General features: G+C 43.7%; 7 protein-coding genes, 1 long non-coding RNA gene and 2 other non-coding genes across 21 annotated transcripts; 5 read left to right on the forward strand and 5 right to left on the reverse strand.

Annotated features, from left to right (window-relative positions):
• The first annotated feature begins 10,173 nt into the window (after nt 1-10,173).
• Nucleotides 10,174-14,179, forward strand: C15H9orf131 (chromosome 15 C9orf131 homolog). Its single transcript, XM_028146385.2, has 2 exons — nt 10,174-10,404; nt 10,738-14,179. The coding sequence occupies exons 1-2, from the start codon at nt 10,174-10,176 to the stop codon at nt 13,903-13,905; spliced, it is 3,399 nt and encodes a 1,132-aa protein (XP_028002186.2). The 3' UTR covers nt 13,906-14,179.
• A 5,244-nt stretch (nt 14,180-19,423) lies between these two features.
• Nucleotides 19,424-35,975, reverse strand: VCP (valosin containing protein). The gene is made up of 17 exons (XM_008141943.3): nt 35,729-35,975; nt 31,054-31,165; nt 30,696-30,868; nt 29,462-29,604; nt 28,527-28,657; nt 27,919-28,050; nt 26,218-26,320; nt 25,436-25,569; nt 25,221-25,356; nt 24,343-24,455; nt 23,768-23,932; nt 23,555-23,677; nt 23,082-23,294; nt 22,580-22,888; nt 22,149-22,304; nt 20,259-20,413; nt 19,424-20,085 (listed from the first exon to the last, which is right to left on the reverse strand). The coding sequence occupies exons 1-17, from the start codon at nt 35,743-35,745 to the stop codon at nt 19,980-19,982; spliced, it is 2,421 nt and encodes an 806-aa protein (XP_008140165.1). The 5' UTR covers nt 35,746-35,975; the 3' UTR covers nt 19,424-19,979.
• Nucleotides 35,976-37,713: 1,738 nt separating this feature from the next.
• Nucleotides 37,714-43,913, reverse strand: FANCG (FA complementation group G). Of its 2 annotated transcripts, XM_028146149.2 has the most exons (15): nt 43,606-43,913; nt 43,394-43,505; nt 43,098-43,188; nt 42,531-42,662; nt 42,085-42,293; nt 41,292-41,427; nt 41,016-41,146; nt 40,769-40,915; nt 40,492-40,643; nt 39,907-39,973; nt 39,367-39,656; nt 39,167-39,213; nt 38,818-38,973; nt 38,257-38,380; nt 37,714-38,100 (listed from the first exon to the last, which is right to left on the reverse strand). In XM_028146149.2, exons 2-15 carry the CDS (start codon nt 43,487-43,489, stop codon nt 37,995-37,997), a joined length of 1,884 nt encoding a protein of 627 aa, XP_028001950.2. In that variant the 5' UTR covers nt 43,490-43,505; nt 43,606-43,913; the 3' UTR covers nt 37,714-37,994. The 2 variants fall into 2 exon arrangements, with proteins under 2 accessions (XP_028001950.2, XP_008140163.2); XM_008141941.3 differs by having other exon boundaries at nt 43,394-43,913.
• On the forward strand, nt 38,005-42,619 carry LOC129151565 (uncharacterized). Its single transcript, XR_008558219.1, has 3 exons — nt 38,005-38,084; nt 39,185-39,275; nt 42,360-42,619. It is a non-coding gene; the product is annotated as an uncharacterized LOC129151565 (long non-coding RNA).
• Nucleotides 43,914-48,898: 4,985 nt separating the features above from the next.
• On the reverse strand, nt 48,899-56,306 carry PIGO (phosphatidylinositol glycan anchor biosynthesis class O). 6 transcript variants are annotated; one of them, XM_054727066.1, is made up of 11 exons: nt 56,252-56,306; nt 54,960-55,953; nt 54,222-54,365; nt 53,914-54,037; nt 53,447-53,606; nt 53,075-53,254; nt 51,295-52,819; nt 50,490-50,696; nt 50,057-50,274; nt 49,365-49,435; nt 48,899-49,210 (listed from the first exon to the last, which is right to left on the reverse strand). In XM_054727066.1, the coding sequence occupies exons 2-11, from the start codon at nt 55,468-55,470 to the stop codon at nt 49,081-49,083; spliced, it is 3,270 nt and encodes a 1,089-aa protein (XP_054583041.1). In that variant the 5' UTR covers nt 55,471-55,953; nt 56,252-56,306; the 3' UTR covers nt 48,899-49,080. The 6 variants fall into 6 exon arrangements, with proteins under 6 accessions (XP_054583041.1, XP_054583045.1, XP_054583043.1 ...); XM_054727070.1 differs by having other exon boundaries at nt 54,960-55,471; nt 55,830-56,293; XM_054727068.1 differs by having other exon boundaries at nt 54,960-55,683; nt 55,830-56,293.
• Nucleotides 56,307-59,028: 2,722 nt separating this feature from the next.
• STOML2 (stomatin like 2) lies at nt 59,029-62,316 on the reverse strand. Its single transcript, XM_008141938.3, has 10 exons — nt 62,196-62,316; nt 61,850-61,987; nt 61,291-61,390; nt 61,095-61,153; nt 60,902-61,003; nt 60,612-60,746; nt 60,338-60,482; nt 60,127-60,206; nt 59,763-59,891; nt 59,029-59,322 (listed from the first exon to the last, which is right to left on the reverse strand). The coding sequence occupies exons 1-10, from the start codon at nt 62,238-62,240 to the stop codon at nt 59,185-59,187; spliced, it is 1,071 nt and encodes a 356-aa protein (XP_008140160.2). The 5' UTR covers nt 62,241-62,316; the 3' UTR covers nt 59,029-59,184.
• A 974-nt stretch (nt 62,317-63,290) lies between these two features.
• On the reverse strand, nt 63,291-75,532 carry ATOSB (atos homolog B). 4 transcript variants are annotated; one of them, XM_054727378.1, is made up of 9 exons: nt 75,478-75,532; nt 67,759-67,902; nt 66,547-67,516; nt 65,825-65,883; nt 65,526-65,631; nt 65,241-65,399; nt 64,956-65,024; nt 64,691-64,866; nt 63,291-64,570 (listed from the first exon to the last, which is right to left on the reverse strand). In XM_054727378.1, exons 3-9 carry the CDS (start codon nt 67,438-67,440, stop codon nt 64,417-64,419), a joined length of 1,617 nt encoding a protein of 538 aa, XP_054583353.1. In that variant the 5' UTR covers nt 67,441-67,516; nt 67,759-67,902; nt 75,478-75,532; the 3' UTR covers nt 63,291-64,416. The 4 variants fall into 4 exon arrangements, with proteins under 4 accessions (XP_054583353.1, XP_008140159.2, XP_028001939.2 ...); XM_008141937.3 differs by lacking the exon at nt 75,478-75,532 and adding an exon at nt 75,023-75,102; XM_028146138.2 differs by lacking the exon at nt 75,478-75,532 and adding an exon at nt 70,426-70,658.
• Nucleotides 75,533-80,645: 5,113 nt separating this feature from the next.
• On the forward strand, nt 80,646-227,971 carry UNC13B (unc-13 homolog B). Of its 3 annotated transcripts, XM_008141936.2 has the most exons (39): nt 80,646-80,928; nt 113,129-113,158; nt 116,661-116,760; nt 118,310-118,427; nt 119,640-119,763; nt 124,808-124,881; nt 129,296-129,353; nt 139,968-140,208; nt 155,627-155,938; nt 158,839-158,929; nt 193,238-193,284; nt 195,528-195,606; nt 197,969-198,043; nt 198,540-198,759; nt 202,846-203,073; nt 203,687-203,828; nt 205,609-205,778; nt 206,240-206,355; nt 206,661-206,824; nt 210,030-210,180; nt 212,628-212,696; nt 214,231-214,320; nt 214,647-214,775; nt 215,993-216,120; nt 216,747-216,832; nt 218,304-218,430; nt 218,679-218,775; nt 218,997-219,140; nt 219,461-219,538; nt 220,057-220,134; nt 220,373-220,461; nt 220,702-220,854; nt 220,965-221,088; nt 221,197-221,253; nt 221,532-221,612; nt 222,522-222,669; nt 225,015-225,107; nt 225,288-225,447; nt 225,606-227,971. In XM_008141936.2, exons 1-39 carry the CDS (start codon nt 80,907-80,909, stop codon nt 225,889-225,891), a joined length of 4,779 nt encoding a protein of 1,592 aa, XP_008140158.1. In that variant the 5' UTR covers nt 80,646-80,906; the 3' UTR covers nt 225,892-227,971. The 3 variants fall into 3 exon arrangements, with proteins under 3 accessions (XP_008140158.1, XP_028001931.2, XP_054582863.1); XM_028146130.2 differs by lacking the exons at nt 80,646-80,928; nt 113,129-113,158; nt 116,661-116,760; ... (5 more) ...; nt 155,627-155,938; nt 158,839-158,929 and adding exons at nt 181,920-184,200; nt 190,887-190,909; nt 224,152-224,208; XM_054726888.1 differs by lacking the exons at nt 80,646-80,928; nt 113,129-113,158; nt 116,661-116,760; ... (5 more) ...; nt 155,627-155,938; nt 158,839-158,929 and adding exons at nt 181,920-184,200; nt 190,887-190,909; nt 224,152-224,208 and having other exon boundaries at nt 215,996-216,120.
• LOC114231739 (U6 spliceosomal RNA) lies at nt 99,489-99,593 on the forward strand. The gene has a single exon (XR_003617739.2). It is a non-coding gene; the product is annotated as a U6 spliceosomal RNA (small nuclear RNA).
• Nucleotides 213,482-213,613, forward strand: LOC114231755 (small nucleolar RNA SNORA51). The gene has a single exon (XR_003617751.1). It is a non-coding gene; the product is annotated as a small nucleolar RNA SNORA51 (small nucleolar RNA).
• Nucleotides 227,972-235,497: the final 7,526 nt, after the last annotated feature.

Raw genomic sequence — 235,497 nt, forward strand, 5'->3', positions numbered from 1 at the left:
ATTTAAAAGTCTATGATTTTACTTAGCTAAGATTTGTCTATTAGTTACCCTGAGGCTGCACCAGTGCCAGAGTATCTTGGATTCTACAGGCCAGGACCCACTAGTGTTAAATGGGACTCTTTCAAAAGTGAAACTCCTCTTGTTCCAAATAGTATTGTTTATAGGACATTCTATGCAAAGAATGGAAACTGACATATAGACATGGACGGCTAGGCTATACTGAAAAAAATTAAAAACCCACAAATTTTCAATCTGCTTCTCTAACGGGTGTTAAATTTCAGTTGAGGTTCCAGAAAAGGACACTCAAGAGGCCTTGGGATGGAGAAGAAGGTAGTAGGAATGGTAGCAAGAATGTGCCTGAGGTAGGGGCTGGGAATGAAGCAGGGCTCGGGGTTAGGAAAGCAAGGGGAAATCTTTAGCCTGCATTTAAACTAAGGGGCAGAGGAGTGGGCATCAGAGTCTCCCTGGCAAAGCAAAGGGAGATTCCAGTGGGGGACAACCTCCTAAAACAGGACAGTAGTTACAAGGAACTCACTGAGCAGAGAGGGAAGACCCTAGAAGAGCTGGCTTCATTATGTTGTAAATGGTCCCCCCAGGTTTAGGGATGTGAGAGTAGCTCTGGTTTGTCTTAGTGCTCTGCAATAGTCGCATTTCAGCAAGTGACTCTAAAATAGCCCTAGAAGAATGAAAACATATAAAATTATACACATCACCCAGCAAAGACTGGAAGACTCATCGGTTCCAATGATTTAATGAAACCTCTGTCCAGTCATTAACTGACCACTAAGCTAACCAAGCAGTGGTCACACACAACAAACAATATAGACTTCACAGAATTACTTCAGAAAAATCACTATGCAAACAACAGTAACAACAAACTCTAGAAAATCTGAATTCTAGAGTTGCCATATTATATTATTAAAAATGTCCAATTTTCAACAAAAAGTACAAGATATGTAAAGAAATAAAATGTTTAAAAAATGAATAAAATTGGCACACACACACATACATGGGGAGAAAAACAGCAATCAATTAAGTGACCCCTCGGAAGCCCAGATATTGAACTTACTAGACAAAAACTTCAAACCAGCTATTTAAAATATGTTCAAAAAAGTAAAGAAAACTACGTCTAAAAAATACTAATGGGCCTTGGCTAGTGTGGCTCAGTTGGTTGGGCATTGTCCTGTGCACTGAAAGGTTGCAGGTTGGATTCCCTGGTGAGGGTATATGCCTAGGTTGTGGGCTCAATCCCTGGTCGGGACATCCAGGAGGTAGCCAATTGCTGATGTTTTGCTCTGGCATTGATATTTCTCCCTTCTCCCTTCTTCTCTCTCTACCAGGGTGACAGTAAGGATGGGGAAGAGAGACAGATTTGAGAAACAGCTGAGAAAATTAGCAAAAGTGGATGACTGACTTCTTATGGGAAAAGATGAAGAGCGAGCAGTGTAGATGGCTACTGTGTTTCTTGCTTGGGTGACTAAATGATACTAATTACTTTGGGGGATACAACAGGAAGAGCAAATTGGGTCAAAAGAAGAAAATGACCTAAGTTATGAAGATGTTAGGCCTGGGGTACCTGTGGAAAATGGAGCTTAGGGATGTTTAGCAAGAACTGGGATTTATGAGACAAGCTCATAGAAGTCAGTGCTGAAATAACTAACCACATAAATAGCTACCTCACTACCTCAGAGATCCTACTTTGGAGAGTAACACAGTCATTAAAAATTATGTTAGGAAGAGTTTATAGTGTGTAGAAAAGGTTTATGCTAAAATGTTAACTGCTTTCCTACCTTACAAAAACCTGTTTATTTAAGCAATGTAGAAATTTGAATAGTAATGTCTGGAAAGAAATACATAAAAATGCTATGGAAATTATTTTGACTGGAAGTTTATATGGGATTCCTCCTTATACTTTTTCATATCTTCTAAATTCAGTATATACTTTCATAATGGGAAAAACTATTTAAAACAGTAACATTTTCTCCTATCTGTAGTGGGACATGGCTAGTGTGTCTATCAAACACAGGACCTGACACATAGTAGCCTGTCAATAAATGCAGTAAAATACCAATGCCTGAGATTTGAAGGCAACTGCTTTGAATTTCCCTCCCTTCTAGAAGGCTGGGGCCTGTCCTGTCCGCTAGAATGCCTCACCACAGTGGCCCTCCACTGGATCACCAGCCTGCTTCTGCCCATCAGGACTCAGCCTCACCTCTGCCCACTGACACTGCCCTGGCCTCCCACCCGCCATTCCCACCGCACCCCCAGCCCCAGCCCCAGCCTCACAGCTCCTTCAACTGCTTTGAAACAACTCTCCCGGGTCTGTGGGCATCGTCCCTTCTGTGGGAGCTGGCTTGGCAGGCAGAGTCTGAGAAACTGACCCCTCCCCGAGGGCGGTTCTGGGAGGTCTCACCGTCCTCTGATCAGTCGTGGCATTCTCAGGGTACTGGCATGGGATCTCTGTCCAAGCGGCAAGTGGAGGTGGGCCGCTGGCCAGGCCCTTAACTCAGCGTCCTTATAGAGAAGGATAGGGAGGCGAGGGAAGAGGGGGCAGGAGGAAGGGAAGAAGGGAGATGGAAAGGTTTCAGGGAGGCGGAGGGAAAGCGAGTTGGGCAGCAAAGGGGGCTGAAGCCAGGCATCGAAGCTCAGAAGCTCTGCCGCGGATCCTGGGCGCAGCCGCCCCACCCACAGCCCCCGCCAACCGGGGTGGGGGAGTCCCACAGCGGGAAGGGCCCTGGGGCATCTGAAAAGTCCCATCAAAATCTCGGCTGAGCTTAACTGCCCACCTCCGGTATCAAGGAAGCCAAGGAGGCTGATTTGGGCGTCCAGAGGTGCGGCCTCCAGAGTTGGCCACCAGGAAGCCGGAGGAAGAGTCCCGCTGCAGGCCCCACCCCGCAACAAAAATCCCGCCCATTTCTCATTCATTCGCCCAGAAGTTACTGAGTTCTAACCGGATACTAAACACCAGATGCTGGAGTTAACGCAGGGAACTGGGTAGACAAGGTCCCAGCCCTCAGATAATTAAGACATAAGCTACAATCTAGTGTGGAAAGTACTGGTGGGGGAGGAGAGGATCAGGGCACCCAGCCCAGCTTGGCGGGGGTGGGGGGGAGGGGGGGAGGGTTAAGGAAGGCCTCCCAGAGAGACAACGTTCATTGTAGCAGGGAATGGTTTCTGATTCCTCTGCAAAGTGGAGGTCTGGCACATCACCTGGCGGGTGGGGGGGTGGGCGGTGCAAGGAAAAGAGAAGTTGAGAAAAGTGAAGAAGGCTTGAATTAATTTTTCAGTAGAAAGGGTTTGTTTGTTTTTTAAGGAATTATGTAAGCGCCACAGGTAGGGAGCTTGTCCTGTTTTGATTAACAATGTATTCCAAATACTTAGACCAGTTCCTAGCACACATCAGGCACTTAATAAATGGAATTCATGAATAAATGCTTTTCAAGTGATGCTTGGAGCTGATTATTAATTGCAGACTGTGAGTTTATGGGGGGCACCAACTCACTCATGTGCGATTTTATCCAATAGTGCCGAGCCACTGCCTACAAGGCAGGTCTGGCAGAGGCAGAGTTGGGATTTTGCCAGGTGAAATTATGAAAGAGAATGAATTGAGAAGAGCTTGGGAGTTTGACCACGAAGTCTATTGTGGAGAGGGAGAAAGTGGAAGGATCAATGGAATGGATGTCCTGACAAGGTTGAAGAATTGTCATCTCTAGGACAAATCTGAAGGTTGAAGTCAGAAGATGGGATGTCAGACTGGAAGGCAAAGCAGTTCCTGATGATGAGGCTTCAGATATGACCACAGCTGGACTGGAGCAGAGGTAAAGGACTCTGAGATGAAAAGATCTAGGAATTGAGTCTAGGTCATTGAATGGTCTATCCACACAGATGTTTGGGTCTCCCATAGATCCCCTCTTCAAGATCCCTGCTCTGGGCCCCATTCAGACTCTTCCCCAACCTTCAGAGGACCTGCATTCATACTTCAAGTTATGCCTTAAATCATAAAAGAATAATGATATAGCTCTGGGTCAGAAACCAAAATGGGGAAGTTAGGGAGGGCTGTAGTGGATATCTGTTTTGTTTTCTTTGTTTTATACCAGCATGCATACACCTTTCTGGAAACAGTATGTCTATGTCCTCAGAAGGAACTACCACACTCCCACTCCTTCAGTCTCAGTCCATGTGCAGGTGGAGTGGTCTTCCCTCCACACCCTTATTCCAAGGGTATATGTGTGGCTCAGACCTGTCAGAAGAATCAGTCTATTCCCCTGAGAGCAGTGAAATGAGTTCAAGGATGGATACATACCAACTAAAACCCGTAAGTAATGATGTTGTCAGAGTGACATCACATTTTTAGCATCAATTGTACTGCTACACAAAACCTGAGAGAAGTCAGCATAGAAGACAGCCAAGAAGTGGACAGTGAGTCCTGCTGACATTGAATTGAGTCCCTGCATCAATCCTACTACCTGAAGCCAGCCCTACCCCTAGAATTTTCAGTTATGTGATACATTCCCATTTTGTTTACACATGTTGGATTTTATTTTCTGTCATTTAAATCCAAATAATTCCTCACAGCCCTAGTCAGTTCGGCTCAGTGGATGGAGTGTCGGCCTGCGGACTGAAGGGTCCTGGGTTCAATTCCGGTCAAGGGCACACGCCTGAGTTGCGGCCTGGATTCCCAGTAGGGGATGCGCAGGAGGTAACTGATCAATGATTCTCTCTCATCATTGATGTTTCAATCTCTTTCTCCCTCTCCCTTCCTCACTGAAATAAATTAAAAATATATATATAGAGAGAGAAAGAGAGATAGATAGATATAGATATAGATATAAAACACACACACACACACAAAAATAAAAATACAAAACACCCAAAAAAAAACCAAATGATTCCTCACAGTACAAGAGTGTTTCTCTATCCTTAGCTCTGCCTTCCAAACTCAATTTCCCCTTATACGAAAGGGGAGAACAATACTCACTTCAAGGAGTTGTAGAGATTAAATAGGATGATACATGTTAGAGTATAAATTTATTCCATAACACTGAGAAGTAAGAAACATCAAATTACTTAATTTTTCTAAATTAAATTAAATCTGGCTCAAAACTCCCATTTATTGGAGTTCAAAGACATCCAATCCTATATAATAAAAGCCTAATAAAAGTGTCCGGTCAGCTGTTCAACCAATCAAAGCATAATATGCTAATGATATGCTAAGGCTGCTCAACTGCTCGCTATGATATGCACTGACCACCAGGGGGCAGACAGTCGACTGGTCAACCAGTCACTATGACATGCACTTATCACCAGGGGCCAGGTGCTCCAACCTGTAGGTTAGCTTGCTGCTGGGCTCGGGCCGATTGGGACTGAGATGGGCCAGACATTCCCTGGAGCCCTCCCGCGGTCCTTCCCCAGCTGGCCAACCTCCTGCGTCCCTCCCCAGCCCCGATTGTGCACTGGTAGGGTCCCTCAGTCTGGCCTGTACCCTCTCACAATTCAGGACCCCTCGGGGGATGTCAGAGAGCTGGTTTCAGTCTGATGGTGGAATAACCAGTCACTATGATGTGCACTGACCACCAGGGGGAAGACGCTCAACGCAGGTGCTGCCCCCTGGTGGTCAGTGTGCTCCCACAGGAGGAGTGCCGCTCAGCCAGAAGCCAGGCTCACAGCTGGCAAGCGCAGCTGTGGTGGCAGGAGCCTTTCCTGCCTCCATGGCAGCGCTAAGGATGTCCGACTGCCAGCTGTCAGTTGGACATCCCTCAAGGGCTCCTGGACTACAAGAGGGTGCAGTCTGGGCTGAGGGACCCCCCCACCGAGTGCACGAATTTTGTGCACCAGGCCTCTAGTATTAACCATAATTGGGTCCTTTCCCCTCTTTAGTGTGGTATAAATGGACAAAAAATAAAGGAAAAGAAAATCACTTAGGAAAGCTCAGTTTGAGCTTGTCATGGGTTCCCCTGGGATGTGCATAGTCTAAACCCTTATGGTCCATTCAAAGGCAGGTGGTTCCACAGTATCTCTGCCAAGTTTGCACACCAGCATCTTTTGTTGCAGTTCCTAAGATTATGTGTTAGATGTTCAGTGCCCTATTAAATCAGCTCTCCCCATTAGAAGTCCTGATGCCTCCTAGTGAACCCATCACTACCCATCACTACATCTTTTTTCCCCAAGTCCCTGGGCCCACTGCTATATTTGGGCAACTCCTCTTCTTTCAACCCAGGATCCTCCATCTTCTCCTTTTCAAGAATGCCCAGCTAAATTAAATTCTCCTCTCACACAAGAGCCTGAATAAGATTGCAGACAAGGTGTCTTGCAACTTTAGTTTGGGACTAAAAAATAAATAATCAATTAACAATTCCATGAGATAAGAAACCTCGAATTCCTGGAATAGAACAGTTACTTTTTAAATATATATAACTTATTGATTTCAGAGAGGAAGGGAGGAGAAAGCGATTGAAACAGCAATGATGAGAGAAAATCATTGATTGGCTGCTTCCTGTACGCCCCCTACTGGGGATCAAACCCAGGCATGTGCCCTTGACCAGAATCGAACCCGGGACCCTTCAGTCCACAGGTTGATGCTCTTTATCCCTGGAGCTAAACCAGCTAGGGCAACAGTTACCTTTTATCCCACTGGCAAGGCATAGGAGAAAGCAATCAATAACTTGGTAAATTATGCTGCCATAAATTAACTAGCACAGAATAAGATCCAGTATTGCCTTCTCTAAAGACTCAGTCTTCTTCATCCAGAGGTAGCAAATGCAAATGCCAGGCAGGTAATACAAATGAGTAAAAAAAAATATAAGAAAACAAAATGATAAACAGCAACTAACCCTTAGCCTGGGCATTAACAATGAAACTATGATGAGAGCCATGCTGAACTGGAGAGCACCTGTCCACTTCAAAGGGAGGGAACAACCACTACTTAACTCTAATGGTCTTCACTTGGTGGGAATGAGAGTCAGTATTGCCAAATTTTAAACTTGAAATATTATTATGTGCAATCTGTTAAGTTATGTGCTGGCTACTTATTCAAGTTCTTTATAAAAACACTACTGGCTGCCAAAACCAGTTTGGCTCAGTGGATAGAGCGTCGGTCTACGGACTGAAAGGTCCCGGGTTCGATTCCGGTCAAGGGCATGTACATTGGTTGCGGGCACATCCCCGGTAGGGGGTGTGCAGGAGGCAGCTTGTCGATGTTTCTAGCTCTCTGTCCCTCTCCTTTCCTCTCTGTAAAAAATCAATAAAATATATTTTAAAAATAAAATAAAAATAAAAACACAACTGGCTACATTGCCTGGGCCAAATGTAATATTTCAGTTGGTCATCTTTAAGCCTTTTTATGGTTTCAGCTGCTACATATATGCTGTCAGCTGACAAATTTACTTCTTCTCCATAGACTGTTCTCCCAAGCTTCAGATCCAAGTATCCAATTGCCTCTTGCCTAGCTTTTCCTTGTCACAGGTTTCTCAAATTCCAACATCTAAAATGGAACCCATCAACCCCAAACACACGCTAAATTGGTTTCCAGGTCTGTGTTCCCTATCTCAGTACAATGGTACAATTATGTACCCAGTTTCCTCCCAGAAACCCTGGAGTTATTCTCAACTCTCCCTCCCTCCACCCCATCCCACTGGTAACAAAGCATAATGTTATATCTGTGGAATTCTACTTGAACCCATTATTCTCCATTCCCACCATCACTGCCTTGGCTCAGGCCTCATCTTTTATTTTGCCTAAATTAAAGCAAGAGCTCCCTAACTAGTCTCTTGCCTTCAATCTCTAATCTTTTTGCCCTCACTATAGCCAAAGCGTTCTTTGCAAGACACAAGCTTGATGTTGTCACTTCCCTGCTCAAAACTTTTCTAATGATTTACCATTACCTTCAGGATAAATTTCAACTTCTTAGACTGGTATTCAGGGCCCTTCGTGATCTTGTCTTTCCATTTCTATCTCCTATTGCTTCCTCAACCCCCACCGAATTGAAATACCTTCATTTTCCCTAATAGGACATTTTCCTCTACCCTAGCACCTTTTCACAAAACCAAACATTTAATCCTCTTCGGGGACATAACCCCTCCCCCCCCTCCACACACACACAAGCAACCCCTTTCCCCAGGCTGGTTAGATAACCTTTTCTGCCTCCAATATGCATATCTCTATTTTATTGTCTACTAGGGGCCCAGTACATGAATTCGTGCACCTTGAAAGGAACCGTGGGCTGTGAGGCTGCGATGGGCACAGGGGTAGGTCTCGGCCCATCCTCTGCACCCCTGCCCGTCCCCCGGTCCCCTGTCTGCCGGCAGCCCCACTCCCTCCGCCACCACTCAACCCACTGACGACTGCCATGTTCCACGTGCACCCCCTGGTGGTCAGCACACGTCATAGTGACCGGTTGTTCGGCCGTTCAGTCTATTTGCATATTAGGGTTTTTTATATATAGATTACTTGACTGACTTTCCCCACAGAAATAGGAGCAGTGGTTCTCAACCTTTCTAATGCCGCAACCCTTTAATACAGTTACTCATGTTGTGGTGACCCCCAACCATAAAATTATTCTTGTTGCTACTTCATAACTATAATTTTGCTACTGTTATGAATCGTAATGTAAATATCTGTGTTTTCTGATGGTCTTAGGCGAACCACTGCTGTAGACACAGATATTTACATTATGATTCATAACAGTAGCAAAATTACAGTTATGAAGTAGCAATGAAAATAATTTTATGGTTGGGGGTCACCACAACATGAGGAACTGTATTAAAGGGTCGTGGCATTAGAAAGGTTGAGAACCACTGCTTTAGAGACTCTGTCTTCTATCTACTCGAGACTGAACACAATAAACTAGGCACTCAATAAATATATGTTGAATTAATTAATCTAATCCAACTTAGGGTAGCAATGAAGAAAACTTTCTTGTCCAAGATCACATGGCCAATCAGGGAAGAACTAGGAAACCCAGGTATCCTCAATCTTAGTTCAGTGCTCTTTCTACCAGACTAAGCTGGCCTTTGAGGCAGGTGACGTGAGAAAAGAGGCTTTAACTTGTACTGTGAAGGCAGAGATTGAGGGCCCTGAAAAGAAGAGATGACATGGAATAGAGTGGTTGCTTTAGGATAAAGAGGGGCAAATGAAGAAAAATGGTCAAGTACATTTTATTTGTCATTCTTAACATAAATGCTTGCCAACAATGTTGCAGGCAACCTAAAGTCAAATAACAGTTCACAGTTGACAAGAGATTAAAAAAAAGAAAAAGAAAAGAGGGAGCAGACTCCATTTATTAAAGATGGAATGAGACTTGTAATGGGAAACCTTAAAAGAAATAAATTTTTAATATAGCATGTACAAACCTAAGCATATAAATGTGTACATTTAATTCTCAAAACAACCCTATGTGGTAATAATATTATTCCCATTTTACAGGTGAAAAAACTGAGGCACTGAAAGATTAAGTTTGACCGAGATTTCATGGGTAGGAAGTGACAGAGCTAGAATTTTCTAAAAAATATTTTTATTACCTAGCCAATTTGGCTCACTGGATAGAGCATCGGCCTGTGGACTGAAGGGTCCCAGGTTCGATTCTGGCCAAGGGCACATGCCTGGGTTGTGGGATCGATCTCCAGTAGGGGGCGTGCAGGAGGCAGCCAATCAATGATTCCCTTTCATTATTGATGTTTCTGTCTCTCTATCCCACACCTTTCCTCTCTAAAATCAATAAAAAATATTAAAAAATATTTTTATTGATTTCAGAGGGAGAGAGATTGATAGAAACATTAATGATGAGAATCATTGATTGGCCACCTCCTGCACACCCCCTACTGGGGATCGAGCCCACAACCCAGGCATGTGCCCTTGGCTTGAATCAAACCCGGGACCCTTCAGTCCGACATTCTAACCACTGAGCAAAACTAGCCAGGGCCAGAGCTAGGATTTGAATGAGGCATTTTTAATGTTGGAATCCATGTCCTGAACCACAATGCTGGAAGCATAATTCTGACCATGGTAATCAAGACAAAAGAGGATTGCCCAGGTTTGTGTGAAGAATGAATTGTTTCGTGGACACATTTTTTTTACCTTAAGTTCAGAGAGAAGGCTGTTAGGCATGTGGGGGTTGGGAGTTCTTTGTTCTGAGACACAGTGATGACATCAAGATAAACTGCCACTAGGCTGAGAAAAATGGACTGGTTGCTAGAGGGCCTGCTTGGGGCTGAGGGGGACAAGGGGCTTCTCTGGGGCCAGCTGACCCATTCCCTCGCCTGCAGATACTGTGGCAGCAGTTGCCTCCAGAGTACAGGGAATATAGTGATACTATTCCTATTCATGGTTTGGCAGATCCAGAGGTGGTGGCAACTTGGGAACTGGCGAAATCTTCAGCCCTGGTACTCTGGAGACATGATGCAAGGCAAGGTGGGTGCCACATCTGAATTTTGGTGAGGAATCATTGACATGGATGTGAGCCCAAATAAGTGACTATAAGCCTTAAATGTGAGGCAGGGTGACTGACCACTGACACTAGATTTGAAGCCAGATCAGTGATGACTTACCCTAGATGTAGGATTGTGTAAGAAATGCTGATCTCCACCGGTGCGCTGGGTAATGGCCATTAACACTGGATGGTTAAGTGACTGTTGATCACAGATGTGGGGCCAGTTGAGTAACTGTTCATTCTGGATGTGGAACACCTTTTGATACACCTTTTGACTCTGAAAAGGCTGACAGTATTTTTTCTCCATTTCCCAGGGCCTATCACTTCTATACCATGTGGCTTTCCTTGGTCATCTGTGGAAGCAGAAGTCAGAGGAGGAAGAAGAGGAAGAAGAAGAGGAGGAAGAGGAGGAGGAAGAGGAGGAAGAGGAGGAGGAAGAGGAGGAAGAGGAGAAAGAAGAGGCGGTATCTCTGGATCCATTGAAGCCATATTTTCTTTCCAAAGAAGTTCCTATTGGACAGCAAGCCACCACAGCTCCATCCCAACCATTCTGTGATCCTGAGAGCCTCCACCAGACCATAGAGACAACAGAGCTAGTATTCAGACAGACCCTAAGCCCTCCTAGATCATTCCCCACCTTTCAGATCCTGACCAACCTACCTGAGAGGCATAAGACAACAGCAGACAGTGGTCTACAGCAGAGAAAAAGCCAGCTCTTCTGGGGGCTCCCTTCTCTGCACAGTGAGTCCTTGGAGGCCATCATCCTGAGTTCAGGTGGCCCCTCTCCCCTGAAGTTATCTGTTGGTCCTTCTGTCTGCTTCAACAAGTTTTCTTTCCTACGTAAGTCCAACCTGCTGTTTCCCCAGTATTGCTCCCCAACTCAACTTCCTACCCCTGAAGTCCATACTACAAAAGATCTGGAAGAGATGGCCCCTAATCCTCGGCAACTTCCCTCTCCACTTTCCCCTTTTGTCCCATCACTACCCCTCCATCTTAAGTGCTTCCCCATAGACCACAAAGGAGTCCATTCAGGTGCTCAGGCACATACGGAGTGGCTTCTGTGGCAGGGAGTGGCCCCTCAGGTCTCTGAGGATCAAGCCCTGCACCCACAGCCTGAACTCCAAAGAACCAGACCCTCCAAGTTTTCCCCCTTATCTGAGGTCTGGCAGGGGAGGCCATGGGATCCTGGCTTCCCACAACACATCCCAGATCCACTCTCTGCCTCTCTGCTGTCTCCCTCTAACTTTCTGGGAGTCATGACTAAGTTTGAGGCTCCATGGAGGACCATGGTGCAAAAGGAGGATCCCAAAGCCTTTGAGACAGCAATGCTAGTTCCCAGCCCAACCCCAGCCTCTCTGCCAGAACTCCAGGGAGTCAGCCCTATAGGAGACCTGTATGGATCTGAGGACCACTGGAAAAACAGAAGGCAAAATGAGAATCCTCAGGTTTCTAAGCCTCCAATCCTGGCCCCTTTCCAATCTGTAGCCCCCATAACAGAGCCTCAAGGAACTAGACCCCTGGAAGTTCCCCCTGGATGTGAGTCTCAGTGGAGAACCACAGGACATAAAAAGAGTCCTCAAGCCTCTAGGCTCCCAATGCCAGCACCTTACCAATCCGATTCTCTGTCAGAACCCCAGAAAGTCAGCTCTGAAGGACCACCTATATCTAAGGACTTCTGGGGAACCACAGAATACACACAGAAGCCTCAGGCCTCTGGGTATCTAATGCCAGCCCCCTGTCCTCCCTCAGACCCCCAGCAAGAATTCCAGAGAGGCAGTCCCCTGGGAGATTTATCTGGATACAAGCCTCACTGGGAATGCAGAGGAAATCCACAAGCTTTTAAGCCCCCAGCCTTGGAACTTAACCCAGGATTCTATGGTACCAGCCCTGCAGGTATCCCATCAGGATCGGAGACTCTATGGAAAGGCATGCAAAAGACAGAACATCTTTGGGTTTCTGAAGACTCAGTTTCATCTCCCAGCCTTCCTTCAGCCTGTCTGCTGGAGTCTCTAGGAATGGGCCCCCAGGGAGTCTTATCTAAGTCCAAGGCTTTGTGGGAGACTATGAGGCAGGTAGAGAACCTCAAGACCTCCGAGTCTACAGACCCTTCATGGGGGGACATGAAGCAGAAAAAAATCTGTTGTGCTCCTGTGTCCCCATTCTGGGACCCCAGCCCATATCCAAATTCTATGTCAAAGTCTCACTTAAGTGAGCCTATAAGAGACCAAGGCAACTATAAGCCTGAGGGGGAAGCATTGGAACAGAAAGAGAACAGCTGGGCCACTGAGCAACCAGCCCTATCTCCCAACACAGGTTCTGCTCCTCTAACAGGTCCACACATTGACCCTGAGTTTGTGTGGGGGAATGTGCAACAAAGAGAGACCCCCCAAGGCCCTAGCCCTCCAACAGTGGATTCCCTGCAGCCAATAAACTGGCCTCCCACCATAGCTGGAGCTCTGAAGACTGAGCCCAACCAGCCTGGTCTACCAAAGGAAGACCTGTTCCCAGGAGCTAAGGCAGAGATTCCACACTCCCAGAGAGAGGCTGACCTAGAGATAGCCACCCATTCTGGGATCCAGGCCTGGCACTGGAGTAAAGAATTAGAACTCAGGCTGAAGAAACTACAGCTGAGCCCTGCTTCCAGATCCCCTGGTCCAAGTCAATCATTTGGCAGCTCCCCTGCCCTGAGCTCCACAACTCCTGGCACTTGGAGACTCTCTTCCTGCTCTTCACAGCAGACGTATCCCCCCAATCTGTGCTCCCAGTCTTCAAACTGTCAACCCCCACAAGCTGAGAGCACAGTGACTCAGCCTGTCCAGGTCTCCCACTGTTATCACTCCCACTCCTCTTCCCATCCTCAGACACAAGGGTCAGGTAGGGCAGAACAAAGGTTTCAGAGAAAGGAAAGAATGAAGGCAAAGATGGTGGCCCAGGTCTCACTTCAGGGACAATCTGTTCACATGGAGGCTGATGAGAACTGCCCAGGCTTGAGAGGGCCCTCAAACCCCGAGGTTCCAGTCTCAGGCAACAGACAGAACAAGGCTTCAGTCCTATCTTCAGCCAAAAAGAGAGAGAACCCCAGGAAACCCAAATCTGGAGACCACAGTGGAGGGGATGCAAGATTGGGGTCATTCACAGTTACAGGGAAGAGCCATCCAGCCCAGGCCAGACTTTCCCAAAGATCTCAGCACAGGGACCAGAGCTCTCTCCACACTGCTCTCCCCCAGCAGCTTCGCTCCAAGGCTGCAGGCCCCCAAGATAAGCGAGGAGCAGAGCTGAGAGCTGGTGATATCCTGATCCCTCGGCACTGTAAGCACTGCTGCCCTTGGGCCCAAATGGAGAAACATCTCTCTCCCCCCACACCTAAGCCTCCCCTTACCAGGGGTCTCCAAAGGATATTCGCCAAGCTTCCGGGTACCCATGGACCCCTGCCCACCAAATCCAGTCAGCATGAGAAAAAAGCTGATAGTATTGGCAGCTGAGGGCTGGGGAAACAAGCAGAGGAAATCCTAATAAACTAGCTAAATTAGACAAATCCCACTCGTTTCTTTGGAGTCTGGGATATTGGGAATGTCAGTTCCCTATTAACTTCTCCATCAACTACATTCCCTCAGAATCAGGTCCCTAAAATAGAGAGCTCAGGATTCTGCAGGCTTAACTTTCTTTTCAAGCCCTTCACAGATAGATGATCAATCTGGGATCCACACACCCCTACTCTATAGGGTGAAGCTGAAAGGCCAGGGAGCACAGTCCAGTGCTGCCCTTGAGAACTTCACAGCAAGTGAACAGAAGAAAAATACCTCTTCATATGAGCACAATTGGTCTTGGTCTAGGCAGACCCAGGGTATGCCTGGGAATAGTCCCACTTCACCCACTCAACCCACAGTTCTCCACATATCTTTCCATCTCTTCTCAGCCCTCTACTTTTATTCTCCCTGGGTCAACTCAATAACCGTTCATTCCCATGGCTACAAAAACAAGTGCCTTTCATGTTTAATGGCCATTTGGATTTCTTCTAGAATTGCCTGTTCATATCCTTCACCCATTTTCCACTGCTGCACTATTTGTTGGATATTGTATTAGTTTTCTGCTGCTGCCATAACAAATTACCACAAAACAACACAAATTTACTTTGTCAGAAAAGTAAAATCAAGGGGCTGACAGGGTTGCATTCTTTTCTGTAGGCACAGAGCAGGATTCATTCCTTATCGTTCCTGGGTTCTAGAGGGAGTCTGGGCTACTAGGCCTCTTTCTCCATCTTCAAAGCTACCAAAGGCCAAGTTCTCATATCATGTCAATCTGCTCTCTATTGCTTCCCTCTTCCACTTGTAAGGACATATATAAATACTTGGTCCCACCTGGATAATCCAAGATACTATTCCCAATTTAGGCAGTTGGTTAGCAACCTTAATTCCATTTACAGCCTTAATTAGCTTTTCCATGTAAAATAGCATAATCACAGGTTGCAGGGATCCTGCTTACCATAACCTAATATGTATATCAGTTATTTTCTCCCAACCTGTGGCTTTTCTAATTTTGTTTAAGGTGATTTTTACTCTACCAAAGTTCAAAATTTTTATATAATCAAATTTACCAACATTTCCCTTCAGTGGCTTCTAAAATATTTTTTTTCCTGGTACTTTTATATATCAACTAGTGGCCCAGTGCACGAAAATTCGTGCACTCAGGGAGGGGTGTGTGTGTGTGTGTGTGTGTGTGTGTGTGTGTGTGTGTATGTCCCAGCCTAGCCTGTGCCCTGTCAGTGAGGGAGCCCCGTGATCCATCGCCCCAAAGAGGTAGGCCCCGCCCACTGATTCGGGGCTCCTCAATAGATTGCCCCAAAGAGGTAGGCTGGGCCGAGGCAGAGGCCTGTGGACTTCCAAGTGCCTCAGGACCCCCAGCGCAGGTGCGGTGCGCGGAGGCCCCAGCCGCGGCCCTGCCCCCGTTGCTGCAAGTCCCTGCCCACCAAGTCCCCGCCCACCCATGCCTGCTGCAAACACAGCCTCCAGCTGATTGGTCATTGCACATGAGGGCATCCCAACCATTTGCATGTTACCCCTTTATTAGTATATAGTATAGACTAGAGGACCAGTACATGAAATTTGTGTACAGGTAGGGTCCCTAGGCCTGGCCGGTGATCAGGGCAGATCAGGGCCTTCCTTCCCCCAGCTGCCGGCTGTGGGCTGCCTTCATTCCTCACCGCCCCCTGGTGGTCATCACACATAACAAGCAGTCTAACTCCCAAGGGGACAATTTGCATATTAGCCTTTTATTATATAGGACTAGAGGCCTGGTGCACAAATTCGTGCACAGGTGGGGTCCCTCGGGGTGGCCAGTGGGGACCAGGCCCCAACTTGCGGCCCCAGGCTCGCAGCCCCAGCTCATGCCCCCTGCTTCACAGCCCTGCCTGGCACCCTGCCATGGCCTGGCGCCACCCCCTCACCTGCTCTACCATCCTGCCACAGTCCTGCTCTGGTCAGGGCCCACTGGGGCCAGCAGCACTTTCACTGCTGCCCACCGCTGGCACCGCGCTGCCAACACCCTCCATGTTGCACGTTGCCCCCTGGTGGTCAGCTCATGTCATAGAGAGAGGTCGAACTCCCAGTCAAACAATTTGCACACTAAGCTTTTATTATATAGGATGTTAGGTTAACCTAAGTTTTGAGTATGGTAGGCAAAAATTTAACTCTCCCCACCTACCTCCCACAAAAATAGATGTCCAATGTTACCAGTACAATTAAAAATATATAGAATTCCTTGCCTGGCCGGTGTGGTTCAGTGGTTGAGTCGACCTATGAATCAAATCAGGAGGTCACGATTTGATTCCAGGTCAGGGCACGTGCTCAGGTTGCGGGCTCGATCCCCAGTGTGGGATGTGCAGGAGGCAGCCAATTCTCTCATCATTGATGTTTCTATCTCTCTCTCTCTAAAATCAATAACATTAAAAAAAAAAAACTTGCCAAAACTGGTTTGGCTCAGTGGATAGAGCGTCGGCCTGTGGACTCAAGGGTCCCAGGTTCGATTCCGGTCAAGGGCATGTACCTTGGTTGCGGGCACATCCCTCGGTGGGGGGTGTGCAGGAGGCAGCTGGTCGATGTCTCTCTCTCATCGATGTTTCTGGCTCTCTATCCCTCTCCCTTCCTCTCCGTGAAAAATCAATAAAATATATTTTAAAAATAATAAAAAAAATAAAAAACTTATAAAAGGAAAAGGTGGCGATTAATGTTAAAAAAAGGTATAAAGCAAGATGATCTCATCTTGATTTTAAAACACCACTTATAGACATACACATTTACACACATTCACAGAAAAAGACTGAAAATAGCAACTAAAGATGGTGGTTTCTGATTATTGGGAATATTCATTTTAAAAAATATGCTTATATTTTTCTAAATTTCTACAATGCACATTACTGCTTCTATAAAAATAGGTTATTCTGAAAGTGAATTGCCTATGCTGTACACTTGGTAATTATATGGTAAATTTTGGCTTTTTGACACACACACACAAATCCTCTTAGCATTGAAATCTGACTCACTTCCCTGTCTAAACCCCCCAGATATCTTTGGACTAAAGTTCATTCCTGGCATATGAAAGTCTTCATGTGATTTCTGACCTTCAAATTCACTCCAGAACTCCCTTGCTAGCCAACCTGATGATTCTTCTGTATTCTCTACCCTCTGTGCCTTTTGCTAATTGCTCTCCTGCACTTCTCCATGTCAAGTCTCCCACCTTCCTTTAATGCCCAGTTCAGACTACCTTTCCTATCTTGGTTTGGTTTACCCTTCTTGCAGCCACATAACAAAGTGTACCTTGTTGACAGCACTTGTTTCCTGATAGCATGGCAATGAAGCCATTCAAAGAGAGATTCTATGGTCAAGTCCACATTCCCAATCCTGTATTCTTTCCATTCTACAATATTCCCTCTACTCGGTATATTTGGTTCAGAAAAACAGCCAGTCAGAAGGTACATATTATTCCTCTGTCTCCTAATTTCATTATTCTATTCCAAAGCTTTATTTATAAGCCAAACCTGAGGGCCCGAGTCCAAAACTCACCACCTGCTGGCTAAGGGTGGAACTGAAAGTCCTTTCTTTCTCCCCACCTATTGCCCCCAACTACCACCACACTCAAGAGTCACAAAGACAATGCAATTCTGAATTTCTACTTAACACAGGAATATTTAATGACTCTATCCATCTCTAGATAGCTTTATGAAAAATTCAAGTCCTATATTCTTGTCCTTTTAAGGACTCGGTAGGTTGGGCAAGAATAACAAAACACTTAATATTTGCCATAGTTCACAAGAATTAATAATTGGCAGACCAAATTAATGACCGGCAGGTGAGTGTTCCTCATGGGTATTGTGTAACCACTAGACTCTCACAGCAACTTGTAGGATCAATATCTTGGATCCAAATATATCTCAAATATGTTAAGACTTATAGTTTCATCTGTGGCATACTGTTGGTCCTCTGTGATCTATTTGATGCCATAATGTTAGTCAAAAACCCATCTTTTAATCATAGCACTTACCCTATGGGAAGAAGCGATTAGTTAAGACTATATTCCAATTTCTTTCTGGGAACACTGTAGGGAAAAAGACTGCTGATACAACTTACCTCTTGGTTTAAGTATGCAGGCTTCTGCAGATGAAAGGTGACGAATAGTCCCTCACTGCTTCCTACTGTTTACAAAGCACTGTCAATCATTGTATCAGAAAGCTACACTGCTATAAGCTCAAGTGCCAGCCTTAGAAACAGGCCTCTCACTACAAGTCTGATCTTGATTTTTCTTGAAGAATCTAGAGCCCAGCTGGTGTAGCTCAGTGGCTGAGCATCAGTTAATGAACTAGATCACGATTCAATTCTGGTCAGGCCCGGGTTGAGGGCTCGATCCCCAGTATGGGGCATGTAGGAGGCAGATAATCAATGATTCACTCTCATCATTGATGCTTCTCTCTCTCCCTTCCTCTCTGAAATCAATAAAAACATTTCAAAATAAGAATTGCTAGAGTTCCAACCATATTCCATATAGACACACTGTGTGACAAGTGAAAACAAAGCAATCGTTTCAAAACAAATTTCTATTACTTATTTCTACATATTTCATGGGAAAATATCACTTGCCTTCTGTTATGCTCCCATAGCTTAATGCAGAGGTACTAAATATCTTTCCCTGTCTTTAGCCCTAAGGATAGGCTGTCACTTAGGAATAAGACAGAATGTTCTTACGTTGGTGAAGATTTTCTATCTGTTTAGACCAGATGAGAGCCTGGTATAAGTACTAGGACAAGCAACACAAATTTGACTGTGAATAATTTTCTCTGCACCATAATCTTTTTTGGGTAAGGCATTATGGTACTGAAATCAGAAGCACTAAATGATTTATGACGGTAGCTGCTGAAGAAGAGTACACTCTATACCTGGATAAAACTATTCAAGCAATCATCTGAAAAACAGAGCAGGGGAGGATGTTTAATTTAGGAAAAAACACATCCAATACTATTGTTTTGTCTTAGAAAAAGCTTTTTTTTTTTTTATAATACAAGTTACATAAAATAAAGGTGGACACAATTGTAAGTGATCCTCAACCGGAGAATAAATGTTTGGGATTTTTTGATGCACCAAAAGAACATCCACCTCGAGACAGAGATTCTATCTTTTTGCAACCTTAAGGTTTTTGGAGGGAACCCCAATCGTCTTTGGTCAGGAAAGGGGACTCTCTGCAGACCTAGCCTTACCATCCACCTCAAATGTAGGTAAAGGATGCCACATTGTCCATATCTGGAACTCCATCAGGCTATCCTCCATCTACCATGGTCCTATCCAGTGATACTGAAGACACTGGGGCTAGGCAGCAGTATCATACCCATGTTAATCAGGAGGGGAAGAGAGCAGAATTTTATAGGATTTTACATTGGAAGAATGCCTTGGCAGTGAGGGGTAGCCCAAGGCCCTTCCCAGAAAAAGAAACAGGCACAGGGGCCAGGACTCAGGCTCCATTTTGATCCAACGTTTATTATCCTTTTACAACATGTCATTTTTGGTTTAGAAACTGCTTGTGATTAGTTTTCCAACATTAACTCAAAAGCATGTAAAATAAAATCAACCTACCTTCTATATAAACACCCAGCAACTGTGGCCCTTCATCCTCCTGCCCAGGTTGGGGAGGGGGAAGAAGGGAGGGCTCAAGAAGCACTGAGTGAAGTGCAGTTGCTTTACTGTGGGGAGTAGTGCCTTGGTTCACACCCACACAGGATCCCTGCACTGCCCCAAACTACAAGAGAAATGATGTAGGCCCAAGGCCCAATTCTCTGTTGGTAATTCACACTCTGCCTCCCAAATGAAAATCGCTTTTATTTTATCGCTTTTGTTTTGTGGTTTGTTTTTTTTTTCAACAGAAACCCCTGCCCAGAGTCTGACTGTAGCTAAACTGTTCAGACTGAGGAATGGAACAGGCCGCAGGCGCACCCCTGGTCCCTCCTGGGCAAGCGCCCCCACCCTCAGGGAACAAGGTCCAGCGGGCCAGCTCGAAGCACACTGGCCACCGTCACTTAGCCATAGAGGTCATCATCATTGTCTTCTGTGTATACACTGCCACCTGTGCCGCCTCCACTGCCCTGGCTGGGGCCAGCTCCACCCTGGTTTCCTGAAGGGAATCTGTGCACAAAAGCAAAACAAACAAAAAAAAAAATTGTTTTTTTTTAAAGATAGGGGTTAGGACAGGGCCTGTATAGGATTTTCACAACTACCCCTCTAGCCTCCTTAGGACTCCCATGAACTTGGTTGTGTAGTTCCACAAGGCAATTTAAGCATTGCCCACTGTCGCCTACCTGAAACTGCCAAAGCCCCGACTCTGCTGAAGGGTCTGAGCAAACATCTCGTATTTTCGAATATCGTTGTCACTGACAGAACGGCGGGCAAAGCGCATGGCCTCCTCAAAGTGATCTCGGCGTATCTCAGGCACTGGATCATCTTCTTCTACCTCCTGTAGGGTTGGTAAACACAGACCACCAGGGATAGTTAAGACTCAGCCTGGATCCCTTCCCTGGCCTTCTTGCCCCTCATTACCATAGTAACCTATTGGTCTTCCTGCCTCTCCAATACAACCTAAGCAAGTCACCAGGACAATCTTAATAAAACCGAATCACTGCCCTGCTCAAAAACCTGTCAGTACATTCTGAAAAAGGCAAAACTGTAGGGACAGAAATCACATCAGTGGCTGCCAGGGACCTAGGGTATTAAAAAAAAAACTGGTTGCCCTGGCTGGTGTGGGTCAGTGGTGAGAGCGTTGGCCCGCAGACCAAAGGGTCACAGGTTTGCTATCCAGTAAAAGACAGGTACCGGTTTTGCAGGCTCAATCCCAATACATGTGTGTGTCTTCCTTCCCTCTCCCTCCCTCCCTCCCTAAAAATAAATGGAAAAAATATCCTCAAGTGAGGATTAATTACACCCCCCCAGAATAAATAATTTTAAAAAGAGTAACTGACTAAAATGGTCCAAGGGAACTTTTTGGGATGACAGAAATTTCTATCTCTACTGTAGTAATAGTTACAGAACTTATACACATTTGTCAAAAAAGTATGTAAACAGTGGATTTTTACTATACGTGGATTATGCCTCAGTAAATCCAAGTTTTAGAAAGAAAATATAGCTAGTTTGGGTCAGTGGTTAAAGTGTCAGCCAGCAGAATAAAGGGTCACAGGTTCGATTCCAGTCAAGGGCTCATACCTCAGTTGCAGACTGGATTCTGGGCCCTAGTCAGGGCGGGTGTGGGAGGCAACCAATCGATGTGTCTCTCTCACATCAATGTTTCTCTTTGTCTCTCCCCCTCCTTTCCACTCTCTCTCTAAAAATCAATGGAAAAAATATTCTTGGGTGAGGATTAACAAAATATAAATAAGAAAAGTATCAACGCCTCTCAGTTTTTACCACATCTGAATTACACCTTACCTAGTGGCCTCACTTTCAGTAACATATACCCTCTTAAATTTACCCAGGTTTCCCTAATTTTTGTAATCCTACTTAGCAGATTATCTGGGCTTATTTTCTTTATTCAAATTGTACTCTCCCTTCAAAAACCCAGCTCAAATCCTATCTTTTCCACTGAGAAGCCACTCCAATTGCTGTGAGTTATAAGACTGCTCCCTGCCCTAACTGGTTTGACTCAGTAAATAAGAGTGTCGGCCTGAGGACGAAAAGGTCCTGGGTTTGATTCTGGTCAAGGGCGTATGCTCAGATTGCAGGCTCAATCCCAGTACGGGGCATGCAGGGAGCAGCCAATCAATGATTCTCTCTCATCATTGATGTTTCTATTTCTGCCTCTCCCTTCCTCTCTGAAATCAATAAAAAAATATATATTTTTTAAAAAGACTGCTCCCTGGCATTAGTTTATCAGTTTTTAAGTTTTTATGGGAGACAAGAGGGATGTCACAGACCCCCTCCAAAAGGTAGAGAAAGCATCCATCTATCCATCCATTTATAATCCTAGATTGAAGTTAACCATCAGCTACTCTTTCTCTTTGATGACCTACTAAATGCCTAAATCGGATGATCTTTTCAAAACCTTACAACCTTTGGAGCAGCGGTCGCCAACTGGTGGTCTGCGGGCCACTTGTGGTCTATGAGGTCCAAGAGGTTGGCAACCGCTGTTCTAGGGCATGGTGAGGATTATCCCCCAGCACCCTATGCCTGGCACATCTGGGGAAAGGATGCAAACTCACCATGGCTGATGGGTTGGTCTGCCTCTCACGGTCTCGCCTAATCTCACTCTCGATGGATTCACGAATGGCCAGCTTGCAGGCACGTTGACATATCTCTGTCAGGTCGGCTCCAGAGAAGCCATTAGTCATCTTAGCCAGGAACTCCAAATCCACATCCTAAAAGTAGAGTATCTTAGCATTTAGTCTCTCCTCCCATGATACACAAACACGATCTCTGAGCCACTCCAGCACTCCCAATTCCAATCTATCCCATCTTTCACCACTGTTTTATTCCCAATTCTAGATTCTCCTAATACCCTCAAATCTTCCATCTTCCCTTATACAACCCTAATCCCAGAAATCCGAATGAAATCTTGTCTGGAAACCAAACAGCACCCCACAGTAGCCTGAGGACTCATAGACATCTCCATGGCCCATGATATTGCACCTGCCTTGGCAACTGGAGACTTGCGCAGGTTGGCCTTCAGGATGGCAACACGGGATTTCTCATCAGGTAGTGGGATATAGATGAGTTGATCAAGGCGGCCAGGTCGCAGGATGGCAGGATCAATGATGTCAGGCCGATTGGTCGCACCAATGATAAAAACATTCTTTTTTGTGGACATGCCATCCATTTCTGTCAGGATCTGGTTAATAACTCGGTCGGCAGCTCCACCACCATCTCCAATGTTACCACCACGGGCCTTGGCAATTGAATCCAGCTCATCAAAGAACAGTACACAGGGGGCAGCTTGGCGGGCCTATGGGAGGGACAGATGGACTCAAGCATTAGTACACTGGTCTCTCAGATCTGAGAAGGAAAATAAAGAGACCTTCACTGTTCCAACTGAGCTGCCAGAATGAGATGTTTTTAACTCTCCCAAAGAAAACAGCCTCTATTTCTATCTTGCCTTCAAGCAAGTGAATCAAATAGCCCAACTGCTTGTAGCTCACCTTGTCAAAGATTTCTCTGACATTGGCCTCAGACTCCCCAAACCACATGGTGAGCAGCTCAGGACCCTTGATGGAGATGAAATTAGCCTGGCATTCATTAGCAATGGCTTTGGCCAGTAAGGTTTTCCCACAGCCAGGAGGTCCATAGAACAGTACTCCCTTGGAGGGTGTCATGCCAAACTTGAGGAATTTGTCTGGGTGCTCCACAGGATACTAAAAGGAAAAAGAAAGAGGGTTCAGGGATACCTCTACAGTTTGAAAGAAACCTAACCAAACAGAAGCCTACCCCTACCATCGCCTGGTTAAAGAACCAGTTTCCCTAGCAGGCTCCTTTAGTGCTTCAGACCCGAGAATAGCAGATTCCTGAATTATTCTCTCACAATTCCTGCAATGAATGTGCCAACACCCCAAGACTAGCCAGTTCAATTACAAAGTATTGAAGCAATGACTCACCCTGAACCAAGATACCCTACCTGGACCAGTTCCTGAAGCTCACGTTTCACATCCTCCAGGCCCCCAATGTCCTCCCAGGTTACCTGTGGCACTTCTACCACAGTTTCCCGCAATGCTGATGGGTTGCTCTGGCTCAGGGCCCACTAAAAAAAGAAGTAAATTGGAAATGAAATTTGCATGGGAAGGCATGAAAGTGCACATGTGTGGACCTAAGATGGCAGTGCAGTCCTTACCCGGAAGTCATCCATAGTAACTGCCAGGGAGTTCATGACCTCAGCGTCAATGGTTTCATCCTCTAGGTCAATAAGGTCCATCTTCTTGCGGATGGCTTGCAGAGCGGCCTCGGAGCACAAGGCTGCTAGGTCAGCACCCACATGCCCATGAGTCTCATTGGCTACCTGCAGAGAGAAATTCTACTTACTATACTGTCTCTAAGACCTGGTTGCTTTAAAGGGTCAAAGATAACAGAATCCTAGTCCCTTCCCCTGATTCCTATTTCTGGGTCCTCCCAATTACTAGAACACATACTAGCAGTCCTTTCACAGGACAGATTTAAGTATTCAAACCTGAACTTGGGGCCTGGAAATAAAGCTGCCCCCAAAATTCTGGTTTGCTCTAATACAACGTCAACCAAGAAATATGCCAACTCTAGTTTCCTGGATTCAATATCAAATCACTTCCTTTTCTCTGCCCCAAAATCAATATCAGTCTCCTCACACATCTTAAGTTTATATTCCTAGACAGTTCCCTTCAACTGCTTGGAAATAGATATCCTAAAACTCCTGGTCAGCTCTCATCACTACTCCACCTGTTCCAGGTCCACATCATCCGCCAGCTTCATGTTCTTGGTATGGATCTGAAGAATTTCCAAGCGTCCTGTAGCATCAGGGATTCCAATATCTACCTCCCTGTCAAAGCGACCTGTGGGACAACGCGTGAATATACACAGGGCTTATTTCTGGTCCAAAGGGAAGAAGGGATAGGCCTAACATGACCAACCAACCTAGTTTACACCCAGGATTGTTCTGATGTTAGCATTCAAAACGCCCATGTGTCCCACGTCCTGGGAAACCCTTCAGTTTCAGGCATACCAGGACGGCGCACCCTAGACAGGGAATGAAGTAAGGGAAAGGACAGCCAGTCCCTTTCACTACAAAAACCTTCAAGAAATGAGCAGGATTAGATGATTTAGACCAGTGATGGGCAACCTTTTGAGCTTGGTGTGTCAAATTTCGCCAAAAAACTGAGCATAACTCGGGTAGTGTGTCACTTTGAGGAAAAAACATTATTTCGCAAATGTTTCATCCTCGGCATGAGGCCGCCTCAGCGGCCGCGTGTCATAGGTTCGCCATCACTGATTTAGATAAATGACAGATGCGGGATTAAAAAGATTAAACAAAGCCCAGCTCAGTGGTTGAGCACTGACCTATGAACTAGGAGGTCATAAGTTCAATTCCTAGTCAGGGCACATGCCTGAGTTTTGAGCTCGATTCACAGTAGGTGGCCTGCAGAAGGGAGTTGATCAATGATTCTCTCTTATCATTGATGCTTCTCTCTCCCTTCCTCTCTGATAGCAATAAAAAATAAAAAATATATATTTTTTAAAAAGGAAAAAAAATTTAGCCAAGTAGAGTTATGATCTCCCTATGAGCAAAGACAGAGTTTAAAGAAATTTGGGGTCCTTACCAAATCGCCGTAGGGCTGGGTCAATGCTGTTAGGTCTGTTAGTTGCTGCCATGACGATCACATGTGCTCTCTGCTTAAGGCCATCCATAAGGGTCAACAATTGTGATACAATGCGCCGTTCCACCTCCCCATGGGTCTGTCAGGACAGGATATCTGGTCAGAAGTGAAATCAAGACCTTTCAACCCCCCACTAATCCCCTGGGTTAAAGCCCTACTTTTTCTCTTTTGGGAGCAATAGCATCCAGCTCATCAATGAAGATAATAGCAGGAGCATTCTTTTCAGCCTCCTCAAAGGCTTTACGAAGGTTGCTCTCAGACTCACCAGCCAACTTGCTCATGATTTCAGGACCTGAAAGGATTCAGAATAAAGTCAATGACAAACTATATCCTTCCTCATTCCCAAATGAAAGCAGATATGTTGTTTGCTAAGACGACCAGATACAGGTCCTGGGTGACAAGATGGTAGATAACCTCTGCCTACTTTTTCACAGACTCTATGAGCCACTATCCCAGGATAACCAACAGGCCAGACTGAGAGAAACCAAGGGAACTAGTACACTTATCTCATAGTTGAGATGAAAGTGTGAAGATGACAGAAGATGCTCTAGGACCTCTGCCCAGAGCAGGAGAAGCAGCACACCAGTTGGACCTCTAACAGCTAAATAGCATTCTTTAGATCCAGCTGACCTTCCCCCAAAACCCTCTAAAATAAATAAGCATAGACTTTTTGATTTCCCATCCTAACTTGCTCCCCCTAAATGTTTTCAGCCTGTCTATAATCTTTCTCAAAGAGGGATAGATTGGGGCACAAGAGGAAAATATCTTCTCTTGTTGCTTATTTGTCTATAATGGATCCCAGCAGAAAAAAACATGCAAAAGTGTACACAAGAGCATGTGTGCAAATGAATGTGTCCATGGTTTATCCAGCTCAGGAGACTGGGTCATGCTAAGCTCAGAATTACATCCAGCCAAACTCAAGGTGAACCAAGTTTCCTACCATTGATCAAAAAGAAGAAGGCCCCCGTCTCATTTGCCACAGCTCGAGCAATCAGAGTCTTCCCGGTCCCAGGAGGTCCATAGAGCAGGATTCCCCGAGGAGGCTGAGGACCAGTACAGAGAATATAATTAGGTTCTGACTCCCACTTTCTCCCAACCCCATCCAGCCTAACATGGCTTAACTAGGGTTTTACTGAGGGTGAGGATCACAGCTCAACCCTGACACCAGTAAAATTGAGTCCTTAGCCATAGCTGCTGGAAAGACAGCTTCCTTCAGGTCACACTCACTCCCCTTATCAGCAGGGAAAATACTGATAGAAGGCTAACATCTATGATTATAACGTGCACTAGAGGCCTGGTGCACAAAATTTGTGCATGGGGGGGGGGGCGGTTTCCCCTTAGCCCAGCCTGCACACTCTCCAAACTGCGACCCCTTGGGGGCAGTGAGACATCCCTCTCACAATCTGGGACCACTGGCTCCTAACCGCCTCTGCCTGCTGACCTGATCGCCCCCTAACTGCTTGCTCCCCTGCTGGCCTGATCACCCCTAACCACCTCTGCCTCGGCCCCCCACCACCGTGGCTTTGTCTGGAAGATGTCTGGTCAATCCAGTCTAATTAGCATATTAACCTTTTATTAGCATAGATAGGAAATAAAGGGCAGAGAAAACCAAGAAACCAGTGCAATTGAGTCTAAAGATCCTGGCATTAGACAAAAGCAAGAGGCCATTAGGCCAAGAACTTGACTTTAGATAGACCAAGATTTTTTAAATTACTGGTAGCTTACTCAAAAAGAGTGTTGCCAGAGCCAGGCCAGCATGGCTCAGTGATTGAGTGTGGACCTATGAACTAGGAGAGTGGTTGGCAAACTCATTAGTCAACAGAGCCGAATATCAACAGTACGATTGAAATTTCTTTTGAGAGCCAAATTTTTTAAACTTAAACTTCTTCTAACGCCACTTCTTCAAAATAGACTCGCCCAGGCCGTGGTATTTTGTGAAAGAGTCACACTCAAGGGGCCAAAGAGCCGCATGTGGCTCGCGAGCCGCAGTTTGCCGACCACGGAACTAGAAGGTCACAGTTCGATTCCTGGTCAGGCATATGCCCGGGTTATGGCTCGATCCCCAGTGTGGGGTGTGCAGGAGGCAGCCAATCAACAATTCTCTCTCATTATTAATGTTTCTCTTTCTCCATTCCTCTCTGAAATCAATAAAAATACATTTTCAAGAAAAAGTGTTGCCAGAGACTCAATCACTTCAGTAATCAACCCTTCAGGATTTATTATGTTAGAATGCTTTTCCTTACCGCCAATCCCAAGTTTTCCTCTTTGAAGCTGTCTTTTCTGTAGCCTCATCCACAGGCAACACATGGTAAGTGCCCACACAAAAGATAAAGTTATTTATATGGTGCATACTAAGGGAAGGGATAATAATTTCATCTTCAGTATATCCCATGACATGGAAATGGTTGAGAAGTTCCATTCTAGACCAGCAGTTCTCAAATGTTTTAGAGTCAGGACCCTTAACACTGCAAATTTCCTTAACTTCTACTTCTATTGGGCAGCACTCTTCTAGACCGGTTAGCAAACTATGGTGAGATTTGTTTTTATAGGGTTCATAAGAATAGCTTTTACATCTTTAAAGTTATTTTATATATATTAATCACCACCCTAGACTATATCCCTCAGAGCCCCAGATGCTCACCTTCACACCAATTGCCTTAAATAGGGCAGGATGTCTTAAGGGCAGCTCCACCATCTCTTTTATCTGAGCTAGCTGTTTCCTGCAGCCACCAATGTCATCATAGCCTACTTCATTCAAGGACTCTTCTTCATCCTGAATATGGAGGAGACAAAGGAGAAGGCAGGGATATTATCATCAGCAAAAGCAGAGTCTCTTCAAATCCTTCCACAATCTGGTGTGGGAAAATCTGCTGTAAGAACAACTCAAAATCCCAAGGCAAAGATTTCTAGCACAGCTTTTCCCTCTCACACTGCCCTCAGTCTACTGGGAAGGGCTCCCCCAAGACGTGAAGCTAGAAATTCTGGAAAACAGAAATTCCAGCTCCATCATCAGCATCACTTCTTCAAAATATAGTCTGACTACTTAGATGCTTTTGGTTCAAACTAGATTTTTTTAAGTTACTGGTACCAGATACTTCTAAGAAACACCTAAGCCCAGAAATGAATAACTGGGAGGTTTCCCACCTCTGCAAGAAGCTTAATTCCAAAGAGCACCATGCTTGATAACCACCACATGACTGTCCCACTGAGTATCATGTAGTCCAGTATTGGGATCAGAAGAGGACTCACCTCTCGTTTGATAGGCTCCCCTTCACAGTGGATCACTGTGTCTGGAGCAACAATGCAGTAAGGGCTGGGATCTGTCTCCACTACTTTGAACTCCACAGCACGCATTCCACCCCGGACAAGGAAAATGTCTCCTATGAGAACAATCAGCATGAGGGCAGTTAGAGGTGTCAACTATAAGACTAAGGAAGAATTATTCATCAGAATCTGAAGTCTAGAATGCCAAATTCACTAGATATTGTCTCCCCACCCCCATGATTCTGTTAAACATGAGGCAAGAGGAGATAAGCTAGCCTGTGAAGTGTCCTTCTGACTCTCAAGAGGGACAGTGAACAATGTGATGTACCAGAGGCCCATAAGGTTTTGACTTCTGGGGTTTAGGCACCCAAGTTTTACAACACCCACCAATGGTAGAGCTGTGCTAAACATTAAATACTCTTGACTGTGACACAACCAAAATGGCCCAGAGATTTAAGGAAAGACTGTTTACTCTCCTGGAGCAGGGAGTGGGAGGGAGGGCAGGGGGAAGGAGAAAGTACACATGTATACACACATTAGTAGCCCTGCGCACAAATCCGTGCACCAGTAGCTCTCTGCGGGGCCTGGCCACTCCGCGCCCGCTGCCCAGAGGCTCTCCTTGGCCCAGAGGCCCATCTGCACCCTGGCCTGGCCAGAGGCCCATCTGCGGCCGGGCAGCAACAAAGCAAGCATTCCGCCAGGCCGCTCACGCTGCCCGCTCTCAGCAGCTACGCCCCTGGGACTGGGGGACTCCGGTGGGGCCGAGAGGACTGGGCACCACCATTGTTGTAATGGAGTGACAGTTAATTTGCATATTACCCTTTTATTAGGAGGACATGAGACTGAGACAGATGTTCTAAGGTTGACTAGTATCCCCACAAACAGCCATCTTAAGCTCAGTCTCTAAAATTGTCTCTCACCTTTCCGGATAGGTCGATAAGCTTCCAGGAAGTATGGCTTAAGGTATACCTCAAAGAGATTGCCAGTGATACCTTCCACCGTGTCATCGATGGGTAGCACATGGATGCGTTTGCCATACTTCACATCAGGGCATGGCTGGATGCTGAGGATGACAAGCAGACTCCACATTACCAACCACACTGCAGCCCCAAGCACTGGGTGTCCGAAAGGGCCTGGCACAGAGAGCTGATGGCAAGCGAAAGAGAAAAGGCAGGGATGGCTTTAGGTGAAGAGAGGCAGGATAGAGTGGGAATGAGGACAAAGGAACAGCCAAGCAGAACTAAGAAAGGTTACACTCAGGGAAGGGTAGAAGCCTATAGTGGGGCTGCCCGCTCCCAATCAGTGAACTAAAAGGAAGACCCACACATCTGGAACCCCTACAAAGACGACGGGAGAGATAGTCTTCAGTGAGAGAGATCCAAGGATGACCCATTCTGGATATTGGTGACCCAATATTGAAAAGGGAGGACTTAGCCTGTTAAGTGTCAGGGTCAGAGAAACAGAAATGAAAAAATAATCTCAAGTCAGGTGGTCAGAGCACCTTGAGAAAAGTGACTAAGACCCTCCAGGAAATCTACACGAAACCTAGAAATCTTAAAAAAGAATCAAAAGTCTGATATTCATGGCCAGTTAACAGGTGGCTGGGTAGCAGTAGCTAAATATGACTCCAAAATGAGAAAAGCCTCTTGCCTAAAGTTAAGTCCAAAATCAGTCAGACGGCAGCTATCCTGGGTTTAGCTCAAACTATGCTTCTCTCCTAGATTAATTTGGATCCTTAAAAAGACCTGCTAGGAGTTCAACTTCCACACCCATTCTCCCACCTTATCTGAGCCCTAACACAAATCATTAATCTAACACAGTAGTAAGGTTATTTGGCAGATACACACCCTCAAATGGCATCCTAAACCAGGGTCTAAGGTGTGATAAGTTATACCTCTTATAGAAAATAATAAAGAAAAAAAGGCATTAAGGAAGTCATAGAAATGCCAATTTGTCCCAACAGTCAAGCAGAAGCAGATTTTAAAGTCCCAGGAAGGCAAAACCAAAGCCTAAAACCAACTCTGACACATAAATCTTTCCATGGTTAGGAGGCTTCTGATACCTGCAGCTGCCAAGGCCTTCATAGGGGTCCTGCCTATAAGGCAGGCTATCTCTGGCCTCCCATCCCTGAGGGGCCAAGAACCCCACACACACCTGATAACATCCCCTAGGCGTACGCGAAGGTTATTCCGAACAACTCTATTCATTCGAATCTTCTCATCAGAACATGTGTCATCAGAAAGCACAATGCACACAGCTTCCCGCCTCTTCTTTCCTTTCAGCAACACTGTATCACCTCGGAACAACTGCAGCTCATCCATCTTGGGCTGAGGAAACAAGGTTAAGGCCTTTGGGTCACTGGGCCAGGGGGTAAGCAGCAGCCCTGGAGGTTGGGATTCCCAGTAAACCCCACTCTATTTGTGGTCACTGCAAGAAAAATGAGAAAAGAATCCTGGGAAAAACCCTCAGGTTAAGTGAAATAAGGAAAGACCGGACTGTGGACCTAACTTACCTGGGACAAGGACACCACACTGTTGTCCTCATTGATGGCTTCATCGACAATTAACCGATTGGGACGATTCTTTTGTTTAAGAATGGCTGTTGATAAGTCATCACCTTTTGAACTAGAAAGAGAAACTGAAGTCAGTCCCAATACATACTCCAGCCCCAGGGACCCCACCAATTTCTAAAACTTACACTTGAAAAGAAATAGTGAGTAGATGAAGTGGAAGTTCAGCCAAGGTCATGAGTAATACCTAGCACATATTACAATTCCCATTCCAGTAGCTCTTGGATGCTAGTATGCCAGCTATAAAGCCCAAGGGTCAAAAAACTATGGCCTGGGGGGTGGGGGGTAAGAGATCAACAAAGGACATGTATGCATGTATATAAGCATAACCAATGGACACAAACACTAGGGCGGTGAGGGCATGTGCTGGGGGGTGGAGGTGGCCGGGGAGAGGTCAATGGGGAGAAAAAAGAGTCATATGTAATACTATATGCAATACTTTAAACAATAAAGAATTAAAAACAAACAAACAAAAAACCAACTATGACCTAAAAAGGTGAAATACAAGTGGAGATTAAATACAATTACAGAAATGAAAACAGTCTTAGGATAGAATAGTGGTTAAGAGGAGAGGCTCTGCAGTCAGACCTGCTGGGCCTGAATTCCAACCCTGCCATTACTTAACTTTGATCTTGGCCAAGTTATTTAACCTCTTTGGAAGTTGATTTCCTAATCTGTGAAATGGGGATATAGTAGTATCTACCTCAGGATTATTGTCCTAAGTGAGATAATGAATGCAAAATGTTCAACACAATGCCTGGCACATAATATTAATGGTCACTACAATTAATTAGCACTGCAAAACAAAGCACAAGCCCTTTCTTTGCTAACCCTTTTTTTTTCGTAAGAGAACACTTACTTATAAAATCACAGAGGCAGAAAAAGTAATTTCTGTAAGAAATGGGTTTAGGAAATAATTTATAAAAGAAGGGCCCTTGGAGCCTTGGGAGTGAGGAAGCTAATGGTATTGCTTCTGAAGGCAAAGGGAGAGAGGAGAAGGGAAAGGGAAAGGCAAAGAATGAAGTGAGCTAGACAACTTCTCTTAGGATTCAGTGAGGCCGCAAGTACCACCAAGCAAAGCTAGGGACAATGAAGTAAAATTAGCACTACCCTCCTTTAAATCTGCTGAGTGCCAGAGCTTTCTATATACCACAGAAATGTCAAACTTAAATACCACCATATTAAAAACAACAACAGGAACAGATCTAGAACCTTCAGAAAGAGGATTAAGCTCAAACGGTAATCTCTGTAAGATACACAACTCCATGGAGTTGGTTCAAAAGTCAAAACCACCCAGCTAGAGTGGCTCAGTTGGTTGAATGTCATCCTTTGCACCAAAAGATTGCCTGTTCCGATTCCCAGACAGGGCACATACCTGGGTTGCTGGTTCTATCCCTGGTTGGGGCATCTATGGGAGGCAACTGATTGATGCTTCTCTCACACTGATGTTTCTCCGTCCTTCTCACTAAGCATGTCCTCAGGTGAGGATTAAAAAAAAAGTAAAAACCAAGAAATGCTGAGACAAGGAGCAAATCCAAATCCCTTTCACCCAAATCAAGGTTGCTTGAGTCTAAACCACTTTAAACTGTCCAGTTTCGTGCTGATTGGTGTTGCTCAGTGGTTAGAGTGTGGTGGACCTGTGCACCAAAAGGTAGATTCCATTGCCAGTCAAGGGCACATACCTGGGTTGCAGGTTCAATTCCCGCCCCAGTTTGGGCACATGCAGGAAGCAAACAATCGATGTGATGTGTTTCACTTTCACATCGATGTTTCAGTTTCTCTCTCTCTCTCTCCACTTCCCTCCTCTTAAAAAAAAAAAAAAAAAAAAAAAATCAATGGAAAAATACCCTTGGGTGAGGACAAACAAAAAATAATAAACTGTCCAGTTTCAATTATTTCCTGGACACCAATTTTTTACCTAGCTTATCTCCAGCCTTCACTAACTCAATTTGGTGGGCTCTCCTCCTTCGAAGAACTACCTCCTCTTAGTAAGGCTCAAGAAAACATCTGCCTTACTAATAGGGAGGCCAGATAATGGAGGAAGTGAAGAAATACGTAAAGAAGAATGTCTTCCATGATTATTTCTCCATTCAACAAATTAACGAGTATATGTATTATATGCCAGGCACTGTTCTGGGATCCAGGGACTTACCAGTCAACAAAACAAAACAAAATAGTATTCCTATTAGAAACGTCTTCACAACTTGCAAGAAAAGAGAGGCCTATGCTCCAGAATACGCCTGTGGAGTTACGGGGTTTTTACATATTTTGGTCCTGATATACCCAAAGAAATACAAATCCCGTTCTCTAATAAAATTAAAAGTTTTCTGCTGATCCTCTTACACAGGTTTCATCTTTAATCATCACCTTTAAACTAGTTTCCAAGAGTGGAGTTTCCTAGGCTTAAACTTGCCTCCCCAAACCCAAAAGTGTGGCACTTTGGGCATAAGCTGCAGAGTAGACAAGTTTTCCCAATGCTTATCAATACCCTGGAGGGCAACCATGGTCAATGTGACATCTGAGGGCAATTTAAACCCATCAATTCTCCCTCTCCCTCAGACTTCAAAATACCCTCCAAGGGCTGCCCATCTTCCTGCCTAACCTATAGAACCGGTACTGAAAAAAAAATAAGTTGCCTCTAATCATCAGTTTGTGTTTTAACCCCAAGGCTACATTCTAAAAATAGCTCCAATCTGCCTACCATTCTGGACCCTGGCATGGAGATGAGTGGTATACTCTTCCCTTAACGGGTGGGGAACATCCGGCCTGAGGGCCGTAAGGCCCAAGAAATCATTTGGGCCGAAATCGGTTTGGCTCAGTGGATAGAGCGTCAGTCTTCAGACTGAAGGGTCCCAGGTTCGATTCCGGTCAGGGGCATGTACATTGGTTGCGGGCACATCCCCGGTGGGGGGTGTGCAGGAGGCAGATGGTCGATGTTTCTCTCTCATGATGTTTCTAGCTCTCTATTCCTCTCCCTTCCCCTCTGTAAAAAATCAATAAATTAAAAAAATAAAAGAAAAAGAAATCATTTGGTCTGGCACAGCCAAGGCATTAGGAGTGTTAATTAAATGTTTGACTAATCTTTCAGTTGGTAATTTTGTATGACCCAGAAATATTATAAACATCCAAATAGCTGTTGACAGAAAAAAGGTTCCCCACCCGTCTTAAGATAAAGATCTTTAATCCCACATCTATCTACTGATAAAAGGTAGGAAGGTCTAAAAGAGAGAATTCAGCCAGAACATCACCCAACAGCAGTCTGGAGGCTCTTTGGAGACACCTCCTATTGTCTTCTGCATGAGTCAGGTCCTTTCCAGAATCCCAAAGGACCACAGGGGACTTGGAGGGAGAGTTCAGGTAAGAGTCATCAAGATGATGACCTAGAGATTAGAAACCATCTATGCTGCCAGGTTCCACTAATTTTGAATTTTTAGTTTTCGTTTTGAAAACGAAAGACTGACTGGATAACGTAAGTTTTAAGTATTAGTAAGTGGACCTTTTAAATAGATGACTGAGTAATACTTCATCTAGATTCAGAAACTTGAAAATAAAGGAACACACCAAAAACAAAAAATCTCTTTGAGTCAGGAAGGTGATTTGCATAGAGGAGTTTCCATAGGATGGCGGTGTCTCCTCCCTTCCCCCCAGTATGTAAAGCTCTTGATTCTAAATTCAGTGGACAGAGGGGCCAGATTTTATCGGATGCTTTCCTCAGGGTGGAGGGCCAGGATTTCTCAACATAGCAGATTTGGGGAGGGGGGGGGGGACGGAAACCGTGTGTTTTGGGAGAGTTAGAGCAACTCTAACCTACACACCACGAAGGCTGAAATCTAGGAAGGCCTAGAAAATACGAACTCATATTCGAACGATATAGCAAGAACCTAAAATAGTAAAGAAAGAAAAAGTCCCTTTCTCCCTACGCCTATTTCATGACATCAAGGAAAACTGACTAAAGCTTTCTCCTGTGAACAAGGCCAGAGCGAAAGGCAGGGCCCACTCTCTCCCTCACACTCAGGTGGCACAGGATGCTCACCGCGGCCCCGGCGGACTCGGCTCCAAAAGCGCCGAGACCTTCCCTGAGCTCGCCGGGCCTCCCCCGCTACGGCCCCCGCCTGTCTCCGGCTCCGAAGGCCTTCACCGGGCCCAAAGTCCACGCCCACCGGGCCCAGTTAGGGCGTTGGGGCCTGCTCTCTCCCGGAACCAAAGGCCTCCAGCGGGTGGTAGGCCGAGGCGCGGGGGGGCGCGGGGGCTCAAGGCCCCAGGGCTCCGCGCCGGCGGTGTGGGCCAGCAGACCTCACTAGGCCCGCATGGCCGTTCCAAGGGAGACAATCAGGTCGGCCGGGCCTGCATGACACAGCACGATCTGGCCCAGGCCCCGACCCGGGCCCAACGCAAACCCCGCCTAGGGGGCGCACGGGTGCGTAGCCTGGCCCAGCCGGCCCCTCCTTCGCTCCCGTCCTCTCGTCTCCTTCCTTCCATGTCTCCCTCTTTCCCGGTCTCCACCTCTTAGACGCGCCCACGGCCAGGTCCACCCGGGCCTACCCAGCGCTGAAGGGCCCCCCTGTGCGCGCACCCGCGGCGAGCGGGCGGGCGGGCGGGCGCGCGCACACACACTCACTCAGCTCCGGAGGCCATGGCGCGTGCCTCTCCCGGCCGGCGGCTGTGGCAGCCCAAGGGTAACGGCTACGAGGGGTGGCAGTAGACCGTCTGGACCCGGGCTCGGCTCTCCCGGGCGGGGTGGCGAACAGCGGCGACAAACCCGCAGGCAGCCTCCCTGTCGCTTCCTCCCAGCGGCACCCGTGCGGTGAGCGGGCAGGAGACGTTGGCTCCTGATCCGCGAGGCAGCAGCAGCGACGACTCAAACGACGGCTACAGACGCTTCACTGAGACTGAGCCGAGAAGAGCCGAATCATCGGAAGAAGAGGTACTCTCACCTCAGCCAATCAGCGCCTGCCCTAGGGACTCCCGCCCGCCTCTCGGCGCCTCTCCCCAGCAACCCACGGACCAGAGCCAATCAGAAAATTCGCTTTGGCCTGGCTCCCGCCTCAAGTGTGCATCTCCACGTCAATTGGCCGCAACACTACGCTTCCTCGACGGATTGGTATTCTCAACCAATCAACGAAAGGAATGGGACCAGATCGACTGGCGGGAGGAGGGTTCAATCTCTTAGAGGCGGTCTCTCCCACTTGGCTCCAGCTCATTGGCTCCTGAGTTTATCCTGCTGGAAAAACCTGGCACAATGGATTGAACCCTTGTATTATTGTATTATTGTAGTATTAACCTACATATCTATCTTTTTCCAAAATGAGGATTCACACTAACCCCTCTCCTTGCTCCTTCAAAATGCTAGCTCAGGCCACCCCTACTCTGGACCCTTTAGAACTAGCACTGCAGCTCTCAGTCCACTCTATTTTAGTCATTGCACCCTCTGGTTAACGCTGGTCCCATGAGGCTTTACAGTTCTTAGGTGCTTGGAGGAGGTACATTCTTCCTCTTACCACTGGGTATGAATATTAATGATTTGAGGATGGAGGGCATCCAAGTCCAGAGAGAGGTCAAAAGGCTACCAAAGAACACACCAGATTCAAGAGAGCCCAAAGCCACAAGAAAATTGCATGCTGAATTGAAGTCTTTGGGCCCAAAATGCCAGCTAGCCCTGACTATATTCAACAAGCAGCTTTGGTAGCTCGTTAACTTGATTCATCCTTCAGACACATTTGACTGAGGCAGTCAACTCTCAAATTCCTAGAATTTGGGATTAAGGAAGGGATGGGAAGTCAATCTGAGAGACTCAGGTTTGCTTGTCTCTCCCCTCTAAGAATCAAATACCTGCCCTTGTCATGGAAGGCCTGCCTAGACCACTGGTCAGCAAACTGCGGCTCTCGAGCCACATGCGGCTTGCAAGGCGCCGTTTGCCGCTCTGTTGACTAATGAGTTTGCTGACCACTGCCTTAGGGAAAAACACTTAAAAAACATTTTAATAATGTACTAATGTCTTTAACCTGATGTCAAAAGTTCTGAGTAAGGGTAATGCTTTACGCAGTGGTCGGCCAACTCATTAGTCAACAGATCGGCAAACCACATGTGGCTCGAGAGCCGCAGTTTGCCGACCACTGGCCTAGACCACCTTGCAGACCCACCTCCACTCATTCTGTCAACTCACACAGGATCTTGGGGCTTGGACCTTTACTTTTAGGCCAGTGATGGGCAACCTTTTGAGCTTGGTGTGTCAAACTTCGCCAAAAAACTGAGCATAACTTGGGTAGTGTGTCACTTTGAGAAAAAACATTATTTCGCAAATGTTTCATCCTCAGGAGCAGCAAATGTTTCATCCTCGGCATGCGGCTGCCTCAGCGGCCGCGTGTCATCAGAAATGGCTACGCGTGTCAGTGCTGACACACGTGTCATAGGTTCGCCATCACTGTTTTAGGCAATAGAAAGGGCTAAAGTCTGCTTTCTGAGTAAGGATTCCTCTAGCCCTTTCTTCTACCCCAGACCTCAAGTCATAAGGTAGATGATGTTGGGAGATGGCACCTTAAACAACCAGCACTCAAATGAATCAGACAGCTGTGTATGTAGTATATGTAATAGGCAGACAAGAAATAGATATGAGGTTTTACTCAACACAAGAAAAGGAGAAACAGGGAAAAAGGTGCTTTGAGCAAAGTCAATGCCTTGTTGGGGGGAGGGGTATCTCTGGAACCAGATGGCAATAACTAGGCCAAAAATTTTTTCAGGAATATCACCAACCTTTCAAAAGCTGGACATATATGGGAATGGTCAGCTCCAAACACATTCCCCAAGGAGGGTAAAGAAGAAAGCCCTCCCCACAGAAAAATGGCCCTCTAGGGCCCCAGCTCAGATTCTTCTAAACTTGGCAGTTACTAGTTACAAGGCTCCAGCAGAGATGTCCGAAAATCTTCAAGAAGGGTTTCATGGCCAGGAGGACGAATCCAGCTCAAACAGGTTTCAAGGTACAGGGGGAGAGACCTGGAGAGCAAGAAGGGTGAGGTCTAAGAGTAAAGGGTAGGCAGAAGGTTGGGCAGCCACTCCCTCCCTTTCATTCACCACCACACACCCCAATAGGCCCAAGGATTCCAGGACACCAACTGCTCCCAGACCCAAGCCAGCGGGCCTCAACCTCACCATGTAGCGTTCTCCTGTGGCAACTTAGTTTGGGCCTCCAGCTTCCGCCAAAGAGCAGTGGCCTCATCCCTCCGATCCAGTCTCCTTAGAGTCTGAAGCAGGTGAAATGAAGCATCTCCATTACCTGTGGTCCCACCCCAGAACACAGAATCTTAGAACTTGACCCAGTCTTAGGCATCATTTTATAAAAGGCAAAACTGAGGCATAAAGCAGGGAACTATCCTGCCTACAGTCACATACCAAACCAGGAGATTATTCCCAATCATTCCTACCCCTAAGCACTGCCTGCCCAGGATAAAGGGCTCAACTAATTCTGCTCCTGCCCAACACACTCCCAACACCATCACTGTCTTTGTGTCAGAGGACATTGGGAAGAGTGGGGAACTCTTAGAGGCCTTCATACACACTTGTATGTCTTGTGTACGTCTGTGTATATCCCTAGTTATATACAGCACAATCCCATTCACCCCTCCTATCTAGGAACATCACTCAGTACCTCCCTCATGAGCCTTTACATCCTTGTGCATCTATGCATAGCTGATGTCATGCAAATATACATACCTGGACACACCTGCACACTGAGGAGGAAGTCCTGTAGTGCTTTGGTATCCTGGCCACTGGCCACCCATTCTAGTCCACGACTAATCAGGGCAGCTGCCCGAAGCTGTTGTAGTGCCACATCTGACATACACCCTTGTTCACAGTTGGTAGCGGGTCCTGGGGATCCCCAAGTCAAGAAGTGTGTTACCAGCCACAAAGTTACTAACTAAACCCCAAGCCCCCTCTATATCTTCTTGTGTCCAGAGTCTCTGTCTCTTAAATCTCCTGTTGGGCTGGGACACGAGTAGAGGGAACTGATATCCACTACCACCACTTCCAGGAGGGAGGAGGAAAATTGAGTCTAGATCACCTTGTTCTTTATCCTTAGGTATGCACCGGAAGAGCAGCTCAAGGCACCTGAAGCGGGACAAAGAACAGGGGTAAAGAGGAGTCAAGCTCAGAAACTCTGGGGTGAACAGGTAAAAATGGAGCTCACCAATTCAGGTCCCAATGAGAAAATTATCCCTCCACACTTCCTCAAGGGCCCCCTGGTTGGCTTCCTGGGCTCACCGGCTAAATTCACTAATTGCTTGTTTTGGGTCTCCTAGTTGCACCCAGGCTTGTCCCTGAAGCAAGTAGGTGGCAGAGACCCAGGGTGGGCAGTGTGGTGACTCCTTGGTTCCTGTTCTGGCATTTTTCCACAGCCAGGGCATTTTTGGAAGCAGAGATGATGTACGGCTCAGCAGCTCCTCACATATGGTTAAAGCATCCTGAGCTTGGCCTGCCTGGATCAGTGCTGCTGCTGCCTCCAAGAATATCTCAGGCATACACAGCCCTCGAGGGCAGGGGAGTGGAGAAAACTGGGGTGGAGAGAAAGATGCAGTGAGCCACCACCACCCCCAACCTCTGGTAGCACATGGAAACCACCCATTGCTTGCTGCCCTGGACCCCCTGTTCTGGGAAGCCTTACTGATCTGCTCCCTCTACTCCCTAGACTGGTCAGACAGAATAGCAGAGGAAAAAACAGAAAACAGCGATCCTGCTCTATTCTAAAGGAGACTCCAACTCTTTCCCCACCCCAACTGTAGAGAACCTTGAAGATATACCCACCTTTGGCTCCCAGCCATCCAACAACAGGGCCAGTAGGTCCAAGTAATGCTCTACAGCATCCTCTGTCCTGAGGAGTCATAGCCCATGAGCCTTACATTAGATCCTTGCAGGGACCTCCAAGGACTCCTAGCTAAGGGAAGGATGCTCAAGGGTCCTGGGGAGTGGGTGGTCTTGTGGCTCCAACCTTGGCTAAGTATGGATATACCCTACTTACAGAATGGATTTGGGAGGAGACTTCAGAGTTTTAAAGATATAGGTTAGTACACAGACAATAGAGGGGTGGGGGCATATACTGGGGGACAGGAATGGGCAGGGAGAGGTCAATGGGGGAAAAAGGAGACATATGTAAAACTTTCAACAATAAAGAATTTTAAAAAGATAAACCTGTACAAATTTTAAAAAATAAAATAATAATATACAGATTAGTGTCTGGGAGAAGAGTTCAGGTCCAGTGGCAAGGCATGATGTTGAGGAGTGGGGACCTAGGTCCTGCCACTGATTCATCCATCCCTCTCACTCACAAGAACAGAAACAGAGGTATCAGAAGTAGAGAGAGGAGCTCGTGTGAGCAAGGCAGGACCTCACCTTCCCGTCTGTAGGCATCGGCGGGCTAGCAGGTGTTTGACCTGGCTCAGTGTGCCACAGTGAAGGGGTGAGGCTGGGTCAGGTTCTGGGAGTAGCAGCTCTACCTCAATAAGAAAATGGGGGACTTCAGAGCTAGGAGTGACACTCAAGGCCTAAGAGAGACAAAATAAGAAAGTATATCTATAATCTTTTAGAGCCATGCTTCCTTCCACTTTACTAAATGCCTCACACAAGCACCTCAGCAAGCCCCATATCCTCAACTGGAATAGTACCTTACCTCAACCAGAAGCTCCAGACTCTCCAGCTCTGCTGCTGTGTTCCCCAGTTGCTGATACAGCCTAGAGGCCTCCAGAAGCGGGGGACCACAGATTAATCCCCCTTTCACGGCTGCAACCAAGTATAGCAGAGCTCTCTGTGGATTGCCCTAGAGGGGTGAGAAGACTCAAGCCTCAGCCACCCTCACAAAGAAAAAAGCTGTCCATAACACCCATGGTTTCCCCAACCCACCCTAGCACTTTCTTTACCATCTTTCGGAGACAAGTCCCCAGCGCTGTGTACACCTGGACCAACACAGGCCGTGGGCATAGACCTGAGGCTGCTTCATGCAGGCTGCTCAGTGCCCTGGGCAGGTTTCCTACGATCAGCTCCTGGAGGCCTGAGAGCAATCAGGGTGTGAGCTTAGAGAGGCCCATAAGACATGAGTTAAACAGATTTATACACAGAACATGATAGGAAAGTCATGAGGCTAGAGACCCCTTAAGATGGGGAATGGGGAGGAAGGAATGAGTCAGACTGCTGACCTTGGCGATAGGCAAATGCTGTCAGAAGGACATCCCTCAAGCCTTGGGCATCCTGCAGGGTCAGTGGGTCATCTGATTCCTTAGCTGGGGGGCTCCAAGTTTTTAGATGGAGCAGCAGGTCCTCAGAGGACCCATTCTGGGAGAGAAGGACAAAGAGGATCCAAGTCTGTAACTATTTCTTTTTCTGTTTCAGTCTACCCTGGCTGGACCTTGAATTCAAGGGTCCTTCTGAGTCCTGTTCCCCTAATTCTAAGAGATAGCTGTGGGGAAAGGATAAAGGGAGGAAGAAAAACCAATGATCATCTATTCTAGTGAACCTCCTCACTCAGGATAAGCCCGTGAGGACATAGGGCAAGGACCATGTTTGAGTTATTGCTGAAAAGACAGACTGGGAAGTGACTTCTGCAAGGACAAGAGAACCCTACCACCACCCAAGATTAAGTGTGTTTTTAATTGACTTTTTTAGAAAGAGAGGAAGGGAAAGAGAGAGAAGCATCGATTTGTTTTCCCGCCCATTTATGCATTTATTGGCTGACTCTTGCATGTGCCCTGACCGAGGAATAAACCCACAACCTTGGTGCATCAGGATGCTGCTCCAACCAACTGAGCTAACTTGCAGGACATAAGCTACTTTTAAAATGCTCCCTAGAGAACCCCTCCAATGAGCGACCAACCAGAGCAAGGTCACCTAAGATTCCTTGAGAGAACCCAGCAGCCTTTCCAGCACAAAATGATCCTACTACAGCTGGGAGGAGGGAAAAGTCCCTTAGATCCAGGTCACTTCCCAAATTACCTGGCTGCCATTCAGGGTCTGCAGCAGCAAGGTCAGGTCCCCAAGATGGTCAGTGCTCAGCCAAAGGGCAGCCTGCAGGCCAGCCAGGTGGTGCAGGGCAGGGAGCAGCTCCGGCAGAAGGGAGGAAGCATGGAGGACGGAGTTCCACAGGCCCCTGAGCCCGAGCCCAGATTCTAGCCTGGGCCCCACCTGTTTCTGGGTCTCCAGCACTATAGAGTACACACACACACACACAGCTGAGATAGGACCTCATCTCTGGCTTTTCTTTTTTACAGTAGCCCAAAGACCACAAAGGTGTATCTGGTCTGAGGAGCACATGGAGGATCAGAGAAGCGCATCTCTCTTCATGGAGGTGGCAGATTATGTTGCTCCTCCCATCCCCCTTGCAAGGACTTAAACCCAGACTGAGGCTGGCAGGGGCATGGGAGACATTCTGAGGCCCTCACCTCTCTCTAGGCCCCTTTGGATATCCTGTGCCTGGTCCTCAGTGAAACCCTGGGCCAGGCTTGCCCTCAGGGTAATGAAGTTGCAGATCACCGTCAATTCCAAGGGGAGAACAAGAACAGCTGCAGGGAGTCCTAGAGCAACAAATGCTGGTCTCACAGGCTGTTCCCCCATAAAAGAGTCCCTAAACACCCCACCTCAACCAAATGGCCTCAATAAAGAACGCACCCTTTAAAAAAGAAAAAACTCTTCGGACAGAGTTTGGAAAGGGCAAAAAGTTCTCCAGATTAGACCATTCTGGGAACCACATCTTCAAATGCTGTTCTGTGTGTGTGTGTGTGTGTGTGTGTGTGTGTGTGTGTAGCCAGTAGATTCACTTGTACAAAGAAGATGCACTCCCTGTGTGTGCCATAAACAGCCCCCCCCCCCCCCATCCTGAATAATCCTCTCAATCTCAGAAATGGTGAAGAGGTTTTGGCTGTGGAGGGGCAGGAGTGTGTGTGTGTGTGTTGGGGGGTGGGGGTGGGGGCGGTGTTTGAACTGACCATCCTGGAGAGGACCCCGCTTACCCTGCAGACTGTGGAGGAGTCCTCTGAGCCCTTCCAGCGCATCTTGAGCCAACCGCTGTCTCCTGGGTGACAGACCCAAGTCCTGAGCCACCTGCCAAACATGGGGTGTAGAGTCACTAAGAATAAGCCATTTCCTCTACCCCTGCAGCAGTGGCAAGGGATGTCATTCTCCAGTCATTTCTGGCTTTAGGAGGAAGTCAAGCTCAGCCCCCTCCCTAGTGCCTGGGTTAAGTCCACAGCAAACCCTCTTTCTGGTATTTTGGGGCTGCAAAGCGAGATCCAAGCAACCACGTTACCTTGGCCTGTCGAACTAGCTGGTCGTTCTTTTCCCTCCACAGGTCCAGGCAGTTGGCTTGTGGCACTGAGGAGCCCAGAGGGGTCTGATGGGACATGGCTGGGCCCGGAGACCTGGAGAGGGCTGCGAAAGGGTAAGCCTGTCCCCACCGCAGCCGCCACCCTAGGGGGAGGGGCCGTGCGCGCTCTCCTCGCGGCCCCGCCGGGCTCTCACCCTCGCCTCTAGTTGGCCGCGCCGGCAAGACTCTCAGCTGCGGTTGGTCGTCTCCGAGGCATACTCCCCCGCGGGAAACTCGAAAAAGAAACGATTCCGGACAGGCCAGTGAGGAAGGCAGAGGCGGGCCGGAGGCCGGAGGCGTGTCTCAGAGAGGAGTTCTACCGCTCGCCGTTCCACCAGCTGGACTCTCGCGCCGAGGCCTTAAGAAATCGATATTGAAAACAGCACGCGGGAGCGCTTCCCTCGCAGCCACACTTCCAGGTCTGCTGGTTTCCCCGCCCTCTGCGGAGGGCAGGCCGTGCGGTGCATTCTGGGAATTGTAGTACCGCCGAGAGAAGCTAGAAAAGTTGGGCCCGGAAGAAAGTGTCTCCAAAAGGAACCGGCGGGAGACCAAGGCCCTGGGTAATCGGGCCATCCTTTTTCTGTTCACCATGGAGCATCAACACTCTCATCACAGTCGGCTCAACCGCCTGCAGTCTGACTGCTGGCAGCGCGCCCTGGCCCTGTGTTTGCACAGCCTGCACTGCTGCTCACAGGTATAGTACTTGCCCAAATCCTTTCAGCAAATGGAGCCAGGAGACTTGGATATCTGTATGCAACAAACAAAAACCAACTGTGACCATTACCACACATAAATGGGAGGTTGGACTTCATTAAAATTAAAAACTCTTATGTTACAAAGACACAATCAAGAAGATTCAACCACAGCCTGGCCAGCGTGGCTCAGTGGTTGAGCTACGATCGGTCATGGTCTGATTCTGGTCAAGGACACATGCCTGGGTTGTGGGCTCCATCCCCAGTGTGGGGCGTGCAGGAGGCAACTGATCAATGATTCTCTCACATCATTGATCTCTTTCTCTCTCTCTCTCCTCCCTCCCTCCCTCTCTGAAATCAATCAAAATATACACTGAGTGGCCAGATTATTATTATTATGCGTCCAGAGATCATAATAATCTGGCCACTCTGTGTATATTTATATATATTAGAGGCCCGGTGCATGAATTGGTGCATGGGTGGGGTCAGGCCAGCCTGGCCAGGGGGAGGGGACATGGGCGGTTGGTCAGCCTGTCTGTTGGTCAAACTCCTGGTTGAGGGGACAATGTGCATATTAGCCTTTTATTATATAGGATATACACTGAGTGGTCAGATTATTATGTGTTCAGAGATCATAATAATCTGGCTACTCAGTGTAAAACAAGGTGAAAAACCACCATTCTCCAGAGCATTATCCCAATCCATTGAGATTCTGCTTCCTGGCAATTGTTGACAGTTTGGCTCAAATAAACTCACAAAAATTCTTTACAGGTTTGAATGTTTTTACATTAACAAAATCCTCCTAAGAGAAATGAAAACAGACTTGTATGCAAATGCTCACAGCAGTTTATTTTGTTGTTCTTAATACTCACTGAGGATATATTTTTTTCCCATTGATTTTTAGAGAGTGGAAGGGAGGAAGAGAGACACAGAGAGAAACATCGATGTGAGAGAGACATGATTGTTGCCTCCCGCACAGGATGGAACCTTCAACCAAGGTACATGCTGCGACCCGACCCTTCAGTCCTCAGCCAGGGCGCTCACAGCAGTTTTTAAAAACATATTCACAATAGCTTTTAAAAACTGGAAATAATCCAAATGTCCATCAGATCATAGCTATGCAATGGAATATATGACTCAGCAATAACTAGGGGCAAAAAGTGATAATGCACCAACAGGGATGAATCTCACAACCTTATTCTAAGTCAAAGAAGCCAAACCAAAAGACCACACATTGATTGCATTCCATTAATATGAAATGTCCAGAAAAGATAAATTATAAAGACAAAAAGGGTGGGATTGGGGATTGATTGTAAACAAAGGCAGGGAATTTGTGGAAGTGATGAAAATTTTCTAAAACTTAATTGTAGCACTTGATAAGTTTCTTACATATGATATGAAGAGAACAACGTGGCAAAAGAAAAAATAGAATGAAATGAACTTCATCAAAAATTTAAAATTTTATTTTATGTGCTATATAAATAGGTTAATTAGCAGTATAACTAAATAGTAAGGCTGCCAGTCTCTTTCAGACAAATGAACAAACAAAACTTAAAAATTTTGTGCTTCAAAGGACACTGTCAAAAAACTGAAAAGAGCCCTGACCAGTTTGGCTCAGTAGATAGAGCATCGGCCTGTGAACTGAAGGGTCCCAGGTTCAATTCCAGTCAAGGGCATGTACCTTGGTTGTAGGCACATCCCCAGTAGGGGGTGTGCAGGAGGCAGCTGATTGATGTTTCTAACTATCCCTCCCTCTCCCTTCCTCTCTGTAAAAAACCAATAAAATATATTTTAAAAAAAAGAAAATGAAAAGATGACCCACAGAATGGATAGAATATTTTCAAATCATATATGTGATAAAGGACTTATATCTAGAATATATAAGCAATGCTTATAACTCAATGATAAAAAGAAAAGCCAATTAAAAAACAAAGGATCTGCTCGGCCTGCGTGGCTCACCTCTGAACCAGGAGGTCAATTCCCCGTCAGGGTACATGCCCAGGTGGTGGGCTCAGTCCCCAGTGTGGGGCATGTGGGAGGCAGTGATCAATAATTCTCTCTCATCATTGATGTTTTTCTCTCTCTCTTCTCTGAAATCAGTAATATATGTATGTATGTATATACACACATAGATAATGTAAATAATAAAAGGTGCAAACAACCCAAATGTCCATCAGTAGATGAATAAACAAAATGTGCTATATCCATACAATAGAATTGACCATAAAAAAACAAAGTACTGATTCATGCTGCAACATAGATGAACCTTGAGTGAAAGAAACCAGATGGTAAAGACCACATATGAATCAATTTATATGAAATATCCAGAATAGGCAAATCCACAGAAACAGAAAACACATTAGTGGTTCTCAGAGGCTGGGGGCAAAGAGGATTACAAGTGATTACTAATGAATAAGTGATTTCTTTTGGGGGTGATGGAAATGTTCTAGAAATAGTAGGGATGGTAAGACATTGTAAATGCACTAAGGGCCAATGAATTGTACACTTTTGTTTTCAAGGGAACATTTATTGGGTAAATTAGAGGTAGAAAAAGTAATTCCTAGAAGAAATGGGCTGAGGAAATGAGTTATGGAGGTAAAGGAAGGGCCCTTGGAGCTGGGGAGAGTGGAAGCAGGTAACCTGCCTGGGGCGGGGGTAGGGGGGAGAGAGTGCACTGGGTCCTCCATCCTCAGGGTTTTAAGGATGATTTTAGGGGAGGTCCTGTTAGGCACCTGGGGCTTTCCATCTAGGTGACTTTCTGTACCTGGCTCATTGTCCTTGTTCTGCTCATTAACTGCATACTACAATAAGACCCCCTGCCTTTCCCTAAGGGAAGATCTGAATTGTACACTTTTATTTTTTTCAATATATTTTTATTGATTTCAGAGAGGAAGGAAGAGGGATAGAAACATAAATGATGAGAATCATTGATTGGCTGCTTCCTGCATGTTCCCTACTGGGGATGGAGCCCCCAAACCGGGCCTATGTCCTTGACTGAATCAAACCCAGGACCCTTCAGTCCGCAGGCTGACGCTCTATCCACTGAGCCAAACCGACTAGGGCCAGCCTGTGTACTTTTAAATGGTTAATTTTGTTATGTGAATTTTACCTGAATTTTAAGAGAGAAAATTGGTACTATATGGATGCATCTTGAAAACATTATGCTGAATGGAAGAAGCTAGTCACAAAAGGCCATACATTTTTATGAAATGTCCATAATAGTGGTCGCCTAGGGCTGGTGGTACAGTGGGGAGGCATGGAGGGTAATAGGAAAAAGTATCTAGTTTCTTTGTGGGTTGGTGAAGTGTTCTAAGACTGACTATAGTGATGGCTATATAACTCTGTGAATATACTAAAAATCATTAAATTGTACACTTTAAATGGGTAAATGTTATGGTAAATTGTACCTCTGTAAAGCTCTTTTTTAAAATAAACAATGAATTAGTGTGGAATGGGCTCTTTGATGTCAAGTAAAAGGCAGGGATACAAATTTTTAATAGTATAAATCGATGTGCTAACAGGTCTTTCTCTAAAAGAATCTTGTAGATATTTCGGGAGAAATGGAAACAGTGGTTGGCAGACCAGATTATCTTTAGGCTCCAGGGAAGGGGGCTCCCTACAAAGAAAAAGCAGGAGGCGGGGATGTACCTAAAATCCTTCCCCTGGGTCTTGAGATGGAGAAAAGGTCTTTGTTTCTTTTCACAAAGGCATTGGTCTGCTCACTAAATGATGCCTGGGAGTTGTGTCCACCAGATTGAGGGGACTTTTTCTAATTCATTTTATAGGCTAGTTGGGGCCTACCTTCTCCCCTGGCGTTATTAAATCTATCCCTGCCAGGATCTAATGTCCTATCCTCTAATTACGTAAAACAGTACACACTTTTCATCATCTTCCTATTTGACCTTTATAGCACCAAGGACTGTTGGCCATTAATCATTAGGACTCTTCCTTTAGCTACCACAGCAGTGAATGCCTTTACTGCACAAACACTGCTACTCAGTTTCTCTTCTTACCTTGTGAGGTAAAGGTAGATGTTATCCCACAATTTTAACATCCAGTCTTCTTTCAGTGGTCTTATCTCATCCTGTCCTGAGTACTCTCAAACCTCAAACCCCAGTCCTGACCCTTCTCCTCAGAGGCTGTTCCTCACTCTTTTGATGGACATTTCCACAAGGATTTCATGTCAGCATTTCCACATGTTACAGGAGTAGTGAGGTGGATGGAGGACACAAGAGATAAGTATGAGGAGCATTAGATTCAAACAGTTTTGGCATCAAGTTAGGAATAATCAACGGGACAAAGTAGAATGCTTTCAGCTGGGCAAGTAGGTCTAATAAAAGGCAACACTGGCTGGGAAAGTAGGAAGGACTCCACAGAAGTGAAGGGCAGTGTGTTCTGGGATGAAGCACACAGGAGAGAGACAGCACTACTCAGGCTTCGCACAGTGAAAGTCTGTGCTCCAAGATGCCTGGGCTTGTCTTTTCAGCCATTTTTTCACAATCAAAGCATGATTTGGGAAGAGCTGGGGGAAGTGAATTCATACAACTGCAACTATTTCCCAAAGGTTCTTAGGTACAGCAGGTCTGCAGAACTGATCCCATCCGTGCCAGGTGGGAAGGGTGACTTACACTCCCGCTAGCCCATATAGGACAGTGGGGGCTTCCCTACATCTCAGACACACTCATGTATATTATTTTTATTCCACTTTGGAGACCACCCCCAGTCCCAAAGATGCATCTAAAACAGGAGTTAAAGATCAAGCCCCACTATGCTTTTTAATTATAAAATAATAAAGTCCCATATGCCAGTAGCTCCTGGCTGCATGGTGGTAAGAGGTGTGGCTGAGTCTCTCTTGCAGATGATCCAGCACCCTTACAGGCCAGACTAGATTGTTCTCCAGTTCTCCCCATAGCCAGGAGTCAACATCCACAGCCTAAGCTACCTCTGCTGGGCCAGAACTAGCTGTTGGAACCAGGAGCTCACAGCACCATCCACTCGCATCACCAAAGCTAGGCCCAGGAAAAGTCCCACGCTGCTCACAATGAAGCCCATGGCCTCAAAAATGAACCTGTAAAGAAAGGTGGAGAATATCAGGGGACACTGAGAGTAGGTCTAGAGCTTTTTCCCTGCTGAGGCAAAACCTTGTCCACTCTGGATGTTCATTCTTTGTTCCCAGTTTCGCCCTCCCCAATACCTCTACTCCCCAAGAAAAATCCACTCACTTGGGGGCGAACACCTTCCAGACCATGAGATGCCTGCGGAGGATGGAGGCTGCCAAAGCACAGGCCAGAATCTGAGGGAGGAGAGGAGTCAAGTTACTTGGGAAGAGGAGGAAGAAGCAGGTCAAAGAGAGAGTTGTTGTAGGCCCCTGTGAAGAATGAGAGGAGTAGGAAAGTAGTGTGTGCCAGTGGGGAAAAAAACTGGGCTTGGGCAAACACTTAGAAGATCTGATTCTTTGCCTGGCCCCACCATGACTCGCTGGGTGATCTTGGGCAAGCACTATCCATTTGTGCTGCTAACACTCAAGCTCTGCCTCCCAGGATGGAGGAAGATGTCACAATCACACCCCTGCCTCTGAAGGAAAGGAGGATCCATGATCACAGCTTGGGAAAGAATCCTGGCCATCACTTCAGTTTTTCCAGTCAGAACACCAATAGAGTAATCCCAAATGCAACAACAGGGTCTAAATCTAGCTTGTAGACAGGAAACAATCTTAAGTCTAGGATTAAAGATATACTGTATAGGTTCAAATTTTAATACTGCCATTTGAGGTCACTAACCTTGGGCAACCACTTCATTTATCTGTACCTCAGTCAAGGCTCTCTCCCAGGGTTTTGGCAAAGTATGAAAGAGAATGTGATGTGCACACAATGAGAAAAGGTCATGAATTCCATGATCTCTCCCCTGAACCCACCTGAATACCAAGGACAAAGAGGTACTTGAGGCCCAGCTGCAGCAGTGCTACATTGAAGTGGTGAGGTGCATCCCGGAGCCGCATCTCCATCAGTGGCTCCACCTCCTCCTCCTCAGGCCCAACTCTGGCCTCAGCTTCATTCCCGTGGGGCTGCCGCCTCTTCTGGGACCCTTGGCTCTCACACAGGAAGGGCCAGAGCAGGAGCAATGGGCAACCTACTGTCTCAGAGGAAGGCAGGGCAGAATCAATGGAGGACCCAGGGTCTAGGCAGCCTGGCCCTCAATCAGCCTCGTTCACTCAGCCTCCAATTAACATAGGCCAAAGGGTGCCAGAGATCCAACAAAATTACATGTCCCCACTCAAACCCAGGGGGTTCATTTCCTTCTACAAAGCCAGAGTAAACAGTGGAAGCAAAGGAGGAGTGAGAAGGTACCTGCAAAGAGGAGGTGGGAGGCAAAGGTGTTGGCTCCCACCAGCAAAGCCGGCAGCCAGGTAGAGGAGCCATGACCCTCTGGGAATCCCACGAAGGCTGCGTGCCAATGGATGGTTGGAAAGACAGGCTGGTGACCCGTGGAATAGAAGGTCTGTGTGGCCATGAAGGCCCAAGCAGAGACTGCCTGCCATGGCACAATAAAAGGACCTGGGGAAAGAAACATGCCTCTTTATAGTCATATCCCATTTCCTAATCCATAGCCTACTGCCCCAGGATCATATACTACTACTACTACTACCACTACTACTACTACTACTACTACTACTACTACTACTTCAATGCTAATTCTCATACACACATATGCCCATTACCCCAACCTCCTATCGTCAATATCCTGTTATTCTAAGACACAAAGCCCCATTACTCTAATCTGAACCCCTCTGTGGTCAATTTCTTCTCTCTCTCATATACACATAGCTCACTATGATATTATATATGGATAATTCACCACTCCCATGACTGGGAAATCAGAAAATGCACTCATGAGGATGCAGCATTTCCTTAAGAATGAGCCTTAGAGTACTCCTTATCTCTGTCCTTCATGAACCCTGCTGGCCCTGAGCCAATGGTAGGAATCAATTAGCTTGGCTACAGCAGGTAAGAGAGAGATCACAAAGACCCTCCCAACTGTGTGAGGTATGAGAGCCTGGGTCAAGGTGAAGAACCTGAGGATTTAACACCAGCCTGAAAACAAACTCATATCCCTACTGTCCTTGGATGAGCCAGGGCTGAGATATGTATTTACCAGGGGTAGTGATGGGTATCCCAGCAGCAAGCAGATGCAGGAGAAGGAAGCTCTGCAGAAACAGAAGCAGGAACACAAGGCTAATGCGCTCTGCATGCAACAGCAGAAGTGGGAAGGCCAAGAGGGTGAGGGCCGTGACCATAGCAGCTGAGTAGACACTCCCCAACTGGTAGGCAGCCACAGTCAGGGGACCCTGGGATTTGGTTCTCTCCAGCCGGCCCCGGATCTCCTCCTGCATATGTCGGTAGAGTTGAGGAACCACATAATTCAGGTCAGCCTGAGAAGTGGGGGGGCCTGAGAAGGGCGTGAGGACAGTCCTGGTCCTTGGAGCACCCATCGTAGCCTTTGCCAGCGCCGTCACAGGCCTCCAGAGCAACAGCAAGAGCCCTGAAGCAGCCAACCCGGCAACAGCCCTAGGCAGCACAACGGATGCACCAGCAACCAGGGCTCGGAGACGTGGGGGTGCTTCATCTGCTCCCGACGCCAATGCCCAGTAGGCAGCAGTGCCCAGTACCATGAGGGGCAGCCCCCAGCGCACAAAGAGCACAGGGGGCTCAGGGCTCTTGAGATTACCGTAGCGGCGAAGCCACAGGCGCACAGCAGCTGACAGGGCCACCAGTGCCCCCACACAAGCTCCGTACCACAAATTCTTGGCTCGACCACCCACCATGGACGCCAGGGGACTCAGCCAGGGAGAGGAGTGGCAAGCAGGTGTCTCTTCAGGGCAGCGATGAAAAAGCCCAGCTAGCCTTATACACAAAAGCAACCCAACTCCAAGCCCCAGGGCATGCGTTCCCTTGTGCCCGGAGGGGCCTGCTGGGGCCGGAAAGCCAATGCGGGGTATTGTGAGTAGCTTAGGTGGCAGCAGCTTGCCCTCCCAGTGAAGCTGGGCAACCAGGAGCAAGATAAGTGAGCCCAAAAGGAAGCGGATGGCCCTGGCCTCGGCTACAACAAAGCTGTCAGAGAAGAAAGCAGCAAAGCGAAGGAGCAGAAGTAATAGAACAGGCCTGGGGATGGGAAGCAAGGCTGCAAGAGGCCTCTTGGACCCCCAGCCAGCCCAGGCTTTCCACAGAATATGCAGAACTGAACCCATTGCAGCCACAGCCCCTAGAACCACTGGATCCAGCTTCAGCTCAGTAGTTGCCAGAAGGCCAGCACACACTACAACCCCAGCCAGGCCCCAGGTCACAGGTATTAGGAGAGGGGGGAGGTGAAAGTCAGGGGATGTTGCCCACTGGGCTATCAGCAGGCACAGAAAGCAGGCAGCAGCCAAAAGAGCAGCACCCCCTGCCATGCGGACCAGAGAAAACCGAGCCCAAGACTCAATGCACAAGGCCCGAACTCCCCGCAGGAACTCCTGCAGCTCAGTAATCACAGTCTGTAGTGCTGCCTCGGCCCCCTGGGGGCTCTGCAGAAGCCGTAGGTAGTCAGCAGAGGCCTTGGAGAAGAGGTTATTCAGCCGATGAAACTCCTTAACTTGGAGGTCCTGTGCAGCAGCTGAGTAGGTGTGAAGAAATCGAAATACCTAGCAGAAAAGATCAGAGGCCAAGGGGCACAGATCAGATATTAGGACAGAGGCAAAGACAGGTATTACCAAAGAGGGTACCTAGAAATCAGGGACCCAAACTCTATCCAGGACAGGGGGGAAGGGAAGGATAATGGAAGAAGGACATGGCTATGGGAGGTGAAATTAAGATTAAACAAAGGACAAGAGTGGGTCATTATGCTTCTCCCATGTCTGTCCTAGTTCTATAACCTGGAAGCCCAACCCATTACCTACCTGCTGGGCATTGAGATAGAGAGCTGTAGCTTGGGTCAGAGCAGAGGAATGAGGCTGGGAGTCTTCAACCACTGAGAACAGCTCAGCCATCACCTCCCCGATGTTCCCAAACGGGATGGGCAGACCCAGCAGCAGGGCCAGCGTAGGCACAAGGCTGATTTGAGGAATTACCTCTGGCTCCTAGAAGAGAAGGACGGGGGTCAATAGGTTCACCACAGAGCTGAAGTCAGCATTTGGGATGGCAGACATAGGGTGTAGGTAGGAAATGAGAACGGGGGATGCCAAGAGGTCATCAATTCGAGGCCTAAAATAGAGGCTGTTATCATGACAAGGGTTGAATACCTGGAAACCAAAGCACAACTCAGGCCTCACCTCTGGTGGGGGTCGCAGGAAGAGAGCTGTGGGACTGTACAGGAAGAGTGCGGCCGAGATCTCCAGCTCACTGTCCCCTCCGTGGTCCCCACTCTTGGTCATCCCATGGTCCCCAATCACCACCAGCAGTGTGTCATTCTCCAGACGTTCGACAATTCCCCTGGGGGCCAGGTATGTGTCAGGGGGTAAGGATGGATAAAGATTTTTCTCTGGGGCCCATTCACCCCCAGCCATAATTTCCATTATTAGGGCCTAGAGAGATACCTCTTCAGTAATAACCCTACTGCCCAAGGCCACACACTGAACTACTCAAGATGGATGAGACCCCCTAGCTTCAGAAAATGGCCTAGAGAAGACAGATCCAACCAGGAAAGAGGCTCCAATGTAAGGACTTTTTCTCCAGGGACCATATATCCTGAGATTCTCAGAAACAAACCCAATCTCCCAACCCAAAATCCCACACTCACTGGATCACCTGGTCCATTTGACTAAGTTTGTTGGCCATTTCAGGGTGGTGAGGTCCATGCTTGTGACCACAGTGATCCACACCCAGGAAGTGAGCAATCAGCACATCCCATTCACCACTGTCCACTGTGAAGGGAAGAAGACTGAGCACAGGGACTAAGGCCCACTCCCCAAACCCAGCCAGATTCTGATGCTCTAAGTCCAGAAGCACCAAGCCCAGGCCATTGCACCCATTGGAGGCTCAGAATTTGAGGACTGAGGCAGCCCTCCCAGCCCCCAAACTCAGGCCTGCCTCTGGCCCTATGCTCACATGTTGGGTAGAGATGTTCCATGATGCCATTGTCCACTGTGTGTAGGTCTCTGACATTGAAGGAGGAGAAGAAGAAAGCTTGGGAGAAAGCTCCAGGAAAAAGATCTTTCCAGGTATCATCTCCCATGAAGACCACACGCCTTCCTGCAGGGGCATGAGAGTGGGTCACAGCCTGAACAGGGCGGGGGAAAAGAGGAGAGGAGGCCCTTTAAAAACCCATCAGAAATCCCAACCACGTACTTTAAGGCAAAGAAATTCCATCCAGCAAGTCTTTATCCTTCAAAGTCTAAAATTTTCTCCCAGAAAGCTTTTCCTGATAGCCATACTCTCCACCCAGACCTCTCACTCCTTGTTCCTACAAAAAGTTCTGCTAGTTCTGTTTCTGGCTATCTCTGCTGCTGTTTTTCCTGGCGTGTCTTGCTTTTTCCAAGTCAATGAATGGACAAGGCCTGCCCCTCTACTCTTTCCTCCACACTTGTACATTGTCCAGATCCACATCTTCTCCTCTTCGTCTCTCTCCTGCTCCTTTACCGAGAGTGCTCCAAAAGTAAAACCATACCCCATGCACATTAGAAACTTCAGAAGGGCAAAGCTCCCTGCATTCAGGAACCTAGTCTCTTTCTCCTCTCCTCCCCCTCTTCTCCCCCCAGCATTGTCCAGCATGCAGCTAGACACCCCAAGTTCTTCTAAAGAAGAAACTTGTCAAAGTACTTCTAGCCTCCAGAGGCCTAGACTGACCTGCACTGGTGAGCTGCTTAATGAGATTGTCTTCCACTATGGCGTAGCTGGCAAAGTTACTGCCAGCATCAATAAAGGTAGGCAGTGAGCCGGTGGTGATGGCCTTAAGGCGCTGCATGGTGGTAGTGGGAGGATCAGCCTTCGATTGGTAGAGCCTGGCATGGTGAGGCTGAATCTCCAGGATCCTCTGCAAGAAGCCCAATTTTCCCAGGAAGGGCAGGGAGACAGAAGGCTCCCCGGGAACGTGTGAGCGCTGTGGCTGGGCGAAGTCAAATCTCAGAGCATCTATCAGCACCAACACAACCCGGGAGAACCGGGAGGCCATCCAGCAGGCCCCCGGCTCCCCTTGGCTCCTCCATGGCAGAGGCCCAGGGCCTGGGGGCTCTTGACAGCTACTCTGGTTGGTGAGCTCCAAACGGGTGAGCAGGAAACCACTGGTGAAGAGGGCAATGCCAGCGTAGAAGAGGAAGCAGACCCAGACCAGGAAGAGCAGCACTGAGATCTTCTGCATCCTAGTGGTGGCGGCAGGGCAGAGAATGCATCACTCTGGGGCAAAGAACCACGGGGTATTCTGGTGCCTCCATACAAAGCCCAGCTAGAATCACTTCCTCTCGGAAGCCTTCCTGAAGATCAAGCAGTTCCACAGCCAACCCAGTGCACTGTTCCTCTCCACCAGTGATACCAGTGTTTCTGAAGGCGAGAGCTGTAGACTGTGGGCATCAACCTGGAACGGCTATTAAAAAATGTTTATTTCCTGGCCCCCACCCCAGATCTACTAAATCGGGATCTTTGGGAGTGGGGCATAGGATTTCCGCACACGTACTCCAGGAGATACTAAGGATGAGAAACAGTCCACGAGGGAAAACTTACTCCAAGTGGTAGCCTGCTCTCTGACAGCCCGGCTCTCCACCTCACCTGGCCAACCTCCACACCCCTGGGGTGGCCAGGGCTCGCAGCCTCAGGGGAACCCTGCGGGACAGGCTGACGGCGCCGCCTGGCGGGACCGAAGGGACGAAAGGGGGGTAGTCACACTCCGCTTCCGGAAACCCAGGATCGCCAGACCGGGGCGCGACCTCCTCGGTGCAGCGGGTGAGAGCCGGTGGGGTCTGCAGCCGGCGGGGCCTCGCCGGGAATCCAGTCGTCCCAACGGCTCTGCCTCCTCTGGTGGTTACTCGGCCCCCGCCTGGGCACCCTAACCCCAGTCCTGGGCACCCAGGCTGCGAGCTGGCGGGAACGTCCCCTTCCTTCGCGGAGAGGGAGTTGATGAGGGGGTCCCGGGGACCCTAGCTCACCTTGAACGGCGCCCGGAAGTGCATCGGAGGCGCCTGGGTCTTGATACCACAGACGTGCGCGCGCCGAACAGAGCGGCCCGCGGGGCCACATCGCCATCTGCCGGCGCCTACGAGCAAGTACGGCAAGGAGCGCAGGGATGGCCAGAGGTGGAGTTTAATGTGAGATTATTTAGGAGAACTGGGTACAAGAAACAAAGTTAGGCAAGTTCAGGGAACCACTGTCCATTCTTGGGTAAGACTAAGAGCTAGGTCTCTGAGTCAAACCGCTTAGACCCTAGATCCTTCACTCCTTGTCATTATTGGGTGTTACCTCATCTGTAAAATAGGGATATATGGTATTTGCTTTCCCCTTAACTGACTCCAGCTGATAGATTTTATTATTCCCCCTCTCCAAGTCTCTCACTGAATCTTACAACTCAATAAAAGGCAAATAATACCATCTAAAAATGAGCTAAGGATCTGAATACATATTTCTCCAAAGATATATAAATGACCAATAAACACATGAAAAGCTGTTCAACATTAGCCATCAGGGAAATACTAGAGGTACCATTTCAAATCCACTAGGATGGTTATAATAAAAAAGACAAATAACAAATATTGGCGTGGATGTGGAGAAATTTGAACCCTCATATACTGCTGTTGGGATGGAAAATAGTCTAGCAATTCTTCAAAAAGTTAAACATACAGTTGTCTATGATCCAGCAATTCCACTCCTAGATATACACCTAAGAGAAATGAAAACATATATCCAAACAAAAACTTGCACATTCATGTTCACAGTAGCATTATCCGTAATAGTCCAAAGGTGAAATCTACCCATATAGCCTTCACTAATGAATGGATAAACAAAATATGGTATATCTATACAATGTAATATTGTTTAGCCATAAAAAGGAATGCTACTACGTGGATGAACCTTAAAAACATTATTCTGAAAGAAGCCAATCACAAAACACATATTACATTACTCCATTTATATGAATACCTAAATCGAGAGAGATAGAAAGTGACTAGTAGTTGCCTAGGGCTGGGGGAGAGGAGAGTGACTGCTAATGGGTACAGGGTTTTTGTGGCAGGGTGGAGATGAGGGAGCAGTGATGAAGATGTTTTAAAATTGTGGTGGCTGTAAAACTCTGAATATACTACAAATTACTGAACTTACACTTTCAGTGGGTGAATTGTATTGCATGTGAATTACATTGCAGTAAAACTACTGTTAAAAGCCAAAAATCTCTCTCTGGTTTTTCATACCAGAGTAGAGCCTAAGTTCTTGTGGTGGCCCTCCATGTCTACACACCAGCTCCCCACTTCCCTGATTCATCTAGGCGTTGCTTCTGCTTCCTTAATTCTGTTCCATCCAGTACAGCTCCTTTGCTCTTCCAGTTATAAGACAGAGATGCTCTGCCTCAGGGCCTTTGCAATCAATCTCGTCAGCTTTATTACCGGAGGCCCAAATTTACTCCCAGGTTCCTCTCATCTCCTTATCTAAATTCAAATAGAACATCAGTGAGGCTTCCTGGAACCCTCTACTTAAAATTACAGAACCCCCCCCCCACCCCCAAACTCCCCATCTTCCTTCCCTTCCTTAGCACAACTCACCAGCATCTGAAATACGATACATCTTATTAATGGTTTGATCCTTCCAAAGAGAATGTAAGCTCATTGAGATCAGAGAATTTTTTCTTCATTACTATATCCTTGGTGTCTGGCATATAGTTGGGGTTCAATAGTTACCAAATGGATAAATGAATAAATTCTAATTCAGAAATACGTCAAATTATCCCTCCACCTCCACTGATGTTCAGGCCTCATCACCCTCTCAGGGATCACGGAAGCAGCCCTCTTAGTCTTTCCAGCTTCCCATTTCTCCTTCAAATCCCCTGTCCAGATGGCAGGAAAACAGCTATTATCTAAAACACTAAGGTAGTTACCTAAATCTTCTTAAAATCCTTCATGGGAAGAGGGAAAAACCCTTCCTGGGCTCTCCTCCCCCCTACCTTAAAGGTCAAGTCCAAACTCTTCAGGACTCTGTGATTTGGACCTTGCCATTTAGTCACATCCCTCTAACAGCCCATCTTTGAGCCACAGCAAATTACTCTGAATGTTCCAATTTCTCTGGAGCTGTGGGCCTTAGCGTATTCTAGCCCCAAACCCTAGCTTGGTGAATGCATTAATCTTTCCAGCCTGAACTCAATTGCAGAGTTGGCAACTTTGCTACCCACATGCTGACATGCTTTTCTTTCCAGTATCTCTCAGCCAGAATTTTCCTCCACGACAGCCCTTACACTTTGTACCTCTGTCTGCTTCCTCGTTTGTCTCCTCTCCCTGACCTGGTATTCTGTGAAACCAGGGGCTGCTGAGTCTCGGTTGTTTTTGTAAACCATGTCTAGCACTGAGCTTGGCACACTGTAGACAGCATTAAATGTTTTGAATACATGAGTGTCAGTCTCCCTGAAGACCCTTTAAGCATTCAGCAGTACTACCCTGCCAGAGCAATGCTCTTTGCCATTAAAAATCCCCCCAAACACCTGCTCAAAATCACAGCCCAATACTTAGCAGGAAGGAACTATACTCCCAGCTGGCAGTTCAGTTAACATGTGGCTTAATCCTTCCACCCTATCCCACAGCCTCTGCTGAAAACAAAAGGGTGATTTTCTATTATATCAGATTCATTCTTGCTCACAGAGGATTGGCTTGCAAGACCTGAAAGGACTAGAGGGTGGGAGTGAACATCCAAGGAAAACAATAATGATTTTCTCAACTTCATTTCCCAATCAGAGAGGACAGTTTCTGGTTTACCACTGGCCAGTTTATTACATGATTAAAGTTCAAATAAAAAAATAATAACCAAATTCTTAGCAAAGAGGCTAGAGCCAGAGTTAGGGAGTGCTGCTTCTCTGTCCAAGCCTCTTTGGCCAAGCCCAGCTCCATTAACTCAGCTTGACTCGATCAAGTTCCTCATCAAGACTTGCATCTGTGTCCTGGACATCTCTGCTGTTCCCACGGGAGCCTGAGTCCTGGGATCCTGGTACTGGGGCTTTGGTGAGAGCCCCATACACACCCATGGCCTGAGAAGAGGAAGAGAGAGCCATTAGGACATATGGCAGAAGGCAGAAGGTGGGGCTGTGGTTAGTCAGCTTGGTTTTCCTTTTTCCCTCTCTCAATAGTCAGTCTTATAAGCTCTGGAGTCAAGTTCTAGGAATTTTACAAACTACCAGAGCAGGGCCACCCTCAGAATACTATACAAATATCTAGGGGGGAAAAAAAAGTCTTAAGAGCTTCCCTATCTCAAGGGATGAGGCCGGTATCTCATCCTTAGAGATTCATCATCTACAGGAAATGAAGGGAAGTCTAGGTCTCAGGGCACTCTGAAAGCCCCGCAAGCATGTCAAACTCGTAGCCAGCAGGCCGAGAGTTTGACATGCTTGCGTACGGTATATAAATGGTGGCGGTAGGGTCTCAATCTCTGGCATGGGTGCTTTGTGCCAGATCCTCAGGGCATGCTAACCTGAGCCACCATGCTGGTGACATCACTGGGGTTGGAGGGCAGCAGGATAGTGTTGGAGTCCTTGGCCAGTTTGGAGAACGCGCTGACATACTGCTCAGCCACAGTCAGTGAGGCTGCTGCATCTCCATTCTGTGGCCACAGGAGGGATAAAATCAGAGATCACAGACTGAGAGAAGGGTGTAGGGTGGGGCGGGAGAGTGGAGAGGAAAAGTCAGGCTCCTGGAAAGAGGACAGGCATATCACAGGAGATCATATAATCTGGCTCAACGAAACCCACAAAGGCAGGAACTTCTCCCAAGGGTAGGTAAGAGAACCTTTTCCACTGTCAATCTCTGTCTCCCACTCCCACCCGGGGGCCTCTCACGTGTTGTGTCAGAGCTGCAGCCAGGATGCGAATAGCTTCAGCTTTGGCTTTGGCCTTGGCCAGAACTGCACTGGCTTCCCCTGGAAGAAAAGAGACAGAACTAGACCCATGAGGTCAGGGTGCCCCTCCCTGCGCCCCCAAGCTCCTGTCCCAGAACCAACCCTCAAAGACCCATGCCCTGCTCTTCCCTCAGGCTCTACCCTCTGCTGACCTGCTGCCTGATTTATTTGTTCAGCCTTTTCTGCCTCAGAGGCCAGGATCTGTGCCTGCTTCTTTCCTTCTGCCACATTGATGGCCGACTCTCGGGTCCCCTCAGACTCTAAAACTGTGGCTCGTTTCCGCCGCTCTGCTTCCACCTGGAATCCCCCAGCAACACCAATCAGAGTAAAACTCTTATACAGATCTGCAACTGTACCCATCGCAACAGGGAAGGGAATCCAGGTTCCCATACAAGTAGAGCATGGGAAGTCCTCCCTGGCCCCTACCTGCATCTGCATGGACTCTTTCACCCGGGGCGGCACATGGATATCCTTGATCTCATAACGGAGGCAGCGGATGCCCCAGCAGTCGGCAGCCTGGTTGATGGCATCCACAATGTTAGCGTTCAGGGACTCCCGCTCCTGGAGGAAGAGAGGTGTAAAAGAGGTATAAGCCTCAACCCACGCATCAGGGGTCTAAGCTGAGAAGGATCTAGGATTGATCTTGACCCCCAGAAAGGACTGAAGAGTGCCAAGCCTATGTCTTCAAACCCTAACTCTGGCTCAGATCCCCTTACCCGGAAGACTTTGTCCAGAGAGAGTTTGCCAAGCTCTGATCTCATGGTTGTCTGAGCGAGCTGGGTGACAGCATATTCAGGATCCTCCACACCGTAGCTTGCCTGAGAGGAATATGGGTAGTGTAAGAAGCTTGGGTGCAGGGTTTTAGTGAGGAGAGCAAATCAGGAGCTGAATAAAGCAGAAGACAGATACCTTGTAAGGATCCATGATGCGCAGGTAAAGGACTCCATCGATTTGCAGAGTTACATTGTCTGCAATGCAGGAGCAGGAGAGAAAAGGAGGAAGGTCAGACTTCCAGGTCCCAATCAGCTCTTTCTCCTAAGCACTGGGTCTCCAGCAACCACATCCTAATGGCCTCACAGCCCCCAAGTCACCCTGCACCCCTCACCGAGAGTCACAGCTGACTGCTCAGGCACGTTGATGACAATTTCCTTGAGACTCTGCACATATCGGATCCGGTCTAACACAGGGATGAGAATGTTCAGGCCCTGGGAAGAAGAGTCATGGGTCTTCAGAAGGATGTAGGGTTGGTATCCAAGCTAGGCCTGGAATGGGTAGGGAATCAACATATGGACATGCCCAGAAAAGCAGAAGGCTGGGGGTGTCAATGGTAGGGAAGCCCAAGAGAACAGGAACGTGAAGTCTGTCCTCTGAAAGGATGGGAGAATCAAGGGAGTGGGAGCCAGCAGTGCATCTTTCTCCTTGCAGACGGGTGGAGCTGAGAGTGGGTAGGAGAGACTCCCGCGAATGGAGGATGCTAGGGCACCAGGAAGAGGTGGGAACAGGGTTATGACGGTCAGCAGCCTGGGCTCTGCCCGGTCTGGCCTAGGGAGTTGCAAGCCAAAGGTGAGGGCAGGCCCCAAGGAGGTACTCTCATCACCACCCCCGCCATGTCGTGAGGGAATTGGGAATCAGGCTGGCCCAGGGTGAGCAGAAGCGGTTCTCACAGGCTCCAGGATGCGGTGAAATCGGCCCATTCGCTCCACCACCCAGGCCTCCTGCTGCGGCACAAAGAGTACCACGGTGTTTCGGGGCAATCCTGAGGAGGCACGGCGCGGAGCGCGGCCAGAAGCCTGCAGGGAACCCTGAAGGGAAGACGAGGGTTAGCGGAGATCCCAGCCGGCTGGGCGCTGGTTCGGGAGGCATCTTCCTACACCACCGGAGAAGGGCTCACGTGGGGACCATGACCTCTGACCCCAGCTCTCTAACTAAACTTTGAATCCCTCCCCTTCCTTGATAAGGACCCGAGTGATCTCTAGCCCAACCCTTGGGAGGAGGCTGCCTTGTTCCTACCCTCAGCAAAAGGGCCCCAGTGCCCCGCGCCGCGCGCGCCAGCATTTCCCACGGCCGTGGAGACCTCCGGAACCAACGAGATGCGGAGCAGAGCGGTCGCTCTAGACTAGAAGGCGGACCTAAGCCTTTTTTCCTCCTGTATCTCCACTCCTCCGGATGTACTTCCGGTCGTCTCTTCGCTCCCTCACGCATTTCATACTCGGCCAATCAGCGTTTACTTCTTGGCAGAAGCGTGCTTCCAGGTGTTTCCTGGGAAACGCAGACCTAGAGAGGGCCCAAGGGTGGAGCTTGTTCTGGTTCTCCCTGATCCAGCTGAAGATCCCGGACGCGGTGACCAAAATGAAGGCTATTTGCCGTGTGCTGATGGCCCAGAAACACCTCCCACCGAGTTCTTACCCACCCAAGAGAGAGACAGTTTACCCTTCTGAGCTTATAACCGCGCCCATCTGTCACCATAACGACCAGGGTATTGGAGCTGACTCGTAGTCACGGTTGCCGGTTGCCATAGTGACATTCTCTGGCAGTCCTGCTGTGATATACCCAGCCCTCCCACTGGGGACTGACCCCATTCCTGTTGCCATGGTGACTGGTCCTAACATTGTCCGGTAATTGGACTGAGGTTTCCCCCTTCCCTCTTTTCCCAAGGCACCATAGCTTTTCCTACCCCTTCCCCAGTCAGGGTCTATCAGGTCTGATACCCTTACATGGAGTCCAGCACAGAGCCCCAAAGTTCAGCCTAGCCTGGAACATGTCACCCTGCACACATCCCTGATGCCCTGGCACATCCTTTAAGAGACTTGCATATTGACCCTCATTTTATATATCAGGGCAATAAAGCTCAGAGGGGCTAAAATCATTAACAGAACTAGTACAAAAATTCATGTACACAGAGAGTTCAACTTTTATGACTAAATCTTCCCCACCTCCTAACCCCATTAACTGAAATAAGCAAGACCAGACCCTGAGGCTCTGCAGGACTTCACCTAACACCTCATGGCCTCAGGCCCTCTTTCTGAAAGAAAGGGCAGAATCCCAACTTCAATTTGGCCCTCCATCCCCATTCCCATGCTCTCAACAGAAAAAGTACAGCTTAGCTCAAGTTTCCAAACAAGAATTTATTTTCTTTCTGTCTTTTTTTTTTTCTCTAAAAAAAAAAAAAAAAAAAAGTACCAGGTACAATTTTTCCGGTGTTTTGTTTTTCAAGTTTCAACAAATGCTTGTTCCCCTCAGCCCAGCCCCAAGAGTCAGGGCTAAGGCTGTCAGAGTCTGGAGTGGGACATGGGGTAGTTGGGAACCACATGATTGAGTTTGAAGGGTGCCCTTCACCCCAGCTGAGGTAGGTGGGTCAGAGTCTGGCCAGGTGAGAGGAAGCATCCTGGTCCTTGGCCCTGACTCTGCCCCCAGAAGACCTTCCTCAGTCAGGACCCCAAAGCAAGGAGACACAAGCAGGAGAGGGACAACTGGAGTCTGGAGCCCTAGATGAGGGGTAGTTAACCCCAGGTGTGTGCACATGCATGCATGTTCTCTTTCTTACACACATACCATACACACAAGCTTGTGTACACGTACACACACACACACACACACACACACACACACAGATAAGTTGCTTTCAGATAGGGGTCAGAGGATAGAGGAAGTGAAAAATATAGGGAAGGACAGGAGAAGTTGAGTGTTTGGCTAGTGACTCAGTCCTTCTGGGATAACCTCTCTGCCCTCAGCTGAGGGAGAGCAGTTCTCCTTCAGCCCCAACATCAGCCTCTTCAATTCCTGAAATTGGAGCAATATCTGAGTGGGAAAGAAGGTGGAGCAATGCCAAATATCAGGTTTGGGAGGTTACCAAGGCAATCCAATCCGAATAAATTATTAGTTAAAAATAAATAAAATAATAAGTGGCCCCTGCCTAGGGCAGGGAGGCAATGTTGGCATGATTTGCCTGGGAACTTGGGACAACCTCAGGGTACCTCCAGCTCCTCCTCTCACTCCCTAGCTGGTCTGGAAATTCCAAGGGAGCGGGCAGGCACATGGAGAACCCAGAGTAGGGCAGATTGTGGTAAGGATCAGAAGCTTTAAATACCCAAATAATCAATTTGGGCATAAGCATGGTGAGGGCTTTAATTCAAGCCTGAAGGGTCTCTTGCCACCTCTCCACATGTTGGCTTTGTCCAGGATGGAGCAGGATGGGCTAGTCCTTGGCCCACATGGTTCAGGGCACTGGTAATCAGGGCAAAGGTGAATAACGTGGATTGTGAGGGGCCTCAGTCACAGCCTGCAGTTCATACGGGAGCCCTGTGTCCAGTTCCAGGCTCCGGCGGGAAAAAAGCAGGCGGATGTCTCCATGCAGGCTTAAGCGGCCTGAGCGGGAGCTCCGAAACCTGGGGGAGGAAAGGGTGATCACAAAGAGAAGCAAGGAGAGATCCTATTCAGGGAAGGGATACATGTGTTGGTGAAAGGATACCTGGGTCTCCCCAGCTGTCCCTGGGCCCTATCCTCACCTGAGGTGCAGCAAGTAGCAGAGGAGACGGTGGGTGGGGCTAGCATTTCCCTCCTCACCCACAGGCACCAAAAAGAGGCGATGGCGCAAGAAGGTCATGTGGGCAGCAGGCATGTCCGAGAAGTCAAAGGTCACAAGGAACATCTTCACCACAGTCTGGTTGGGGTTAAATAAGGTCTGGGGGCAGGACAAGCAAGGTTGGTAGGGTCAAAGGGCTGTTTTCCTCTCCCCACTCCCACACACACTCCCCCTCAGGGAAAACTCACCACTTGGATGGTGCCCACTTTGGGCACGCTGTAACCCTTCCTCCCCAGGGGGTTCAGGTCCACGACGCCCTGGGAAGGCCACAGAGCCATCAGCCAAGTTGGGCATTGGGAGAGCCCTGAATACTCATTCATCTCCACAATCTCACTCTGGGACCTGGCCCTGTCCCCCACTAGAGTTGTCCCTACTGCCCTGACTCTTTCCTAGGTGAGGAACACCTAAAGAATACCTCATGCCCCCAATCCCTCATCCTTAAGAGCTGTTTATGGGTTGAAATCGGGTCATACCAGGAAGGGGGCCGGGGCATTTTGCTCAGAAACATCAAAGAAGGTGACAGTGACAGGCAGCGTGACATGCTGGGGGCAGTAGGATCCACTAGCTCCAATCTCTGCGGTGAAGCCCTCAATGTGGCCAGATGGTGCAAAGCGTCCTCGAATCAATGATTCCTAGGTTGGGAAAACACGCTATGAAAGAGATGCCAGCTGTTTTCCTTATCCATCCAAGACACATTCCACCATCCCGCTTCCCTCAAGCCCCCCCCCCCCCCAATCATGGAATCCAGGGGTAACTACCTCAAAGTTGCCCAACAGGGTACGGCTGATTGCGGGGGTAGGAACAGGGGAGGCACTGGGGGGGCTCAGCAGGTCTGGGCCCTTCTGGAGGCTTCGAGGGGAGCTCCTGGTAGGGCAGGGGATACACAGTGGGTTGGCTTGAGGTATTCTGGGATGTCTGCTCATGTTCTTAGACCCCGCCCTTTACCATTACCCAGGGCTTCTGCCCTGGGGTCCCCTACCCTAGAGTGAGAAAGAGGATTATAGACTTCTGTCCCCATTTTCCAGGGACAGGACAAAGAGGGAAGCTGGTCACTTACAGCTTCAGGCGACGGGCACCTTTCAGCCTCCGTCCCATAGGACTGCAGTCTGTTGGATCCTATGGAGAACAAAGATTGAAGAAAAAGATTGGGTGGAGGCCAGATATGTTTGGAGGAGCAGGGGCTCATGACGAGCTCTCATAGGAACATTCCCCCAGGCCTTCACCTTCTTCCAAAGGGGAGGAGGATAGGGGGGTTAGACAGAAAAGGGGAAGGGGACTTAGAAGTACAAATTTCCAGTTATAAAATAAGTCGCAGGGACATAACGTTCAGCATAGGGAATAGAGTCATAATGTAATAACTATGTACAGTGACAGATTGTTACTAGACTTATTGTGGTGATCACTTTGTTTTTGTTTAAAATATATTTTATTGATTTAAAAAATATATATATTTTATTGATTTTTTTACAGAGAGGAAGGGAGAGGGATAGAGAGTTAGAAATATCAATAGAGAGAAACATCCATCAGCTGCCTCCTGCACACCCCCTACTGGGGATGTGCCCACAACCAAGGTACATGCCCTTGACCGGAATCGAACCTGGGACCCTTCAGTCCGCAGGCTGACGCTCTATCCACTGAGCCAAACCGGCCAGGGCAACTTTGTAAGGTATATAAATGTTGCATCACTATGTTGTATACCTGAAGCTAATATAATACTGTGTCAATTATAATTTAGAATGAATTTTAAAAAATAGTAGACCACCTCCTCTCCTGGCTTACCAGCACAGGCTCCTTGGGCCCAGGCAGCAGGTGGCTCCAGAAGGGTGTGACTTTGGCATCAGAACTGTTGGCAGCAGGAGGGTGACCCAGGGTTCCCCGGCGCTTCTGAGGGGCTGGCCCCTCATCCTCAAAGCTGACATCCAGAGCTTCTCCAGCAGGAAGCAGCCTTCGCTTGGTGGGGCAGGGGCCTGGAGGTCCAGGGCCAGGGGGTGTGTGCTCGGGACTGTGCCCATTGGCAGTGCCAGGGCATTCCCTAGGCCAGGGGCTGCCCCCATTGCCCACCCCAGCCACTGGGCTCTTACACCCTATTTGTGCAAGACTGTGCAAATCAGTGTCAAGTGTGTGCAGCTGGCCTGGAGGGGCTCGCCCTGGAGACTCCCCCAGGGACCCCTGTCCCCCTGGATCTGGGGAAGCCCAGTCTCTGGTGTGCAAAGTATTGCAGGAAGCATTTGATGGGGGCCAGGGGAGACTCTGGGCCCCTGAAGTCCAAGGTGAGGTGGAGCTACCTCCCTGTTCTACAACACACAGGCCATGATGGCAGAAATGCTGGCTGGCCACACCCAGCCCCAGCCCCAGCCCCTCTGGGCCCAATAGCCCCACAGGAGGTGGTTCTTCAGGGGGTTGTCCCTCTCTGACCCCCAGCCCAGGGCCTCTCTTCAGCTCCCGGGGACCCTCAGTAAGCGGGGATGACCGTTTCAGGGCCCTATGAGGCTCAGAGGCACCAGCTGGAGAGGAAAAGATGGATACCTGGTAGACCCTGGGGGATGTCGCCCCTCCTGCTGGGCTGTAGCCCATGAGCAGGCCACCCTGGAGGGCCCCCTGCCTGACTGCAGGCTGCGAAGGGCCAGCCTCTGGCTCTGAGGATGGAGATGGCTCCGCCTGCACGTGGCGCATGAGGTCCCCCCTTGTGTCAGGGGGGCCCCCCCTCACAGCCTTTATGCTGGGCCTGGGCTGGGGGGTCTGGGGACATCTGTACAAAAGAAGAGAAAAAAAAGGTGGTCAGAGGAATCCATGAGTTTTCTCCCTCCCAGCTGAGTTTCAGGTCCTTCCCTGGCCTGAAGAGGTGACCTTGAAGGTTAGCGGGGATAAAGGTGTTCAGATCCCTGATGGATTAATGGAATATAGAGGTCACTCCAGAGCTTCTGAGAGGGTGACATGTTTAGCTCAGGTTTCCTACTGGGCCTGCTCCACCTCCCTCTTTCTGGCACTCACCCCGATGAAGAGGCCTTAAGCCTAGCTGAGTGTTCCCTCTTTCTGACTGATGTCCTGCTCTCCTAGCTTGTAGTCTGGTCCATGCCTGCTGCACTGGCAAGGTGACTGCCACCATTCCGTGCAGCTCCCGGGCTCAGCTGGACCCTGAGGAGAGAAGAACAGATGTAAACCAGGATCCCTGTAGTCAGTGGTAAGACTCCTCTCCAACTGTGGGCTAATGGAGTACACCGCAGGACATCCGCTGCCCTTATGAGGAGCTCTTCAGAGACAGAAGGGGCAGTCCTGGGATCCAGGTCCCAGAGAGCAGAGCTGGGCTACCTAAGGAGTTACAGAGAGGCAGGTTTTGGCTCAATGTAATAAGGATCTGATAAGTTGAGGCAGGATTACCACTTGTTCGGGCCAACACTCTGGGGACTCGTGCTCTGAATGGGAAGGGGGATGAGATACCCCAAGATTCAAAAGACCACACCAGATGAGAGGTGGCCATACAAGAATTCAGCCCTTCTCGTCAACGCCACCAAGCTGCACAACTCCTTCCCATTTGTCTGTCTCTAAAGAGACAAGTGCTACCCGGGAGCCCTAAGGGCAGAGATCTTGCAGAAACTCACCGGCCCCCACCCCCCCATCAGCATTCCTCAGTAGTACAAACCTCAGGTCAGCTCAAAGTGGACCCTTCAGCCTTAAAACTACCAATTGCCCCCAGCAGTTTGTCCCTTTAACAGGAGGCAACAAATCTAAGCATAAACAAGTATGTGTGGGGGGCAGGGGAGGGGGGGCACTGCCAGAAGGCACTACTCCTCCCCCTAGGCCCTGCAAACTAGAGATAAGGCAGCTGCAGTCAGACAGCTAGAAGCAACTAAGGGTACCTTTCTGCTCCTCTCCAACACATTTCCAATACCCCAAAACCCAAACCACTGCTTTTCTGCCAGAACACAAGATGGTCTTCACGAATTAGTCCACCCTCAGGAGCCCATACCGGGGGAGGGGAATGCCAAATTGAAGACCATTTTCCTTCATGGAAGGAAATACTTCTCTTTTGGGCAATAGCCTTTGCTGTCTGACATCCACAATGCCCTTTCCACTTCAAGAAATGCCTTCTGTTTGTCTACCCCAAGACCTAACCTTTCTCCTTGGCTAGGTCAAATGTCACCCCCTCCAGAGAGCCCATTCTGGCCACTTCAGACCACAGATATCATTCTCCTCTGAGACCTCACCTATGGCAGTATCACTATCTCCTGTGACAGTTCTGTTCACTCTGTGGGTAAGACATCTCCTAGACTGACCATAGGGTTCTTGAGGATAGGTCTACACCCCACTATTCTGTCCAGTTCCAAGCACAGGTGTAGGCACACAGCAGGGCTCAAAAAAGTGGAATGCAAGCCCCAGAGATTCGGGCAGCAGTCCCGACAATGCAGAGGAAAACTTCCAGAATGAGAGAAGCAGAGAGTATAGGGAGAATGAGAATCAGCAACAGAGGTGGGAGTGGGGGCAGGGTAAAAGGGGAGATTTGCACCCAGGGACTGAAAAGCTCTCTGACACTAAATTCTCATCATTGCATCCCACACTATCCTAGTTCACCAAGTTCTCATTAGACCTGGGATCTCTAAGAAAATTCTGGTTTCCTGTGGTGGGTGGGGTGGCGGGAAAGGACAGAATGCCAATGGCAGTGTTGTCAGAGTACAATCTGTACTCTCTCTACCCCTCCTTTCCTCTACCCAAGCCATATGGATTCAGGAAGCGCCTTTTCCTTTGTACTTCCACCTCCAAGTCATCCCAATTGGCCTCTTGAGGCCTTGCCCTGGGGAAGCCAGGTGATGACACGATGCCCTACTTGACCCCAGCATGCGTGGCACCTGCTCATTATCCCAGAGCCCTCAGTTCCCGTCCTGTCAATGAGAAGCTCTAAGACTCACTTCCCTGCCACCCAGCCAGTCTGGCTCTAGACCATGGCTTCAAGCTGACTCATGGGGCAGGACTTTGGGGGAAGGGTAGGCCAAACCTCCTCTCAGTGCAGGGGGTGGGCAGCAGCTGGCTTCAAACAGCTGTGCCAGGCTTTGGCTGGCCAAGAAGACTACAGCTCCCAACATGCCAAGGGAGCATGGCCAGCAAAAACAACAAGTACCAGAATACCATGGGGTCTGTACCCTCAGACACCTGCTTAGCCTGGGAGGTGGGGGAGGTGGGTGTTAGCAGGCTCACTCTCCCCTTCCCTTCAGTATTAAAGATATCCATTTCTACTCTGATCAAGGAAGGTGGCAGGAAGAGAAATTCCTCTCCATGTGCTTACCACCCTCATCCTGTTCAGAGAGAACTGCTGCTAGCTGCTTTAAATTTTGTCCCTACACATGTGCAAACTAGGGGGCTTGTTTCCATCGATCACCACTGTGGGTAGGAAGGTCAGCCACTGTTCTCTCACCACCCTCTTGGCTACTGGCCTAGAGCCCTCCACCCTCAGTGGAGAGGGAGCAGATCTCAGCACCAGCTCCAAGCTGAACCTGGCATGCTCACCCGGGGTTCCTGGACTCCTTCTTTTGGACCATCCCCCATCCCCACTCCCTACTTTGCCTCCCAGGTCCTTTCTCACCCCTCTCCTCCCCACCGCCTGGGACAGGCCCCATCCCATCCTGAAGCTTCGTAGATTTGCTCCTTCCCACAGTACACACTCACCCCGCTCCCAAATTGGCTCCGCCACGGCGGTCGCAGCTCCAGGCCCCTCCGTCCCGTCCCTCCCTTCGAATCCCCAGTCCTCCCCGACACGGGCCCCCAACCCAAACAAAGGGTGGCTCAGGCTGAGTCCTGCTCTGCTAGGCTCTTCTCTGTTCAGCTTCGTGTGCAACACTAGCGGGCCCTGGCGTCGGCAGCCTCCCAGCCACTGCTGCGCCCCTCCCCGCGACTGTTCCTCCCCGTGGCCGCCCCGGCTCCGCGCAGCCGACTCTGCTGCCCCTCTGACTCACAGGCCATTTCCTACCAGCTGATGGGGCTGCCCGCCCCGCCCAGCGTCCCAACCCCCCCACCCCCGCGGCGGCCGCGACCGCCACGCCCCCTCAGACCACGCCCTCCACGGCAGCGACCATGCTCATTGGCCCATAGGAGGCCAGCCTCCCACGACCTCAAGAGGGAGGCACGCCCCCTCCAAGAGATGCACACCCATTGGTCCATATGGGGGCAGGCCTATCCGGAGTCGCCCCGCCCACCTCCTTAACTCCTCATCTGCCGAAGTTCAAAGCATCTCTCGGCCCAGCCGTGTAACCCTTTCAAAGGCAAAGGCCTCTTACTTCTCCTACCCCCACCCCTTCCTCTACGGAGGCTAGTGAATAAATAAGACGTCCTAGAGCTTTCATAGACACAGCTGGACAACCTCCAAAATCCACCTGCTCTTCCCACACCAGACCCCAAATAACCCCACTCCCATTCATCGTTCCATGTTTTGCAAACCAGAGCTCCAGAGACCAGAGAATTGTTGGAGCCTAGGAAGATTCCTTCATGCCAGAGCAGATGAAAAAAGTCCTGAAGTGGGATATATCTCTTTCCATTGAGAAATGGTATTCTTTCTTTTTTTTTTTTTTTCTAATTCTCACCCGAGGATATTTCTCCATTGATTTTTAGAGGGAGTGAAAGAGAGAGAGAAAGACAGAGAGAAATATAGATGTGAGAGAAACACATCGATTGGTTGCCTTCCGCATGCGCCTGGACCAGAGCCGGACTAGGGCCCAGGCCCTGGCTGGTGGAGGAGCCTGCAACTGAGTACGTGCCCTTGACCGGAATGGAACCCAGGACCTTTGGTCCGCAGGCCGAGGTTCTATCCACTGAGCCAACCCGGCTAAGGCTGAGAAATGGTATTCTTTCTTCTCTTACTCTATATTGATATTCTTTTGCCTTTATTGGAGGGACCCCAAGAGCTCTCGAGATAGGGGTACATTTTAATTCAGAGACCTGAACATCATTCTTTGTGTCTCTGAATTCCCAGTCTGCTCCATCCCTTCTGCCAGTAATTTCTATTCATAGGCCCCTGTTCAAGGAGGCAGAACACCCATGGGAAGTGGGATGGAAGGCTTCTGCCCAGAGTGGGGGAAATATGCCCAACTCTTGTGATGGAGCTCACCCCTATGAGTCACAGCTCCCTCGAAACTCCCCACCCTCCCCCTGAGTCACTGGGCCCCAGGCCCAGCCAAATTAAGTCGCAGCAGAACCAGCATTCCTAATTCTTGTCTTCCTATTCTTTAAATGACCAGGATGGAAACCTCTGTAAGTTAAAAAGAAACTTTTCAGAGGGGCTGCTCTAGGGGAAAGCTAAGCAAATAGATGGCACTGCCTATCTTTCTACCTGCACTTGTCAGCAAGTCAAATAGTTTGGAACTTAGGAGGCTTTTCAACTAGTCTTCCACAGAAGCAGGAGGCAAACACCAGAACCAAAAGATGGACGACTCAAACTGAGGCCCTGGAGAACTGACAACAGCCAGGGCAGCTCCCTGGTTGGACCCCCAGAACATGGGGAGTCTGTACTTCTGTAGTTCGGAGGCCACAGAAGGCCCAAGGTCCTTGTTTCCATCATACCTATGTTATGGGCCTCAAGGGCCCTGAGGTTGTCACTGGACAGTAAAAAGAGGTTCCCCTCCCCCTACTTTCTCCTTGTGCCCTAGACTTAGGAAGGGCAAGCAAGTAAGTTAGTTCCTCTACCTTCTCCTCACCTCAGACCAAGGAACAGCCCTGAAAAAGAACCCAGTTGCCATACACTGACTTCCTCGCTGGTTCCCCAATGGTATGAAACAGGAGTAAAGGAATTTTCAAGACCCTGGACAAAATTGCAGCGTACCAATGCCAGAGTCTACTTGCCTTAGTAAAAGCTTTCTGGTAGACAAAGAACACTGTAGGAAAGGAATAATCCCTTGGTGACAGACCCTACCTTGTTCTCTTAGTGCCATTAATATAGGCCCAGGCCTTGGTAACCTGCAAAGGTCAGGATATCAGAGGGAAAGATCAAAGATGTTCTAAGCCTCACTGTGCCCTGGAAAAGCAGTATAGTACAATCAAGAGGCCTTACCTAGCTGCCCTAACTCTTAACCTGCTTTATTTTTTTTATAGCCATTATCAACAGCTGACCCTTCCCTTCCCTTCTCTTCTCTCTCTCTCTCTCTCTCTCTCTCTCTCTCTCTCACACACACACACACACACACATACACACACACTTCTTTCTCCCCTATTACAATAGAAGCTCCATTGAAAGCAGCAACTTGGTTTTGTTCATGCAGGTATTCCCAGAATCAACATCAGTGCCTGGCACACAATAGATGTTCACTAAACATTGGCTGAAAGAGACAATGAGCCCTGGCCAAAGAGCAATCAGGAGACCTGGGTCCTAATTCCTACACTTTTACTGTGAAACCTGGAGAAAATCAGTCTCTTTGGTGGTAAGTTTCCAAATCTGTAAAATGAGGGGTTTGCATAAATGATGACCACTGAGGACCTCTACGACTCTGGCCTTATACCACTACAATTCTAATGGCTATTGTTCACTCATATCCATTTTCAAAAGATGGGTCCAAGCGTCTGAATGCCTTGCAGCTTGTATGGAAGCAGAAAGGCTACATACAACAGCCTCAGCACAGTAAACTAATGCCCTTTCTCTTCATGCCCCACCCACTCACACAAATGCCCCAATCCTGAGGAAGCTGGAGTGAGTCTGCCCTAGGCCCGCCTCTCTGACAGACAGTCAGGGAAGCTGGGTTGCCATAGCAATCAGCTCCTCCTTGAAAGGCATCAGCCTGCCCTCCTTTACCCCACCCTACCCCAAGGCTTTGTCTGGCCTTAGCACCCCCTCCTTCCCCAGCCAGTCTCTCAGCTAGCAGAGGCTGGCTTGGGGCCCCTTTCAGCAACACTGTCACATTCATTCAGCCACTGTGTGGAAGACAGGCCTTTCCCACCCTCTCCTAGTCAACTCAGAGGCAAAAAGAACTCTGGCACTACATCAAGTCCCCTCAGGGAACCAGAGGAGCCCCCAAGAGGACGAGGCTCTAGTCTCAGTTCTGACAGTCAGCTTCCAAACCAGGAGTGTGGGAAGCCATTCCCTTTCCTTACCCAATTGAAGCTCACATCCCTAGTTCAGCCTACAATCGTGGTCCAATTCTCAACACATAGGTCAAATACCTTCAATACTCCTCACTATGTCCTTCCTCTCACAGAAGTCCAGAATTTTTGAGGGCCCTGGGGATCCTCACCCAGGAGAATGAAAAAGGTGGGGGAAAATCAGTCTGTGGCAAGTGGTAAAAATATGGGGGCTGTTAAGGGAGACCTTCAGAGTAGTGGTGGGTGGAGTCTGGGTCTTGCTGCTGGTTACTAGGGTCTCTGGTCACTGAGTACAAAGTCTGGGGCAGGGCACAGCTCCTAGACGGGCAAGGACCAGGCCAGGCCCCAGGGCGAGGAAGGAAGTGGGAAATGAGCACACCCAGAGCATAAGGGCAGAGCAAAGTGGGGGGAGGGGGAAGATAGGGACCAAGGCAGGCTTCTGGAAGGAACAGGAACTGGAGGGGGGGGTTAACAGGAACCGAATGGGGGAAGGGTCCCCAGGGACACCAGCTAGGGGAAGAAACCCCAGTCTCAGCCAGATAGATTCAAAGCAGACAGAGGAGACAGTTACACAAGCCCCTGTGCTCAGGCCAGAAGGTGGAGTTAGGTGCTGAGGAGCCAGGAGCACTACAGACTAGCCTCTTCACCCCACTAATTCCATCACCCTCACTCCTAAAACACAGCACACAAACATCTTCCTGGAGTCTCTGCAATGCCCCCAGACTATCACTTTCTCAAAACACTAGGGGTTCTGTCTTATCAGTTGGGGCCTACGACCCCTTCCCCTCGTACAGTGCTCACAGCCCCGAGCTTTCTTCCTCCACAGTCCCTCCGTCGCTCCCACACTCTGGACCACCAGCTCTTCATCACACAGTACCCTGTTCCCCCAAAGTGCTTTCGAACCCCCCCCCCCACCCCCGGCTCAAGTATCGTCTCCAAACCTCCACATCAGACAAGAACCTCACCTCTTCACATAGCACCTTCCACCCCCACAAAGCAGTCCCGCCCCTCCCCCACAAGAGCCCCTGAAGAGTGCACCTGGCCCCCACATTGAGCCCCAACTCCTCCCAAACTCTTGTCTTTCTACCCCCAACAACCTACATAGATCCTCTTCTTCCCTGACGTGTCCCCCCACCTCCTCATGTCTGCGCAAGCGCACCCCGGTGGTTTCCCCTTCTTCCACCCGCCCCCCGCCCCACACCTGTAGTTCCGTGAATTCCGTTGCACCTGGGGAGGTAGTGGACTGGTGCAGTAACGAGCGGCCCCAGCTGCAGCCTGGGCCTGCAAACCTCGCCCCTTAGGTCGGAGCCCCGCCCCCGCAACGCCCAAACCCACCCTCTCCCTTGTCCCACCTCCCACCTTCCCCGGGTTCGTCCCCTTTCCTAGTTTCTTGAATTCCTCGGGGTCCTCCCCTGTAACCTAGACCACGCCCCTCTCGGGCTCCGCCTCTTCTCGCCTTCTGGTTGTCTCCCCAGGATCCTCAGCCGGTCCCTGGCCCCACCCCGATCCCTGCCCCCTTTTGGTGTCTCCGCCTTTTACTAGGACCCGCCCCCTAGAATTCCAGCCTGGCAGAACCCGTGCCAGGCCCCCTTCCAACCCTAGCCCCCTCCCGTCTCAGAGCCTCTCCTCCCCCATCCCTCCTCGCGCTCGCCTCACCCCGGCACTGGAGCTCCAGCCCGGATCCGCCGGTTCTGATTGGCGGCAGCGCCCCCAACGGATGGCAAGGGAGACAAAGTGATTGCTTCAGGTCGCCTGAGGTCCCACCCCGGCCACGTGCGGCTTCTGTGATGACAGGTCTAGAAGGGCGGGGTCTCAGCCCGCAGGCTGTGGGCCCAGGGCTGACCGGATCCCGGCGGGGATGGGGTCGGGACCCGGAGCCAGAGCGCGAGCCTGAGAGCTCCGAGCCTGACCCGGGCTCTCCCCAGGTTTTCGCGTTGGTGTCAGCTGCATGCGGAACTTGAGCCTCTTTGGTGGGGAGGTGTGGGTTAGCTCGCGCAATTTTGCCCTAATGGGAGAGGTCTGTGGTGTTTGCAAGGTAGTGTGCAAGGGGTCTCGGGGGAGGGTGTGTGTGAAAATGGGGAAATTGGACGATGAGGGTCTCAAGGTTGTGAGGTTAAGGGTTTCTGCAGCCTACCATGGGTGGGAGAGTCTGAGTTCTGGGAGATGGGCGATAACAGTCAGATCTGTACCCGTGGAGGTGGGTTAGAGAGGAAGTCTGGATTTTAGAAGCCTAAGATTTAATACGGAGATAGGAGAGCCTGAAATATTTCAAGAAAAGTAGGGCCTTTGCCTTGAACAAGTGTTGAGTGAACTTTGTAACACTTAACATAGGTTCTGTAATTTAATTAGCTTTTGAGTCTTCTCTCCAACTTCCCCACTCCCCACTAGTTCCCGAAATACAGCAAGGGAAGGCGATGCTTACCAGCTACCGGTAGATGGCAGCACAGGACAATTGCTGAACTGAGTGGCCCTCAATCCAGAGCCTAAGGGGCCTCACTATGGAGCAGGCTGTACAGTTGACTGTGTGGTAGGTCAGATCTGATCAAATCTCAGTTTCTTTACGTCTCCATGACTTTTTTTTTTAGTAGTTAACTTAAACTGGTTTACTGAACACTAATGGTGTACTAGGGGGAAATGTTTTTTCTCTGCCTTTAAGGGACTTGTTTTAGATAGTCATACAAATACCTATTTAATCCTAAAGAGAATAAAGTTTGAAGGGTATTGTGTAGTGGAAAAAGCACATTGAAATCATTTGGGTTGGTCTTGAACTTTGGGTATTTACTAAATGTATGGATTGGGTAAATTAATTGACTTTTATTTATTTTTAAATATATTTTTATTGATTTCAGAGAGGAAAGGAGAGGGAGAGAGAGATAGAAACATCAATGATGAGAGAATCATTGATCGGCTGCCTCCTGCACGCCCCATACTGGGGATGGAGCCACAACCTGGGCATGTACCCTGACCAGAAATCGAACCTGGATCTTCTGATTCATAGGTCATCACTCAACCAATGAGCCACGCCGGCTGGGCTACTTGACTTTTTAAGAAATAAACTTTTAATTTTAGAAAAAAATTATTTTTATTTTTATTGATTTCAGAGGGGAAGGGAGAGGGAGAGAGAGATAGAAACATCAATGATGAGAGAGAATCATTGATCAGCTGCCTCCTGCACACCCCACACGGGGGACCGAGCCCACAACCTGGGCATGTACCCTTGACCGGAATCGAACCTGGACCCTTCAGTCCATAGGCCAATGCTCTATCCACTGAACCAAACCAGCTAGGGCAGAACAATTTTAGATTTATAAAAATATTGTGAAGATAGCATAGTTTCCATATACCTCATGCCCAATTTCCCTTTTATTATCGTCTTACCTTAGTATGGTTCATTTGTTACAATTTATGAATCAATATTGATACATGAATTAAAGCCTATACTTTCTTCAGATTTCCTTAGTTTTTACCTTATCTTCTTTTTCTGTTCCAGGATCCCATCTAGGATAGCATATTACATTTAGTTGTCATGTCTCAAGTTCCTCTTGGCTGTGACAGTTAAGACTTTCTAATTTTTAAAATGTTTTCATTAATTTTAGAGAGAGAGGAAGGGTTCACTGGACAACACCCAACCAACTAAGCCACACTGGCCAGGGTCCTTCCTCTTAAATTGTAACTAGGAGCCCTAGCCAGTTTTGCTCAGTGGGTAGAGCCTCCGCCTCTGGACTGAAGGGTCCCTGGTTCCATTCCGGTCAAGGGCACATGCCTGGGATGCAGGCTCAATTCCCAGTAGGGAGTGTGCAGGAGGCAGCCAATCAATGATTCTCCCTCATCATTGATATTTCTCTCCATCTCCCTCTCTGAAATCAATAAAAATATATTTTAAAAAATTTTATCTGGTAAACTGGGATGCCTCAGAGCCTACACCACACCTTTAGACATTGACTCCTGCTCTGCTTAGCCAATCTTCACCTCCCAGCCACATTCCCTTCCCTGTGTCCACAACCTAAGTAATAACAAACATGTATTGGGCATTTAGTATGTACCAGGTAATTTAAATGCATTTCCTCATTTAAATCTCAAAACCATCCTATGAAGTAGATATTATTATTATTTCCTGGAAAATTGCTGATGGTCACAAGTATCAGAGCTAGAACTCAAATTCAGGTGTGATAGGCAGATTTCTAAGATGGCCGCCCCAAAGATCCTGACTCCTGGTGGTATTCACGTTCTTATGTAATCCCCTTCCCTTGAGTGTGACTTGCTTCTGATAAATAGAATACAGCAAAAATGAGGGGATGTCACTTCTGTGATTAGGTTACAATAGACTAAGACTTCCATCTCACTAGCAGACACTATTGGCTTCTTAGCTTGCATACTTCGATGAAGCAAGCTGCCATTGGGAAGGCCCACATGACAAAGAACTGAGACCAGCCAATAGCCAATAAGAAACTGAAGCTCTCAGTCCAACAGCCCAGGAGGAATTGAGTCTTGCCAACAATAACACGAGTGAGCTTGACAGTGGATCCTTTTGTAGTCAGGCTGGTACTTTGATTGCAGTGTGTAGGAAACCTTGAACCAGAGGATCCAGTTAAGCCGTACCCAGATTGCTGACCCACAGAAACTTCGATAATAAATGTTGTTTTAAGCCACTAAAATTTGGGGCAATTTGTTTCATGATAATAGATAATACACCAGGTGAATCTGATTGGTTCCAAAGTTCATGCTCTTTACAATTTTATTGGGTTTCCCACTATTCTACACTGTTTCCAAGTGCAGAGTGACTTTCCATTCTTTGTTGGGTGGCTTGTGCACCCCCTAGGACAGTGGTCGGCAAACTCATTAGTCAATAGAGCGGCAAACTGAGGCTCGAGAGCCGCATGTGGCTCGCAAGCCGCAGTTTGCCGACCACTGCCCTAGGAGAATCTCTGGTTCCAGAGTCCAGAAGTTTAACACTTTTTTTTTTTTTTTTTTTAGTTTCATGCTCTTGTGGTTTACAAAAGCTGGGCTAAATAGCTAGATATTCCAACCTCCAACAGCACAGAGAATGCCCATCGTCTTAGGGTCAGGTGTTTCTGTTGAGGCTGCCTGAGTTGCCCTGTTTAAAATGTTTCTGTGTATTGCTCCAAATCTGAATACACAGTGGAAAGATCAAGTCTTCTCCTTTCCTTCTTGAGGCTTCTAGTGTCAGTCTCTCAAAGCACTTATTCCAGTGAGAGGAATCATATGGTAGCTAGGTTTGCTTTTGGAAGGCAAATACCCTGGTACGGTTGGTCGGCAAACTCATTAGTCAACAGAGCCAAATATCAACGGTACAACGATTGAAATTTCTTTTGAGAACCAAATTTTTTAAACTTAAACTTCTTCTAACGCCACTTCTTCAAAATAGACTCGCCCAGGCTGTGGTATTTTGTGGAAGAGCCACACTCAGGGGGCCAAAGAGCCGCACGTGGCTGGCGAGCCGCCGTTTGCCGACCACGGCCCTGGTAGATTGACAGACCCTGCCTGGGTCTGGCAAGGAAGAATCCTATGGGGCTGAGAGCTTGCAAACACTGAAACCTGAGCTGGGCTAATGAGGCCTTAGAAAGCACCTAGTCTAATGGTAGTAAAACCTGGCATCATATTAGAATCATCTGGGGAGCTTTTTGTGTGTGTGACCATGGATAACTTACTATCAAATGTTTGCTTATTTATTTTTATTTTTTATTGTTGACACCCTTACAGATGTCTCCCATTTCCCCCACTTTTTCCCACCCCTACCCATCTCCCACCACCCCTCCCCTGGCCTTCACCACTCTGTTGTCTGTCGGCTATGTATATCATCTTTGGAGCTTTTAAAAAAATAGGATGCCACTGTTCTACCCCAAACCAATTAAATCAGAATTTTGGGGGTGGCGGGGTGTTGTACTTGTACACCATTACCATGTGTCTTCTGCTTTCTGCTCTGGCCTTTTTCACTTCCAATCGCATGTGCATTCATCCATCTTCTTGCCAGAAGTCCTCAGCTTAAAAAGCCTATCTTCCCTCCACCCTTCCATTAGTAGGCATTTATGGACTAATTACTCTATACTTGGCACAATGCAGACACTGGAGACAAAAATGGGGAGCATGAAAAAAGATATAGATAACTGAGGGCTCCAGATATCTTACTCTGTGCTCACTCATGTTCTCCCCTTCTCCTGGCCGCCGTGGTTGCTAATTTAAAAACTTCCGTGCTGCCCTAACCGGTTTGGCTCAGTGGATAGAGCTTCGGCCTGCGGACTCAAGGGTCCCAGGTTCGATTCCGGTCAAGGGCATGTACCTTGGTTGCAGGCACTTCCCCAGTGGGGAGTGTGCAGGAGGCAGCAGATCGATGTTTCTCTCTCATTGAAGTTTCTAACTCTCTATCCCTCTCCCTTCCTCTCTGTAAAAAAATCAATAAAAATATATTTAAAAAAATAAAAACTTCCGTGCTGTGTGGTACAATCTCGTCAAATCATTACAGGTCAGTACTTCATCAGCTAACAGACCCTTTAAGGCAGTCCAATGGAAATCTTCAATGAAAAGAATCCGCTCTCGGCTGGAAGCCCGCCCGCGAGGGCAGAGCCCAGGGCTTCAATCCCAAAGCTCAGGCAGGTGAGAAGCCCGCCCCTCTCTGCTTTAAGCCTCCTTAGCGGCGGCGCCGCCTCCGTTCGGGCACGCTCGGAAGGCAGCGGGAGGCCCCGCCCCCTACGTGCTGGTGTGGGGGCGGGGCTGGTGGACTGGGCGTGAGTTGATTGGCTGGGAGGCGGGGCGCCACGGGTGGTGCTGTCCGGCGCCCGCTCGGATCCCGGTGGGGTGGAGTGGAGGGAGGGAGTCCCGGTCGCTCCTTTCTCCCGGCGATGGCGCCGTGCTGCCGCGCCCAGTACCCCGCCTGCCGGCCGGGACTCCCAGTTATCGAGAACCCCCTCAGGCGGTGAGAATTGGAGCGGGTCCGAGGGAGCGGCAGAGCGCTGCCCGCCACGGGGACCATGAAGAGCGGCCGAACCCGCGGGGCGGATTGCGGGAGCGGCCGCGGCACCTGCTGAAAGGAAAGGAGGGCGCGGCGGCGGCTCGCCCGCACCTCGGCCATGTCTCTGCTCTGCGTGCGCGGTGAGTGCACGCACGCACGGAGGGGTTGGGGTAGGGTAGGGCCGAGGAGCTGGGAGGTCCCCCACACGCTCCCAGTGGACGTCGGGGTACCATCCTTTCCAAACTTCACTTCCCGTCCGTGCCTCGGGGGACAATGCTGTTAACTTATTTACAAGCATTTGGAGAGTTCTTTCCTCACGCTCCCGGGAAGGGACTGCTGCTACCTCTCCATTCCAGTGGCCATGTGACAGGCCCAGATCCTGTTAGACAAACAGTGACCGGCACTCTCCCCAGTGAGAGTGGACCGAGGAAGGAAGGAGACCGGGAAAGAGCTGGGGTCTGTCGATAGTGGGCAGTTTTCCCATTCTTCTTTCCTTTCTCCTCCCTGCACTGCTCAGCTACAGTTCTTTCCTTTTTAGAAAATCCTTGAATACGTGATGGGACAGCTGCCACATCCCTTCTTCCGTCGTATTTCTTGGCTCGCACTCCTCTCTTGCTTGTCTTGTCCCCTCCCTGCTCCTTCCCTGTAATCTAGGATGAGGTTATTCTCGTATTCGACTTGCAAAGGCGTGCTGGGTTCTCCTTCCCGAGCAGAGCATAGGAAGCGATTGATTCATTGAATTGACTTACTTTGCTCCTGTCAACAGTAACTAAAGATGAAGGGCCTTTATTGCTTTTTTTTAACTGAGGACACTTGCTCCATCCTTAAGAAGGCATTTCAAGGCCAAGAGTTTTGGGGTTCAGATGAAGCAAGTTGCATGGACTAAGCTCCAGGAGGGTAGAGACTTTTTCTTACGGGTTTTTGTATTTTCTGTGCCTGACAGACAAGGTCTAAGCTGGTTTTGAATGGATGTAAGGACTATGATTTTTTTTTAGAGATTATCTGATCAGAAAAAGCAGGGTGGGATTACCTGTTGAATTTGATCTTGGGAAATTTAAGTTACAGCCTGTTATACCTGTGCTGAACAAGGTAGGGTAAGGTGGCTTGTGAGTGTGAGATAGAATTTATCCGTAAGAGCCTTTTCCTGGCTGAATCTTTTATTGGAGAGTTCGAGTTCGGGTTTCTTTTGGCGCTGTGGATTGGGAGCATTGTTTGTGAGCTCTCTGATAAGTGTTTTCTCTCAGCTGCTGGCAAACGGAACTGCTCTTCTCTTTTCACTTGCACTGTTTTGTTAAACCTGCATTAACCCAAAATGGATTTGGCTATTTCCGGGGATTATGAGACACACAGAATTTTCTTCTTTCATGGTTGATTTTTCATTAATGAGAATTTTGCTTTGCTTTTAGTAAGACATTTCTCTCAGCAGCTGGGAATCTATTCCTTTAGATCCCTGCTGTTGAGTAGCAGGATTTGGGGGAGGTAGGGTTTTGCACTGTCTCTTGGACAGTTTAAATCTCTGCTGCCACATCATATTACAGAGCTAGTCTTTATGAAAGAGTCTTTAGGCAGGAGGAATAGTAAACCAAAAATTCCTATTTAATTGAATTTAAATCACTTCAGAGATGGAGCAGCTGTTATTTTTATTTGTTGTAATATTGGACAGCATTCATGCCTAGAAATTCTGCTGTATAACATCTTAACCTTTTAATGCTCATTAGTCAAATTTCAATTTTTTGACCTGGAGGATTTTGAATGGAGATCCTGAAGATTATTAATTACTGAAACAAGCAGCTACTTTGACTAGAAGTATTCATGTTAAATGGAAAATTATTCATTCTGGGGAAATCTACACAAATGGATGAAAAGAAATCTTTCTAAAATGACACTTTGGCAGTTAAGAATGTTGTTCATGTTCTGAAAGAAGACTGTAATGATATTGTAGAACAACTCAATTTCTGTTCATCTTAGAGTAGAAATGAATTAGAAATTTTTTCATTGAAGTAAAATTTCAGTCATTGATTTGATGTAGAAATTGGCAAACTGATACTGATTTTAATCACCCCGACCATCTCAACTAACAGTTCATTTTCATTTTCTTTTTTTGTTAATCCTCACCTGAGGATATTTTCCCATCAATTTTTAGAGATAGTGGGAAGAGACAGAGAGAGAGAAACATCAATGTGAGAGGTACATTGATTGGTTGCCTCCTGCACGCAGCCCTAGCCTGGGAGGAGCCTGCAACTAAGGTACGTGCCCTTGACTGGAATCGAACCTGGGACCCTTTGTCCGCAGGCCAACGCTTTACCGACTGAGCCAAACCAGCTAGGGCTCAATTTCTTGATCTAACCCTTTAGTTATGCAGGTTAAGGGCTCACAATACAAGTACTATGACTCCAGCTCTGCTTTTTGGCTCTACGTTATTGCATATCCTTATGTAGGTACTTAGCTCTAGTACTGACTTGGTTCATCCCTGTCTCTGCCCTGTTCTGTATTTGTACCCCCAAAATTGTTTTCTTTCTGTATTTTCTGCTTATCTTATGTATGCTTCCTTTCCCAGCTTATAGTCTACAGTGTTTATTGAAAATTTCCACAACTCCTCAGTCATCTTTCTTTTTTACACTCTTTAAACTCTTAAAACAAATTACTTATGATCTGAACAGTGTCACTAATTTGGCAATGGATTGTAAACAGCCTGGCATCTAGTCTTGTTATAATCATGGTGACCCAGACAAAGGGGATAATAGCACTGGTCAGATGAGATCTGGAATTTTTGTGTTCAGGGGGGTATTTGATTCCAAGAGGCACTTTGAAAAACTAGAATTTCTTCAGAGAAGAATAATTAGAATAATGAAGGGTGTAGAAGCCATTTTAGAAATTGAGAGGTTTAGTTTTGAAAAGATCTAAGAGGGAAAGACTCATTATAGTAGATGAAAATCATTTAAAAAAACTGTTGTTCCAGAGGACAGAACTGGGACAAGTCAAATAATGATTGAAAATTGTAGGAAATTAGATATTAGCTTAATGTAAGGAAGAACTTTAACAATTAGGGTTGTTCTTAACAAATGGAATGGACTACTTATGAGGATCTTTTGACATAGGATGCTTTAAACAGAAATTGAATGAATGGTAACAGTGTTCTAAAAGAGATATCTATGTTGAGTGGGAGGCTAGACTTGAAGAATTTTAAGAAACTAACCTTTTATAGAACTTACTTAATCTTTCTGCAAATAGTTAGCACAGTTTTTCTCAGAATACTGATGTATTTTTGCTTCCATGGGTGCCAGTACAACATTAGCAACTCCAGAAAACTAAATCAAGAATTTTCTTTAACTTTCGTTGTCATGGTGTTCATGACTAGTTTCTACAAACAAATTATAAGCATTTTGAGAATTGAGTCTTTCCATATTTCTTTGTAATTGCCACAGGGTTTATAATTGAGCCATGGCTTTCCCTCCTCTAATTTGAACCAGAAGTGATTACACTTGACTTGTTAAAAAAATCAAAAACAAAAAATAGCCTGGCCGCTTGGCTCAGTGCTTGAGTGTCTACCTATGAACCAGGAAGTCACTGTTCGATTTCTGGTCAGGGCACATGCCCGGGATGTGGGCTCAATCCCCAGTGTGGATTGTGCAGGAGGCAGCCAATCAATGATTCTCTCTCCCTCCCTGAAATCAATAAAAATATATATATATAAAAAAAAACCCACAAAAACTTAATGATATATGTTCCTATAAGCTAATGTGAGTCTAAATCATTCTTTTTAGTCCTAGTCAGGTGGCTCAGTTGGTTAGAGCGTCGTCTCATACACCGAAAGGTTTTGGGTTCAATTCCTGGTCAGGGCACATACCCAGGTTGTGGGTTTGATCATGGGTCAGGGTACATATGGGATACAACTGATTGATATTTCTCTCTTACATCAATGTTTCTCTCTCTTCCTCTCTTTCTCCCCCTCTTCCTTCTTCTCTCTCTCTAAAATCAATAAAAACATTTTATTTTCTCTAGCATACATTTAAAAAAATATATTTTTATTGATTTCAGAGAGGAAGGGAGAGGGAGAGAGAGATAGATCCATCAATGATGAGAGAGAATCATTGATTGGTTGCCTCCTGCATGCCCCCCACTGGGGACTGAGCCCGCAATTGGGCATGTGCCCAGACTGGGAATCAAATCATGACCTCCTGGTTCATAGGTCAACACTCAATCACTGAGCACTGGCCGGGCTCTGTAGCATATTTTATTGTAAGAATACAATATGTAATACATATAGCATACAAAATATTTATTAATTGACTTGTTTGTAATTGGTAAGGCTTCCACTCAATGGTAGGCTATTAGTAGTTAAGTTTGGGAGAGTAAAAAGTTAAATGTGGATTTTTTTATTATGGGAGTGGGGTCCAGTGTCCCTAATCCCTGAGTCATTCAAGGGTCAACTGTATTTTGGTTTACTGTCACTGTGGAAAGTAGGAATAGTAATGATTTTAGAATTTAGATTTTAGAGTCAAGTACTTCTCATTTCCCCCCCCAACATTATTGTCTTCTACCTCAGGTAACTCCTTGCTGCTGGGTTTACATCACATTATAGTCCCTGCCCTTATAAGCTGAGTTGCTGCTGGGTTCCTTTTGCTTAGCTGTGGCATCAGGAAGTTGATTGTGCCTTGTCTGAGCTAGGCAGCAGTGAAGGGTGAAAACACCAATTTCCTTTGTCATAGATAACTGTTGTCATAAATGATTCTCTTCCTTATAAGAAGTCCATTCTGTAATTGCTTAGTTTTGAAAAGAGGAATTTCTGGTAGCTGCACTCTTTAGGCCAATAGGCTGAGTTTTTTTCCTATTTTACCTGTGGTATGTATTTTAGACTTTGCTATGTGAGTTTGTTTAAAGTTTGGGCTGAGTATCATTAGTAAATATTTGTTGAGGACCTTCTCTGAACCTGTTTATGATACATATCTATATAATAGATAAGAGCCCAAGGAATAGAAATATTTTTTTAAAATATGTTTTTATTGATTTTAGAGAGAGAGGAAGGGAGAGGGAGAGAGACAGAGAAACACCGATGAGAGAGAAGCATCAATCTGCTGCCTCCTGCATACCCCCTACTGGGGATCGAGCTTGCAACCTGGGCATGTGTCTGACCATAAATCAAACTGCGGACCTTTTTGCTGCATGGGACAACCCTCAACTAATTGAGCCACACCAGCCAGGGCTAAGTAGGTTTTAAAACATCTCATTTCTTATATAAACCCAGAATCCATTAGGAATGTTAGGTCTGACATGGGATAAACAGAATAAGTTAAGGTTCTGTTGGAGTGGAAAAACACTATGCTATTATTTTCTAATTTTTAAAGTACAATTTTTTAAGTGTGAGGAGTGTTTTATACATACTTTCTATTGTTATTGGTAAGGCTTCCACTCAATGGTAGGCTTTTATTAAAGGTCAGAGAAGATTTGCTATTTGTATATTAAAGTTTTTTTTATTCACTTATTACATACATAAAGAAAAGTACAATCTTAAGTGTAAGCCTCACCAAGTTATCACAAAGTGAACACATTCATGTGACTACCACCTAGGACAAGAAATAGAACACTACTAACAACCCCAGAAGCCCAGCTTATCCTTCCTCTCAGTCATTACTCCTGCCCACTTTCCCAAAGGTCACATTATCTGACTCTAATACCATAGAATAGTTTTAGTGTTTCTTCAATTAATGAACTTCATTCTTTTTCTATTTTTAAATTTATTTGGGTGACATTAGTTAATAGTGTCATATAGGTTTCAAGTATACATTACTATGATACATGATCTGTATATTGCATTGTGCACCCTCAACCCATAGTCAAATCATCTTCCGTCACCATAAATTTGATCCCTTTACCCTGCACCCTCCCTTCCTTCTATAACCACCATACTGTTATCTGTCTGTGTCTCTGAGTCTCAGTTGTTTTTTTTTAAATATATTTTATTGATTTTTTTACAGAGAGGAATAGAGAGTTAGAAAGTTAGAAACATCGATCAGCCCAGGTGTGCCTGCAACCAAGGTACATGCCCTTGACCGGAATCGAACCTGGGACCTTTCAGTCTGCAGGCCGATGCTCTATCTACTGAGCCAAACCGGTTAGGGCTGAGTCTCAGTTTTATATAGCACTAAACTATCCACTGAACTTGTGAGAGGCCTGTGGCATCAAAGGAAAAAAAGTCAAGAGGTCTTTGTTGTTTTTTTTTTTTTTTTTGCTAGTGATAAAATATGTGGTAAAATATGATAGGAGAGAATTTGTGCTAGAATTTTTAAAATAGCTTATATACAAGCTATTTTCTCCTAAATAATCATATAAATAAAAAAAAGCAATTCTTCATCATTAGGAAATGGGCCCCTATTGCTGCTTCTGTTTCTTCTGTTTCTTGGCATTAAGTAAGTACTTATGTAGGACTGTGAGAACAGATAGGCCTATGGATTGTGTTGGGCTGGTAATTTCTTTTGCAGCTGTTTGTTTTATTAATTTCTATAATGTTTTACTGTGAGTGATGTTGAGAGGGAAGAGACCAGAAGGCAGCAAGTGAGGAAGATCTGCCTGTCAACTAAGGAGAGACTGGCATTTGGACAGTGGGAAGATAATTGCTTTTATATGAGTCAGAGTGTGATAAAGATGATTCAATCGAAGGGCTAGCTCACCTACATGATTTCTATCTATTATTTAGGAGCCAAATTTGTAGAGCTTTTGTCTGCAAAAGGGAAAAGGAAATCTGCTTGCCAAGGAGAAGGGTCTAAATGTTCCTATATAATAATAATAATAATAATAATAATAATAATAATAATAATAATAGAGGAATATGCAAATTAGCCAGGACGCTGTAACGTCACAACCGCTCAGCGGGAGGCATGCACAGCAGGAGCAGGTGGGCGGGGACTGCCATCACCAGGAGGGCCTCCGTGCAGCCTGGCCCAGGGCGCCCCCAGTGGAGGCGTGTGCAGGCCCGCCTCGCTGCCCATCCGGTGGCCACCCGGCCTGGGGCGGCCCTCGGCTCTGCTATCTTGAGTTTGTGGTTTCCAAGGAAACAGCTAGAAGGGATGATAAACCCTCCGCAAATGGCTCAGCCAGTGCCTATCTAAGCGGCGGCTTCATTTAAATCGAGCCTTTCCTGCAGTGAATGACCCCAACCCTCCTTGGATCAGGCAGGTTCCTGTGGAGGGCAATCTCCACACAATACAACCGGGCCCCAATTTCGTCCCTGTTGATCTCATGCGTGTTAGCTCGGGGCAGCGGGGAAGGAAGGGAAAAGGCATCACATGGGGCAGCTCTGGTGAGCAAGCAGAAGGAAACCTTGTCTGGCAGACACTCCCCTGCCACCCTCTTCAACGTGTAAGAAGAATCAAATAAACCAATACAAACACCCCTTGCCCACCCTGGGAGAGATCTGGGACTGAAGGGTGTCCCACCCAGGCACTGCGTACCTGCTTCCCACCCCCTTCATCCAAATGGACAGGTTAGGGGGTTAAGGGAAGGAGGAGGAGCCTTGCAGGAAGGGGATCCCTGGAACCACACTCCTGCCCTCTCTCCGGACCTGACCTTTTGGAGTGCAGGCCTGACCCCACCCCCAGCAGATTCGCATATCTCAGACCCTCCGGTGCTTCCAGGCACTGGGCATTCCTGCATCTTCCCTGCCTCCCAGCCACTGACCTTCATTGTCTTCCTACCCCAGAAGCCCTCTGTCCTCTCCAACTTTCAGTCTTTTTTTTTTTTTTTTTTTTTTTTTAAATATATTTTATTGACTTTTTACAGAGAGGAAAGGAGAGGGACAGAGAGCTAGAAACATCGATGACAGAGAAACATCGACCAGCTGCCTCTTGCACACCCCCTACCGGGGATGTGCCCGCAACCAATGTACATGCCCTTGACCAGAATCGAACCTGGGACCCTTCAGTCCGCAGACCGACGCTCTATCCACTGAGCCAAACCGGTTTCGGCCAACTTTCAGTCTTTATAGCCTAAATGCATGGTGGGCGTAGTTGCTTTTCCACGGATTTTATTTGATGAGAACCCAGCGAAGTCGCTTAGCAACTGAGCTGCTCAGACTTCATCAGGGACAACGAATGACACACCTTACTTGGCTTTGATAGCAAAGCAATCTTATTCTTTTATTTTTTAAAGTAGATTTTTATTGATTTCAGAGAGGAAGGGAGAAGGAGAGAGATAGAAACATCAATGATGAGAGAGAATCATTGATCAGCTGCCTCCTGTAAAGCTCCCTACTGGGGATCCAGCCTGCAACTCAGGCATGTGCCCTTGACTAGAATCGAACCTGGGACCCTGCAGTCCTCAAGCTGAAGCTCTAGCCACTAAGCCAAACAAGCTAGGGCAAGCAATCCTATTCTTAAAGACTTGATTTTTGTTGTAAACAAGTGGATCATATCAAACCAATATACATTTTTTAATGAAATGTCTCTTCATTTCTACTAATGCAATTCTACCTTAAAGCTTATGTTGCATGATCTATACTAATAAAAGGGTAATATGCTAATTAGACCGATGTCCTTCCGCACAAAGCCACAGTGGTGGGGGCCGAGGCAGAGGTGGTTAGGGGCGACCAGGCTGGCAGGGGAGGGCAGTTAAGGGCAACCAGGCTGGCAGGGGAAGGCAGTTAGGGGTGATCAGGCTGGCAGGCAGAGGCAGTTAGGGGTGATCAGGCAGGCAGGCAGAAGCGGTTAGGGCGATCAGGCAGGCAGGCAGGTTAGGGCGAGCAGTTAGGAGCCAGTGGTCCTGGATTGCAAAAGGGATGTCTGACTGCCAGTTTAGGGATAGGGCCTAAACCAGCAGTCAGACATCCCCGAGGGGTCCCGGATTGGAGAGGGTACAGGCTGGGCTGAGAAGGACCCCCCCAAACCCCCCGTGCACAAATTTCATGCATCGGGCCTCTAGTATAGATATAAACATCTATGTCTACTTCATGTCAGCCATTCACACCCCTGATCACATCATAGAGCATGCTGCTCCTTGGATTGGTGCTCTGCTTTTGTAATCTTTTTTTTTTTTTTTAATATTTTTATTGATTTCAGAGAGGAAGGGAGAGGGAGAGAGAGATAGAAACATCAACGATGAGAGAGAATTATTGTCTGCCTCCTGCACATCCCCTACCTGGGATTGAGCCTGCAGCCTGAGCATGTGCCCTTGACTGGAATCAAACTTGGGACCTTTCAGTCCACAGGCAAGTGAGCCAAACCAGCCAAGGCTGCTTTTGTAATCTTAAACTTTTCCATCTATCTGATCATATTTTCCAGTCTGTCTTTCTAGCTTTTACTCTCACTATACTAGTACTTTAGTACTGTGATATAGGGTAGATGTTAAAAGCTTTGGTTTTAGACAGACCTGAGTAGGTAATATATCAGCTCCACTTTTGAGTTACTTAACTTAATTGAATCTTAATTTCCACATCTTTAATATTTATACATCCATTTAAAAGCCCTTGCTGGGTTTTCTCAGTGGTTAGAGAGTCAGCCTGCAGACTAAAGGGTCTCGGGTTTGATTCCAGTTAAGGGCACATACCTTATTTGCAGGCTTGTTCCCCGGCCTTGGTCAGGGTGTGTACGGGATGCAATTGGTCGATGTGTCTCTTCTCACATCAGTGTTTCTCTCTCTCTGTCTCTTTCCCTCCCTTCCATTCTCTCTAAAAAAATCTATGGAAAAAAAAATATCCTCGGGTGAGGATTAATAAAATAGGAGCTTAATAAAAACATTTTGTCGTTGATGTTAATCTGTAAGATAAATTGCATATAAGATATGTTGAGTTGAAAGTATCAATAATCTTGTTGCAGATGACCCTTGAAAATGGTACCTGAAAATGAGTGTCTCTAGCTTAGTAGAGAAGTCTGTGTTAGAGATAAATCTTTGGGAGTTGAAGGTGTTTGATAGTAAACACATTAGCTTGAATAAATTTGCCTACAGAGGATTAAAGAGGAGAAAAATGAATGAATACTGTAGCTAAAGGAATGGGCAGAAGAGTTGATAGATGTGGTCAGAACTACAGGAAAATGGAGAATTCTGTGTCTGTCTGAAGCTTAAATTAGAGGTAGTTTCAGGAAGGAATAATCAGATGATAGAGATTAATGATACTGGTTGAGGATAAAAAAACAGCAGGGTCATTGGATCTGAAAATTAGAGCAGTTTCATTAGAGTAGTGTGAGAGTAGGCAGCATATTGCAGTGGTTGAGGAGTATATTTGGGAAGTGAAGAAGTGGAATTAGCAAGTATAGACTGCATTGAGAAGTTTTGCCATGAAGAGAAGGGTTGAGAGTGGTCTTGTGAGAGAGGAAATCTGAATGTTTGGGGCATGAAGGGAAGGAATCTGTAAGAAGAGGAAGGTCAAGATGAGATGGAGTAGGAAGAGATGATAACTGGTTTCCCTGTAAAGCAGAATACAAGATTTATCAGCTGCAAGTAGGTGGGGATGATTTAGTGAGCTTGAGCATACAAAAGGTTTTATTTATTCATCCTTTCAACAGCTCTTGTGCCAGGTACTTGGAGCAGAATTATGATTTTAAAAAATCCCTTGCCTTCTTGGAAGTTGTATAGATGAGTGAGGGAACTAGACATTACTAATCAAAGGAAAATCTTACAAGTTGATAAAATGCAGCTGTGAGGCACAGTTCTCCCTTGGCCTGCAAGACAGCAAATCATACCCCTCTGAGATCTCATCGGGAGCCAGAGGTGGCGCACCCTGGGACAGGACAAGTATTTGGTTCTGTTGCCCACCTACAACGAGCACGAGAACCTGCCACTCATCATGTGGCTGCTGGTGAAAAGCTTGTCCGAGAGTGGAATCGACTACGAAATTATAATCATAGATGATGGGAGCCCAGATGGAACAAGGGAGGTTGCTGAACAGTTGGAGAAGATCTATGGATCAGACAAAATTCTTCTAAGAACATGGGAGAAAAAGTTGGGACTAGGAGCTGCATATATACATGGAATGAAACATGCCACAGGAAACTACATAATTATTATGGAGGCTGATCTCTCACACCATCCAAAATTTATTCCTGAATTCATTAGGAAGCAAAAGGAAGGTAATTTTGACATTGTCTCTGAACTCGTTACAAAGGAAATGGAGGTGGTTATGGCTGGGATTTGAAAAGAAAATTAATCAGCCGTGGGCCAATTTTGTAACTCAGATTTTGCTGAGACCAGGAGCATCTGATTTAACAGGAAGTTTCAGGTTATATTGAAAAGAAGTTCTACAGAAATTAATAGAAAAATGTGTTTCTAAAGGCTATGTTTTCCAGATGGAAATGATTGTTCGAGCAAGACAGTTGAATTATACTATTGGCAAAGTTCCAATAACATTTGTGGATTGTGTTTATGGTGAATCCAAGTTGGGAGGAAATTAAATAGTCTCTTTCTTGAAAGGATTATTGACTCTTTTTGCAACTACATTAAATAAAGTTATTTATTTATCACGTTCATTTCAATTTAAACATAGAGGAAGCCTGGTTGCTGATTTTTATAAAATGTACTCTTAGAGCATAAATCATAGGAAAGGTAAATTTCATGCAAATCTTTTTTTCTGAAGAAGTTCCATTTTATTATTTTTATTTATTTATTTATTTTTTTAACAGAAGTTCCATTTTATATATCAAACTAGTGACCTGGTGCACGAAATTTGTGCATATTAAAAGGGGATTAATTAGAGGAAATATTTAATATTGCTATTTGCCCTTTCTCTATAATACAAGTGTCAGAGATGAAAGAAAATTAGTAAAATGTATATGAAAACCTTCCTCCTGACAGAGTCTGGTGCTCACCATGGGACCCAGAGTCAAGTCCCCGCCCACCCACATGCACCTCAAAATCGCATGAGACCCAGACCGGCCGGCCCCCGCCCCCATTGGGCTAGATCCAGACCTGGCCAGTCCCACCCTTGTCAAGTCCTGCCGGGCAGGGGATGTAGCCTCAGGTCCTCTGGCCAGGCGCCAGGATGGGGGGCGTGGCCTGCGGTCTCCCAGCCCAGGCCGGGGTGGGGGCGTGCCTTGAGGTCCCCCATCAAGCCCTGCTGGGTGGGGGGCATGGCCTGAGGTCCCCCGTCAAGCCCCACCGGCAGGGGGGTGCAACCTCAGGTCCCTGTCAAGCCCTGCTGGGCAGGGGGCGCGGCCTGAGTTCCCCCAACCCACCACTAGGGTTGCACCTTGAGGTCCCCCGTCAAGCCCTGCCGGGTGGGGAGCATGGCCTGAGGTCCCCTGTCAAGCCCCACCAGACAGGGGGGCACAGCCTCAGGTCCCCTGGCCTGGTGCCAAGGCAGGAGGTGCAGCCTGAGGTCCCCTGTCAAGCCCCACGGGGGCGGGGGAGGGCGTAGCCTCAGGTCTCTGCTGATTGCTCATTAAGGTTCCTTATGGGAACTTGGCTTCAGCTGTGGGTGCAGCCATCTTTGTGATGGAGTGATGGTCAATTAGCATATTCCCTCTTTATTAGATAGGATTAAATTAGAGAAATGAGCAGTGTTCTCAATTTTCTTTACCATTTTGCTGTATTAAGTAAGACCTACAAATAAATGCATATGGATTTTTTGCATAAAAAAATGCAACTGTGATTTGTTCTATAAAGGAGAGTATATGTTGTTATGAGAACGTGTGATAGGGAAAGTTACTTAATAGGTCCAAGAAGCCTTACCTAACAAAGTGAAGATTGAACTGAAATTTAATAGAAGAGGAGCCTTTAAGCAGGTGAAGGAAGGAGTAGAATTTCTAGTCAGAAGAAATAGTACCCGTACTTTCTGGCGTATAAGACGACTGGGCATATAAGATTTTCCTGGGTTAAAAAGTCGTTTTATACGCTGGAAAATACGGTATATTGGACTATATTGATGGGATTAGAATTAATGGATTAGATATATTGGACTATTGTATTTTCCGGCGTATAAAACGACTTTTTAACCCAGGAAAATCTTATACACCCAGTCGTCTTATATGCCGGAAAATACGGTATGTGCAAAGGCCTTGTGGTGAGGAGGAGGAGTTGAAAGAAGGCATGCATAGCTGGTGTGCACTGAGTGAGGGAAAACATGGGTCATGATGAGGCTAGGGAGATAGATGGAGCCCAAATATAGGGCCTTGTAGGCCACATTAGGTTGAAAAGTTTGTAGGAATGAAACTGAGGGAGGGGCAGAAGGGTAGATGTTTGTAAACCAAAAGTACTAGATTTGTAATTAGACGAGTTTGCATTCTTAGAAAACTTTTGGCAAGCCTCTAGACTTTTAAGCCACAATTCAAAAATGAAATACTACTATCTATTCAATGTACCTCATAGAGTTGAGAATTAAACTCTTAAGTGAAATCATTTGTGTGAAATTTCTTTTAAGTTATAGTAACTTTTACTATTTGAAAGTCCCTTTTTTCTCTCAGCTGGAGAGGCTTAAGTATTCTGAAACTTATTAACAAAGAGGATGTGATCAGTTCCATAGACATTTATTGAGCACTTCACTGTTGGTGAGGCATTGAACTAGTCACCCTAAGTATCTATACATATGAAAGGCTAATATGCTAAGTGTCCCTCCAACCGTCTGACCGGTTGCTATGATGCACACTGACCACCAGGGGGCAGACGCAGGAGCTGCCGTGATTTGCACTGGCGATTTACAAAGAAACGGCACTGTGGACCTGGCGCCGACAGAGCAACACTTGGCTTCCCCCAAGTGGGACACAGGCCCCGCCACCACCCCAGAGCAACAGCCCACCAAATCGCAGCCAACACTGCCAAGACCCCATTGTGCAAAGCCTCAAACGGTCCCACAGCCCAGCTCAGCCTCAAACGGTAGCTGTGAGCACCGGGTAATGATGTCACATAGCAACATCCAGCTTTCTCTCTCTAGCAACTAGTCTCCTTAGAGTTTCTTCAGTGTAGGAACACATCTTACTTTATAGCCAGGTGCAAATATTTTATACTTTAACCAAATGTCTGTGAAGCATTTTCCCGTGCCTCATCTCATTTGATCCTCACAGAAGTCCTGGAGGAGGTAGATAGGAGACTTGGTGGAATTCTATTTTCTTTTCATTAGCTGGAAAATGGAGATTTAGAGAGCTGAGAAACTTGACCTGACTGAAAAGAAGAAATGGTGGACCTTGAAAATGACTTCAGGTTTTCTCACTGTGCAGAATATAGTCAAACACTACTGCAGTTAAATATTTTACCCTTTGTTCTCCCTGCATGATCTACAATAATAATCTGCTTCGTATTGATATTTACTGCTGTGTTGCTGACAATTACCTGAAAGAGAAGTTGGGGTGCTTCACTGGGCTGTAAAAAAGTTTAGCTAATTCAGAAAGCAGGCCTAATTAAGCAAGTTTATTCTATATATACTAGAGGCCCAATGCACAAAATTTGTGCAAGGAGCTTGGCCCTTGCAGCTGCAGTGGCTTGCTTCGGCCCTCACAGCCCCAGCGGCTTGCCTTGGCCCTCGCAGCCCTGGCTTCATCTGGAAGGTCATCTGGAAGGTTGTTCAGCTGTCTATTCTAATCAGCATATTATGCATTTATTATTATACTAGAGGCCTGGTGCACAAAATTTGTGCATGGGGGGGGGGGGTGTCCCTCAGCCCGGCCTGCACCCTCTCCAATCTGGGACCCCTTGGGGGATATCCAACTGCTGGTTTAGGCCTGATCACCCAGGGATTGGGCCTAAACCAGCAGTTAGACATCCCCCTCGCAATCCAGGACCGCTGGCTCCTAACTGCTCACCTGCCTGCCTGCCTGTCTGCCTGTTCTCTTCTAACCACCTCTGCCTGCTGGCCTGATCGCCCCTAACCACCTCTGCCTGCCAGCCTGATCGCCCCTGACTGCCCTCCCCTGCCGGCCTGATCGCCCCTTAACTGCTCCCCTGCTGGCCTGATCGCCCCTAACTGCCCTCTCCTGCCAGCCTGATTGTCCCTAACCGCCTCTGCCTGCCGGCCTGATCACCCTCTAACTGCTCCCCTGCCAGCCTGATCGCCCCTAACCTCCTCTGCCTGCTGGCCTGATCACCCCCCTAACTGCTCCCCTGCCGGCCTGATTGCCCCTAACTGCCCTCCCCTGCTGGCCTGATCACCCCTAACCACCTCTTCCTTGGCCCCCGCCATTGTGGCTTTGTCTGGAAGGACGTCCAGAAGATGTCCGGTCTAATTAGCATATTGTCCTTTTATTGGTATAGATTCCAGATGACCTTCTGGATGAAGCTGGGGCTGCAAGGGAAGTCCGGGTCCCAGGTGCCTGCCGGCAGCTGGAGGGAAGCCCGGGTCCCAGGTGCCGGCGGGAAGCCAGAGCCAGCAGCGGGGGGAAAGGAAGGCCTACTCTTGCACGAATTTTGTGCATCGGGCCTCTAATTATAGATAAAAGGCTAAGTTGACTCGTGCCTGTGCGCACGCGCGATACATATAAAGCTCTTGCTGGCACCAATCGCACGCGTGTGTTTTGATCTGTCATCGTCAATTGTGAATTTGATTGACACTTCTATTATAGAGAAAGGGTGAATAGCGATATTAAAATATTTCTTCTAATTAATTTCCTTTCAATGTGCACGAATTAATTTCCTTTCAATCTGCCCTCCCCTGCTGGCCTGATCACCCCTAACCACCTCTGCCTTGGCCCCCGCCACCATGGCTTTGTCTGGAAGGACGTCCAGAAGATGTCTGGTCTAATTAGCATATTGTCCTTGTATTGGTATAGATTCCGGATGACCTTCTGGACAAAGCTGGGGCTGCAAGGGAAGTCTGGGTCCCAGGTGCGAATTGGTGCCTTTCTTTCAATGTGCACGAATCTGTGCACCGGGCCACTAGTATAAAATTGTAAGAAATGGGCCTTGCCCTCAAGAAACAGAGCCAAGATGCAGCCATGTGTATAACTAAATATGTTGCAAGATACAGTTTGGTAATTTCTAAGATAGAGGTACAAAATAAAATGGGATTTAGAAATGGAGTGTTCTCCAACTGAGAGACAGGAAAGGCCTCAGCTGGGAGAGGAAGAGAAAGGAAGTCAAGATGGAGTCAGGTTTTTCATTATGGTGTCATTAATTGGGATAGGAAACGGAAAAAAAGAATTACAGCTTCTGGGCAGATAATGATTTTGGTTTTGGACATGTTAAATTTGTGGTGCTCGCAGTCTATCCATGTGTTATAGTTGGAAACATGACTTGGAAGATCAAGGTTAATTAAAGGTGTGGATCTGTTGGGTGGAGGAATGGTGGCAGGATAAACATTTACTCAGCATCATAATATGCTGCATTTCATTGACTACAAGATACCAGATATTGTAAAACTCATCATTATTTTAGGTACCATTGAGGAAAAAAATTTTTATTGATTTAGTTATGACAAATCATTGTTTTTTGATTGTATTATTTATTTATTTTTAATCCTTACCTGAGGACATGCTTTTGTTGATTTTAGAGAGAATGGGGGTGGGGGGAGGAGAGAGAGAGAGAGAGAGAGAGAGAGAGAGAGAGAGAGAGAGAGAGAGAGAGAGAGAGAAAGAAACATTGATGTGAGAGAGAAACATTGGTTGCCTTCCCTTAGTGGATGATGGGGGGATTGAACCTGTAATCTGGTCATATGCCCTGACTGGTAATCAAACCCTTGACCTTTCTGTGTATGGGATGACGCTTTAACAAATTGAATGCCATAGGCCAGGGTGACACATAATTGTTTTTAAGACACATTTTGACTTCAGAGTTCTATTTATTTATTTATTTGCATTTTAATTTCTTTATTGGTTAAGGTATTACATATTTGTCCCAATCCCCCCTCCAGAGTTCTTAAAATAGGGGAAAATGTTTCACCATCTTAGAGTCAGTGAAATAATGAGGTTAACATTTAGTAAGTCTACTCTTTGCCAAGCTCTCTGCTAATTAGCAAGTAAGGATTAATAATTCTCAAAATGACCTTGCTTATTATATATTCTCATTTTACATATTAGGTCACTGGGTCCACAGAAGTTAGTATGTTTATGTATTGTAAAGTTGAATTTAGAATTTTCTGGCTTATTATAAACTATAAACTACAAAATTAATAATATCAGATAGTGTTTTGGAGCATGAAAGAAGTCTTATTTTCAAATAGTACTTATTTTTAAATATGACTTTGCCCAATGTTGGTTGTGAATCAGTTTCTCTATAGCTGTGGTTTCTGTTTGCTTAGTATGTATTCAGGGGCAATATTATAGCAGGTGTTTTATAGGCTGGAGAGTTCATTATGGCTCTAGTTTAATAGTGTTTACAACCTAAATTTTTTTTTTCTTGCGAGGACATGTGGCATAATAGAAAATCCAGGATTTTGAACTCAAGAGAACTCTGTTTTGAGTCTCACTAGGTAATGACTAAAATTTTATCTCTAAGGCTCTTAATTTCATTCAGAATCATATTCTGTCAAGTGGGAAAGATAATACTGTGCCAGTTTCACTGGATTGAAGTGAGAGTCCAACTGGTAGTAGATATGAACGTACTCTGCAGACAAATGCCGAGTGGTAGGTACAATGTTCTGAAAAGTTTAGAAGCTGGAAACGACTCATAAAGCCTGGCCCAAGGTATAAAACATGCCTGGGAATCAATTGAAATACAGCCATCTTTCTTGTAAATTGAGAAAGGTAATCATTACATTGGGACTTTCAACTCGAGATAAAATTGTAGACTTTTCTACTTGGCTAGGTCTGGCAAGGTGCTGGTCTGCTGGCCTTGGACAAATGATACTTGAAGATCTTAACTTTTAGTCTTGAAACCATCTAGTTAAAAGAGCTATAATGTTGGCACATGCATTTAGTACATATATTAGTTTTTGTTGTGGATTCAACAGGAGTTTATTCAAGAGACAAAGGTCTCGTGCTCTAAGTGAAATTAGCCTAATGTGCCTTACTGTTTTTAGCTGAAGCACAATATAGCCTTCGTGAACACTTATTAAGGCTCACAGATGTGGTCCATCCTTCAACTGGTTTGCACTCTAACAGGAAGTCAGATATAAGAGAAGGTAATTATGATATAGAACAGAATATGATAAGCATTAGAAGAACAAATAAAATTGAACAGATTTCATCTGGGTGGTAAGGGAGAGTTTTTTGGTGACAATTATTCTCATTTATAAGAGGACTATATACATGCTTTAGACCAGGCGTCCTCAAACTACGGCCCACGGGCCACATGCGGGTGTTTTTGCCATTTTGTTTTTTTACTTCAAAATAAGATATGCGCAGTTAGCATAGGAATTTGTTCATAGTTATTTTAAAACTATAGTCCGGCCCTCCAACGGTCTGAGGGACAGTGAACTGGCCCCCTGTTTAAAAAGTTTGAGGACCCCTGCTTTAGACAGTTTGGAAAATACATCAAGAGAAAAATAAAAATTATAATTACACTGGTCTTTTCTTCTGTATTGTGTGTGTCTGTGTATTAACTTTTTTCTTTTACATAAAATCGCATCATATTTTGTATACAGTTTATCCTGATTTATTTTTCTTAGTAGAATGTTGTAGATTAGAATTTGACAAGGCCTCTCTGGGTTTATATCTTTAGATTTTGGAAACTGGAAAGGATCTTTTACAAACCTCTAACAAGCTAAACCTAGTAGGCTAAAAGGTGCCAATATAATGACTCGTTTGAAATTATGATAGCAATTTATAAACTATTTGAAAAGAAATATTAAAAAATCAAACAAAATAGACAATGAATAGAGTGTGTTAATTACTACATCAATAATTTTAATCTGGTGCTCATTTTGGCAACACATACACTAAGACTGGAGTGATACACAGAAGATTAGCATGGCCCCTGTGCAAGGATGACACAAATTCGTGAAGCATTTCATATTTTTAAATCACATGATTATATCAATAGATGCAGAAAAAGCATTTGACAAAACCCAACACCCACTTTTTCTTTTTTAATCCTTATTATCCTTATTGTTGAAAGTATTATGAATGTTCTCTTTTCCCCCCATTGACCCTCTCACCCCAGTACCACCCCTCCCCCAATACCCATTTTTGATAAAAACTCTCAGTAAAGTAGAAATAGAGGGGTCAAACTTCAACATAATAAAGGCCATATATGACAAACCTACAGCCAACATCATACTCAGTGGGCAAAAACTAAAACCATTTCCCCTAAGAACAGGAACAAGACAGTTTTCACCACTTTTATTCATCATAGTACTGGAAGTCCTAGCCACAGTGATCAGACAAGAAGAAGAAATAAAAGGCATCCAAATTGGTAAGGAGGATATAAAATTGTCATTATTTGCAAATGACATGATATTGTACATAGAAAACCCTAAAGATTCCACACAAAAACTACTAGATTTAATAAATGAATTTGGCAATGTAGCAGAATACAAAATTAAAATCCAGAAATTGATTCATTTTTATACACCAATATGAACTCTTAGAAAGAGAAACTAAAAAAAACAATTCCATTTACCATGGTAACAAAAAAAATTAAGATACTTTGAAATAAACTTAACCACTGAGGTAAAAAACCTGTACTCGGACATCTACAGAACATTGAAAAAAGAGATAGAAGAAGGTATAAGCAAGTGGAAAGAATATACCGTGTTCATGGATTGGGAGAACTAATATCATTAAAATGTCCATACTACCCAAATTAATCTATAGATTCAATGCAATCCCTAGCAAAATACTAATGGCATCTATATTATAAAAAGCCAGTGACCGTAACGCCATGACGACCCAACGACAGGTCACCAGGAGGTGCATTGACGGGTCTCGCTGCGCGACAGGTCTTGGTCTCGCGGCGTGGCGTGGCGGGTCTGGGTCTCGTGTGATTTCGCACACTGGGCCTCTAGTATTTTACATACCGAGAACAAATACTCCAAAATCTTATATGGCACTAAAAAAAGACGCTGAATAGTTACAGCAATTTTGAGAAAGAAGAACAAAGTTGGAGGGATCACAAAGTCAGATATCAAGCTATACTGCAAAGCCACTGTCATCAAAACAGCCTGATACTGGCACAAGAGCAGGCATCTAGGTCAATGGAACAGAACAGAGAACCCAGAAATTGACCCGGGTTCGATTCTGGTGCAGGGCACATGCCTGGGGTTGCTGGCTCATCCCCAGTGGGGGGCTTGCAGGAGGCAGCCAATCAATGATTCTCTCATCATTGATGTTTCTATCTCTCTCTCCCTTTCCCTTCCTCTCTGAAATCAATAAAAATATATTTTTTAAAAAGTTAAAACAGTAAGCTGAGTGAATTAAAGAATGTCCTTGTGCTGTCCATGTATAACCAAGCTTGAATGAGCTCCAATAAATAGTAACCATAGAAATCTGATTGTGTATATGAAAATCTATTCCAACTGAGGTTTATTTATTTAGAAAACATTTTAGAAGATATATTTGAGCATTTGTACATGTTCAATTATAACCTGCACTGTGTTTACTCTAGAATTAGTCATTGGTTTTGTTAGTTGAAGTTTGACGTAAGTACTTGTTTGTCTTTTGGTTTGAAAAGGAGCTTATAGGTAGTGAATTTTGTTGATTCTTACAGAAATTAATTTTTTTCAGGGGCAGGGTAGTATATTTATGTATATTTTATTAGTATTTCTCTTTAAATTATAATAAATTGCTATGAAGTCAGATAGAAGGTTAGCAGTGATATTTAAGGTTTTCTCAGAAGAAAATCTGTACATGAATGAATGAATGAAATCAGAGGTATAATATTGGTGTGCAACTTTGGTTTTATTTATTACTCTATTCATACCACCATATTTTAAAATAATTTATTATATTTATTTTTCTTTGCCTTGGTTCATATGGGCATAAATGGAAGCATTAGCTGTTTCAGTTGCTATGGAATTGATATTAATACTGTAGGAGAAAGCTGTGGACTGTAATAAGTATGGCTTTTGAATCTGGGTTTGAATTTCAGATTTCCCTGTTTAAGTCTGAAACCTTGGGCAAGTTACTTAACCTCTTTGTGTTTTTGTTAATCTGTAAAGTGGAAATTGTAAACTGTAGGCATGATTCATTAGTCCTGAAATGAGTTTAGTGGGTAACCAGCATCAGGAGAAAAATATATAGAACTGTAGCTAATAAGGTAAAGTATGGTATTTTGTGAGACTTTATTTCATAGTACACATTCATACTGTATATAAATATGTATCTAAGTAGAAGGGAACTTTGTTGCAATGTAAGATATACAGGGTGTCCCCAAAAATGTATATGCACTCTAGGCTGGGTTAAAAACAGTTTGAAAAACATCTGTAAAGTTGTTAGGATTAAGTGTCAAGTATAGCTCCTGTTTCATAGATAGTAACTGAAAGAAAAATATCTTATTGGATATTTTGGCCTTATTGGATTTTGTTGTGTTTATACAGATTTGGTCTTTATTCCAAGAGCTATAAAATAAAAGCTGGTTTGTTACTTTAATTTGTTATTGCGTATGGAAAGTAATTTAACATAGAAAGGTTGTTGTTTAAGTATTATTTTGGGAACTCTTATAAATATGTGAGAGTGTAAGTTTATATGACAACTTGGAGTACAATTGGGCAGTAGTACCTGGTAAAGTTGAAGATGTGTATCCCCTAAGGCCTAGTGATTGCAATTATTGTGCTTGGTCAAAGAAGCCATGTGGGAGGATGTTCACCGAAGCATTGTTTATAATGGCAAGAATTTGAAAACACCTTAAAAGTCCCATGGTAGAAATTTGGATAAATAAACCATGAAGTGTTCATCAAATGGAATGCTAAACTAAACTAAGTTAAATGAATAAACTAAGCTTCATTTACCAATAATGCTAAATCTCAAATCAAAATGGGAAGAAAAGCAAGTTGCAGACAGATATACTATGATACCATATATTTAACATTAGAAACATGCAAACGCAGTATTGTATGTTGTTTATGGATATAAGCATATGTAGTTAAAAATAAAAATTTAGACCGAATGATATGTATTAATGTCAGGATAATGGATACTAAAAAGGAATGGAGGGAGGGAATGGGATTAAGTAGGGATTGCAGTTGTATTTGTAATATGTTATTAAATTTTGAAAAAATAATGTGTAGCAGATATGGCACAATGTTTAGATCTGGATAGTCAGACTGTTAGGTAAATGGGAGGTCATAAATTTTTTTTTATCTGTATGTATTAAATATTTAAATAATATATTTAAAAAGTTTAGTGCACAATTCATGGCACAGATTAAATACTCAATGGTCTCTGTTAAAAACAGCACATTGTTTTGGAGTCTAGAGAAAAATAAATTTTTCTAACCTATTTAGGTGATGTTCAAACTTTTCAGTAGGATGAACATTCAGTTCTGTGTAGACAAAAGTTAAAATACATACAGTAGAATTATTGTGTGTCTATTTTCATAATATAGAACCAAACTTCAACCTGAACATTTTTTCTTTGTAAGTGTGAATCTGTCTACTTACTATACACGTTATTTACCCATTGCTTTTCCAGGATAAGTCACAGCATTTGTGAATATTCTTGAGAAGGTCCCTGTGCTTTCTCAGGTGTACTTTTGTTATCATTGTGCTTCAGTGTGTCTTAGCTTGGTTCCTGCCTTTATTGTTTTACAGATGTCCTCTGCTGTATCATCATAAGTAATTTCTTGAGGATCCTGGTTAACCAGTTTTAGTATGTATTCAAAGATCTGTTGTACCAAGCATTATAAGGCTGTATTCTAGATTTTTAATATGCTCTAGTTCTGTACTGTTCTAGTTCAGAACTTTCTGTGATAATGAAAATGTTCCATGTTTGTGCTCTTCAATATGGTGGTAACTAGTCATGTGAAGCAACTGAGCTGCTTTTGAAATGTGGCTAGTATGACCTAGGGACCGAATCTTTAGTTTTATTTAATTTTGATGAATTTAAAATTATCTTGTGTTTGCTGGCTCCCATATTGGACAGTGCAGCTCTAGTCTGTTGAAAAGAATGCTAGGTTTGATTACTAGTACACTAATTTCCTGAGCTTATAGGTAGTGAAATTTTTCTGAGCCTGTTTTCCTCTGTCTATAAGGGAACTAATAATTCTTTCCCCAACCACCTCTGGAGATCCTACGAAAAAGGATAAATAAAGAATGCATGTCCGAAGAAACTAGAAACACCAATCAGAAAGGATATATGCACCACTATGTTCATAGCAGCACAATTTACAATAGCTAAGATTTGGAAACAGCCTAGGTGCCCATCAGCAGATGGCTGGATCGGAAAACTGTGGTACATCTACACAATGGAATACTATGCTGCCATAAAAAAGAAGGAATTCTCATCATTTGCAGCAACCTGGATGGAATTGGAGAACATTATGCTAAGTGAAATAAGCCAGTCAATGAAAGAACAATACCACATGATCTCACTCATTTAGGGATAGTAAAGAACATTATAAAGTGGTGAACAAAAAGATAGATACAGAGACAGTAAAGCATCAAACAGACTTTCAAATTACAGGGGGAAAGTTTGGGAAAGGTGGGGGAGTTTTGAAATCAAACGAAGGACTTGTATGCATGCATATAAGCATAAACAATGGACACAAAACTCTGGGGGGGGGAGGGCATGTGTGGGTGTGGGGTGGGGGGGTAATAGTAAGATATGTACACATATAATACCTCAATAAAAATATTAAAAAAAAAAAAAGAAAAAGAAAAAAAAAAAAAGAATGCATGAAAGCCTGTTGAGAAATGATCAGTTTATAGTTTAAGAACTATAAAACTGCTGCTTAACTGTAGTTCCACTTCTAAGACTTTATCCTAACAAAGGCAATTTTTTTAGACATCTCTGATTATATATAAGGATAGTCATTAGAAGTTATTTATAATTTTATTAGTTTGCTATGGCTGCCATAACAAAGTACCACAAACTGGGTGACTTACCAGAAATTTATTTTTTATTTATTTTTTTGGAACTTGTCATTGGGTGTTCTGGCACACCATAAAGGAAGCATTTCTTTTTGTTGTTGTTATTCCTCACTCTAGGATATTTTTCCATTGATTTTTAGAGAGAGTGGAAGAGAGAGGGAAAGACAGAAACATTGATGTTAGAGAAACACATCGATTGGTTGCCCCCTACACATGCTCTGACCAGGGCCTGGAGGTATGTGCCCTTGAGCGGAGTCGAACCTGGGAGCCTTTGGTCCACAGGCCAATGCTCTATCCATGGAGCCAAACCAGCTAGGCAAGGAAGCAACAGAAATTTATTGTCTCTAAGTTCTGGAGGCTCGAAGACCAAGATCAAGGTGTCTGTTGGTTTGGTTCTTTCTGAGGACTGTGAGAGAGAATCTGTTTCATGCCTCTCCCCTAGCTTCTGCTGGCAATCCTTGGCTTGTAGAAGCATCTCTGCCTTCATCTTCACATGGTGTTCTCCTTGTGTGTTTGTCTCTGTGTCCATATTTCTTCTTTTTATAATGATACCAGTTATATTGGATTAAGGTCCACCCTAATGACTTCATCTTAACTAATTATATCTGAAATGATACTGTTTTCAAATAAGATCACATTCCTTTCTTTTTTGTTTTGTTAATCCTCACCTGAGGTTATTTTTTCCATTGATTTTTAGAGAGTAGAAGGAAGGGAGGGAGGGAGAGAGAGGGGCAGAGAAAAAGAGAAACATTATGTGAGACACATCAATTGGTTGCCTCCTGCATGCACCATACCAGGGCTGGGGAATGAACGTGTAACTCAGGTACAACATGCCCTTGACGGGAAATCAAACCCAAGACCCTTTGGTGTACAGGCTGATGCTCTAACCACTAAGCAACACCAGCCAGGGCAATAAGGTCACATTCTGAGTTACTGGGGGTGAGGACTTCAACATATGAATTTTAGGGGGACATAATGCAACCCATAACAATGATACTTGATAATTGAAAGCAAGATAAAAGTCCTGTAGGAGTGGACAGTAAATACTATTTATGCAGCTCTTTTAATTCTGACTGCTACAACAAAATACCATAGACTGGGTGGCTTAAACAACACACATTTATTTTTCACAGTTCTGGAGGCTGGGAAGTCCAAGATCAAGTTTCCAGCATGGTTGAGTTCTCGCTGAAGGCCTTCTTGAAAGCTAGCATATGGCCACCTTCTCACTGTGTCCTCACATGGTGGAGAGGGAGAGAGAACTAGCTTTCTGGTCTCTTCTTATAAGGACATTAATCCCATCGTGAGGACCCCACCCTCATGACCTTATCTAAACCCAGTGAGCCCATAAGGCCCACCTCTAGATACTATTACTTTGAGGGTTAGTGCTCCAACATAGCAATTTTGAGGGGACACATTCAGTCCATAACAATAGCTAATAAAAATTATGTTTTAAATGAATACCTAATAATGCAGAAAGATGTTCATAAAATATTTTTAATGGGCCTTAACCGGTTTGGCTCAGTGGATAGAGCATCGGCCTGTGGACTCAAGAGTCCCAGGTTCGATTCTGGTCAGGGGCATGTACCTTGATTATGGGCACATCCTCAGTAGGGGGTGTGCAGGAGGCAGCTGGTCGATGTTTCTCTCTCATCGATGTTTCTAACTCTCCCTCTCCCTCTCTGTAAAAAAAAAAAAATCAATAAAATATATTTTTAAAAATATTTTTAATGGGGAAAAACCGGATTGCAAATAACTAGGTACAGTAAGTTCCAAACTAGCTAGCTAAAGCACAAATTTTGTCTATTGATTGAAAAAAAGACTAAAAATATATGCATAGTTATTTACAGGTAAAAAAATAAAAATAAAAATATATGCATAGTAATGTTTAAAAGATTAAGTAACATGGTAGAATTATGGAAATGCCTATATTTTTTGAGGTTTTATAAATTTTATGCAATGAATTTATGCCACTTTCATAATAGAAAAGAAAACTATAGTACATTTTTTGGAGTGGAATTGTTAGGTCAAAAGCAAAGAATTTAAACTTTTAAAAAATGTTAATATGCCGAAACCGGTTTGGCTCAGTGGATAGAGCGTCGGCCTGCGGACTCAGGGGTCCCAGGTTCGATTCCGGTCAAGGGCATGTACCTTGGTTGCGAGCACATCCCCAGTAGGGGGTGTGCAAGAGGCAGCTGATCGATGTTTCTCTCTCATCGATGTTTCTAACTCTCTATCCCTCTCTCTTCCTCTCTGTAAAAAATCAATAAAATATATTTTTAAAAAAATAAAAAATGTTAATATGGGGTAGGTGGGGGGCCAATAAGGGGATAAGGACACATATGTAATACCTTAATCAATAAATAAAGAAAAAATGTTAATAGGCATTTCTTGAAATTTCTATGATATTTATAACCTTATTTATCTGTCTTTGGTTTAAAAATACTTTTTCTAATGCTTTGATAGTGACCCTTAATTTTTTATTTCACAGATATAACTAATCTTATACTCTTTTATTTTTGGTCTTATGTTTTTTGATCTTAGGTAGAACTCTCAGAGTAGCAGGTTGTTGGATTCTAATTTAAAAAAAAATCACTTAATGATTTTTGGTATTACTGTATCTTAGTGATAAGAACCTATGTTTTATTGACATAGTAACTTAGATGTTTAACTTTGGAGAAGTTACTTAATCTGTGCCTCTATTTTCCCATCTATAAAATGGAGATAATATCAGTACATACCTAATCAGGCTATTGTAGAGGATAAATGACAAAATACATGTGAAGCACTTAAAAGAATATCTTGCCAATAGTACAGTCAGTACATTTTTTATTAATTATTATTTTTTCCTATAGCAAAGTTTAGCTGTTTTATGACAGCTTCTGTTTAAACAAATATATATTTAAATACATAAAAAACATAAGTGGGATATTATACATGCTTTTCTTTTTTAAAAATATATTTTTATTGATTTTAGAGAGGGAGAGGCAGAGATAGAAACATCAATGATGATAAGAGAGAATCAGTGATTGGTTGCCTCCTGCATGCCCTCTACCAGGCATGTGCCCTTGACTGAAATCAAACCTGGGACCCTTCAGTCCTCAGGCCAACACTTTTATCCATTGAGCCAAACTGGCTAGGGCTATACATGCTTTTCTTGATTTTTCACTTTATATAACTTGGACACCTTTTTATGTCAAAGATAGATCTATATCATTGTTTTAAATGTTTACATAATATGTGCTTGCTTCGGCAGCACATATATTAAATGTTTAGATAATATTCCATTATATGTAACATGATTTACTAAAATATTTCCTTATTAATGGGTATAATTTAGGATATTTCTAATTTTTGACATTATAAATGTAATTGTGATCAATACCCTTGTAGTTAGAATTCCTTCTTATGGTACATTCTCAAAAGTTTTGTTAGTGTAAAGAGCACCATGAGTTCCAGAACTTCCTAGAAAACTCACTTGGGACTGTGCCCCAGGATGAAATACTGTTCTAGCCACAGAAGCCATGCATTTATATTGTGTTATGTCTTTGCTTCTGCTCTTTCCTTACTTGTATTTCCTTCTGTTCTCATTTTCCATCTGAAGAATGCCTACTTCTTTGTGGTCCTGTTTAAATTTACTGCCCCTTCCACAACCTAAACTAAACCAAATTAAAAAAAAAATCACATTTGAAAACCATAATCTTTTATTCTTTAGTTCTCTTATAGTATCTGTTCTTGCTTTCCTTTATTATTTACTCAACAGGTATTTGTTAATGCCTTTTATGTTCCAGATACTACAGAGTGCCAGATAAGTAGTAGATAAAACATGGTTTCTACTCTCATTGAAGTCATAGACTAGTTAGAGAAAAGTCAACAAACAGTTGACCAAAAATAAATATGTAAATATAAATTTGTCATAAGAATATTATAAAGAAAGAGTACTGGGTTAATCTGAATAAAGACTAATGTTTGAGTTTCTCTGAATTAATGGGCCTTTGTACAGAGAACATCCTATATAATAAAAGTGTAATATGCTAATTAGACCGGATGTCTTTCTGGATATCCTTCCCGATGAAGGGGGGCGGGCGGGGGGGGGAAGGGCTTCGAGGGCCGAGGCAGAGGCAGCTGCCGAGGTGGGAGGGGGCTGAGGCAGAGGTGGCCGCCATGGCAGTGGGGGTTGGGGGCCAAGCCCCTTGTACGAATTTCGTGCATTGGGCCTCTCGTAGATTTATAAAGCCTGGATAAAACATAAACAAGCTTTAATGCTGCCTCCTAAGATTGAGTAAAGGAAGAAACGGATGATTCCTTTGTTAAGTGTGAAAATTGAAGGTTATATATTTTTTGTTATATGACATCAAAGAAGGATGGATAGAATTCTTCTAATAGCCTTTGAGTCCTCAAAGATCCTGAGTTCTTCAACCACCAGTTCCATTTTCTCAAGCTGTCCCAGAAAAATGGCCATTGGTTCTTTTGCTTTATGTGGCTAACTAGATATTGTCCTGACTATTTAATATGTCCAGGCATGCTGGGACTGGGAACAAATAATCCATTGATCCTTGAAAAACATAAAAGTAAAAAGCCAATCACATGTTTCTATTTTAGATAGAGCATTGGCATCTAAACTCAAAACTGCTTTATTTTTTTTTAAACTGCTTTATTTTAATTAGATTGTATCAACCAATTATATATAGATAAGGCCTTTAGATTTCTAATTATGTTAGTCTGGTTACCAAAGTTTTGTTGCAAAGAGTTATTTATGATATTTGTTTGAGGCTTTGTTAATTGGTTCCAAAAAAGGAATTGTCTCTGGGGCTGCTTACCAAGATTATATTCAAGGAATTTTGAAGAATTAACCTGATGAATAAAACAATGAATTCCGTCCTTAAAGAGATTTTGATCATTATGGAAGTTAAGATTTTGATAGGAATAACTGCATGGAGAGATGGAAAGCAAGAAGTGCATGAGGTGCATATAAACTGCCTTGGGGATTGTGAGCAGGGAGACGGTATTTTTGACAGCATTTGTTTGGAAAAAGATCAGGGAAAGTTTAGTAGGAGAGACAATATTCGAGGTTGGTGTTGAAGAATGAGGAATACTTTGAACATGTGGAAATGAAGTGTATTGAGAATGTCCTATTATGGACAGTAGTCAATATTTATTCGTGTATTTTTTTTTGCATAATCTACCTTTTTGCCATTTTGGTAACTATTAATAATTATCATCATAATAGCTAACATTTATTAGCTGCCTATTCTGTGCCAGAATCTGTTCTAAGTGTTTTACATTTATTAACTCTGTCCTCACATTATGATCATCTCTGTGTTGTTGTTTTTTTTAATTAATCCTCACCTGTGGATATGCTTTTATTGATTTTAGGTCTAGAGAGAGGAAGGGAGAGAAGGGGAGAGAGAGAGAAAAAAAAACAAAACATTAATGTGAGAGAGATACATTGATTGGTTGCCTCCAGCAGAGGCCCGAATTAGGGCCGGGGATCCAGCCTGCCCTTGACCGGAATTGAACCCGGGACCCCCTTTTCAGTATGTGGGCTGAAGCTCAATCTACTGAGCCAAACCAGCTAGGGCCTCCTTTGTTTTTTAAAAAGGTAAGCCATCTTTTTCTTAAGAACCAGCTTTCATTTTCCCTCATAAAAATGAAGAGCTAAAACATATGTGTAAAAAAATTTTAAAGCCTAAATGTGTGATATAAGGGAGAATGATTTAATATATAATATAACACTTAAAACATTATGAGATTGTAGGGAACCATTAAAAATGATCTACCTTTTTTGCCATTTTGATAACAATATTAATAACCATCATCCTTGATGATTATTAAATGATAGTTATAAAGACTGAATAAACATTGGAAATATTTGCTGTTACTTTGAGAGGAAAAGATTTTTCATGGTCTATTTTCTTCCTAAACTGAGTGTTTAACTTTTATGATTACTCATAATGGAGGGGGAAGGAATAAGGATATCTTGCTAGCCAGTCAGAACAGCTGAGTCAAAACCTGTGGTCATTTGGCTAACAGATGTCACAGTTAGTGCATCTTTATGTTGAAATATTTGACAAATTAGTAATTGCAAATATATATTTAAAAACATATACTATACTAGATTGAAAACAGGGCAGTGGGATTATATACGATTTCCATAATTTAAAATGTTAACCTTTAAAGAAAAAAGGAAATGGTGGTTATTATATGTGAGAGATGACACACTTTAATTCTAGATTCTGAAGCAGGAGAGTTGCAAAAAAGGGAACTAGTTTCCAAAGGCTTCAGAAATTGTTTCATGAGTAGGACAGGCTAGAACAAGGCAGTTTAGTCATTCCCTGTCCCTGAGGAACCAGGTCACTGGATGCAGAGCCAGGGTGAATAGGATTATTTTCTGTAATCTCAAGAGTGCCAGTTGTAGATTTGATTCTTCAGCAAGGTCAGAGAAAAACTCAAGAGCTGAAGTTACAGCTTTTTTTGAGGGTAGGCACAGTGTATTATCTCTTATTTCTGATTAAAAAAATATATTGATTATAGAGAGGAAGAGAGGGAGAGAGAGATAGAAACATCAATGATGCCCGAGCCCAGTGGTCGGCAAACTGCGGCTCACCAGCCACATGCGGCTCGAGAGCTGCGGTTTGCCGCTCTGTTGACTAATGAGTTTGCCAACCACTGGGATAGGGGCTTAATCACAAGGAACAACAACAGCCTGTAATTATTGGAATCGAGAGTCTAGGTCAGTGGTCGGCAAACTCATTAGCCGCATGTGGCTCGCGAGCCACAGTTTGCCGACCACTGCCCTAGCTGGTTTGACTTAGTGGATAGAGCATCCGCCTGTGGACTGAAGGGTTCCGAGTTCGATTTTGGCCAAGGGCACATGCCTGGGTTGTGGGCTCAATCCCTAGTAGGGGGCATGCAGGGGGCAGCCTATCAATAACTCTCTCTCATCTTTGATGTTTCTATCTCTCTCTCCCTCTCCCTTCCTCTCTGAAATCAATAAAAATTTCTTAAAACAAAAAAAGAAACATCAATGATGAGAATCATTAATTGGCTGTTTCCTGCATGCCCCCTACTGGGGGTGGAATGTGCAACCCGGCCATGTGCCCTCACCAGGAATTGAACCTTGATCTTCTTGTTCATGCATGAGTCGATGTTCAACCACTGAGCAACACTTGCCTGGTTTCAATTTCTTTTAATAATCTATAATAATAAAAGCATAATATGCTAATTAGACCAGATAGCTGAAGGACCTTCTGGACGTCATTCCAGACGTCGGGCCGAGGCAGAGGTGGTTAGGGGCTATCAGGCAGGCAGGTGAGCAGTTAAGGGTGATCAGGCAGGCAGGCAGAGTGGTTAGGGGTGATCACACAGGCAGGTGAGTGGTTAGGGGCGATGAGGCAGGCAGGCAGAGTGGTTAGGGACGATTAGACAGGCAGGCGAGTGGTTAGGGGCAAAGAGGCAAGTAGGCAGAGGCGGTTAGGGGTGATCAGGCAGGCAGGCAGAGTGGTTAGGGGTGATCAGGCAGACAGGCAGAGTGGTTAAGGGCTATTAGGCAGGTAGGCAGAGGCGGTTAGGGGCAATCAGGCAGGCAGGTGAGCAGTTAGGGGTGATCAGGCAGGCAGGCGAGTGGTTAGGAGCAATCAGGCAGGCAGGCGACTGGTGAAACCAGTTAATACTGATCGCTACTGATATCAAATAATCAATTTGAACCACACTTTGATCATGAAACGACCAGAATGGGCCAGAAGACACAGCAAAGTAATTTTGCTTCATGATATCACACCATCACACACTTCAAAAACAGTTAAAGACACGTTAAAAGATCTTGCCTGGGAAATATTAACCCACCCGCTGTATTCACCAGACCTTGCTCCTTCAGGTTGTTTCGATCGATGGCACACACACTTTCTGAGCAGCACTTGAAAACCTATGAAGAAATGGAAAATTGGGTCTCTGAATGGTTTGCCTCAAAACAGGAAAAGTTCTATTGGGACAGTATCCACAAATTACCTGAAAGATGGGGGAAATGTGTAGCTAGCGATGGACATTACTTTGAATAAGGCACTTTTGATGTTTCTCTTGAAATTATTGTGTTTTCTTTGATTACAAAATCCACATTATTAACCGGCACACCTAGTATGTGGAATCTAATGAACAAAATAAACTGTTGAACAAAATAGATCCAGCGACATAGAAGCGTAGAACAGACTGTTGAATTTCAGAGGGAAAGCGGAGGTGGGTGGGATGGTGGAAGAGATCAACCAAAGGAATTGTATGCATATATGCATAACCCATGGGTTTAGACAATAGGGTGGTGGAGGCCTGGGGTGGAAGGGTGAGGGTAGGTTATAAGGGGTCAATGGGAAAAATTTGGGAACATATGTAATACTTTCAACAATAAAGATTTTAAAAAATTGACTCTAAAAAAATGAATCTAGTTCTAACTCTAACAATGCTTGGCCTAATAGGTTCTCAGGAAATGTTGGTTAAATAATTTGTGAAATTTCTCATGGTGCCTTCTTTTTCTTTTGCAGTTAAAAGAGCCAAATTCCAGGGTTCACCAGGTAAGATCCATTTTTACTTACTATGTTTCCTCATACATTCTGTGATTTAAAAGCAATCTTTTAAAAATTAATTTTATTGAATTCAGTTATTAAATTAATTAAATATACTAAATTCATTAAAACATTAATTAAAAATCAGTATGGAGAGATGTTAGTCAGGGGGGTCAGAGTTTTAGTTATACAAGATGAAAAATTTCTGGAGATCTAACGTACAGCAATGTGTATATAGTTAACTAGTATTGTATACTTATTTTCTTTTTTTAAAAAATGTTTTGATTGATTTTTAGAGAGAGAGGAAGGGGAGAGGGATAGAGAGATAGAAACATCTATGAGAGAGAAACATCATCAATTGGCTGCCTCCTGCATGCCCCCTACTTGGATTAAGCCTGCCTGCAACCTGTGCATGTGCCCTGACTGGGAATCGAACCAGTGATGTATTGGTTCATGGGTCGATGCTCAACCACTGAGCCATACTGGTAGGCTATACTTGTAATTTTCTAAGAGGGAAGATCTTAAGTGTTCTCAACACACATACTCCCTCTCTCACTCATTCAAAATGGTAACTATAAGAGGTGGTAATGAATATGTTAATTTGCTTGATTGTGGTGATTATTTCACAGTGTATCTTATATCAAATAATCAGGTTGTATACCTTAAAATATATAATTTTAAATTGTCAATTATACCTCAGGAAAGCTGGGGGGAAAAACAATGCTGTTGTAAAACTTTAAAGAAATCAAAATCTATATATCCATCTAGCAAAAAGATTAAGTCTCTTTACTCTTTTTTTTTTTTTTAAGTCTCTTTACTCTTGATCAACTCAATTACACTTCCTGAAGTAACTATTTAGAGGTTTTTATATATCGTTCATACTTTTTTCCTGTGTATATGTGTGTATACACTACTGGATTAGCTACACATATCTTTGTGCAACCTGGTTTTTTTCCAGCACATCATGAAAGTCTTTTCTTGTGTGTGTGTATATCTGGTTCTTTTTTAAATAATGTTTTACAGAATTTTGTTGTAGATTTTGTACCCTAGATACTTGATTGAATATTTAGGTTGTTTCTAATTTCTTTGTTTTAAGAAGTAAATGTTCTTGTGCATTTATCATTGCCTGCTTTTACAAATGTAAATGTATGCTAGAGTCCAGAAATAGAATTGCTGGGCCAAAAGTATGTATTTTAGAGAAATTTGGTAGCTGCTGCTACATTGACCGTCTGAAAGTTTTTGCTAGATTATACTAACATACACAGTGTGTGAGGGTTTATTTTCCCAAATCCTTATCAACATGAAATAATATGAAACTCTTTAATCTTTGTCCATTACACATCCTGAAGGTAAAAATAGTATCTCCTTATTTTTATACACATGTCCTTAATTGTGAATGTCAAGTTACTCTGATTACTGCTGGGGAAGGGAAGAGTTCTGGAAATAACTAGAAAAAAATGAACATGGTTGGGAACCCAGGGAATTCTGAAAAACCGAACAAAACCTTGAGTGCAATAGGAACTAAAGCAGGTTCTGAGCTTTCTACTCTCTCCACTGGTTCTGGATTAAGACTTTTTTTTTTTCTTGGTAAGAATCTGTTCCAGCTGGCTTTCTATGCTTGCATACAGTCCATGATGGCCTCTCCAGTGGAGTGTGTATGCTTCTCATTCAAGCTTTACCAACACGCAGCTTCCACTGTTTCTTTGTTTTCCCTACTTAAAATATTTTGAGAAGGAATCATATTGGCTGCACCTTTTAGCCATCCCATAGACTGGATGCTCTTGAGTGGCAACTGCCCCTCATCTAATGAACTATGGTTGGATATGGGGAGTGGAGTACCAAATCATATGATATAAAACATAGCTCAGTAGTCTACTGCACTGGGACACTGGGTATGGATGGGAATTATATATAAACTACATAATTTTTAATGATACTTAAGAGAAAGATTTACCTTCTGCTAGAAGTGCATGACAGGGACCATTTTCTCACATCTCTAACATTAGGTAATCATTTTAAGTAGTCTTTGCTAGTTTGATGAGTCACAGATAACTTTCTTGCTTTTTCATTTTATAAAATTACTAGAGGCCTGGTGCACGAAATTCGTGCACTGGAGAGGGGGTGTTCCTCTGCCTAGCCTGCACCCTCTCCAATCTGGGACCCCCTCGGGGGATGTCTGACTGCCAGTTTAGGCCCAATCCCTCTCACAATCCAGGACTGCTGGCTCCTAACTGCTCGCCTGCCTACCTGCCTGCCTGATTGCCCCTAACTGCTTCTGCCTGCCAGCCTGATTGACGCCTAACTGTTCCCCTGCTGGCCTGATTGATGCCTAACTGCTCCCCTGCCAGCCTGATGGCCCCCAACTGCCTTTCCCTGCCCAATGGCCCCCAACTGCCCTCTCCTGCTGGCCTGTTCGCCCCTAACTGACCTCCCCTGCCGGCCTGATCGCCCACAACTGCCCTCCCCTGCCATCCATCTTGTGGCAGCCATCATGTGGCAGCGGCACGTGCGAGGACCATGTAGGCTTTTATTAGTATAGATAATTAACTTCCTATATAATAAAAGACTAATATGCAAATCAACCAAAATTCGGAACGAACAGTTGCTGACGCTCAACGCAGGAGCTGCTCCCTGGTGGTCAGTGCGCTCCCACAGGGGAAGTGCCACTGAGCCAGAAGCCGGGCTCACGAATTTCGTGTACCGAGCCTACAAATTTGTACCGAGCCTCAGTGTTTATATAAAAGAACTCTCAATTCAGTGCCCTCATCATGGCTGATGTGAAGGTAGTACGGTGAGAATAGAATGTGCTGTGTTAAGCGTTGGTCAGATCTCTGAGTTTTGAGGTTCAGGCTACCTACCTTTGTTTAATACTCAACTTATATTCTCAGAGAATTTCCTTTACCCAACTCTGTAATAACATTTCTGATAATTGAATAGATCAAGCTTGAAATTCATTTCCTTTATGAGGGTTTATCCTGAATTCTTATCCCTTTCAACAGCTAGAGTTTACCCTTTCTTCTTCTACAATCCTTTATTTTTCTCTTTCTCTTAATGGCACTTTTATTTTCTACATTTAAAGTTACATATCTTTCCTATTAGATAAATTATATTGGTTTTTTTCAAGCTGCAGGTGTGCTATAAAATCAAATTGGTTGGTTATGTTAACATTTTTATAGATTAAATGAAATAGAATAGTAAATATCAATGTACCATCTCATATTTTATGAAGCTTTGTTCTAGTTTATATGTGTTTATGTGTGTCTCCTGGGTCAAATATATTTTTTAAACTTGTAAAACACTTATAGGTTATGTTTTTGAAGGCAATATGTGTTTTATATATTTTTTGCGACTCTACTATGTTTTGAATGATGCTCCTTTGCACAATATATGTTTCCATTTCTTTCTTCTATATGTAATGCTTTACTTTGGATATTAATTCCAAAGGCTTTGTGAGATTGGGTAATAGTCTGAGCACTAAGTATTGCATCTTCATTTTGCATTTTTTTCAAAGATAAATTTAACACATATGTGACCCTGAAAGTGCAGAATGTGAAGAGCACGACTGTAGCTGTTCGTGGTGATCAGCCTTCCTGGGAACAAGATTTTATGTTGTAAGTACTTTGCAGCAGCAGCGTACCTACAATATTTGATTACCTTTTCAAGGTAATTAAATTGGATTAAACAATTACAGGCCCAAGATTTTGTGTATGTGTAAGGTTTATAAAGTATGTTAAATATTTAAAACATATTTCAATGTATTAGCATATGTTAAATATTCTTTTTGAAAACTAGAGTTACAGGAACAAGTGAGGTGTGTGGAAGGTGAAGTATGTCTGCAGTTTTATTCTCTTGTGGATTCGTAATCTATTCTTAGAGACGAATTATGAATGTGAGTCAACTCCCGATAGCTTGGAAGTTTTTAGAGACAGGAACTGGATCCTGGATTATGTCTTCCCCAAAGAACCAAGTCATATGTATGTGCTCAGGAAACATTAAGTAAATGAACAAATGAGCTCATTATTACATTCTATATTCTATTGTATTTATGTATTGTATTTATGTACTTTTTCTTTGCTTCACTTATTTTCAACACATTTGATATGAATTCTATGGTTATAATATCCCATCCCAAAATTTTGAACCTGAGAACATTTATCTTAATAGTACAATAGGGAAGCCAAGCTTTTTCTAAAGTGTTAACTTGAAACTTCTACATATGATAAGTAGATGTTGTTTTCCTGAGAATACCTTTTTGCTTTTTCTGCTGGAATTGGCCTTTTCTCATCTTTCTTGCATTTCTTCACAAATAATCTTGTGTTTCAATAAGAGCTTTCTGGAGAATGTTTTTTAGCATTAACATAAGTGTTTGCTTGTTTCACCGTAAGGCTATAGTTAAGTTTGAGTTAGCCCTTCCAAGCTGATATTCCACCAATACATGACATTGCTTTTGCTTATTGGTTACCTGGCTCTTTCCAGAATAGTTTCTTTAAAAAATTTTCTTAGTTATTATTATAGGAAAATCATTATTTATCCTTATCCTGTGATGATCATTTTGTTAATAAGTGACAGTGCCTACTTTAACTGATAATGTCTAATGAGTTAATGTCTAATGAGGGGCTGTGTGGTATGAACTGGCACACTGGTGTCCCTCACCTGTCCCTGACCATGTGTTCCCATCAAACTTAGATGTTCTCAGGGATGTTTTTCTTCTGCTTACAACCCATTTAATAAATCTTGTGAAGAAGCCTTGTTTTTTCTAAAAGTTTCCTGTATACAATCCATAGATATAAGTTGTGGGTAGTGTTAGTATTAACAAGAAAACATATAAGACTATTGCCTAAGGGTGGATGAAGAGTGTACGCAGGCAGCCTTTGTAGTAATGCCCACATTGCTTGGCTTCACTTTTTTTTTTTAAATGAAACTGTTAATCTAATCATAATTGTAGCTCCAAAGGAGAGGGGACAGATTAACAAAGGCATTTTTCTATAGATACCTTACATAGGTTTCTAGGAATCTAAACAATGGGTGCAGCATTCTGGGGCATTTTGATTTTCCTTGATGACAAAATCCTGGTAATAAAATATTCAAGGTAAACAGAAGATGTAGCTGTTTCCTTCATATTATCTGGCTTTATTTAAAGGATTTTCTTCTTTCTGTTAGTGAGATTAGTCGCCTGGACCTGGGTCTAAGTGTGGAGGTATGGAACAAAGGACTGATTTGGGACACCATGGTGGGTACCGTGTGGATTGCACTGAAGACTATTCGACAGTCAAATGAGGTCAGTCCTTGCATTGCCCACTTACAGGTATGGTTCTAGCCCTTAGTTCTCCCCACTCAAGCTCCATTCAACTAATATTCATCCACACATCTCAGATTTTTCTTCCCCCCTGCTAATTAGAGGGCATACAACCAGCTTATTCCTCACCTCACCTAGAGGTTCAGGGGATTTTATTTCAGTCTGATCTTTCCTCTGCCCTATGACTGAAGGTGCTAGAACATCTCTTTAAACTTACCAGGTAGACAGCCATTCTGAGGTAGGGGTGTGTGTGTGTGTGTGTGTGTGTGTGTGTGTGTGTGTGTGTGTGTGTGTGTGAGAGAGAGAGGGGCGGGGAGAAGGAGAGAGAGAGAGAGGAGAGATAGAGAGGAGAGATATCAGGAGGGTAAATGAGGGAAGGGAGAGAGTGTGTGTGTGATTGATTTAGGGTACCTGTGGTTTTTACCTTTCCCACTAAGATACTTTCCTGAGAGGAGTCCCATTAAATTTCCTCAGCCATCTGGATGGGTTCTGTTCTCTACTCTGGATCCTATTTTCTGCTTTTTTTCTTTGGGTCACTAATTCCTAGAGAACTGGTTTCAGTCTTCCTTCTACATATAACCCTAACAGAGTTTAAGGAACTACCAGTTTTGGCAATTGGTATTCACATTGTCTCTGTACATTATTTTCAAGACGGAACTCCCATTCCACTTCCCCAGGTTAGAATTCAGCATAATTTCTCCATACACACTCACTTTGAACCTGGACAGAATCTATAGTATTCCTATTTATGTTTTACATGGACTGGGAGTTTTCTCTGGGAGTGGGGGTGGTGAAAATGTGACCCTCCTTCCGGAATTTCTTTTAGTTCTGGTTAAATCTGTATTCCCCCAGGCAATGGGCCCAGTTCAAGTCTACTTCACTAGCAATGTTAGTAGCTCTTTACTGATTAGAAATAGAAACACGTGAAGTGACACAGTCATTAAGAATGACGCAGATTAAATATTGATCCATGGAGATGCTTGGTTTTTCAGTTTGGTACTCCGGAAATTCTTTCCTCAGTGGGCTTGCAGAGAGCAGGAGAGGTAGGTGGTGACAGTGGTGTGTTTGCCTTATCAGGAAGTGAGTGGCCCTCAGAAGCTCTCCAACAAGGAAATTCAGAGAAAAGCACTTGGCTCTTAAGCCAAGAGGGGAATCATGAGAAAGTAAAGTTTAATCTTAGATCTCTGTTTCTAGGAAGGACCCGGGGAGTGGTCCACATTGGAGGCAGAGACATTAATGAAAGGTGATGAGATCTGTGGAACTAAAAACCCAACTCCTCATAAAATTTTGCTTGATACAAGATTTGAGTTGCCTTTTGGTGAGTCTGTTTGATTAGTTTTTAATGTCATTTAATACTTTTTACCATATTGTTTGCTATTTATTTTATTCCTGTGTCTTTTATCAGCCATCTCTTTTGAGGCCATTCTTGTCTTCTTCCTCTCTATTTCCTATAATGCCTAGCCCAGGGATGGTGCAAAGTTGATGCTAGAATGGTGCTAATTAAAGAATCTATACTAAAAGCATTCTCTTTAAGTATCTACTTTTTTATGACTGTTTAGTATGACTTATGAAATACCGACTTGTTAGAGAACATCAATAATTTATTCTTGTGATAATATTTTAACATTTATTGTCTTGAAGTGAATGTATATCTTATGATCTGTTCATTTTAACAGTGAAGTAGCACTAATAAGTAGAATAGTAATTTAAAAGGAAATTTTAAAAAATTACAAAAAATACATGCCCTGGCAAAAATTCAAATAGTATGGAAATGTACATGGATAAAAGTTGTTTCTCTTCCCACCTCTTTTGCAATCCATTTGCAGTGGTTAAAGAAATAAACCACTATTAACTTTCTTGTGTCTTGGTTTAGAAATAAGAAATTTCTTTTGCAGAAATTTATTTTGATAAAATTTGAATCATCCTATCTAATAAAAGAGTAATATGCAGATTGACCATCACTCCAACACACAAGATGGCTGCCCCCATGTGGTCAAAGATCCTGCTCCCCCTGTGGACACAAGATGGCTGCCACAAGATGGCCTGCAGGGGAGGGCAGTTGGGAGGGACCAGGCCTGCAAGGGAGGGCAGTTGTGGGCGATCAGGCCAGCAGGGGAGTGCAGTTGGGAGGGACCAAGCCTGCAGGGGAGGGTAGTTAGGGGTGACCAGGCTGGCAGAGGAGGGAAGTTGGGGGTGACCGGGCCTGCAGGGAAGGGCAGTTAGGGGCAAACAGGCTGGCAGGGGAGCAATTAGGCATCAATCAGGCTGGCAGGGGAGTGGTTAGGGGGTGATCAGGCTGGTAGGCAGAAGCGGTTAGGGGCAATCAGAAAGGCAGGCAGGCGAGCAGTTGGGAGCCAGCAGTCCTGAATTGTGAGAGGGCTGTCCGACTGCCTGTTTAGGCCCGATTAGACATCGGGCCTAAACGGGCAGTCGGACATCCCTCGAGGGGTCCCAGATTGGAGAGGGTGCAGGCTGGGCTGAGGGACACCCCCACACCCCGTGCACGAATTTTGTGCACCGGCCTCTAGTATGTATATACTACATATAGTGATTCAGTTGTGCACTACATAATGACATTTCAGTCAATGACGGGCCACCTATATGATGGTGATATACCATAAAGCCTAGGTGTATAGTAGGTTATATCATCTAGGTTTGTGTAAGTACACTCTATGATGTTTGCACAATGATGAAATTGCCTACTGATGCATTTCTCAGAACATACCTTGTTATTAAGCCTCACATAACTGCATAAAGTTTTGTATGAACTACAAAAGCACATTATCTGGAACATTGTTCTATGTTATACTTAAGGTCTATCTTGCTGGTCTGAATAGATGCCTATATGATAAATTATCTAAGCAACTCTTTATTAATTGACATGTAGGTTTTTTTAATATATATATTACATACTGCTGTAATGAACAGCTTTGTATATCTGTGCCCATTTGTGAGTCTAGGAAGAAAACCTTAAAGTAGAATTTAAAGAATAGGTCAAGGGGTTGGGAGGGGGCGGGGAGAGGTCAATGGGGAGAAAAAGGAGACATATGTAATACTTTAAACAATAAAGAATTTAAATTAAAAAAATAAAGAATGAGTCAAACAGTATATGCACCATTACTTTTCATAGTATTGCCAAGTTACTTGTGAGAAAGATTTTATAGTCTTACCAGCTGTATCCGAGATGTCCCTTTCTACACATCTTTGCTAACATTTTGTATTTCACAATCTTTAACCTTTTTCTGTTTAATTGGTTCATATGGTATCTTGTTTTAATTTAGTTTAATTTTAATTTTGACTGTTCACACTGAGCCAAAGCAGCTAGGGCCAGGACTTTTAATTTAAACCATAATACATTTAACCACTCCTCTTGTTGGGTATTTTGTTTGTTTAAAGTTTATACTATTATGAACAATACTGCAGTAAACATAATCATAGCTCTATATTTTTCTTAAAACTATTTTGAGGGGTAAGGCAAGAATACATCCACTGTGGTTTAAAAAGTTACCCAGTGAAAATTACTAAGCCTCCCTCACAAATAAGTTCTCTTCCTCATAGGCTGTCATAATTAGTACTTTCTTGTGTATCTTTGCAGAGTCAGTCTTTGAATCTATAAGCAAATATAGACTTAATCTCTTTATAAAACACAAATAGTAATATATTCCAACACATTTGGTGTCCTTGCTGCTCTCCACTTCACAGCGTATCTTAGAGAATCATTCATTCTACATTATTCTACATCAGAACCTATAGATATGCAGCATGGCAGCTCTTCCTGTCCTCTCACTTCTTTTAAATAATTACAGGGTACACCATTTTATGGATGAGGAAGTGCTACACAAACTAGGTAGTAGATTATTTGAAGGTTTTATTATAAGACTTTGAATACTGCCACTAATTGCTGAAGAGCAGTTTGAGGGGAAGGAGGGGAAGTTTTAGGCAGGAAGATGTATCTGTTTAAATGTCTCCAGAGTTGCTCTGATCCATATGTTGTCTCATTGTTTCTCTTTCATGCTGTATATATCTGATGTTTATAAAAGGTGAGTTTTGTTTTGGGGTAAGTTGTAATAGTCAATCTTAAATATGTATAAATGAGTATATACCATTATTATTTTTTATTTTTTTATTTTGGTAAAATACACATACCATGAAATTAACTATCTTAACTATTTTAAGTGTATAGTTCAGTGAGATTAATACATTCATAATGTCATGAACCATCACCATCATTCATATTCATAGCTCTTTTCATCTTGTAAAAATCAAACTCTATACCCATTAAAAAATAACTCCAGCCGAAACCGGTTTGGCTCAGTGGATAGAGCGTCGGCCTGCGGACTCAAGGGTCCCAGGTTCGATTCCAGTCAAGGGCATGTATGTACCTTGGTTGCGGGCACATCCCCAGTAGGGGGTGTGCAAGAGGCAGCTGATCGATGTTTCTCTCTCATCGATGTTTCTAACACTCTATCCCTCTCTCTTCCTCTCTGTAAAAAATCAATAAAATATATTAAAAAAAAACCAACAACTCCTATTCTCCTCACCTTTCAGCCCCTGGCAACCACCATTCTTTCTATGTCTATGATTTTTTACTATTCTAAGCATCTCAGATAAGTGGAATCATATAGTATTTGTCTTTTTGTAACTGGCATGTTTCTCTTAGCATAATGTCCTCAAGGTTCATCCATGTTGCAACATATGTCAGTGTTTCCTTCCTTGTTAAGGCTGAATAATATTCCATTTTATATACATACTACATTTTGCTTACCCATTCATTCATTGGTGGACACTTGGGTTGCTTCCACCTTTTAGCTATTGTGAATAATGCTGCTATGAATGTGGGTGTGCATAAATCTCTGAGATTCTGCTTTAATTTCTTTTGAGTATATTATTACTCTGAGATGGAATTGCTGCATTATATGGTAATTCTATTTTCAATTTTTAAAATATTGCCATACTGTTTTTCCTAGTGGCTATACCATTTTATAGTCCTACCAATAGTATGCAAGGGTTCCAGTTTCTCACATCCTCACCAACACTTGTTATTTTCTGTTTGTGTGTGTGTGTGTGTGTGTGTGTGTGTTTTTTACAGTAGCCATCCTAATTGGTGTGAAGTAGTATCTCATTGTAGTTTTGATTTGTATTTCCCTAATGATCAGTGTTGTTGAGCATGTTTTCATGTGCTTATTGGCCATTTGTATATATTTGGAGAATCTATCAAGTCCTTCATTTTTTAATTGGGTTTTTGTTTTGTTGTTGAGTTTTAGGAGTTCTCTGTGTATTTTGGGTATTAATCCCTTATCAGATATTGGATTTGCAGATATTTTCTCCCATTCTGTTGGTTGCTTTTTTATTCTATTGGTATTATCTTTTACTGCAGAAATTTTTTGATTGTCATAAAGTCCAATTTGTCTATATTTTGTTTTGTTGCCTGTGCCTTTGGTGTTCTATTTAAGAAATCATTGCCAAATACAATGTCATGCAGCTTTTGCCCTATGCTTTTTTCTAGTAGTTTTATGGTTTTAGGTCTTGATTCATTTTGAGTTAATTTTTTTATATGGTGTTAGGTAAGGATCCAACTTCATTCTTTTGCATACAGATATTCAGTTTCCCCAGCAACGTTTGTTGAAAGATTCTTTTCCCCATTGAATGTATCCTTGTCAAAAAATCATTTAACCACATATATGAGGGTTTAATTCTTAGCTCTCTATTCTGTTGATCTATATATCTGTCTTTATGTCAGTATCACACTGTTTTTTTCCCCCACTTAAAATATTTGTACCAGGTATTAAGATATAATTGACATTTAACACTGTAAATTTAAGGTATACAATGTGTTGATTTGATACATTTATATATTGGAAAATGATTACCACCATCATAACATTAGCTGATACCTCTATGATGTCACATAATATAGTACCACACTATTTTTTATTAAAATAGCTTTATAGTAAGTTTTGAAATTAGGAAATGTGAGTCCTCCAGCTTTATTCTTACTTTTTAAGATTGTTTTGGCTATTTGGCATCTGTTGAGATTCCATATTAATTTTAGGATGTGGTTTCTATTTCTGTAAAAAACATATTGGGATTTTGATAGTGATCACATTGAATCTGTAGATCACTTTGGGTAGTGATATATTAACAATATCAAGTCTTCTGGTCCAGTGGGAATAATAGAACATTATTTTGTTTTTGTTTTTTTGTAAAGATTCAAGATAATGTTCATAGAAAGAATGAAGCTACCAGTAAAATTAGTCCATTGCTACCACCCTTTTAAGTTTGATTATCCAATTGAACAAAGTATTATTGGTCCATGATTAAATTATTAACCTTGTAATCTGATTTCTTCTTTCTCATGGTAGATATCCCAGAGGAAGAAGCCAGATATTGGACCTACAAATTGGAGCAAATCAATGCCTTGGGTGCTGACAATGAGGTAGGAACAGCCTTATTTGCAAGATGGAGAGATAAAGAAAATTGTTTTATAGAACACTTTATAGTTTTTCAACAGAGGGACCTGTGAGTATGTTGAAGAATGAAAGAATTTAAACTGTGTTAAAGAAAAAGGCATCTGGAAGATTGCCTGACATTTCATTAGAAGGATTTTTCTCCTGCTTTTCCTATTCTTATTGTTGCCCAGAAGTGGCTGAATTGGCTCTAGATTGTTGGGGAAGGAGCGTATACTAGAAAAACTGTCCTCTTGTTACACAGATGAACAAAGGCATTTCTTCTGCTAGTTCCCAGATTTTTGGATCTATATATCCTTATTTGTGTGCTCTTTTGAAGGATGGTTAGACTATTACATGCTTGGTGTCCTGCTGTCCTGACTTATCTCCAGAAATGGGTCTATTGCACAGAAAAGAACACAACTCAATCTGGGCCACCAGGAATAGGGAATGCTCTTGATATTGGTGACGGAGGGAAAAATAAGTTATTTTACTTGTGGAAATGTACCATCATTTATTACTTTTGCTACTCTGGTTTTGATTTCCATTTTCCTGATGATTAGTGATGTTGAGCATCTTTTCATATGTACGTTGGCCATCTATATCTTCTTTGGACAAATGTCCTTTCATGTCCTCTGCCCATTTTTTGATTGTGTTATTTATTTGTTATTGAGTTGTTTGTGTTTTACATATGAACCCCTTATTGGATATATCATTTATGAAATCTTGATAATTACTGAATCTTGGAGGTAAGTGTAAAGGTTTCAGTTTACTATGCTCATTTTTATGTCTGCTTAAAAATTTTATGTCTTTTTTATGCTGTGAAAACCATTTGGTGAAAGGCTGGTGGGATGACTTCATATGGGATAAAATAGGCTGATACCAGTTGAATCCACTATTGAAATTTAACATCACTAAAAGTGACATAAGACACCATCAGCCCACCAAAAAGGAAAAAACACACACCTTCAATCTAAATTTCAAACGAATCCTCAAACTATTAGAAATAATTTCCAGTTTAAAGAAAGTAAGAGGGATAGAGGAACATGGTAAATGAAACCTTGGGATATAATCAGCCAAATCTAGAATGTATAGAATTCTACATAACAAATGAGAGAAGGGGAAACAACTGTAGAATTAAAATGATTTGAAAGACATAATAACCAAATATGTACAATTCGTTTGGATCATGAATTGAACAAATCAACTGTGACAAGACATATTTGAGACAATAAAGAGAATTTGAACTCTGAGTAAGGTAGGCCTTAGCTGGTTTGGCTCAATGGACAGAGCGTTGGCCCGTGGACTGAATAAATAGATAAATTAAATAATAAATAATGTAAATAAGTAAATAAGTACCGTATTTTCCGGCGAATAAGACGACTGGGCAGATAAGATGACCCCCAACTTTTCCAGTTAAAATATAGAGTTTGGGATATACCCGCCCTATAAGATGACACCCAACTTTTGAGAAGATTTCCCTGGGTTAAAAAGTCGTCTTATATGCCGGAAAATATGGTAAGTAGTACCTGACTTCACCCTGGCTGGTGTGGCTCAGTTGGTTGAGCATTGTCACATGTACCAAAAAGCTGCTGGTTTGATTTCCGGTGAGTGCATGTGCTTGGGTTGTAGGCTTCATCCCCATCCAGTAGGGGGTGTGCAGGAGGCAGCCCATTGATGTTTCTCTCTCTCTCCCCTCCCTTCTCCTCTTTCTAAAATGAATAAAAACATATTTTAAAAAATTAAATAAATTGTACTTGATTTCTGATCCTTCCTATCTACCTCTGATATTTGTATCATAGGTTATTGCTTGTATAGTATTTTGTATATAAAAGTATATTTTTATACAAAAAATGTTTTGTATTTTGCATCCAACCACTTGAAAGGCCTTTCTCTGACACTACTATATAAGCCATCATCAACTTTTGTCTGGATAATTGCAGTCATTGGTCTATTTCCCTTTTTGTTCCCTACAGTTTATCTCACACAGTAGCCAGAGTGACTTTTAATTTTTTTTTAAATGTTTAAAAAAATATATTTTATTGATATTTTTACAGAGAGGAAGGGAGAGGGATAGAGAGTTAGAAACATCAATGACAGAGAAACATCGATCAGCTGCCTCCTGCACACCCCCTACTGGATATGTGCCCGCAACCAAGGTACATGCCCTTGACCTGAATTGAACCTGGGACCCTTCAGTCCTAAGGCCAATGCTCTATCCACTGAGCCAAACTGGTTAAGGCTTTAAATATGTTTTTCTTGATTTTTTTTTTTAGAGAGAGAGGAAGGGAGAGGAAAGAGATAAAAACATTAATGAGAGAGAAACATAGATCGGCTGCCTCCTGCACACCCCCTACTGGGGATCAAGCCCGGAACTTGGGCACCGGGAATGGAACTGGTGACCTCTTGGTACATGGGCCAATGCTCTACCAACTGAGACACACCTGTTGGGTCAGAGTGATTTTTTTAAATGTTTATTGGTTTGAGAGAGAGAGGAAGGGAGGGAGGAGGGGAGAGGGAAGGAGAGGAAGAGGAAGAGAGAGAGAGGGAGGGAGGGAGGGAGGGAGGGGGAGAGAGAGAGAGAGAGAGAGAGAGAGAGAGAGAGAGAGAGAGAGAGAGAGAGAGACATTGATTTGTTGTTCTACTTATTTATGCAATCCTTGGTTGATTCTTGTATATGCCCTGACTGGAGATTGAACCCACAACCTTGGCAAATCAGGACTATACTCTCACCAATTGAGTTAGCCGGGCAGGGCCAGAGTGATGTTAAAGTGTAATCAAGTCACATCTCTCTTGTGTTTAAAACTCTAAATGGCCTCCCAATACACTAGAATAAAATCCAGACTCCTTACCATGGTTTACATGCTCTACCTCCCCATTGCCTGGAATAAGGCTTTGCACGTAATAAGTGCTCAAGAAATATCTGTTAAATGAGTGACACATTTATTCGCAATGTTAGAAAAGCTCTGTATTGCCCAGGATTTCACAGCTTATTAATAAGTGGCAGAGTCAGGATGAAAACTCCAGGTTATTTGCAAGTTGCTGGACCACGTTAATGTTTTCCCAATCTTCTAGTGGGATCTGCACCAAACTATTCTGTCTTTCAAACTATGTACCTGTGTTAATTTGTTTATATCTTTTTCTTTTTTTGTTTTGCCTTTTCAAATCCTGCCCATCCTCAAGACTTAAATTTAATTAAAAATTTTAGAGAAAAAATTTTTATGGCTTCAGTACTCTGTGTTTGCTTTTTATTTTTGTTAATTCTAACCCAATTCTCTTTCTTTCTCTCTTTCTCTCCCTCCCTCCCCCCTCCCTCCCTCCCTCCCTCCCTCCCTTTCTTCCTTTTTCCCTCCCTCCCTCCCTCCCTCCCTCCCGCCCTTTCTTCCTTTTCTTCCTTTCTAGAGAGAGTGGAAGGGAGGGAGGGAGGGAGAGAGAAATTGATGTGAAAGAGACATATCAATTGGTTGCCTTTCCCACATGTCCAGACCAGGACCTGGACCAGGGATCAAACCTACAACTCAGGTATGTGCCCTTGACCAGAAATTGGACCCATGACCCTTTGGTGCTCAGGCCAATACTCTAACCATTGAGAAACACCAGCCAGGGCACTCTGTATTTGTTTTTTTTTTTGGTGGTAATGGTGGTGGATTGGGTTGGGAAGGCTAGAGTGTAAGTGGGAAGGGGACTCGAGTAGAATTCAGATGGTGCATTGGATGCTTAAATAAGTAATCGCACACATGACCTCATGAGGGAAGAAGCACTGTTACTTTTTTTTTAAACATCAGAAACTCAGTCTCGGAGAGGTTTTCAGTTCCATCACTCCAATGGGGAAATCTCTACTTTATCCGTAGGAAAACTTAGAAGACTGAGTTTTCTCTCTCTTGGCCGGGTGGCTCAGTTGGTTGGAGCATTGTCCTGTACACCAAAAGGTTACAGGGTTGACTCTCAGTCAGGGCACATACCTAGGTTGTGGGTTCAATCCCCAGTCGGGGTATGTACGGGAGGCAACTGATTAGTGTTTCTCACATAGATGTTTCTCTGTCTCTCTCTTTTCCCGTTCCTCTCTCTCTAAAAAATCAATAAATGTCCTCCAGTGATAATTTTTTTAAAAGTTAAAAAAAAAAAGAGACTAAGCCTTCTACAGCTACTTGGCAGGTGTCCTTGGCCAGAATGGTCTCTGTTATCCTGATTTAGCCTGTTGAATTGGACCAGTGTCATATCTGATATTTTGGCCTTTATGTTGGGATCACACAGGGAAATCAGCAGCAGGATCATCTATTTCTTTTCAATAACAATTTTGACTCTTGTCAAACACTAAACCTTTTTACAGGTACCTGTGATTTCCCCCTTCTTTACTTGGGCCTCTTATTATATGCATTTTTTTTTTCTTCTTTCTGCTTCTAGTATTCTATTCAAGAAGAAAGCCAGAGGAAGCCATTGCCCAGTGCTGCCGCCCAGTGTTGTAAGTGAGAAACTTATCTCTGAAGCTCTTAATCACAGCTTTCTGTGAGTTCTCCAAATGTTACTTCTTTTGAATTGGGGAGGATGGTGTTGTGGTGTGTGTAAACAGAATATATTCCAGAAACACACCTATGCAGACCCATGCCTCCAGTGGATCTCTGCCCAGTAGCTTTAGGAAGAGATCTTTTGGTTTTGTGTGGTTGTAGGCAGGGCAATGGTGCTCATCTTTTTTGTCCATTTGCCAACTTTTTATCCCAGGAGGAATGATTTTACTTTTTCTATCCCCATTTACCAGTTATTATTTTTTAAGACTTTGTTTAATGTCATTAACTCTGGGAAATCTTTCTGCCTCTTCTTCCTTCCTGCAAGTCTAGCTAGCTGTCTCTCCTCTATAGTGCCCTGTGCATACATTTATTATATAACCTACCATGTATTATAATCTATGTATATTTCTTTGACAGGAACAAAAAGTTTTTAAAGGCATAGACATTCTTCCTTTTTGTATTCCTAGCATCTGGTTCATTACCTGACACATAGTATATTACGCCTCAATAAAGTTTGATAAATGTTTGAGTGAGAGACCATGTCATTTCTCCTGAGATTAACTTATCCAAATCACACAGATTTCTTCTTGAAATGAGCCATTCATTGTTGCTATATTGCTACCTTCTCCTTAATTTCTCTTAAAACAGCTTGAGGATTCACTAAAGGACTGATTTAGAGTCGCTTCTCTTTCAATTTTTCAACCTGTGGTGTGTGTGTGTGTGTTGTACTTTTGTTGTTACTATCGTTTTTCTGAACCACATGTCAAACTCTTATCAATTGCATGTGGAAATTGGTGGTAATAGTAATTGTACTAATACTACTAATAATAAGAACCATAGCATCTAACATTTTGAGGTCTTAGATATGCCAGATGCTGGTCTAAAAACTAAAAAGTACTAACTTATTTGATCTTCACAACAACCCTAAGACATAAATTTTACTCTTGTCTCTCTCCATTTTTCAGATGAGGAAACTGAGGTATACAGAGATTGAATAATTTTCCACAAATTACATAGGTTGTAAGTGGTGTAGTAAATATTCAAACACAGACAACCTGACTTGATAGTCCATGCCTTGAACTGCTTTGTTATATTACTTCTATCATATTGTTTTTGAGAATGAAAACCCCTATTTATGGTTTATAAATCCATTGGTTGCCTTCCATCCAATAGGCTACTTTCCTGATAAAAGTAAGACCAATGGCAGAGGTCAACATTTTTTCTTTATTTAAGAAAACCTATTTTTTTTTCATGATTTATTATTCTTCCCCCTTTTTAGTTATTTAGGACATAGAATGTATTAAACATTTAGGGTTATAGAGACCAGGAGAATCTGAATTGAAGACCAGGTTGTGAATTCAAAATCTATAGGTCCTTTCCAAAGTTATTGTAATGGCAAATTTTTATTTTTATTTTTCTGTCACTAGATGAAAGTTTCTCTGTGTGTTTCTTTTTAAAATATGTTTTTATTGATTTCAGAGAGGAAGGGAGAAGGAGAGAGAGAGATAGAAACATCAATGATGAGAGAGAATCATTGACCAGGTGCCTCCTGCACGCCCCACACTGGGGATTAAGCCTGCAACCCGGGCATGTGCCCTGACCGAATACCGAACTGTGACCTCCTGGTTCTTAGGACAGTGCTCAACCACTGAGCCTTGCCAGCTGGGCTGATTTAGTTGATATTTAAATGAGACTTTTAGACTTGAGTTGATGCTGGAATGAGTTAAGACTTTTGGGGCTAATGGGATGGAATGAATATATTTTGAAGGTGATTAGGATATGAATTTGTGGCTTTGGGACAGAGGCAGAATGCTTTTGGGCTGAATTGTGTCCTCTAAAACTCATGTTCAAGGCCTAACCCCTCAATGTGACTGTATTTAGAGATAGAGTTTCTGAGGAAGTGTTAAAGGTTAAATGATTTCATAGGGTGGGGCTCTAATCTGATAGGGCTGGTGCCCCTTTAAAAAGAGGAAGAGCCCTGGCTAGTGTGGCTAGAGTGTCAGCCTGTCCACCAAAGGTTCTCAGGTTCTCTGAGTCAAGGACGCATATCTGGGTTGCAGGTTTGATCCCTGGCGCCAGTCGGGGTGCGGGAGGCAACCAATTGATGTGTCTCTTACATGTGTTCTCTCTCTCCCTCTCTCCTCTTCCTCCTCCCTCCCTTTTTCCCTCCCTCCCTGTCTCATTTCCTCCCTCCCTCCCACTCTCTCTAAAAATCAATGGAAAAAAATATCGGGTGAGAATTAACAAAAAAATAAAAAATAAATAAAAAAAGAGACACCAGAGCTCTCTCTGCCATGTGAGGACACAGCAAGAAGATGGCCATTTGCAAGTGAGGAAGAGGGCTCTCACCAGAAACTGAACCCTGCCAGAACTTTGATCTTTGATTTTTCAGCCTCTAGAAACTGAGAAAATAAATTTCTGTTGTTTAAGCCACCCAGGATATGGCATTTTGTTATGGCAGCCCGGAACAGACTAATACACTTAGGGAAACAAATCTATATAATTGGAGGGAAAATATCTGAAAAAAGAGGCACCAAAATATTAACCAAATTTGTCTCTGGTAGTGGGATTATGACTTTTAAAAAAATATATTTTTATTGATTTCAGAGAGGAAGAGATAGAAACATCAATGATGAGAGAGAATCATTGATCGGCTGCCTCCTGCACACCCCCTACTGGGGACTGAGCCCACAACGTGGGCATGTACCCTTGGCCGGAATTGAACCCGGAACCCTTCAGTCCACAGGCCAACGCTCTATCCACTGAGGCAAACTGGCTAGGGCTACCAGTTACAATTTAAGAGGAAGGGCCTTGGCCAGTGTGACTTAGTTGGTTGAGTGTTGTCCAATGAACCCTTCCAGTTCTTACATTTTCTAAATAATTAACTAAGTACTACTTTTACTAGTTAAAAGTTATTAAGAGGAGTAATGGAGTCATTGAGTCCTTGTTCTAGATCTGTGTTTGCTGTCATCTCTCTGAGTGTCTTTGGAAGTCTTTCCACTTGTCTACTTTAGTTTCTTGATGTATAAAAAAGAAGAATTGGTCTAAATGAGCTCTAGATTGTACCTACAAATAGGTATAGAGTTCAGATTAGCAATTCTCCTCCTTATGTAGACATCTAATCTGTCTGGCTCCCATTTTTTGCCAGCATCCCCAGCTTCATTCATCTTTCCCCTCCTTAGGAGATAGGGAATGGATGGGCTAACCTCTCTTCACCAATAGCTGCTCTTGCAAAAGGTTAAAGAGTTCCACCCAGCCGAAACCAGTTTGGCTCAGTGGATAGAGCGTCAGTATGTGGACTGAAAGGTCCCAGGTTTGATTCCGGTCAAGGGCATATACATTGGTTGCGGGCACATCCCCAATGGGAGGTGTGCAGGAGGCAGCTGGTCGATGTTTCTCTCTCATCGATGTTTCTAGCTCTCTATCCCTCTCCCTTCCTCTCTGTAAAAAATCAATAAAATATATTTAAAGAGTTCCACCCACATTCTACAAGACAACTGGCAAGGATCCAGTTAAATTGTCTTATAAAATTTCCTAAAATCTGGATTTGTCCTATTGTTTCTTCATAATTAGATTCTGGTTACTACATAGCTGATACTAATTTTTTTAAAGTTATTTGTGATGCTGATGTTAATTATTAGTTCAGATGGTGTTTTCTGGATCTTTCCACTATTAGGGTATTCCGCCCCCCCCCCTTTGTAATTAATAAGTAATCTGAGGGAGGGGGATACTACTTTGAGACTGTGTGTACATATCCTATTTTCTCATAACTTTTTATTCATTAACTAGAGGCCCGGTGCACGAAATTCGTGCACAGGGGGAGGGGGGTTGTGTGTGTCCCTCAGCCCAGCCTGCACCCTCTCCAATCTGGGACCCCTCGAGGGATGTCTGACTGCCCGTTTAGGCCTGACCCTGGTGGGATCGGGCCTAAATGGGCAGTCGGACATCCCTCTCACAATCCAGGACTGCTGGCTCCCAACCACTCACCTGCCTGCCTGCTTGATTACCCCCCAACCACTTCCCTGCCAGCCTGATTGATGCCTAACTGCTTCCCTGCCAGCCCGATTGCCCCTAACTGCCCTCCCCTGCCAGCCTGTTCACTCCCAACTGCCCTCCCCTGCAGGCCTGGGTCCCCCCCAACTGCCTTCCCCTGCAGGCCTGGTCGCCCCCAACTGCCCTCCCTTGCAGGCCTGTTCCCTCCAAACTGCCCTCCCCTGCTGGTCTGATTGCCCACAACTGCCCTCCCCTGCCGGCCATCTTGTGGTGGCCATCTTGTGTCCACATGGGGGCGGCCATCTTGTGTGTTGGAGCGATGGTCAATTTGCATATTACCTCTTTATTACATAGGATATTAGAATCTGTTATGATCATAGCCACATTGGTGGTTGCAAAATGATGATTTTCTAATTCTCTCATTACTTTTACATCAAGTAGCTGTCTTTTCCTCTTCTCCTATCCTACTTTTTTTTATGACTGTCACTATGAACTCATGAATTCTTTTTTTAAAAAGCTTTTTAAATTTATTTTTAGAGAGGGGAAGGAAGAGGGAGAAAGAGAAACAGCCATCTGAGAGCAGTACATTGATCGGCTGCCTCCTCCATGCCCCTACCCTGAAGCCTCTTTTTCAAATATGCTAGCATTATTATCAGTTCACTAAATGTGCTTTTGTATGTATAATTTTATTTACCTGAAACATTTCCCCCCTCCCTTTCTTGGTACTTGTCCCTAGTAAAATCTAACTGTCCTCATTAATTGTTCTACTGGTTAGTGAAATGTTTTAGTGCATTTTGGGAGTGGAGAAGGTAACTGGCTTCAATTAACCCTTTGCACTCGCTTGCTTTTTTCTCAATTCCTGCTACCGATGCTAACCGTGTCGAGTCACACTCGACATCCGAGTGCAAAAGGTTAACCTGATGTTATTTCTCTTATAATAATGGTAACATTATTAAGTGAGAATAGGGAACTGGTTGTCCAGACAGCATAACTATTGTTATTTTAATGGGTTAGTAATGAACCTCGTAGTGGAATTGGGTCACTTGTTTGGTTTACTCATGCTTATAAGCATTTATTGACCACTTACTATGTATAAGAAACTGCTGTGCAGTGCTCTGGAACATTGAGGAATGAGGCAACGTCTTGTAAGGAGAGGCTTCTTTGGTCCCAGAGTTTCACTGAGAAACAGTATTGTTACTTGCCTGGAGCAATCTAGGTTGCAAGCTAATCTGAAGTTCTATATGATTATTTTTCAGTTTTCTTTTGAAAAGAAGCAAGGTAATTACCCCTTAGCAGTTGCTATGACAACTGTGCTATGGCCTGGGAGAATTTTCAGCTGAAGTCCCTCTCTCCCCATGGTTAGAAAGTTTAATAAATTGTTAAAATTTAAAAATGGCACAGTATCCTTCCAGAGAAGAAGACATAGGTGGCAGGAAGAAGTTAAGTACATAAGAAGAAAACTGACACTCAGTGTATAGCTAAATTAAACAGCCTGTGACTAGTAGTCCCATATCCCTAGGATTGGAAGTTAGCTCAGGTAATGAAGCCAGCCTGTGTTGGCATCATTCGATGCTTCTAGAATTTGATTTTTACAGCAAGCTTTCAAGGGAACTGCATCCTCAGAACTCTGAGGGATTTCTAACCCAGACATTGGCGATCTTTCAGCAAACAGGGCTGTCAGAGTGTGCTGACCCATTACCTATTTATCAGGAACCTATAAGGCAAGCAAAAATCTGGCAATATGACAAAACTAATTTTCTCTTGTAATCCTTACAACTTTTTCAAGATTATATAGCTAGTATGTGGCAGGGCCAGAATAACTTAGCTTTGACTTCAATACCAATATGAAGCTAAATTATTCATTGTTTCTTAGGATAAAGGCCTATTTTTAGTGATTTCTTTGTCACATTTGTTGCCTCAAATTTAGTTTGAGTGTAGAATAGGAGTTAAATTTAATTAATATCGAATTTTTTATTTTGAAAAATGAGTAGAAAATGTAATTTCTCCTATCATTCAAAGCTTCTGTGTTTTAATAGATTTTATTTAAAATTTATAGGTAATTGAGAAAAAATGCTATCTCTGAGGACCCAACAGGCTACAGTGTTTTATTACATATAGAAAAATGAGAGAGTGCGATTGTTCTTTGGCCTTTTAACTTTCAATGGAGAGAAGCAAAATTGGATACCACCGCTTCCAGAAAAGGGAATCACTCTCCCACTGTATCAGGACTGAGCCTCTCATGGGTATACTGTGGTAGGCTCAGGTTTAATGAACACAGAGACAAGGAAGGGTTTCGTAGAGGCAGGTTGAATTTTTCTCATTTGAAGTAAGGAAGGGTATATCAGCTTCTAAATGATGTTGTAGGCCAGAGGAGGTTTAAAAAGAGTATGGAAGTAGTAGCTTTTTTGTTATTCCCTGTATAGTGACTAGTAGCAAGAGTACTCTGTATGTAGATTTGTCTTATGCTTGGTAGAAGGCAGATGCTCTTTACATGTTAATGTAAAATTTATGGACTACAAGTAGGGAAGGCTCAAATAAGGTAAGGTATATAATAATTGGTGGGCTGGGGAAATGATCTTTGAATTCTTCCTAAAATTATCTCTGTCACTCTTCTTCTTGCTATCACTTGCGGTGTTCTTAGGTCACTGGACCTATCTGGGCTGGGGAGAGCAGCAGAGTACGTAAGAATTTGAATTCCTTATAATTTTCTTGATCGTATCCTTTAACATACTCTCTCTGAACTATAAAGCTGGATATTCATGCATACAAGCATATATAACCTCACACCCCTCCTTTCATCTCCCTCCCTTCCTTAAACCTCGGGAGATAGTTATCTTTAGTGAAATGTTATATCCTTTCAGGCTGGTTTCTTGAAGACTGTGTGTGTATGATAAATTTCAAACCAAAGTCCCAGTTACAATTCTGACAGGACCTCCTGAGTTTTCTTTGCCAGAGACAAGTAGCACCATCAGCCGCCAGTGTAGGAAGCCCTCTCCTTTGGTTTCTTGACTAAGGAGTGCAGTGACTAGAAGGAGAAGGTTTATTCTGGGGGAGGTCATTGGTTTGGTGAAGTGAGCAAGAGGCTGATGACATGGTTTCACTTTGCTTGAAGCAGCCCAGGTAGGCTAACTTTGTTCTAGAGCTTGGAGAGTGGGTAGTCAGTCCTTTCCAGCAAGATACACAGCCCTAGGTGAACATTACTGGTTGTTACCCATCTGGCAAGGGGTTTTTGGCTGAGTCCCAGTGATTAGGTGTCCAATAGGTGCTAAGAGGCACTAAATTTTGTCCTGTTACTGGAATTTCTCATGGAGTATGTATTTTCTGCGATTTGAATCCTGAGTATTTTCACTAGGGAACTGCTTAAAGGCAGCCTAAGAGAGCTCGGATAACTTAAGGTTTTAACTTAAATAGAAAATAAGTAACTAATGAAAAATAAAAAGGTTTGAAGTCTTTTTCCTTTCTTCTCTAGCTGGTAAATTTCTGTCTGTACTCTGGATTTAAAGACAGGGACTTAATCCAGGAGCGCTCCACACCGGAGGGCCTCACTGTTCAGTATCTCATTCAGTTTTGTTTGGGTGCCTGCTCTGTGCCTGTGGCCCAGATTTGTCCCAGATTAGATTTCTTCTCCAGTTTACTTTTACAGGTTTATTTTCTGTCATTTCCTTCCATATTCTCTTTTTCTATTTCTCTCTTTTGTCTCATTTCACTTCCCTATATTTCCTTTCTCCCATTCCCTTCTACTTTTCATATTCTCTTTCCTTCTATTCTCAATCTTTTCTTTCTATAGGCATTTTGTTTCATAATATTTGTACTTTATTTCTTTAGTATAGAAATGCTGTCAGCCTTTAGGAAAGTTTTGGAATATTCCTCCCCTTAACCTAGCAAAATAAAAAAGCAAAGCATGCCCTAGCCAGTTTGGCTTAGTGGATAGAACATCAGCCTGTGGACTGAAGGGTTGGGGTTCAATTCTGGTCAAGGGCACATGCCAGGGTTATGAGCTCGATCCCCAGTATGGGAAGTGTAGGAGGCAGCCAATCAATGATTCTCTCTCATCATTGATGTTTTTTATCTCTCTCTCCCTCTCCCTTTCTCTCTGAAATCAATAAAAACATCCTACCTAATAATAGAGTAATATGCAAATTGACCGTACCTTCACTACACTCACAAGCTACGCCCACCAACCACGCCCGCCAGCCACGCCCACCAGGCAACTGTTGCAGGGACGTTGGGGTGTGGCGGAGGCTTTCCCAGCCTTGGGCACCAGCGGGGAGCCTGCACGGATCGCAGGCAATGACCAGGGGGTCGGCTCCTACGATCCGCAGCAGGGACGCTGGGGTGCAGCAGAGCCCAAGGCCGCCGCCCGGGGCCAAGCCCCGACCCTGAAAGAAGGCAGAAGGCGGTGGCCACAGCCAAGGCCTGGGTCCCCGGTGCCGGCAGAAAACTGGTGCAGGCAGCCAGGTGAATGAAGGTCTATTGCACGAATCTTCGTGCAAACGGGCTGCTAGTATTAAAATAAAAAAGAATATCACACAGTCACACACACACACACACACACACACACACGCACACACGCACACGCACACAAGCAAAGCATTATTTAGAAGTAATAGGTCAGATGCAGTGAGAAACTAAGGGTCTCTATACTAAGTTCCTGGCTCTGGATCATGGGCTTCTACTTCTGGCTGAGCTGCTCTCTCCTGGCCTCACAATCAGTAGGATCGTCTATCAAGGCTTTCTTTTTGGAGACTCAATTTTGGTTTTCTGGATTATGTGTTAATTCTCCTCCTGCCAGAATTTAAGTAGTCTTTTTGCTCTGTCTTCTTTTTTGTATCTGCCCCCTCCCCCTGTATGCATGAATAATTCAGTACTGACTTTTCCCACACTTATTCCTTCTGTTGGTTCACAGAGAATTAAACCTGAAAGGCATTCTGGTTTTCATTCTTTGATCCTTTCTAGTCTTCAGAACAACAAATACATCAAGGATTAAAACCAGTGCCTCCAAAGTCTTTTTCCTAATTATGTGATCAGAATGCTTTGTATTTTTTGACTGATCTTGTTCCTGCCCATTTTGAAGGTTAGCCTCTTTCTCGTACTGATTTTTCCCCTTGGAGTTCTAATCACTAACCTCTTTCTTTTTCTTTCTTCTTATGCTCACATGTTGCCTTAAACTCAAATGGGAAAAGCTTACCCCTGTATTGTGCTGTATCCACAAGTGTTGTCTGGAATCCAGTGTTCAAATGTTCTTCCTTGCGTGTAAAGCCCACGTTTGTGCTGCTCCCTGTCTCTTTTAGTGGGTCATTTTTCTGTTACCTTCCATTTGTCTCCAAGTTTTATTTTTATTTTAGAGAGAGAGAGAGAGAGAGAGAGAGAGAGAGAGAGAGAGAGAGAGAGAGAAAGAGAGAGAGAGAGAGAGAGAGAGAGAGAGAGAGAGAGAGGGGAAGGGACAGGAAGAGAGAGAGAGAGAGAGAGAGAAACATTCAAGTGAGAGCGAAACATTGATCGGCTGCCTCCTGCACGCCCCCTACCTGGGATCCAGCTGGGAATTGAATCGGCAACCTTTCAGTGCATGGAGGATGATGCCCAACCAACTGAGCCACACTAAACCAGGGCTTGTTTCCAAGTTTTATCATTTCTGCCTGAATTCCTCCCACCCTAGTTCATTAACTCCTTTTAATTTCTGCTCTATGGATGCAGGTCCTTATCTCCTTCATGAGGAAATGTAAAAGCCTAACTTATGGTCTTCAAGAAGCTTCTGTTTCCCATACTACTACCAAGGTGTTTTTTGTTTTTTTTAATTACTAATATGAGGAGTCCACCATTTGCTAAAAGTATCTCCTTTTTGGGATGGTGAATATTGGTTTTCCTCATTGCAAGCCAAATGGGACTTGACAAGAAAGGAAATATGGGAATTTATTAATTAGGTACATATGAGGATGGTGTCAGAAATGGCTTCCCTGTATAGTAACCTATAAAGCACAGTAAGGTTGAGCTCCCTTTCCAAGCACAGTGTTGCACATTTTTATTTTTGCTTGGAGCAAGATTTGTAGCTGTGTTCAGCGGTTAGTGCTGGACCTTTAGGGTGACTCTTAAGCCTTGGCTTGACCTTCCTGATTTCCTTGGCCAGTTTCTGAGGTTGGACCTGTTTGTTTGGTTCAGCCATGTATTTTAATGTCTGAAAACAAGACAATTTTAAACAAAAAAATTTCTTTATTAAGATAGGGAAAAACGATTTTATTTTCTCCTTTTGATAGTAGTAGAGGACCAGAATCTGTTTATGACATTTAAAAGCAGGTTTTCCCTAGGGTTATGATAGCTAGAGAAGTAGAATCTCAAAGAATTCTGCATTGGAAAAACGCAACTCCTCTAAGAATCAACACTAAAATTAAACCAAGTATTCTCTCTCATTTGATAAGGGGAGAAACTAGTGGGTATTGAGACAGTTCTGCACACGGCTTTGAGGTCACTGGACTCGGGTGTAACTCAGCTTGCTCTTGATCCCACAGCTTGTGGGTACCTAAGTTAGAAGCAGAAAAAATTCTGAAGAATTAAATAAAGCTTTGACTGTGCTTGTTCCACAGCTTTTGAAGATCCTGATAGTGCTGTCGATGACCGAGATAGTGACTATCGCAGTGAGACCAGCAACAGCATCCCACCTCCTTACCATTCGACTTCCCAGCCCAACGCTTCTGTGCACCAGTATCCTGTGCCTGTGCGACTGCCACAGCAGCTGCTACTTCAGGGCAGTTCCCGGGACTCTTGCAATGATTCTATGCAAAGTTATGATTATGACCTCGATTACCCAGAGCGGCGGGCTCTCAGGTGGGTGTTGGAAACAAAGCACTTTCTTTTCCTAATATGCTGAGCCCAGGATACAGCTGACATCAAGGATTTGGGCACTTTAACCTGAGGTGGTAATGGAAGTATAGCAGTAAGATGGGACAAGATACAGTTATTTTGTGTACAGTTATCTTTTTTCTCTTCCACGCATTCACATTTATACGTTTCCATCAGTAATATTCCTCTTTATGATTAGCGATTCTCAAATGGTGAGAGAATGCACACTGGGGGGTGGATGTCTGGGAAAAGCCTGCTCACTTCTCTGCCCAGCCCAGAGATTTTGATTCACCTTTTACCAAAATTAAAAAAAGAAAATCACAGATGTTAAATGTTTGGATAACCCTTCCTACCTAAACATTTCCCTGGGAATTTCAGAAGAAAACTACTATGGATCTCTCTATAGCAGATTCAGTGCTTTTTCTGAACCTTTAAATTTTTTATTTTATTAATTTCTTAAATATATAAAACATTTGCATGGTTAAAAAAAATGTTAAGGTGCAATACAGCATTCAGCAAAGAATCTCCCACTCACACTTTTTGTCCTCCTTCACCTCATCCCCTTCCTTTCTCAGTTTTCTTACCACCCTCATTTGTTTCTTATGTATCTTTCCATAGACTATTGTCATATATTTATGACTATAAAAGCAAATACATAAATACATGCTCCCCCACACCTCTAACTTTAAAAATTTCAAACTTATAATTTAGAGAAATAATACAATGAACACCCATATTCACATTGCCTAGATTCACAGTTGTATTAACATTCTGTCACATTTATCTCATTTTCTCTAATGTATATTAATAAACACGTACCTTTTTTTCCCTGAACCATATGAAAGTAAGTTGCAGCTAGCTGATGTGGCTCAGTGGTTGAGCGTCCACTCAGGAACCAAGAGGTCACAGGTTTGATTCCCTGTCAGGGCACATGTCCAGGTTGCAGGCTCGATCCCCAATAGGGTGCGTGCTGGAGGCAGCGATCCATGATGTTTCTCTCTCATCAATGTATGTTTCTATCTCTCTATCCCTCTTCCTTCCTCTTTCTCTCTAAAAAAAAAAAAAATCATATTTAGAAAAAAGGAAAAAGAAAGTAAGTTGCAGATACCATGTTACTTTACCAGGAAGTACTACAGCATATAACTCCTAAGAAAAAGAGCTTTCTCTTACATAACCTCAATACTATGATCATACTCAAGAAATTTAATAATGTAATGAAATTATTTAATATATAGACCATATTTTAATTTCTCCAGTAATATATATACTAGTATGTTTCCTTTTTGATCCAGGAGTCAGTCAGTGATCATGGTGCAAAACATTCGATATTCCTGATTCTGTAGTCTCCTATAATTAACAAAATTTCCTTTCTTTTTCTTTTTTATTTTGGTCTTTTAAGACACTACATTTTTTGAAGTATTCAGACCAGTTGTTTTGAGAATGCCCTTAATTTTGTTTTTGTCCAATTGTTTCTTCATGTTTAGAATCAGATTAAACATTTTGGCAAAAATAGTCTCATTATTGGTGTTTAGTTTTATCTCTTGGTTAATAAATCTGTATATACCATATTTTTCCAATGTAAAGTTACCTTCCCCCTTTGTAATTAAGGATTTCTGGGTTATATCTGAGGTTGTGTCAATATTCTGTTTCCCCAACAACCTTTAACCCATTGACTTTAGCATTCATTGATGATCCTTACCTGAATCAATTGTTTCATTGGTTGGAGGTTAGTTTTTTAAAAACCATTCCAATTTAGCACATATTTTGGTTGCTGAAATTCACCTACCTTAGGATGATCTCTTTAAAAAAATATTTATATTTTTTTCAGAGAGAGGAAAGGAGAGGGAGAGAGAGACAGAAACAATAATGAGAGAGAATCATTGTTTGGCTGCTTCCTGCACCCCCCCTACTGGGGATTGAGCCTGAAACACCGGCATTTGCTTGACTGTGAATCAAACTGTGACCTCCTGATTCCTGGATCGATGCTCAACCACTGAGCCATACCGGCTGGGCGATGATCTCATTTTTTGCCCCACCTTACCAAACTGGTGAATACTTATATCCTGAGCCTCAGATGATGGTCCATCTGCTAGACAGCATCCTGTCTCAATTTACTATCATTACTGAGTATATTTTCAATGAAAATTTTTTCATGTATCAACCATCAAATAGAATTCTCACTCTTTATAATCTGATTCTAAAAAGAAACATGCCAGGAATCCTACTATAGTTGGTCCCTACTCCTTGCTGGTTTAGTATTTAAATATTTGTATATTTTATTCATTTGATTTTAGTTGTTTAAGAAAAAACACACAAATAATAGCAAAAACAAAACAAAACACAACAACTCTCCCCCCCGCCACACACACACATTTTTGGCCCTCTTTCCCCTCTGTATTTGCAAGCATTAGATGAACAGGCCAGTAGTAATAATGGCACATCAACCTAAATGACTACATACTCTGCTGGACAACTGCAGTTGCCTAATAAATACCCTATTATAATTTTATTTACTTCCTGGGCTACTGCTATAATAAATAACACTTAGAGGAGCATTAGTGATGTACTTTAAGTTGCAAATTTTTTACCCTAAAATTTTTCTTTAATTGATCCCATATAAATTTGATTTTACTGTATTATATGAAATGAGGTTAAAAAGTAAATACTTTATCAGTTCTAGCAGAGGAAAAATTAACATGATTTAAAAATATATATATTTTTATTAATTTCAGAGAGGAAGGGAGAGGGAGAATGAGAGAGAAACATCAGTGATGAGAGAGAATCGATTGGCTTCCTCCTGCGTGCCCCACACTGGGAATTTGAGCCAGCAACCTGGGCATGTGCCCTGACTGGAAATCGAACTGTGATCTCCTGGTTCATAGGTCGATGCTCAACCACTGAGCCATGCCAGCTGGGCAACATGATTTTTAAAGAAATCTTTATTGTTGAAAGTATTACATGTGTTCCCCTTTTTCCCCCATCGACCCCCTCCAGTCCACCCCTGTAAGTGAACTTTTATTATAGACATTTTTAACTTAAATGTTTGAAATTTCTCCTTTAAAATTTTTTGAAGAAATTATATAACTAGCATTGATATTTTAAACTTCTCTATTACTATAAATACTGAATTCTTGGAAATAGTCTAAGTTCTTAAGTTGTACAGTTTTATAAGAAGAACATTTAAAAACCTTGAGGGAATAAACATGTTTGCAGTATCTCCCAATAAATCAGAAGTATAAAAATAAATAGCTTCATTCACTCTATCCCGGGCTTTCTATTGATTTTAAGTTGTAACTATAAAGACTTTTTCCAGACTGGACTTAGTTTAGTTTGAGTTTTTGAGAATAATGGAGAGTAACGAAACTGCATGTAGAAATAAAAATATGTAAAGTTGATTTCCTCAGTCTCTCAAATGGATTTCCGCCTATTGAGTCCAGAATAATGGGAAATGTATGTAAATTATGTAAAAATACATAATTTGAGGTTTGATAGTAGAATTAGACTTTGTTAGATGTTATATCACCAAAGTATCTCTAGTGTTAAGGGGTTTCAAAAGACTAGCAGTATCTGGCCGGGGGAAGGTCAATGGGGAAAAAAAGGAGACATATATACTACTATTTGTAATACTTTAAACAATAAAAATAAATAAGTAAATAAAAATTTTTAAAAACTAAAAAAAAATTTAAAAAAGACTATCAGTCTCAAAGGCTAAAAATCTTGAAGATTTTTAGTGACTAAGTTACAACTTTGATTTTTTTTTTCTGTTTCCTAAATAAATGCTATTGGATGTTAGATCTATAAAAGAACACACTGAGCTGACAAGCTCCTAGTCTGCAGGCTCTCTCTACACCCCTACCTCACTACATGGGAAGTAGGTATTCTCTAACCTAACTGAAAGAAAGGTCAGCTCTCTTCTGTATTCACTGACTTAAGTTGAACATGTGGCTTCTGCTGTTGTATTCAGTATAGAGAAAGATTTTCATTTCACTGTAATCCTCAATGCATATAGTCTTAGATTTCACAAATAACAATTATAACACTTTAAATAATTTGCTTTTTTTGTACTGTAACAAGATTTGACTTCTGATAGTCAAAGACTATTTTTATTATGGGTATATTTTTTCTTTCTAAAAGAAATGTGTTTGACCATATTGTTGGCTATACTGCCTCAAATATAACTTTCAGCAGGTTAACAGCTTGGCTTCTCTTCAGACCCAAATTTATCAACAAATTTAGGTTTCTTGAAATCCCTTGATACATTTTCGTGGAATACTTAACAGTTTTGAACTTGGCATTGTAGATATATTCTATATATCAGCGATTTTCAACTGGTGTGCTGCAAGAATTTCGAAAACATGCAATACCTGACTATTTAGTCAGGGGCACTGACCTCTTTTCCCTTAGATTATCAAGAAAAAAATGACAACAGCCAACAACAACAGCCATCCGGTGTGAATGAATCAAAATCATACCTATTTTTTTGACAGATCGGGAAAAAATATAATGTTTTTTTTTGGTGTATTGCAGAATTTTAGTAATTAGTTTATGTGTGCCAGGAGATGAAAAAGATTGAAAATCGCTGCTATACTAGTATATTGCTGAGACATGTTCATTTTGTTAGCTTGTTTCTTAGAAAATAAAGGATTTTAAAACGCTTATGATAGCTAGTAAAGTATTTAAAAGTTATTATTATAGCTGTTCTTTTTTTGATGTGGAAAATACTTTTACTACATTGCTATAATATTAATTTAAGATCATGTGGATTTCCTTATATTTTTCAGTCTGAATGGTTTTTATTAAATTGATAATTTTACTAATTCTAGTTTTCTTATTGGATGTGAAATCTTGTCCCTCTAACTAAATCTTATTTGTTTCTTTTCCCTGTTTTTCCTTTTTTCTTTGCTTCATATTCCTTCAAACTTATCCCTTTACACTAGACAAGGCTTACAGGCTAAAACTGACAGAATTAGGATTATTTCAGCTTTCTCTGATGTTGACTATAAAGAGCAAGAAGGTATATATGAGCAGATAGAGGGGAAAACATCACAAGAGTTTCTAGAAAACAGTAACATAAATGTAAAAGAAGCACAGGTAAAGGGAATTAGAACTCTTTCAAAAACTGATAAATGTTTCAGCCAACAAGTACAACCAAGTTATAAGAATTGGAAAAAGATACCCTCTCAGAGCCAAGAGACAGAATTCTCTACTGCCTCTAACTTTGACCTTAAGTTTGAAGCATCTGTTTCCTCTAGATATCCTCAGAAATATGATACAATTGATAGAAGAAGGAAAAAGAAACCCTTGTACAGTCATTTGGAAGACAATGAAAAAAGACAATATAATGATAGATTAGGAACTAAGACTAACTTAACAAGTATGTATCCTAATAGTGAAAATTGTAACCTTTGCGACATTGAAAAGAAGAGAAATAATTACCCAGTTTTGCACCCCTACAAAAATGGATTTGTGGTTAAGTGTGGCATGTGGGCCGCTAAGTTGGAAAGTCATGATTATGATCTTCCAGGTTGTTTTAAGAACTGCGAAAAGTCATCTGGCTTAACCCAGCATGTCACTGATTTCATTCCATTGGATATTCTTGAAGATTCTACTAGCAGTACTTCTGATGAACTTCTGGATTCCCCCATTTCTTCTAATAAGCATGAAGGTTTATTGTCACCAACATGCCATCCATCCAATATCCATCATGTTAGAGGCTTTCCTAAAGAATATTATGTAGCAAATCCAGCAATTCATCCATTACAAAGGATGAATTGCAATGCAGACACACTTGGAGATCTGTCTGGGTGTCCCATGGAAGAGATAACCCTTTCTTCTACTGAACCTAAGGAGAACTATATTGATACAATAGATGAGCTTCAGTGTTTTGTAGAAACAGTCTCAGAATATTTAGCAGAGAAGGAAGAGGAGATTGATAAATATGGTTCCCTTTCAAAAACTAAAAAAACATATACAATTAATAGTACTGTTGATAATGTAGAACAAAAAAAACCTGTGGATCAGATACCACCTATAAACATTAAGAATGACAAGGACAAGGCCATCTGTTTTCCTGAGTTGAATGGAGTGAAATGTGCTGTTGGTTCTTTGTTCAGTTCACTCACAGAAAAGGTGGGCTCAGGCACAAAGCATCTAACATTCTCTATGGAAAAGCTGGGTTCTTTAGCTCCAGAGAGAACAGAAACTCTTATTAAAATAGAGACAATTAATTCGGGACCTAGACCCAGAGCCAAGTCAGTATCAGAGAAGGATCTTTCCATGCAATCTCCATTACCTTCTCAAACAATTGATAATAAGGATTTTGGCAGACATGACAAAACCTCTGGAAATGAGCACATAGGCATTAAAACTGGAAGTTTAAGCTTTCAGGATGCAGCAGAAACTCTTGGAAGGGACTCTGCTCCACAGAATCATAGTTCAGTTATAAAGTCTGTTTTCAGCATGCTAACTCCATTAAAGATCTTTTCAGAAAAGGATGAAACCAAAAAAGATAAGAACAAGCCAACAAGAAAGGAAAGCTTCATCGGGTGTGGTTCAGAATCAAGTCAAAAGGAAGATACACTTGGCAATGACAGTAGCATCATTGCTTTAGATAAGAGTAATGGAGACAGTACAGGCTTGTCCCAAATGACCGTAAGTGAGGATTTGTTGTCTTCCCAAGCAGCCAGTGAATCTTCGAACTTAGCTAGTTCTGCAAGTAAGAAAGAGGATATTGAGAATCTGTTGGAAAGAAAACCCCACATAAACCTCTCTCTGTTACCAGATGAACCAAAAGTACTAGTATGTGCCAAAGATACTCCAGGACATCCTTGTGTAGCTGGCAGTAGAACTGCAAACAAAGAGGCTTCTTCAACGGCATTAGAAAGAGACAAAGTTACTGGTGATGATGATTTCCTTGAGCCACTCAGAAAATCTTTTAGCCAGTTTTTACTCACTTCCACTGAAAACTGTTCAAAGGAAACTTTGTCAGAATCTAGGAAAGTTCATCAGTTGGAGGAAAATGGATGGGAAAGGATCCCTAAGAAAGATGGACATTCCTTTTCCTTTAGTGGAAAATTACATATTCCATTTCTCGGTGTTCTTAGTCATTCTGAAAAGCAGCAGGATTTAAGAGAGAAAGGAAGCATTTTTCCTTTGTTTAAATTTCCTTTCACTGACAGCCATATCACTGTCAATGACCAGAGTTTTCATGGCTCAGAATTAGCCATTGATGAAGAGATGCATAGAAACTGCCATGAAAATACCAAACTTAGTTCAATAAAATCTAGTTCAGTTCCAAATATTCATGATAATCTAGGAAAATTTGGAGACACAGAGAAATTGAATAAAAGTGACCCCAAAAATTGTCCTGAAGATGGCACACTTAATAAAATAAAGTCTGATTCAGTTCCAAATACTAATAATCTTGAGAAATTTGGGGATGTAGAGGTATTAAATTCCAGCGACCACACAGCAGAAGAGAACTGTGAAAGAGATACTTTAGCCATCCTTGCAGATGTGCCCAAAGAACATATGCCTTCTGATTCAGAAGAAAGTAAGACTCTTACACAAGTGACATCTTTAATAGTATCAGACTCTTCATTAGCATTGACTTGCATTTCACAACCCACCTTGATTAATGAAATTAGTGAAGACAAACTTGTAGATAAAGCTTCCAAGAAAAGAACCCAAGGAGGCCTCCTTTCTGGCCTGTTTAACAGATTCTCTTCTCTTGAAAACTTGTCTGGTACACAAGAATTAAATTTGAAAAATGATTCTCATCACAGGAATAATACCCCAAGCTTACTCTCAGGAATATTTAACTTGATAACCAGTAACAGTATGGCTGATTATAATAAACCAGATGAAACAAAGTCCATGTCTTTAGGCGACATAAAGAATTTGAGTGGAAATAAGCATTTATTCTTGGATGAGATCCCTGTTACTTCATGTGTGACTTTTGAGAACCAGAGGAATCATGATGAAAAACAAGAAACTTCTGGCTTCATAAAAACTTTCTTATCTTCACCTAAAGAAAACATACAGTTAGTTGATGCTTGGGTTGATAATCATCATTGCCCCTATATATGGAAAAACCAGCACAGTGAAAAGCATTGCCCCTCTTCTGAGAACAGTGTACCAAATGCTCAGGATGACCTCTTAGAAAAGTCTTTGGTTAAGAGGCCAACACCACACCATATTATTGAGGCAAACTTATATGAAAATTCAAATAAGTTAAATGCACCTATATTAAATACTAACATTTTTAATAAATCAAACCACTATCAAGCTTTTGAAGAGATGAACAATCATTTTTGTTATGAATGGGGCTCTGATATAAAAGATTTATCTAAAGATTCCAGAATACTTCAGCCAGTTTATCATATGTTGAATCAAAATACATTTCCATCAGCTGATGTTTTTGTGTGGCCTGATTCAGAAAACCCAGCAATAAATTTTTGCCAAAAAGATCAAAATGCAAATATCTTGGAGTGGAGAACAAATTCAAACAGTGTCATTTGGTGTGACTTACCATATGAATCATTCGATCAGTTTGCATTTAATGAAGATTACTTAGTAAGAGGTGATATGTGGGCAGCTAACTCATGTAGAAATTCTTGTCATCTTTCAATTAATGAGACTGAGACTTCACTAGAAGAATTACCCATTGACTTAAGTTCTTCAGGTTATGAGAAGACTTCATATCCCATAGATGATCAAGAATCATTAAGAATGGGTGAAAACTTTGCTTTTTCAGATGTTGGTTATGAATACCAGCAATGGTTGTCATGTCTTGAAAATGGAGTGTGGTGGCCATCAGAGGATGGAGACTATGGATATTATATGTTCCATGATGGTCAATATATCTATTCTTTTCTCACTGATTCTACTGGGCAGTATGCATATTTATTTATACCTGATTGTCCTTATCAAGAGTATTTAAATTGTGATTTACAGACAAATGATTTATCAGGTATTATATTGGATGACAGCATTATTTCTGCCTGTAGTTTTAGAGTACTAGATAAAGAAGATGAATTATTGTGGTATGTTGAAGAGGAGCCAACTGATGACCCTCTTGATTTATCTATAGTTTTGCCAAGAAGTGAGGGACCAATGTATCTAAATTTAGGAACATTTTCACAAGTTCTTGAAGAGTCAGGGTACAGCCAAAGGGATCAACCATTAGATTTTTCAGTCTGTAATTCTCAGAAGTTTGAAGGAGATTTTGGATTTTTTGAAGAAACGTTGTGTGTTTCTGAAGACTTTGAATGTACATTGGATCTCAGAAATCAGCCCCAAAGTGTTGGTAATCATGTCTTAAATAAAAATCAGATTAAAGAGGGAGACAAGAACCAGGCTGTGGTTAAGGATTCATTAGTTTACCTTCCCAGTTTTCATTGGCTTCAGGCTTCTGAAGAAGGTACTACTTTGGTTCATCTTGAGAATATGACTAACAGCCCACAACAAACAGAAGAGATGTTATTGTTGAACAAAGTGACTTCATTATTTTCTGCTTCGGGTGCTCCAGTTGGAAGTACTTTGAATTTTGAAAAGAACGAATCCTTAGAGTCTTTGGCCACACATAAGGATCAGCAGTCAGACTTGGCAGAGCTCACAAATGACAAGCTTCAGTCATTAATCTTGAGTAAGCAATCAGAGAGTAAATCCCAAAATGAGGAGGAAAGTCTCCTTAAATATTCAGAGAGACAAATAGTGTCTGATGTTCAGCAACCAGAATTTACTGAAAATGTGAAGCAAGAATTTCCTTTAAATAAAAGCATTCATGTGAAAAAACAAAGTCTGTTGAAATCTGTTTTCCAGGTAAGCCAAATAACTCCTCAGGCTAAATTAGGCATAGAAGATGATGAAATCATGACAACTGACTCTGTTTCAGTTCCTCTTGCATCACCTTTTAGTAGGGATGAACACAGAAATAGTGATATTCCCCAAGACCAGTCTTCTAAAGAGTCTGAGAGAACATTATTTAAAAGTGCATTGAAACTCTTTGGTCAGGGAGAAGATTCTTCAGTAAGTGCAACAGCAAATGAAAAACAGGCATCTGGGTTTTTGAACCTCTTTAAAACCCAGATGAATAAAGAAGGATCACCAAACTTGGAAAAGAATGGTGATAAAAGTAGAAAAATAACATCTCAGGAAAAGAATGAATCTTCTGGTGTTTCAAATTTTTTTGGTACCCTTGGGGATTTCTTTAAAACCAATGTATCTTCTACACAGACAACTGAAAATATGTCTGTTTCTTCAGGGACTAATAAGGATGAGGTCAAGTCAAGTCCTAATCCCATAAAGCCAACTATCCAGGATTTTGGGAACTTTCCTGCTGCACCAGTTTCCTCTAAAGGGAAGGTTCGTGTTAGAAGTCTGAGTAAGCAGACTACTATTGATGATACTGGGCTAAAGGAGCCATCAACTAAGGATATCCAGGGCAATAATTTGTTTGATAAAGAGGTACCCTCCAGAGACCACTTAATCCAGCAGTCACCAAATCCATCTTTCACAACAAATTGTTTCAAAGTGTCTTCAAGAGAGTCTTCAATAGAAACCAGTGGTCTGTCTACAGTGACAGAAGATTCAGGAAGTAATAAAATATCATTTGATATTCTGAGCAGAAAAAATTCAAATGAACAAGATCATTTTTCTGATAATGACTTAAGTTTTTCAACTGTCACAATATCTCCACCCCAACCGGAGTTGCCAACCAGAAAGAGTATATTTTCTTTCCTGACTGGATCCGGAAAATCTGAGAACAAAGCCTCTGCTACTCTACCAAGAACCAAATCTCAAGCAGAAGGGCTATTCACACTCCCTTCCTTTTTCCCCACTAATTCAAGCATCAAGAAAGATGCCTCTCATAATAGCTCCTTTAGTTTCTTCAGCTTGTCCTTTTTGGATGAAAAACAGCAGACTCCTGGGGAAAAGCATAGCCTCTCAACTATTGCTCCAGTGACTTCCCAGCCCTGTAAGAAGCCAAGTGTTTTTGTAGACATGTCTGGCACAGTGAATGAAGGTTCCAATGGCAATAGAGGTAGCATAGTCCAGGAGTTAATTCATGAGCAGCAAATGGCTCCTTGTGTTTCCATTAACAACACCGTTGAGGTTACCTTCCTTGATGATGAACTCAATGTAGGGGAGAACTATCAGGGAAAACTAGGGTCCAGTGATGGATCATGGATATCTTTAGCAGATTTCCAGTTGAATCAGTTGCAAACAGACATTGCTCCTCATTCACCAGGATCTCAGGCACAGACAGAAACACTGCTTATTGGTCCAGAGACCTTTGAGGTAGCTTCTCATGAAGAAGATTTCATACAGGAAGCCTTCCTCAGCGGCTCACTGGCCAAGTCTTTTCCACATGATAGTCATTTGATTGGAAAGCTCAACAATTTAGACACTTGTACTAACCACCACCAAGATGAAAGATTTTCTGGTGAACCATTGAACTTGCCATTAGAAAAGGCCCCTGTTGAGATCTTAACACAGATCCTGGAGCCAACCTCTTCCTCTGAAGAGCCGGGGTGTGCAGGGCACCTCCAGAGCCGAGACACAGATAAAGAGGAAGACAAATCATTGTTGGGCTCTTCAGTAGAAATGCTTTCAGGGTTTGTGAACAAAGTGAAATCTTTCTCTGGGAGCTTAATTGAACCTCCCAAAACTTTCTCTGGATTTTTCTCCTCTTCTAAACCTCCAAAGAAAAACTCTTTTTTCTCTCTTGCTTCTGATGCATCATCTCCGCCACTCAAAGGTGAGTTATTTGGAATTTTCAAAAGTCCCCTACCAGACACATGCAAACAAGAATCATCTATCCCAGCTACTGCATGGCTTCAAAATGATAGTTCCAGAGATGCTGTAGGATCAGTACCTCCAGAAAATTTATGGAGAGAGGCTGCTTCTGCATCATTCAGTTCAGAATCTGCTCTCAATGACTATAGAATGACTGTGCTTAGAGCCAAGTCAGACTCAGAGGCCTTGACAAATGGTCCTAACCTAACAACCGAAGTGGGAAACAGTAATATTCCTGACCATACCTTGACAGATGATCTAAAACTAATGACTGAAATGGAAAACAGTATTCCTGACAATATTCCAGAACCCCAGGGTTCTGAAACAATTGGGGCTACATCTTCTATGTCAGGAGATGACACTGGACAAGGAGTATTATCTCTGAGTGATGAAGGAGACATGGGGGTGTTGCAGGACACAGACACAGAGACATCATTTGAAGCAGAGCATATTTCATTGCCAACACAGTCCCATCCAGATCCTACCTGGATTGCCAAAGACCTTCCTTCTCCAATTCAGCCACTTCTTCCTCTTGAGCCAAAGCCAGCTATGCAATCTGCCTTCACAAAACAAAACATCTTAGAGCTACAGGCAACCAATTCACTAGAAACCAGTACCACAACACTGTTCAGTGAGGCAAGTTCAGTTGGTCAGAGTGCCACACTGGAAACCCAAGGATCCCTTTCTCACCCTCTGTGGGAGGAACCTGTGCTTTGTGCCAAAGAAAGTTATGGGATATTTGATGCCCAGAAAGATCCACCTGCAGCCCTCCAGGAAACAGAGCAGCCAAGACCACGTTTTGAGATCCCAAACATGACCAATTGGCCAAAGCTCCATTTCCCATCTTCTGCTGCTGACTATGGGAAACCACTGAGCTCTTTCTTTTCCCCACTTTCCTCCTCTGGCAATAGGGGAGCAGAGACTAGTTTAATGTCTGGTTTTAAGAAGTTGTCAACTCTGTTTGAGGGAGGTAATGAGGGAAAAGGCGGTGTATTGGCAAATGATACTAAACTAAGGTTTGGAAAGAAGCTGGATCTTTTATTCCCTTGGCCAAAGGAGCACAAAGAGGACCCTGAACAAATGCCTACAGAATCCTTCACTCCAATTTTGATTACCAGCAGTGATCAGGACCTTAACTCCAGTGAGGCTGACAAAGCCTCGGAATCTTCTCAAATGTCTGAGGCCAGTGCTCACCCAGCTAAGGTCTCTGCTCAGCTCTCTGTGACCTCTGATCAGCTCGAGGCCAAGCCAAGTATAGGTGCTCATGGGCTTTCAGGGATTGGAGAAGTGGAAAACCAGCAAGAAATCCCAGCATCTGGAGAAGACTGGAATACTAAAGGCAACCTCTCTGGCCTCACCAGTCCTTCAGGGAGTCATGAGAAAGAGCACTGTACTGTCTCTGAGCTACTTCACCAGCCCGAAACACAAGGAGGGGAGGCAATGCCTGCTAGCTCTGACTCTGTTTTGAATGGACAGCTGCCAGTTACTCCTCATGGCATCAAGGAAACAAAGACCAATGAAAGGCCTGTTCTCAACTAAAGCATCATAAATGATTTCAAGGAATTGATCATTTATGATGCAATGATTTAGAGGTAGATTAGATATAGCCTGCTTTTCCTCCTTCCTCTGTCTTTCCTAGCACCTGAATTTCATGTTAATTAGAGGTTAAGTAACAAGAAATAATGTATGGGTCTTTTCATCCTCTCCCTTCTCTCTAGTGCCAAATTTAAATTTATTTATTGAAACAAGGAGTTTCCTACTTAAAGGAAAGGGTAGGCCTTGACATTTACTCACTCTGATTTGCTCTGCCTTATATAACATGGAATGGAGAAGGGAGGGTAGGAAGAGGCAGCAAGTAGTTGAGTAGTATATATTAATTACAACCACATGATGGGCTAGGATGCTTCCTTGGGCCTTCAGCACTTATATCTGTAATAGCTGGGGAGAGACCTACTTTACTTCCCTTTTCCAAGTCTTCTAAGATACTTTCTTCAGTGGCAATGAGGGTATTAAGTAAAATACAAAATACAAAGGATGGCTTGGGATAATCTAAATTCTATATCCTATTCCACGTGAATTTGCATAGCTTCTTCCAGTCTGTGCCTTTTATTATCTATGAGACTTATGTCTGATAAATGCTTTGAATGAAATCTCACAGGAGCTCAGGGCTATTATTTGCTGTAGTTCTTCAGTCTGGACCATTGTCAGGTGTATCTGCAAAGGGTACTATTATTTCTCCTAAGAAGCACCATACAGTGCAGTTTAAGAATGATGCTTTGATCTCTGGCCAAAAACTATCTAAAGAGGCTGGTCAGGAGCTTTAGAGATTGTGTGTGTGTGTGTGTGTGTGTGTGTGAGAGAGAGAGAGAGAGAGAGAGAGAGAGAGAGAGAGAGAGAGAGAGAGAGAGAGAACACTAGCTGAAAATACCAGGAAATTGGGAGGAATAGGGAAAATATTAGTGGAAAACAACCATGTATCTTCATTTGGCCAAGAGTAAACATAAGCCCTTTAGTTGAAGGCTTGACCCTCAGGCTTTCCAGTAGGATGCCAGAAGTAAAATGAGGGCCCCTGACTTGGATGGAACTATCCAAATTGGCTGGGATAGGTCTCGTAGATTGTCACTAAGTCCTCTATCTTGAATAGGTCGGAATGTCTTAGATTCTACATATGGCTGAAGGGAGTAACTTCTGGGTACTGCTCTTCTTTTTGGCTGTGAGTCACTGCTACACTCTGCTACAGCTGCTAACTCTCCTAGCAGGGGAACAAATTTCCTTTCTGGGTATGGGAACTCGGGTGTTTGAGAGAGGGTTGGGTTGACCTCTCTTCAGGTACAGAAATTCATTAATATGGCCCTGACCTAGATCCTGGTAGCTTCTCTAGAGAAGTCCACTTTATCCAAAATTAAGCTATGTCCTGAGAGCAACTTAGTTACAGATGGGCAAGTTTATCTATGGGACATTCTGTGTGCTGTCAGGACTATCATTGTAACATTCATGAGATGAATGGTCAATGAAATCCCATGAGGAATTTCTTGATCCTAACCTCCATCTCCCAGTGGCTTCCATTACCTTATTATGCAGATGTGTTGAGAGATAATTGAAGGAACATGTCCACTGTCCTTTGCTCATCCTAAGGCACAGGCATCCACATTAACAATTGTACAGGAAGGAAAGGGGACCTCAATTTAACAAATAATTACAAAAGGGAGTAGAGTTCATCCATTTTATTATGTGAAAATTAGAAAACTTTAATCATAGCCACTGGACAAGTTTCTCTAGAAGTCTGAGTAAAGAATTTTAGACTTTTGAATAATTCTTAATCTACTTATGAATATCACATTAAGACAAGGCATTCTTCAAAGTCAGTTTCTGTGTTGAGGTTAAGTGCTGTTTAAGAACCCAGCATGTGTTTTTTTCCCTGTTGTGACTGCTGAGTAGAGACTAGTTCTTCTAGATTGTAAAGTTTGGTCCTCCATTCCCAGGAACCTCCTGTTTGTGATTCTTGCCATTGATACAATCATTATTCCCTGGATTAATCTATTACCTTTACTCTGATCCTTAGTTTATACTTACTTACTCATCTGTATTCCTCTCCTTCTCACAGCCCCACCAGCAGTAGTAGGTATGGCTCCTCCTGTAATGTGAGCCAAGGAAGCTCTCAGCTGAGTGAACTAGACCAATGTCATGAACAAGATGATGACCGTCGGGAGAGGGACTCAATTCATTCCTGCCACAGCTCTGGTAGCTTCTCTAGAGATGTCCAAGTGGGTTTTGGAGAACAAGAGAAAACCTTGGAGGTGACTGGTGAAGAAGAGAAGGGGAGAGCATGTGAACCCAAGGAGATGAAAGATGTCACAACCCATCCTACCCCAGATCTGGTGCTACAAAAAGACCATGTCCAAGGTCCCCAAGAGAGGTATGTGATGGCTGCTTGAGGAGCTCACAAGCTTTCCTCAGTCCTACCCTGTTATATTGCTGAATATGTGCTTTTCATCCCCCCCTCCCCCCACAGTTGGGTTTGGTGGTGATCAGGGTACTGAGGCTTAGCTCTACATTGCTCCCTTTGATTTTTGGTGTAAGTCCCACGATATTTTAAAGATCTCTTCAGAATACTTGGGATCTTTGTAGTTAGCTACAGTGTACCAGGCTTTTTTGAATTTGAAGTTCTTGGCTTACTAGTTGACCTCATATATGGTAGCCTCTGAGTGTGGAACTGACCTGAGCCCTGCAGATTATTTCATTCAAAGGAGCTGCTTAGAATGAAATAGGCTTCCAAGTATATTAATATTTAAAATGATTTTATGAATATTGCTTTTTGTTTTGTGTGTGTGTGTGTGTTTTTCCCCCTGGCTGAGAAAACCAGGACAGAGTTGAGATAGACTTGATATCAAAGCCAGATCTAATTCACCCCTCAGCCTCCCCAGGGCCTAGCAGTGTATCTGGCAATTGGTACCCATAAGAAAAAATTTAAATGTTTCTTTTTAACGGTCTTATGATGAAACGTAGTACAGAGTTTGAGTGTTATTATTGAGCTAAATTGGTCATTAATGTTGCTGATAGGTTGGGGCAGAGCAGGATTTCTCAGTCTTGGCATTATTGACATTTTGGGCCAGATAACTCTTTGTTTTGGGGAGCTATTGGGTGCATTGTAGGATGTTTAGTAGTATCCCTGGTCTGTATACTCCAGATGCCAGTAGCAACCCTTAGTGTGACAACCAAATATGTTTCCAGATATTCCCAGATTTCCGTAGCCCCTTTTGAAAACCACTTACGGAGAGTGATAAGGGGTAGGTGTGACTTAGATTCTCAAATGTCAATATCTAATAGTAAAGCTTCTCACTAAAAGATCAGAGCAATGAATGCTGATTATGAGGTAAAAGTGAGAGAATGGTTGGTATGTCAACTCCACCACTGAAAGTATAAACATATTTTCTCTTCTTCCTTTTTCTTAATCTTTAGTCATCTCTGGTGGCTCATCTAATAGATGAAACATCCAGGAAACTGAGCTCTGGACCAGCTTTTTTACTGGGTTGACAACCCACTGAAAAATGACTCTTTGTAGACCTTATGTAACCGGAACCAAGGTTCCGCTGCCTGCCACCATGAAAGCCAAACTTGTGAGACAGATGCTGGTGAAAAAGGAAAGAGAATTATTCAAGTGCTGGTAACCTGAAAAGATGGGGGACTTGTCGTAAGGCCCAGCTTAGAATTGATATCAAAGCCAGATCTAACTCACCCCTCATCAGGGGTTTTTATAAGGAGGAAGAGGGAAAGCAGAACAAGGAGATGAGGAGGAGGGGCTGTGGACATGCAGGCAGTGTCCTTGCTGGTCCTGATATGGATTTTTATTTATTTATTTACTTATTTATTATTTACTTATTTATTTAATATATTTTATTGATTTTTCACAGAGAGGTAGGGAGAGGGATAGAGAGCTAGAAACATCGATGAGAGAGAAACATCGATCAGACGCCTCCTGCACACCCCCCACCAGGGGATGTGCCCGCAACCAAGGCACACGCCCTTGACAGGAATCGAACCCGGGACCCCTCAGTCCACAGGCCGACGCTCTATCCACTGAGCCAAACCGGTCTCGGCCTGATATGGATTTTTAATGTCAGCATACTGGATTTTTAATGTCAGCATGCTAGCCAAATTCCTGAAGTTGGGTGATCCGCATCAACTGAAGTTGTGGTGAAGGCTGTTTCTTGTACAAGCAGGAACTGGAATTGCCAATGTCTGCAATATTCTTATAAGGAAACTGTCAGTATATGAGTTTCTTTTACCAGTTTGTTAGTACATTTTATTCTAATTCCATTTCATGGTTAGTCAGAGTAGTATTAAATTTTTATTCCCTGTTAACTTAGACTTGGTAGATACTGTTGTCCGTGTAGAGTTGTTGGTAGAGCAGCAGAAGTGACCAGAATGAGCATTTGTCCTTCTCTACTGGCTGTGTCCTCTCAGATCCTAGCTGTGTGAGTGAATTCCAGTTCTACCTTGGCCAGAAGGGCTTACACATGTTTTAGAACAATTGATCCAGTTAGATGACATTAGAGCCCAGCATATACATTTTTACATGTCTAGATGGTAGACACTTGTTTGTTGCCTTGGCAGTATACCACAGTGGGAGATAGGAGAATTATTATCACCAAGAATCAACCACTATTCTACAGTTAAGGATCTGGATGATGACTTGTTCTAATACAGGGTAGCATTTCTGTCTCAAAGCTGTTTTGTTATATTTATTGTTCATTTCACTGAGGATGTTCCTGAGGCAGCTCAAGGAATAATATCATGGCAGAAAAAGGGCTGTGCTTTTTTCTTAGCACTTTTGATGTAGTCTAGGAATTGGTAAGCCTTCCCAAATACTTAGTTGAGCAGCAGGGGTTTTCAGGAACAAAATTCTTCCCTAAGGATACCATGTAGAACCCCCAAAGGAGGCTGTTGGTCTTAAGAGGTGAGGTGAGAGAGTTATTCCACACCTCTCTGCACAGTTTTAATTCTAGACATTAACTCAGACCCTTGCCATTGCTGCTAGTATCCTGATCCCTGACTGTCCTAGTGAACTCTACCTCATTGGATGAGTGAAAAAAGGGGAAAGGAAAAGAAGGAATAGATGAAAAGCTCAAAGGAGTTGTCATTTCAGAGAAGATTATTTTTTTCCACATTGGACATCCATGCTGTTTTAGTGGCCTGAATCACTAAAAAAGTGTAGGCATGAATATAAATAATTTTATTTTAGATATTCGGCAGTTTTGCCTGTTACCGTGTGGCCTGGACTATTTTTAAGGACTATTCTTTTTTTTTTAAAATAAGTTTTCCTGAGGAGACTGCATCTTCGCCATTTACCCAAGCCAGAGCACATTGGATCCGAGCAGTTACCAAGGTTCGACTCCAGCTGCAGGAGGTAGGAAATCTATTTTTCTAGTACTAGTTGGAATAATTTTTCCTTTGAAATTGGGAGACATATGGTGCCAAAGAAGCAATCAGTGATTAATCATCTTCTTAGTGTGTTTCTGGGAATATACGACAGGTGAACCAGAGCCTTAAGAGATGATGGGAGGTGGCCATTGGCTTCCATCTATGCTGATTAATGAAAATCAAATAGGCCTAGTGAGTCAAGAGTCTGAAGATAAAGTTATATACTATTTTCAGTACCATAATCAGCCAAATGGTAACTTTCTATTTCTGTTATCCTTTCTACATTCATTAATTGGCATTCTACTATGAGGAAGAGATATCCTTTTTCTCCCATCAATTTATATCAATGTGGACTCATTGATTCCTAATTTATTACATGAATTCCTTACTATCATTTATTTTAAATTGTCCTTTGTATAAGCACTGTTCATTTGACCCTTTAGCAAGAAGATAATGTTTTAAAAATGATTGAAAAAGTAGCTGCTTTGAAGGAAGCATTTTCAATACACATGTTTGAAAATGCTTCTGTGTGTTTGTGTGTGTGTGTGTTGTGTGTGTGTGTGTGCTCTTTTGTTATTAGAAACAATGAGTGTTACAAAAACTCATAACTGCATATTTTAAAATCTTGGAAAGAGGCTATTAATGTATTAAATGGTAGTTTTAATGAGGTTTGAACTTATTTGTTAGAAATATAAAAATATTTCTGACTATTTTGTAAGACATCAGAGAAGATGAAAACAGCCAGACTTCAACAAAATCTTTGATATATCGGACATAATTGTACATTTTTCATTTGACTGGTGTGTCAATATCTGTTTTAGCTGTGACAGCTATGAAAACTAAGTATTGAAATAATAGATGTGGAACTAGACCTTCAAATCATTCCGTAAACTATGATTTCAAAAATAATGAAGTCAATGTCATAATAGTTATTAATATTTTATTTCTAATTTTTAAGAAATAAGGGTCTTGTAATTCTTACTATAAAGGAAAGTAAAATAAATAACCTTCACATAAAAGAAGAGTTCTGAATGAGAAAAGTAAGAATATATATTGGAGCAGAAATAGTTTGTTATGATATTCTTTTTAAAAGGCATTTCAGAGTCTCTCAAAAACAATAGCTAAAAACAGTTGCCAAAGCTTGGAATTATTTAGAGAAAGGCATGGTTCACTTATGAGTAATTAAGGACCATTGTCACTTAATTGAATAAGAGAACAATTATAAATATATTCTTAACATAGGTAATGTAACTGGAAGCTGATTGAGTATTGCCAAGAGAAGAAAGATAAGCCAGAGTTCAAAGAAGGATTTGATAACAGGTTAAGATAGAGGCAGAAGTACACCATTTATACTCAAGATGAGATTTGCTGACAGATTGTTTGAGGTTGTGAGACAGTAAGAAGTATGACATCAAGAGTTTTCCCCCTGAATAGTTGGGAAGTTGCATCTAGTTACCTCTTAATACTCTGCCCCAAGATAATATTTTTTGTTAGTTTCTATTATTCTAGAATTTCTTTATGCAAGTGTAAGCAAATATGAATATACTAGAGGCCCAGTGCACGAAATTTATGCACGGGGCGATGGGAGGGTTGTCCCTCAGCCCAGCCTGCACCCTCTCCAATCTGGGATCCCTCTCACAATCCAGGACTGCTGGCTTCCCAACTGCTCGCCTGCCTGCCTGCCTGCCTGCCTAATTGCCCCCTAACCACTCCCCTGCCAGCCTGATCAACGCCTAACAGCACCCCTGCTGGCCTGGTCACCCCTAACTGCCCTCCCCTGCTGGCCTGGTTGCCCTTAACTGTCCTCCCTTGCAGGCCTGATCACCCCCAACTGCCCTCCCTTGCAGGCCTGGTCCCTCCCAACTACCCTCCCTTGCAGGCCTGATCGTCCTCAACTGCCCTCCCCTGCTGGCTTGATTGCCCACAATTGCCCTCCCCTGCTGGCCATCTTGTGTCCACGTGGGGGCAGCCATCTTGTGTGTTGGAGTGATGGTCAATTTGCATATTACTATTTTATTAGATAGGATATTCCAATCTCCCCCCAATTTTTTATTTTTACAAATATGGTATATTATACACACTGAGAACATTTTGCTTTTTCACTTATAGATTCTTCCATATTAGCTCTAAGAGTACTTTTCTTTTGTAAACAGCTGCATAATATTCCCCTATATGAATATACTACAAGTATTTAACTAGTCTCTGTTCATGTTTGTTTGGTTGTTTCCAGTCACTTGTTATAACAACCATGTTCTAAATGAGTACCTTTTACATGTGTCATTTTGCATGTATGCACATGTATCTAAGGGGATATGCATTTGTAATTTTGATAAATATTGCTAGATTGCCCTCCATTTGTCAGTGGATTAAAACAGCAAAGGTTTATTTTACTCATGCTACTTGTCATTCTATATGTTCTTATATTTTGCTTTAAATTGTGTTTTCTCTGCAAACCAGGTTGATGGCATAGCTTGCACCTAGAACATTGCCAGTCTTGGTGGTAGGGGGAAAGAAAAGATAATAAATGAAAGAGAACATAGTAAATTGCATTCTGCCTCTTAAAACTCCTGCCCAGAAGATACAATATGTCACTTTTGCTCACATTTCCCCTGCTAAAGCAAATCATAAAGCCATATATATAACTTCAAGTTAGTAGTGCTTGTACCCTGAAAGAGATAGGGAAGGATCTGTGAACAGCTTTAATGACTACCCCAAAGGGTATCTGCCTTCACAGAGATTGTATCGATTTATATTCCTACCAGTAATTTCACGATGGTGCTTTTTGCTACCCAAACCTAATAGAATGGCTTTAGGATTTTTGCTAGTCTGCTAGGCAATGGTATATCTCAGTAGAGTTTAAATTTACGTATTTTATTATCAGTAGAGTTAAGCATGTTTTCATATAAGTAAAGGCTATTAGTATTTACTTTTCCATGAACAGTCTGTTCTTTTTTTTTTTTTTTGCCCAGTTTTCCTATTAAGCTTTTGAATGCCAGGAGCTTTTTGTTGTTTTAGGGGAATTAACTCTTACCTGAGATATGAGTGTCCAATATTTTTTCTCAGTGTATCATTGTGAGAAAGTTTTTTAACCTTAATGAGGTACATTTTCTTAATCCAGAAAATGAAGAGAATAATAGTACCTTTTCTTTTAGGATTATGAATTATGTATTAAAACTATGATTTAAAAAGAGGAAGCCAGAAAAAAATATACTTAAATGATTCCATAAATTTGCTTTCATGATAAAATAAAACTTTTGTGATTCAGCTCAGTGTGGTCCATGGACCAGCCCAGTTCAGGAGGTTTGTTTCTAGTCTTTGTTGAAATAATTACTGAAATTGAAAGTGAACATTTAGAGGCAATTTGGATTGCTGTGACATCAAGCACATGATCAGTGGTCTCATGTCATTGAACAGGGTATAGATCAAAATTACCAGTCCATGACATATTGGAAATAAAAAACAGATCCTTCACAAAAAGAATTTGAAAAGCCTGATATAGACCCAATATTCCTTTGCAGTCTTACCTCTTTCTACTGTTCTGTTTCATCAACACTTCCAACATATAAAATTATTTTTCAGAATCTCAGAGGCTTTATACTTGCTGTTTCCCATACATGGAATACTCTTTCTCTTTCTCCACCTAGCTCATATATTTTTTTAATCCTCACCCGAGGATATATTTTTATTGGTTTCTTTTCTTTTTTTAGGAGAGAGAGAGAAACATTGATTGGTTGCCTTCCATATGTGCCCTAGGAACTGAATCTGCAACCTAGGTATGTGCCCTGACTGGGAATCGAACCCACAACTTCTTTAATGTATGGGACGACACTCCAACCAGCTGAGCCACTTGGCTAGGGCCACCTAGCTCAGTTTTCATTCACATCTTTTAAAACCCACTCAGGGACATATGTAATGCTTTCAACAATAAAGATTAAAAAGAAAACACACACTCAGGTGTCAAGTTTTTTTGTGTGTAAAGCTTCCAGGCTCTGTGCATACTTTTTCTAGATTGGCATTTACCATGATGTAATGGAGTTACTTGTTTGCTGTAACATCTCATTTTTCTGTGTATTTGTAAGATCTTTGAATGTGGGGCTATACTTTTTATTGCTGGTGTTCTAGAGCCAATGTAGAACCTAGCAGAATATTTAGCCAGCTTTTTATGGATGCTTAAGAAGCCAGAAAAGCCCATCAGCATTTCCACAGAAGTTTCCCTGTGCTTCTTTATCTTCTCTTAATTATTCCTATTTTTATTTTCCTAAGGCAAGTACCTAAAGCTAATAACAGCAAAATATTAACTATGTTTTTTAATATAATCTGTAATAATAAAAGCATAATATGCAAATCGACCGAATAGCCAAACAGCAAGAATGACCATCTGGACAATCACGCTATGACACGTACTGGCACCAGGCCAGCCAAGGCGGGTGCAATGTGATTGATTGGGGGCCCTGCCATCTCCCCACGATCGGCCCCCAGAGGGAGGCCCAGGCCACTGGCCAGTGGGGTGACCAAGAGGGGGGGGAGAGGTTTCTGTGATTGCCCCAAAGAGGAAGGCCCAGGCCACCCTCTGCAGGATGATCGATCAGGGGTCTCCGTGGAACAGGGAAACTGGGGGGGTGTGGTGGTGGACACAGGCAGTGCCAATCCAAGGTGGGTGTGGGCATGGGCCAGGGCTGTGAAGCCAGGGGAAGGAAGGCCTACCCTTGCACGAATTTCATGCATCAGGCCTCTAGTTTTTATATACATGAATATAAAGTTACTGAATCTGGACCATATTATGTGTGGATTTAAAGTTTTTCTCATTTAGATTGTTTTTGTGTGCCTTAATCTGGGTTATTAAATATTTTTGAAAACATTTAATGGTTATTAATAGGTTAATAATATTCCATCATGTAGATGTTCCAAACAATTTCTCTTGTTTCTTTACTAAGATAAACAATGCTATTATGGACATCATTAAGTCTATTTTCATTTCTGATTATTTTTTTAACTTAGCTTTCTCAAAGTAAAGTGGAGTCAAATAAATTAGAGTTAAAGAGTATACAGTATACTTTTTAAAGGCTTCTGATAAACTTCTAGATGTGTTTTCAGAAAATTTTTCCCATTTGTTCTTTGAATATTTGAGTATGCTGCTCCAACATTGTAATTTTAGAAAAATTTTGCCAATTTGGCAGAATAATGATATACCATTATTTTTATTTGCATTTCTTTATTTGTGATTTGAATATTCCTGTAAGTTTATAGGACATTTATACTTCTTTAGTTGATACTACATTCAGTAGACTTTGAGGAACTATTCTTATGCCATTCCTATAAGAGTGTTAGCAGCTTGGGGGAAGAGATCATATAGGGCATCTCTGTATCTGGGCTGGCTGCGTACCTGGCCATATGTACTTATTAATAAGTGTTTGATGACATTGCTAATGCTGATGAGGCAGTAATGTTGGTAGTGTGGGTGGAATGAATATGATTCTTTACCTTATTTGGCTTAGCTGCAGAAAAATCTGGGGGAGGAGGTGAGACTTTTAGCTCTAGAAACGGAGACTGCGGTGGCAGCAGGTGGGTGGGTGTTCCAGGTGGAAGGGACAGTGAAGGAGAAGGCATGGAGGTAGGTCGTGAGAAAGCCTTGCCAGAAGCTCTTAGGTTGTTGCTAAAGAAAGCTGAGGACGAAGAGGCTTAGTAAGCAGAGACAGAAGTGAGCATATAGATTAGACGGGCTGTGCTTAAATGGAGCAATCCCAGGAGATCCAAGATTGCAGCTGGTCAGCTTGAGAGACGGATCAGCATTTTCTCAGGGATGATCATTAAGACAGAAAATGAATGTTCTCTCTGCAAAGTTCTGTTCTTACTTGTAACTCTCCCAAGCAAAAATACTTCTTTCTTGTGCTATGATTAAAACCTTGAAAAAGGGATTTCCCTTGTGGAAAAAAAATGATGAAGCCCGGTCTCTTAAGGAAGAAGTCAGTGAAGTGCCTTAACTTGAGTCTAGGGGAAGGGGGTCCAAGGCTGCTGTGGGAATATTTTCCAAGAGCTATTTTTGAATACTTGTCAGGAGAAATGCTTCCTCCCCTTCCTCTGAAATACTCTGGACATGTTCATGGCTTGGATCTGTGTATTTATTAAGATGTTGGTCTTTTGTAAACCTTAGATCTTGTTGTAGGCTGTGACTGAACCTGGTGATTTATAAAACGTCACATCTGGGACTGGAATTTGGGGCAGCTTGTTTGAAAGGGTGGAATTTGCCATTGGTTTTTGAGGAGCATATAAAAACATCTCTGAGGAATGCCATGATATCATTGACCTGCCTAGAATCAGAGGAAGGTAGCAGGTACTGACAGCAGACCTTAGTTCCAGCTGGCAGTATTTTCTGGACAAGTATCAGTAAAGGAAGGTACTTAATAAACTCTTATGGAATAAATATGATTGATGCCTCAGTACAAAATTACTTGCTTCCAAATAATAAGCAAAGCAGCCCTTCTTTCTACTACTTTCTCTAACTCCTACTGCTTGTTTGACCATCCAACCAACGTGGACATTTGATACTGTCTGGGAAGGAACTTTTCGTCTGTGAGAGGAAATCCTTTTGCCAGAATTATCCAAAAGGAAGCAACTAACGTAATTACTCTATTTTAAATGAAGCCAACTAATAAGTGAGAACCACTGGTTGCTGTTGGGGCTATTTCTAAGACATTTTCTTATTATTTGAGAGGTAATAGGCCACATGGGAGATATAAATAGATAACAGTTAAATATTTATATACTCCCACCACCCCCTCAGACACCTTCCTCAGTCTTTATTCTCCTTTCTCTCTGTAGCATTTCATAGTGTTTTTTGAAACTCCCTATTTATAACTTCCTCTTTTCTTGGCTTCCATTATTCTAGATTCTCCCAATTTTCTTCCTTCCTTTCTTCCTTTGCTTATCTCCTTTCCTTCCTGTTTCTGTCTCTTCTTTCTACAGCCTTCTCCTCAGGCATCTCTTTTAATCTCAAATCTGCTTCTCCTCAGCCTCTAATCCAGAATCCTTAATTGAGCAACCTCTGTAAGGCCAGTACTGTGCGTGATCCTGGCTTGTGATAGGCAGCCAGTAGACTTCCAATCAGCCTTTCTAAGCAGATGATTCCATATCTATACTTCCAACCCTTCCCTTTCACCTTAGGCTCTATCCTTCATGTCTCGTTATCTACTAGTTATTTTTCACCACAATTTTCCAATGTTTGAAACTTCCCTTCTGGGTCTATTCCTCTTCCTTTGTTCTGTATTTGTATTAAAATCACCATCATTCTGCTAGTCACCCACTCAAAAGCATGGTGTCATTCTTCCTTCTCTCGCCTCCCACATTGGATCATTTGCCAGATATTGCTCTTTTTGTCTCTGTGACTTCTTTTATCTGTCTCATCTTCTCTGTTCCCCTCTTTACTGCTTAGATTATAGTATTAGCCTTCCAAGGGTTTCCTTGCTTTTATATTTTTCTTGGAATCCATTGTATATACCACTGCCAGGTTTATCTTCCTGAAACAGAGCACTAGTCATGGCTATCAGTTATGCTCAGAGCTCAACTTAGATGTTACATCCTTTAAAGCCTTTCCCAGAATCCCCAGGTAGAGTTAGATACTCATTTTTATATTTTTCTATAGCATTTCATATAGTTAATTTTGGTTTAATTTATAGTTTATCATATTGTCCTAGAATTGAGTGAGTGTGCCCTCAAGATCATGTATTTCTTAAAATTATATGAATACTGAATGATTCCTTTTATATGAAGTTCAGAAATAGGCAAAAGTAATCTGTGGTATTAGACTTGAGGATAGTGATTATCTTTGGAGGAGGGGGCTGGTAGTGACTAGTTATGAGCACAAGGGGGCTTCTGGAATTATGATAACATTCTGTTCCTGATATGTATTCTGTTTACACTGGTGTACTTTTGATTTGCGTACTTTTCTGTATGTATGTTATAATTCAATACAAATTTTAAATAAATGCTAAATGAAAATAGCATGGAAATACAGAATAGGGACTGTGTCTATTTACCTTTATATCCCGATGCCTGGCACCTAGCAAGCTCACATAACAGATTGTGAGTGAATGAATGGAAGGAAAATTTCTTCTAAAAAAAAAACTTAAAAAAAAAAACTTTAATTTTTCTTTTCACTGGTAGTTAAGTTATAGTCTCAACATTTTTAGCCTGATATCCATTACCACCCATGACTTGGCCCAACCTACTTCTCTAACCTTGTTAACCCTGAGGCCATATTGTATGGTTAGAAGTTGGGCCTTGGAATCAGCCAGAGACTGAGTTTGAAATATGGCTCCACCACTTACTAGCTGGTGGAGCCACTTGTTTAGACATAAACAAGTTACCCAGTCTCTTAGAAACTTAGTTTTCTCATCTCTAAATAGGATATCATTTTCTTCCGTGATTGGATATAGGTTAAATAAGATAATATATGTAGAGCAGGGCCTGGTATATTGATAGCATTCAGTAAATGTTAATTTTCTTTTCTTTCCAACACATATCTTTTTTTTTCCAATTTTTTTTATTAAGGTATTATATGTGTACATATCTTACCATTGCCCCACCCCAACCCCACTCCCATATATGCCCTCACCCCCCAGAGTTTTGCGTCCATTGGTTATGTTTATATGCATGCATACAAGTCCTTTGGTTGATCTCTTATCTTCCCCACCTCTCCCTAACCTTCCTGCTGTAATTTGACAGACTGTTTGATGCTTTACTGCCTCTGTATCTATCTTTTTGTTCAAGTTCATAATGTTCTTTATTATCCATAAATGAGTGAGATCATGCCAACACATACCTTTTTCTCTTTTTTATATTTTTGCTCATCCTGTATCATCTGCCTTTTCTTCCTTTCCGTTTCCACATATCTAAATATTATTTATCCTCAATATCAAGCTCAGATACCACTTCTTTCACAGACCCTTCCCTAATTCTCTTCCGAACTAGCATCTTGAAAGCTGGAAATATTTTCCTCTCTCAAATTCTTACATTTCATCTGTGTCTCTTATGATACATGCATATTAGTTACTCACTCTAACCTTTAGGAGTTGCTGAAGGGCTGCTCTCTCACTCCAGGCCCGAAGAATAGATAGGCACTCTAATTGGGCTGTAATGCTAGAGGCAGGAGCCCTGTCAGTTGGAATAAACCAGGGCGTGAAAAGGCAGGTTGAGAAAACTGCTTTGAGCCTTTGATATTCTTTTTAGTACCTCCTCTTGGGAGAAATTCATATGTCCAGTCAAGGATGTGGAACAAGGGATCAAATCGCAAATTGCTTGACCTGTTTTTTGAATTGGGCTAGCTCTCTCTCCTGGCTCATGGAAGTTGAGTGCTTCCCTTTCTCCCCACCATGATTCCCTGTTACCCTGTCAGAAATCCCCAACTAAGGATGGGTCTCCCTTAGGTCTTTTTCTCCCCCTTTGAACATTAGCTAGCTTTATATAACTCAGTGCCTCATACCAGATATTCTTGAGTATATGGAGAATACTATATGTTGGCTAAGTGCATATTTTGAAAAGCTTATAGAAACAGACTCTACACCAGGAGAATTGTCTAGATTTGGGTTTACAACTGAAGGACATAGTTGATCAATATTAAGCCAGTTAGAACATAGTCTCCTTTTAGTACAAAAGGCTCACTTTCCCCATGAAGTTCAAAATTTTTGATTCCCATTAGCGAATCCTTATCATATGGGCCCTTGGCTTCCTCGGGGTATAGAGACTGGGGCAGGTCCAATAATGCATTTTATGAATTGGACTGGAATATGTATAAGCAGACACTAGTTCAGGATCAGCTTTAGTCTTAAATCTGGGAGCTGTGACTTTTAACCAGCTTTATGTGAGAGGAGAGGTAATTTGTAGACTGCTTTGATTATGAGTTTTTAATCATTTGATTTTGGGATGGAAATGGGGCCATAGACTTTAGAGGTACAGGCTAGAAACCTAACTCTTCAGCTGGGCAGTCCTGAGGAATTTATCAGCTCTTTATGTTCAAGTTTTTGCTAATAGGGATGGTGCTTGACCTGATTGTAGGACTGAAATTTGTCAGCAATTTGTGTCTCCTTAGGCCTGCCTTGCAGCTTGTCAGGTCTGATTTAGGCTGTGTAGCAGCTATGTCTTAGCACATCAGTAAAGTCAGCCATCTCTGCCAGGCTCATCACTCCCCTAGGGGGCATGTTCCTGAGGGAGGAAGGAGAATCATCTTCCATTGCCCATCATTCTCTGCTGCATATACTTTTTGAGTAGTTTATGGAGGGCATAATTCTGCAGGGGGGATAAAAGGCTTTTCTCAGCCACCAAAACAAATCATTTTCCTCATGAAACAGGTCCCAGCTGTGTGACCACATGTCCGCCTCTTCATGTTGCTTCTGGCTTCACTTAGTGGTAGAGAAGGAACAGCGTCAAAGCTCACTCCTGCATAAGTGGACTTGGTTTCCCCCTATCATTTCCACCCCGTATTGTCAACATTGGGAGATAAGGTAGGCACCTGCTGGCCCTGACCCAGCCACTCTCTAGCAGTGACACCTGAAAAGGCAGGTCAGGTGTGGAGCAGGTACATTCTTTGCTTCCAGAACAGTTGTATCTGGTCCCAGGGAGACTTTGTACGAGAGGGGAAAATTGTGGTTGGTGAGTCCCTCCTCCAGTATCCTTGTGACACCACTCGAATCTTTAGCTGAGGATGAATTCTGTGCGCCAGGTGGTCTTCTGACTAACCCATCCATTCAGTTCCCCTTTAGAGCTCCTGCAGCTCTGAACCTTCCCACAACTCTGCATGAGTGTCAGTGTCTCATATTGAATTTCCATCTTGACTCATCTGTCTCTAGGCAAAGATCCTTGAAAAGATTTAAATTGGGAACCAGACCTTGAGATGCCTGTTCAGAGCATTCCACAGCTTCTGAATAAATGCTTTTTCCTTCTTAACCCAATCTATCTTTCCAGGTTTGCCCAGCTAGTTCTTAAACAGCCCTGCGTTGAGGAAGCTTCCCAAGTGAGGTGGGTGCTTGTGCTATTTCTTACCTCTAAAAAAGCACCCCCATCCTTTTAGCCTGCCCAGGATTCCCAAGAGCCAGATCCACTGTGACCAGGAGGCTGCATTGTTGCGCACACAGCTCAGGAAACAGAAATGGTGTGTCTATCCCAAAAGGCTAGTCTACTGAGGAGGTCTGATAGTCCTGTGGTCATAGGATGTCTGCTACTCTGTGGGCCCTGTTGAATGGTGGCAGAAGGCGTCGTACTCGTTCACCAGAGCTTACACTGACTGCTATTTCCCACTTATTCTCCTTCTTGCTTTTGCTGAAACATGGGGAGGTGGAAATATACAAAGATAATTTATGGTCAAAGTCATGACTATAACTAGAGAGAGAAGATTTATTGTGCCTCATGTCCTAAACACATCTTCTGCTGTCTGAGCCTTTGTTTGTCTGGAAACCCCAAGCTGCTTAGAAGATGTCTGGGGAGGCAGATGAACAAGACAGGGTCACATTAGCCTCTGGTATTGCATCGAGAGGCCTCAGCCAGGTCCTGGAGCCACTGGTGGTGAGGCAGGAAGAAATAGTTTTTTTCTGAGCATTGTCCTAGTTCTGAGGATCTTCCCCAGTCTTAAGGTTTGAACTTCTCCTCAGTCTAGGAAGCCCAGATACAAATCTAGTAATGACAGCCCTCTGTCCTGGGCTCTTTATGAGTGGCTGCAGGATTGAGGAGGGAATTTTGACTTAATCAGTCTTCCCTGTGTTTCTTGTTTTAAACCCTTTAACTTTTTCTCCAGGCTGAAGTATGGGAAGCTCCACAATAAATTGGCTGTGACTTCCACAGAAATTTGACAGTTTTCAAGGTTTCTTTTTTCCTTTCTGTATTTAGATGTGGCTATAGTTGCACTGCCAATCCTTATCTCTTCTGTCATCCAGCCAACTCCTGACTGGGTTAGGAGGTATTTGCTCTGCTGTCAGCATTGGCTGTATAATGAGGTGGATAGTTAAGAAATGGGTTGTTTAGCATGTCTTGGAATCTAAATTTTCTTCCCTGGTTGAGGGGGAAGCGATGATATTGGAAGAAGGCAGTAGGGAGGCAAATGTTGGCTGTGGAATAAACGCTTTCTCCTCAGGATCTTGGCCAAGCCAAGGAAATCATTCTTAATTTAAAAGCTTGTTTTATCTACTATATAGGGCTGCCTGTTTTGCAGTGACAGATTCTGTGGTGGCCCCCATAGACTGACTACCTGATTCCTGTATAATAGGGCTGTGTTCTGTTGTGGATTGTCATGAGGAATGTTGCAAGGCAGCAGAAGTAGCAAGATTGGAGAGCCTAGATTGGGTTAATCAAACTTGCCCATCTGCAGTTTGCCTCAGAAAGAGTGGATCTCTTCTCATGACGAGAAGCTCAGAGGAGGTAGACTAGGAGTGCTTCACTGGTTTGTTATTGGCTGATTGGAACGCTATATTGAGAATTCTTACGTTCTCTGGACTCAGACTGTGTTTTCTCCTCTTCTGTGGTTGCAGATCAGAAAGGGATGTCATGTATGTTATATATGTGGCTTATGCTTGTGGCTTATGTTCGGCATCATGTTGCAGTGAACAGCTTGAATGCTCTTTGAAGATAAGGATATTCAATTTTCTGATGAGTAATAACCAGAATTGTTGAATTATTAGGAATTAGGGCCATGTGAGAGCCACCTGACTAGCAAGTCTCTAGGGAGACAAGGATGCTAATGGCAAAGGACTGGGAAATTTGGGATCATGATACCAGGTCCTTGAACCTTAGACAGCTTTTGGTCAGTGTGATATCACTTTAGGTTACTTGGTTCCTAATTTTGGATTCTAAAACAATATGTGGTCATGACTTGCGCAGTAGAGGGTACATCTCAGCCTACCCAGCATCACCTACTTCTCTCTAATCCTTGCCTTGGCATAGCCTAGAGGCATTCTTGTTTTCCAGTGGCTTCTCTTGCTGTGGCTGTTCAGGAAGAACTAGTCTGAGAACATGATTCTATTTGATTTCTAACTGCACTTGGGTACTTTACCTATTCACCAAATGCAGACAGCAGATTATATTCATACAAAAACCAACAAACAAAACAAAAACCTATCAATCAAACAATAAAACCTAGAGCTTGTCTCAGCAGAAGGGAAAACTCCCTTTATATTATGCTCTGGCAGTTTCTTGCTATGTTCTGTCTTTCCTCTGAAACAGGGAGCTCCTCAAAGTATAGGCCTCCTTCTGTGTCTTTATATCCTATAGCCCAGACACGAGAGAGGTGAATAGGCAGGGGAGAAGAAAGGAGCAGGGAGAAAAATGAGGGGAAGAAATGGGGGAGGGGAGAGAGTAAGATCTATATTTAGCGAGAGGGAGAGACACTCACCCAGGGTGTGTGAGTGAGCTTGCTGGTGAGGTCTATGTGTGCGTGAGTGTGCTGGGGAAGGGGGTGTGTGCTCCAGGAATGTGTGAGGAGGGCTGGTGCCCTATGGGAGGTTGCAGGCAGGAAGCAGCTGGAGAGGAGGAGGAGCAGCAGCAGGAGCAGGGGAGCTGCCCTGCTTTCTGTCTCAGTCTCAAAGCCCGGAATCGATTGAGTTAGAATTCCACATCCAGTTGAAGTTTGGCTGCTATTGCTGAAGCAGGCTCGTCGTCAGAATCCCCCTCAGCAGAGAGGTGTGGACCAGATTGGATTCCTAGATTTGTAGTCAGCAAGATTCCTGCCCAGCCTTTCAATGAGAGGATTTCTCTGCTGGGCATTGTTCCTATCGTCAACTTTGCACCGTGGAGCCAGCCAGCTGGATGCAACTGAGAATAACAGCTCCTTGGCTCTGTTTGCTGGTTGGGCAAACAGCCGTGCTGTGGCATAGAAAGTTCATCCTGTGGCTTCATTATCAAACCAAGGAGTGCTTCTGAATGGATTTCCTCTTACAGACAGCACTTGCATTTTAAAACTTGAGTATTTGTGGTTTTAATGTGTTGGTTTTTAAAATTTCCTTAACTCTTCTTTTGGTTGAAGCAACAAGGTAAGTGGTATCAAGTGTATGACTGACTGAACGATAAGAAGGGACAAAAGCAAAGCATTTGTGGGTGGGATAAGGAACAGTTATATATTAATTATATAACTGCTTGAGACAACCTGCTGGTGGGGGGTCATTATAATGAGTGAAAAATAGCATACTCAGCACTGAGGATAGAATCTTCACGTGCGCATGTTTATGTACTGATAATCTGACCATCCATTCTTCCTTGGTACTCTTCTATATGTATATGCATAACCCATCTACCCCTCTGGATGTATGCATACTTGTATACAAATGATCTGTTTTCTCCCTCTCGTTATGTTCATATGTTTATAGCTAACATGTTCATTCCTCTCTGTGTGTATATACATATAGACAACTCATTCATTCATCTTATATGAATATACACAAGCCAGCTTTCCCTCCATGTACATACACATATAGATAGATAGCTGTCTCTTTATCTTATGCATGTTTGCACATACTCAGTAACTTTCCTATTCTTGTGTATATTTCCTGTGCCTGTGTATACTTAAAACCTTTCCATTTTCTGTATACTGTCCTCTTGTCAAATGTATTAATTTTTTCCTCTCGTGTGCAATGCCATATAAATAGAAAAGTCATCTTGAGTTTTCTCAGTCTTAAGTGTGTGCACACTTGCATAGTAGATAATCTGTCCATTTGTGTCATGAATATGTGGTGAAAAGAGCACTAACTTTGTAGACTGAATACCCCTTTTAAATCCTAGTCAAAGTGACCTTTTCTCTCCCACTTCACAGGGCTGTTGTGATGATAAAATAGGAATCATATAAACGGTAATACTAAACAAATACAATTTTACTATTGTTATGTGTCCCTCTAGTGTGAATTGTGTAGGATAGCATACCTTTGACCCAGCTCCATTGAGGTTATGCTCTTATCTGTGAGACAAGGGGTAGCTTCTGTTGAAGTAATTAGGTTTATCCTGTGGTTTTGCCCAGAGAATTGGGAAGAAGGAAGCTACAAAGTGTCTAGAAAGGGTCAGGTTGAGAGAGAGAAAAGGTCTCATCCTCTGCAGGTTGGGGTCTTAATATTTCATTCTTTGTGGCCTTGAAAAAGATTGAATCTGTCACAAAATGGAAATAAGCTGCTTCTAGCTGGTATCAAAGTGATTAGGTAAAAGGATGAGTGAAAGAACAGAGCATTCTGCTGCCCCTGTGATGATAGTCTGCTCTTTGCAGTGAGCATCTGCTGTCAGGTTTTTGAAGGCTCCCCAGAGTATACCCTGCCCCATCCTTCTCGACCTGTGCTGTCCACTATGGTAGCTACTGGCCACATGTGACTGTTGAATACTTGTCAGGTGGCTAGTCTAAATTGAGATGGGCTGTAAATGTAAGCTACATACCAGACTTCAAGGACTCAGTATGAAAAAAGGAATGCAAATGTTAAAATTAAGAAAAATGCTATGATAGCCAAACAAAACTACTACTCCATAGGCTATATCACAGTGTAGTATTCTCTAAAGGACTCTTCTCACATTTTCTAATTTTGTGTTTTGGTTCCTTTTACTCAGTGGCAAGATTGTTTTGTTTATTTTGAGCACCGTATGTACCAGGCACTGTTTTAGGTGCTAGGAAAACAACAATGAATAAAACAGAATGCCTGCTCTCATTCTAGGATAAAAGGTCTGGAGAGACCAATAATAAACAAGCAAACAAATATATGATCAATCAGGTGGTAATGAGGTAATAAGTTCTATGAAGAAACGATTGCAGAGTAAAGTGATAGATAATGTAGGATGGTTTGTTTTTTTTGGGAGGGGGGCAGGGGGCATGATTCCTGCTCAGGTGGCTTCTTCATTCTGTTCACAAGAGCCATGGTAATAAGGAAAAAAGAGAGTGTGATAAGTGCTTAAGAAAATATTATTTTGACACATGTTAAAGATAGTAAGGCAGACTTTATTCAGGGGGACTACTACATTAGGGTATTGTAATAGAGCACAGAGATTGAGCCTAACTCCGAATACAAGGAAAAGTGGAAATTTATAGACAGGAGCAGGGGTGAGAGTAAGTGGATGAAAATTACTAAGAGGAAATATCAGGAGAATAGGAGAGTCTGGCTAAACTGATTTGACAGGATTTTTGCTGGAAGTTGGGTAGGGTGGGAGATAAGGAATTTGGTCAGATATCAAAGGTGGGATGTTTTCACTAAACTGGCCCAGGAAAATTCTTGCTAAAATTGGACTAAACAGAGCCCAAGGTCAGGGGCCTAGTTAGAAAGGGGACTCAGAGCAACCTGTCTCAAGTTTGGTCAAAGGAGAGTCTTTGTCATGAGTATCAGAGTCTGGGTACATGTGTCTTTATGGTTTGTTATACTCTTTGGTATAATAAACCTTGGTGCTGCTGAAAGGGAGGCCTGGGCAGGGCACAGACTCCCCAGCTCTCCTAACTGTCACTCAGTCTTCATTCTGAGGTCCTCATATGCCAACTCCCTGAAGGCTGCCTCCTCTCTCATGCTACTGTACATTACTCAAGGTTCTCTCTTGGTACAATGCTTGAGGTTTTCTTTCATTTACAATGTCCAGCTTTTGGCCTATAAATGGTGTTCCCCCTAAAGCTGGTGAGGAAGGGTGATAAATCCTAGGAGCTACCGTCCTTTGACCTTGCTTTGCATTTGATCTAGGGCCTTGGTCGGCAAACTGCGGCTTGAGAGCCACATGTGGCTCTTTGGCCCCTTGAGTGTGGCTCTTCCACAAAATACCACGGCCTGGGCGAGTCTATTTTGAAGAAGTGGCGTTAGAAGAAGTTTAAGTTTAAAAAATTTGGCTCTCAAAAGAAATTTCAATTGTTGTACTGTTGATATTTGGCTCTGTTGACTAATGAGTTTGCTGACCACTGATCTAGGGCATTCTTTTATTCCATTTGGTTAACATCACGTTTCATACCTTGTGACCCTGATCATTTTCTCTGACAAGATTCTCTGTAAGCATTGACTTTTTCTCTAAGGTTAGCATCCATTCCTGTGGACCCCTACCTGCTGTGGCCCTAGAAAGCCCTTCCTCCCCTTTGCCCTGGTCTAATAGCACATTTTGTTTTTGTTTTTGTTTTAAATATATTTTATTGATTTTTTACAGAGAGGAAGAGAGAGGGATAGAGAGTTAGAAACATCGATGAGAGAGAAACATCGATCAGCTGCCTCTTGCACACCCCCTACTGGGGATGTGCCCGCAACCAAGGTACATGCCCTTGACCGGAATCGAACCTGGGACCCTTGAGTCCACACGCCGACGCTCTATCCACTGAGCCAAACCGATTTCGGCTAATAGCACATTTTGTTAGAACGTTGTCCTGATAGGCCAAGGTTATGGATTCAGTCCCTAGTTAGGGCACATATAATAATCAACCAATGAATGCATAAATAAGTGGAACAACAAATCGATGTTTCTCTGTCTCCCTTCCTCTCTCTCTCTCTCTAATAAATAAAAATTTAAAAATTAATTTCTTCTACTATATTAGCCATATAACATAATTGGTAAATGGTCCAGGAATATATGACCCCTGGGGAGTAAGGGGCTCAGAGCTCTTGGCTTTCTGCCTTCAGAGCTTCACACAAAGTGAGAGGCTGCTTGATATGCATAGAGTCCTGGCTGTCCCCAGAGGTTCCCCAGTTGTTTTCTCCAAGCCAGGATTTGGGTCAGAAGCAATTTTACAAGGAATATTCACATTTTAATCACATTTATTTGATAAGTCAGAAAGTAGTAAAAGAATTAGCTCTTTCAGAAAACTGAAGGGCGTTTGCTCCTTGACTTTGAGTAGGCTTTAGGGGGGTTTACTCCTTCCCATATTACTTAGCTTTCTATCATTGGAGCTTTACTCCTTTTGATTAATTCATTCTTTTTGTTTTTTTTAAAAGCTTGAGATTTTATTTTATTTATTTTATTTTATTTATTTTTTACAGAGAGGAAGGGAGAGGAAGAGCGAGTTAGAGACATCAATCAGCTGCCTCCTGCATACCCCCTACCGGGGATGTGCCCGCAACCAAGGTACATGCCCTTGACCGGAATCGAACCTGGGACCCTTGAGTCCGCAGACCAATGCTCTATCCACTGAGCCAAACCGGTTTCGGCTTCATTTTGTTTTTAAAATATATATTTATTTATATTGATTTCAGAGAGGAAGGGAGAGGGAGAGAGAGATAGAAACATCAATGATGAGAGAAAAATCATTGATGAGCTGCCTCCTGCACACCCCACACTGGGGATGGAGTCCATACCCAGGCATGTGCCCTGACCAGGAATCGAACTGGGATCTCCTGGTTCATAGGCTGACACTCAACTACTGAGCCACGCCAGCCAAGCTCATTTTGTTTTGATGTGTTCCCTTTTCAAACACAGATATTCCTTGAAAGGTGTGCTTTATTTTTCCTAGCCTTAGACATTCTTTAGGGAAAGATTGCAGAAAGTATTATATTTGAGAGTACATGTATAAGATTTGGAGAGTGGATAGGCCAACTGGATAGAGCAGAGTGACAGGACTGGGTAGGTAATAGAGGAAACTATAGGGCCAGGTTTGAGCTGGGTGGACCCCAAGGCTTCCTTATCCCATAAGCTCAAATACTACTTGTCTGTGGCCTTCCCTGCCCAGGTTTTACTGGGCCTCTCTCTGCCTTCATATTATCCATCCCTATAATTAAATGCTTGCTTTTATTTACTTTTTTACACCTTCTGTTATAACATGTATTACTTTATCTTGTGCTTGTCTATATGCCCATCTCCTGCTCCAAACCTTGATATATTAGAGAACAGGAACTATGCCTTATATCCCTGACACATAGCTTAGTGCCTGGCACATTGGTTGAATTGATTTAGAGATCAAATTGTCCTTCTCTTACTTTGGCCCCTGTTATTTCATTTCTATGGACAGTAGTAGCAAAGAGAGGATGGGGAAGGAGATGGCCTTGAATTAGGCCTCCTGATCCTGAGGCTTGCCCCTTCAGTGCATCCTGGCTTTTGGTATCCTATTGGGCTCTGAGCAGAGTGGTTGATCCTCTGGGCATCACATTGGGCTCTGTCCCCTGCTTCAGAACTTAAATATCTGAATAACGGAGTGGATTTTGTGCCTTAAGGAAACCTGTATCCCCAGGAGGTGATTTTCAAGTTCAGAGTAATTTGCCCCTGTGTGGCTGGCCAGCAAGTATTGTAGGCACTGCACTCTTGGAGGGTTCACCTGGCAAGATGTGCAGGAAGTTAGGCCAACACTATCTATTCTAGAGTACTGATCTGAGGGACAGAAGCAGATAGGCCCAAAGTTAACCTGGCCTGCACTGAAGCAATAGCAGGTGAGTTAGCTTCATTTTTGTTCCTGAGAAAATGCCTCATCCTGGACCAAAGTGAGGCTGACTTGGTGGACCTGGAAATGAGTTCTGGGCCTTACCAGCATTAGAAAGGAAAAGCTTGCCTCCTATAGTTATTGTCCTTTCCTCATACTTTCGATTTGCCTGAGGGAGGATGGCAAGCCTGTTGTCACCTGAATGTTTTGCTCCTCCTTTTTCTTACCTTAAAAAAAAAAGAAAAAGCTTCTAGAAGGAAGCAAGACTAATAAAGGATGTCACTTAATGGTCGGATTCCAGGCACTGCTGTAGATCATTAAAAGTGACTGGGAAAGATAGGGAGCTGGGGCTGGAATAGAAGTCATGGTTCACTCAAATCATACGATTTAGACGGTTGCATGCTTGGCTTAGATATTAGTTTCCCTGCTTCTTTGTCTCAGGGACTTGCCATGTTAGTAATAATAACACTGCAGTTCTTTATTGTTTACCAATTACCAGTCTCACATTTTAGCTTTATAACATTCCTACTTTCCCCTTTACAGATGAGAAAACTAAGACACAGATAAGTCAAATGTTTAATCAAAGGTCACTGGTGAAGGAAGACCCAAACTTAAGTCTTCTGATTCTCAGCCTAGTAGCACTTCCTCATGGCATCATGTGGTCATACACGGAGCTTTCATCTTGGTTCAGTAAGCAATCTTTCTCCTTGAGACAAACTTGAAAGGCTAATTGCCAGCTCCAGCCCTTCTAGGGCCAAGGTGCTAATACCTTGCACAGTTAGGGAGAAAAGAAAGGAGTGGCTTTAGAAATATAAATTTTGTACCTGTTGGAGGAGAAAAGGAATAATTTTACAAGTCAGTACTAGAATTGAGGGCTTTGCTGCTTAGGCAGCTGGACACTAAGCCCAAGACCCAGGAGTTCTTGTGAATATAGAGCATCCCCTCTCTCACACACAGACTAGATTGAGTTGGCTAGATTAGGGGTGTGGCTGACCTCAGCCCCTTGAGACATTGGAGTAAAGTAATAATGCTTGAAAAGCAATAATTAGCCTGGCAGGTGTGGCCCAGTGGATGAGCATCAACTCAGGAACCAGGAGGTCATGGTTCGATTCTTGGTTGGGACACATGTCTGGGTTATGGGCTTGATCCCCAGTAGGGGGCATGCAGGAGGCAGCCAATCAATGATTCTCTCTCACCATTGATGTTTCTATCTCTTTCTCCCTCTCCCTTCCTCTCTGAAATCAATAAAAATATATTTTAAAAAATTTAAAAGCCCTACCTGGTTTGGCTCAGTGGATAGAGCATCGGCCTGCAGACCAAAGGGTCCTGGATTTGGTTCCGGTCAAGGGCATATACCTTGGTTGCAGGCTCCTCCCTGGCCCGGGCCACAGTCGGGGTTCATGCAGGAGGCAACCAATTGATGTTGTTTCTCTCACATTGATGTTTCTCTCTGTCTTTCCCTTTCTTCTACTCTCCCTAAAAAATCAATGGAAAAATATCCTCAGGCAAGGATTAACCAAAATAAAGAAAAAGAAAAAGAAAGGCAATAATTAGGCCTTTCAAATGCCTTACAGGATGGGTAGAATTCTTAGATGGGGAATTCCTAGATGAAGTAGAGTTTTTGGTGAGCTAGATAGAAGGGAAGAAATGAAATGGGAATTAATCTAGTTTCTGTTTCTTGATTCTTGGCCTAGTTATTTTTAAAAAGTCAGCTTCATCTTTATCCCAAATCTTGTGACTCATCCTTCTGGTTCTCCCTAGTCTGGGAGGCATAGTGATTTTAACTTTTAGGCCCATAGACCGTAGATGGTAGCCTTTCCTGAAAATGAATTGCAGTGGGAGCTATAAGTTTGTTTTGTTTTTTTCTAATCCTCACCCAAGGATATTTTTTCCACTGGTTTTTCAGAGAGAGTGGAAGTGGGGGGAGAGATATTATTGGTTGCCTCCTGCTCACACCTTGACTTGGGCTGGGATTGAACCTGCAATGAGGTACATGCCCTTGACTGGGAATTGAACCCACAGCCCTTTGATCCAAGGGCCTGCACTCTAACCCCTGAGCAAATCCAGCCAGGGTAGTCAGTTTGTTTTTTTCACATGCTATTTTCCATTTTTTGGGGTTAACTTGAGTACTGGAAAAAGAATAAGAGGCAAGGGTTTAAAAGATTTAGAAATCTTGATCAAATCTAGAAATTGGGAAAACCATCTCTGGTTTTACCCTTCCCAGGGAGACCCAGCAGAGACAGAGTATTGGCAGTTCCATGTCTGCTTGGGCTCTCTGCTTTCCCCTTTGTACTTTCCACTCTGCTCCTTCCCTATATTGTACATTTCCAGTAAAAAGAGAATGGATGCCTACCTCATGTAAGGTAATAGTCATCTCAACCTCTGTAGTACAGGTGCCAATAGCTTAGGTTTAGGGGCAAGACTGGTGGCAGGTCTATCTTTACCTTTTTGGAGAACAGCAAAGCACTGTGGAGCCCTCTGTGATATAATCAACTCTCCATCTATCCTTCACAGGCCAATCAGAGGGCTAAAACAACCCCCTTATTACTCCAAGAAAATCACTTCCCCTGGTGCTCTGAAGAAGGCATTAGACCAGATGCTCTGTGGGCCAGGCGAGCCAAACCTGTGTATTGATTAGGCTGCACCAGGCCCTTAGAGACTATAAAATGGAGTTCAGAACTCCAGCTAAGCCTGAGCCTCTTTCATCCCCACCTGTGAGCCCATCATATGTGTGCCTTTGGCCATCTGGCCCTCTAATCCAAACATGCTAAATGCCTCCTGAGTCTGGACAGTAAGTATGCCCACACTGTGCTATCTTATTCTAGAACTAGGTATAGGAAACATTTTTTTCCTTCCAAGTTTTAAATACTTACCATGGTCCTTTCTCCAGTTAAGGGTTGCTATCACTTTGTGCTATAAGTTCTTGTGAATATAGAGCATCAGCACAGGCAGGAGTGAACCTGGAGTAGCTGAGCCTTCACCAGAACAACCAACTAGGAAAAAAGAAAAATAACATTCTTCATCTTGTCTTTGTCATTTGTTCACTGTGTATGTGATTTGAGCTTTGGTAGTTAAGCATCTATTTGTTCATTCCTGAGCCAGACCCTCGTGTTGAATTTTTATAAAGATTCAGTTACTCATTGATCTCACCCCTACCTACTTCCCAGGAGTTTGTCTCAATCCTTGTGCCTTTGGGTACTTGCCCAGAACAAAAGGGCTTGATTCAATTTTATATCAATACTCTGATGAAAAGCCAAGGAAAGAGAACTGATTGCCTATAGCTTTTAAGACCAGCATGGGGAGACAAGTCAGGGTTGACTTCCACAGTCTTAGAGGGTAACATTTTTATTCCTTCTTGGCAGTTTGATTCAGGTTAAAAGTATCCTGCTGCTTTCTGACCTGAGTGCACTATTTTCCTTTTTCACTAGCTGCAGGATAAGAGTCAAGCCAGGATCCCAGGGGCATGTGCCAGGTTTGGAGACCACACATGGGACCAATCCAGGCAACACTGTGGGCTAAGCCCAAGGCATCAGCCAGCAATTATTGCTAGAAGTAGCCTGAAAAGAGCAGGACAGGGTATTGCCTTCCAAGACAATCTCTAGTAAGCATCCTGATCAGAAATAAGAGGAAGAAACAGAGAATACCTCAAACCCAGAGGGAGAAAATGAAGCGATTGTTGCAAGAGTCAGAGGAAGAAATCATGGTCACCTTGGGACCCTCCTCCAGGATTTCCCCAGATAAAGCTAAGGCAGAGACCATGTGTGGCATCAAGAGCAAGTCCTCAGGACCTGCTGAATCCTTACCAGAGGACAGCTCCATGCCCCCTCGCTGTGGGTCAACAGCCTCAGCCATTGGTGGGGATAGAGACGGGGGCCTGGCCCAGTACAGCAGCTTTGGACAGGAGGCCAGCAGCCCGCTTCCTCTGGGCTCCACAGCCCAGAGGTCTAGCTCTCAGGACCTCTCATCTGCCAGCATTACCACCAGCTGTCAAGAGTCCTCAGAAGGGAATCAAGCCAAGTTCCTTTTGTCCAGGGGCCAAGGCTGGAGCCTTGAACAACAAGGACCTTTGGGGGATGTAGTGGACTATATAATCAGAGAGCTGCAAGGCATCAGTCGTCTCCAAACTGAGATTGCTGAGCTGCAGCAGCACTTGAGCCAAGTCCAGGGTTCAGTGGATGAAGTCTCTAGCTGTGTAGACTCAGTTCTGAGTGAAATAGGCTTGCAGGTGGGCAGCAGCTCCCTTGCCAAGGTGTGTGCAGGAGGAAAGGCCCAGGAGCCCCAGGTGGGAAGACTTCCTGAGGAAGCCATTCTGTATCTGTATGGACTTCCTGAGCAAGATGGGGAAAATACCTTGGAGCTGGTGCACAGCTTCCTGGCCAAGCATGTCTGTGTTAATGGCATGCAGTGCAATAGGTACATCAAAGAGGCTTATAGGGCAGACAGTGCCCAGGCCCCCAGGCCCACTGTTGTGAAGCTTGCCCATGTAGAGCACAGAGACTTCATCCTGCAGAAATCCATACTCTTGCAAAGTGTAGGGGTCCGGATTGCCACCAAAGAAGAACCAACCTGGCCACCGTGCTTTGGGGAATACAGTAAGCATTCCCCAAAGGAGTCTCTATCATTTTTGCAACAACAGCCTCAGGATCATAATTCAAGTTACTCAATCCCAGACAAACCAGTTCTTCACGTCGAAAGAGAAGATAGAGGACCCTTGAATGGAGCATATCAAATGAATGCCCAGAATCAGCATAGCGAACCCTTGATCCCTGAACAGCAAAGCCTTTGCTTCCCACCCAGGGACAATGTAGCAAAGCCAAGTGATTTGTCTAAGCCAGGGGATGAAGTAAAAGGAACATCAGAAACATCCCAAGTCATAGGTGGCAGCTGTGGTGAACTGACAGAGAGAGAGGCTTCTCTGTCTGCCCTTCGTCAATTAGAGGAACCTTCCCTAGTGTTAATCTCAAAAGAGGGGGATTCTGGGAAATCCCAGGTTTTCAGACCATGTAGTCAAGGACTTGAAGCATGTGAAGTAGCAAAAAGAGAAAACAACTACAGTGATAAACCTGAGGACAGTAGCTGCCTGTCACCGTCTGGGTTGCTGAAGACAGAGGACAAGCTCCTGGCCTGTGAAGCCGGACTTGATATTTTGAGCTCAAAGCAGCTAGAGGACCTTTTGACAGACAAATCCAGAAGGTTTGCAACTATGAGCTGTGACAGCATGATGGAGCAAATTATCATAGGGCCTGAGACTTTCAGTGGCATGGTTCCTATTGACTTGAATGAAGAGGAGGAATGTGCTGCTCAAGTCCTTAAAGATGTCTTTGAAAAGTCCTCTTGTGGTGTGAGTGGCTCGCAGGAGGATGAAGATGTAGAAATTAAGTTTTATACAAGTAAACTGGGCCGAGCAATTCACCACTTTCGTTCAGCTCTGCAGGGAGTGTTTCAGAAGCTGGAGAACAGTGGGTCAATCAGTCCTGAGGACCTGGAAAGCAATGAGAGTTGTTCACAGTCAGAGAACAGTGATAGACTTCTTGGGACAACGAGTTCAGGGGGTGCCCAGGATTTCTCTGTGGAGAGCCCCGGGAGCCAGGGGAGTGAGAGCTTGCTCAGTGTGGTCTCTGGCCGAGTGGGCATCTCCACACAGGGAGACCAAACCTCTCAGGATCCCGGCAACTTCTCTCCGGCTTCTCATAGCTCACCTCTTGCATATTCATTGCCAGGTTTGACTCTGGCTCCGGGTCTGGAAAGTGAAATGTGTTCCAGGCCTGAATCTCCCAAGCAGGGCAGACTAAGCTTAGAGCAAGTGTGTGCAGAGACCATCTACCTCAACAAGTGCATCAACAATTTTAAGAATGTTCTAAGAGAGAAAAGACTGAGGCAGAAAAAACTTTTGCATGATCTGGTCCAGAAGGCAAACCATCTCTCGGTAGAAGACATGCACCCAGGTATTCCGAGTCTCTATTTAATGGGGCTGCAGCTGGGCATGGGCTCTCTGTGGCCAGCATAAGACCTAGCTTGGTGGTGAGTTTCACAAGGTGAAGGGGGAGGTTCACAGCTTGAATCAGTCTAAATTACTTGAGTATAAATTTTAAACGAATCCTGTGGGAATTAGAGTGAAAGAGGGTTCTAAAAGCAACAGGAAAGAAGTTCCTGTCTCTAAGGAACTTCCTATATAGCAATGGTGTATGTGTGTGTGTGGCTTTAGAAAGTACCTTTTCAAAAGAGGGAGGAACATTTGGGCAGAAGTAGTTTACAGCTATAGAACTTTTAGGATAATCCAGAGTAAAGTAGGTGCAGAGTAAGAGGCAGGAATGGGGGATAGGGCGTATTGACTCACAGGCACTAGAGGGGCTAACACAACGCTACATTGCATTTAAAAATTATTCTTATTTCTTGCTGAGATAAGATTGCCATTTCCCCACAAGCTGATGGGGCTTCTGCACTTCGTAGGCCACTCTGGGAATTTCCGTTATCCCCACCTGCCTCCTTCCTACTTCTGGACTTGACAACATGGAACCTTATTTACAACTTGGAACTGTCCAGAAACTGTTTATAGGGCTGACCCTACCTAAGGGCCTGACTCTGCCCTCCCCAGGCCATGTTCCATTCTTCCATCTCCAACTAAAGGCTGCCCACCTAAGAACTAGAGAATGGAATGGTTTTGACTACATGGAATACAAGAACTTTTTTTTCTAGGCAGTTTGGAGATACGTAGCTTTAAAATTACTTCTCCCAGTCAAATTTAAATTTACCCAAAGAGCATGTACTGCATTCATCCAGTTTTAAATATAAATGGAGTTGTCCTTTTATGCATATAACCTGATTAATCTTTCTAAAGCAAAATTAAAATTATGAAATATATTGTGTTGGCAAAGGTGTGAGGGAATAGGTACTCACACATTGCTCGTGGGATGGGAGTGTAAATTAGTATAACCCAAGGAAGGCACTTGGAAATTTATCAGAATTGCATGTACTCTTTGAGCCCCAATATTACTTCCAGGGATATACCCTGCAGTATATTTTCACCTGTGAAAGGGACGTATGTTCTAGGCTGTTTTTGAAGCATTGTTTTTAATAGCATAGATTGAACACAACCTAACTGTTCATTAAGAAAGACTGGTTAAATAACTTACTGGCATGTCCAAGCAATGGGATACAGTACCATGTAGCTATAAAAAGAATAAGGTAGCTTTTTACTGAAATAGAAAGATATCTAAGATAAATTGACATGTGACTAAAACAAGGTATAAAACAGTATGTCTAAGATGTCCAGAGTTGTATAAACAGGAGTGGGAAAGAATACACTTCCAAACCCATAGTGTCTGTTTGTGTATTTATAGAATATGTAACAAAGATACAAAAAACTGATGCACAATTTCCTGTGGGAAAAGGTATTAGGTGAAAAACTAATGGGATGAGAAAATTCTTCATTAATATCTTTTAATATTCTTTTAGATTTTGAGTCCAGTGATTGTAATATCAAGTCATAAAATTAAATTAAAAATAAAAAATTTAAATCATATCACTTTCCTTTCAAATATCCCTAGGGCAGCTCCTTATAGTTTATCAAAAAATCTAAATTTGCCCTGACTGGTTTGGCTCAGTGGATAGAGCGTCGGCCTGCGGACTGAAGGGTCCCCGGTTCGATTCCAGTCAAGGGCATGTACCTTGGTTGCGGGCACATCCCCAGTAGGGGGTGTGCAGGAGGCAGCTGATCGATGCTTCTCTCTCATCGATGTTTCTAACTCTCTATCCCTCTCCCTTCCTCTCTGTAAAAAATCAATAAAATATATATTTTTAAAAAGTCTAAATTTCTTCCCTTAGCATTCAAGACCACTACAACTGGTCTCTAGTTTGCATTTCCAGGCTATCCCCCATAGTCCCACTGTACTCCACCCTAAAGGAAACTTTGCTGTCGTTCAGATTCGTCTTGTACTTTCTGTTCTCAGTATATTCACTTATACATGCTTCCTCCTAGGCTAAGGTGCTGTGTTCATCATATTAGCCTAGCAAAATGTACTCAATTTCCTTTCTGAATGGTATTTTATTATATGTACATATACCACATTTTGTTTGTCCATTAAATTATTGATGGGCACTTGGATAACTTCCATCTTTTGGCTATTGTGAATAATGCTGCTATGAATATGAGTGTGCAAATATTTGTTTGAGTTCTTGCTTTCATTTATTTGGGTATATACCCAGAAATGAATTGCTGGATCATATAGTAATTGATTTTTTGAGGCATGGCCATATTGTTTTCCAGTGGGCGTACCATCTTACATTCCCACTAGCAGTGTACAGAGGTTCCAATTGATCCATATCCTTGCCAACATTTGTTACTTCCTGCTGGAGTGTTGTTGTTTTTTTGTTTGTTTTTTGTAATAGCCATTATAATGAAGTAGTGTGCAAAAGTTTTAAGTGAAGTTTTGATGAAGTTCAATTTATCTATTTTTTTCTTATATTGATTCTGCTTTTGGTTTCATAGATAAGAAACCATTGTCTAATCCAAGGTCATAGAGATTTACTCTTACGTTTTTTTTTTCTAAAGGTTTTATAGTGTTAGCTCTTACATTTAAGTGTATGATCCAATTTGAGTTAATTTTTGTAGATTGTGTGAGTAGGGGTACAACTTAATTTGTTTGCATGTGGATATCTAGTTATCTCAGCCCCATTTTCTGGAAAAGACTGTTCTTTCCCCCATTGAATGGTCTTGGTACCCTGGTCAAAAATCAACTGACCATAAAGGTAAGAGTTTATTTCTGGATTCCAATTCTATTCCATTGATCTCTTGACTGTCCTTATGCCTCAGTTCCTTCTTTTGGAAACACTCCCTTCACTTGACTTTCAGAACACTTCTCAGTCTTGGTTCTCCCCCAACATTATTGACCGTTCCTTCTCAATCATCTTTTTTGGTCCTTCCTCATCTTCCCAACCTTGTAGTATTCAGTCCTCACTACTTTTTTTTTTTAAAAAATTCATGCTTGTCTCCTAGGTCATCTCTTTCAATCTTACGAGTTTCATAAGCATTTCCAGATTCATATATCTGGCCCAGAATCTTCATGAACACCAGATTCCACATAAACTTAGCATCCCATTTGGATGTACATAGGCATTACATATTGGACATAACCCAAATCAAACTCCTGCTCCTGCTCCTGCTCCTGCTCCTCACGTCCCTACCAAACCTGCTTTGTTGTACTCGTCCTTAACAGTAAATGGCAGCTCCATCTTTGCAGCTGCTTGTGCCCAAATCCAGAGTCATTCATGACTTCTTTTCTCTCACAACTGACATCCAATCAATTAATAAATTCTGCCTGCTTTATCTTTAAAAAAAAAAATCCTGAATTTGACCACATTTCTGTCTTTACCACTGTCATCCTTGTCTAAGCCACCATTTTCTTTCGTCTAGAATAGATGATTGCAGTAGTCTAACTGGTCTCCCTGCTCCTACCCTTATCCTTCTACAGTCTGTTCTCCCCACAGCAGAGTAATGAGTCAGATCATATCACTTCTCTGCTCACAGCCTTCCAGTGATTTTTCTGTCTCACTCAGAATGAAAGACACAGTGTTCATTAGGGCCTATAGAGCCCTATTTGAACTGGCAGCCTTGCACACTTGCTTCACACCAATTATGCTTGAACCTCAGGCTTTGTATTTACTGCATGTTCTCTGACTGGAATAATTTTCTCCTGGAATTCTGAATAGCTTCTATACTCATTTCCTTAAGGTCTCTGCTTAGATGTCATTTTATCAATGAGGCCTTCCTATAACCTTTTATGAAATTTAAATAGCAGCCGTAACATGATCACAGGGGACATTATCTTTGCCTCTTAACCTGCAGTTTTTAGCAGAGCCCCAATCACACATGATATGGAGCCAGAATGCCTGGTTTGAATTTGGCTTTGCTGCTTGCTGTGACTTGAAGCAAGTTTTTTAACCTCTCGGCTCTTCCGTTTAATCAACAAAAATGTTGAGATACTAATAGTATTTACCCAGGAGAGTTGTTATGAGAAATAAATGAACTTATTTAAATAAAATGCCAGTTACATAATATGTTCACATAATGTTAGCTATTACTGTCATCTTCACCACCATTATTAATTATCTGCTCCTCCTATTAGAGTAGAACTTCTCAAGATCAGGGAGTTTGTTTCAATCACTGCTGCATCGCTGGTGCCTAGTGTGCAGTATGTTCTCAGGAAGTATTTGTTGAAGAAAGGAATCCCTGCAATAACCCTGGAAGTAGCTGTTTCTTATCTACTTTTTACAGATTAGGAAATGCAGGCTTAAATAAATCAGTGCCTCAAGCCTTTTGACTCCCAAGTACAAGGAAGTTAAGATTGTTTTAACTATGAGGAAGTTTGGAGTGTACTGTCTGGAAGAGTGAGACCATTCTTAGGGGTCAGGGATTCTCCTACAAAGTAGGTGTTCCTTAGATATATATAATTTTAACTGAAAACTAAATATTAGTGGAAAAATCCTAAGGCATCTAAGGAAGTTAGGAAGCACAAAAAGTTTCAGTTCTGGTTTTTTGTTTTTTTTTTCTAAAGTTTCAGTTCTTAACAAGAAAAGGTGTTTGTTTCTTTATGTTTGGATGGGACAAACTGAAGAGCTAGTAGAATAGTTCCTTGGCTTCTAGAAAATGGCACAGACTACTAGCAAAGAAATCTATCTTTTCTCTGGGGATGGCAAGAGAAATTTTCTTAGAAAAGGTGTTGCTTTCTAAGTTCTGAAAGTTTGGGTTCTTTAACTACGTACAAATGCTAGGATATATTCTAATCCCTCAGGTTACAAAGGATATATATATATATTTCTTGCTCTCAAGAAATTAACAGTGTATAAGGGAGACATTTATACAAACAATTACAGTGAAGCAGTACTGGCAACATACTGCTATAGAAGTGTGCATTTAAAAGTGTGGGTACCAAGGGCACATGATGGAAAGGCAGATAAAGAAACTTTTACAGAAGCATTTAACATTTGAGCTAAGTCTTAAAAATTAAGTCTGTGTCTACCCAGTAGATGTGAGAGGGCAGATCAGGGGGGGCCTTGATGGCCTTGTCAGCAGATTGGATTTTATTCTTTAGGCATAATGGGAAACTGTGGGAAGAACAGAAGGACACAAAGTAACTTTGACATGGTGAAATGTATTTAAGATAGTGGAGGAGGACAGAAACCTTTCCAGTTTGAGTCACATGGTCAATTAAAGTGTTCCTTGACTAATTGTCTTTTCAAAGGGAACAGAGTGCTAAAAAAACAATACCACCACACACACAAAAACAAAGGGAGCAGAGTAATAGAGTGCTTTCCTAGAGGTAGGGAATAGATGTAGAGGAGACATGTTCCCCCGCCCCCCAATCCAGGAAGTGTCTTTTTCATCTCACCCACCTTCCTGTAGCTGCACTGTTTTGGAGGATTCCAGTTCCTGAGTTGATTCTTCTCTCAAGTAAGATGGCGCATTTGGTCATCAGAATGGCTTGAAAAATTGGGAACTTATGAATTAGCTTCTATGATTCTCACTTCTACCTGTTATGTAACACCAGGAAGAGAAAAGAAAGTAGAGGGGAGCTGATGGGCCCAGGTGGTTGGACTTTCTGTAGAGAAGAAAGGCTGTGTGTGGCCTATCTATGTGTGGCCTAGAAGCCAATGTAATCTCTGACAAATTACCTCTGAGCTTTATACTTCCTCTATTGTGGCTTACTTGGATCCTTCTGGAAGCATTCATTTCCTTTGAAATATTGTTCTATATTTGATAAATAAGCAGACCTGAGATTGAAGTCATGGTTTTATCATCCAGATCATGGTGATTTCTGTTAGGGAAGTGGTCAGTTGATAACCCCAGTCTATAGCCGTTGAGCATCCTGGTTCTGGCCTTAACTCCAGGTCTTAATATGGCCGCGCTTACCTTAGATTCTGAGAAAACAGGCTAGGGCTTGCTGGGAAAATGCATGGCCAACTCTGCTTTAAAATGGAAAGGGAACAGCCACCAGGCCTTTGGGATTTGAGGACTTACCCAGATCCGGAGTGAGCTCATATACTTTCTGAGGAAGGAACAAACTCAGCCTGTGCTCAGCCAGCTCAGATGGCCTGTTGGAGTGACCCTTGGTAACAGAGCTGGTCTGGTGGCCCTGGTGGCCCTGATCCTGCATGCAGGCTACTTTGGAAAGGCCAAAAGGTGACTGGAATCCCCAGGCAGACCTTGTCCTTTGGTCTAAGTAGCCAAACCTGGTATGTCCTACATCAGGGGTCCTCAAACTTTTTAAACAGGGGGCCAGTTCACTGTTCCTCAGACCGTTGGAGGGCCGGACTATAGTTTAAAAAAACACCTATGAACAAATTCCTATGCACACTGCACATATCATATTTTGAAGTAAAAAAAACAAAACAGCACAAACACCTGCATGTGGCCCGCGGGCCGTAGTTTGAGGACGCCTGTCCTACATTATAAAAGCAGGGGCCAGCAATATAAGATTCTGGGAGCTGGGCTTTGTGAACTGCCCAGTTCAGAGCACCTCTCCCTCTCCTCCATGTCCCTGGAGGTTTGCTGGCATTTTCTTTGGGTTCCCTGCTATAGGACTGAACCTACTAACCTCTCTGCCCTTTTTTTCTGCTCTTTCTCTCCTTGCAGAAGGAAAGCGAGGAGCCCTTCAGGTTGTGTGCCTGGCCTTTTGGGGCCTTTTTGTTGTATATTCTCTACCCCTCTCTCCTGGCACGGGGTGTTTGTGTGTGTGCGCCGAGTGCACATGATCTGTGCCTCTGAGCTTTGGCTGGGCAGATAGTCTGTTTTTCCCAAAAGCAATGTGTGTGTTTTTCCTAAAAGCTGTGTGTGTGCATGCTCCGTGCTTGTGTGTGCTCCTGCAGACATCCCTGGAGCACGGTGTGAGAATCTGTGTGCCAGCATGGTGCACATTCAGTGTGGCATGTGTGTGCTTATATTTGTACTCAGTTTGGCTCCCCCAGACACTGATTGCCCTCCTCCTCTTCTACTTTGTGTGTCCATTTTCTACTTGTTGCTGTGCCTGGCATATGCTGTGAACCCTCTCTGAGCCCAGCATGCATACACTCTTTGTATTTGAGTGCAGGTATTGCTGCAGGCATTTTGTTCCTCTTGCCTGTGGCCCTAAATGTGAATGTGCTTCTGAGCAGATTTCCTGGCCTCTTGTGAGCACAAGCTTCCATAGACCTGTGATGTGGTTCCCTTATGCCATGTGAATGCATACTGTACTAATGCTCTGTGCCTGCAAGCACTGGTTCTTGAAGACTGTGAGGGTTTGCTTTGTCTGTGATTTGGGCCCTAGTGAACACTGAATCCTCCCCAAATGGGTGTGCGCACAGGTTCGATAGCCCTCTACAGAGCAGAGTCCATGCTCACCTTATGTTTCCCTCGGGCACAAGTTATGTCTACGAATGTACCTCCTGTAGGTACTTTGTCTAGATCTCCTTTCACTCCCCTGGCCCTCCTTCAGTGCCCTGTGTGTGCATGCTGTGTCTGCAGGCTTCTGTAGACCTACTGTATCCCTAAGCACAGGAAATGTGTATGATCTGAGCCAGTGAACCCTGGCTCCCAAAGACTGTGCCTTTGTTTCCTTAAGCCCAGTGCTTTCTGGCAAGCGTGTAATTCTAGGTAGGACATAAAAATCTGCTCAGTACAGCAATTGTTTTCAAAGGGAATAGAAGTTCTGCTTGGTAGGACCTGGGGACTTAGGGATGGCCACCATTCACAAAACAACCTTAGGAGACTTGTTTCAGCCACTTCTGGCTGCCTTTTGGGTCTGGCCCGTTCTTTACCAGGATCCTACCCACAGGCCAGGATAGACTTGATTAGGGCACAGACAACCTGAGAAGGGTGTTACTGAGAAGAGTCCTAAATCCAAAGGTCATTTTGAGCTGACCTAAGGTAGTTCTTGCCAGCTTTTACCTCATCCGTTAACCTGTTATACCTCTCCCTTTTCTACTCCGTCTTGCCTCATTCAATCTATAACTTCTCCCATCTTTAGCACTCCCAAAACTGCACCCCCTGTCCAAAGCAACCTACTTCTGCCTCCCTTGTACTGGAGCTCATTTGTTCCGGGATAGTTAGTGAGAGCCCAGGTCTCAGGTGGCAGGGAAGTTGGTGGTGGTGGAGGGGAACAAGGTAGGGCAGGAAGCCCCAGACTTGCTCGCACTGGGTCCTTGGAGCCTAAACAGTATTTGCCATTGGTTCCCTGGAGAGCCCTGGCAGCTTTGCAACTCTGTACACTGCCTGAAGGATTTGCTTTGGGTATTCTGGTACAGAAACCTTTAAAAATTGTTTTCGACCTGTTTCTTCCTTGAATTATTTGGTGCCTCAATGTTCAACTTCTCATTAGAGAACTCATAAAATTTACCAGAGTGATCATCCAAGTGTCTAACCTTTCTTGGATTCTCTGGTAATATAGAACTTATCAAATGTTGAGTGAACTCAGTGTCAATGAGTTTGGGCTTCAAGGAACCTAAGCTAAGTCAAATCATAAGATGAGAAGAATTTAGAAAGACCAGGTCTGACTGTGGCAGCCAAAGGAATTTAGGGATATAACTGGAAGAAGACCAGATTCTATATGAAGTTGTCTTTTTGCCTCAGTGAGGCCTGGAAGCCTAAATGGATCCTTTTCCAGGCCTTGGTTACTGTTACATATACTAATGGGTTGTGTGTGTGGTGGGATTCTGGCAGCTCTCACAGTTCCAGTAGACTTTAGCCCAGGGATTTCAGTGACCTTGGCCTTGTATCCTTCCTGTTCATTTGGGAGAGGGGAGATGAAGTACTGCTCATTTCAGCAACCTGCTTGTTGCCTTTGGCTCGTCAGGGCATTGGCTTAGACATCAGGCTAGCTATGTCACCACTTGGTGTATGTGACCTATACTCCTTTGAGCTTCCTACTTTACTGCTCACTGCCTTACCAAAGAAAGATGGCAGTCTCCCTTCTTTCCTAGGATCTAACTTTTTTCTATCTGTTTTTAAAGATTCCAGATGATGGCGACTCCTCTTTGCCCCAGTGGCTCCCAGAAGGGTAAGTGATTCTTGCAAGGTTTCTGTGGATCTTGTACAGACTCCCATGCTGCTTTTAACTTTTCCACTGGGAAGAAGGAGAAACAACTTCATATGCTTGATCCTGGGGAAGGAAGATGTTCCACTGTAGGGATTGATTGGTTCTCTGGGTCAGAGGAGAGAACTCTGCAAACTGATTACTTAGAGGCAAAAGAGAGAGCTTTGCCAAGTGGTTCCCTGGAGCAGGGGAGAGGGTTTGAGGGCTCCCCCATTCTTGCCTGTGGAATTTCTGACCCATTGCATAGGGGTGATTATTCTAGGTAGAAGATAGCAGTAGCTGATTAGATTTCTCCCTGGGCTCTGTCCTGCTTTAGCTGTTGTGAGTCACCTACTTGTTCCATTTCCCTCTAGTCAAGACATAAGTAGCATCCCTTATGAGCTCTGTGTGTTCTGTCTGTGCTTCTTATCTGGGAGTTTCAGACCCATGTGATTGCAGCAGAGAGTCATTTTAAACTGCTCAACTGCTGCTTATTCTTAAGAGAGAAAATAATTGAAGTGCTTCTCTACCTCCACTTCCCCACATGTACTGCCAATTAATTATTTGTCAGGATCTTTCTTCTCTCCCACAAAGACCTTCTGACATTAGAATTCTCAGTGGCTGCCTCCTCTCCCTCATGACCAGGGGAGAAAAAAGATCAGATCATAACGTTATCTGTTACATTTCTACGTGCTCCTTTTCCTTGTGATTTTTCTTTTAAATCAAGAGTTAATCATGTGAATGAACCACCCTTCTTTTGTCAAAAGTTCATCTATGTTGCAAAAAACTTCATGTCTTACGTGGTATATATTATAGTTTTTAGAATTAGCCACAAACTCGTGGCACTAGTTGTTTCTTCAACAGCCCTTCTTCAGGGCTTTAGCTTTTTCCCTCTAATAATTGTAAAATACATGCATGCCAATGGAACCTATCTGAGCTGTTTTTAAAGGGAGCCATGCCGTGATTTTTCTAAATGCCTCCCTATTGTCGTCTTTCTTCCCTTCAGCTCCTTGGAAGCGGCCACAAGTTTAGAACTTCCCTAGGTCTGGTAGTCTCATTGAAAACAAAGTTCACTGCCTGTACTCAGGAAGCGACTTTATTAGAAATCAACATATCAGGTTGCCTGTTCCAACTCCTGGCCTCGACCCAAATTGTGGCTTCATTTTTTAAATTTTTTTATTTTTTTGGCCTATATTGCCGGCAGTACCTTCTTATTCTTCGGAGATATACCCCTTTTCAGACCAGCTGTGGTGTACAACCCAGCCACCTCACATTTCCCACCTCATTGCTTTCATTAGAACCAAGTGCATGAGTTCTTTTCATTGAGACTAAGAATGGCAGCTTCCAAAAGGTCAGTGAAATATTGTAATTCATCCCCCTCATTTTACAGAAGTGACACCAAGACCCCAAAAGAGGAAGGGATTTTGGCAGAGGACATGTAGAGAGTTAGTAGAAGAGTATGGGATAAAATCTGGGTTATCACAATGTGAAAATGGTGTTCTTTGGGGGACATTCTCTGTATTTTTATTGGATATTGTTATGGAAGAACAGACAAAGAACAATAAAGTTAATAAACATAGAAGAAGTATAAAAATTTTAGAAATCTCCAGCTATAATTTTTTCTTGGTCCCTATTGATGTGTCTGTCCATAGGGCTAGACCAGACACTCAGAGTTCTTTCGCTGTTTCCTTCTTAAATGGTCTTTTAGAAGTCTCCACCCACCCCTTGCCTCCACTTGATGATGTGGGCTCCTTTCTCCATGGAGCCCCTTTTCCTCAGGGTGGAGACGATCTCCTTGTACATGTCACTATTTGGTAGTCTTGCTCACCTAGGCAGCAGCTCTTCTGTAGAGCTATTCCTATGGGCTCTGTTCTAGCACAGGCCAAGGAAGGCTTATCTTTGGGAGCAGTGTCTCTGGCCTGAGTGTAGAGAAGAGCCCTCTTAAACCATCAATTCCCACCTTGCCTTATGGAGCATAAGGTCCTTCAGGTAAACAGAGTTGCCTGTCACTATGGGATAAAAGAGCTCTAGGTCCTTGGCTAAAACCATAGAAGGAGACAGGTAGGGGCACTCTGAGAGCAGATTCCATTGCTCATCATCCCATGGCTTTATTTCCCTCACTTCCTGTCTTCCTTACCCCCCTCGAAAGCACATCTTCCTCCAGGGAAAAGATGAGCAAGGAAAATGGACAGGATTAAAGGTTCTGACATATTTTCTTCCCTCCTCAGGCCAGCAGGAGGGCTCTATGGCATCGACAGCATGCCAGATCTACGCAGGAAAAAGCCACTGCCACTTGTCAGCGATCTGGTGAGTGAAACTCTTGTGCAGGCTTAGGCTGTATCCTTGGGGTATCCCCCATTGGACCTTGGTAATCTATCAAAACTGGTAGTGGTCCATTTAGTGACAAGTATTGGTCTGAAGAACAATCTTTTCTTTTTTTAATTTTATTTATTTCAGAGAGAGGAAGGGAGAGGGAGAGAGAAAGAGAAAAATCAATGATAAGAGAGAATCATCCTGCATGCCCCCTACTGTGGATCGAGCCCATAACCTGGGCATGTGCCCTGACCAGGAATTGAACCAGGATCTCCTGGTTCATGGGTCGACACATCCACTGAACCACACCAGCCTGGCAGAAGACCAATCATTTAAAGACTTACTGAGACTTATTGATGGCTTTAGTGAGACTTTATTTTACCTCACTCCCTACAGAACCCGAGGTTCTTCATGAGCTCAAGCTCCCACCTGGAACATTGAAGGCTTAGGCCCTCAAAGCTGGGCTCTGTGGTTATCTTCTAGGTATCTAGTTCTTCTGGGTATCTCTACAGCCTTTTTTGATGACTTAGAATGGAAACTGCCTCTAGCTCCGACCTAGATCATTGAGCTTAGCATGTGATGAGCATGGCTGGTATAACTTCTTGGAGGTCAAGTGATAGTCTCCTCCCAAGACATAGGCTTTCTAGACTATCTCCGTGCCCCTAGTTCTTCTTAGTGTCTGTCACTGAGAGGTAATGATTAAAATTTGTAGAATTGAATTGAAATGGGATTAGGAGTTAAAGCTGATCTCAGGACCTCCAGGATGATCAGAAACTCCCATTTTGGGTTGTACGTCCTGAAGCAGGATTAGCTCAAGGAATTTTCCATAACAGAGTGGATAGTGGGAATAGAGTGGAGTACAGGCTCTCCCAGAGCTCTGAAACTAGATGTTCAGTAAGACTTTTACCCTTTTCCTTGTTACCATTTCTGCCCCCTTTTCCTCTCCCTATTCAATCTATGTTTCTGTCCACCTCTTTTCTCATTTCTCCTCCATTCTCTGCTGTTTTTTCCCTGACTAGTTTCTTTCTCTTTAGTTAGCCGAATGGAACTATCCTCTGCCATTTTCTCTTAATCTTTTTTTCTTTTCTTCTTTTTTTCCTATTATTGTGTATTTTCTTGTTTCTTTTTTTCCTCCTTTCAAATGCACCTCTTCTCCCATCACTCCTCATCATACATTCTGATGCTATCTCTTCTTTATTACTGTCTTTCATTGTTTTCTGTCTCCCCTTTTTTCTCTTCTTTCTCTTCTCCCTATTTTTTCTCATTCTCTACTCCCTCTTGCTCACCACCTCCACTTTGCTTAACTGTTTGGATAGCAGTGTCTCATTCAGTTCTTATTTTCCCTCCTCCATCTTTTAACCTTTCCTATATTTCACTTTCTGGCATAACTCTACTAATAGAAGCTCTAGGCCTTACACCTAGGCTACCTGTCGAATTGAAGACAATTCCATTGAATAGAGGCAGAGAGTTTTGGAATGTGTTCCCTACATTGGACTATACGGAAGAAACTCTCAGTTTCCTCTGAAGGTGTGGTGTTTTTTTTAATAATGACCTTGCGGGAGCTTTAATATCATGTTGTTCCTTTTTCTGCTTTCCTCTGCGCAGGCAATGGTGAGTGTCTCCAGAGCCCTTTCTAACCACTATATGAATCCAAATCTCAGACCACTTGGCCCCTCCTAACTGTTCTTCCTGCTTAGACTAGTATTTTTATTCTGTCCGCCCAGTGTCCACTGCATTAGGGAAACCATGTGCCTCTTCATGGGCTGCCCCTAATGCTTGGGCTTGGCATACACGAGGCCCCTCTATACAAGAGACAGGCTAACTGGGTGCAGCCCTAGCTCTCATATTTACCCCCTTGCCCTGCTTGATTTGACTGAGGGTACATTGCCCCTTTTACTTTCGTAGTCCCCTGCTCATTTGAGCTGCTGACATCTAAAGCCACTTGGGACTGTGTGGGCATGATGTGGTACCAGGGGATAGATGATAGCATGGAATCGTTCTCAGGGATGGCTCTTGAATGTAACTCTGACAGAGTTGTATGTTTATTCTATTCTTAATGACCTACTTCCTACTGTAATTCTAAACTTTCATTTTTCTTTGCCTTTCTATAAACAAGGGGTAAGATACCTTTGGATGATAGGTACCCTGAGAGAGGTGCTATTCTAATATTGTTAGAACAGTCCTCTGAGGGCCTTGGGTTTTGGATCTTAACCTGAGATGCTGTTATCTATTACCCATGGGTAAAAATTGAAGGCAGTAAGTTATAGTCAGTTTGCTTTGATCACTGAAACTCCCTTCCCAGGACTTTGCCAGTCCTTGGTGGTAGCCAGGACTGACAGTAGGTCTTCTCTTACAGTCATTGGTCCAGTCCCGGAAGGCAGGGATTACTTCTGCAATGGCTACTCGTACCTCTTTCAAGGATGAAGAGCTGGTAAGTGACCTTTGGGCTTTCATGAATCCACTGGCCTAAAGATCTAGCCATCCACTGGTGATCATCTCTGTAGCCATACTGATTGGGAACTCAACAGTGTTGGGCATACATCGTTAATGGAATAGATAGATAGCACTGGGTCTCAGTCTTCCACACTGGGAAAGGCAAGGAGTAAGCCCAAGTCTCATGTGGGAGTATGGACCACTGAACTTGGGATATTATAATGGGTCTAGAACCCTCTGTTTCCCAAGAAAGCTTGAATGCTGGGGCAAGGCTCAGAATCAGTATTCAGGTCAGACCTGTCTTTCATGACCTGGAGCACACGACATATGGGGGCTTCTTCCTGCCAGGCTGGACTATGCACTGGGCCATTCTAGAGAATCTTCTCTGCTACTAGAGGGGAAACCATGGTTTTGATTGCCCTACAAGGTCTCATTTCTGGTATCTCCCACCAGAGACCTAAAGTCACTGGTGGGTAATGATATGTATCTTTCAGAAATCCCATGTGTATAAGAAAACTCTGCAGGCCTTAATCTACCCCATCTCGTGCACCACACCCCACAACTTTGAAGTCTGGTCTGCCACTACCCCGACCTACTGCTATGAGTGTGAAGGCCTGCTCTGGGGCATTGCCCGACAGGGCATGCGCTGCAGCGAGTGTGGAGTCAAATGCCATGAGAAGTGCCAGGACCTGCTCAATGCTGACTGCCTACAGCGTGAGTGCTCTTGTGGGATGAGGGGTGGGAGCACGGGCGGCAGGGCCTCTCCAAAGTAATCTGTCACACAAGAGCTAGGACAGCTGGACGGCATTCCTCCAGCCTACCTGATTCTGAAGCTCTTTCCTTTTCTGAGACTGTCGAGTCCTGAGTCAAGGTGCATTGCCTTTCCAAATAACCAGTTTTATAGTACTTTCTTAAGCACCTTTAGGAAGAATTCTTTGAGTTTTCTAAGGCTCTTTGGTGGAACTAGAATCTCTTCAGGATTCAGATGATCCCAGAGGCTGCACTTGAGTAGTGTACACACCACAGTGGCCACAGTTCCTAAATGACTAGAGCATGTTTAGTCGGGGACCAAAACGAATGAGGAAAGAGAATTCTGTGAGAGGAACTCTCAGTGTTAGGCCTCAGAGAGGAACTTCCTGAAGTACAGACCCTAGGATCCAGGGAAGACAGCATTTATTCCTTGCTTATGGATGCAGCTTTTAAACAACAGTGCCAGGGGCAGAAGTTTCAAATGGCAGAGGTCCCAGAGGAGAATGTGCCAGAAACACAAGGCCCTGACTAAAATGTGTTGTTGTTTTTTTTTTTTTTTGCTACCTTCATGGAGTGGGGGGTGCAGAGGAGGGGAGGAGAGGAGCAGGAAAAACAAAATTTCTGTCTTGTTGTTGTTTTGGAGGTGGTGGCACCCCAAGTTCTTGTCTCTTTGCTCTGGTCCTGCCGGACCCAGGGGTGGGGAAGTGGGAAAGTATTTTCTCACCCCTCCGTGTCTCCCAGATGTCATTCAGAGCCAAGCCATAGCAACAAAAGCTTTAAGGATTATGGTAGGAGAAGGGAAGGTCACCTTTAGACTCACAAGCCTTTCATTATCTCAAGGAAAGATATGTGACATAAAAGGGACCCAGGAAGAGGCAGGCCTCGAAGAATAAAATATCCTTTGAAAACATAAACAGTAAAATCTCAGACTTGCTCTTAGCAACATTTCTTTCTGATACATCTCCTCGGGCAAGGGAAACAAAAGAAAAAATTAACAATTTTTGGAACTCTATCAAATTAAAAAGTTTTTGCATAGCAAAAGAAACCATCAACAAAATTAAAAGAAAACACACTGAATAGGAGATCATATTTGCCAATGATATATCTGATAAATAGTTAATATCCAAAATTAATGAAGAACTTACAAAACTAAAAAAAAAAACAAAAAAACCAACTGCACCCAAACAATCCAATTAAAAAATGGGCAGCCCTAGCTTGTTTGGCTCAGTGGATAGAGCATCAGCCTGCGGACCAAGGGTCCCAGGTTTGATTCTGGTCAAGGGCACGTACTGTGGTTGTAGGCTCCAGCCGGGCCCTGGGCACGTGCAGGAGGCAACCAATCGATGTGAAACACATCGATATTTCTCTTGTCTTTCCCTCTCTCTTCCACTGTCTCTAAAAATCAATGGAAAAAATATCCTCGGGTAAGGATTAACAATAACAAATAATAATAATAATAATACTAATAATAATAATGCTTCTACCAAAACAATGTTCATCTATGCAGTATAGTAAATATCATGTCTGAAATAAAGAGGATAAAGAGCAGATGATAATCATTTTAAAAAAATGGGCAAAGGACCTGAACAGATACTTTTCCAAAGAGGACATACAGATAGCCAATAGACATAAGTAAAAGATGCTCAATGTCACTAATCAGAGAAATGCAAATTAAAATCACAATGAAGTATTACCTCACACCTGTCAGAATGGCTGTCATAAATAAATTACCAAAAATAAGTGTTGGCAAGTATGTGGAGAAAAGGAACCCTGTGCACACTGTTGGTGGAAATGCAGATTGGTACAGCCACTGTGGAAAGCACTATAGTGTTACCTCAAAAAATTAAAAATGGAACTGCCATTTGAGCCAGCAATCCCACTTCTGGGAATATATACTAAAAATCCCAAAACACCAATCAGAAAGAATATATGCATCCCTCTGTTCCTAGCAGCATTATTTACAGTAGCTAAGATATGGGAACAGTCCAAGTGCCAATTAGTAGATGAGTGGATAAAAAAGCTGTGGTACATTTACACAAGGGAATACTTCTTGGCTGCCAAAAAGAAAGGAAATCTTACCTTTTTTTTAAAGCATGGATGGACTTAGAGAGCATTATACTAAGTGAAATAAAGCAATCAGAGAAAGATAGGTACCATATTATTTTACTCATATGTGGAATCTAATGAACAAGCAAAATAGAGACAGATTCAAATAGAGAGCAGGCTGTTAGCTGTTGAGGGAAGTGAGTGAGTTGGGAGCCTGGATGGGAGTGGGTGGAGGGGTTGAGCAAAAAAGAAAAAAAAAACGAGAAAAAACTCATGGCCAGGACAACATTGTGATGATTGCCAGGGATGGGTCGGGGGAAGTGGAGGAGAGTATAGGGACGATAAATGGTGACAGAAGAGACTTGACTTGGGGTGGACACACAATATAGTGTATAGATGATGTGTTGTGGAATTGTGCACCTAAAACCTGTGTAATTTATTGTCCCTTCAATAAATTCAATACAAAGGAAAAATAAATAAAATACCAAAAAAGAAAAAAGTGTCCTCCTTTGAAGAGCCCTAAATTTATGCCAGTGACATGAGTACAGTAGACATGAAGAGACTGGTAGAACAAGTAGGCAGAAGAGATGGGGCTCTGAAAAGACGGTCTGAAGATGAATGCTAATGATGACTTTGCCCAAACCCATCATGAGGGGTTGACAAGCACAGGTGCCAGCAGGTCTTTGCTTTAATTGCTAGCAGCCAAGTGGGCTGCTTGCCAGAAACCTTCTGAAATGCTGCTCTGTAGCAAGAGTGTCGATTTTCTTCTCAAGGGCCTTTCAGAAGTTCCAATCCAAGGGCGTAGCATTGCATAGGGTGTGCTAAATGGATGCAGCCCATATTAATTTTCATTTATCAGCAAGTATGTTCTGTCTAAGGTATCTGTGAAGCACATAGTGTACTATAATGAAATGCCCTTTTGTGGGCCTCACTGGACAGAAAACCTGCTTGCCATCCTCCCACGGTTAGGATGCAGATGTTGGCCTTCCTCCCCTCCCCGCCCCCCTTAGGTTTTGTAGTAAAGGCCTAAGCCTTTGGAGAATAGAGAGAGATAAGAATCAGTCTGCAGGGCTGATAAAGCTGGAGGATGGTTTCTGAGAAGCCTGGTTGATGAAATATACTGGAGGAGTCTGTGTTCTTTCATAATTCTTAGGGCAGCAGGGAAAGTCTGCTACTCTTTGAGATGAGTTGGCTGGGGTCACAGCTAGTGATGATGGCCCTTGCCATCCTGCCAAGATAATAATGATGATAGTAATAGTAATAGTGGCCATTTATTGAGTACCTGCTAGATGCAAGGCATTGGGCTAGATGCTTTATACATGTTGATGTAATGCTTCATAGCACCCTGAGAGAAAAGTGATGTTTTCTTCTCTTAAAAGAAACCAGTTTACTCAGCTACCAGTACTGGAATCTGGATTTGAACCTAGCTCTATCTGTTACCTACTCTGTCTGGCCATACTTTTCTCACCATACCACACTATTTTCTGACATTAAAGGCACTGGAGCCATGGGACAGAACTTAACTGTGTGCTATGACCAGTTCTGGGGTCTATATCCTGGTTTGGAAGTTGGATGAGATTGGTGGAGTTGTCATGCCCACCCACCACCCCTCCATAATAACTGAGATATCTGTTGGTGATATTTGAGCCTTAGACTTGAAGGGTATCTCTCTCAAACCACCATCTAGGTGGAAGAAAGATAAAGCCAACTGCAGACTGAGCTACACTTTTTTCTTTTTTTTTTTTAATGAAAAATTCAATATACACAAAAATAGAATAATATAATAAACCCCCATAACATTTATCAAGTTTTTGCTACCCTTTGAATTGCATTTTAAACTTCAGCAGGCCTCATAAGTGATGAGCTTTTCCCAGAGATATCCCAGTCTTCCTAAGCTTCTTCCACTCCTCAGTGACCTCTCCCAGACTCCATTCCTCAACCTGACCCTTAATCTTATAGATGGCCTGCTGGTTATCTTACTTTCTGTCTCTGGCCATCCTTCAGGGGCTGCAGAAAAGAGCTGTAAACATGGAGCTGAGGACCGGACCCAGAACATTATCATGGCCATGAAGGACCGCATGAAGATCCGAGAGCGTAATAAGCCTGAGATTTTCGAAGTTATCCGGGATGTCTTCACTGTGAGCAAAGTTGCCCATGTGCAACAGATGAAAACAGTGAAGCAGAGTGTACTGGATGGCACCTCCAAATGGTCGGCCAAGATTACTATCACTGGTGAGTAGGCCAAAGTGTAAGGAGACAGGAAGCACTAGGTTATGGGGAGGAGCCTAGGGAAGAAGTCAACTGAGTGTGAGGGAATCAAGGGGCTGGGAAGAAAGAAGGCAGAACTGAGGGAAAGAAAGAGGGCCTCATTATTCATCACTCCTCCTCTCCTAGGAGGCTGGGAGAGGTAAGACTGGCACCTGCAAACAATGTGAATGGTAACAGAAGGATTTGGTAACAATCTGATATTATGGACTTGGTTAACAATCAGGTAATACAAGAGCTGGGGGTGAAGGAGAGGGGACTGGTAAGAGATCAGGAAATAGTTAACCAGTGGTTTATTATATTAGCTGGGTAGATGTGGCTGAACGGTGCACCTATCAGAGGCGGTAAGGAAGAGTTTAGGGGTAAGTGGTCAGTTAGGGTTTTGATGGGGAGCTGAGATTCTTGAATTAGGCTTTGAAGGAAAGGCTGGTGGCTTGGGACTAAGGGTAGATCTGGAGGAATTTCTGTGCAAGAAGCAGAGAGAGGCTTTTCTAAGATGGAGAATGTATGAGTCGTGCTTTGAAGGATTTCTGACTTCTGGAGCATACTTTGAAGTCTCCCCTATGTATTTGGGTTGCAGTAGTGTGTGCTCAGGGTCTGCAAGCCAAGGACAAGACAGGATCCAGTGACCCTTACGTGACTGTGCAAGTGGGTAAAACCAAGAAGCGTACCAAGACCATTTTTGGGAACCTGAATCCAGTTTGGGAGGAGAAGTTCCATTTGTAAGTCACAGAGGTCTTTGTCTTACTGGTACTATGTATGTTTGGGGAGCAACATTAAATCCTGTTATTCTGGGCTTGGCCCCTAAGAGGGATGGGGCAGAGGCAGTGGAGAAAACCCATTTCTCACATGTTTTAATTGGGCAGCAGCCATTTATTTCTGTTTTTCTTCTCATGGTCTGTTGTATCAGGGTTACTTTACCCAAGCCCTATATTAACTAGGCTTATTAATGGGAATCCTGGGCACTTCATACTGCATTTTCTAGCATTAGAAAGATTTTACTAATCTTTCTAATATAATAAACCCCCATAACAGTTATCAAGTTTTACTAATTTACAATATTACTACTGCTCAGTTACAGAACCAGGGACTGACCACCCTCTTGTGTACCTCCCAGCACTGCTATCCTGCCTAGGAAAGGTTAGGCTATTCTGAGAAATGGGGAAGAAATGTTCTTGTCCTACAACTGGATATTTCTGGCTTGAAGGAATAAATCTGCAGTCTGGAGGAGTTTCCATTTCACCTAAAAGGGCTCTGCTTTTCTTTCTGCCTCAGCTTCCCCCATTCCCACCCCAACTCCCACCCCCACCAATTTTTTTTCTATTATCTCACTTTATTAGACTACTTTATAAGATAGTTAAGAGATGGTTGTTGAAAGCTCTAGTCTAGGATTTGGACTAATGTCTGGAGAATCAAGATGCTTTGTCACACCCCTAAGGCCCAGGACCAGTACTTGAAGTCTGGATGAACAGGCTGGCCATATAGAGACTTTCTGATGGCTCCTTGGAGAACTCATGTGAAAAGGGATTGATTGGGGCCTAGTAAAATCACTCTCCAATCCAGAGGCAATAGTTACTGGGGGATCACTTGGTTCTTTGAGAATCTGAATGGTTCTTGCTTGAATCCTTCTTATGATTTATTCTAAATGAATTGACTCTGCTGTCAGTTTTCCCACTTTTATCCATTTCGTAAACTATTCATCAAGCCCCTATTCTGTACGAGACACTGTACATGATGTTTTGTATCTAAAAATGAATAAGACAGTCTCTGGCTTCAAGAAGCTCATTGTTGGTTTGTTATTTTATCAGTACACCAGTAGTTATACTATTATATTTTAATGCAAAGATATTATGAGAACAGAGAAAGGAGCAGCAAATTTTGTCAAGTGCAACTTTTGGGTGAGGCAACAGGACCCAGAAAGCAACTGTTTGGGAAAGAGGTGGAGGGGGCCGGGACCTGGGCAAATTCCCTCTCCAAAGCAAACACCATAGAGGAAATGATCATTCAAGTGTGTATTAAAGAATGATAGAAGTTCACCAAGCACATATGTAGATACATGGAGGAGCTAGATAGAAAGTTAAGCAGATATGACAAGGTGGACATACCATGAACATTAACACCTTTACTAACTCTGGAGAGGGAACTAGCAGCTGCTTCTTAGGGCTCTGTAGCATCTGTCCAGCTGTTTTCCTCTTGGTGCTATTGATATAGCTAGCTGCACAGGAAATCAGAATTATCTCTGATTATTCTTCTTTCCCCTCTCTCTTTTTTTTAATCCCAAGGCAACAAGGACTGGATAATGGTATATAGAGCCACCCAGGCTGAGGAATAAAGAGTCATTTGCTGTGATAGCTTGACTCCCTTGGAACTTTAGTACCACTGTTCTCTAACTCCTTCTCTGCCTCTGTAGGGCTTTAAGTGTAGTTGATGGAGCTTTGGGAGGGAATTGGAATGGGGGCTGCTGGGTCTGTCCCTAACAGAGCCTGCCTAATTCTGTCACAGTGAGTGCCACAACTCTTCTGACCGTATTAAGGTACGTGTGTGGGATGAAGATGATGACATCAAGTCGAGAGTAAAGCAGCGGCTAAAGCGAGAGTCTGATGATTTTCTTGGCCAAACCATCATCGAGGTTCGGACACTGAGTGGCGAGATGGATGTCTGGTACAACCTGGGTGAGGAAACAGGACCAGAGAAAGTTGGTGGGAAGGGAGAGAATGAATGAGGAACTTAGAGGAAATACTATCTACCAAAACTACCACTCAATTGCTAAAGCATACCTCTCTGCAGAACCTGCCTTCCCAGTAGAGAACTGACCATGGGTAGAGATGGGGGACAGAGGAATGGGTGTGGCTTGAACTCGCTCTGCCTGGACATTCTCCAGATTTCAAGAAGCCCTTTAATCTTCATACTCATCCCAGTGCCTTTAGCTCCCTATTCTTCGAATGGAATAGGAGGATTCCTATTGGGAATATTTGGGGTGTTTGTGGACTATGTGGTCACTGGAGTGAGAGTTCACCCTGTTAGGTGAACCCTGGGGTTAGTGCCTCCTTTTCATTGGGTTAAGCCAGAGTGTGAACTGTCCACGCTGTCTATAGTTGCATTCGTGTCAATTTCCATCTTCTTTTCTTCCTAGAGAAGAGGACAGACAAATCAGCTGTCTCAGGGGCTATTCGACTACAAATCAGTGTGGAAATCAAGGGGGAGGAGAAAGTTGCCCCGTATCATGTGCAGTACACATGTCTCCATGAGGTGAGCCAGCCTTGGTAGATGGGGTGCCAGAAAGCAATGCTGGGAGGGGCCTTTGATGATGAATAGGATTGCTAGATGGTTAAAGATTTGGAGCCTGTTTTTCATTTTACTCCTTGGCTTACTGTGCTACTACACAGCCCAAGTAACAGTCCCAGCCTCAGTTCTCTTTCACTCACAGCCTACTAGGGCCACAGGGGAACTGAGCGATGACTTGAAGGACAGAATTTCTGTGAAACCCTGCACTTTACCACCAGATTTTTAAAAATCTATATATTTAACTCCTTCCTTTGCTCTGTCTCCTGCAGAACCTTTTTCGTTACCTCACAGACATTCAGGGCAATGGAGGAGTCCAGATCCCTGAGGCCCGAGGAGACGATGCCTGGAAGGTGTACTTTGATGAGACTGCCCAAGAAATTGTGGATGAATTTGCTATGCGCTATGGCATCGAATCCATATATCAGGCCATGACGTGAGGCTCTCCTGGGGTTTTGGGATGTGGCTACTAACCGTTGGGGTTGCTAATGAAGGCACACTGATAGGGTAGACAGGTCCTTAGCAGTAATATGCATTGATTCATTGCTTCCCTGTCTGAGCTAAGTGAGGTGTGTGTATGCCCCAAGGCAAAGAGGGTATGTCAATGACTCAGGAAGAAGGTACAGTAGGTCCTCAGGTTACATCGGAGATCCGTTCCTACCGCGAGAAACACAATTTTCGCTGTAAGTCAGAACCCACCTACATAAGCACCTATGTCACTCACATGGAGCACATACACAGCAGTAATGAAGTGAAACAGTAAAAAAAATTTAAAAGAAAGATAACAATTCCTGACCTTTACTTGTGGTAAATAGATAATAAAAAACATAAAGCAGCCGAAACCGGTTTGGCTCAGTGGATAGAGCGTCGGCCTGCGGACTGAAAGGTCCTAGGTTCGATTCCGGTCAAGGGCATGTACCTTGGTTGCGGGCACATCCCTAGTTAGGGGGTGTGCAGGAGGCAGCTAATCAATGTTTCTCTATCATCGATGTTTCTAACTCTCTATCCCTCTCTCTTCCTCTCTGTAAAAAATCAATAAAATAAAAAAATAAAAACACACAAAAAAAACCTCACACACCTTGATTATTAAAAAAAAAAACACATAAAGCACATATGTACATACGTCGAAATGACGGGACTTTTTTTTTTTATAAGTAAATGGGAGATTGTGATGTAACCATGAAATGACATACGTCGAGTCTGGCATAACCTGAGGACTGTCTGTATTTGTCTGTCTACCCCAGAGTTCAGACATAAGAAGGGAAAAGGGCACGGGAGGGTAAAAGACAAACCTGCCTAAACATCACTGGCCTGAGGAGATAGGGTATGTGTGCTCATGTATATGTGTGTGACAGACCAGCCTTCTTCGATTGGCGTGGATGTTGGAAAGGGCACTGAACTGTAGGGAAAGCAGCTGGAGTTGACCAAGATTCCTCCTCTAATAGAAATTCCCATCTACTATGAGAAGTACAGTTTGTCTATTGGTGAGGCTGCACAGGAAGCAGCCCTAGGTAAGCAGAGGGTAACTGTTGCCCAGGCTGTGCTCATTTATTCTGAAATTTTATATTGCATTCCTTCTATGTGCCACACATTGTGCTAGGTGCTGAGAACACAAAGCTGAGTAAGATGGGGCCTCTGTGCTGGGGGAACTTATTCTAGCAGGAGAGATAGACCAGTAAACAAACAATTACAATACAGTGTGATAAGTGCTGTGATAGAAGTAATCCCAGGGTATTATGAGAGCATCTGCATTTTAGGGGAGGCCTGTGAAGGAAGCCATTAAAGAGTTGACACTTGAACTAAATCTTGAAATACAGAAAAGGAGAGAGGGCACTTTTGGTAGGGCATTTACTGGTGTACTCAGATACTACAGAGCAAAGAACATTCAAGGAATTACAAGAAGTTCAGTATAGATGAAGAGAGGTGAGCAATGAGGTTTAAGAATGGCCCTCTGACATTCTTACTCTGTTCACTCACCCTGGATGACCTTATCCCAACCTGTGACCTCAACCACTACTTTTAGAATCAGGATTCCCAGGTCACTTTCTCCAGATCAGGCCTTTTCCTGAATTTCAGATCCATTTTCAGCTGCTTCCTGGGTATTCCCATAGGCATTGTAAATCCATTCTGCCTAAATTCCAAATCAACACTGTCTTCACCCAATATGCTTATCTTCCTATATTCTCTACTTAAGTAAATGGTATGATTTTCTATGTAGTTGTCCAAAAAAATTTAGCAGTCAGCCTAAACTTTTCTTTTTTACTTACTACTGTACCTTTAAGTCCCAACATCCAATTTCTAAAACCTCTAGTTTCTATCTCCTAAAAATGTTTTTAATCTATCACTATTACTATAGCTCAACAATAATGATAATGATGATAATAATAACTTCTATGTAGCATTTCCTTATGTGTCAGACACTGGTCTAAGCATATTATAAATGTGAACTCATTTAATACTCATATCAACCCTATGACACAGGAATCATTATTGACCATTTTACAGATAAGAAAACTGAGACATAGAGAACTTTAAGTAATTTATCCAAGGAGAGTGAATGGTGGGGGTGAGATTCAAACCCACAGTCTGTGCTCTTAACCATTTTTCTGTTCTATTTAGTGCTTTATTGCTTCTTTTCTGAATTATTGCATTAACTCCTCAACTGATCTTTCTGTCTTATTCTTATCTTTGTCCAAGTCTTCTCTTTCCAATTTATCATCAAAGGGACTTTTCTGAAAGACTAATCTGATTACACTATACTTTTGTTTAAAAATTTACTATAGCATTTAGGATAAACTCTTTTATTATCTATTCTCTACCTACTTCTCTTGCATTTCTTGGTGTTCCTCTATCAGACACCTTAACAGTAGCCAAACTATTGTTTCCCAAATAAATCACTCTGTCATGAATATATTTGTCTTTTGCATTTTCCCTTTGTCTATACATTTCTCCATTTGATTAATTCTTACTAATCCTTTAAGACTTGTTTAAACCATCTCTTCTTTTTCTAATCCTTCCAGTCCCGAACCATTCTGATTTAGGTGATTTTTCCTGTATGTTTCTACAGTGTTTCTGTAGCACACCTTGAATTATTGACTTACTTTCTAATACTTTCTCTGCCTGGCTATCTTATCTTTGTGGGCTTTTAAAATCTTTACCTCAGGTTTATTGATTTTTTTTTATTTTTTATTTTTTTAGAGAGAGAAGAAGAGGGAGAGACTGAAAGGGAGGAAGGGAGAAAGAATGGAGGGAGGGAGAGGTGAGAGGGGGAAGGGAGGAAAGAAGGAAGGAAAAGAAAAAGGAAGAAAAAAGAAAGAGAGAGAGAGAAACATGGATTGCTTGCCTTCTGTATGAGCCCTGACTGAGAATCAAACCCACAACCTTTTGGTGTATGGGATGACACTCCAACCAACTGAGCCATTCAGCCAGGGCTGGGCTATTACATCTTTGGATTCTAGTACTTAGTATAGGGCCTGGCACATGGTAGGCATTTATTGAACGTGTATTTGAATAAATAAACTATGAAGATCCTTTTATATCAAGGTGATTGGAAGCTTTTTACACATCAGTGAGATCTTTTAATTACTTGGCTTCCCCTGCAAGCCCTGAAGAGTCTTTGAGGCTGGGGTGCTGTTTTTCAGGCACTTTGCATGTTTGTCATCCAAGTACATGTGTCCTGGTGTGCCAGCAGTGATGAGCACCTTACTCGCCAACATCAATGCCTACTATGCCCACACAACTGCCTCCACCAATGTCTCTGCATCTGATCGCTTTGCAGCCTCCAACTTTGGGGTGAGTGTGATATAAAATATATCTACCCGTTATCAATTAATAAAGTTTGATTTTTCATGGTCAATACTGTAGAGTTGGTTGATGAGCCTAAAATTCAGATAGATGCCACATAGATAGGTGAATTTGTTTCCTTATGAGTATGCAGACTATGCTGATAGACTATTCTTATTTCATTATGGATATGTTGACTTACTAATAGACTCTCCTCAGACACAGATAAATGAGAGAAAAATAGCATCACTATGGTTTGGGGGCACACCTGGGCTCAGGTAGAACCTCTCTAAGCCAAGAGTGTGGCTGAATCACCATGTTCGTTAGTCCTACAGGTCCACAAATGGATCTTTCTTAATATTACTCAGTCTCTCTCTGACAGATTCATACCACTTAAATTCGTATGAGACTGTTGCCTAAGCAAGGATATCAGTGTATACTCAGCCTATCACTTTTCTAGTGTCTGGACTGTTATTTTTCTATTCAGGGTGGGCCCTTTCCTATGTTAGGGTACTTGAGAAGTTGAATCTTTACTCAGAATGTCACCTGACATAACTTCAATATAAACTAGATGAAATATCTTTGACCCACCACAAAAATGACCTCTTTAGGCATAAAATCACTGATACCCCCAAATCCACTAGGTCTGTTTATGGACCTAACAACTTTTTCTTGTTATTAAAGTGAGTCTTTCTATAGATGAATTAATATCATTGATTAAGCCTTTGTTTCATTCTGTTATATCCCATTATATGTTGACTTAATATCCAAAGGTATCTATATATATAAAAGGCTAATATGCTAAGTGTCCCTCTGACCAGTTGCTATGATGTGCACTGACCACCAGGGGGCAGACGCTCAACGCAGGAGCTGCTGTGATGCGCACTGGCCATTTATAAAGAAATGGCACTGTGGACCTGGTGCCGACAAAGCAACACTGGGCTTCCCCCAAGTGGGACACAGGCCCCGCCACCACCCCGGAGCAACAGCCCACCAAATCCCAGCCAACGCTGCCAAAACCCCATAGTGCAAAATGCGGCCTATAGCCCAGCCCAGCCCAGCCCAGCCCAGCCCGAAATGGTGGCTGTGGGCACTGGGTAATGACATCACGTAGCAACGCCCGGCTTTCTCTCCCTAGCAACTAGCCTCCTTGGAGTTTCTTCAGCCCAGGAACACGTCTTGCTTTACAGCCAAGTGCAAACATTTTACACTTTAACCAAATGTCTGTGAAGCGTTTTCCCGTGCCTCATCTCATTTGATCCTCAAGTCCTGGAGTAGGTAGATAGGAGACTTGGTGGAATCCTGTTTTCTTTTCATTAGCCAGAAAATGGAGATTTAGAAAGCTGAGAAACTTGAACTGATTGAAAAGAAGTAAGAAATTGTGGACCTTGAAAATGACTTCAGGTTTTCTCACTGCACAGAATATAGTCAAACACTGTTGTAGTTAAATGTTTTACCCTTTGTTCTCCCAGTGTGATCTACAATAATAATCTGCTTTGCATTGATATTTACTGCTGTGTTGCTGACAATTACCTGACAGAGAAGTTGAGGTGCTTCAATGGGCTGGAAAAAGTTTAGCTAAATCAGAAAGCAGGTCTAATTAAGCAAGTTTACCTTTAAATATATAAAGCTCTCGCTGGTGCCAATCACATGTGTGTGTTTCGATCTATCATTGTCAATCGTGAATTTGGTTGACACTTCTATTATGGAGAAAGGGCAAATAGCCATATTAAAATATTTCTTCTAATTAATTTCCTTTCAATGTTCATGAATTCATGCATTGGGCCTCTAGTATAATACAATTAATCTATGCATTTTAGGAGTGCTATGCGCACAGACTATAGGCCTTTAAATCCACATTTAATTATACCTTTCCTATAAAAATCAACTATTAAATTAGTATATGTTATATAAACTGAGGGAAATGTTGTAGATGTAGTTTAAAGAGAAATCCACTCAAGACAGACAACCTGATCACCTTCCAAATACATTACTCTTTCTCTCTCCCAACATTACTGCTGGGCTGTGACTAACTCCTCTGAGCTACCCCAAGATAAGTCAGGAGACCACAGACTAAGGAACAAGTTGGAGAATGTTTGGAGTTTCCCTTTATTTGACTAAGATGAGGTAGCATTTCAAATGGATGGAGGTGCACTCTCTGGTCATCTCCTATTGACTCGTGTATAGAAAGAGCAATTTTCCCTCCCAGGGACTGCCTTTCCCCTTGCCAGTGTGAAAAGATTGCCCAGTTTGAAACAGCTGCTAAGAGATGGAACAGAGACCATCAATTTTATTTCTCCCTTACATGTTGTTATTCTCCTCATGAGGAGAGATGGGATGTGATGTGTCCCCAACCCAATGTCTCCTCCTCACCCAGAGGTGGTTCAGTTTCTTTATAGTTTTAGCGGCTCAGAAACAGATTATTTCTCTTTTCCTTTTTTGCTTCTCACTGTCAGAAAGAGAGATTTGTGAAACTCCTGGACCAGCTCCACAACTCCCTGAGAATTGACCTCTCTACATACAGGGTGAGTGAGGACATGGCTGTGGGGCCGGGTAAGAGATAATATTAGCTCAGTCTAGAGAGACTGTACGCCAATCTTGGCTGTAAAGATTGAAGGCAAGGAAAATTGCTCTGCATCATCACATCCATGTGCATGGCCAATGCCACCGACACCTGTGGTTCTGCAAACTCCAAGGACCCTGCAGTGTGTAATAGCAGTATGTGTGGCTGCTTTTTAAAGACAGTTGACTTTCCAACCCCACTCACTTAACTCTACCAAATTGTCTGATGATATTCTCATTAGGGAGTCTCCTGAGGATAATCTCTTCTGGAAATGCCCCTTTAAAAATTAGATAATTATGTTTCCTTCTTGCATTATTCCATATTCTCCTCATTTTTCAGGGGAGAATCCAGCTAAGGGAAGAGAGAGAGCAGCTTGGCTTGGGCAAGTAATTTGTAGCAGAAGTCATCTCATTCCTAGGATGGAGGGATGAAATAGATATAGTAGGAGGGTAGGTACCTGGAACGGGCAGGACAGGGAAAGGGGCAGGTTTTCAATTCTTCCTAAGTTAAATCATCTTTGAATGAATTCATTACTTGCTTTAAAGTGCTGTGAATTTCCAGGACAGGCAATATATCCACATTAAAAAGTAAGTATAAAAATAACCTCAAAGTAAAAAAAAATAAAAAATGAGGTTTTAATGATCTGTACTTCTAGTGCCCTCCATTTGCATGAATAATGGAGAGTTGACTGTATATTTTATAGTTGGCATATAAGTAGCTATTTGAAGGTTTAAATAAGTGGTTTTTGGCCTCCTGGTGCTTACCACAGGCTGTGTGCTTACACTGACTGTACAGAAATAGGAGGCAGAGTAAACCTGCCCCATATACACCTCAGCTCAGGCTCTTTGTCTGGTCTGAATTGTGAATGGGGAGACATTGAGGGAAAAAAAAAGTGGTTTTTAATATGGGGAGTGGCTCAACATATCCCTTCAGCTGTCATTGGCAGCTTCTTCCTAAAACTCATGTCAAAGGGAATGAAGTGAAGCATGGCCAGAACGTCCTAAGGAACTCATTCCAAAAGCAATTCTGCTCAGAGCTCTGCCATCTGCTAGCTCCAGAACAGAGGAATAGCTGGAGCCCACTGTACAGGAAGTATAGGTCTTGGTCTGGAGTGTGGCTACGCTTATATTCCAGGATATACAGTTAGATTGTAACTTTTGAAGAACTCACTATTTGGGTGTAAGAATCTTCACCCAAGAAAAATGTGTGTATGTAAGTGTATGTGTGTTTGTGTGTGTGTTTATTTGTGCAAATGCACACATTGCATGGGAAGTAGGGTTTGGCGGGGAGGAAGCATTGCTTTCTGGGCTGGGGATTATTAGCCCTTGTTTTTGGCAAAGGCCTGTCTATCTCAATATTACAGCTTTTTTGTCCATCTCAACTAGGAAAAATTCCAATGTGTAGCAGTTAGGGAAGTTTTTTTATTTCATTACTTCTGGAAGGGAAGGCTTTCATCTTTCTCTGTTCCTTTCTTGCATTTGCTTGATTTACAATAGAATAATTTCCCTGCTGGGAGTCCTGAGCGGCTTCAAGACTTAAAGTCCACAGTGGATTTGCTGACCAGCATCACTTTCTTCAGGATGAAGGTAAGAGATGAATTGGTCTGGGGACTTGGCCACACGGGTATGGAAAATAAGAATCATTTGGCACAGTGTGAGGTTACAAGAATCATCTCCTCTAAGCCCACATTTCCGTACATTTGTTCCCTGGGTTACTTTGATGAACACAATGGATCAATAAGGAAGGGCTTGGCAGTTCTCCCCATCAGATATCTTGGCAATTTAAATCCAGGGCAAGATCCAGGAACCCATGGAGGAATGAAGGAATCTGGACTAGTTTAGAGCTAGTTCTAGGAGAAGATCCCACCCAGGTGAGCAGAACCCTGGGCCATATTTCTGTTCTTAATTGGCAGGTGCAAGAACTGCAGAGCCCTCCAAGAGCCAGCCAGGTGGTAAAGGATTGTGTGAAGGCCTGTTTGAACTCCACATATGAGTATATCTTCAACAACTGCCATGACTTATACAGCCACCAGTATCAGCTGGTAAGAGGTGCAGGATCAGGTGGGACCAGCTATCAGTGGCTCTTGGAGCCTAGCTTTCCTTTGCTGTGGTCATGGTGGAAGGGAGCTCAGGACAAAGTCCAATGTTCTTGAGGGTGAGTGAGTTTTGTAGGATTTGAACCATTTAGACCATGTGAGACATTTGTGGATGGACAGGGACCAGGTGTGACATAACTGAGTTGAACAACAGTGGGAACAGAAAGTTTTAGTTTAAGAAAAATTTGAGCAGTTTCAGAGGGTGAATTTGCAGTCCAGCCCAGAGTCTTTTTTTTTTCTCCCCCAAGATTAATTTTATTCTGACTTATATGGATCCCTCTGTGTTTCAGTCTCCTTCCTTTAAGCTCTATAGCTGTCTCTCTGAGCTACTGGCTAATAGAAATTTAACTTTTCCTTTGGCCACTTCTCTCTGCACTGCATGGTCTTCTGAGATATATTGATCAGCTGAATATCACAGCTGGCCACGTCCTCTGAAAGGCTGCCCTATTTCGCCTATTTTATGCTGGATCCTAACTTAGTACCTGGTGACTTTGTATATTTTCCTTGATCTCGTCAATAGTATTTTGTTTCTAATTTCGAGTTAATTTTTGTGAGTGGTATAAGATAGGGATCCAATTTTATTCTTTTGCATGTGAATATCTAGTTTTCCCAACACCGTTTATTAAGGAGACTATCTTTTCCCCATTGGGTATTCTTGGCTTCCCAAGGCCTTTTCTTACTCAGCTAGGCAAGTAGCTTCCTCAATGCAGTTCTTCCTCATAAGGACATTCCAGGGGTTAAGGGAAGTCCTAACCCATTGGCAGTTAGGCCAACCTGCATGCTAGGTCTGTTCAGTTGCTCCTACAAAACTTGAAGTAGCTTCTCAGAGCTGAGATGTGCATGTATGTGGCGGGGGTGGGGGATGGGTTTCAGAGGAGGGCTGCTAGTGTGGGTCACATGCAACTAGACCTACTTAGTGAGACTGGAGAGGCTGCTTACTTTGGTCAAGGAGTCACAAAACCTATAGCTTCTGAGGAAGTGGGGACAGGGATGAACTCTTTGTATCCAAGGACCTCCCAATATCGGGTAGTTCTGTGGAAGACAGACTCTAGGAAGGGCACTTGATTCTAGAGGAAGGAGCTTGGAGAGCAGAAAGAAAGAGGAAGATTAGAGACACTCTTCACATTCTACTCTGACTCTGTAACTATCTCTTCTGGAACAAGAAGCAGGAACTACCTGCCGAGGAACAAGGACCCAGCATTCGGAATCTGGATTTCTGGCCCAAACTTATCACACTCATTGTGTCAATCATAGAGGAAGACAAGAATTCTTACACACTTGTTCTGAACCAGTGAGTATCATCCCACTTGGCCCTGTCTGGTTGGTGGTTGGTTTGTCCATCTGTCTAACAACCTCTTTCTTTCCTATCTCTGTATGTTTGCAGTGCCACCTCTTCCTCCTGTCCGTCCGTCTGTCCCTCTGTCCCTTGTATCTGTCTGGGTAGCTGTTTCTGGAGACAGGTGTGGAAACATAATGGGGGGCCCTGCCCAGACTGCACCACCCTCCCTGGAGTGAGAGTCCTCTGGGAATGGGAGTCCCAGGGGATCCAGAGACCATGTGTGTATGTCTCTGTCTGCTGTGAATAAAGAGGGCCACCTTATAGCCCACCTCTTTACCCTTCCTCCTCCAGCTTATTTAGCTTGGGCCTACCTTCTAGCCTCCACCTTCTCCTTTGGGCCTTACTTCCCTGCCTTTTGGGCATCCTTTCCCTGGGCCCACTTTGCCTGAGGGAATTCTCTGCCCCCACTTGCCCTAGCGCTGACCCCCAACCCCCTTTTTACAGAGTGAGTCTACCCATGTTTCCTAGGCTTCTTGTCTCTTCAATGACCTCTAAGAACTGGGCACATTAGCCTTGGAATCAATCAAATCAAATGGTTCTTGCCTTGTTTTCTGACTGAGGGTTCTTCCATCATCCAGGTTTCCTCAGGAGCTGAATGTGGGAAAAGTCAGCGCAGAAGTGATGTGGCAACTTTTTGCCCAAGACATGAAATACGCACTGGAGGGTAAGGGTGTGCCCAAGGCAGTGGGCTGCAGGCCCCTTGTCCAAGCACCTGGTTTGCTTTCTCTTTCCTCTCCCAGCAACTGCAAGTTCAGGGTGAATGGTACAGTGAGAAATAGAGGGATTCCATACATAGTGAGTAATAGGCCTCAGGAGGTCTTGGGTGGACAAAGCTTCAGCTAAACAAATAATGTAAATGGCTATAGGTTCGTTCCTTCAGCTTGAGAACAAGTGCCTGCCTAAGACTTTCCCAGCCCAGGAATCAGCTCCTCCCATCTGGGTGTTCACAAGTGGCCCACTTCCTGGAGAAGAGTCGTATGAAATTTATCTTTACAATGTTAACGAATCATAGACCCTTAAATACATAAATAGAATTCTTTTCTCACACTAGGGACTGCCTGGCCTGGCTTTCTTTGAAAGCTCTTCTATGAAGGGGATAGATGACGAGAACCTGTGATTACGGCCAGTGCTCCAGACTCTGGGCAAGCTATGAGTGCTCTTTGTTCTAGATTTTCCAGAAGGCTTTGGAAATTCAGCTGGAAATTATGGACCCTTTCAAGTCCATAATGAGCATCCCATTTTCTGTAACATGATGGGCCTCTCATCTGGCTGTGTATCCATGGTTTCCAAACTGACTATTCTTATTTGCAAACTTCTTTGAGAGTTCATTTTTCAGGATCTCAGCTTTGCTCTTGGGCCCTTCGGTTTGTATCAAGATTCTGTTGCACTATGGCTGCTCAATGCAGTTTCTGTCAGCTTGGGTCCACTTTGGTTTTCCCTGTCTCTGTGTATTGTCATTGACCCATTAATATCATGTACAGCTGCTCATCTCTGCATTTTTTTTTTTCCTCACCCGAGGATGTTTTTCCATTGATTTTTTTAGAAAGAGTGGAAGAGAGAGTGAAAGACAGAGAGAAATATCGGTGTGAGAGAAACACATTGATTGGTTGCCTCCTGCACGTGCCCTGACCAGGTTCCGGGCTGGGGAGGAGCCTACAACTAAGGTACGTGCCCTTGACCAGAATCAAACCCAGAACCTTTTGGTCCACAGGCCGACACTCTATCCAGTGAGCCAAACCAGCTAGGGCTCATCTCTACATTTTTAAGCCTGCATTTAAGCTTCTAGGATTAGAAAAGCCCTAGAAAACTAACATTCCTCTCCAGTTCTGGGTAGTCTCCCCACCAATCAGCATTAGCTCCCATATCCCTTTCTCATCTTCTTTACCAGAGGCCAGTACCTCACTTGGCACTTCCAAAAGCCAGAGCAGGAAGACTATAGGCCTTATCTGGGAGTCTGGCTTAGTCTCTTATAAAAGATTTAGGCCAGCCTCTTAGAGAACAGAGCACTCACTGGTAGAGGGAACATGGCTATGAGGAGGTGGTTGGGAGGAGCTGCCTAACTGGATCAGCTGCCTTTGAGAAAACTCAGGGCCTCTACTGCCAGGACCTGACCCAGCTTTCTTCCCTATCACTAGAGCATGAGAAAGACCGGCTGTGTAAGAGTGCTGACTACATGAACCTACACTTCAAGGTGAAGTGGCTCCACAATGAATATGTACGGGATCTACCTGCCCTCCAGGGGCAGGTACCTGAGTACCCAGCGTGAGTCATCAAGTGGGCACTATGGAGGGAAGGGAAGAGGGACCCTCTGGCTTAGCGTGGGGGTGGGGCCAGTATCCTCAATTTGGTTCAGTAAGCCAGTCTTGAGACCTGTTCTGGGCACTGCTATAGAAAGAGGAAAGTGTCAAACATGTCCTACTTTCCAGAAGATCCCAGTCTGGGGGAGCTGTCAAGCATATGGCATATGCCAACAACTAGCTCCAGCCCCCAGTTCTCTTTCCTGGATGCAGGTGGTTTGAGCAGTTTGTCTTACAATGGCTGGATGAGAATGAGGATGTATCCCTGGAATTCCTACATGGGGCCCTGGAACGAGATAAGAAGGATGGGGTAAGTCAGGGGCTTGGGCTGCACAGGGTGAGGCCAGCAATTGGCTGTCAGCAAATGTTCCTGGGCTTTAGTTAGATGGGCTGCTCCTGCCCTGAAGAGTCCATTAGGAGGGTGGTTGAGGGCCACTAAGCCACCCCGACTGGGAAGAGCCCTTTTGAATCCTATGAACTTGGAGAAAAGTAGTAGCTGAAGATGCTGACCCTGTATGTGGCCTTCCTTAGTTCCAGCAGACATCAGAGCACGCACTCTTTTCCTGCTCTGTGGTGGACGTCTTCACACAGCTCAACCAGAGCTTTGAGATCATCCGAAAGCTGGAATGCCCAGACCCCAACATCCTTGCCCACTACATGAGGAGATTTGCTAAGGTGACCATGACCCACCCTTCCCCTTCCCCATACTACCACCACTCACAGCCTAGTCACAGGCCTGAGCTTGTGGTGGCCTTGAGGTGAAACCTGGGTTACCCCATTATCCTTTGTTCATGTCCACGGTGGACAAATGGGTTTGTCTCAGTGCTGTTCTGGGGTTGAGAGGGAGCTTTGTCCTTTCTGTGAGATTCTACTTTACCTCTATATTGTTTTGTTCTAGGATGAGAGGTATGACCTCTCATAGTGTTCAAAAGGTTCACAAGATCCTTGTGGGGAGAGCTAAGGTTTCCTTCTCCTTTCCTTTTTTCTTTTCTCAGACCATCGGGAAGGTGCTGATGCAGTATGCAGACATCTTATCAAAGAACTTCCCAGCTTATTGCACAAAAGAGAAAATGGTGAGGATCCGGCCTTGGGACCCTTGAAGAAGGGAATGGAAGCCACTTGAATCCTTCCTTTTGAAGCTATTCTTCGAGCTGAGGGTGGGGCGATGCTCCTGACTTCTGATTCCCAGCAGGGCTTCGCTTGATATTGTGCCACAGAATAAGAACTTGACTAGGAGTTCATCTGAGCTTCCATTTGGTTCTTTAGCCTCTACTAAGCTAGACTTTTGCTTAGTCTCTTTTTTAATAGTAAAAAAAGAAAAGTTGAGATATTCTAAGAGTTTTAAAGGATAACACCATGAACACCTGGGGCCCACCCCCCAGCTTAAAAACAGAAACATTTGCTTCTAGTCTTCATTCATGGAGAATTGTCTGAATTGGTTCCAGATCTCAGTGCTTAGGGAGAGACACATGTAAAACCTGTCGTAATTTCCCTGTGGCTTTTGGAGTAGTGTGAGCAAGGGAGGAACCCGAGGCTGATGGGTCCTGTGCTAAAAGAAGCCAAGACTTAGCAGCTCCATCTGTCCCCAAAGCCCTGCATCCTGATGAACAACATGCAGCAACTGAGGGTCCAGCTGGAGAAAATGTTTGAGGCCATGGGAGGCAAGGAGGTAGGTCTTAGGGTTTGGGGTTGCTGTACTTTCCCTTTGTTCCTTAGCTTTCTGACCACAGAACTCTACCCTTTCTTGACTGGGTGTAGGCCAGGAGTTTAGCTTGGGGTCTGGGCTGGCTTGGGCTGAGAGATTTGAGTAGGCATTGGGGTAAAGGCTCAAGGAGGGAGGAGTGGGGACACCAGGATGGGAGACAAGGGTAATTGAACCAAGCCAAGCCCACCTCCTGTGGATACAGTTGGATCCTGAAGCTGCAGACAGTCTGAAGGAGCTGCAGGTGAAACTGAATACAGTTCTGGATGAGCTCAGCATGGTGTTTGGAAACAGGTCAGTGGCCCCAAAACACATAGTCCTCAGAGCCAGATGTGGTTCCTGATGAATCTCAAAGCCCCTGCCCCACACCCATCCATCCAGCTGCAGGTGTGTGGATCTTCCCTCTCTTCCTGTTGGCTCCCCCTATTGGAGCTGTACCATGAGTGTTCTGGAGTAGGATCAAATAGTTGGTGCTACTCCAGGGACAGAAGTGTGTTTGGGAAGGAGAGGGTTGCACTATGGGCACATGTGTAGTTTCCAGGTGCGGATTGATGAGTGCATTAAACAAATGGCCGACATCCTGGGCCAGGTGCGGGGCCCAGGGAATGCATCCCCCAACGCCAGGGCCTCAGTGGCTCAGGATGCAGATAGCGTTCTCCGACCTCTCATGGACTTCCTGGATGGCAAGTGAGTACAGTACTCAGGACTGTCCTCCCTGACAAGCAAGGCAGAGGAGCCTCTTGGGGAGGGGAGTTCTCACTCACCCACCCAGCCTTACCTGTTCCCTGGGCCTGCAGCCTCACCCTTTTTGCCACTGTGTGTGAGAAGACGGTCCTGAAGCGTGTACTGAAGGAGCTCTGGCGGGTGGTATTGAACACAATGGAAAGGATGATTGTTCTGCCCCCACTCACTGACCACACGGTAAGGACACTTCCCTTCAACTTCCTTCTGCGGTCTCCCTTGCCTCGCTCCATGCTTCCTGATCGAGTTTGGAGTCTTCTGCTTTTGACTGATTCCTTCTCTGCCCAGGGCACTCAGCTGATCTTCACTGCTGCCAAGGAGCTGAGCCATCTTTCCAAACTCAAGGTACTCTAGATCAACAGTCGCCAACTGGTGGTCCGTGGACTACTGGTGGTCCATGAGGTCCGAAGGGTTGGCGACTGCTGCTCTAGATGTATGGAGTCCTTCTGAGGCTGGTGGGGGTAGGAGGTTGCCTGGAAGGAAGGAAGGAAGGAAATTTAAGTTTTGGAGATTGAAGAGGAGGGAAAGGAGAGTGCCATGTAGCTGTGGGTTGGCAGGTAAGGGCAAGATTTTCATGACAGCCCCAAGCTGACCTGATGCTGTTGCTTTCTCTGTGGTTCCAGGACCACATGGTGCGAGAGGAAACACGGAGTCTCACTCCGAAGCAGTGTGCTGTCCTTGACCTCGCCCTGGACACCATCAAGGTGGAGACCTCCCCTGCCTCCAGACAGTTTTACTACCACACCCTCTTGGCCCTGGCATTTCACTCTGCCAGACTAGGTGACCCTCAGGCTCCTGTCACCCACATCAGAGAGAGTGGTTTTTATGTCTGTTTCTTTCTCTGCTATGTCTGTATTCCTACTTGGGAGCAATCAAAAAGGCACCTCCTGTGTGGTCTAGGGTGACTCACCATGGACCTAGAATACTTACTTATTCCTGGGTTCTGAATTGCACACATTCAATTTACTTAGCTCTTCATTGCCATTCCTGAATATTTTCCACTGGGAATTAATCTTCCAGATCCTAATACCCCAGATCTGGCTGATATTCCCCTCTTTCACTTACATATAAAGTCATTTGGGTTTTCAAAGGATTTTTTTTCTACTACCCACTTCTTTATTCAATTAGGCAACATGCACCAGACACTGTGTACTGTGAATGATACGGAAAGAATCAATATGGTTCCTAGCCTCAAGGTGGTTGTAATGGTTATAAGGCAGGTATATGAGAACTGTGATTCAGGGCACTTGGGAGAGGTAGGTCATAGGTATAAAGTTCTCTAAGAATTCAGAGGGGATAAAAGAGCACTTCTGTCTACTCTCTGCCTGAAATGCTTCTGTCTCATATCTTTGCTTGTCCAGATAGATCCGTCCTTCAAAACCAAAATCTAGTAACATGGCTATCCCCTCCCACTCCTACCAGAGACCCAAATAATACTCTTCACCTGAGAGATGTGACGCCTGATCTTGTTGTTTACTGATTGACTTATTGTTCTCACCATCCTCTTCTGACATCTTCATTGAACCTCAGATGTCATTTCTCTGAGGACAGTTTTGGGGAACTGCCTCTCTATGAGGGCATGAGGCAGTAGCACGTACTCTTTTGTCTTTCAGCAATACTTTCATGCAGGAGGCAATGGACTGAAGAAAACCTTCCTGGAGAAGAGCTCAGATCTGCAGTCCCTCCGCTATGCCCTATCTCTGTACACACAGACTACAGATACCCTCATCAAAACCTTTGTGCGTTCACAGACTGCCCAGGGTAAGACTAAGGGCTTTGGGTCACTGCCTCCCTTTCCTGATCTATCTCTGCCCCTATGGAGTTAGGGTCCTCTAGCTCTTAGACCTCTCTAAGAGGTACTTCTTCATAGACCCCTTCAAACTCAATCCCCAGGATTTCTTGAAGAACCCTAATACTTACCCCCACCCCATACTCAATACCAGACAGGAGAATCACAGGGACCTGGAAAATGTGCCTGAGATTTTCCTCCCAGACATTGCCTGTCCAGTGCATGTTTATTGAGCTCAAGTAGTATACCTTGTTTGGTAGGGAAAAATCTGTGAGGAAGCCTAGCGAATGAGTGATTGAGACATTCATGAGGACTCATTGCTTTGGGAACCTTTGTTGGAAGTTGTCCTGGGCATAGAAAGCAAAAGACTTTCCAGATTCTCCAGCATGGACAAGAAGAAGAGAGGCAAACCATAGGAGAGTTGAAGAAATGGTGCAGATCACATACATAGCTGAGCTCCAGCCTCATGGGTGATGCTAATGCACAGAGGACCCAGGGGGCTGGTTTTCTCTCAGTGACTTCCAGTCCTCAGAACCCCTCCCTGCCTCCAGTCAGGCCTATCCATAACAAAACACCTCTGCATAAACATGACTAAATTCTGACCCTGACCTTGGAGAAGGGCCCTCCCAGGAAGGACCTTCAGGTGCATTTATTATTGTTGGTTCCAGGGAAACCTGGGCATGCTTCCTGGGGCAGTGAAGCTGGTGGAGGAGGGATGGGGAAGGCTTGGGCCTTACTGAGCTACGGATCTGGAGTATAAAGCTGGCCTGAAGGGGAAGAGGAATCTAAGCAGTTAGACTGGACTTGGTGGAAGGTGAAAAGATACACAAGGCCTGCAGTACTACATTTTTCACATCTGTTCTTATTTTAAGTCTAGGGTGGGAGGAAGAGGAAGCAAAAGAAGTTATGAGCCTTGCTTAAGGGGACAGAGAAAACCTTTACAGAGCTGAGTACATGTAAAAGTCCATAACATTAGGAAGGTTCTGAGTTAATCCAGAAAGGCTTTAAAAAAACAACAACACACCAACAACTTTGAGCTTTAAGCTAATTATAAAGATGAGCAGAAGCTGGAATAGACAGATATGAGGTAAGAGTAGGAGTGAGGACTGCAGGGAGGATCCGAGTTTATATGTATATTTTTCTACCCATTGCTTTATTACTTAAGAGCCTAGGAAATTAGAGCCTACAGCCTTTCTTTTTCGTGCCCCACTGGGCTTAGATACCTTCACTCTCATATGATTTGATTGATCTTTGACCCATGAAGTCTGATTTGGAGTATTCAGGCACTGACCCCAGCTTTGTTACTTCTCTCTCCACCCTGCCCCATCTCTATGCTCCCTCAGAATATGTGTAGAGCTGCTCTGAATGGCTGTTAACTCCTTAGACCACTAACTGATTCTTCTTTCTCTGTCCTACTGCTGCTACTACCTCTTGACTTTCCTGCCCTCACTCAGTGCATGATGGGAAAGGTATTAGGTTTACTGCTAATGAGGACATTCGGCCGGAAAAGGGTATGTTATAAACCATGCAGATATGACCCTATCATTGCCTAACACTGTCACCTATGAACTAACATGAGCTGCTTATTTTTGGAGTGGAGGAACTAGGTGTCAAAGTTCAGAAGCTCTATCCCAAGTCTGAGATGGGCATTGTATTCATACAGTCTGAGATGGGGTTAGCAATAGTTCTGTCCTCAGAATTATCCTTACCCTCCACCTTAGGACAAAGAAGTTTTATCTGGGTGCAGGTACTGCTGTTTTTTTTTTGTTTGTTTTGTTTTTTTTCGAAATAAAGTGAGGCCTCTGCTAAGGGGAACCTGCTAATTGGCCAGACATTGAGATTGGGAAGCTGTTTGTGGAGAGGTCCAAATGTGAGTAGGATAATGTCTTTCTGAGCAGAGCAGCCTCCCAAGCAGGGACCTCCAGGAATCCAGGGATAGGTGGGAGGTTACTGCTTTTGTTCCAGTAAGACCATGGGATGGACATAGTTTTTAAAGACACAGGGTGGCAGCACTCTCCTTCTCCAACATCTGCAGCCTAGGAGATAGGAGAGGTTTGAGGAACCTGAGAGATTCCTGGTGCATTTTTAAAAGACGTTTTGCCTAATATCTTGTCAGCCTAACTTGTATTTTAATACACAACCTCATTCTTTATCCCCTTTTATTCACTTCTCCCATGCTTACTTCCCCATGGCTATTGTGGGTGACTGCTTCACACTGTAGGGTATAGGGTTGTGGCCTCCTAACTCCTGTTTTATCTGGAACAAGTAGGCCTAAAATCTTATGCAGTGGAGGATGATGTGTCCATCTGTCCCTCAGGGTCTGGGGTGGATGATCCTGTTGGAGAAGTCTCTATTCAGGTGGACTTGTTTACACATCCTGGAACTGGAGAGCACAAGGTCACAGTGAAAGGTGAGTGGCATAGATTTACGGGTCTCACACCATTTCTTGCTCAGTGGCCTCATCAGTCAAAAGCAGAGCCTGTTTAGCCCAGCCCTCCAGCTTAGCCCTCTTCTATGGGGAGTGCCACCTGGGGCTCAAGAACTGGGAACACTTGGTGTAATCCCTCACAAGTTCCCCTTGTTTGGACAGTGGTGGCTGCTAATGACCTCAGGTGGCAGACAGCGGGGATGTTCCGACCCTTTGTGGAAGTGACCATGGTTGGCCCACATCAAAGCGATAAGAAGAGGAAGTTCACAACCAAGTCAAAAAGCAACAACTGGGCCCCCAAGTACAATGAGACATTTCACTTGTAAGTTATGGGATGGGAATTGGCAGGACTGTGGGATGGGGGTGAACTGGGAGGTGAGACTTGAGAGGGGAGAGGAGGGATGGGCTGAATGGCAGCTGGGATGAATTCAGTTGAAGATCCCCTCATTTCTGGCCTCCTACCTTACCCTGTGATCACAGCCTCCTGGGAAATGAAGAGGGGCCAGAAGCCTATGAATTGCAAATATGTGTGAAGGATTACTGCTTTGCCCGAGAGGATCGTGTTCTAGGGCTGGCTGTGATGCCTCTGAGGGATGTGGCAGCCAAGGGCAGCTGTGCCTGCTGGTGCCCCTTGGGCCGGAAGATCCACATGGATGAGACAGGCATGACCATCCTCCGGATTCTGTCTCAGAGGAGCAATGACGAAGTGGCTCGAGAGTTTGTGAAGCTCAAATCGGAGTCTCGTTCCATGGAGGAGGGGAGCTGAGCACCTGAGCTCCTGTGCCAACCAGATGGCACCAGTTCCACAAATCAGGGCCGTGGGAGTTACTATGTAGCCAGCTTAGGTCCTCCTAGTGAAGAGGCTGACTTCTTCAGTTAAACACATTTAAGGAAAATTTTGGGGTGATGGGAGTTTGGCTTTTCACAGAAAGGGTCATGAATCCCTGACCAGTAGGTCTGTGGTGCTAGGGGGTTACTGCATAGGGAGATTTTTCCATAAAGAGAGAGGGACAGACATTTCTGAGAGTGTCACCCATTCTTGGTAGACACACCTCCACTCGATACCCCATGTCTACCCCTCTCCATACTGCACCTTATCCAGTTGGACCCCTATGTACCAATCATTAGAAGAACAAGTTGAGAGGGCCAGGAGCTTGTGCCTGGCCAGCTAAGTAGTCAGTTGAGCCTATAGGTATCACTGAGCCCTGTAGTCTAGATTGAAATATAGCCAGGGCTAGAGCACACAGAATAGAATTCACACTGTCCATTGAGCAGAATCCACTGGTTTTGTGTGCGTCCAGTGAGAAAAAGGCTTTGAAACTGAACAAGATACCTCTAGAAATGAGCTCTGTTAATCCCTTACCCAGTTTATATCTGTCGTGAGCAGAAGCAGGTTCATATGGTGCTTCAGAGCCTTGAGCAGAATATTCCTTGGAACCCAAGTACCAGAGGCTACTTTCCCAGGAGTCCCTCTACCTCACTCCTGTAGGAAGGGAAGTGATGCTTCAGGACATGAGAGGCTGTTTTTGTGTGTATGCATCTGAGGACTGGTTGAAGGATCCAGGAGAGGGGACTATATTCCCTTCTTGGGTGGGCCCCGAACAAAGCCAAAAATTTTGGGAAATTAGTCTAGAAGGAGTTCTCCTCACTTACGGCCACTGCCTTCTGGTTGTCCCCCCACTTGTAGAAAGAATCTAGCCTTTGACTTCACTCCTTTCATTAGGTCAGCTGTGTCCCCCTTATAGGTGTTCAGCCCTCTGGAAGAAACTTGGCCTATGATCCCTCTATACAGGCTGGGTGGAGGAGGGCCTCAACATTCCCTGGGAGGTTAGAGACAAACTCTTGCAAGGGGTCATGTGGAATTTCCAGGCCTTTGCTCAGAGAAATGACACGGTCCTTTAATATCCTTGGTAGCAGCTTCCTGGACTTCCTTCCTGGACTTTCTGAGGACTCTGCATTGTCCACAGCTGTACTGGTCATTACATTTAACAAGAAACTAAGCATATTTGCTGTTGTTAATTATTGTATGTGCCATTGTTACAGGAGATTATTGGCTAGTCTGTAATAAATTATCTTATAGCAGCCTTTGGGGTCTTGTAATTCTGCTAAAATGTGGAAAGTTGTAGAAATGACTGTCCTATATAATGGCATATGTTGGACCAGTGGACTTTGCTGCTCTTCCCACCCCCTCCCCAAACCTACCTCTCACTCACCCCTGCCCCTGCAAGTGGGGGATAAGCACCAAGCAGTAACGCAGCCAATGTGCTAGCATCTTGGCCTTAACCTGAGACCACACAGTCCAGTTAACAAAAGCATGAGACCCAGGGCATGAGCTTCCTGCAAAAGTTCCAGAAAATAGGAGATGGCATGTGTGAAAACTAACCCATGCTCTATCTTTCCTGTTCTAGGACCACAAGGCTTTTCTTCTAGGACAGACACAGCCTGGGCCATAAGAACAAGGCAGGGGCCTCCTGGGGAGAGACGTGTCTCCTGAGGTTGGGGAGGGTTGAGGCTGCCTGTGCAGGACAGAGGTGTAGGCCTAGGAGTGCACAGTGGCCTTTCATGCAGGGAAATTCAAGGATAAAGTCTACTCCCAACAGGGAAGAAACAAGGTAAAAGTGAGGCCTCCTGGCATGGGAATCAGAGAAAGTGTTCACCTACTCTCAACTTGCCCTGTCACCACTTAACAGGGTGGCACCCAAAGGGCACCCATTTATCCATTTACCGCATAGAGCAGGCCCCCAGCTAAGGCACATTAACTCAGGGAGTTATGTCTACTTTTCCAGCACTACCCAAATTCTCTGAGAAGGGAGCTAACTAGAGCCTCCCAGTTTTTTATTTCCATTTGCTTGCTAAATAAATCCTTACAATTCAGTTGCCCAGTCATTTTTAAACTTCTTCCTTTCCCAAACCAGTTGCCTATCATTTTTGCCTCAAGCTTACCTTTTGGGTTTTTGTTTTGTTTTGTTTTGTTTTGTGAAGCCCAAATTTACTTCTATTTAAAAATGCTCAAGAGACTTTAAAAAGGCCCAAAGGCCCAAAAGCCCAAAGGTGTCCAGGTTTAATTTAAGATCAACCTGACTTGGTGTCTGTCCGTTTCTCCTTTGTGAGGCATCAGTTTGATCCTTGTTAATGAGACACCCTGGTAATTCTAGTTGGATTGTGGTGACATCTTGTGACTCCTAGTATCTGTCATAAATGGCCATCAGGTTATGAACGATGAGAAACGTAATACTAGAAATAATCACAAGATGTCTGCAGATTTTACTTGAATATCCTTTCTGTATTATTCGTCGCCACCAGGCCCAATGATGATCAATTTGAATAGCGGTCATCATGATGAGTGTCACCTGCAAAGACTGGTATTAAATGCAGCTCTTTCAGAAAGAAACCAGCAAACACCCTTCAAGATGAAACATCTCAAACTTACCTTTTGAATTCATTGTCTCACCTCAGTTACAATACCACAAGTGGCCCAGCTGGCATGGCTCAGTGGTTGAACATCGACCTATGAACCAGGAGGTCACAGTTCAATTCCTGGTCAGGGTACATGCTCAGGTTGTGGGCTCAGTCCCCAGTAGGGGGCATGCAGGAGACAGCCGATCAATGATTCTCTCTCATTGATGTTTCTATCTCCCTCTCCCTTCCTCTCTGAAATCAATAAAAATATATTTAAAAAGGAAAATAAAAAACCACACACACACACATAATACCACAAGTGGAGTAGTGGCTTGTAGTTCTTATCTGGATTACTGCTGATCATCTGCCTCCATTCTGCCCCTGTCCTCTTCACACACTTTGGTCTCTTTCCTGTTAAAGCTATTCAGTAGTTACCTATCATAGTCTTTAGGCTGAAATTCCAAGACCCTTCAGGACAAGGGCAGGCATCCCTCACCGTCCTGCGGCTATTCTAAAGCACTTCCTTTGCAGTGGGGAAGGCGGGGAGGCTTCCCCATGCTCTCCCCGCCTACCCCGCCGCTCAGCCCCCGCCATACACACACTGCACTCCTATCCCCTTACTGGACTATCCGCAGCCTTTTCCACTGCCTTCTGGGTTCTGACATCCTGACTTCCTTTAGGACCCAGTCAATCCTGGACACCCTCCCCACAGTACTCTACATTGTTATAATTTACTCGGTCTGCCTGCTCCCCATCAGCCTGAATCTATCCCAAGGCAGGGTCTGAGTTTTTCATCTCCCTTCCCCATCTGCCAGGACAGAGAGGATGCCCAGGTACTTCAAAGCCAGGCCTGCAGGACTCCTTCGGAAAGCCCGTGAGAGAGGGGGCGTGGCCGGAGGCGGGCTTGTGGGGGGAGGGGGCGTGGCCGGAGGCGGAACCTTGGGGCTCCACAGCGCGCCTGCGCGGGAAGGTGCGTTAAGATGGGCGTCGCTGGAATGGACGTCTGCGTGGCGACGGTGAGCAAGAGGAGCCCGAAGGTGGCTCTGGAGAAGAGGTTATAGCCTTCTCCTTTCCAACATTGAAGACTCTATCCCTGTACTACCTGACCTCCGAACCCCCCTGTGTACTTTCCTGTACCGGTCCAGGTCCATCCCCGGACTTCATTGTAAATTGTTCTCCCAGTACTCCTCGAGGTTACTTCCCTTCCCTATACTGGAATCTTTGTGTTTTCCAGACACTAGGGGAAATGTATCTGCCCAGATACCTAGCAAAGGGGACCTTTATCCCACATATACCTCCCACAGGGCACCCATTTACCCAGTTACCTCACAGAGCCGGTCCCCAGCTAAGAGGCACATTATTAACTCGGGGAGTTTAATCTACTTCTCCAGCACTATCCAAATTCTCTGAGAAGGCATTAATCTTATACCATATTTGACTTGAAAGTGGCACATTTGTTGTAATTTCTTTCTCATAGGGCAGGGGACCTACTTTATAGGAAAAGTCAAACTCTGGCTACTCGTGGTTAATAGGCTTGCAGATTTGACTCAGTAGCTAACTTTTTAAAAACAGATAACACGTTTTAAAATGCAGGTTTTTAGCTTTCTGAAAAGTTGAAGGATCTGTTAACTCTTAGCTCACCTTCTCACAAAGTGACAGGTGGTTGGAGCTGAGAAGCAACTGGTAAATTAGTTTAGTGCAGTTCATTAGGCAACATTACTCCTTATTTTCTGATTTGTACTAAGTTTTACAATTTATTTGCCTGTTACTGTAGGCCAGTGATGGCGAACCTATGACACGCGTGTCAGTCAGCACTGAAAGGTCCCATGTTCAATTCTGAGGCGGCTGCATGCCTAGGATGAAACATTTGCTGCTCCTGAAGATGAAACATTTGCAAAATAATGTTTTTTCCTCAAAGTGACACACTACCCGAGTTATGCTCAGTTTTTTGGCGAAGTTTGACACACCAAGCTCAAAAGGTTGCCCATCACTGCTGTAGGCATTTGCGTTTGTGATCCCTGATGTAGGACTTAATTTCTGAATCGATACTTTGAGCTCTTGATGGGAACTGACATACAAAGAGGTTGGATTTGTGTTTAGGTTGTCTTTTGGTTTCTGTAATGCTCTGATTAGGACCAGAGACCATCCTAGTAGCTAAAACCCAAGGTGAAATCTGAACTAAAGTCGTTTGTTTTTAAATAAGAGAATTCAACCAAAATATCTGTAGGTTGTTCCCTGGTGCATTTGATCTTGAAGAAATCCACTGTGTTAACTCCTCTCTGATGAGATCAGCGCAAGGTATTGTTTCTTTTTGAATACTTGGTTATAAAAGGGGCCTGGCTCTGGTCTATTCTGAAAGTGATGTCTCAATGGTGCTGTCTCTGTGCCAAAACACACAGATGGTAACCCTCTTCTCTGAGGGAAATAACAGGTCTCATAATGTCAAGAGTGGGAGTGTTCTGCAGGTTGTCTCTAATCAGAAGTAGAACAGGACCTTGCACAGTGGATTTTTAAAGAAGCAAAAATCGTTTCTTTGAGCATAAGTGTATGACCCACCCTGAATGAATCTGCCATACCCAGAAGCAGAATGGTAAAGCTGAAGAAACAACATGGAATAATGGAGATGGCATAATACCGTGAATACTGATCTCAGCTCTGCTACATAACCGTCAGGGATCCTTGATCTTTAATTTCTCAGAGGCTGTTTTGTGCATCTATTAAATAGAGCAATAATTCCTGCCATGTTTACCTCAGAGGGATCAAATGGGCTCATTAAATGTGAAAGCACTTTGAAAACTACGTTTTCTGTAAGTGTATAAGGCATTATTATTATTATTAATGACATTCTGGGTGCTGATGAACTTTCAAGGTATTTGTCTTGCTGCTTCCAGGTTCAAAATCAACGAATATTTTGCTGAGTACATCCTGTGTTCCAGGTGCTCATCTAGGCATGGAGCCTAGCATTGAACAAAACAAAAAACCCTGTATAAATTTAGGAGTGAGTCATCAGCATATTGAGAGTCTACTAAGTACCCAGTGCAGTATAATAGCATGGTAAAGTAGTAGGAAGAATCTAGATTATGGATTTAAGTCTGCCACTACTATAGCTGTGAGAGACTCTTTCCCTGTGTGAGACTGAACTTCCCCCATCTGTAAAATAAAGAGGTTATGCAAGGTAAACTCTAAGGTTCATTCCAGATAAAATGTATTTCTTTAGAGATTCTAATTGCTAAAGTTCCTTACCCATAAGGAGTTATTGTACTGCTGGGATGATCAGACTAACAAAACTGAACAGTCATAGAACTTCAAGGACAACAGAGTGCTAATGTCACACTAGCTTCAGCACAATAGTGGTTACAACAGGATTTCTCTGTAGGTAATGGAGCATATAAAAAGATTTCCTGGGAGACCAGGTAGACCCAGATGGATGGGAAGCTTTGGATTAGAGCAGTGGTTGGCAAACTCACTAGTCAACAGAGCCAAATATCAACAGTACAATGATTGAAATTTCTTTTGAGAGCCACATTTTTTAAACTTAAACTTCGTCTAACGCCACTTTTTCAAAATAGACTCGCCCAGGTTGTGGTATTTTGTGGAAGAGCCACACTCAAGGGGCCAAAGAACTGCATGTGGCTCATGAGCCGCAGTTTGCCGACCACGGGATTAGAGGAAAGGAAGGAGATTCTATTGTAGATACTGGAAATTGAATTATTTGAAGTGCAAAGGAGAAGGACATGCCATTCATTGTTGTCCTAGTGTATAAGGCAGAATCCTTGCAGAAAAAGGATTGCATTCAAATATGTTTAACTGAAGAGAGTTTAACCAAAGGACTATCTACAGAGGTATAGTTATTTTTTTTTATTTTTTTTATTTCTTTATTGATTAAGGTGTCATATATTTGTCCTCATCCCCCCATTCCCATCCCACACCCCTCCCCACGGATGCAACCAACCCCCTGTTGAACTTAACCATTGGTTAGGATCATATGCATGCACACAAGTCCTTTGGTTGATCTCTCCCCCCTTCCCCCCCCTCCCCTATCCTCCCTCTGAGGCCCGATAGTCCGATCGATGCCTCCTTGTTTCTGGTTCTGTTCTTGTTCATCAGTCTATGTTGTTCATCATTTCCCCTAGATGAGCGAGATCATGTGTCACTAGAGATATACTTATAAGAACTGAATGTGAGACGAGCAATACAGAGGTATAGTTATTAAAATAACTAGAATGGAATGGTGGAACACAACAGTGGCAAATCAGTAGTACTCCTCAGCCTGAAGGGAAAGAGTAGAGAGTGTTGTTACCTACAGCCTCGCAAGAGCTAAGGGCGTAAGTGCTAAGCAGTCACTGTAAGAATTTAACAAAGCAGAGATGAAACAGAAAAACAAATGCCCTAACCTTTCTTCCTGTCCTCCAGTCTTCAGCTGGTACTTCCCATTGGTAAAACCCAACAGAAGCCCAGGGGCAAGGTAGTCTGGGTGTTACAGTTCATAGAGGTCAGCTTCCCAGAACAGCACAAAGGGAGTTAAGCAGGAGGAGACAGCAAACACGAAGTCAAGGGAAGGAAAAGTCACCACCATTGCACTTTTCCCTCTCTAAGACTTAGTCTCCTCAGCTGTGAAGTGAGGATAGTAAAGCCTTTGTCCCAAGGTGATTGTGAGGATTCTGATATGAGATATGAAGGTGCCCAGCACAGGGCCTGATACATATTAGAGGCTCAATATATTTTAGTCCCTTTCTTCCTTTTTGAACATGTCTAAATGACTCCTTGGCTGAAATACATTTTCCAGTCAAGGTCTCAAAGTGTAGCTGGAACTGAGTTAATGAAGTTAGAATAGTAGGAGGTAAAGTCACAACATGTAGGTCCCTCTGGCCCATTGTAATGACTGTCTTTTAACAGAAGTAAGGTAGGAAGTCATTGGAAAGTTCTTCAGGATAGTGTGACTTCTGACATCCGGGTTCCTATCATTCACTAGGTTATCACTTGTTTGTTTATTCAAAAATATTTATTTAGAACATACCACATGTTAGGCACTGTTTTAGGCACTGGAGATGCATTGATATATAGTCCCTACCCTTGAAGACAATGTGATCTTATGAAGGAGACAATTTCCATTTCAGATGTAAATGTTAAGATAGGAGTGAACATAGATTGTATCATGGGAGCTCATAGTAAGGACACCTGACTCATTCTTAAAAGGCATCCGAAGAAGACAATGTAAGCTTAATATTACCCAATAGCACTTAACCAGGTCTAAACAGAGGAAAATGGAGTTCTAGCATTTGGAGTAGTATGTGCACTTGGAATAAATAAATAAATAGTTGGTGGTATGCTGGGAATTACAGGTAGTTTATATTTACTGGACAGTTGGCTTTGAGCAGGAGGATGGTAAGCAATAAGACTAGTAAAGTAGGCACGGACATGCTACCAGGATGTAGCTGGAATTAAAACTGAAATACGGAATGGCTTCCTGACTAATCAATGGAAAACTCACAGGACAGAACCCTGATACCCAAGGACCAAAGGTGGAGACCACATAGAGACTGGTAGGGGGACGGAGGCGCCAAAGGGCTGGCCAAGCACCCACAGATGGCAGCTGAAGTCCCGGAGAGATATCTGAGCCGGGGGTGGGGGGAAGAGGGTGCCACTGAGAACTCTGGGATCTAATCCCGAAGCTGGGCTCCCCAGCAGAGAGCACCAAACTGAGGAGGTACTCACATAACATCTAGCTGTGAAAAGCAGTGGGGTGCTGTCTGCCAGGGAGTGGCAGCTGAAAGTTCGGGCACCCTTTTAAAGGGCCAATGCACAAAAATTCCCTGTGGAGCGACCGATCTTGTACTCTGGCAGAGGAAGGGTGAAGTGGACTAGAGCTGTGAGAGCAGAACTCAGGACTGGGGACTCGGGGGATAGAGCTCAGAAGGCAGACACCCCAAGTTTCCTGGGATGAGTTATTCCCTTATACCAGTGATGGCGAACCTATGACACGCGTGTCAGCACTGACACACGTAGCCATTTCTGATGACACGCGGCCGCTGAGGCGGCTGCATGCCGAGGATGAAACATTTGCTGCTCCTGAGGATGAAACATTTGCGAAATAATGGTTTTTCCTCAAAATGACACACTACCCGAGTTATGCTCAGTTTATTTGTGAAGTTTGACATACCAAGCTCAAAAGGTTGCCCATCCCTGCCTTACACAGTGGAGGACATCTTTCCCACATAGACATCTGCCTTGCCTGTGGAGAAGACAGTGGACACACCCTATTGGAAAACACCTTGTCCTGAGGCCACTTAAGAGATTAAAAGTAACAATTAGCCTCCAGGCAGAAGCAACTGCCCCACCCTATTGAAAAAAAATTCTCACCACACCTGAGGAAGATTGCCTGGGGGCCATTCAAGTCGGAATTCTATTAGTCTATAAACAGAGGCAGTCTCTGGAGGCTTTGAGTCTTTGCCTGATCCAATTAGTCAGAAACAGCCTTTAACACTGTCCTGCACTAGAGATTGAGAGGTATAGAGGATCTACCTAAAACATAGTCACAAACCCAAACAGACAACCAAAATGAGGAAACAACCCCCAAACGAAAGAACCAGCGAATTCTCCAGAAGAAGAGATAAATGAAGCAGAGATAAGAAATTTATCTGAAACAGAGTTCATAGTAATGATGTTAAAAATGCTCAACAGTATGAAAAAAGATATAGTAACTAGGAAAAAAGAATAGTCTGAGATAAAGAATGACATAACACAAATAAAGAACACATTGGAAGGAATACTCAGCAGACTAGGGGAAGCTAAGGATCAAATCAATGAATTAGAAGACAAGAGTTGAAAATATCATTCAGTTAGAGAACGAAAAAAAACAGGAGGACAGCTTAAGGGAGTTGTGGGACAATATGAAATGTAACAATATTAGAATAGTAGGTGTGTCAGAAGAGGCAGAAAGGGAGAAAGGAATAGAGAAGGTGTTTGAAGAAAT

Source organism: Eptesicus fuscus, chromosome 15, assembly GCF_027574615.1.
Source record: "Eptesicus fuscus isolate TK198812 chromosome 15, DD_ASM_mEF_20220401, whole genome shotgun sequence".
Lineage (NCBI taxonomy): Eukaryota > Metazoa > Chordata > Mammalia > Chiroptera > Vespertilionidae > Eptesicus > Eptesicus fuscus.

Excerpts from the sequence above, each read along its gene's own strand:
- C15H9orf131 (XM_028146385.2), top strand. The coding sequence starts at position 10,174 with ATGGACTGGTTGCTAGAGGGCCTGCTTGGGGCTGAGGGGGACAAGGGG. Across the intron at positions 10,405-10,737 it reads GAGACATGATGCAAGGCAAG|GGCCTATCACTTCTATACCA; the intron begins GTGGGTGCCACA and ends TCCATTTCCCAG.
- VCP (XM_008141943.3), bottom strand. Across the intron at positions 28,051-28,526 it reads GGGAGCCTATCAAACGAGAG|GATGAAGAAGAGTCCTTGAA; the intron begins GTGAGTCCTCTT and ends CTCCATATTCAG. Across the intron at positions 23,933-24,342 it reads ATGATGTGGACCTGGAACAG|GTAGCCAATGAGACTCATGG; the intron begins GTGGAGTAGTGA and ends TTCTCTCTGCAG.
- FANCG (XM_028146149.2), bottom strand. The coding sequence starts at position 43,489 with ATGTCCCATCAGACCCCTCTGGGCTCCTCAGTGCCACAAGCCAACTGC. Across the intron at positions 39,974-40,491 it reads CGATGCCTACAGACGGGAAG|GACAGAGGATGCTGTAGAGC; the intron begins GTGAGGTCCTGC and ends ATGACTCCTCAG. Across the intron at positions 38,381-38,817 it reads CAGTGTGCAGGTGTGTCCAG|GTAATGGAGATGCTTCATTT; the intron begins GTATGTATATTT and ends GTGGGACCACAG.
- PIGO (XM_054727066.1), bottom strand. The coding sequence starts at position 55,470 with ATGCAGAAGATCTCAGTGCTGCTCTTCCTGGTCTGGGTCTGCTTCCTC. Across the intron at positions 54,366-54,959 it reads TAAGCAGCTCACCAGTGCAG|GAAGGCGTGTGGTCTTCATG; the intron begins GTCAGTCTAGGC and ends ATGCCCCTGCAG. Across the intron at positions 49,211-49,364 it reads TGGAAGGTGTTCGCCCCCAA|GTTCATTTTTGAGGCCATGG; the intron begins GTGAGTGGATTT and ends CTTTCTTTACAG.
- STOML2 (XM_008141938.3), bottom strand. The coding sequence starts at position 62,240 with ATGCTGGCGCGCGCGGCGCGGGGCACTGGGGCCCTTTTGCTGAGG. Across the intron at positions 61,988-62,195 it reads CTGGGGCCCTTTTGCTGAGG|GGTTCCCTGCAGGCTTCTGG; the intron begins GTAGGAACAAGG and ends TCTTCCCTTCAG. Across the intron at positions 60,483-60,611 it reads AAGAGTCCATGCAGATGCAG|GTGGAAGCAGAGCGGCGGAA; the intron begins GTAGGGGCCAGG and ends GGGGGATTCCAG.
- ATOSB (XM_054727378.1), bottom strand. The coding sequence starts at position 67,440 with ATGCGCCACGTGCAGGCGGAGCCATCTCCATCCTCAGAGCCAGAGGCT. Across the intron at positions 65,884-66,546 it reads GGCCCAAGGAGCCTGTGCTG|GATCCAACAGACTGCAGTCC; the intron begins GTAAGCCAGGAG and ends TGTTCTCCATAG. Across the intron at positions 65,400-65,525 it reads CCCTGTTGGGCAACTTTGAG|GAATCATTGATTCGAGGACG; the intron begins GTAGTTACCCCT and ends TTCCCAACCTAG.
- UNC13B (XM_028146130.2), top strand. The coding sequence starts at position 181,920 with ATGAAGCGATTGTTGCAAGAGTCAGAGGAAGAAATCATGGTCACCTTG. Across the intron at positions 219,141-219,460 it reads ACATGAGGAGATTTGCTAAG|ACCATCGGGAAGGTGCTGAT; the intron begins GTGACCATGACC and ends TTCTTTTCTCAG. Across the intron at positions 220,462-220,701 it reads AGCATGGTGTTTGGAAACAG|TTTCCAGGTGCGGATTGATG; the intron begins GTCAGTGGCCCC and ends GCACATGTGTAG.